The sequence below is a fragment of the Camelus bactrianus genome, chromosome 12, assembly GCF_048773025.1.
Source record: "Camelus bactrianus isolate YW-2024 breed Bactrian camel chromosome 12, ASM4877302v1, whole genome shotgun sequence".
NCBI classification, from domain to species: Eukaryota; Metazoa; Chordata; class Mammalia; order Artiodactyla; family Camelidae; genus Camelus; species Camelus bactrianus.
Window position 1 is genome coordinate 7,819,383 of NC_133550.1, and position 288,358 is coordinate 8,107,740.

At 43.0% G+C, this 288,358-nt stretch overlaps 1 long non-coding RNA gene and 1 pseudogene across 7 annotated transcripts; one reads left to right on the plus strand and one right to left on the minus strand.

Moving 5' to 3' along the window:
- Positions 1 to 3,113: 3,113 nt before the first annotated feature.
- On the minus strand, positions 3,114 to 27,100 carry LOC105062159 (thymidylate synthase pseudogene; annotated as a pseudogene).
- Positions 27,101 to 31,703: 4,603 nt separating this feature from the next.
- Positions 31,704 to 164,820, plus strand: LOC105062151 (uncharacterized). Of its 7 annotated transcripts, none has more exons than XR_012510539.1 (11): positions 31,704 to 32,219; positions 104,715 to 105,110; positions 108,660 to 108,834; positions 108,924 to 109,007; positions 125,417 to 125,528; positions 131,218 to 131,290; positions 139,249 to 140,359; positions 141,999 to 142,164; positions 146,249 to 146,346; positions 155,334 to 155,644; positions 164,507 to 164,820. It is a non-coding gene; the product is annotated as an uncharacterized LOC105062151 (long non-coding RNA). The 7 variants fall into 7 exon arrangements; XR_012510537.1 differs by lacking the exons at positions 31,704 to 32,219; positions 104,715 to 105,110 and adding exons at positions 73,642 to 74,084; positions 74,897 to 75,051; XR_012510538.1 differs by lacking the exon at positions 104,715 to 105,110 and having other exon boundaries at positions 31,721 to 32,219.
- Positions 164,821 to 288,358: the final 123,538 nt, after the last annotated feature.

Genomic DNA, 288,358 nt, shown 5'->3' on the forward strand with positions numbered 1-288,358 from the left:
ACCAGGCAATGCCAAAGTGACTTTTACCAGTTTACACTCCTACCAGCAGATATAGCTGTTTCTGTTGCTCCAGATCCTTGCCAACACTTGATAATATAATTGTTAAATTTTTCCAAACCTGGCAGGAGTGAAGCCATGTCTGTTGGCTCTAATTTGCATTTTCCTAATTACAAAAGAGATTGGCATCTTCTCCTTTGCTTATTGAGCATTCGTGTCTTCCTCTTCCATGAAGCCTCTGTTCATATCTTTGCCCATCTTTCTACTGGAGTGTTTGTCTTTTTCTTATTTATTTGTAATCATTCTCTATATAGTCTAGACATGAGCATATTGTCATTTTGTCAGCTCCTTACTCCGTGCCTTGCCTTTTCACTTTCTTAATGATATCTTTTGGTGAAAAAAAGTCCTTAATTTTAATGTAGTCAGATGTCTCCATCTTTATGGTTAGTTGTGTGTGTGTGTGTGTGTACTTTAAGAAACCCTTCCTACCCTAAAGTCACAAAGGCAATCTTTGAGACTTTCACCTAAACATTTTATGACTTAGCCTTTTACATTTACCTTTTTAATCCACATAGAACTGAGTTTTGTGTGAGTGGTGAGATTCCATACCCCCTTTCTAATATGGATAACGAATCGTGGCAGCATAACCAATCGAAGTCCAGCTTCCTCCCACTGCCCTGCAATGACCTCTGCCAGAAGTCACAGGCCAGACACATGGCGCTGTTTCTGGGGTTCTGCTCTGTTCTAGTGGTGTGTTTATCTATTCCAGTGCAAATACCATGATGTATTAATTCATACAGCTTTCTACGTGACTTACGTCTTCCGCCTTAACCTTTATGGGCTGTTTTCTCTTTCATGTGTATTTTAGAATCAGCTTGTCAAGACTCATAAGACTCTCCAGAGTTTTTGATGGACTTGAGTCTATAAATTGAGGAGAACTGACATCTTTATGATGCTTCTTTGTATAAATTAACATGGTCTCAGTTTATCTCATTAAGCATTTTTAATGTCTATTAATAATAAAGTTTATAATTTTTTCTCATAAAGATCTTTTGGTATACGTATTCCTAGGTTCTCCACATTTTTTAAATGCCATAAGTGATACCTTTTTTAAAAAGTACACTTTTTAACTCTTTGCTGTTGGTTTAGAAGGACAATTGGTTTTATAATCAGGTCCCATGTTAAGCTCTACTATTTATTTATTTTTTTAAACTTTTTTTTATTGAGTTATAGTCATTTTACAATGTTGTATCAAACTCCAGTAAGCTCTACTATTTATTAAAAAAATCTATTGATTTTTTTCAGAGAGATTTTGATGTAGATAATATATCACATACATATAGAGTTTTGTTTCTTCCTTTCCAGTACTTAAATTCATTTATTTCTTTTTCTTGCCTTATTTCACTGGCTTAGATCTCCCACTGTATCTCACTTTACCCCCTTTGCTTTTTAACGTCTGTTTTGTATTTTCAATTTCCTTGTCTCTCTGTTCTACAATCTGGCTAATTTCTTCAGCATTCTAGACCATTTTTAGGAATTGTCTTTTCAGGGAGTCTAATCACATAATAAACTTGTTCATTGAATTTTAAATTTCGATTATGATATTTTTCATCTCTAAGGATTCTATTAAAATTTTCTAAAGTCTTAATCCTTTTTCATTTATTTATTTTTGAATGCAGAACACTTCTTTATTATAGCAAGATGTAAGACAAATATAACTTTAAGTGGTCATAACCACACCAGGCATTACCGTGACTGGTGGTGTTAGCTTGCTCAAATTTGGGGGAATAATTATATATAATTCTTGAAATTCGCTGACCATCTTCATAAAAACATTATGAAGTTTGAACTGGGAAGACTGAGTATGGTATTGAAATGCACGCACATGTTTTTGTTAAGATTTATAAATTTTCTTGTTCCTGACTTTATTTGCAATCTTGACATTTTCATACATCTTAAGTGGGTTAACCAAACTTTAGGACCTTTTATTACTAAGAGAACTAGCACAATTCTGATTGCCAGTGGCAACATCCTTAAAAGTTAATGAATAATGATTGATAGGTCAACAACAGGTTCTTGACCCAATTCCTTCTTCCTTTAGAGCAAAGTAAACTTTTACCTGAGTGTAAATATTCTTCAAGCAACTTCTTTAAAAGCATTCTAAAAAACCAAACAACCTAGTCAAAAAATGGGCAGAAGACCCAAGTAGACACTTCTCCAAAGACATATAGATGGCCAACAGGCACCTGAAAAGATGCTCAGCATCACCAATTACTAGAGAAATGCAAATCAAAACTATAATGAGGTATCACCTTACACGGGTCAGAATGGTCGTTATCAAAAAGTCTACAAATAGTGTGCCAACGTAGATTCATTAGTTGTAACAAATCTGCCACTCTGGTGAGGGCTGCTGGTGATGGGGGGCTATGTACATGTGGGTGCAGAGGGTGTATGAGAAATCTCTGTACCTTCCTCTAAATTTTGCTGTGAACCTAAGACTGCTGTAAAAAATAAAGTCTATTTTTTGTTTTCATATTCTTTTTCATTAAAGGTCATTATAAAGTCTATTTTTAAAAAAGTCAACAAATAAATGCTGGAGAGGGTGTGAAGGAAAGGGAACCCTCCTACTTTGTTGGTGGGAATGCAGATTGGAGCAGCCACTATAAACAATCGGATGGAGTTTCCTTAAACAACTAAAAATGGAGTTATATGATCTAGCAATCCCACTCTTAGGCATATATCTGGAAAAGATGAAAGCTCTAATTTGAAAAGATACATACATCCCTATGTTCACTGAAGAATTATTTACAATAGCCAAGACATGGGAGCAAACCAAATGTCCATCAAGAGATGACTGGATAAAGAAGATGTGGTATATATACACAATGGAATATTACTCAGCCATAAAAAATAATGAAATAATGCCGTTTGTAGCAACATGGATGGACCTAGAGATGATCATACTAAGTTAAGTAAGTTAGAGAAAGACAAATATCATATAATATCACTTATATGGAATCTAAAAGAAATGATACAAATGAATTTATTTACAAAACAGAAATAGACTCACAGACATAGAAAACAGACATGTTTACCAAAGGGGAAAGGGGTGGGAGGATAAATTTGGCATTTGGGACCAACAGATACACACTGCAACAAGGACCCACCGTACAGCACAGGGTACTCAACACCCTGCAACAACCTACAATGGAAAAGAATCTGAAAAAGCATGGATACAAAAATACACACACACACACACACACACACACGAATCACCCCACTATACACCTGAAACATTTAAAATAAGCCATAACTCAATTAAAAAAAAAAAAGGAGCACTCTCAACAGCCATTTCCATGTTAATAGTCGGATGAGGATTGTAGCCTTCAATCTGAAAAGCCTTCAGCCTTGAAGTCATCAATTTTCTCACTTTTTCAAAGGATCTTGAGCTTCGAGAAAGGGCTTGGTTCTTGCTGAAGCTGCATTTCAGCAGCTCAGTGTGATTCAGGTAAATGTATGCATCTCCTGAAGTGCGTACAAAGTCGCCTGTGATGTGTGTGATCATGTAGGTGTAGTGGGCGATGTTGAAGGGCACACCCAGGCCCCTGTGTCCAGACCAGTGGTACAGCCGGCAGGACAGCTCACCTCCTAGAACTGGCAAAGGGCATGGCCCGGGGGGAGGGCCAGGAGAGGAAGATCTTTGGGATTCCAAGCACACAGGATGATTCTTCTGTCGTCAAGGTTGGTTTTGATCATGTCAGCCACCGTTTACAGTTGGTCTACTCCCTGACCCGAATTAATCTGAATCCATATCTTCGTATTCGGATCCCAAATGCCTCCTACACTGGGCCTAAATCCCCTTCCCTGGTGGAGAATCCCAGGCTGTCGGAGAAGTCTCGGGACCCATTGGCATCCCAGGAAGACAGCTCCTCAATGTTTGTGAATTTCGTGATAAACCACAGCAACTCCTCCCAAACACTTTTCCAGAAACCACGTTTGGTTGTCACCAGGGGAAACTCATCTCTCAGGCTGTAGCGCGCCTGCGTGCGGAACACCAGCAGGGTGCGGGTGCGGGTGTGGGTGGAGGGGCAGATGCGCTCATCCTCCCGGACGCCGCAGCCGAGGGTGCGCTCCCTGTGCTCTGGTCCTGCAGCTCCCCGGGGGGCGCGGCGCCGGGCGGGGCGCGGCTGCGGGGACCCCACGGCCGCGGGCGAGGCGGCCCAGCCCTTTCCGGGAGCCCTGTTTCCCGCCACCGCTCCGGACACTCCGCCTTTTCCTGTGACCCCTGAAGTCTTTCTTCTCAGGCACAGTTTCAACCCCCGTTTTCTTTCTTAAACACAGTAAACACACTTGCAGATTTAGTCCAGTATCTGCAGTTGATAGGTTAGTTTCTGTCGTCTGCCGTTCCTGCTGGCTCTCATTCACGGTGAGTTAAATCCTTCCGTGGTTCGGGCTTTTTGACTCTGAGTTCGTATTTTTTTGTACTTTATGCACGAGAATTTTTGAGGCCCATGTGAAAGGTGGGTTCTTTGAGGATTTTCATTTGTTTCTGCTGGATGTCTGGGGCACCACCAGTGTGGGACCCTCCTATCCTCAAGTACCTGTTTTAGGTTTCTCAGTCTACTGAGGTGTTATGAATTTGGGCTACAAACTTTTGAAAGAATCAGCTTGTGTTGAGAATTCTCAAGGGAGATTTTTTTCCTGTCCATCTGGAGTCACGTGGGAGGACCGAGCTCAGCTCTCAGATCAAGTGATGGGGAATGATGCAGACACGTGGTTACTCCGCATCTGAGTTTGGTGAGCAGGGATACAGGAGTTTAGATCTCACTAGACATTTCAGAAACTTTCTTCCCTTTTTTTCAGATGTAAGTTGGGGAACTTTTCTGCCTTGAGAACTGATCAAGGCTATTATAAATGGTAGGTTAGATCCAAGGCAATTTGTTTAATGCTGTCATTATATAAGTTGCTGATCTTTCTTCTGTCGTTTAAGTTCATGCTACTTTTGAATGTCATTATTGAAATTGCTTCAGGTTGTATATATGAATGCATGTATTAGATACGTATGTGTGTGTATTACTTGCGGATGGTATCCATTCTGCCCTCCTATATTTCTTTCTTAATTGCAATTACAACCTAATAAGACAGATCACCTGGAACCAGTTTCCATCAACCTTTCTCTGGTTCCTTCATTCGAAAAATACTTGAGTGCCTCCCTTGAGCCCGGTGCTGTGCTATGTGCTCATTCAAATTTGTTTAGGTCAGTGAATACTGTGCACTCTATATTTGCTAGATACTACCTGGATGAATAATGCGCACTCCCGGGACCCAAGAAAATCAGTTTAGTTAGAGAGAAAAATTTAAATTTTAGGACAAATCATTTGGCAGTTTTGCATCGATCGACACAAAATATGGGCACAGCTTCTTTAACTAGCTGCTTGTGAAAACTGCATTTTGTATAATTATGGGTTCTCCTTAATCCAAGTGAATGAGGACAAAGTTACTTTTTTGCACTTTTTTCTATTTTACCTCTTTCTGAAACACACTGGGGTCTAACGTCTCCTTTCCCTTTAGCATTTAGCAAGTAAGACATAAGTATGATTTCCAACATGCATAAATGACCCGTGTCATAAACGAAGGAATTTTATCTTGTGTCCTCATAGTGGGGAGTGTTGTGGATGGTGATATTTTCCAAGATCCTATAAGGATTTGACAGGACACAAAGCAACAAGGCCCAGGTATTGGCTGGACAGCCCAGGTTTATTTTAAATATAGGAAAATACCACCAATAAAAAATAAGTGGGGAGAACTGTTTGAATTATAGAAAGTTTTTTTTTTTTTTTAAAGGATTGCAGTGTTCTTATTTTCAGAGATACTGAGTAATGTGAATGAGGCAACCTGATACTGCCTGCTACCACTTCTAAGGAAATCCGCTGGAGCGACTGAGATAGAACTATGAGTAGTTCATCACTTATTTGTTTTAAAAAAGGGTGCTTCCGAGTAATAACAACAACAACAGTAACAATAATAACACCACCACCGAGTGTTTATTGTGTGCTAGGAACTTTCCTAAGTGTGTTGCCAACTCTAATCTTTATGACAGTCTACTATGAAGTGTGTATTATTATGGTCTCCATTTTTCAGATAAGAAAACTGAGGCACAGTACTTTGTCCAGATCACGACAGTGGTGAGAGAAGATTCAAACCCAGGAGGACTGACTCTAGAGTCCATGGTCCTAAGCTTTAACTGCTTCCAGTTTGCCTTTTAATTACAACAGTGTGAACATTCGCACTTGCCATCTTGTTTTCCATCATATTTTTATATTATTACTTCACTTAGCAAATCTTTTTTTATATAGATTGTAAAAATGCCACCCAAGACATTGCCCAATGCATTAAAAGTTAAGATTAGTGGAGTCCAAATTTACAGATTGCAAGGTCGGCTGTTTTTATGGATGGTGGTTTACGTTCTGAAATACTTACACTGTATGCATGTATAAAAAGTACTATTACAGAAGCAGAGAGAGAGAGCCTCACATGCACCAAAACTCCACAGCGATTAAGGGGGTAATGCACAGTGATGTCTGATCTTCTTAGGGAACAGACTGTTCTCTTCTAGTCTTTGAATGTTCACGCTGATATTTAGAGCAGGGTGTCCGCATTAACCCGTTCCATTAGATGGTGGTCTGCAGTTATGCTTCTGTTGTGCCTCTGTCCTCCCTGGGGAAGAGAAAGATGATGGATTCGGCATAAAGCTGGACCTCACTGTATAAGTAAGTCGCCTGACTGCTGTGCACATTAGGGTAACTTTCATGATACATAGAGGTAATACAATGGAAATCACAGTTTAGAAACCCAATTTATCTTGCTGTGAATAGAATTGCCTCCAATCCTGACGACAATTAGTTTTGTTCCATAACGCTGTAATAGAAATGTGACATTGAAAAACTACTTGCAATCTACTAAAGCACTCATCGATCACAAGTTCATGCCACAGAGGGAAAAATGTTAATTCCACTTACTTGAAAAAACATAAAGCGTTTTTTTTTTTACAAAGAGCGGCCACAAGGTCAGGGTGCGACTGCTGAGGTGATGAAGTGAAGGCTTCCCCGAAACTTTGAGTTGCTTATACATTCTATTAAAGCTGCAAAATTCTGCTGATTCTTGTTTCTCAAAACCACCGGGGTTGCGGCTCAGTCCCATTATGGATGAGGCGGGGAGTGATGCCAGCTGTTAATGTTTCCTGGAACTGCACTGCCGCTGACGCTCTTGGCTGGCCTTGGGTTTCCTCCTTGGCTCCAGCATCCTCTTCCTCTTCTCCCAACAATGCCTGTCAAATCGGTTCAGTACTGACACTGTTGTGTGGAAAAGCCCCATCCATATTGCACCTCACATTCACGGTGCAAATAAAAAGCCCCCTGCTCTGCAGTACTCTAGAAATTTAAAAAAAACCCTGAAATATGGGTAACTTATTTTTCCCATCATCAAGCGCATTAAAAAAAAAATCTAGCTTGATAAGATGGGACTCAGATATCTTGCAACTCAACTGTACGTATTTATGAATTTGAGTTTCCTCATGGGTACATGGGGGATGATAGCTACCATGTGTGGTTATTGTGGAGTTAAACGTTAGCTGTGCAGGGTGCTGGCTGTCATTACTAGGCGACGTGAGAGTTGGTTCCCACCTTCAAGGAGCTTGTTCTGGAAGGAGAGAGAAAGCGTGTGCAGAAAAATCTATGCTTCAAGGCAGAAGGGGTGATGGCCGTGAAGGAGCCTCGGGTGCCTTACTGCAGGTGCTATGGAGATGGACTATGGGCTGTGATTCGGCGACAACCTCCTGACCGGTCTCCCTGACCCCTGTCTTACCCCCTGCCAGTCTGCTCTTCAGAAAACAGCCAACACGTCCTTTCTTAAATGCAAATATGATCACGCTTAAAATCATTGTTATTATTAGGAGCTGGCTCACACGACAGTAGAGGCTAAGAAGTCCCGGGATCTGCATTCGTCAGGCTGCGGATCCAGGAGGACCAGGGCTGTAGTTTCCAGCTGAATCCAAAGGCTGAGAACCAGCATAGGCGATGGTGTGAGTTCCAGTGCGAGGCCAGGAAAAGACCAGCCTCCCCGCTCAAAATGTCAGGCAAGTGGAATTCTCTTGTTCTCAGCCTTTTGATGCTCATGTTGTCCCACTTCTGGCCAGTAACAGTTCCCTTCAGGTGGGTTTCAGTGACTTTTTTGACAAGTCCCTGTGAACTTTGATGGTTTCCTTCCTCTCTAGAGCAACAGAGGGCTCCAAGCTCATCTTGTACTGTCTCCTGCCCTCGGCCTGGAAATCAGCTCTTTCTCCAAGGAGGCCCAGCTCCTTTTGGTGGCTGGTCACATTTGAGTCCCACATCTGATCACAGGGTGCTCATGACTGGACTGTTACGGCTTCCGGGACTTCTGGGTAGACGAGAGCTATGAAATGTGCATTGAAAAACCCTATGAGTCCATTCTGAAATTTCCAATTCAAATTTGACTTTGTTGAGTTTTTATTTAAAAAATTCCACATTTGGCCCTTTTCTGAAGTCTCCATTCTTAATAACAACATACTCTTCTACAGCGTCATCATACTACATATATGAATAGTTAAACATAACTGTACCAATATTACTATGAGCAATTAGACGACTGAATAAAGGTTAAGGTGGTTTTTTTTTTTTGTCCTTAGAAAACATCTCATTAAATAAGTGTGGCCAAATACTGTGTTTTAAAGCCGTTTGAATAATTTCTTTTCTCCATGTGGTAAATTATCTTTTCTAGTGACTTATGTAGCACCATTAATGAGTCTTCATTAAACTTGAATTCTAATAGACTTAGTTCCTAGGGGGAGGGGCACTGAAGATTAGAGTTGCATTCTAAATCAATTAGTCAGAGCAACAAAAACACGGAAAGATCTGTTGTATAAACATGTGGTCACATAACAGATTCTCTCTTCCTGAGGCTGTCAGGGAGTGCAGAGCAGCAGATGGAGAATTTTCCTGCCAGTGTGAGTCATTTAGCTTCCTAGTTAACATCAAGCTTCTGCAGGTTTCTTAATACACAGCGAACCATAGGTAAGACCAGATTTCCTATCACCTGCTGGTTCCTAGGTCATGTTGGTGGGAGCATGTCATGAACAAAGGGCCAGGAATGTGGTGGGGTTAGAAGCAAAGAAGGCAGTTGCTTTTCAGGGGCATTGAAAGCAGGGATGAAGCCAGTGCCTGATGATTTTACTGCTTCGGTGGTTTACCTTCGAGTACAGCTGGGGCAGGAAGAGTGAGAGAAGGCAGATTAATTTTAGGGAAAAGAGATGGTAAGAAAGGAAGGAGGGGCAGGAAGATAAAAATTACAGTAGCTCTTCCTGTACCAGACAGACACTGTGCTAAGCAATTTAATTAATTTAAATAGTTCTCAGAACTCAAATCACTTCCACAGTATTTCTTTAGAATGGACTGGAGGGTGTGTATTACTAACACCATTTTAGTAAAACATTTTACCCTCTTATTGGGTTTTGTATAATATAGTGATCTGCTGAATTAAACATTTTCGTAGACTAAATGCACACTTTGGGTTGAGGCTGAGACAAAGTCTCTCCCTCAGTGTTTTTGTAGAGACATAATTAGGAAGATCAGTATTATAATCATTTTCATTTTATTTTCCCAAGCCCCTAGCCTAGCCCCAGGCTCATAATACGTGCTCAATAAATGCTTGTTGAATGATTGAATTGCTCAATTACTTTTCAGATCCTCCCAACCCCAAGATGGAAGGGGAAACTAAAAATATACTCATGAAAATTTAATGCAGGCATACAATTAGATAAGGAAATATATTGATTGGAAATGCTGTAAATGTTGAAATAAGCATGTACTCTCTACTAAAGTAAAAGGAAATATCTAAAAAATCTGTGGATAATATAATAAGCTTTCAGTGCTATAAAAGGAAAATCTTGGAAATCATCCAAATTCTCATTTTGTAGCTAAGAAACCTTTGATCAGATAGGATTGTGACTTTTGCAGGGCCACACCCCTGTTAGGGACACAGTCAGCTGGACCTAGTTTCTGACTCCTCCTCCATTCCGGCACATACTCCACCCTGACATCACACCCAGTGCCCAGCCAAGGACAGAGAGGAGGGACTGACTTCCATGTTCACTGAACTCCATATAATTAGTTTTAGAATCCTGGGAGAAATCAGGCCATTTCCTGTGATGAGAATTAACTCCATAAGTCATGCATTTCAGAAAATAAATGAGAAAATTCAGCAGATAAAAATAAGCCTGTTTAAACTGAGAACCAGATACAGAATAGTCTCTCAGTAGACCAGATAGATCCTGCCATAGTAGAGACATTTTTGCAACGATAACGTAAAACTATTGGATGTCTGGGAGAGAGTTAGTCTTCCATCCTGCCAAGAGGCTGAATAGAATGACTGGTTCTATTTCCAGTTTCCCTCATTTTCATTATCTGTGTTTGGGGTGGACGATCACAAACTTAATTATTTCTGTTTGGAGTAAAGGTGGAGGACAAAACTAATGATGTCATCAGAGGAAGCACGCAGAGAGTATATAACATCCTGGAGATCAGTCAGCTGGAAATTTTGCTAGCACATCACTCCTAGGGCGGTGAGCTCGGTGGGCTCTGAGAGCAGCAGTGAGTTGTGCCAGCTGCCCACTGAGGGTGACAGTTTAAAAACAATGGACTGAAAAATGTCATAAATTTGAAAAACAATGAACTGCCTGGTGTCAGGGTTTAGAGATTGATGGGACTGGTGCCTGGAAAGCCAGAAAGGAGTGTAGAAATTCACACCATTTAAACATTCAGAATGTCCCTTGCTGTGATTCATTTAGAGCCATATAGATATACATGCGTATCTACGTATGCGTGTATGTATACGTACACACACATACATTATTTATATTGTTTTCTGTCTGTGTTTAAAATGCTCAGGAGCTGAAACTTGTTTGGAAACGTTCAGTCGAGCGAAATGGTTCCTTTTGCAATATGCAGTTAGTATTCATGGCTCAGGCTTTAACTTTCTTTTCTCTTTCTCCCTATGTCATTAAAGGTGAAGGGCAAGCGGGAGGGAGAGGGTTTTGCTTATTCTGGTGTGCTCCCAGCAGTGCTGCCGCGCACAGCCGCGAAGGCTCTGCCTTGCACAGCACAGACTGCGATGCGAATGGTGCCCCCACCCCTCAAAGGGGTGCATGGGGCTGCTGGTCTAATGTAGTCAGAGGGGGGTTTGGGTTTGGAAGTGGATCAGTTCACTATTGCTGCTCAATACCCCAAACTTTGTGGTTTAAACCCAAAGCCATTTATTGTAGTTCATGAATTTGTTGGTTCCACTGGTCTTGACTCTGGTCTGCCATGCATCTAGGTGACCAGCTGGTGAGTAGTAGCTGGTGGGTCCCGGGTGACCTTGACAGACACGGCTCCCCTCTGCTTCATTGTTTCTCACAATCCTCCAGCAGGTCATCTCAGGTTTGTTCTCATGTTAGTGGCAGCTAATGTACAAGTGTTTTTCAAGCTTTGGCTCAGTCCAATTTGTTGCTTTCCCATTTGCCAAAGCAAATAACTTGGCCAAGTCCAGAGTCAATGTGAGAAGGCAGTTACCAAAGAATGTGGATACAGGGAGGTGTGAAAAGTTGGGACTCTTAAAACTCTCAAGGCAATCAGTCTAACTGAGTCAGCAAACAAAAGGCTATCATGAATGCTGACGGTCATTGTTGTTCAAGTCCGCCTTGTTTTACTTTGGAGTTTGCATTTAGTCATTTATTTATCCATCCAACATTTATTAGGGAACTGTCACGTTTAGACATTGTTCTAGAGGCTGGAACAAACTTTGTGCTTAAAATGGTTACCTGGTGGGACAGGATTTTCTTTGTCCCTGCCACCTTCTGTTTCTTTTCTAATCTTAGGTATGAAGGGGGTCTTTTGTAAATCGGAATAAAGAGGTAGAGATTTTGTTAACGTAGCAATAAATCAAAAGTTTGCTCTTTTGTCAAGAGATGTCGATGTTAACTGAGGAAGATTTGAAGGTCCTGAAGCATCTTTACACAGGAATATCGCCCCTCTTGGGTGGAGCTGGGACTTGGAAAAGAGGGAAGTGAGGTAGAAGAGAACTGAAGAGATGAGGTGGTGCAGGGAGAGTGGGAAGGGAGGGAAATACAGAGGGAGAACTTTAGATACTTATCTGAGGTGGACTGAATTAACTGAAGGATGACATTATGGGAAAGCAAAGGCGTTTTGCGTCTTCCTCTGGTACGTTTGCATAATTGGCAAATGCTTTTCCGTGGTGTGTTGTCTTAATGTGACCTCCCAGACCCTACGGGGCAACTGAGGCACTTTGTTATGTGGGGCTATTGAAGAGCCACCCCGTTAGCTTGCTCTGTTCTTCCCCTCACATCCCCTCACACCTGCCCAGGCTCCTCTTCATCCTTACCGTGTGTCAGTCACCGTCAGCTTCCTTTGGCTTTAGGAGACTCCCCCTTCAGCTGGACCTCAGTTATTAGTCATTTTAATTTTGCCTTCTGTAGAGTTCTAGAATTCTCATCGTCTTCGATCTTTATTCTTTAACAACATTCCCACAACCTAGCTCCCAGCAGATGACCTTGATTCTGATTTCATTCATTCATAGGACATTAAGGCAGCCCCAGTGATCGGGCGAAGCAGGGTGGCTGCAAACAGTACTACGCAAATGATAGTAACAATTGAGTGCTTATTGCTGTAAGCACTCAGTTAGCGTGCCTGTAGTGATGTTTTATACACACTCAAGCTCACAATGGCGACCTGATTATCCTCACTATAGATGAGAAAATGGAAGCGCAGAGAGGTGACATAACTTGCTGAAATAACAGAACTGGTGGCAGAGCTGGAATTTGAATCCAAGTGGTCAGGCACAGGGGCACGAGGTAAATAAGGGCCATTCCTGACCGCAGGGAGTGACCGCACATTCACTTTCTCTTTTCATCTGTTATCACAGTCTCTCACTGTTTCAAACATTGCCTGCCTTCCTTCATTCTTAAGAAAAGTTCCTTGACTTTTCTAAGTTTACCATTTACATGATGTTTTAATTCCTGTCTCTACTGCTTGCCCTCCCTCCTGCCCTCACCTCCAGCGAGACCTCGCTCTTCGTCGTCTTGGCTTTTCCTTCTGTCTTCTGTCACTTCGTCTCTGCTGGCTGTCCTCTAACGAACTGTCCTCTAACTTGTTGTTTTCTTGAATCACAAGACGAAAAAAATCGTACCTTTAATAACCTACCTTTAATGGGTTGTGCCTTTCATGTGCCTTTGATGGGATCTGCTCTCCTGGGGTCTCTGAAGTGCACATCAGAACAGACCATCTTTCCCCGGTCGTGCTCAGCCTTCCCGTCTCTGGGAGGACTTCCCTGCTGCCCTGATTGTGTCTTCCTGTCTCCACAACTGGATTTTACTCCTGTTCTTACCTATTGTGGGCGTTGCCCGGTGTTCTGCCCTGTGAACTTGCCTCTAATCTTTTTACTTTCTCTCGCAGTGATAAAGCAGCCATGTAATTTATTGCACCAGAATGGGACCCTGTTGTCTGGGACAGATGCCAAGCCGGGTGGGATGCCAGGATGGTAGGAATAAAGCAGGAATGCACCCGTTCCCCAGGCTCTCTCAGTCCCACATTTTCAACCCCTTACTGGTGGTCTCTGTGTATGTTCGGGGCTTTAAGCTCCGCATATCCCAAATCACAGTCTTCATACTTTCCCTTTTTTTCCTAACCAGCTATTCCTGATTTCCTTACTTTTGCCATCATGCAATGACTGAGACCTGAAAACTTGGATCATTTCAAAGTCCTCTATGGACATCTCATTCCCCAGCCTTTCCTTTTAAGCTTTTTGGGTAGCTTCTCCCTTGTCCCAGCTGTTCTTGCTGCCTCGGGCAGCAGTAATATTAAACAGTTGCTGCTGATTGTTTTTGAACAACGCCTCAAGGGGAAACAAGTTTTTGCTGAGTGAACTCTGAGTCAGGTCAGATAAAGGTGAGCCATGGAAGTGGGGGATTTCAGGGAGCTGCCAGATAGGTTAAATAGTGGGAGGGGGCTTTTGAGGAACCCTTGATCCATTCCGCCCCTTCCAGTGGTTGCTAGAGTGCTGGTTTTCATGGCTATTGTGAACACGAGGCTGCAGGTTTTCAAGATTACAGCAGAGCTTGGGAGACGGGGATGGGAATGTGGCAAGTTAAACAAAACTTCCTGTTTCTAATGGAGATTCAGCTACTTTTTTGAATAAACTCTCCTTGGATTGTAACAGGCTTTCGGCTAATTTCTAGAGTTCTGAAAAAAGATGTGTTTTGGCGATTTTTGTTAGTATTCTTACTGCTTTTATGGGCGGAGTGGATTTTGGGGGTTCCTTACTCAGAAGTCAGAATCCCTTCATGGAATGCTTAGAGCTTCAGTTTCCACTTAATGAAATCCTATTAATAAATTCTGAATTTTTAAACCTTTCCCTGACCATAGGGAAAGAGATTTTTTTTCTTTTTAAAATTTCTACAGTATATTGCATATATCACTTATTCTATTGTCATGAAAATTTGGTGTTCATACAAATAACTTCCAGAGATCAGGGTTCAGGACGGCTGGAGAAAGACTAAAGGATCTGCATTTTAAACAAGTCCTAGGGAACTGGAGTGCTCATAAGCTCATGGGCCAAATTTGATTAAGAAACATTGATCTAAATGGTATTCATACTACTTATCATATACCAATATATATTACATATATATTTATTATTTTATTTTACTTTTTGCATGTCTATATTTCTCTAGTAAAATAAAAACTCTTTGTCTACAGGAACAGTGTCTTGTACCCTCTGAATCCTCAAAGGATTCAATATTATAGGCGACCTTTGAAAAGTTTGCTGATGAATCGATAAGTAAGAGCACTGTTTTCATGAGCAAGAAGTTGTTAATTCCAAACTAGGACCGACCACATAAAACTTCGGGAATTTGGAAACTCACCTGGTAAATTGAAAATTGCCAGCAATTGCTTTCTTAATTAAGGAAGCAGTTAATTTTTAGAGATCTGAACTTGGAAAAAGTACTTCAATCGCTTTCCCAAATTATTTTCTTGAAAAATGCTAAGTACTCAAACTCTAGCAAAATACATACATGAGAAAACTTTGATCTTAGGTGCTTTGAGAGAAAGGAGGGGAAACACTGAACTGCAAAAAGATGTATGTCCTGCTAGTTATTCATTTCTTTTTCTCTCAAGATGAGGTTTTAGGTGAAGTGTCAGCAGTTCTGTCATCATTCATCTTTTTAGTCTCAAAGCTGATAATTTACAGACTTTCTCTGCCATATGGCCGTGTGCCTCTTGTGCATAAAGTAGGCACAGGTTGCCGGGACTGGTGAGGCTGGCTCGGACGCAGATGGCAAAGTTATCCCTGGTCTCAGATTGTCTCTGTGATCCTGTGGTGATTTCTTGGTTGGTAAGTTAACATTCTCTTGTCCAGAGAATCTATGAGATTTAAAGGAGTCTCGTGAGAGACAAAGGTGCTGTAGGATGTTAGACCATAAGGGCAGCACTCCAGTTCCCTGCTGGAGAGCAACAGATTCAGTTGTGAGCACCGCAAGTCTCCAGTAGCATTCAGTCAGCTGTCTTGCCTTACATGAAAGGAGCTCGTTAGAAACTGGTTAGGTGACCACAGGTTCTCTCTCTCTGTGCATTGCGTAGAGAGATATTTGTTTTGGCTTATTTAAGAAGATAGCAGTGAAAACATACCAAAGTGTTTCTGAGTTGTATGTATACCAGACGTGTTTATTAGAAACAGTGGATTTCCATATCAGCATTCAGGACACAGAGGGGGACATCATAGGGAGTGTATATGTGTGTGTGTGTGTGTGTGTGTGTATTTATTCAAAGTTTTATTTAGGTGTAATTGATACATAAAAAACTGCACACTTTGGAAATGTGTAGTATGATGTCTTGACATATAATTATACCAAGTAAACCATCACTGCAGTCAAGGTAATGAGCATAGTCACCTCCCCTAAAATTTCCCCATGCTCCTTTGTAATCTTTCTCAACCATTCCTTCCCTTCCTGTCCTCTCTCCTCTGGAAGGCACCGATCTGCTTTCTGTCACTATAGATTAGTTTGCATTTTCTAGAATTTTACACAAATGGAATAATACAGGGTACACTGTTTTTTTTTGTCTGAATCCTTTCATTCAGTGTAATTATTTTGAGATTCATTCATGTTATAAAGTTTATCAGTAATTCATTCTTTTTACTGCTGAGTACTCCACTGTGTAGATGTACTATAGTTTGTTTATCCATTCACTTGCCGATGGACATTTGGATTGTGTCCAGTCTTCAGCTATTACAAATAAAGCTTCTAAGAACATGCATGTACAAGTATTTATGCTCTTTTATTTCTCTTGGGTAAATATGCTGGGGTAAATGGCAGGATCATGTGTACATATATGTTTAACTTTTTAAGAAAACAGTTGACAATTCCTTAAATGGTTGTGCCATTTTACATTCCCAGCAGTGTAAGGGAGTTCCGGTTCCTCCATTTTCTTGTGAACACTTCATACTGTCTGCCTTTAAAATTTTAGCCGCTCAGTAGGTAATATAGGTAATAGGTACTACATCGAGTTATCTTTTCATGTGTTCATTTGCCATCTGTATATCTTTGGTGAAGTGCCTCCTCAAATATTTAGCTCATCAAAGAAATGGATTGTTTTCTTACAGCTGAGTTTTGAGAGTTCTTTATGTATTCCAGATACACGTCTTTTTATCCATCAGCTGCTTTGCAAATACTTCTCCCCAGCCTGTGCCTTTTATTCTCTCTACAGGATCTTTTGAAAAACAGAAATTTTAACTTTTTGTGAAATCAGTTTATTTTGCTTTTGATTTTAAAAAATATTTTTGTTAGGCAAAGAATTCTAGGTTGACAGTGTTCTTCTTTTAGTATGACTTCTTGTTCATATTATTTCCAAAGAGAAATCTGCTGTCATCTTTGTTCCCCTCTATGCTGTATGTCTTTTTTCTCTAACTTTAAGATTTCTTTCTTTATCACCATTTTTGAGCAGTTTGATTATAATGTGCCTTCATAAGGTTTCCCTTATACTTGCTCTTTTAAAAATTGATATAAGTGATATGTAACATTTAATTAGTTTCATGTGTACACCATAATGATCTGATATATGTATATACTGTGAAATGATCACCACAGGAAGTTTAGTTAATATCCATCACTACACATATTTCTTATATTTGGGATTCCTTGAGCTTCTTGGAATTGTGAGTATTTCGTTTTCATCAGATTTGAAAAAAATTGGTTCAGTATTTCCTTAAATTTTTTTTTCTGTAACCTGTGCCCATTTGTGGGATCCCACCCGATGCCTTCCTGCAGCTCACTGATGCTTAGTTAGTTCATTTGAAAACACTCACTTTTCTCTGTATGTTTTATTTTGGATAGTTTGTATTCAGTTGTTTTTAAGTTTACTGAATCGTTTCTTCTGAAATGTGTAACTTGCCATTAACTCCATGCCAGTGTATTTTTCATCTCAGACACTGTCATATGCATCTATAGAAATTCCATTTGGATCTTTTTATATTGCCGTATCTCTAGTTAACATTTTAAACATATGAAATACAGTTATAAAAGCTGTTTTAATGTCTTGTCTGCCAATTCTAACATCTGTGTCAGTTCTGATTTGCTTTCCCCCCTCATTTTTGGTTGTATCTTTCTGGTTCTTTGCATGTCTGGTAATTTTCTGTTTGGATATAAGACACTGTGAATTTTACCTTGTTACATGCTGGACATTTTTGGATTCCTATTAATATTTTTGAGCTTTGTTCACGGGCCCAGTTGTGTTACTTGAAAACATTTGACCTTTTTGGGTCTTGCTTTTAAGGTTGACTTTGAGAGCAGAGCAGCATTTAGTCTAGGGCTGATTATTCCCCATTGTTGATGCAAGTCACTTCTGTGTTCTCCGCCTGGTGCCCCAAGAATCACGAGTCTCTGCACGCTGGGTGGTGGGAACAGCTGGGCATCACGGCCTTTGACCCTTCAGGCGGTCTTGCCGGGGCCTCCCAGGTAGTTTCTTCACACACGCGCACTCGTCAGTACTCGGCCACACACTTGGGGGAGACCCTCTTCAGATACCTGCAGTTGTCTCGGTGCGTCTCTCCCCTCTCCAGCATCCTGTCTTGTGGACTCCAGCTGTCTTGGTCTTCCCATACTCCCAGATCTATCTCGTTGTCTCAGGTTGTCGGCTGGGCTCTGCCAGGGTTCCCCTCCCTGCGTCGTGTCATGGGACTCTCTGAGGGCAGTAGGCTAGAGTGGTTGCAGCATTCACCTCGTCCGTTTTGTCTTTCAGGGACCCCTGTTCTTTGCTTCCTATGTCCTCTGTCTCGAAAACTATTATTTCATGTGCTTGTCAATGTTTTGGTTTAAGTGGGAAGGTATATCTTTTAACCAATCTTGGCCAGCAGTGTGAGTCTCTGGGAGTGTTTTAAACACCAGCTTGCTCCATTAGAACTGTGACCAAGCCTGAAGACCAAGTTACATGTGGTTCCTAAATAGACCTTTTCTTCTCTCAAAAAATACTCGATTAATTTGTTACTTTTATCATTTGACATCCCTGGTTATTCTGATAGATACTGCCCTCACGAACTCAATGCTCTTTTATCTGGGTGCAAATAGAGTGGATTCTAGCTTTAATTGAAAAGATGTTATTGTGATCATTCTGAGAAGGAGAAAACCGCTCTCTTTGTGGAAGAACATCAATGCTTCAGTTCTATTTAATATGTGGGAGTGAAAGTCTGTTCAGTGTACTGGCCTGACTTGAAAGATTTCACCTGTCATTAGATGGTGGGCAATTATCCACGTGTTTAACCAAGCTCCAGATTTGTCTGACTTTGTCTCTCTTCCCTGTGATATTTCTCTCTGTTTCTGAGATGATAGCTGTTGCATGAAAAAAATTTGTTTTGTTGCCAAATACTTGTGCATCTCAGTGTAAATCAGGTACATTTACTGCAGAGCTTCTTGGAGCCTTGCTGTGCTGATACGCATGTGGTTGTCCAAGCGGGTGTACAGGCTGAGGCCTTTTCCAAACTTGTTTGACTATCAGACCGTATGTTCTTGGAGCATCTCTTGTGGTAGGTGCTCTACACAGTACATGTTAGGAAATGCTGTGTTAGAGAGACATGAAAACCTGGAGTTTTAGATTGCTCTCTGGAACATGCCACCAAAAGCCTTTCAAGTCAAGATCCAGGAAATTTCCTTTTCTTCCTTATTTCCTTTTCCATTTTCCTTCTCTAATCCTTCAAGTCCTTGCAAAACAGAAATTCTGAATCAAGCACTCGATAGGTACCGTTAATGAGGTATATTTAGGGGGAGTGGGGTGGGAAGGGACAGACTGGGAGTTCAGAATTTGTAGATACTGACGGGCATATGTAGAATAGATAAACAAGATTATACTGTACAGCACAGGGAAATGTATACAAGATCTTGTGGTAGCTCACAGAGAAAAAAATGTGACAATGAGTATATGTTTATGTATGCATGTTTATATATATATGTTCGTGTATAACTGAAAAATTGTGCTCTACACTGGAATTTGACACAACATTATAAAAAGACTATAACTCAATAAAAACTGTTTTTTAAAAAAAGAGGTATAGTTAAAGGGAGGAAAGAGAAGTTACTTGTTTGGTCTGGGCCTCAGTTTACTTATGTGTGAAGCAAGAAGGTTGGATTATGATTGTTAATATCTCTTCCTCCTCTTTAATTCTGTGCGTTTTTGATTCAGGAAGGATGATCCCTGACCCCGACGTACTGACTGTCCAGCTGGGGGTGCAAGGCTGATGCCAGTGACACAACTAGCGAGCCGTTCAGAATGGCACATCTCTCTAAGCCAAGGTGTGTGGTGCAGGTTGGAGGCGCTCGACAAGTGCAGAGAGGGGAAACCGGTGAGGCCGGAACATGTCTAACTCACTGTTGTTTTTTCCTGCTACGTTAGGCACTCAACAGAGCCTCCACAACAATGATTTAACAAGAGTGTATTTGGCTGTAGAGATGTAAGATGCATTTACTATGTGTAAAGACTTTATCCCACGTCTGCTTAAGCTCACCTAATAACAGTGCTGCAATGTATGGTTAATGGGAACAGCTCTGTCGATAGAAGCATATGATACTTGTTAAACAATCATTAGGCCACTCATGCTTTCTGTGGAACCTGAAGGCTTGAACTAAGAGGTGTTCTAGGCTGAAGGCGTGAACAGGACCCTAGAATGTTAGCGCTGGAAGAGCCCTGGGGGGGCACCAAGGTAAGGGGTCAGCAATCTTTTTCTGTAGGGGGCCAGACAGTAAGTATTGTATTGTATTGTATTCATTTATTTATTTACATTTTTTTATTGAGTTACAGTCATTTTACAATGTTGTGTCAAATTCCAGTGTAGAGCACAATTTTTCAGTTATACATGAACGTACACATATTCATTATCACATTGTTTTTTTTTGTCGCTGTGAGCTACCACAAGATCTTGTATATATTTCCCTGTGCTATACAGTATAATCTTGTTTATCTGTTCTGCATTTTGAACTCCCAGTCTGTCCCTTCCCACCCCCTGCCTCCTTGGCAACCACAAGTTTGTATTCTATGTCTATGAGTCTGTTTATGTTTTGTATTTATGTTCCTTTTATTTTAGACTCCACACATGAGCGATCTCATAAGGTATTTTTCTTTCTCTTTCTGGCTTACTTCACTGGATAGTAAGTATTTTAGAGTTTGCAGGCTGTTAGATCACTGCTGCAACCGTTCAGCTGGGCCACTGTAGTGCAAAAATAGCCATAGACAATCTGTAAATAATTGGGCATGGCTGAGTTTCAATAAAACTTTACAGACAGAAACAGGAAGCCTGTGGGCTAGGGTTGCTGAAACTTGATCTGGATGAAGACTAGAGTAGTTTAGGGTTTGATCAAGATCACAAGAGATGTGGACTGAATTGTGTCCCACAAGTCATATGCTGAAGCCCTTACCGCTGTGTGATGATATTTGGAGATAAGGACTGCAGGGAAGTAATTAAGGTCAGATGAGGTCATGGGATGGGTCCCTGATGCAATCAATTCGTGTCCTTATAAGAAGAGGCATCAGAGAGCATGCTTTCTTTCTCTTTCTCTCGCCACCATGTGAGGAGCCCGCAAAGAAGCAGTTGTGAAATAACAGAAAATACAGTTGTCTCCGCCCCTTGTTCCTGGCGCAGAGCTTCTAAAGTGCCTTGCAATTTCCCTGGGTGACGGGTGGTGGGAGCATCTTTTGTTCTAAGGAGGCTGCTCTTGGTGAGTGGGCTCCGGGATGGGGGCTGGCCACCAGAAAGACCAAGCCATGATTTGAAGCTTGTAACTTTCAGCCCCATCCCTCATTCTCCAGAGAGAGGAGAGGGACTGGAAATTGAGTTAATATTGATCATGCCTTTGTGATGAAGCCTCCATAAAAATCCCCAAAGTACAGGGTTCAGAGAGAGGTTGGTGAACATATTGACATGCAGGGAGGGTGGCACACCCCAACCTTTCCGGGACAGACCCTTCCAGATCTCAGCTATGTATCTCTTCATCTGACTGTTCAGTTGTACCCCTTAAAATATTACTCGTAATAAATTGACAGTAGTAAGTAAACTGTTTTTTGGGTTCTGTGAACCACTCTAGCAAATTCTCAAACCTGAGGAGGGGTTCACGGGAGCCTCTGGATTACAGTCACGTCTGGCAGAGGTTGTGGATAACCTGGGGACCTGCTACTTGATTGACATCTGAGGTGGGAGGCGGTCTCGTGGGACTGAGTCTTCATCCCATGGGGTCTGTGTTAACTCTCATCAGTGTCAGAATTGGATGGAGTTGAATTGAACTGTCGGACACTCAGCTGGTATCAGAGAATTGGTTGGAGGAAGGGAAGAACCCCACACATCCGGTGTATGCAGCGTTTTGAATGTGAGAGGAAAGGAAAAGACAGTGAATTTCCTTGACAGTGGTCACCTGCAGGCCAGGAAGAGCGCTCTCCCCAGAGCCTCACCGGGCTGGCAACCTGGTCTTGGACCTCCAGCCTCCAGAACTCTGGGGAAATAAATCTCGGCGGTTTCAACCCCCTGGTCTGCAGTGTTTTGTATGTCCCGTGCAATATTTGGGATGTACGTATACTAAAAAATGATATCTTATTTATCTGAGATCCAGATTTGTTTGTCTTGCATTTGTATTTGCGAACTCTGGCCACCCTACTCAAGAGGCCACGCTTTCCATTTCAGCCAGAACTTGCTTTGAATGATGAAAGCTGGCGATAGCATTCCGAGAAATGTAAGACACCAAAGAACTCTGCTGTGTCCTTTTTCACTTGTGTTACTGCCCTGTGTTGGCCAGCTACTTACGCTGAGAATGGTGACGTAAAAGGGAAGAGAAAAATCAGGCAACCTAAAGTCCCCGTCTTTTTCAGTCCTTTCTTACTGGTCAGTTGGCCTCATGTAGAGTTGCTAGAATGTGCACGTATCAAGAAGTGAAATAAAAACACTGGGATTAATTTTGTGCAGTGTTCCCACTGTTTCATAAGAGCTAAATAACTGTACAGCTACGAGAAAATAAAATAGGGAAACCCAAGAAGGTTTTCCTAAGGAAGTGATTTCTTATGGGGAGATCTGAAAAATGAGTAAGCATTAACCAGGTGAAGGAAAGGTATGGGGTGTAAAAACATGGGCAGAGACCTTGAGATGAGAGGAAGCGTGATGATTTGAGGAACTTATAGGGGCCTGGATGGCTGGAGCACAGATATGCAAAGAGCCTGGAACAAGTAATATGGCCTGGCCACTCAGAACCTCGCAGGCTGGACTAGCGGTTGTCCTGGCATATTGAGAAGCCCTGCAGAGCTTTAAGGGCCTTTCAGGTTATTCAGCCTGCAGTGCATTTCAGGAGAACAAAAATGACTGTGAGAAGGCCAGTTAAGAGACGCTTGCTGTATGATGGTGGTTTAAATCCAAGCTCTCAGTGGTGGCCGAGCTGGAGAGGAGCAGATGGAGGTGAGGGAGTCTTAGGAGGACTTGGTAAGGGTTGAATATGGGAGTGAGGGAGTGCGTGGTGTTGGCTAATCCCCACACGCCTGGCCTGTGGAACTGGAGAGGTTGGCCTGTGGGTCCTTGGGCGGGAGACTCTAGAAGAGAGCTGGGTTTCAGAGGACAGGTGGGAGTGGGTTGTGACTGAGTTTGAGGCGCCCATGGAGGTATTGGCTAGGCAGCTGGGTATGCGGGCCTTGGGTAGGCTTTTCCCTGACCACAATGAACATTTGTGATACCTTCCAAAGGGAAAGTGAAAGTATTTTGGATGAAAAATGAATGCAGAAAGACTGACTTGCCTGTCTGTGCTTCATGATCGCGGGCAGACTCCCTGGAGCTGCGTCCGATGGAAATCCCAGCACTGGGAGCGGCTTGAAGGGAAAGGATGCAGACCAGGATCCTCCCTCCTGAGTTTCATAGATGAGATGGGAGCTTCTTCAGACAGTGATGCCACAGCCTCTGGTCTCTTCCCATCCACATTTACAATGAAATCTGAGCTGCCTTCTTAGAAGATCTTGCATGATTCGGCCTCAGTCCCCCTCTCTAATGTCATCTGACCCCCCTCTCCCTAGATTCTAGCCGAGTTGGCTCCCTGCTTTTTCATCTCTCAAACCAAACTTCCTCTGCCCCAGGCTATTTGAACTGGCACTTCTCTTCTTCACCTCCCTTATTCTCTTAACAGCAGCTCCTTCCCTGCATGAGATTCCAGCTTAACTTCCTCCTCCACGGGGACCTGTCCCTGTTCACCCACCCTAAGTGCTTGCCCCCATCACCTTCTATTCCACTACCCTGTTTTATTTTCTTCATCGATCTCACACTCGCTGAAATTGGGTTTATGTATTTACTCACCTATTTCTCCCTATCGAGTGAAGTTTCACGAGAAGGGCAGCTGGGTCTGTCCTGTTCAGAGCCGCCACACCAGCCCCTGTCACAGAGCCTGTTAAGTGGCGGTGCTGAGCACGCTTCTGTGTAGCGGATGAATTCTGTCAGGCGCTGGGAAGACACAGATACTGAGCAGGAATCCAAATCTTGAGGGCTGCAAGTGTCAGACTTTGGAGGAATGTTGGTGCGTTGGAGAAGGGTAGGGTGTGGGGCGCAAGTTCTGTGCGGAGATCCTAAGGTCAAATAGCTCTGAAAAGTCCGCTGGAGACCCTCCTAGCCCTCCTCAGCCTCGCCGACCTACTGTGTTAACCCAAATCCCCTTGGATGCAATGAAACCGTGTGCACGGTGCCCCCAGCCCCCTGAGCAGCGTGGCTCGGAGGCTGCTGTCTGGTGCGCCCGGGCGCTGCTGCCGCCGGCAGGTAAGCTGTACATAGAAACACTATACACACCCTCTTTGAGAAAGAAAATAAAAAATCAAAGGCATGAGTCCCCTTTAAGAAGGAAGTCCTCTTTAATTAAAGGAAAACTAGGGAACAATTCACCTGGTCCTAAAATTGCTTAGATCCTATTAAGTTGGGTTTATGATCTAATAAAGCAGACGAAGGGCTGTGGGTAGACGAACAATCAACCGAGATGAAGGTTTTTGAGAAAGATGAAAATTGATGAAGTCCTCTGTTCTCTCCCAGAAGGGGACAGATTTCTTCACTGGAGTTTTCTTCTGTGCAATTTAAAGAGATAGGGACTGTCTTGCTGTTAAATTGTCTTGTTACAAGACTAACTCCTGTGCTTGTAAAGCCTGTCTTGATCATTGCAGAAAACCGCAACACACGGTCAGGTGAGGGAAAAATGATAGGTCAGAACTACTACCCGCTTACTCATTGCAAATGCAACTGAGCCTAGAATGAACTTTTCTAGCAACAATGTTGAGAATGAAGCCTCCAAATGAAGAGTTAGTCATAATCTGAATCCTGAATGGCATCAGTCGGTGACAGCCCTCTGCACTGGTCCCTGGTATCCGCTGCTGCCATCTCCAGGGTCACACCTCGGTGGTACTGGGACGGTCACTGCCAATGTCTGCCTCTCTGATCCGTTAACTCATCTCCATATGTGCTTAAATCCCTGATCAACCCTCTTCTGATGGAGATATTCTTTAAAAAATACCACTTTTTCTGAACAGAAAGTTCCTTTTATATACTTAAAAAAATACAGAAAAATATAAAAATCCCTGTATCATGTCACTAGGGGGAGAAAGGTTAATATTTTGGGATTTTTTTTTACCTGAGCTAAGTTGTTTTATTTTTAGAAAATTTGTCTCACAATATATTATTTCCTGTTTTTTCACTTAATGTTATATCATGAACATTTCCTCACCACATAAACTTTTTTTTTGTGTGTGAAGATGATTTTAATGGTCCCCCAAATATTCCATTGTGTAGATTACTAGTGGAACTTTTAGACAGGTGGATTGTTCCCAACCTCCTCCCTCTCTCTCTCTTTCCCTCCTTCCCTTCCTTGAGTTTTGTAAACCTCACTTAAGCTGTTATTTTTTTTTTCCCAAGATGGCAGATTGAGTTATAAATTGAAGCCATAACCTAACAATCTTAAGTAGCATTCCACATTTAATTAAAGGCAATTTATTCATTAGTAGTCACAGAAAAATGAAAAAAATGTGGAGCTGGGGAAGGACACTTGAGTAAGTACTGCCAAATTCCAAACTTTCGCTTCCCGTGACGGTAGGGTGTAGTTTTAAGACCAACACTGCACAGAGGAAGGTTTTACTGTCATACAGACTAGTTACCATTCAGGCTACAAACTGCGTCTTGCTCTCTCACCTCAAAGGAGATGCTTTTACAGAAGCATCTTCGGCTACACCTTCAAATCTGAGTTGCTCTGGACATTTGTCTCCTTTGCTGCCAGGCAGAGACGCCTGGCATGGGTTTCTGCTCCACCCCTCTGGCTGTGTGATTCTGTTCCTTTTAACACGTTATATTCTGCACCAAGTTCAGTTCATCCAGGAGATTCTTTGCTGCCTTGTATTCTTTATCATGCTGCCATTTGGGGCAAGAATCCTTCAAGACTACGAGCGATCTTTTTCTAATGGACATCAGACCGATAGTGGGGCGAGTCATGCTACCTTTTCCCAACCCGTCAAACCCTCATGTGCTTGATTGGAGCTCGCTTCGCTCTTCCAGCCAAGCGGGTTGCTACCTGCTGGATTTATCAGCTGATTCTCCCGGAAGTGACCCACGTTCCTTTAGTTGCGGAGATGAGCACCAGAACGTTGCGGTGGCAGAGAAGGTCACTGCAGTGACAATGCAGATGTCTTTGAGTAGAAAACACGCTAAACCCAGTGCAAAGCACGTGAGGTCCTGGATTCCAGGTTTAGGATGAAGCTGGGAGAAATTCTCAGAGTTCCCTCATGAAGAGCTTTTCTCCCATGTTCAGGAAGAGGTGATGAAGGATCAGATGTGATAGACCCTTGGTCTTCTTTACTCCTTTCTCAGAGAGAGCTGTGTTCTTCGGAGGAGCTGCAGTAGCAAAGGCAGAAAGCGCCACGTGGGACAAAATAGTGAGCCGGCAGCGAGCAGCCTCGGGACACTGGTGGTCCGGACAGGAGAACTAGTCAGCTGTGGTGCTGAGGGGGTGGCTGCTAATTTTTTTTTAATCCGATGATTTTTATGAACATTTTTGTTGGGTTAGAGCTCTAGAAGTATTTGGGAAGACATAAAAGCTCAATTATTTTTGGTATGAAAACTCAGCTTCTTTTTCTCTTTCTTTTTGAACCCTGTTGGTGGAGGTCAGACAATCAGTCCTCGGGAAGAGGCTTGGAGGGTGGCCGGGGTTCGCAGAGCCTGTGAGGCTGGCCCTGGGGGTCCAGGCTGCTTCTCTGCGGCAGCTGAGGCCTCTGCTTGCAGGTGATGTTTCCCTTTAGAAAACATTGTGCCTTCTGCAAGATTTCAGGTCTCCTTTCTCAATGCTGCTATGAGTTCAGAAAGAGGCGGTGTCAGCAGGGTGGAAGCAGGTGCTTGGGGCCGCAGCGGGAGCGAGCAGGACAGGACTGTGTGTGCAGGAACAGGTGGTGGCATCCTCACGGGCCTGGGTTGCATACTGGCGGAAGTCCTGGCTGACCATGTCATTATTCATGACAACAGTTTTAGGTGGTTAATTATTTATGACGTCTTTTCCCCTTAGTGGATGTAATGGAACAAGGATCTTCATACCAGAGCTGTACAAATGCCGTCCTTCTGCCTTACGGGATGGAAGGCACTTTGGCCACTTAAAGATAATTGCTATCGTTAAATATTGATAGAGTAGGTTTTTTTTTTTTTTTTTTAAGTTTCTAGAAGTAAAAATGAAGAGAACAACTCTGAGAAACATAATCAATGTGCCCTGGACTTTTTGTCCAATGAGACCCAGACCTCAAGGAGGAAGAAAATTATTTGGAAGGCGGATGCCTTCCTTTTTGTCTTTTAATAACAGCCTCCCAGGTGCTAATTATTGCCTGAGATGTGAAATCAAGGAGGCATTTTACAAGGCACAATGTAAGAAAGAAGTAGCACTTAAAAATATCACTCCAGAGTGTAACTGCGTCTTCTCTAACCGAGGGCATGCTGCCCAGAAAAGAGTGTGGAGGGAAAGTGTGTTGGCTTTGGCAGCGGAAACAAGGCTAGTCAGAAGAAGGCAGAGGTCTCTGACATCACCATGCAGGGTCGAGCCTGAGGCCTGCACAGCCAACACAGTGGCAGGCCCTGGTCAGACTGAAAGCAAAGGAAGTTGTGAGCAGGGGTGGACCTTGACTATAGCAGTAGAAGGAACAGAGAAGTCAAACTCCAGAGCTCTTTCCTGCAGGGCCTTGGCCTCCCTGGAGAAAGACACACCCTCTACCCTCTTCTGGCTGTCCCAGGTTAATCTGGATGGTTTTTATTTTTATAAAAATAAAATGAATTTACTCATTCACTTCTTCCCAAAAAGGGTTTGAAGAAGTTAATGGAACACCAAGGGTGAAAATAACTTACACATGGGTAGTGTGGGGTCTCACGCAGGAGACTGTGCACTGGGATGAGGGGTTTGCCTTGTTGCCATAGTGATGGCATGCTATGGTGGCAGGGGGGAGCTGTTTAACAGAAGATTGTTGTGTGTGTGTGTGTGTGTGTGTGTGTGTGTGTGTGTGTGTGTAGGTGTAGGGGTGGCTCACTGTGATCTCCTATTGCTGGGTCAGTCTGCAACCACTGTTCAAGGCTCCACAGATATGGAGGGGATGTGTGTTTCATTTAGGACCAACAGGATGGGGAAGTTTAAAGGCCTCCTTTGACATTTAAATGCCCTTGGAGCTCCCCAGTCTGGTTAGGAATGTTTGAGCCGATGAATGTCAGAGCTCTTTGGCACTGGCAGCTGGAACCACACACACACACACACACACACACACACACACACACACACACACGTCTTCCCTTCCTCTGACTGTGTTGAGTCAGTGTGGCCCTTGGAGTCCCCGGCTGGCACTCTGGGGGCATCTCTCCATTGCTTTTGTCACGGCAGTGTTGGGATTTTTTGGGACATCTTTTTCCAGCTTTCAGATTTTACTCAGGTATATCTTAATGAGATAGGACCCAGCAGAGAGAAAGGAAATCTTGTATTGGGATTGAAAATAATAATAGCATTTGAAATAAATTGAGTATCTTAGAATTGGATGCTGGCGCAGGAGACCTTAGGACTGTGAGGGGTGATACGATGAGTTCACATGCCTCACACAGGTGTGCGGAGCAAATGGGGTTTCTTTGTTTCCTAAACGTGATGTGCTCTTCCTGAGCAGACCGCACGCAGCTGGGTGGGGTAGGTAGTGGGAGGTGTGGAAATTAACTTTAAACTTGTCAATTTATGCTATCCCTGTGCTTTAGGTTTAAATAGTCTCTCTTGGATGGCTAAGTCCCCTTTGGGTACATGTTCAGTCTTTTAGAGGCCCACCCCTCTGCCCCCCACCGACTCTAAGGTGGTACCTAGATAGACGTGTGACCTCGTGCTAGCAGGGGAGAGGTGGGGGTTTCGGACCCACGCAGTGTCCTTTCGCTGCTCACCATCGTGGCTGATCTGCTCTGTTCCCGGGGCTACTGTTGGAGAGGAGCCTGCCTGGTCATCTGGAGCTCCAGCCCCCAGTACTGGGTTCACGCTTCTGCTTCTGATCGTGAAGTCCTTGACTGTTTCGACCATTCTGTCCTAACTGCAGCTCTTTGCAGGTCCCCTCTGGTCTCTGAATCCCTGTTCCAGAGCAGATGGGAAGTCCTAGATCTCTTGCAGGCCTTGCCCAGGCCCTGGGAAGTCAGAAGCACCGCCAGGGTGCCTCCCTCCCTTGGAGCCACACTTTGGTCCCACGCTGCTTACGATGAAGCCCCTCCCCTAGCCTCACAGGCCCCCCAGGCAACGCCCAGGAAAGCACACCAAATCACAAATTCCACCAAAAGCTCCTGTGCTTCCCCATATCTGTCTGTCTGGGTGTTTCTGTCACGCCCTTTACTCCCAGAGTTCCACCTTAGAGGGCACCGTGAAGTCACGGACATTTGATCTCTCCTCCCGTGTTCCACTGGGATTTGGAAGCAGAAGGCTTTCCATTTTCTCTTCCTGTCTGGAAGGGCCTTCCTCGACATCATATTCTCCATCCTGGGACGGCACTGACTTTCCCCTCCCATCGCACCATAATAACGGAGTGGCCGCCAGGGCACGTGAACCACACATCAGTAACAGTTTCGCAAACATTTTCCCAGCTACGTGCCTCTCAGGAGAGGGCGGGGAGCCCCTTTCATCCTCCCCATCGTTGTGGGGGGTTTTCTGCTGTGACAGCTGTTGGGAATGGGAGAGGAGTGGTCACTGGTCAAATGCTATTTATGGTTTTACTATTTAAATGTTAAAATCATGAATGTGGGAACTGGAAACCTTTTTGCCTTTGCAAATTGAGCATCCACAGTTCTTGTGTTAGAATCTGCTGTTAACTTTCCTTATTTTCAGAACTTGGGATGCTGTGAAGTTCCCGGAGAAAAATCACAGTTTGGCTGGAAACGTTCATACTTGCTTTCAACACATTCACAGAACATCCACAGGAAATAATTGCAAGTTCACACAATATGCTCTGTGGGTGTGATTCAGATCAGCACTCCAGAGCACAGAATGAAGGCTCCCAGCCAGTTATGCAAAGAAACATTATAATAATGTTAAAAGGACCCAGTATGACTGAGGAGAGTGGAAAAGAATTAGATACTGAGGCACAGGTTTTATCTTTTTGGGGATCAAAAGCTGCTGGGCCCCCAGGGAATGTGCGCTTTTGTTGAGAAGTGCTCTTAGGGTTTTAAGGGTTTGATCATGTTAGTGTTGTTTGCTGAATCCTGGCCATAATAAAATTTAATTTTGGAGGGAGTAATAGCAGGGGGTAAGAACACTGAAGGAGCACAGAATGGGGCTTACTCTTTACAAGAAAAAAAGTGCTGAAGACTTGACACTCGACTCTTGCCAAATGGGGCAGAAAGTATCTTTGTGCAGCCAGTCTGTGTCCTGAGCATCCTCTGAGTACTGAACCTTGATCTAAACACTGTGAGGGCTGAGCAGGAGAATGCAAGATGGGACTCTAACCTGAAGGTTCATAGAAGCTATTCTTGGAGGTGTTACTGGACGATGCTTGGCTTCCCTTTCTTGAGTGCAGTAAAGCCAGTCTGCTGACACTGGGCAGTGGTGAAGGAAAGTGCAGCATTTACTGCAGGGCGCCAAGCAAGGAGTCCAGGTAGCTAGTGCTCAAAAGTCCCGAACCCCCGATGGCTTTCAGTGAAAGATGTTTAAAGACAGGTACTAACTATTATATATAAAATAGACAAACAACAAGTTTATGCTGTATAGCACAGTGAACCATATTCAATATCTTGTAGTAACTTATGGGGAAAAAAGAATGTGAAAATGAATATATGTATGTTCCTGTATGACTGGAGCACTGTGCTATACACCAGAAACTGACACAGCATTGTAAACTGACTGTACTTCAAAAAAAACCAAAAAAGACAGGGTGAGGGAGGGGGTCTGTGGGGTGTGTGATCAGCTCCTGGACGTTCTTCCAATTGGTGGGTGGTGAGGTCATCGGGAGCCAACGTCATCAGTCTTCTTGGTTCCAAATGGTCTGGGGTCCGTGTGCTTGTGGTCAACGTGCAGTTAACGTCTTCCGCCTGGTGGGGTTTCAGTGTCTGCAAAACAGCTCAAAGGACATGGCTCAGAATATTATCTGTAGCCCTTGAGGAGGCACTAAAGTTCCTTGACTTTGTTTAATGGCTAAGCTATTATTATTCTGTCTTGCTTGGCTGTCTTCCTTTCTTCCTGCACCTTCTCATGTCTCTGACTAAATGTACTCTTTGAAACTCACGTAAGGCCTAGGGGGCTAAAGTTTTTCTACACACAAGAGGCAGGTGGAGGACATGGGGCAGAGGGCCCGCTCCGGGAAGGCCCCATAGGGTCCTGCTCAGCCACAGAGGTAGAGCATGCTTACATGGAAGGACGACTTCACAAAACTAAATCAGGGGGTGCCCAGCCCCCAAAACAGACATCTGAAAATCTGAATCTGGAAGACCAAAACTGTGCACATGAACCACCTGTATGTATGTATGACTGATGATCACATATGGGATGAAGGTGTACATACATGGTTCAGTTCAGCAGTAATTATAGCTTGTGTCTGTGTTGTACTCGACAGTTTTCAGAACATTTTCACATAATTTTATTTTCACATTTTCCATGACTTCATTTATTGACCCATTTTTCTAGGAGGCAGCTGTCAAGCGATTATGAGCGCTATTTTAGATGATTGTTACAGCGTAGAATCACCACTGCTGTTCTCCACCACTGGAACCATGCCGAACACGTGGTGGACTCTCAATTTTTTTTTTTTTAAGAGATTTAGAACAGCAACCTTTTATCATCTCACACAGCTTCTGGGTGAGATGCCTCCTGCCAGAGCGGCCAGCTCCTTCCAGCGTGAGCGGCGCCAGAGAGAGCTGTGATTAATTGTGGAATAAATTAATCATAGGATTAAAGGACCTTCAGAGGCATCCTGGGTCCTCCTTCAACTCAGGCAGCCTCCTTCGCTGGCAGTGTTTACACATTTTCGGTGACAGCGAGCCCGTGGCCTCACCGAGCGGCCCGTCCCATTGCCAGTGGTGAAGTCCGCCACCTCACTGGACGCGGTGCCAGGCGATCGTCCGCCGCAGCTGCTCCCTCTTGTCAGGTCCTTCTGATGGTAAGAAAGTTCGTTCTCACGTTGAGTGGAAATCCGCCTCTAACCAGCTTCCTTGGATTGTGTTCATTTTCTTCTCCCAAGCGTTAGACGGGGTGCCCATCAGGACACTTCTGAGAAAAATGAAGGGTTTTGAAAGTGAAAGGAGATACAACTAATTAAAATGCACAGCTTTTTTGAAGGTTTTTCTAATTAATGGGCAAACTGGGCAAATTTTTTTTTTGCATTGTACATCAACTTCATTAAAACTTTTTCAAGTTCAATGACTGTAACCATGTGTATAAATTTAAAAATTGGTGAACCTTTTACCATTATGCTTATATTTTTGCTGGTGGAATAGCGCAGGTTATTTGGACATAATTATAAATTCTGTTGTGCCATAGCCAGTGCCAAGGCATTTCTTCTTCATATGTTGTACCTGTTTCTCTTTTTCCCCTGTTGTTTGTTTGCCGCTGGGAAGTACATCAGGCTCCTCAGAACAGCCATCGACACGGCAGGATTAGAACACATGGACTTTGATCAAGGTTTTCTTTCCAGCTGTTCTTTCCATGGGCTCCTTAATTTAGTTAAGAATATTGCTTTGACCATGACACTGCACTAAAAAAATTAAGTTTACCCTAGAGAAATTTTAGTTTTCACTGTTGAACATGAGATAGGTAGAAATATTGACAATATTAGAGCTATTTTTGGAATTAACTAATTTTCTCTTTGAAGCTTCAGTGCTGGCACTGATATAAAACGGACACTTTTTATTTCTGCTCATGGAGTCAATCCATAAAGCTTTCTCTTTACTTTTGCTATATGCACAGAAACATTTGGAATATAAAGTAAGTGAAATTAATTTACAAGGACAGTCGTTTGATCTAAATAAAAAGTCGTGCCTCACAGGGTGGCATATGAATACATCTTTCTGCAGCTGAAAGTGTTAAATCTTTATCTTTGGGCGCAGTCTTTTGAAAATAACTTTTGAAGGAAATGCTAATGCTTTTCAGAGATTTGTGCCTTTAGGTTTGCATGTGGTCAGTGATACCACTATACCCCCATGGGGGCTGGTAGCAGTTAACATTCCTGAAAGATATAAATTTAGCCCTTACTATTTTATTAATAAGCACTTAAAAATCATTGCTGCCAGAAGGCTTATTACAAAATAAAAAAGCATTCCCAGATAGTAAAACTCGATGCGATCAATGACAAAGTCACTCTAGTGAGAGCGTTCACACCCCTTTCTGTGTTGCACTCTACGGTGGAACTCTCCAGAGTCTGCTTTAATTTCCCACATTTCCACTCACTGGTGAACTGGGGGCCTGGCCTCTATGTGCCTCCAGACACCTCAGGGGCCAGTCCACCAAGTCGCCAGTAGAGGGAGCAGTGCTGAATCCATCTTGCACACCTGCCATGGGAAGGAGTTTCTCCTGAGTGTGTGTGTGTGTGAGTATCTTTTGTCCTGTGGGTGAGTGAGCACCCTGCATGATGTTCTTGAAAGAGGGGTACTGGTTACATTGCCTCTGGAAAGGGTTGGGAAAAGAGCGATGGGTTGTTAATCATATTACAGTCGGAAACCTCCTGTTAAAGTTAGATCTCTGCTCACCGCTTATGGGTCTTACACAAAGCTAAGAGAATTGCGCAGAAGCTGCGAGTACCGAGTGGAAGTGTGCCAAACCCATCTGAGTTACCCTGGCGCAGTGTCAATGAAAATACTTCCAATGGGACGAGGGCTAACCTGGCCCTGAATCAACAGACATAAGCCAGCACCGCCCCAGGGACAATAAGTTATGCTCACTCTGGTTAGGGAGAAGGAACCACTTTTCTTCACCGTGGCTTAGCCCGTCGCACGTTTGAAGCTTCCCTCTTTGCCGCAAATTGACTCCTTCTCTAAGCTGAGCCCCCACAGTTCCCCGCTCTGTTCGCCCTATGAAGGGGACGCCCTCTGGGTGAAGGGTGGGACTGCTCAGCGTTCTGACTTCTACTTCATGTCTGATGAGCTGACCAACCACTTGTTTCCACCTATATGGCTCAGCTCCTCTGGCCCTGCCCTTGGGCAACATGGGCTTTGTGGGGTTTATATCAAAAGAGAGTCCAGGGACAAGATAGGCAGCATTTCACACTCCCAGTTCTGCCCAGGGAACAGACTGTGTTTCTTCGTGTCCCCCCCCCCCCCCAACTCATTTTACCTGTCCTGTCCTGTCTTCTCTGCCAGCCTCCCCTTGCTGCCAGCTCCTTCGGGAGCTCTGCTTCTGGGTCAGCCCTAAGTTATGTGAAAGTCACGGAGAGGATGATGAGTTGGCCCTTCCTGCCCCATCACAGTGGTCTAGCTCACCTGCATTCTCCCTTTAGTCTCGGCACGGACATGCTCACTACACCTGCAGTTTTTACAGAACTTGTGCGTACATCACCCATCACTGTGCACGAGCACCTTTTTCATAGTAGAGGAGGAGGAACACATTATTCTGGAGACAGAATTGAACTTAGTCCTCAGACGTAAGACTCTCAGTCTGCTGCTAATTTCCACAAAACATGCTGCGTGCCCTTGTAGAACTGCTGATTGCCCTTTAATTTAGATGCCTGTTGTATACAGCATCCCGCATGAGGAACACACTCTCTTGTCTCCTAGAGAGCCTCCCTACATCTCCTTTGCCTACCTCCTGTGTGCTCATTACGTGTCCATGTTGCTCCAGGCAGGGGGTGAACACACTGGAAGGAGACACCAAGGAGGTGAGCACAAGACTGGACAACTTTACAAATGACCCATTAGGGCAGAAGACTGGGGATGGTGGTGTAAGTGATTCCTGTCTCAGTCTTCACCCATAAAAACGGTGCGGAATTTAGATTTGCTAATGGTATCACAGTATGCTGTTGCTAGTCAGAATCTTTGCAAACCCATGTTTCCAACCCTTTCATTTTTCAGAAGAGAAACCAGAAGTGATGAGATGTGTCAGTCTGGGAAAAGGATGTGGGTCTTGACTCTGTTCATCACAGTGTCTTCTTATTCACGGGTACTTGGCGTAGTAAGAGTTGGGGGACAGAAGAGAAAAGAGCAGGAATGTTGGAAAGAGCATTTGTCTGGGAGTCAGGGAATTTCTGTTCCAGTCCCAGTTCTGCCATCAAATACCTGCATGATTTTAGGAAGTCAGTTTCCCTCTTTAAGGTCAATATCCTTACTTATGAATGGATAATGTCTAGTGTCTCTTCCAGCTCTAAAGTCTCCCTGCGTGGTTGCTTTCCTTCTAGCATTTACTGAGACTTACTGTGAGCTAGGTCCTCTGCTAAACACATAATTATATTTAACGTGTAGACGATTCTGAGGTACATTCTGTTATTATCCCATTTTACAGATGAGGAATCTGGAAAACAGAGGTTAAATTGCCCAAGTTTCCAGAGCCAGTAAGTGGGAGAGTTTGGAAGATAAATGTATGTGTGTGTCTATATATGTGTGTGTATCTGTGTGTGTGTGTGTGTGTGTGTGTACCAGTAAACGAGTTGCTGAATCTACAATATTCACCGGGGCACCAAGGAGAGTGTTGAGTAATAAAGGCCGAGAAACATTGAATTGAGTCCTAGGAGCAAATAGAAGACACAGGTTTTGGATAAATGTGCTGACCACTGATGCCAGTGGAAGTCTTCGGTCAGACTGTTGAAAACGAAAGCCTTTTCTTCTTGAGCAACCAGGCGCAGGCTGCATGGTTCTTAATTCATTGATCTCAAAGCACTTACCAATCATCCCAGCTTCATCCAATGCCTTTGTTCGCTGTCATTTGCAATCACATTTCCCTGATTGCCTCCTCAAGTAAAATATTTTTCTCCACTCTCATAAAAGAGAGGCTAAAAATAACAGGCAATATTATAATAGGCAATTTGTCATCAGAAAATTGATTTAAGATCTATTATGACAGGCAAGCAAAAGCGAAATTTTAATGAAGGCTTTTGAACAACACTTTTTCCTCTTTGATTCCTCAACAGACTGATAGTTTGTCATTTTTAAAATGGCTTATATTTTGCAGTGTTGTTATGCTGGGTATGTCGTTATATATTTTCTCCTGTGAGGGGAGGTCTCAAATAGCACATACTCTAGGTTTCCACCCACCAAGGGAAAATGCATATAGCATCACTTTTTTTATTTTTTCACTTTGTTTTGATGGAGGTACTGGGAATTGATCCTGGACCTCGTGCATGCTAAGTACATGCTCTGCCACCGAGTTATACCCACCCCCCAGCATTACTTCTTGAAGTGCGTGGTTTTTGTAAAGCTCAAACTTCTTTTTCTTTATTACTGAATAATTTACATATAGTGAAATGCACAGATCTTAAGTTCAACAACTTCTGATAAATATATACACCTGGGTCATCATCATCTCAACTGAGAAATGAAACGTTTTTTTATTATCCTCGAAAGTTTCCACGTTCCACTTTTTCGTCAAACCCTCCCACCCAAGACAACCACTGTAGACATGGGTTTTTTTTTTCTTTTGCTTATTGCCCAACTTCATGTAAATGGATTAACTAGTCAACATATTGTTTTGAGATTGCATGTATTCATAGCTTTTTCCTTTTTACTGCCGGATAATATTCGTATCCCATTGCATGAATGTACCACAATTCGTTTATTTACTTACTTGTTGGCAGATGTTTGGGTTGTTTCCAGTTTTTGAGTGTTATAAATAAAGGTGGGGCAAATATTCATGTGAAAGTGTTTGTATGGCCATATGTGTTCATCACTCTTGGGTATAAGCCTGGGAGTGACATTGCTGGGTCAGAGAGTGTTTATGTATTTAATGGTCCTCAAACTTTCGCATCTCGGTCCTACCAAAAAAAATAGTCTGAGAGATTTGTTAATATAATAGGTATCATCGGGGTAAACCCAACGAAGGAGAGTGGCCCAAGCTGTAGTAGGAAGCATTAGGTCAGCAACATACACGGCCATGTCATCACCTGCACGAGAGCCGGATAAATTATCTCCCCGAGGCAATCCTGGAGCTTAAACACACATTGCTTGATAATAGCAGGACCTTCATTTACTCCTTCATTGACCAAGTCTTTTTTAAGTTCTTGTTGTATGTCAAGGGCTTTTCTAAAAGCTGGGGAAACAGGAGTCAGTAAGATTTGATTCTTGCCTTCATGGCACTCACAGTCTTGTTGGAGAGACACGTGCACACACGTGTGACACCTTGCAGGGTGCTGAGTCTTATTACAGAGTCGTGCACAGGTACCTGAGAAGCGGCGCAGAACCCCCTGGTAGGTTTGGGCGAGGTCTCCCAGAGATGGCGATGCTGGATTGACCTGAGGACAGGTTGGAGTTCACTAGATGGGCCTTAGGGTAAAAACCCTTTATCCTTCTTCTCCTGACCTCAGAAGCACTGAGGCGTAGGGTGGAGGAGGTGCAAAGGTGGGAAGATGGGAGAGAGCGGGCACAGGTTTTCTCATTAAACCCCTGTGACCGACACTGGCCCAGGTGAGAGTGAAGTAGGTTCCCTGTGGTGGGCGGACGTGGCAGGAGATTTCTTTCAGGGATTTCAATGCTGCGGAATCTGTACGGTGCCAACTCTGGTGAGGACAATTTCAGGGGCCACCACTCTCCCCTTAGGGCCACTCTCTGGGTTTGGGGATCTCTGGCTGGGCTCATCGACCATGATGCTGAAAGGGATGTTGGCCTGAGGTTTTCTAATGCTCCAGTGTTTTTTCGTTGCTTTGATTTGTTAATTAATTCATCATCCCAGTTTTATTGAGATGTAATTGATACTGTTTCCAGTTTTATAGTTGAAGAAACTGACTTGCCCAGTGTCACGCTATTGAGCTGGCAGTGGTGTGCATGTCTCTGCGGCCAGCAGTCTGCACCAAAAGCAACAGTGACAAAGGCACATGACTAGGTCTGCGGCACCTCTGGAGACTGAGAGAAGGCAGGAGCGGGGCCACATCTGATCGCCAGTACTTAGGAGAAGCTTGAGGAGGGGAATCTGACGGGGACCCACACGGGCATCAGCGTCAGCACCACACAGGACCGTGCTCCATGTGGGCACGTGGGCTGTAAAGCCAGACTCTTGCTCTGAGCCAGAGGGTGAGGAGAGGTAACCCTTTGGCATCCTCAACACTCTTTTGTCTGGCTCACAGACTTCATCTCCAAATAGCGAACCCATCTCTGGAGACCTGACCCTGCCAGGCTCCACACTGTTCCAGCTTCCCCCACCCAGCTGGTCCCAGGCAGTCTTTGCTGCGTTTCCTGGGGTGGTGACCTTAAGCCTTCCTAGTGGCTAGACTGTTTTCCTGAGCTTACATTCTGTGGGGGTGACAACATTGGGAAGACAGGTGGAGACCACGTGAAGGTAGATACGGAGGAAAGAAGAGGCCATGCGTTTACAAACCTAGACCTGCAAGGTGCATTTGAGAACCTGGTTTGCTTTCTGTTTGCTCAGCATCTATAATGCTCTCTTCCCTCGTCCTTCATTCTCTGCCGCCCCAGTGAGGTACAACAACAGAGTTATATAGAAAACTGAACTATACCAGTGGATTAAACAAGATAGAAGCTGGTTGGTCTTTCTGGTACAGCCTGGTTGGATGGATCAGGGATGTGTCAGTCTGCAGTGTCAGAGACCCAGACTCCGTCCGTCTTTCTGCTTGACCGTGGGTGACCACAGCCACGTGGTCCAGCATGCAGCCTGGGGCTCTAGCTTGCAGGGGAAAGGGGTAAAGAAGAGGCAGAGCGTGCACCCAGGAGGATGACTGAAGGAAAACGACCGCGTGACACAGCCGTCTGCCTCCCGGTGGCCCTGCTGTAGTCCACGCCCACACCTGACTGCAAGGGAGGCTGGGAAACAGTACGTATTCCAGGTAGCCAAGCATCTAGTTGAAAATTGGGAGTCCTTCTAGCCATCTCTGCACACGCATGTTATCTTACTCTGTCCTTACAGTGACTCAGTCCGGTGGGCGTTGTTGACCCCTTTTGACAAAGAGACGTGAACAGCAGCAAGCTACACGGGTGGAGGTGCAGCACCAGACCCCAGGCTGCCTGGTGGCTAACACTGTGTCTCAGTGTGTTACACCGCCCCCAGTGCTCAGCAAGTGCTTCACGTGTAGCAAGTTCTCCTTAATGACAGTTATTTCTATTTCTGCAACCATACATGATATAAAATAGGGCTCTGCTCTTTCTTTGGGTTTTTTTTAGGCCTCCTTTGAGTCCCCAGGGTTCCAGCTTTCTGTAGTGTGTACCCTTTCTTGTCCTGCAGGATGATTTCAGCCCTGTGAATAGATCATTTCTCTCCCACGGAAAAGAGTCTGCTTAAATATTTGAATTGGTTGGATCCGCATTGCTTTCCAGAGTGAATCAAGCCAATGGTGTATGAAGGGCAGTGGGCAGTGGATACACCCAATTCTTAATAGTTGGGTGGGTTTTCTCATTTTGGTCTTGTTAGTCAAGTCAGTGCACTACAATTTAATCAGGAGAGAGGGAGCAGTCAGTTAAATGGCTTCTTTCCCAGCCGCCAGCATTTCTCTTCTGCACTGGACCACTGCTGGATGAGAGAGTTTCTGTTTCTCTGCCTGAGGTAGCCAGTGTGCAGTGGCTTAATTGATTTGTATGAGTTCCATTTCTACGGGGCCAAAGGTTATGAGATCGTATTAGGAAAGGGGTTCATATAGGTGGTTGAATTATTTAATTAACTGACTGATTAACTCGTGTGAATCTGGCCCTAGAGCTGGCTCACAACCTTTGAGTGCTATGTGAACTGCATTAGCTCCTTATTTTGCTTTTAAAAATCGCCTTGTCCTGTGCCTGAGAATGTACCATGGACACCAAATTAAATATCCATTCTCTGCAATTAAAAAGCATTATCTTAAACTTGTTAATCTTCCTATAGCTGAGGTGGGAAGCCCCATAAAAATAAAAAAAGCAGGACCCCTAGGCAGGGCCGCTGCTCTCCTCCCAGCACCCTCCGGTTCCCTGGCCCAGAGGCTCTATCTCACTTTTAGCCTCTAAAGCGGCTAACTTATACCTAGAATTCTATTGGTTCCCTGAGCTCACTTCTGATTGGTTATTTCCTTCACTCTTGATTGGTTATTACTCTCACTCCTGATTGGTTATTACTCTCACTTCTGATTGGTCCATTTATAGTACTTCATTTGCATGGAGCTCACTCCTGATTGGGCTATTTCTACAAAGCTTGTTCTTGGTTGGTCAACTTCTGTTGTACTTTATTTGCATATGATGTTGCAAAGTGTAAAAGTGGCAGCCTATAAAAGGCCCGTGTAAACCTACAGCAGGGTCCAGAGCTTGAAGTGTTAACTCTTTTGGGCCTGCTCGCGTAGTAAACCTGAGTTCTCCAAGTCTCCGAGTGCTGCTTGGTCTCTTGCCCGGATCCAGGTTGCTGTCACAACTGAGCTGTAACACCTTGTTCCGCTACATAGCCAGGTAGCTATCATCTGACTAAAAGAAAGCTCTTGGAGTCTGCATATATTTAAAGTCATTTTATTATGATCGTAACATTTTTCTCACCATAAGAGTTTCCTCTCCTCTTTATTTCCTCTTTAGTTCTTACCAAAGAAAATACAAATCCAGAGTGTTTTGTGCAAAAAAGGTACATGAACATGCAAATGGAATATTTATTAAATTGAGTAATTTATCTCTACACCCCTAAACCCTTTGCCAAGAAGTGTATTATTTCCAAACCTCAAAGAGTAAAACTGCTTCTGAAAGCCTTGGTTATTGCTTTCCCCAGAGACAGTGGGAGATGTTAAAACAAGAGCGTGGTCTCTGTGAGAGGGGGTGTAGGTGGTGCTTGGGACCTGGCTGTTGGCACTACCCTGTCTGCCTTTGATTCTCACTTTTCCACTTGCCAGCTATGTCACCTTAGGCAATTTACTTAATTTCTCTGTTTCAAATCACTATCTGTGAATTAGGGCTGACAGTAATACCTAATGTGTAGGCTTTTGAGGATTAAAAATAAACATGTATTATATTTGGACAGTGCCTGGCACGCAGTGAGTGTTATGCTATCCTGTAGTATAAGTGCATACTGTAATCATCTGGTCTTTTTCTCTGAAGCATGGTTTTTGCTTGACAAGAACATTAGTAGGAGACACACAGCATCCCCAGGATGGCTTGACAGACACACAGCCCCACTCCAAATGGCCTGATGCAGTCACTGGTCGGGCCATTTATCTCTCAGGACGGCTCGGAGCTCACATGAGTTGAGGCCAGAGTGGAGTGATCATGAGTCGGGGCTTTGGAGTCAGACAGGTGAGGGGTTAAATGTTGGCTCTGACCCTTGTAAGTGGGGTGACCTTGGGCATCGCTGCAGAGCCATGGCTTCTGCACCTGTGGAGGATCGCTGGGTAGGGATTATAAGAGGCCAAGTGTGGAAAGCACTGTGCACGGTCCTGGTTGGTCCATGGTACGTGTTCAAGAAACGTCAGTTAGTTTTAAATCATTGTGACTAAATCCTGGAGGGAGACAGTTAAAAAGATAAGACCAGGAAGGGCAGAGCAGCATTTTCTACATTTATGCCGCTATTTTCCCAGGGTGGAAGGGTAAGAAAAATCCTTTGCTGAAAAAATGTCTCAAAAAGCTGCTAATGTTAATGGCACGTTGACTAGTTGAATCCAGTTACTCAGGCTAGGTGGGAAACCCTTTAACAAATTAGACCAAATTGCAGCTGAAGTGTGAGAGTGGGAACATCCCGTTCACAGCGCGCATGGAAGTTCCCCCGTGGGGCTGTGTCTGTGCACATGCGATTAAGGAGCCTGCAGCCTTTTAAGTCACCATTTTGATGGAATTTTTAAACTTTTCAAACAGTTGTTTTTCTGCCATGTTACAAGCGAAGGTACAAATTAAGCTATATACACATTTAAATGCAAAAATCACTATTGTTGATAATTTGCCTCCAGTTTTGTACAATACCATTGTAACTGGTGAGGCAGGAACATCATTGTGTGAGCAGTGTTGAGTACAGCTGCCCTGTGGCTGTAACGATCGCTGTTTGCTATTATAGTCGCCTTATATTTTGGATAACATGTCTGATCAATAAATATTTACTGCATTTTATAAGCAAAGGAGCTTGATAAATTCAGAAAGAAACTTAAAGCAAAATCTTAAAAACTTGTCTTATATAAGCGGCTATTTGTTTTAACCCAGTTCAAATAATGCCCAGAAAGTAAAAGAAATTCTCTCTGATGTGACATGATGTGGAGAGTGCTGGGGAAAGTAATTGAGCTTGCAGCAGCCCAGGAACAAAGCCCTGGCCCTCCCCTCTCCCTCTGCTTCCCTGAGTACCATCCTGTCCTGGCCCAGAAGGCGCACCAGCTTTGTGCAGAAACCACCTGTTCACTCTCCGTGGCTCCGTGTGGACTGCTGGTCATTTGAGACAGAAGTTAGTGCCAAGATTTTGTTCAATCCATCTAGGCTGTTCAATAAATGTCCACTAATGAGCAGATTTTTATTATTAAAGAGTTCCCGGCTTTCAATGTTGACTTCATTGTAAATCTTTTTATTTTTGAAAATATTTAGATAAAAACTATGAAAAACAGGTTAACAAGGTTTATGGTGAAAAAATTAAAAATATTATAAACATAAAAATGTAAATAAGGCTGAGAATCACAAATTGCTTTGTAAATACTGCTAATATCATGGTGTATAGCTTATTATAAAGCCTTTAAGAAACATATCATCTGGGAACTAAATACACTTGGAATGGAACCATGTTATTTTAAATGAAAGGGGCTGAGGGGGTGGTGGGTATGGCTCAGTGATGGAGCATGTGCTTAGCATGTACAGAGCCCTGGGTTCAATCCCCAGGACCTCCACTAAAAAAAAAAAAATGCAAAGTGCTGAAATGGAACACTCAAGATTCACTCCAGTTACTCTCCAGTTCAGCCTCTTCTGTTCTCCAGAACCCTTTTCTTCACCCCGCTTTGTACATGGTGCTTTCCCTACCTCACTGTCTCCCACTCAAACATTTTAAGTTTAAATCAGATGTGTTATCATGGCACAATAGGAATAATAATAACAGTTCCCATTTATTGTTAGCCATCCATACACTGAGCGCCATGTTGGTCTCCTAACCTTCCATCCTCACAACTGCTTTATGAGGCACGCACCCTCCTTTCACAGATTAAAAAAAAAAAAAGATGAAATGGCAGGGAATTGATTATCTTGCCCAGCGTTGCATGTTAAGTGGCAGACTGGGAGAATCAAGCTCGCATCTGACACTCAAGGCCTTCTTCCGTCTGGACCATGCTTCTTTTAAGCAACACTGCACCCTGGCTCCACAGGTCTCTTCACTGTTCTCCACACTCTCCGTCAGGAGCCTGGGCACCACCGCTACAGTCCAGGAGAGCCAGTTAAGTCCCGTCTCACTTATCCATCCTTTCATTCACTTAATCTTCATCGCATGCCTCAGTATGCCGGGCACCGTGCGAGGTGCTGCTGTGGATCCTTTCCCCGCCTTTGCTGACTGCTTCCTGATTATTAGGCCTTTTGCTTGGTATATTGTCTCTGCAGTTACATTATAAACCAATGGTTCACGACTAGCGGTGGGAAGCTTTAGGGAACATTTGAAAATGTGTGACATCTTTGTTATTACAATGACTGTATATAATGACTGTGATGTATACTTTTTTAAAACATTTTTTAATTGAGTTACAGTCATTTTACAATGTTGTGTCAAATTCCAGTGTAGAGCACAATTTTTCAGTTATACATGAACGTACATACATTCATTGTCACATTTTTTTTTTTGTCGCTGTGAGCTACCACAAGATCTTGTATGTACTTCCCTGTGCTCTACAGTATAATCTTGTTTATCTATTCTACATTTTGAAATCCCAGTCTGTCCCTCCCCACCCCCTGCCCCCTTGGCAACCACAAGTTTGTATTCTATGTCTATGAGTCTGTTTCTGTTTTGTATTTATGTGTTTTTTTTGTTTTTTAGATTCCACATATGAGCAATCTCATATGGTATTTTTTTTTCTCTTTCTGGCTTACTTCACTTAGAATGACATTCTGCAGGAGCATCCATGTTGCTACAAATGGTGTTATGTTGTCGGTTTTTATGGCTGAATAGTACTCCATTGTATAAATATACCACGTCTTCTTTAGACTGTGATGTATACTATAATGAGATGCCATGGTATTTAGTGCTCGGACGCCTGAGGTATTCGGTGTTGCACAGTGTATGGGAATGTCCTGCATGTTGAAGAATTGTCCCACCCAAAGTGACAGTAGTGCCCTCCTCCAGAAGCACTGGAGCACATGGATCTAAGGACAAAGATCTTTCTTTTAATAAACCCTCTGTATCCTTATCAAGCCTGGTATCCTACTTATTGAAAGCACTGATTTTCTGTCATGACGATGTTCTCTTGATTAACCAGAAAGTTTAAGCGAGATTTTCAGAGAGAGAGAGATTCGTTCATAGAGACATGGAGTGTGATGATTTCTAAGATTGATTTAGATGGAAGAAAATTCTGTTTTCTGAAGCAAATTGGAAGCTTCTCCCCACTCACGTGTGAAAACTTGAGATTATAGGAAAACAGAAATTCCTTCCTTGACTCATGAAACATTCTCCCTAAAGAAGGTGGTAGAATTCACTGCTGATACTGAGGCTGTGTTTACTTGTTTTGTAGTCACCAGGCCATGAGCCAAGGCCACAACCCCTTCAAGATCCATTGGTTTTCAGCAGACCAACAAGATGCTTTGATAAGTGGTATCTGAGAGAAACAGTCTCCTCACCTGTAGTAGACATTTATCATTTTTGTTTGGTTGCCCAGTATCTATGTTTCCTTCTTATTCTTGGGGAATCCTTGATCAGGTGCAGTCTTGGTGGGAGGCAGGATTTCCGTGTCACCACCTCTTAGCTGCCAGGACATGAGCACGGATTTAGGCCCGGATGATCAGGTACTGTGGCATGGACCTTGCTCTCATGAGAGTGGCTCAGAGGTGAAGGGTTGGCTGGAATCTCTTCACGGCAGCAGGAAGCGATGCCTGCTGTTGACGGTGGCAGTGCTCTGCCACAGGGGTGGCAGTGGCCGGCTGGCTTTTCTTACTTGGGGATGAGGTCTCTTCTGCTTCCTGGGTGTCTTAGTCTGTTCAGGTTGCTGCAGCAAAATACCAGTGACTAGGTGGCCTGTAAATGATCGAAACAGCTCTCACAGTTCTGGAAGCTGGAAGTCTGAGGTCAGGGCGCCAGGTTGGATGAGGGCCCGCTTCTGGGTTGCAGACTCCTTGTACCCTCACATGGTGGAAGAGCTAGGGACCTACGGGATCACTTTTACAAGAGCAGTCATCCAGTTCAGGAGGGCTCCACCCTCATGACTAGTCACCTCCCAAAGCTCCCGCCTCCTGTCACCATCACGCTGGGCATTAGGGCTTCAGCATATGAAGTTTGGGGGGGCACAAGCATTCAAACCGTAACAATGGGTTATTGTGGCAGAGACGCCCAGACTCCTCAATATATTGTCTCTGCTTTTTCCTTTACAAAGAAGACCCCCTACATCCCAGTTTTAACTTGGCACTGAGCTGCCTAGCTAGGGACAAGATTTCTCTGGCTTCCCTTGCAGCCAGGGGTGACCACGTGACTAATTTTGAGTGGCAGTATGTGGGAGTGATGTGCACAACTTTCAGGTCACACCCAAAAGGAAGCTGTTTACTCTTTATTCCCTCGTTCTCCGTTCGTTGGCTGGAGCCTGGATGTGATGTTGGTGATGCAACCTTGCAGATGAAGACAACATCTTAGAGAATGGAAAGCCGAGGGGGAAGAAGCCTGGGTGGAATAGAACAGCCTACACTCCTCGTTCCCCTCTCTCTGCATAGGGAAGAAGCAAATGTTCTGTCTTGGTTAAGTCACTGTTGTCCGGCCTCTGTTAAGGAGGCAAGATCCTTATCCTGTTTAGCAGAGTGACTACCCAGGTTTTGAGCCTAGTCTTCCAACCTCCTGTTGTTCCACAGGCCCTCTGAAATGACTTTCCAACAGATTCCCTTTTGTTTAGAGTTGTCAGAATCTACTTCTGTTTCTTGCAACTGTTAATGGGAGTATTTTAGATAAATACACCTAAAAATGTGGAATTGGCTGAGCCCAGGGAGTTGAGTGGAGAACAAGGAGGTCTCACCATTCAAGTCTGGACAGTTACCTGTTCTTACTCCTCGGAGTGGAACAGCTGGTTGACCTAAGTCCTGCTATAATTTGGTTCTTAGATCTTTTGCCTACAAGGGCAACAGCATTAGGAAACTTGGTAGAAAAACTTGAAGATGTTGGGGAGTATTCTGACTCCTCCTCGCAAGCTTTAGTGAGGTCTTACTAAAAGGGATATGCTTAGCCTGGAAATGAAAAGAGAGTGGAAAAAAGCCTACGACTTTGCAGAGAGGCCTTTGACATAGTAGTCTATAATCCAAAGTGATGTAAGGTCTAGTAGAGCTCAGAAATCTCTTTCCCAAGCTCAAGTTAGTGCAAACTAAAGCAAGGAAGTAAGAGACTTAGCTGCAAACAAGTTCAGAGTGGAGAGCAGCGTGATTCCGCTGGACTCCTGGCAGGAACCTCCTGCTGTGTTCGCTCTGCTGGAGAGCAGGGACAGCGACAGCTCTCAGGGGGATGCTGTGGGGATGGGACCCCCGGAGAGGAAGTCTCTTAGAGGTGCCTCCCCCGCACAGTCTGCTTGAAATTGGCCCAATGTGAAGGCCACTAAATCAAGGGCTATAGCAGATCATTAGAAGAAAAAAAAATTCTTAGACTTAAAGTCTATGACATGACAAGATATCTGCCTTGGTTACTAGTCACATTGATTAGTTCGGAGATAAGCACAGGATTCACACCATTGAGAGTTTAGGAGATGTTTCTAGAAACTTCTGGAAAGGAAGCTTTCCTGAGGATCTGTGGGTGGTACTAGTAAGCTGCCCTTTGTCCCTAGGCTTTAATTAATAAGCATGTAACCCTGGGAGCTCCCTGTGGCTACGAGGGAGCCAGGCCTAGGATAAACCCGTCCCTGTGGCAAGCGGAGAAGAGAGATGAAAAGAAACTGGTTTTTTTCCTAATATGGTTGAGTGGTACAGCAAGTCTAAGCTAAAGTCTCTTTATCTCTGGATTTTTTAGTTAAGTGAGCTAATAAATCTACTTCTCTATTTAATCCAGGCCAAACTGAATTTTCTCTTAGTTGCAGCAGAGAGTAAAAGTGGTGTATCTTTTTCTTAGTCATCTAACTTCGCAGCTTGGCCTTTTAGCATTTGAGTTATTACCAAAACTGGCTTATGGTAAGTCTTGCCAACGAGCAATTCTTGTTAAGTGCTGACGATCCAGTCTTCTCCCCCAAATCTGATACCATCTTTGTTGGGATCGGAGTGGTTTTTGCGACATCTGTGAAACCCCAGGCACCTGCTCTTCCGCCTTTACGGTGAGCCCCGTCAACTCTGTCGGAAACATTCCAATTTTACATGCTACCTTTGGGCAGAGCACTTCCCAAAGCTTTGCCTTCAAACTTTCTACACTCAGTGAGAACTTATGTTATCATTGCTTCCAGGGGGCCCTTAGTGATGTCACCGTAACAATGACCATATTTAATGTTTCTCTTCCTTTTCCTTGGGAAAGATTTGGAGCTAAAACATTGTTCTTGTGAAGCATCACCAAAGCTGGTGTGCACCTTCCTCAGAAGATGAATTTTACATTATTGCACCACATGGGATATGTATTCTTGCAAAATTGCTATGAAAAATCTTGTTCCAAAAATAGAGCCACATTGTTCTTTAAAGTAGTTAGTACAGGTCAGTGAGGAACCTGCTCATTTAGTAGTCCTGGAACGGGGTGACTGAGTGATGACTGGATTTCATCATAGCCAATCATTTTTGTCCAAAAAGATTACGAGGGGCATTGGTTCATTTCCTCTTACAAGCAGCCACCTGTCTGAGGGCCACACCCTCTATATGTATTTACCAGGGCGAGAGGTCCACATCTGTGCTGTTTATATGAAAAAAGGAGTCAACTTCATAAACAAGGCTCAGAAAAGAGCTGTGACCCCTGAATGCTGCACAGTTTTGTTGTTGTTATTGTTTGTTCGTTTCGAGTAGAGAACTAAGGACAGGATAACTCAGGACTCTCTAGGTCTTTTGGTCTGTTCTGAAATTTCCACTTTGTTGCTTATTTTTAAAGAACCTAAAATGAGGTCTGACCTAAAGAAGGGAATCACCCCAGTTGTGACAAGTGCTTGTTAGACTAGTGAAAACCCTCTGGCAGTGGAGGTGATGCCCTTTCCTGACCCTAAGAAATAAAGGATGCACCACAAATGCAGTTTACTTTCTTTTGGGGCTCAACAGAGTTAGTGTTTATCCAGCGATTTCAAAATGACCTGATGAGAATACACTTTGGAATAAGTCATCCGGTATGCAGAAAGGAAATGCGTTTTGCTTTGACACCTCTTCTTCTGCTCAGAAATGATGAACTGTGCCCTGGGCTATCAAACATCAGCGCATAAAAATTATTCACAAAGGGTCTATGGTTCAAGTGGTAAATCCAGGCATTTGCAAAATGTTGACCCAAGTGAGTCAGCATGGAAAGCTTGATCTTTCAGTTTGATGAAAATGTAATTTTGTGGGTGTCAAGTTGAAGTTCAAAAGTGACGTATCGTGTCACACAGATAAATAGTTTCGCCGAAAGCAATGCCATAATTCATAAGCCCTTGTCTGGCCAATGGTAACTCTGGCTGATTAAGCGAAATGCTTGCTAATAAATGCAAGCTTTATCCTAGATTATACAGTTAGTCTTTTCTGAATAATAAAGATTGTCCTATTTAAGAACCGAAATTAGTGCTAGAAGTCAATATCCAACATAAAAACACCTTTGTTTCATTTGCGTTTCTTTTGCCCTCACAAAGATTAATTTTAGAACAATAGCAAACAATAAACTGTGAGCATCCAATAAGCACTTCCATCCTTGGCTCCCCGTAGACCAACTGAGTAACAATGCTGGGGGAAACAATGTAAGTTAGTAAGTCAATAAATAAGTAAATAAAAATAGTTATTGTTCTGGAAGTTATTGTTTAGTGCCGAGGAGGAAACAGACCTGTATGTGAAGAACCTTCTTTACCTTCTGACTCAGATCTGCCCCCCGTCAGAGCCCCAGTGTCCCCGACACTCCCCTGGCTGTCCGGCTCTGGAAAGCCCGTGCTCTTTCCGACCGTGGAGTCCTGCAGACTTCGCTTGGCTGTTGTGCCCAGGGTGGCCTTTCTCCCACTCTTCTTACGGAAACTTCCGTTCCTCTCTCAACGTTGACTCGATTCAGTCTCTGCCTTTTGAAAACATCTGCCCCTTGCCAGGTAGAACGCTTTTCTCTTGTAACTTGATTGCACTGTTACCGCCCTCATCATGTATTTATTTATTTTTTTAAATGAAGTATAGGTGATTTATAGTATTATATTAGTTTCGGGTCTACAGCATAGTGATTCAGTATTTTTACAGTTTATACTCCATTAAAAGCTATTACAAGATGATGGCTGTAATTTCCTGTGGTGTACAACTATCCTTGTTGCTTATCTATTTTATACATAGTAGTTTTTGCCTCTTAATCCCCGTACCCCTAATGTGCCCCTCCTCCTTCCCTCTCTCCACTGGTAACCTCTAGTTTGTTCTCTAGATCTGAGTCTGCTTGTGTTTAGCTATATACATTTGTTTGTATTTCGTTTTAGATTCCATGTATAAGTGATACCATACAGTGTTTCTCTCTGTTGGACTTATCTCACTAAGCATAACATTCTCTAAGTCCATCCATGTTGCTGCACATGGCAGAATTTCATTATTTTTTAGGGTTGAGTAATATTTCACTATATATATATATACTGCATTTCGTTATCCATTCATCTGTTGATGGACACTTGAGTAGCTTCCATATCATGGCTATTGTAAATTGTGCTGCAGTAAACATGGGGGTGCAAGCATTTTTCCAAATTAGTGATTTCGCTTTTTCCAGAGATATATCCAGGAGTGGTCTGTCTCCTCTGTTCTGCTCTCTGAGGACAAGATTCAGGTATTTCATTTTCTGTATTTTCAGTGCCTAGCATGGTGACTGGCTCATACTAAGTAGTGAATGAACTGAGGCTTAAATAGAGTGGGGAGCAGAGGTCATTATAGGAAAGCAAGGTTTTGAGAAGCTCCCTCCCTCTAAACCCTATTCAGGATTTAACTTGTTCCAAGATCTCCCCCAGAATAACAGCCTGCTCGCTCCCTAATTCAACAGCCATCATTTCTTTATTTGTCATTCTTCCAGCTGTTAACATTCTTTGTATCAAATGATTTTTTTGCTCCTGTGCACATACTGCTTTGCATTTTTAACCTCATCTTACTAATAATTTTGCCTGTTTAGGCAAATTCTTAGGCCTCCCTAATAAAATTTTTGCCTTCTTAAATGGAAGTCCCTATTTTGTATATATCTTTTCTGCCTCTCCTCTCTCATGTTGCATTGTGTACAGTGCCCTGCTCAGGGGAGGGACTGAGTACACTCTTGTTGAAGAAATGAAATTAAAGTGGTTATCTGGTATATTGAAATTTTGTTTTTGATTTTCTTCTCTCATCTCATTATTCAGCAAGAAATCAAAATGGTAATCAGTACACCGTTAATTTTAAAAAGTTGATTTATATTCAAAAAATCAGTGTGGTCATTATCTTGAATTTATAAGGAGAGCGGCTCTTTGAATTGCTGTGAAAAGTAAAGGTCAAACCATAAATAATTAAGTGTGTTAATATTGGCTATTCCTGTCAGTCATGAAACAGAGTGAATGTGTATATTTTCTATGGAAAGAGCTTTTAATTGCAAATCACTCTTTTCAGACATCCTTGACAAATTGATAGCAAGGACTTTTTTTTGAAACCTGGATTTACTGATCTTTTCTTTAAGGATTTCATTTGGCTTATTTCTTAAAGTGATATGGATGAGTTTCTTACATCCTAAATGATGTGACCTTTGAAGGTGTGCAACAGCTGGTGAGAAAAGGAGATGTAATGTCATCATCAGGCAAACTGTTTCTTGGAATTCAGGCAATTTGATCTCACTGCATTTCTCTGGCACACTAAAAACGCATCTCTTGTGCATTAATGCCTGCAGCTCTGGTGTGCATCTGAGGCTTTCTTACAGATGACCATAGAGGTGCTCCTGGAGCAGCAGACCTCCTGACAGCACCGACTTTGTGCTCGGCGTGGCTCGTCTGCTAGCTCGGGGGTCACAGCAGAGGAAGTCCCACCTCCTTGGCTTAATCCACTGCTTATGTAACTCTTGTCCTCTGACCTTGCTTTCAGCCCTTGGGGGCTCATAAAAACATACATTTTGGTTATAGTCCAAATAGATTATACAGAAGCATTTCCTCTTTAAGAGACTATTTCTGTTATACTGTCTTTACTAATTCGCTCCATCACCTGTGCACAAGTCTCTGCCGGAGCCCGGAGCTCTCGGCGGGGCTGTAGTGGTGAGGGCTGGAGCAACACGTCTGTAACAGAGGGGGCTCCTTGCCGGCTTCACTGTCCCTCGACAGAATATGATTTAAGGCTTTGTTGTGAATGTGGACGTATGAAGGAGGACTTTCCATCTCGAGTTTTATCCTGTCCAGAGCCTCCGTTTTGCTTTCAGTTCAATAAATGTTGTGTTTTGGTTGATCAGCATGTTGGCCTCGCCTCATTCTTATTTCCAAGGAGTATTGTGGGGAGATTTAAATGTTTTCTTTGCAAAATTCCTCCTCAAGCAGTCTTCCTCTATTTGAAAAGCCCCACACGTGGATTATGTCCAACAAAGTATCTGACTAGGGCGTAGGTGGCACAGGAAGTGGAACTGCAACAGCTCAATTCAGTTTTTTTTTTTTTCCGGGGTGGGAGCTGGGGGAGATCTTTTAAAGTTGTTTTAATTCTATCTGTATCACTTCTCCTGACATGTTCCTCTTACTTGTGTGTTTGGGTAAGTTGCTGTTTCCCACAAAATATGGAACCACTCGGTTTCATTCCAGTATTATGTTTCATATTATTTACTTCATCATGTTGATTAGAGCATGAATTCAGGGCTGTCTGGGCTGATTCAATGACCAAGTCCTTTTAGTCAGACGGGAAGCAGCGTGCTGCTGTGAAATCATTGCCTGTCCTCATCTGTCGGTCTCTCCCAGGCTCATTTCTAAATCAAGCCTGCCCCGAGTCTTCACTGACCTGCGCCCGCTCTGGCAAGAAGGCAGTCGCGAAGCCGACTGCGCCTAGTGGGAATGCAATGATACTAAAAATTACTCAGACTCTCTTTCCCACCATCTCTCTCCCCTTCAGAAGAAAATCAAAGTAATGAAATGAAACGGAAATATATGCATAGGCACCAAAAAGCCAAGAAAAGCCAACACGTAAAAGACGGCAAAGGAACTTACTCAGCTTCATCCCCAACACCAGAAAGTGCCCACTTGGATTTGACACCTTAGAGACAAAGTTCAAAGAGCATGGTTTTTGTCCTTTGGGGGTTCTTAACATGTCAACAGATGTGTAAAAGATTTGTTAAAAATCAAATACTGAATATTAAACAAATAGACAAATAAATATTCATATTTTACGAATAGTAGTTAATGATGGACTAATGCCATTAACATCTATAGCATAAACGTGCTTTAGAATTATTTTTCTACAGTTTGCTTTTAGAATTCTGTTTGTTAGCTTTCGCCAGAGCATAATTAGAAATTCATCTTGCCGACTGTTTCATGGGTTTGCACCTGGCTTTATTTGTATGTAACATATGCCTGTGTACCACCTATCATGTGCCAGGCTGTTCTCAGCCCATTATGAGTAGTAACTCATTTACTCTTCATAACAACTCTAGAGTGAGTGCCATTATTCTTTTCTTTCCATACATGGGGAAGTTGGGACTCAACGCAATTAATCAGCTTGCCCAGGTCACTCACCTGGTGAGGGGCAGAGCCAAAATAGAACCCAGACTCCCTGGGGCTCAGGAGGCCAACACTTAACCACTATGCATATACTATGCATATACCTCTTGATGTTCAGAGACATTTCCAAAAGATGAGTTCCGAAGCTGATGGGATCAATGTCAATGCTATATATGTATTACTGACATTGACATCAGCAACTTATGTATGTGGCCTCCCGAAAAGGCCGTACTGATTTTGCTGTCTTCCTGTCATTGAAAAGTCCATTTTATTCCTATCTGGATGTAGCTCATATTTGAATTCAATTTATTATATAAACTACTTGAGATATTGACAACTTGAGTTGTTGATATGAAGTGCAAGCCACATTAAATTCTTGTTAATTCAAGCACAACTTTGACACAAATGATAATTATGAAAATAAAAGATTGTTATTGGCAATAATTATTGGCCTGGATGCTCACAAGTCCTATGACCAGAGGCAGGACCTTCTGTCTCTCCATGTGTAAAATGTGGTTATTGGAGAGACAATCTTAAACTGTCCTTTCCAGAACTGGTACTATACTGGTTTATAATTCTGTGTACAAATATTAATTTGCAAATCAGTTTTCCATACTGTCAACCATAATGCACAGTCGTTAGCTGCTATGGATGTTTAGAATATCAATCCAGCCCTCTCTGTATATATTTATAATTTATAAGCACACACACACACGTCTCACTCTTTAATGGCTTCCAGTCATTTTCAGGGTAAAAGCACCTTGGCTTGGCACACAAGGTCCACCAGCATCTACCCTTTGCCCATCTCTCCAGTGTCTTCTCTTGCCACGCCCCCTCCTCTTATGCCTTACAAACCCATTATTCCATCAAAATGTGCGTTTTGACACAAGTCTCTGCCTTTGAACACTATTCTCTCTCCCTGGAAAAATTTCCTCCTTTTCCCCTGACCCAGTAAACTTACCTCTTTGGGGAAGCCTTCTTTGAGTTTCCCCTTCCACTTCCCCTCTGTAGAATGAATCAGAGCCCATCCTCTGTGCCCCCATAGGACCCCCTGTACCCCATTCATGACATCTGCCACATTCTGTGGCAGTCACTGGCTTTCTTGCTTGTCTTCCCCATTGGGCTGTGATTGGAAGACAGACTGAATATTTCAGGTGTGTCCATCTAGTGGCTCCAAGTGTTCGGCAAAGTGACAAACTTCAATGAATTTTAGCTGAGTAGAAGGCCAAATGGAATACAAAGCTTATTTCTGTTTCTGCAGGATGTAGTTAAAAATGATAAATTATTTTTAGCTTTAGTTCAGGAATGGATTCAATGTTGAGAGAGAGAGAGAGGTGGTGGTGGTGGGGTTGAGTCCTGATACACTTACAGAATGAATATAATGTAAAAAAAAAAAACAGAACAAAACCCTGAAGAGTCTAAGAAACAATTGATAACTTTTTTGTTGACTGAAAATTACTAATTTTTTTCAGTCCAGACATTGTGGAGAACACTGACCAAAAGGAGTCACATGGTTCTTGTCCTCCGAGTTGACTAACACTGAGGTCAGAAGCCCCATAAAAAAAGATGTCAGGACCCCTAGGCAGGGCCACTACTCTCCTGCCAGCACCATTTGGTTCCCTGGCCAAGTGGCGTTATCTCGCTTTTTAACTCTGAAACAGCTTCTAGGAAAGCTGCACTTACCCTGAAGATTCTATTGGTTCCCTCAGCTAACTCCTGATTGGCCCATTTGTAGCCCCTCATTTGCATGGAGCTCTCTCCTGATTGGTCCATTTCTGTCACTCCTGATTGGTCCACTTCTATCACTCCTGATTGGTCCATTTCTACAAAGCTCATTCCTAATTAGTCAATTTTGTTACACCTTATTTACATATGGTGTTGCAAAGTATAGACTGGCAGCCTGTAAAAGCCTGTGTAAACCTACAGAGGGGGTGCAGAGCTTGGAGTGTTAACTCCTCTGGGCCTGGCAGTGTAATAAACCTGAGTTCTCCAACTCTCTGAGTTCTGCTTGGTCTCTCGCCCGGATCCAGGTTGCTGCTGTAACACACTTTGCTGCAACAACATAGGAAAAATGATAATTTTAGGTTAAAGTACATACATATCGGCAATTTCATCTACTTCAGCCTATTTAAGGCAGAGTAAGAGGATAAATGAAAAAGTTCATCAGTGAGAGTTCAGGCAAGAATGAAATCTTATTCAATTGGAGGAACCAGAAAAGGTCTTTAAGAGTGAGGTGAGTCTGAGGACATCAGAGGGAGAGAGAGCATACAAGGGGCCAGTTCTACAGAAGTGAGAACCACCAGAGCATGTTCCAGAGAGAACAGTAATCCATTATACAGGGGAGAGAGGGGTTACTGATGAGGGTTTTGAATGCCAACCCAAAGGCAGGCAATATGCGGCCCTTGGTTTCTGAGTCAAGGAGAGGTTTGATGGGAACTTCACTGTGGGAAGACTCTGCCGTCACTTTGGGACGGGACCAGTATGCCCTCTCCTACTCCTCTGCCCTTGCCTTCCGCATGCCTTTCAGCCGCGCCCATGAAAATAGCACGTGGTTGCTGAGCCTCTGCCACGGGGACAGTGTGCTAGGTTGTGGGATAGAAAGAAGAGAGAAATCTAATTTCTGTGCGTGAGAGGCTCAAATGGGTGTCCACCCAGTCTGCTGTCCAAATTGGTGCTTTTCTCTGGTTTGCCCTCGATCCAGTTAGGTGGGTGTTTACACGGGGTCTTGCAGAGCAGTGCTTCGGAGAGCTACTTACCGGGTGTCCCCTCATGCTGTGCAGCCAGCCGGCAGTGCTCCCACGCCTTGAGAAAGGAGGCCGTTTCTGGTTCTGAATCCGCCACTGCTGGGCTAGTGTTGACACGGACTCCCGGGTAAATGTGACGTGGAAAGAGTTCTAAACCAGGGTGAGAGGTTCTGTGCTCAGCCTGACTCCACCACTGACGGAAACTGTGGCTTCGCGAAGTCTCAATTTCCTAATTCTTAATACTTAATACCAGTGACTGCCCACCTTGCAGAGCTCTAGTGGGGTAAATGAGATAAGCGGAGGGATTCGTGTTTAGATTGTGGCAACGACTTATGCACTTTTATTGGCTCTTTTATATTTACCACTGGAGAAGATTCTTCTGGAACTTACCTGCTGTGTTTATTACATAAGGAATATTGCTTAATTTTAAGACTTAAAAAAAAATCTAGTAAACCAACCCGGAAAGCTTCAATTTGCCTCCAGTGTCAGGTGGACTCAAAAAAAAAAAAAAAAAAATTAAAGATTTAAATCAAAGCTGGGCCAACACTTAGTCCTGTAACAGGCGCTAGGACGTGACCGCTAAGGCTGCTGTAGCTGTTTCTCCTGCAGTGAATTTGCTAAAAGCAATTTCCTGTTTTTAACCCAAGCAGACAGCTCTGGTCCCCCAGGGGTTCATTAGCTTGGTGGTCCATGGGCAGTCTCGTTCCTGTTCTTTGTCTGCAGCGCGGAGTTACAACAACAGATGGGGAAGGTTCAGCCTCACCTTTGTGGTTAATGCTTACAATCTTATTAAAGGCTAAGGAAATACACGCTCAGCTAACTCTTTGTATCACTGAAAACTGATTTTCCAGCATCACATCAAATATTTACCTTGCCCTAAGCTACCAGTAATTACAAGCTGATATTGTTCAGCCTCAAACAAACACAGAGTAATGAATTTCTGCTAATTATTAGGCACCGATGAAAAATGTGATTTGCCCACTCCCAGAGCTATCCCGGGCACCTCATCTTTCTGCACGAGGGAAAGCTTCAATTGATATGAATATATTCAGTGCTGCTGAAAGGCACTTCAGTGGTGTCAACCAAAAGTAATTACCAGCGTGTCTGGGAAAGTGATTAAAATGGCTTAAAATTAAGATTTTGGTTTGCTATAGTTATTTCTATGCAAATATGCCACATTTTTCAACTGACATGGGGTGTCTTAATTAAAAACAGGCTAAAGTTGTCGAATAACAAAAGATTTTTAAATTCTGCCAAACCTCACACTATAAAAAATAATGATTCCAGCCTTAGCTGCAAATGAAAGTAATCTTTCTCTGTAGGTCTTATTGGGTTTTTTAGAAAATTATGCTGCAGACTGTTACTGAATCAGGCATTTCCTGATGGAATACTCAAATATTTGAGATACTTCTCTTTACTTTGTGGTCCCTTTGTTCAAAGAAGGGAGAAGAGTGTGTCTCCTGTCTGCCCGCCCCCTGAGGAAGAGTCCGGTGATGCCTTCTTATATTTCTCCTGCAGTTGGCACCAGTCCGTTACCTCCAGAGGTGACTGATTTTTTTTCTAACTTGAAGGGAGAGAGGAGAGAATAGAAACGTAGGTTGGCCCAGACCCCAGACCCCACCTTGAGACCCTCCTCTTTCTTTGCATCTCCTGTTTCTGTTTCTCTTAACTCTTTAATCAGGTAGGAGGGCTTCAAAAGGTATATATATCAGGGGACCTTTAATCCTCTCTAATTCTATCAGGCCCAACCCGAGAAATCAATTATAGACCAAGGATTTTTAAGGTGGTCACAGATCCAGCAGGGTAGCTCCTGTTTTCTTCTTTCATTTCCCCAGTCCCTTTTTTTCTTTTGAGAATTTTTTTTAAATTGAGATATAGTCAGTTGACAATGGTTTCTGGTGCACAGCACAATGCTTCAGTCATACGTGAACATACATAGATTCGTTTTCATATTCTTTTTCACCGTAAGCTACTACAGTCCCCTCTCGTTTTTGAAAATTATGTGCTCTGTTTTCTAGGTGGTTATCCCAGCTGTATTAACAGGTACACTGACTGTCTAAAGTTGTACAGGTAGCATTTGCATTACATCAAAATGCTTTTAGTGATTTAATCCGAGGCAGAAGTAATATGAAAATTCTGGGAGTTCAAAAAAAAATGTAGGAGTTGTTGTAAGCTCAGTAAGGAAGTATTTTAGGGCCAGGATTAATTTTTCAAGTTGCACTGGAGAGAATGCCTAATGGTATCAGTTCCGCATTCAGCCTTCTCTCTCCTCTCTCTGCACACCCTCTGGGCACGCTTGTTAATTCCCAGGGCTTCAACCGTCCCTTGTACCTTCCAAAGCCACTTCATCAGTCCAGACCTCTTGTGAGATTCGGATCCTGGTGTCCGCTGGATATTGCCACATCAGTGTCACTATGTCTGCCCGGGGCTGGGCCCTGAACATGTTCTCTGCCTTGTTGTGATAGGTCCTCTGGGTATGGAGTTCCCTCTTCTTGGGACATACTTCCCCGCAGTCCGTCTGGTGAAAATCCACTCATTCCTTAACACAAAGTTCAAGTGCCACCTCAAGTTTGCCTGAATGACACCTGTGGTTATTTCCTTTGTTCCAGATTTTTTTTCTTTAAATTTTCAAATAAATGAAATAACATTCAGTTGCAATGCTGTTAAATTCGTACTCAGCCTATTCTGCTTTGCAGAGTTAGAAATTTTCATCCCCAAATAATGTCCTATAAAGTATAATGCAACTTGACTGTGGAAATTAAAGACTTGGAACACTCCGATGGTGAGTAGTGCCAAATTCTAGACGCCTCTTCAGAGAGGAACTCAGTGTCTTTCTCTCTCCCTCTCTTTCTCTTAATACACACTGGTCCAATAGTGGAAATTTTCTTCTTATAAAATAAATATGGTATTTGATACCATAGATGGTGAATGCTGGGTTTTCTATGTCTTTGCCAGTCCTAAAGCCTCATGGTTATAAAGCAGAAAATGAACAAAGGGAATCATTTAGTAGACCCTAGACTTTTGAGATTTAAGAACTCTCTTCCATGGTATTTTTTTTTTTGGTGCATGAACTCACAATTAAGCACAGATTATAAATTCCTTGGGACAGCATCTTCCCCTTCCAGCTTCTGTATTACACTGTGTGCTCTAGAGCTTCCGAATATGTGCTAATTCAGCTGCTGCGCGGCGGGGGGAATGAGTCATCTCTTTACAAGGTTAGTGCCCAAAATACCATCCCAAGTGTAATGAATCCACCTTCGTTCCTACAGTTCTCCATCATACACTTGGATTTCTTAAGCTATAGAAAGAAAGGTAACGAAACCATAAAGGGCAAAAAGCAAGCCTGACACTTGGAGGTCTTTCCAGTGTCTTCAGAGACTAAAGTTGGAGCATCAAAAGTTTCTGCTAAATGACACGCTTGCTCCATCACTCACAGCCCCCAGTTCCCGGGTCTGGCCCCTCAGAGGTCCTGGGCCGCTCAGTTAAGTCTCTCCGGACCCTTTCCTGGAGCCTGCTGTCACTCCAGGTAATGGATATGAGGGAAGGCAGGATCTGCCAAGATCTAATGACAATATAGGGCTGGGGGATTAAGACGTACGAACTGTTATGTGTAAAGTGAGCTGCAGGGATCTGTTGTACCACAGGGGGAATATAGCCAATATTTTACAATAACTATAGATGGAGTATAACCTTTAAAAATTGTGAATCGCTGTGTTATACACCTGTAACTCATATAATGTACATCAGCTACACTTCAATTAAAAAAAGATTGAATGACACTGGAATTGGCTTCTGGGAAGGTGAGGTGGGGAGAAGGCGCAGGGTTCACCCTGGGGAGTCCTTTAAAGCAGGCCCCCTTCCTGTGTCCCGCTTTGTGTCTCAGTTTCTTTGCTGCTTGTGAGACCCCTGTGCCCGCCCTCTCATGCTGTGAAGCATGTAGAGCTCCCCACCGTCCTCGAAGATGCCCGTGCTCCAGAATCACCTCCTCTCCTTCCTGGAGCAGCCGTGCCCATTAGTGCCAGAGACCTGGGGGCCGTCTTGCCAGGCCACTTAACAGTTCCCGTCTTGGGTAAGATTTCCTCTAGGTTTTTGATCTGTCAGGTTAAGAACGTGGATTGTTGCTGAATTTTATAAAATCGTGGATCAGTGTTGAATTTGAGAAAATAATTTTTCTGCACTTTTTAAGATGGTTATGTGGAAATTCTCATTTAATTCATTAATGTGGTAAATTACATTTATGGGTTTTCTAATATTGAACCATCCATGGAGCAACCCTAAGTTGGTAATGGTATATTGGGGTATATATTGAAAATGCTGCTCCATTGTCTTGTATCCAGTGTTATCCAGTTTCTTTTTGTTCCTTTTTATGTTGATGACTCTTTCTCTAAGATTTAGAATTTTCTCTTTGTTTTTGACATTCTTAACTTACACTACGAATGAGGCTTTTCTTATCTTTCCTCATTGGCACCTTACAGCATTTCAGTCCAAGGACTTTCTTTTATTTTTCATGTCAGGAAATTTATTTTCATTATTTTTTTCAAATATTTCTAATTTCCTTAAAATGTTTATTACTGAAATTTCAAACACAAACACAAGACAGATAATTAAAAATAAAATTAAAAAAATAAACAAATCTTTATTTTTACATTTTTCGTTGTCTCGGATTCCTGTTGTCTGGGTATTAGCTCTTCAGCCACGGGCCTCCCCCCTTGCGAGCTTCTATTTCCTATTGTCTGTTTCTTTGTCCTTTCTTTCCTCCCTTGGGAGGTTTCCGTAACCTGTCCCTTCTGATCTCTGATTTGTCCCCTGGATGTTTCCGTTCTGCCATTTATTTTTTTCACTTACTACATTCATGGTGTTACTGTTGTGTATTTAATCCTTCACGTTTCTTTGTGGTTTTATGTTTTCTCCTCACCCATAAAACAACTGCCCAGGTCTGAGTCTTGCTCTTTGTCCCTCCTCCCCAAGAAGAAGCAACCCCGGGGCGCTCTCCTCTGCGTGGCAGCTCTCCGCCCTGGTCCGGGTTGGAGGAGCAAGCGTCTGGGTCAGTCAGTCCTCACCTGTCCTCCTCCACTCTTCTCACAAGCACGGGTTTCCGTCCCGCCCTCATCTCCCTCTGGGGCACGGACCCACCTGCACCAGGTGCGGGGCAGGCTCCGCTCGTCCCAGGGCAACGGCGAGGAGCGGGGGCGAGCGGGGCCCAGACCGCCACGGTCCCGTTGCTGCTGCTTCCTTCCCCAGCTGGGCGTTACCTTCCGCTGCCGCAGCCATCGTCCCACCAAGCCCTCATCCGAGCAGCGCTGCACCGCAGCCTCAGCCGGGGCCCTCAGACTCGGCTCCGCTTGCCCTCGGGAGGCGCTGCTCCTGGAGGCCGGAGCCCAGACGTGCTGGTTTAGCACTCTGGCCCGTTAGCTGTTCCTTTGTTTTGCCTCGATAGCTAACTCCAAACAGGCTTGACCAGAGGTTGAGAAAGGCCTCAGGCCATTTTTTTCAAGCTCCTTTTATGTTAAGAGATGAGGAAATTGAGTCCCGAGACCGGGAGCGGGGCTAGTGCACCGGATAGCTGTCCCCAGGGGCAGCGAGGGAACGGCATTAGCCATGTGTCCTCGATCAGGAAGGTGACCAGCACTGCCAAGGCCCCAGCGGCCACTGGTCCCTACAGCCAGGCTGTGTGAGTCGACAGGACACATTTACATTTCAGGACAGCTAGGCATGGACCCTGCAAGGAGACAGCTGGTGCCAGGAGGGGTGGCGGAAGAAGCTAAACAGGCCCTTACAAGCACGAGTGAAAGTCTGAAAGCTGCAGGCTGTGGCTTTACAAACGTGGTAAAGACAGCTGTTTGGCTGGCTGCCATAAATGACTTCAGCACTGTCAGTGACATCCACAAAGAGAATTTCAAGAACAGGTTTCTGGCGACAGCTGCCTCCCAGGTTGCTGCTTTGCCCAAAGGAGGCGGGGTTGAGACTGAGGCAGTAGCTCCAGACGGCGTCGCTCCGAGTGGGTCCACTGTTACTCAGTCTGGGATTTTAATAATGTTTTAAATTAATCCAATTAATGTCTTCATTTTTATAATTGATGTTGGGAAGTGTAGAGTTGACGGGCATATCTGAAGCTACTATGGAAATACCATATAATAAGGGGGATTGACACAGGTTGACGATTAATGATGAATCTAGTTACTGACGTAAGTTACACTTACAACCCTCGTATCGCTGGATGTGGGAAAAGAGACACGCATTACGCAGTTACTCAGCTAAGTAAAAGTAAAGGGAAATAACACGTAGGAAAGACGAGTCACTAATTCCTGAGAACAATAAAGAGCACACCTAATTCAATTAAACCCTATTAATTTAATGAAATATTTAGCTCTCATGTCAGATACATGACTCTGCTTTCCCTTGAATAAAATTAAAGTGTTTAAGTTTGAATGGTAGAGATAAAGGAGAAGAAATTGGGCCAAAATTTTATATAGATGATACTTTTCTAATGCAAATAAAATGGCATGCAGATTTAAAAAAAAAAAAAGAGAGAGAGAGATGAGGAAATTGCAAATTAAGACTAAGAAAAGTGGGCTCCATTTCAAAAATTTACTTTTGGTAAATTAACACTTTTAATATAACTAATGCACTGATTATACCTTACACTTAATTTAGAGAAGGTGTAACAGATGTAAATTTGGGTCTTTTCATGGGTGTGAGACAGTCCCCCTGTCCTCACCCATGGTAACCCTGCCCGAGTCTGGTGGACTCTGGTTTGAGGCCACAAAGTTAGGTCATCTGACTCTCCTTTTCAATTGAGTCTCAGATGGTTGTATTTTTTTTTTTAAACTTAGGCCCCTCTTTTAATTTATTATAGGTCCTTTATCTTGAGGAAGACTGAAGATTTTCCTGGGGGTACACAGGAAGGCAGTTTGAAATTGAGTGTGTTTTTCTCCTGTCCAAGTTCTTTAGTCGGGCAAACAGTAGCTCCAGACTGAGGCTGTTCACTGAACTTTCTCTTCTCTCCAGTGAGTGCCTTCTGCCCTGTATACAGCAACCAGGAGATGGTTTCTTCCTGGCCTGTGGGTCAGAGACCTGGGCCAGCGGCTCCAGCCTGACAGGTTACTGTCTGTCTCAGGCTGAGGAGGCCTCATGCCGAGTTGGCCCGACTCAAGGACTTCCCTGAATTTCCAGTGGACACTGAAGCTAGGCCAGGGGTCAAACTCACATGCCCAAAGAGGCAGTTCACAAAAGCTGGTAGGGTCGAAAAGTTCCAATTAGGAAGACTAGTTTTGCCCAGACACCACCACTCTGTAATTTCTGAAACTTGTGCTCTCTACCAACAAGAAAACCGAGGCTCAGAGAGGTCATGCCAGAGCAACGAGTAAGACCTGTGTGCCAGAACCCAGATCCTAAAAATCTGGATGTTTTTCCCTATCAGATTTTTCTGTGAGCAAGAAAAGATTACTCAAAAGAATTATGTGGGAAGGCCCATCTAATTTTCCCAAACAGATGAAAAAACGTACAAACTACTCTGTATTCTGAGAACTGCTGACTGCTAAAATTGTGTCTTGTTTATTTGCTGATAGAAAAACAAAAAGCTCAGGAAAATTTCAGGGAGAAAAAGATTTTTCCTTAGCTTTTCACATTTCTAAACATTCTGAGCATGAAAATTTAGTGAGTAAGCCACATGTATATAAACAGTTTTAAATTCCTGCATTTAGACAATGATTGCATACCTGTCTTGCATATATAGGTCTCTATTTACAGACTTCTAGGTCTGTCTTAAAGAAACCTCTTGCCCTACACACTCGTGGTTTCAGGACTTACTCTTCCTTCTCCTTTATCAAAACCCTTCTTGGGCGGGGAGGGTGTAGCTCAGTGGTAGAGCCGTACTTAGCATGCATGAGGTCCTGGTTTCAATCCCCAGCACCTCTGTTAAAAAAAAACAGATAAATATATAAATAAATCTAATCCCCGCCCTCCCCCAGAAAACCCCTCTTCTGTTGACGTATCTAATATAATCTGATAAAACAACCTTAAGCTTCCTTTTGACTGTTCTACAAGGTGTTTCCCCTTGCCCTAGTGGGTTTCTAAAGGGAAAAGTACCTATCAAGTGGTGAGAAGGTTTTGTGTGTGTGAGAAATAGGTGGGCATCAATACCTGAGCTATAGACAAGGTTTTAGGGGGGACTTGGCGCCGGATTTCTCAGTTTGGGGACTGCTGACATTTTGAGCCGGGTAATTCTCTCTTTCAGGGGCTGTCCTGTGTACGGACGGATGCTCAGCAGAATCTCTGGCCTCTACTCAATGGATTAGTAGGTGCCGGTAGCAGCCCCCCCTACCCCCAGCTGTGACAGTCAGAAACGCCTGCCACACGTCCTTGCAGTTGTGTATGTGTGTGCACACAAATCACCCCTGGTTGAGAGCCACTGCCTTTAAGGGTTTCCTTTTCATAACAAAGCAAAAATGGCAGCTGAAGTGCTTTACTGAGTGCACCCCATGTGACAGATGCTGTGTTAATAAGATCTCTCTCTCTCTATGTATATATTTATGTGTATGTGTGTGTGTGTGTGTATGTGTAATCTCAGTGCTTCTCAAAGTGTGGTTCCTGGGTCAGAAGCATGAGCAAATTTCAGGGCTCCTCTGCTGAGTCAGGAGCTGGGGGTAGAGGGCTAGGATGGGGTCCAGCACTCTGAATTTTAGCAAGTCCTCCAGATGATTCTGATGCCTGATTCAGTTTGAAAGTTAAAGTTTCAAAACCTCTGAGATATATGTGTATGTGTGTGTGTGTGTATATATATATCTCGTTGCATGTTCCTGCCTAATCTGAGTGATATTTAATATACTTTATAGATATTGAAACTGAGGCTCAGAGAGATTAAGTAATTTGTCCCAGATTACTAGGTAGATAACCAACTTGTCCAAGGTGACATTGCTAATATCAGAATTTGTATTTAGGGGTGTTTGAGTTGTGCAATAAACAACATTCTTCTTACCTGCCTGAGTTTCTGTTACATTAAGAACAAAACGGGGAAGGGGTAGTATAGTTTAGTGGTGGAGCGCATGCTTAGTGCTTAGCGTGCACAAGGTCCTGAGTTCAATCCCCAGTACCGCCATTAAAACAAAACAAAACAAAGGAAGCAGATGGAGGCCAAATGATCACCTTAATTACCAGCAAAGGCAGGGTTAGAATATATGGCTTAATGAGAAAGCCAAAAATCCTGCTGACTCAGCCCACAAACTGGAGAGAGTGGCCCTCACAGTAGTGGCAGCCCTGGGTTTGGGAAGACCTCCCTGTGTGAGGGCAGAGCAGCAGGGAACACAGATTCCTTCAGGCGTCCCCACTCCCACAAGGAGACGGGGCAGAGCAGAGACGACAGATACAGGCATTACGTGGGTGGGCTCCGGGGGGAGTGTGTGGGGTGTTGCCATGCTGTGAACTGCCAGAGACTCACACTTAATGATGATGACAGCGCGGTGCGAACTGTACCACATTGAATCCTCCAATCACCCTGTGTGGGAGGAGTCATTACACACATTTTATCAATGTGTAACACTAGACTGTGGGAAGATAAAACTTGCTTAGAATCACACATACTCTTTTTTTTTTTTAACATTTTTTTATTGAGTAATAGTCATTTTATAATGTTGTGTCCAATTCCAGTGTAGAGCACAATTTTTCAGCTATATGTGAACATACATATATTCATTGTCACTTTTTTTTTGTGCTGTGAGCTACCACAAGATCTTGTATACATTTCCCTGTGCTACACAGTATAATCTTGTTTATCTATTCTACATATGCCTGTCAGTACCTACAAATTTTGAACTCCCAGTCTATCCCTTCCCAACCCCCACCCCCTTGGCAACAAGTTTGTATTCTATGTCTATGAGTCTGTTTCTGTTTTGTATTTCTGTTCTTTTTTTTTAGATTCCACATATGAGCGATCTCATATGGTATTTTTCTTTCTCTTTCTGGCTGACTTCACTTAGACTGATGGGCTCCAGGTCCATCTGTGTTGCTGCAAACGGCATTATTTTATTCTTTTTTTGTTAGTATTATTAGTAGTATTCCCTTGTATAAATACACCACAGCTTCTTTATCCAGGCATCTGTCAGTGGACATTTAGGTTGCTTCCATGTCTTGGCTATTGTAAACAGTGCTGCTGTGAACATTGGGGTGCATGTGTCTTTTCAAATTAGAGTTCCCTCTGGATATGTGCCCAGGAGTGGGATTGCTGGATCATATGCTAAGTCTATTCCTAGTCTTTTGAGGAATCTCCCTACTGTTTTCCACAGTGGCTGCACCAACCTGCATTCCCACCAACAGTGTAGGAGGGTCCCCTTTTCTCCACAGCCTCTCCAGCATTTATCTTTTGTGGACTTTTTATTGATGGCCATTCTGACTGGTGTGAGATGATACCTCATTGTAGTTTTGATTTGCATTTCTCTGATAATTAGTAATACTGAGCATTTATATGTCTTCACTGGAGAGTTGCTTGTTTAGGTCTTCTGCCCATTTTTGGATTGGTTTTTTTTTTGGTTTTTTTTTTTTGTTATTAAGCTGTATGAGCTGTTTGTATATTCTGGAAATTAAATCCTTGTCAGTCGCATCATTTGCGAGTGTTTCCTCCCAGCCCGTAGGTGGCGTTTGGCTTTGCTCGCAGTTTCCTTTGCTGTGCCCGACTCGTGCTCATTAAAATGCACATGGAGCTGATTTAAGCACCAAAATGTCAGTTGACTAATTTACAGTGAGAAAGAACTTCACAGGAACCAGAACGAGCTGTCTGATCAGGGCCGTGTGAGCGGATCGTTTTTCCCCTACTCCTGACCAAATCAGTAAGTAGGTGAAAATGAAATGGATTTAGTTAATCTCAGGAAAAATTCTTGAACAAAAATCTCTTCAGAGCCTTCTCGCCTCTGGGGCAGCCTTGACTTGGGCCCAATATACTCCAAGAACGTGGCCAGGGCACCCTAGTCTTCACTGGTGTCTGCTTTGCTTTTTCCATGGGCAGTTCTGAGTATTTCCTACGGCTTCTCTCTCTGGACGTTAGATGTCCCACAGCTTTAACACGATAACATAATAAATTTTGCTTTGAGTTGCTCTCAGATTACTTAATTTGAGGAAGTTTTTCAGCCCTTTCTCCCAGTAAAAGTTCATTTCTTAGTCTAACTCTCGAAGGGAGACCTTATTTCTCTCATTCCCAAGTTCTTGGGAGATGGCTTTCTGTAGTCTTCCAGTATTAATAAGAGATTAATGGACAAAATGTAAATACAATTATATAACTCAATTAAGAAAACATATATACTGGGATAATAATGTCCTATAAATATTAATTCTAGTTCGCCAAACTGTGTGAACAAGAGTGTGCGTAAGAAAAAAATCCAAACATTTAGTGAGCTTTTTATCAGCACTGCTAATGTCGCCAGCATGCTGCGGTAGATTCCTGCTAACAGTTTATAGCTGTTGTTTGTTGCGATTGGTGGCTGAGCGCGCCACACTGAATGCAAAGTGTTTTGAATATCATCCCTGGCTTCTGCCAGATTCTGGGCACAGTTTTAGCTGCTTTTACATATGGGTCAATCGAATCTCAAAGTATTAAATTCTGTTTTCTCCTAGAGTCCTGATAGTGCTCTGGCACTTTTGAAAGTTTACTACCTGCTCTGAATCTACAGTAGTTTGAAGATCAGAGGTCAGGAATAAAGGTGTGCATGCACAGTGCTTGAACGTGTGTGTGTGTGTGTGCACGTGTGTGTGTGTTTACAGGAGTACAAAATGCATGACAGATTTGAAAGAAGCATAAAGCTTGAAGGGAATACCAGAGAGCCTCCTGTCCTCTCTCTGTTACAGGAAGAAAATGTTTGATATATTTTATACTATGTGGTAACCGACCTGTGACATAATAAGGAATACGTATTTGGTCTGTGCCTCCAGCTCCTGATACAGGGCTCCTGAAACCCTTGTAATTTCCTAAGTGATGGGGGAGATAGAAGCGTCTTACACAGAACTCCCAAATCCTGTGGAAAGTCCTGGGTGATAGGAATGTCTTTTGTTCTAATGAGGTGACTCTTTGTGGACTCCTGGATGACTTCAGGATGGGGCTGCTCGCCTACAACCATGACTTGATGAGAAGCTTGGAACTTTCAGCCCATTCCTTATCCTCTGAGGAGGGTAGAGAGGCTGGGGATTGAGTTAATAATCATTTGTGGCTATGTGATGAAGCCGCCATAAAAATCCCTAAACTGTAGTGTTCAGAGAGCTTCCGGGATGCTGACTGTATCCGTGTGCTGGGAGAATGGAGCACCCCAGCTCCATGGGTCCTCACTAAGGACCCTTCCAGACCTCGCCCTGTGGAACCACTTCATCTGACTGTTCATTCGTATACTTTGTAATTCATCAAGGAAGCATTAGTAGCATGTTTCCCTGAGTTCTGTGAGCAATTATAGCAGATTATTGAACCTGGGGAGGGGTTGTGGGTACTCCTGATTTGTAGCCAAGTCAGACGGAAGTGTGGGGAACCTGGGAGCCCACTCTTTGAGGTTGACATCTGAAGTGGGGGCAGCCTTATGGGGCTGAGCCATTAACCTGTGGGGTCTGTGGAAACTCAGGGTAGTTAGAATTTAATTAAATTTTAAGCCTCCCAGTTGGAGTCTACAGAGAACTGGAGAATTGCTTGGTGTGGAACATGCACCCCTACATTCGTGCTGGCAGTGTTGTGAGTGGAGAAACAGTTTTCCTTTACCACCCTAAGTTCAAAACACTTGAGGGATGGACACCCCAGTTAGAGACCTTTTAAGAACCATTTCTTCACATATAACTGGCTGAACTTTCTGGCTGAACTCCTTTATTCAAAGTACATTCAAGGGAGGAGGGTATAGCTCAGTGGTAGAGTGCGTGGTCAGCATGAGCGAGGTCCTGGGTTCAATCCCCAGTACTTCCTCTAAAAATAAATAAACAAACCTAATTACCTCCCCCTGCAAACAAACAAACAAACAAAAAAATGAAACAAACAAAAAACAAACCCCCAAAACAAAGTACATTCAGAATATATAATGGAATTTACATTTTGGGTCCTAACCCCTGGAAACAAGATTGGCATTTGGTTGCACAAGAATCTTCCCCGTCAACTTACAATGCAAAAGCTGTCAGCTAGCTTAAATATGGTATTCAAGACAAGAAATCAGATTTTGAGAGATGGTAAGGATGGGGTATACCACGTGGTGGCATTGCTTGACAGCCTCCCCGTTTCCTCTGGAGATGAGACAGCCTCTGTGCCAGCCAGAAGGTGTGCGTGAGGAGGGCAGCAGCGGAGCTGGGCTTCAGATGACAGTGAGTGCAGTTGTCCTTCTCAGCTGGGGCTTCGGGTGCACGATTGTTGATTTAAATTGTCCTCCTTCTTGTATTATTTGGATTAAATGATTAGCTTTTGGAAAACATGGGAGACAGAGACAACGTGGGAGGCCTTCATGGGAAATCACAGTGTGAAGGAAGCAGTGTCATTTGAACCGATCTGTGAGTCAGTCACAAGGACCCTGTCTTTCACACTGGTCGCTGCATTGACGAGGGTAGCCGGGGGTAATGACTCCAGGTGTCCTTATCAATATTTTAATTATCTTTATAATAACTTATAAAGATGGTGTATGATCACTGTGAAAATTAAAACATGGAAAGGCTGTATAAAGTAAAATAAAAAGTGACCCCTACTTCACCTTTTTCCCTCACTTTGAGGGTAACCGCTGCTAACAGTTTGGTGTGGATCATTCCAGTTCGTTGTGTTTGAACTTGTAAAGCACGTGCACATTATCAGTACATATGTATGTATTTATGGATGCGTTTTTTATTTGTATAAAAGTGAAATTTCTCTGTATAATAGAGTACATCTTCATTATATTAAATGTGCAAGAAACTTATGGAGGATGGTTTTCAAGATTCTGGACACCAGACAGCACAGGCCAGGGGTTCCGGAGAGACAGGAGACAAATGAGCTGAGTTCTGTGATTGCCCCAGCTTGTCGCTGTTTGCATCTGCGTGAATCTTTAGGCCATCGCTGTGCTAAAGATATACATAGAACTATTGAAGATACTATGTGTACGAGGAAAGTTTTGGTGTGTTGAGTAGAAGGCCTTTCTTCCAACGGTATGAACAGCAGAGGTATTATGTGGTAATTTAAAACTGTAGGGTGAAATATTTCACAAACAAACTCAAAGAACAAAAGATGTGTCCGGCAGAACGCTGGAGATGGCGACTCAGCTCTCAGTGCTTCAGGGCTCGAGTCTGGGCCCTCTCCCCCTTTTAGTTCCATGACTTCAGACACCATGTGTGTGCCGGTGACTCCCAAATCACTCTCTCTAGTCCAGCGTATAGACACGGTGTCTACTTGGCGATCATCTTGGGCACTTGGGTACCTTATGGGCATGTAAGACTTGACGTGTCCAGAATGCTCGGTTCCTAATTACATGCCCTCATCCCCAGGTCTTTCCTTCTCCATCCCCTCTGCCTTCATTTGAGTAAATGATAACTCATCTACCTGGCTGTCCAGCTGAAATATCTAGTGGTGGTTTTTGATTCCTCCCTTCGTGTCCCACGGTCAGTCTATCATGGGACTACCTGCAAGACGTGTCCCGAATTCAGTCCCGTCTTTTCTGTCTTCCCCCTCCCAGTGGCACCCCCGCTTGCTTGGACCATGGTAACAGCACCTCATTGTGCCTCCTGATTTCTGCTCTGCTGCCCTATTATCCAGTCTGCACAGAGCAGCCAGGTTAGTGGTCTTAGTGTTAATTCAACTCACTCTACTTGCTTAAAAGCTTCTAGTGACTTCCCAGTGGACACGTTAAGATATCGTTTGTCCATCTGCTTTCCGTATTAGAAAAATTTGTGTCATGTCTTGTCTGGGATTATTTCCAATTCTGTTTTCTTTGTCTCTGCTTTTTAGTACCTTTTTAGTCTTTGTCAGTCATTTTACTGGGATTTAGGAGAGAGCGGCGTCTATAAGGACCTGTTTTCAATTAACTATGATTCTCCAGTCTCTTAATTTTTTGCTTCTATTCCACCCCTTCCATATAAACACCTTCTTTTGTTTATTATTCTGAATCAGGCCTCTAACAGTGCCTGACAGAGTCTGGGCTTAAAAAATGCATGTTGAATGAATGGATAAAGCAATTTCGTACATGTGGTTGCCTTGTGACTTTACTTTAAAAAGTATGTTGAGATACAATTCACATATCATATATGCCACTCATTTAAAGTGTACAGTTCAGTGGTTTTTAGTATAGCCACAGAATTGTGAAGTCATCACTGTAATCAAGTTTAGAACATTTTCAATAACCCTCAAAAGAAACCCTGTACCTGTTAGGAGTCCCTCTCCCTTTCCCTCCGTCCCGCAGCCCTAGGCAACCACTAATCTACTTTCTGTCTCTAGAGAGTTACCTGTTATGCATATTTCATATAAGTGGAATAGGCCATATTTCATCTTTTGTACTTGTTTCTTTCACTTAATGCTTTCAAAGTTCATCCGTGTTGGTGGGGGGAGGCCAAGATGGCAGCACAGGGAGACCCTGCGCTCACCTCCTCCCCGGGGCCCCTAGACCTGCACTGCGTGTAGAGCAGCCCCTCCTGAGGACGACCTGAGAGCTGAGTGGACAGCTACCGCCCCTGGGAGGACCACGCAGAAACTGGGAGCATCCACGGGAACCCCACCTGGAATGGGGAGGGGTAGAACTGAGGGGTCTGAGCACGGACGCGGTGGAAAAACAGCGATTTAAAGGGTGCCTAGACTACATGGGAAGGAAATCCGTTCACTGACTTCAGAGCTTCTGCCAAACGAGAGCCCTCTCTGGGCTTGGAGGCACTGGCGAGTGCCGCTATTGAGCCCCCGCGGGTTGCCCCCCAGCCCACGCCTGCTCCAGCTCCAACGCCAGCTTTCCCACCAGGGCAGCCCCTGGTGGAGTGCTCTCGGGGGCTGCCCGCCGCCTGGACCGCGGGCACGAGCCGTCTGCACGGGGGAGGCTCCCGCACACGGCCGCTCCCCCGGGACCAGCAGAGGTCGCTGTTCCGCCTAATTCATAGAAACAAAACTGGAAGTCACACAAAATGAGGAGACACAGGGGTGTGTTCCAAATGAAAGAACAACATGAAACCCAGAAAAAAAAAAAAAAACGCTAATAAGGTGGAGATAAATAATTTACCTGATAAAAAATTCAAAGAAATAATCATAAAGAGGCTCACTGAATTCAGGAGAAGAATAGGGGAACTCAGTGACTAAACAAAAGCAAAAATAAACAAGTGGGACTGTGTCAAACTAAAAGCTTGATGGGAACCACTAACAAAATGAAAAGGCAGCCTCCCAAATGGGAGAAGGTATTTGCAAATGGTATATCTGATAAGGGGTTAAGATCCAAAATATACAAAAAATTAATACAAGGCAACATAAAAAACAATTTTATTAAAACTTGGGCAAAAGACCTGAATAAACATTTTTCCAAGGAGACATATAGACAGCCAAGAGGCACATGAAAAAGTGCTCAGGGTCACAAATCATCAGAGAAAGGCAAATCAAAATCACAGTAAGATATCACCTCATACCTGTCCCAATGGCTATTATCAAAAAGACAAGAAACCACAAGTGCTGACAAGGATGTGGAGAAAAGGGAACCCTCATGCACTGTTGGTGGGAATGTAAATTGGTGCAGCTACTATGGAGAACAATACGGAGGTTTCTCAAAAAACTGAAAATAGAAGTTCCATAAAATCGAGCAAATCTACTGGGATATGTACACACACACACACACATATATATATATATATATATATATATATGTACACATATCTAGGAGTATTATATATATATAAATTTGTATATATATATAAATTTTTTTATGGTTGAGTAGTATTCCGTTTTATATATATATATATATATATGAGGAATGAAATCTTGCCATTTGTGACAGCATGGATGGACCATATGATTTCACTCATATGTGGAATCCAAAAAACAAAACAAATGAACCAACAAAAGAATATAGAAATAGATTCATAGATACAGAGAACAAGCTCTTGGTTGCCAGTGGGGTAGGGGGATGGACAAAATAGTTGGCGATTAATAGGCGCGAACTTCCAGCTATAAGACAAATGTCACAGGGTTGTAGTGTACACACAAGAAACATAGTCGATAATACCGTTACAGCTTTGTATGGTGATGGATGGTAACTGGGTTTACAGTGGTGATTATCTCACAAGGCATAAAAGTATAGAATCACTATGTTGTACACTACTTGAAACTAATATAACATGTCAAGTACAACATAATTATAAAAAAACAAAGTTTACCCGTGTTGTAAGAAGTATCAGTACTTCATTTTTTTATGGCAGAATTCCATTGTATGGATACATTGTATGGATGTAATTCCATTGTATGGACAGATCGCATTTTATTTATCATTCATTAGTTGGTGGACATTTGGGTTGTGTTCACTTTTCGGCTATTATGAATATGCTGCTGTGGACATTGTGGTACACTTTTTTGTGTGTGGCTGTGTTTTCATTTCTCCTGGGTGTATACCTTGAAGTGGCATTGCAGGGTCATATGGCCAACCCCATGCTTAACTTTCTGAAGAACTGCCAAAGTGTTCTCTAAAGTTCTTGTGCCATTTTACATTCCTACCAACAGGGGATTAGGGTTCCAATTTCTCCACATCCTCCTACATCCACACTTCTTATTACATGTCTTTTTTGTTGTGGCCATGCTTGTGATTATAAAGTGGTATCTCATTGTGGAAATTTGTGACTTTTACTCAAATAAACATTTGCCACACACTGTGCTCAGAAAATTCTGAAAGTGGAGAGTCAAGAACCCCGTCTCCTACGGGGGTGGCAAACACACGGCGTTTGAGCTGGGTCTTCTTGTCCCATTTCGGTTCTTGCACTACCCAAGGAAACATCCGACTCCAGCTGAATTGAGGTCACAGCCCCGCTGCAGCCCCTTGTCTTCTTTTGCTCCTTTTTCCCCCTTTTTGTTCATAGCTAAATCCAGTCTTTATTAGACTGAGGAGGATGAGCCGTGCTAGTGAAATCTCTGTATTAAGCAAAAAGGGAAGCTCCACATTCTTAAGTGAAATGAGACATAATTAGTCCCCGAGAGTGTGCAAATTCTCATCAGAATGGCCTCCGCGCATTTCTCTCTGTTTTCCTGGAGGGACATTCCTTTCTTCATCTTCCTGTCAAACTCCTGCTCATCCTTTGAGGACAGAATCAGAAGTCACCTCCTCTACAAGGACCCTCTTGATCTCCCCAGGTGTGTTCCTCAGCACTTAGGGCATATCTCTAACCTTTTCATAGTCTTTGTTTTCGTGTCCCTTCCAGGCTTCTGTAGCTTGTTGGGGGCACACAGTCAATCTGGTGGTAGCCAGTATGTTCTCATTAAATGAATACTTATTAAAACTGCTTTTCTTTATGCATCAGCATTCAAGAAACTGAACCCTGATACTTTACTTTGGAATGGGTTGCTTTTATATTTTTTCTTAATTGTAAGAATTGCAAAAGTATTGCTGTTGACTATATTTTCTGTAATACCTGTGGCATTGAAGTTTGATCCTAATTTAAATACATTTCTCTAAGTTGTTTTGGCCCCAACCCACTGTTTCTAATATTGTTTCTATGGGAAAAGTAGAGTTCAAGTTCTAAACCACGGATTTACAAAGATTTTGAATACAACTTGGTTGTAACTGCAGAGGTCCTTATCAGTTAAACCAGGGTAAAGAGTGTAATATCCTTTCAGTCGAAAAAGGAGAACCAGTCTTCCAGAGGCTGCACTGGAAATGGCATTTCACTCAGCGAGTTTCCATCTGAGGTCACTGCCGGTCATATAGTGGAAAGAGTATCTCTAAGGACAGGGGTGACCTTGGGCAAGTCACCAGTGCTCTTTGGAGCCCCTCTTCCCTGGCTGTACACGGAAAAAACAGGCTGAGGTGATGTCAAAGCTTCTAGCTCTTCTGGTTCCCACCGGCTACTGTACATAAAAGCCAGAATCACTGTGTTAACTTGTGAGTTTTCATCCCCAGCTCAAGACCTTTTGTTTTAATAATTGATTCTTCATTCCTCAAACAGACTCATAAAAACACTACCCAAGGAAACATCCGACTCCAGCTGAATTGAGGTCACAGCCCCGCTGCAGAAAGTTGGAGCATTTGGAGATTTTCCATTTATCTGCTGGAAGTGCTTCCTCCAGGTTTATCCTTGAAGTCATCGGACTGCTGACCAAAGTAATTAAATCCAAGTGTACAACTCACCCAGTCTGCTTTTGCATAATAAAAATCAATAGTTCCTTGCCCCATGGATGGACTACTCTGATATATTTACCTCATCCAGGAAAGGGCACTTTACGGATGTTAAGTAAATAAATCCCCAATTTGCAGCCAAGACTGGGGCTCCAGAGCGCCTAAGTACAGTGTGTCAACTTGGGGTGTGGGCTGCTGGTCTTCCTCTGACACTGTGGGTGTTTTCAGGACCTGGTAGAAATTTCCTTTAATATCGTAACCTCGGGAGTAGGAGCCTTTGGGATAAGTTTCAGCTGCACCTGCTTTCCTGTGATGGATGGTGAGGGGATTAGACTTAAGGCGGCTCTCTGTGTTGCAGCTGTGTTTTGTTAACCTTCTGATCATACTCAACTTCTTCCCCGATGAAGTTCCTGGATTTTGGCCTGGGAGGTGACAGTTAGTTTGTCCAAATGTTTGGATGCTTTATGTAAGTGAGGCTGTCTATACACAGATCACATTTCTTGAAAAAGGTGGCATTCAGTCAAACACTAGGCTCTTTGGTGAAATACTTGTTTGTGACCATTCGCATTTTGGTTCTTTGACTCAGTGCATCCATTTCTATAGAGTGTCCTGAAGCAGTGTTTTTGAATTTTCGCAGATGGTCATTCTTGGGGCCTTTTCATTTTCTGGAGTCTTTAGCTCTGGGCACTTGCAGAAAAGCCACGGCGCAGTGGGATATTATGCTTGGCGCTGACCTCCAGTCACTGTCGGAGGAGTTCGGGAACCTAAGGGTTAGATGAGGCCCCGCCCACAGGGCAAGTACAGGCCCCATAGTCCTTGTTTGTTTTAAACAGAGTCGTTGCCCCACTTCTCCAGCCAAATTGTCTAGTCCTGACCCTCCTGTGCAGCTGGCTCCTGCCGCCCTACCCCTGTGACCTACGATGCCCCCACCCTTCCCAGGGAGGCGGGCTCATTCCGCCCACCAGCCTCTGCAGCTATGTGTACCCTGGACGTCTCAAGCCCGTGACATCCTTAAGGTGCTCCAACAATAAAATAGGGCGGTGTGAGCTGTGCTTTGGCAACACTACTCTAGTAAGTGGTATTTGGCCTGTGTGTGTGTGTGTGATCAAAGCGCAGTCTTCTCTGAAACACGTACATCTGCTTTTCACATTCTGAGAATCAGACTTCAGTTACCTTGGCCTTTTCCAGGCCTGCACTCTCGGTGCCAGATCCCCACAAAAGTCAATTCTCACTCCTTTCTCCGTTCCCCTTCCCACACAAGTGGGCTTGATTTCCAACTCTCCCCTGGGATGTTGTTGAGGTACTCAGCACAGGGCTCTGGGAGGGTTCTTCCTTATTAAAAAACCCAGACAATTTGAGGGTGAAATTTTCTGGTTTTCTCTTACACACACACACACACACACACACACACACACACACACACACACACACACACCCTGGGGTAGGGAGGGCTTGTGTCTTCCCGTCTCTGAATGCGGTACAGAGCAGTATAGCTGAACTCGATTTCCACATCAGTGTCATTGTAAAATTATAGGTGATAGTAGAAGTCCTCTCCAGGGCTCACGGGGCTAAATTCTTTATCCTTTTTATCTGCATCACCTCATTTCTTCTCTCCAAGAACCCTGCAAGTCAGGTACTACTAGCATTCCCAGTTTACAGACAAGAAAACTGAGGGCCGGAGAGGTTGTAACTTGCCCCAGGTCACACAGCCAATAAGTGTGTACACAAACTGGCAGAGGACTCCAAACATGTGTGTTTACATTGTGCTCACTGCCTATGAGTCCGCTGAATCCCTAAGAAACCTGGTGCCTCCTTTTTCCTCACCAGTTGACCTTCACCTTCTGCAGGGGAGCATGAGGGGTGGGGGCAGGGAGATGGCGGGGTGTGCAGACTTCTTCCCATTTTCAAGATCCATTGATCCTTTCTCTTGGCCAAGCTCCTGCTACTAACACTTCCTGCCACCACATCATTTTCATTCTTTATTCCTCTGTTTATTTGACTTTGAATGTATCAGCAATTAAATCTTCCAAGGAGGCTGGGTAGGGAGAAAATGACCTGTCAGGTATTGAATCAAGTTTCAGATGTTGGCAGCAGCCTGTGAAGAGGGAAGCAAAGAGTGGGAGGATTGGCCGCTGCATTCATGAACGCAGATCACACTCTGCGGTTTAATTTTGGACCTTTCCACTCAATGGAAACAGCTCTTTCAAAGGTCACCTGTGGGACACAGAATCCTCACCGTGGTGTGCCAGGCCCTCCACAGTGTGGCACCAATCAACAGGATTTCAACCTGCAGCCCCGGAATCCAAATGCCTGTTCTGGAGGATGCCCACCCTTTTATGCCTTTGCTGGCTCCCCGTCTCTTCCTGTTGACATTCCACCCCGTCAGCCTATCCCAGATGGTCCCACAGGGTCCTTGTTGTTACTCTGAGCACGTCAGAATCCTCCTTTGACATGGATGGTGTTACCTACAGATGCAGCGACAAGTGTACTTGCCGTATCTCCCGCCTCCTCTCCCCGACTAGGCTGTGAGCTCTCGGAAGGCCGTGCCTGTCGCCGAGTCGACTGCAGAACTCCAGTGCACCGTACAGGGCTTCGCACTTGCCTCGTGCTCTGGGGCTGGAGGCAGGAATCAGATGGGGAAGCAGCGCGTTGTCACACGCGTCTGGCGACCTTTTCTTCTGGGACCACGCCCCTTCATTCTCCGTGTGTCCCCTTTCTGCTGGTTTTCGGGGAAAGAACAGGTGTGCAGGTATCGAAATGATGCCCGCGCTCTGTCTCTAAATTTCAGTGCCTGGCTCACCGTCACAGAGAAGGTGGCGCTGTATCAGTCTCAACAGAGACTTCTTTTATTCTATTTTTTCTGTTGCTTCTGCTAGTTGTTCTCAGTAGATAATTGTTCTGGAAAATGCCCTAGAGCTCATCCTATAGTTGGACGAAAAAGTACTGTAAGTCACTTTGTGACTCTGTAATTCCGTGCTAAACTGGATGTTTCGCACATTTTTATCTATGGCATCGTGACTAGGTTGAAGGCTCTAGGATCTTTGTGGGACAAGTGTGGGAAAAGGCGCTGATGATGGCGTCCTGGCTCCTCCCTTCCCCCTCCCGGTGTCACAGTATCTCTGTCCTCACAAACTGGTCAACAAGGGAGGCTTCGTTTAGGGGGGCCACATGGCATGGTGAAAAGACCGTGGCCTTTAGAGTCAGACTCACTATAAACTCCCGCTAAGCCGCTTAGAAAGTCATTCTGAGCCTCAGTTTCTTAATCTGTAAAATAGAAAGAAAAATACTCCCTGCATGTGGTTATGCAATAAGATAACTTGTTAAAAGTGAGTAACAAAATGAGGGCAGTGCTTAGTATCAGTCCTCTTCCTCCTAATCAAAACGAATGTCACTCAGTATCTAAAATGTGAGAAATTCATCTGCTACATTTAAATAGTAACATTCATATGGCCCATCGTGATACTGAGGAGGATTTATATGAGGATAATACAATTTTTTTTTAAAACCCAAGCTTATCTTATGAAGATAGTGTTTAAACCTTTAATAAACGTTTTCTGTGGATGTGCATAAAGCCGTAAATGTGCTGCTCTTTCCCATAGAAAGTGTTGAATATCATGAGTTGCTTGTTCTTAGTATAGAGTAAACTTAAAAAATTGTAATTGTTTATTTTGCAAAGATTTAGCATTTTTTTTTTTTTACTGCTTTTCAGATTAATGTCGTCAATCGACATCTGCAACCATTAAGAAGCATTATGGTAGGAATCAGAGACTTGAGAAAATTTTTTTAAAAAAGGGAGAAGCTAATTTAAGTAGCTGGCTGATGTGACTGTAGATAATGAGGTAACATACTGAATTCATTATTTTGGGTGCTTTTGAAGGTGAACACTACACACATTAATCTTTTAATAGATTATAGATGAGAGAAATCTAATCTTCTGGAACTAAACCAAATCAGAAACATTCAAAAAATAGCTATCTTACTGTTCAAAAAATAGTGTAATACAGAAATGATGTTAATTACTTTCATTTGATAACTACATATATTTTCTGAGTCTGAAATGAATTTTTAAGGAAAAATATAGGAAACAAGCGACCTTAGCTCTTTCATTGGAAATATTTGGTAGTGTAGCAACGAAGGAGAAAGCAGTAAAGCTGGCGCACCAGCCACGTGGACACAGCAGAATGGGGCGGACTGCAGCAGTGCCCCAGTGCAGAAGAGTCACTTCTCAGTTAGGAGGAAGCAGCCTCATTCTCATGCTGCCCCAAATTATTTGCGATCATTAGTTCCAGGCTGAAGTCCTTTCTTTAGATCTGTGGAATGTTAGGATGCTGGAAAACCATTCCTTGGGGGAATAAGTTGGAGATGGAGATCTAACGTACAATGCACGGAGTGCCTTAGCTCAGTTTATCCTTGGAACTGGGCTGGGTGTACCCTCTGCTCCTCCTGCCTAGCCAACCTGGGCATCCAGAAGTCAGGCAGCATACACAGTCTGTGCAGTGTCGATGTGTGTGACACACACACACATGCACACACTCTGTGATTTATATAAACACGCTGTGGAGGTTCTGAAGGGGAACGTTTCACCCGTTAGTGAGGGTGTTTACAGAGGAGATGATATAAGAGTTGGGTCTTGAATGGTGGGGACTATTTAGCCAAGCTGTTACGTAAAAGGAAACAAAATCAACAAAGGTAAGGAGATGGGAAAACACTTGGATATTTGGCACAAAAGGTATTTAGAAATGAGAAAGCCACAATTTCATAGAATAAGGTTAGAATTTGTGAGCTGAGTCCTAGAGTGTGTGTGGGGTCGGTGGTTACAGGAACCTTGCGTAGATGCAGGGAAAGCGGTGGGCTCCATGTTTACTGGCTGCACATCCAGAGACTTCTGACGCCTTCTCCTCACCCTCAGGCTCCGGCTTCAGCCCTCAGAGCTGTAAGTTCAGGCAAAGTTGTAAAATAGGTTAAGATTATCAATAGTGAGCCCCGTGTCCTTTCTTTCCAGAGCCTCCTTTTTTCCTTCCTCCCTTGCAGACAGACACCCACTGTTCTGTGGTGACTGTCCAGACCCTCACTCCAGCTAACCCTGCCCTCATGAGCAGTACCGTGTCTTGGATGTTTGGTTGCGGGCAAAGCCATCACTCAGTGACTCGTGTGCGGCAGGCACTGGGGGAGGCAGCTCTGGCTGGTGCGGAGGAAGCCTGTGGGCCCTGGCGTCTTTCACAGGACACCATCCTGGGGCCAGTCATACATTCAGGGGGGTGTCGGGCACCACCCCGGGAGGAAATCATGGTCACAGCCGGTGCTGCTGGCCTCTCCAGGCCACGGGAAGGAGGTCTTGCCTTCCTGAGGGAGAAGATACTCCTCCTCCTGGGTACGGTTAGTGTTCGTGCCTCCCACGTGCAGTCCTCTGAGCCTGGTGGTGGGAGGGGAAAGCCGAGAGCCTGGAACGGAACTTGTCACCTCGAACACCCCATCGTAATTGATAACCGGAGCGCACTTTGTGTTTGAGACCTATTTGATGTTTGAGAGATTTTGGAATAGAAATGTTTTCCAGCTCTTTGTCTTGACAGACTGAGATGATTAATGATGTGTGATGTCTAAGGAGATGAAATGAGCGAGGCTGCGACGTGTGGCATTTTCCTGACAGCGGGCTTTTAGAAGGCATTAGAGAAGCATGGATATGTTTCTTTACCTGACACCTTGGCTTTCTCTCTTTCACCCTGACTGACAAACAAGAGGCCTCCCAGCCCCCCGCTCTCAGGGGGGTGAACCGACGGTGCTGCAGTGGCCGGGGCTTAGGGTCGAATCCTGCTTGCTTACTTTTAAATCAAGTGGAGCTTTAGTTTCAGTTACTTCACTGTGAAAAACTGAAAAAATCATGTTTGAAAAAGATTTCCTCCCTTCCATTGAGATGCCCTTTCTCCTTAAAAGTTCAGCCTGTTATTTTAAAAAGAGATGATTTTCGAGCTTCTTAAAATGAATGCTGATGTTTGCGATGCTATGACTACTTTTGCTGGGGATTAAAATCTTTCATCTTGCAAGGACTTGATTAACCAAAGTAACAATCTTGGTGGAAAGCTTTTGAGGCACCAGGTGAGTTCATGATGATCAGCAAGAAATTTCCTTTCAAGGCATCAGTCACTGTGGGTGTAGCTGGGGAGAGGAGCGACAACCCCTGTTCATTTTGGGGTTCTTCCAGCTATAAACTGGGCTCCCCATCTCAGATTCGGGAGACTATTACAATATCCTATTTGAGTCTGTTGCTTCTGAGTGGGACGTATGAGGTTCCTGACGGCCTCTGTTCACCACATCTCTTGGTTATATTAGTTATAACCTCTACTCCCCCACTACCCTCTGCCCAAAAAGAATGCTTTAGTGCTGTTTCCCCAGGGAGACTATAAAATTCCTGCGGAAGCTTTCACAGATTCATTCACTCACTGGAGAAATTGTTGGGTGCTTCTGTTTGCTTGGCACTGCATCAAGGGCTGGGGGAAAGAAAGAGGGGCTGGGCACAGATTTGCCTTCAGACTCCTCAAAGACTGGTAGGCGAGGCAGGAGACACACACACACACACACACACACACACACACAGGTGTATCGTATTTACGTAGCCCTCTACTTTATCCTGCACTGAGTCGGACTTAAAGTAGGTGCTCAGTCAATGCTTTCTGGCTGAGAGTTAACTAGAATTTATAGTAATTGGAGTGAAAGCCTGTCCAATTCATCCACATCACTGGGGAGGGAAACACTCAGAATGGTTTAGTGACGTGCCCGAGGCAACACAGCCAATTAGAGGCCAAACCAAAGAGGTCTGTTTCCGAGTCTGCGGCATTTCTGCCTTCTAGAGAAGCTGTGTTTCCTGATTTCGCTGCATCCAAGTTCATACTGCAGATTCATAATCAGCCTTAACTCACTGACTTCCCTTGACAATTTTGCCACACCCAAAGTTAAGTTAGAAGTTAGGAACTCTGGATTGAGTTAACACAAAGAGATCACATTTGGCTTTTGTATGTTACAAAATCTCATTCAAATATGTAATAGATTCTCCATTTCTTCAATTTTTTTTTTTTTGTGCCTCTCACCTTTTTGTCTTTAGAGATGGAATTGGTAAGAAGATTGAAGATGTCAGTTTCAGGGCCTGCCAGCCCTGCTACCAAAGCGAATTATTTTTCAGTGTGCAAATAATATGGTTGAGGCAGGGGGAGTATGGAGAGAAGAGGTGGAAAGCATCTCAGGAAATATATTTGTGATCATTTCTACATTTTTTTGCCTTTAATGAAAAATCAGGTAGAAATTATTCCTGGTTTGCAATCAGTCTTTTTCATTGAGCAGTTATTGATAAATTCTCTGGTTTCAACTTATTTTGCTTATGGCTGTCATAGTTGGTCTGATGCTAGACTAATGTGTGTGAAATAGATTTCTGACAACCAGAATACCCAGATCTATTTGGGATAATGTATGTTCTGTATATGCCTGCTTCCCCAAATGTAACACAAAACTTGTATATTTAAAATACATAAAAGACAGCTCAAAAGCACATTGCAAATGTGGAAAGGGGGAAAATCAATACTCTATTAGCCATAACATTACACAGAATTTCTATTCATAGGTAAGGAAAAAAATGCCTCTTGGACTTCATCTTTTGTCAAAATAAATAACTAGCTTTATTTCAAAATCAATTTCTCCCTTTTAAATTTAAGTTCTCGAGCCTTTAAAACTATATACAAGATGACAAAACAGGAACTTAAATAATTAATACCATCAATAAGCTGCAATTATCATGTGCTGCAATTAAAAAAAAATCCATTCTCTAATGCTGTCTCTGGTGGCGTGAAATGCAGAACACAAATGAGCACATTAAATTCAACACAGCCTCGCTATGTGAGAAGTTAATATTATAAGAACTACTTTTCTTTCATTGTCAAAAGAAAGTGGCTACCTAATTAGAGAAGAGGGGACCCAGGGAGTATTGCCAAATTATTGGCTAAATAGGCCTTTGTCTCCTTCTGTCTTAACTCAGATTGTCTTCACAGAGAGGGATGAGGTTTGCGTGTCGGAGGGTAGGAGGGAAATGGTCTTCGGTCCACTTGCATTTGTCCCTGCCCCCTGCTTCCCTCCTGCTCTCTTTTCCCCAGTGTGACCTGGATTAGCAGAGGGACTGCGCTCGGCAGGGAGGGAGAAACAGACGGAACAGCTCGTGGTCCACCTCGTCCTTGGCTTTTCAGCTTTGGGAGGAATGTATTAAAGTAGCTTCTGAAATCAGTTATAAACTTAGAGAAACTCAGTTTTCAGCATATTTCTGCTGCTGATTTCTGCCAAGGCAAACTACCTACAATATATTTGCATGTTTGACGATTTGGAGAGAGAAGTCTTTTAAATAATCATATTTTACTCTTGATAACACTTTTCCAGCAAATGTCTTTCAAAATGTATAGTAATTGGACTGAAAGCCCGTGGATGACAAGCTGTACCCCAGGCCTCAGCTGGACCACTTAGAAGGCCCTGCAGGGAGGTCTGATAACAGGACAGAGGTGCCCAAGGCCGCCGGCTGCGCACGCACCCCACCCCGCGCCCGAGTGCCTTAGAATCCCGTGCAGGAGGAGAGGGGCCGCCCCACCCCCAGGGCCAGCGAGGTAATCAGTCCCCAGCATCGTGGAGTTCCATGCCTACTGCTGCATGAGGACCAGAGAGCCCATGAGAGGGACCACTTAAAATAAACACAGATGCTTCCAGTGTCAGGGAAAAAGATCGGCAGAAATATCCTGAAAGCACTAATAACGCTTTATGTTTTTCTCTGAGTCGGGATCTGTTGCTGGGACTATTTAATCCATCAGTTATTGAGAAAGTGCTTAATGGACTAACAAGCTTTTCAAGGATCTACAACGTTTGAAATTAAAAAATTTTTTCTTGTCTCCAAAATTTAAAAAAAAGCAATTTTACAAAATCAAAATTAATTTTTAATTTAAATATCTTTAGAACATAACATGACACCATCTAGTCTACTGCAACTCAACCAAAGTTGTATGTCATTTGCATGATTTAATTTAATATGTTTGATATATTCTGGTGGTGTGCCTCTGAAGTGAGAACTCCTAAATCTTTGAAAGGCCTTAAAATTCTGTGTGTGTGTGTGTGTGTGTGTGTGTGTGTGTGTGTGTGTGTTGAGGGGTGGTGGTGGTGGAGGAGGATGGGTGGGAGTGAGGGTGGCATAGGGTGCAGGGAGGAGAAGAGATTTTCGATGGAGGGAAAGCTCCTTGAAAACTGTGGCCGAAATTAAAAGCAATGGTATTAAATAAGATAATTTCTGAGAAACTCATATGTGACTTCCAAAGATGCTTCTTAAAGACCAAATTGTTTCCTTTTGAACAAAGACAACAACTTAATTTTGAAATGATAAACAGGAGTAAGTAGAAGTTGTGATGTACGACTCAAGTTCCGGAGCTGGCAGTCATCATTCCCGGAGCAGTGGGTCAGAAAATCTGTTCTTAATGACCAGAATGAGCGTGCGGGCAGATGCGCTTTTCTTGGAGGAAAACCTGATATGCTGAGATTGGAATTCACAAAACAGACATGCCAAGGAGTTGCTCTGTCAAACGATTCTGTGCTTTATAAAACGGGTTTCTTGCAAATTAGGTCATTTTAAGGACATGCACATGCTTGAAACATTTGTTTAGAGACCACTCACTGCCTGCTTGGGGAGATGATTAGAGAGTCGTAAAGCCAAACCCAACCCGCCTGCCTCAGTCTGCTTGGGCGGCTGTGACAGACCAGCGCAGCCGGGGCGGCTTGTCACCAGGAGCAATGTATTGCTCCCAGTCTGTAGGCTGGAAGTCCAAGATCAGGGTGACAGCATTGTCAGGTTCTGGTGACACTTTGGTGCATTTCCCTGAGTCCTCACGTGGTGGAAGGGGCTAGGGTGCTCTGTGGGGTCTCTTTTATGAGAGCCCTCATGACCTACACAAATTCACCCCACAAAGGTCCCACCTCCTAATGCTTTCAACTTGAGGACTAGGATTTCAACGTATGAATTTTGTGGGGGGTGCAAGCATGCAGGCCACAGCTCAGTCCATCACCATCCAGGATTAAACCGCTTGTCATCCTTCCTCATAGCCTCTGCTCTTCCTGGCCTCCACCTTGCCTTTCCCAGTTCAAGGCACCTTTGGTCACTCAGTTGCTTAAACCAGAAGACTCTCTCCCCCTTCAGCCAGCGCTCTTCTTCTCCCCTTGCAGTTACCAAGTAACTCTGTTACCTGTGACTCCTCCACGGGCTCTGTCTCGGCAGGAGATCTCTTAGTTACATATTTTTCTTTCGGCAATCCGTTTGCCTGTGGGAGGATTTTTGCAATGAGTCAGATGCTCCAGACATTTTCTCTACATCATCCTAAAATCAGTCCTATGGTTCTCTTGCAATATAGGTTATCCAGATTAGGAACCAAGGCAGAGAGATTAGGGAGGTGGAGGGCAGAGATGTGTGAGGAGCTAATAAACTAGCATTCGCCCAGCCCCCGGGGTGAGTCTGGCGTTCTGCTGGGCGCCTCGTATGTTACCTAGTTTCTTACATCCACTCTTGCGGTAGGAATTCTACTCATTTTTAACTAATGAGGTGGAAACTGAGGCCCAGGGGTTAAAGCACGCGTTCTAGCTCACACGAGCAGTAGCTGGTGAAGCCAGACTTGAGAGCCAGGCTGCGTTTTCAGCATTATACCATTCTTCTGTCTCTGCTTTCCCCAGCAAGGGAAAAAATGCTTAAAATTGAAGTGTTTTGATTTCTCTTCTAGTTTCCAAATTTCTTTCTGCTAGTATATCCTTTTAACAAGTTAACATAGCAGACAGAAATGAATAAAATACATGTTTACAATTAGTAGTAGTTTCAATGATAGAGGATTCAGGCATTTTGAAGTGACTGCTGGCTTTACTTTTTAAAGATCGATCTGTCTATCTATCTATCTATCTATCTATCTATCTATCTATCTATCTATCTGTTTTAGTTACTTTTTAAAGGAATCTTGCTTCTCCAAAAAGTGCCCTAATAACTCCCCAGAAACTGCAATTGTTTTTAAACACTTAGTGGAATGTCAATGGATTTTCAGTGGAATTTTTAAACCTAGGAGTTAAATATATGAGGACACAGCCAAAGCTGAGCAGCCCGGACACTTTTCCTTGTTAATCATGGTGCTGAAAACCTGTACAAAAAGGCTGATTCATAATTTTGGACAACATTAATGGAGCTGAGAACTGTTTGACAGTGGGATTTGTATGGCATACAAATAGACAAAAAGTAGATAAATACCAAAAAGTGGCCGAGCTCACAATAGGTAATCAAAAGTCATTTATATTTAGTTTAAGGTCCCATGTTAAGTGTGTTGAAGAGGCCTCTTGATTGTTTAGAAAACCTGGAATTCGGAGAAAATTTTTTGCCCCTCTTTGAGTCAATGAAAAGATCCCTGATTTTGGGAGTTCAAGGGTCTGTACCATCTTTGCAATTAATGCACCAGTAAAGGAGGTTGATTCTCCTAAAAATGGAAGGGTTGGACGAACTCTCTGGGGCCTTTGGCTCCCACATCCCAGTACACACCAAGGCTCACATTTGTTGTGACACCTCATAAAGAGAAAGCTAACAACCCTTTCCATCATGTTCATGGAGTGGTAATGTCATAACAGCTCTCAGTCTTCATGTCTGTTCTCTTTATGAATTGCAACCCCAGAACTTATGCTGCACTGGATTCGTGGAAAAATAAATGACTTTCATGCATAATGAGCCTCGTACCCTGCTAATCTGTCCTGTAGAGACGAAGTCCCCGACGTATAGCAATCATTCTTAACGACACATTTGTTTATGATTCCTGACATGCAACTGTAGGTATTTAAGAAGAGGCTTATGCTTTTATAATTCTGGAATAAGTCAGTGATTTGTTATTATTACTTCTCTGGAAATGATTCCGTCTATTTGCAACACCACAGTGGAATGGAAAATCACCTGAAGTCGTATCAGTAGGTATCACGGATGAGGCAACAGTTCAAACTGCCCCCTAGAACATGCCTTCTTTTCTAGTAAATTGATATTCATATGCCAATTGAGATTCGAGGTCAGAATTGATTTCATAACCCTGGAAAAGAGCTGAGGCATTGCTAGGAGGGCCGACTGCGAAAGGTGAGTCCTGACAGGGACGTGCAGCAGCCTGCCCGCCCCCCCCCCCCCGCCCCCCATCTCGGTCCCCAGGCAGATCACTGCCGCCCTCCTCGCTCTCCGCGGGGGAGGAGACGGAAGCGCCCAAGGCCCAGGCAGCCCTGTGGAGGCTGCTTCACAGGACATTTCTGAGGAGATTTTGTTTTTGAGCCACAAAATTGGATCCATCCCAAAGCAGGTGACTGAAGGCAGACAAAAGCCAGACATTTACAGGGCGGACTGAAGTGCTGGAAAATTCTCCGTGGAGGGAGAATATTTTATGAAGTTGCAGGAAGCAGGCTGTAGAAGATCGGTCCATGCAAGACGTTTGAAGCATAACTTGGCCTTATTCAATTTTTAAGACAAACTGATCCCTTTAAGTGTTGGGCAACTAAAAAGAAAGCTTCTCTATAGGCAGGTGAGCCGTTGGCAGCTCCGTCCCAGGGCGGTGAGGCTGGGTCTCTGCGCTGAGGTGCTGGCGGGGTTTCCCATCTCCAGCCCCTCGGCCCTGCCCCGCCGGGCTCTAACGTCCCATCTTCAATTGTTCTGCAGTCTCCTTACTGTCCTGTTTTTCACTGTCGCCCTCTGTGAACATTCCTGATGTTTTACAGTGTATCAAGGAACACTTCATGTCGCTTGCCTGACCGCATGGCGGCCGTGTTATCACCAAGGGAATCTGTTACACCGTCATTGTTTTTTTATGAGGATGACGTGCGGTGTGCAGTCTGTGGAGCAGAAGATAAAGGTCCCTTGAAACTGAGCTCAAGAAGCCTTCTCTGGTAATTTCTCTGGCCTCCCCAGGGAGAGGAGCAGTAAACGTTAACATTTATTAAGGAGCTTACGGTGTGCCAGGCACCATAATTTAAATGCATTAAGTCATCGAATCCTGATGGTGGCCTCCCGGGAGCACTGCAGGTGTAGCTCCTTTTATTGCACTTCACAGACAGTGCTTTTTTTTTTTTCTTTCCAAATCAAAGATTTGTAACTTGGCAACTTGGCATTAAGCAAGTCTATTGATGTCATTTTTCCAACAGCATTTGCTCAATTCACGTCTCTGTGTCACATTTTGGTAATTCTTGCGGTATTTCAAATCCTCCACCAGCAAAAAGATTATGGCTTGCTAAAGGCTCAGACAATGGTTAGCATTTTTTAACAAGAAAGTTTTTTTTAAAATGAAGGTATGTACTTTACTTTCAGACATAATGCTTTTGCATTCTTAATAGACTGCAGTATAGTGTAAACATAACTTCTCGGGGGGAGAAGCAAGATGGCAGAGTAGAAGGACACTTGTAGTTCACTCTCTCCCACAAACACACCAAAACCCACATCTACGGACCCACCCAGCCAACCAGAGCAGCTGCCAAACTCCGACAGAACATCGCCCTCTTTGAAAGACAAAGACGCCATGAATCTAGTAGGAGAAAAGGAAAAAAGAAAGAAGAAAAAGCAAAACAGTGTGGGACAGGTCCCGCGGGGAGGGAGCAGCAAAGGAGGACTTGTGCTCGCTCGCTGAGTCTCCCCCCTCCAACAGAGAGGCCAGTGGGATGGAGGGGGAGCCTCCAAGGCTCAGATCTGCCCCAAGCACCCCTTGACCGACAGAACTGAGTTAAACACATGCACAGAGGGCCGTGACACCCAGCCTGAGACGTGAGCCGGCAGCTGGGGGCCGGGACAGGCCGCCCGAGCCGGGCGGAGGACGGGGGTGGCTGCGCTGAGGCAGCCCCGGGGGACTGCAGGGGGCTGTGCGCTGGGGCTGGGAGGGGATACGGGCAGAACAACCTCGGTCCCCCATAAATTGTGGGAAAAAAGGCTAAGCAACATGGCTGGTGTGCCCTGGGGTGAGGGGCGCCGTAGCCTTTGTCTCCTCAGACCCGTGGCGCCATTACTGGTGCTTCTCGCGAGAAGAGAGGCAGGCGCGGCCACAGCCGCCACTTCCTCCTGTGGCAAGCACCCGGGCGGCACCCGGGTGCTCTGCAACCTCCTAGATAAGACTGAGACTTGTTTACAGCCCGAGGCAGAGAGGATCTTTCTGCCCTGGCACCTCAGAGAACTCACACTGTCAAGACAAACAAGGAGCTGAGATTTGGAACAGAGCAGGGGCAGGGCCGTTCCACGGTTTTCTCCGAGCCCGCCTTTGGAGCGCCGACCAGAGGTGGAGCGGGCAGCGGCACAGAGCAGCAGAGCGACTGGTGCCGGGAGAGGGCAGGCAGCTACCCACCTTCCTGGCAGGAACGCAGCACCTGACCGCGGTGCTGGGATGGGGCGAGATCCACCCACCTGCCTCGCACGAGTGCAGCATCTGACTGCGGCATCGGGAGGGGGAGTGACCCGCCTGCCCACTGGGTAAGAGCTCAGCTCCTGACCCAGTGTTGGGAGGGGGTGCGATCTGCTAGCCGACAGCCACTGGGAGCAGCAAAGACAAGGGTGCCAATAGAGGGCCTCTGGAAACAGCAAGCTGAGTTCGCAAAACAGGACGAAGGCACAAAGACCTCTCGATAAAATCATTAAGAGCACATCCTCTCCAGGAGAACTAGATAACTGATACTCCGTAAGCCACAGTGCCAGAGAGATGTGAGCAATATGAAGAAGCAGAGGAACCACTCCCAATTAAAAGATCAAGAGAAATCCCCTGAAAGCACGAGCAAGGAAATAGACATTGATGGCCTACTAGATCAAGATTTCAAAAAAAGAAGTGATCAAAGTACTGAAGGAACTAAAAGAAATAGAGTTTAGAGATATAAAATATGTCAAAAATGAAATAGAAGCTATAAAGAAGAACCAAGCAGAATTAGTAAACTCATTTGCTGAGATGAGAGCTGACCTAAAGGCTGTGCAAAGCAGGCTAGATAATGCAGAGGAACGAATAAGTGACCTAGAAGACAGGACAACAGAAAGCACCCAATCAGAACAGCTGAGAGAAAAACAAATAAAAAAACAATATAAGGGACCTATGGGATAATATAAAGTGTGCCCGTCTATGCATAATAGGGGTTCCAGAAGGGGAAGAAAGAACAAAGAAGATTGAAAAGGTATTTGAAGAAATCATGACTGCAAACTTCACAAACCTAAAGAAGGAATCAGATATCCAAGTACAGGAGGCTCAGAGGGTCCCAAACAGGAAGAACCCAAACAGACCCACACCAAGACATATCATCATCAAGATGGCCAGAGTCAAGGATAAAGAAATGATCCTAAAGGCAGCAAGAGAAAAACAGAGAGTGAGTTACAAGGGAACCCCCATAAGGCTCTCAGCTGATTTCTCAACACAAACACTACAGGCCAGAAAGGAGTGGCAAGATATATTCAAAGTCCTGAATGAAAAAAAGATGAAGCCTAGGATACTCTATCCAGCAAGACTGTCCTTTAGAATAGAAGGAGAGATAAAGAACTTCACAGAGAAGCAAAAACTAAAAGCGTTCAGCAACACTAAACCCATGACAAAAGAAATACTGACAGGTCTACTCTAAATAGAAAAGCAGCAGGATGCTACAGAAATGAGAAACTCATAACTGGAAAGGTGATTACTACCATGAATTCTGAATAGAATAAACACAGAATTGTAAAAGAAGACATCTAAATCATTAAGTGTGGGAGACGGAAGCACGTAAACCACTGTGGAAAGCAGTATGGAGATTCCTCAAAAGACTAGGAATAGACTTACCATGTGACCCAGGAATCCCGCTCCTGGGCATAAATCCAGAAGGAAGCCTACTTCAAAATGATACCTGCACCGTAGTGTTCATAGCAGCACTATTTACAATGGCCAAGACATGGAAACAGCCTAAATGTCCATCAACAGATGACTGGATAAAGAAGAGGTGGTATATTTATACGATGGAATACTATTCAGCCACAAAAATTGACAACATAACGCCATTTGCAGCAACATGGATGTTCCTGGAGAATGTCACTCTAAGTGACGTTAGCCAGAAAGAGAAAGAAAAATACCATATGAGATCACTCATATGAGGAATCTAAAAGAACATAAATACAAAACAGAAACAGACTCATAGACATAGAATACAAACTTATGGTTGCCAAGGGGGTGGGGCGTGGGAAGAGATACACTGGGATTTTAAAATGCAGAATAGATAAACAAGATTATACTGTCTAGCACAGGGAAATATATACAAGATCTTGTGGTAGTTCATTGTGAAAAAAAACTGTGACAATGAATATATATATATGTTCATATATAACTGAAAAATTGTGCTCTACAGTAGAATTTGACACAACATTGTAAAATGACTATTACTCAATAAAAATGTAAAATGAAAAAAAAAACTTCTCTAGGCACTAAGAAACCAAAAAATTTGTGTGACTTGCTTTACTGTGGTATTTGCTTTATTGTGGTGGTCTGGAGCCAAACCCGCAATATGTCTGTGGTGTGCCTGTCATTTTGGTTCCATTTTACAGATGAAGAAGCTGAGACACATGGCTGGTAAGAGGTAGAGTCTGGTTGTTCCACTGTGCTGGTCTAGACTCCCTCCCTCTCCTCTGCCACCTGCTTGGTGGACTTAACTCTTACCTCTAGCCCAGTGTCAGCCTGGTGTTAGTGGAAGCTCTTCTTAGTTTTGGTGACCTAGATGAGTGAATTACTTGGCTCCTGGGTCCCATGCACCTTTGGATTTGTCTTCAGATCACTCTCTTGTCTTGGTGACACACTTTCTCCATAACTTGAATGGCCCCATCTTTTCCCCTCCCTCTGCTGCAGTTTATTGCCTGGCCACAGCTGTATAAGGGAGCAAGTTGGGACAGCATCCAGTGATGCCACCTCCTCTGCTCCAGAATACTGGCAGGAGCCTGGCTTCTGAGTTGACCTGAATGACTTAGATTTGAGGACAGCAGCTCCAGTTCTAGAAACTATGTGCCTGACTGAAGGCTCCTTGAGGACTGAGCAGCACACGTTCCCCCCCCCCCCCCCATATTCCTGGCACCAGCTTGGTGCTTGGCACATGCTAAGAGTTCAGTATGGAAGGAAGGAAGACATGAATCTAAGGAAGGAAGGAACCATACTGAAGGAAGACGTGAAGGAATGGCTTAGTAGGAGGAGGCGTCCTGCGTTCTGAGGTCCTTGGGCGTTTTCCTGAGGTAGCCTCTATCAACATGCTGTTCAAAGCCCTCACAGCCACTGTGCTTGCAGTCTGGGGCCTCTCACACTCTCCCCAGGTGTCTTACCTTGTATTTGGTATCCTCAGTGTCTAACGCGGTGCCCAGAGTAGGGCTGGTACTCAAGACATGCTTCCTGAATGAATACGTGAGACATACGACTTCAGCACATACTGAAAAGGTCAGCAGGGCAGGTGCCCAGCATCCTGTAGCTCTGACATCAAGCTGTTGCACACAAAGATCTATCTTTATTTTTAATCGATTCTCCATTTCAGATTTTTCTCTATTGAGTTCTTAGGACTTTTCACTTCTTGTACTTCGTTACTATGGATATATTGTTTTGTGCTTGAATAAGGCAGACATTTAAGGTTTTCACAAGCATTTAAAATTTTGAACTACAATTTTTTAAATGAATAGTGAAGGCTTTGCATCTCACCTCAAGAAATAAACATCTTGAGAGAAAGTCTTGAATGAACAAGCAGAACGAACGGGTCATTTTGATTCTCTCAAAAATAAAAATACTAAACATTTTTATTGAACCTTATTCCCTTGACTTATAATGTTGAAATTATTACACTAAATATTAATTTGTGTTTATTACTATACATTTTTTTCTTTAATTCAGCCTGTATAATGAATTTGGATGATTAAATTGCATGTCTCAATATGAAACATACTCTTTTGTTAAAGGTTTGTAGGCTGTTTTAAAATTTTTTTAATTTATTTTTAATTTTAATTTTTTATTTTTTGTGGGGAGGTAGTTAGGTTTATTTAGTTAGTTATTTTAATGGAGGTACTGGGGCTTGAACCCAGGACCTCCTGCATGCTAAGCATGTGCTCTAAACCACTGTGCTATACCCTCCCCCCCAAACCTACTCTTGAATGTAAAAAATATTGAAGGACAAGAATAGCAGAGGTAACTGAAATGCCCCACAAATCTACACATCTAATTTTAATAAATTTTTTTTCAATCTCACTAAGCTTTTTAGCAAATGGCAGGCAAGCAGAATGACTGAGGGCTTCCCTGCTCCCTGCTCCCTGTTCCCCGTCCCCCAGAAGTCCCGAGCTGCAGTGCAGGGGTCACGAGCCCTGAACGGGGGGGCATACGGAGAAGCAGAGATTCCAGTTAATTCATAGATTGCCCAGTCAGCTCCTGGAGTAATTGAGAGTCAACTGTAACAAATCTAGTTTCCTTCCCGGGCACGAATAACGCTAGGCATCAACCCTATATTTTTATTTATTTATTTATTGTCTCAAAAGCATTCCCGGCCATAAGATGCCTTTTCTATTACTTTAAAAATAGTCCAGTAAAACATAAACATGTATCTTTTTTAGCCCCCAATACCTGGCATTTCATCTAGAGAAATAAAAATCTTAAGAGCTGTTCAGCATAAGAACAAATGAAACCTTTTAAAAAACATTTCAGTATGACAGCTGGGATGAGCATACGTATCTTTTTTTCTGATTTTTGTGTGTGTCTGAGAAATGAAGGAACTAGTTCTGATTCGTTACTTGCAAATGCATGGGAGATTTACTGCTCTGTCAGGAAAAAAATATATATACAAAGTCATGGGTATTTGCAATTGTATGTGCCCGTTACCTTCCACGGAGGAACGAGCCTTTGTCCTCTTGCCTTGTGACGGGGCGTCTGTTGGGCTGAATGAGGTGTGGGGTGGGGAGTGGGGAGGAGAAAGGCAGAATTGGAGAATAATTTAGGTTACTCTGTGTTAGAAAGGAGAGGTCAGGACAAGGAGGTTCAAGGGCATAGAGTGGGAGGGAGGGAAAAAGAGAGAGACCGAGTCAGAGAGACAGAGAATAGGAAAGAACACGTCTGGGGTTGGAGGGGAGAGGATGGTGAGCCCCTGGGACGGGAGGGACAGACCTGCTGTGCCCAGTGCTCAGGCTGGATGCCAGGGAGCCCAGTTTTATGCCGGTTACACTGTGAAACACAGAGGGCTCAGCTTTCATAAGTGTTACAGTTCTCACACCTTCATGACTTTGTCTTTGCCAGATATCTTCTCTGTAGCGTACGTTTGCGTTTTCTTTCATTTTTTTGAGCAGGACCAAAACAACATGATAGACATGTTGTTTCTATAACATACAGTTCTACTGAGGGTGAAATTTAATTTTTATAGTCTGGAACTGGAGTGGCTCCTCTCAGGAACTCTTAAGTATACTTTTTCCTTTAACATATTTTATATGCTTATAAATTTTTATCAGTTGAGAAAGCTTCATTGGGAAAATTGACTAAGTCAAGGTCTGTACTCCTAGAATGTTATTACATGTCAATATTAACACGACTTTGATATCATGCCAACGTGAATGTCTTTTCCTGTTTTTTTTAAAAACAGAAACCAGTATTTTTGCACTGGTTCCTAATATAATTTAAAAAATTTATGTTTATCTTATTTCTGAATTATTCTTTCCTTGTCATTAATTCTGTTTTATTCATTAGATATTTCTACTTTTGCTGGTGCCTCACATCTTATTCCTTTTTGTAGATTTCTGTGCAGTAAATTAACTTTCCTCTAGTGCATAGCATGGGGCTTTGCATAAAGTAAATGCTCAGGTATTGAATAAATGTAGATTAGTAGAGTTCCCCAATTAGTTTTAGGGGACAGTGGGTATGATGGCTTCTTGATGTGTCAGCTTGGCTGGGCTGAACAGCAGCCCTTAGCTATTCAATCAAGCACTAATTTAGATGCTACCACGAAGAGATCTGAAGTTTAAAGTCCTTAACCAGTTGACTTTAAGTTAATCAAAAGGAAGATTATTCTGGGTGGGCCTGGCCTAATCAGGTGAACCATTTCAAGGCGCTCTTCCCTCAGGTCAAGACTCCAACAGCTGCTGGATCTACATTTGCTGTCCCTCTTCCTTGGATCTTAGGGTGGCAGCTTGCTTATCATTTTCCCTTCTTAATTACCTGGGGACAATAAACTTCAGCTTTTGCCTATGGGGCTCCAGCCTGCTTGTAATCTTTCTTTGAGATTGCCTGTGGACAGGAGCTTCCACCTATGCCCACAGGGAACAGCTTTCTCATTTCCTCCCTTTTGAGTGCCAGCCCTGGGGACTTCGGGCTTGTGTAACTGGCCTTCACAATTGCACAAACCAATTCCTTGTTAACACATGCAAACAGTCTCCTACTGGTTCTGCTTCCTTGATTGAACTCTAACTGAGTGGATATCTGATTTTTCCTCTTTTATCCCCAGTGATACCCGTTAAGGTTAGTTCTCGTAAATCTTGGCTGAATGATTCCTGGAATCCTTAAGATCTAAAATGGACTTGATTTGAAGTATAATTTTAATAAACATGTAGGTTTTGGACAAACTAGTGTACCTTGAGAAGTCAGTGTTTCCTTTTTTATTTCAAATATTTTCCCTTTTATTATTTATTATTTTTTGCTTTCCCTTTTATTTTGGGGAAAGGAAAATAGCTGAAAACTTTGGAACACATTCAGAGAACAAAGAAACTAATCATAGACCCAACCCAGAAAAGACTGCCCTGTTGGAGCGACTAACAGCTCCATCCCAATTAGCGAAAGACGCTTGAGGCTGAGGGCTGGTTTTATCTGAGGACGCTGAGCCAGGAGGGTATTCAGCACATGCTCTCATTTCCCTCCCTCCCTCTTTTGATTCCTCCCCCCGACCCCCTCCCTCCCTCTTTTTCTTCCCTCTCTTCTTCTCTTCCCTTCCACAAGCACTTACGGTGAGGTAAAATTGAGATAAGATAGGTCAGGAAATACTTCTCATTGGCAGGTTATCAGGGACTTTGGAAGACCAAGCCAGGCCCGGTCGGGGTGGAGGTTGGGGGTCAAGACGTGAAGAAAAGAAGCAGGAAGTGGACAGTTTGATCCTGATTTGATCAGGGGCTGGGCTAAAGGCATTACTTATCTGTATTTCTGCTTGTTTTTCTCTCGGGAAGCTGGTGTTAGGAGTGCCTCGAGCCTGGAGGCACCCTGGGGGAGAAGCAGGACCACAGTGGGGCCCAGGTGGAAGAGGGCGGGGGGCTGGCCATCATCCAGACTAGTGCCAAAGGCAAGGGAGAGTCTGAGGCCCACCGCTGGCCTGGCCCAGGCACCACGGCTGGAGGGAGGCAAGTTCGGGTGTCAGGCCACAACGCACATTTTCCTGGAATGCCTTCTTGCTTGTGTCTGGGGAAATACACACGTGGACTGACCATGGTGCTGGAGAAGGTCACTGCTGTGTGGCTGTCGGGGCAGGCAGGTGGTCCTGGATTTAGGGACTCAGAATCCTGTCTTTTGGACACACAACTAACGGAAAGGTGTCCTGCTTCTGGCTGATGGGCTGGAAGAGTAGGAAAGCCTCTTCAAAGATGTCTTATTTTACTCAGCGTTTGCTTTGTAGAAGCCAACTAAATAGAGGAATAAGAGAAAGAAAAGCTTACTTAGACTTCTTCTGAGGACTTGTTTAATTTGTCTTGTGATAAAGTGTAATTTTGAGGACCATCATGCTAGAGAGATTTAAGGGAGATTATGGAGATTATTAAAATGTTCTTTCTTGGATACAGGAGAGGTTTGTAACACTTTTAAATCACTGTTGAGAAAACAAAAGGACATGTTATTAGGGAGCATTGCATAAAATACACAGAGCAGGATATTTTAATATTAGTCTATGTTTTACCTCCAGGAGTAGCAAATGATGGAACAATTGTATTATGGACCCCCAAATTATAGTTTATCATAAAAGGGTCACATGCTGTATTACAAGAGAAATTTTATTTGAATTATAGTGCATTTCTAAACCTCATGAATGATTTGTAAGAGGTTTAGTCTTTGGTAACTCAGAAGGCTGCTGACTAGAATTACAGCTCCCATTAACAGGAGTATAAGTGAAATAATTTTGTTTCAACAGTCATATCCTAAGGGCAAATGGGTCATAGGGAGTGATTAAATTGAAAACATGAGCCCACTAATATTCACTATGTATGTATCCCCTGTGGATGACCTCACTTTTTTTCCCTCAGGACTTTAGCTTTCTCAGACATTTACCATTGGATCAAGATATACTGGTAACAATAATAGGGTGATTGAATATGCCATTAGATTTTTCCCTATAAAAGTATTCTTGGCACAAGAGACAACATATTGATAGTCCTTTCTAAATTGAAATATTATACAGAGGGCAAGAGGACTACATAGATTTAGCAAATAATTTGATGGCCAGAAAAATACCATAGATCAGCAACAATGAGCTTTTGCAGTAAAAACCCAGAACCCTAATGATAAGAACAGTGCTTTGCAAAGTTATAGGGCATATATTTGAATCAGAACAGCTCTTCACTCATAAAATAATGAAAACATTATGAATGTTTACTTAAAGTAGTTCTTCTGACCCCATAATTCTGAACAATTGGCAAGAATGGGAATTTATATTTTAGTTCATAAAAGGGATATATTCTGCTTCAGGAAATTATGTATATCTTCAGAGCAGTATGACTCTCTGAAGACTGAGTATATCTAATGTATTTTTGGCGTTCCCTTGGCTTGGACCACAATGTCGCTCTGAATTTTTAATTCGAGGATTTATATGCACATTAACTGCTCGATACACCCTCTTTGCAGCTGGTGGAGGAGGAACACCTCGCCTGGCAGACTTGGCTGGCTGATTTGTGTAGGTTTCACGCGTGGTAATGGTGCACCGAGACCTCTCGTGTGCTTTTGAGGATCAACGTAGGTGTGCAAGAAAAAGCGAGAGCAGGAGCTGGGCATGAGTGGAGAGACAGGCAGAGGCAAGCACAGAGTGGCTTTTCTGGAGATGGCCATTCAGATTCACGAAGAAACACAAGGCGTGAGATGCAGCAGAATTAAGCCCCAGTCCTTTACTTTGAGTAGTTTTACTGTTCTAAACTGGTAGATACCCTCCTCGACCCGAAAGACACCTGATGTTTTGATCTGAGCTTTGCTGGCCTTTGGAAGAAGGCTCTGGAAGACAAGAAGAGGGTGAGAGGTGGTGGTGGGGCAGCCACAGTGGGGTAGTGCCGGGAGGTGGGGCGCCGCCTTACCTCATCCTTGTGCTCAGCCTTGTTTCCAGCCCTCCCTGTGCAGGGGCTTCCAGTGCACCCCCCGCAGGCCGTGCTGCGCTCACTGAGCGCCTCCACCTGTGGCTGTTTGGCAGCCCCTCTTTTCCATCCTGCACCATTCTCACAGCAGGACAAGGAGCTCTGCAGCATCTCCTCCCAACCCACCTATCCACCAGACAAACTCTCCGCAGAGTAGAAGGGAGAGGTGGTTTCATTCCTGCTGTTTGTTGAATGAATGACTGAGTGAATGAGTGGATGGCTTGTCTTCTCCTGACTACTCATTGCACGTGGCCATTTCCAGACTTCTAACCTCAGTTCTCCCCATACTGTTTTCCTCGGGGGATCTCCTGTTCCTCCCCGGGTGGAACTTATGGTACCACATACACGGCCCCAGATCTTATTCTTCAGGACTTGCTTCTCTCTCTCGAACTTCAGATCTGAATTTCCAACTGTCTGTTGTATGTGCTAAAAGTTTTTCAAACCCAACATGTTCACCTGAAATTCACTTCCGCCCTTTAGTCTGATCTTCCTTCTCCTTTCTTCAGTCAGCCTAAAAATTTTGTCATGCTCCTTACTTCCTGCATTAAGAAACCACACTCATTTTGCGTCTTCAAGATTTCTTGACTCATCCCCTCTTTGCCATTCCCAGGGATACTGCCCTAGTTCAGAACCTCATTATTTCTACATCGTCATTTGAATTATTTTCTAACACCCATGTCATTTCCCCCCTGAAGTGCTTAGCAGACATGCAGTAGGAGAGAACTTGTCTCTGGTCCCCTGACTCTTTGAAAGGTCCAGAAGAGCCCAGTCTCTGAGGAGAGAGTCATGCTTTACATTTGAAGGTGTTCTACAAAACGCACAACTGAAAAATCCTTTTAAAAATTCAATACATTCTAGAGATGGAAGTTCCTCTGACTTGATTCAGCCGTGACCTAATTGTCTTGGTGAGAGCTATTAATATGTTGAAAGGAATTCCTTCAGGTCTTCTTCCCATAATGATTTTTTAAGGGCAACACTCAAAATCAAGGTCAACTCACAAAGGCATCATTTACCGTATAACAGATAGAAATTTTAAGCCAGTCTGATTCTGAGGTTTAAGAACTTTTTTTTCATGTTAAAACTAAAAGTTGATTAATTTCATTAAAAATCACAGTGCATATCATACAGAGAGGCCTAGTGACATTCATTTTTCCTGTACAAGTACCCACAGGTGTCTGAAATGGAGGTGGCCAGACACTGGGCACGAGAGAAGGGCTTTCCAGACCATCAAAGAGCTGTCTTCCACCTTTATAATATGTGACAGTTTTTTCTGCTTTTCTCCATTGCCACCGTGGTCCTCTTTGCTTTACCGACATTTTCTTCTTTGTTGGGCTTTCTAGCTCAGATGAGCTTTCCAAACGTGTTTGTTTCAGTGAATTAAAATATTGAGTTGCATTTGACTAGGGCTTTTGAGTTAAGCGAATGTTATTGTGTTTTAATTTTAAGGATATGATACACACTATATATATATATCATATATATATATATGATTTCAGCAACTCAGTCTGGCATCCAACCCTCAAATTGACAGACATCTAAAAATGTTTGCTTTATGCCTAACAGAGGGTAGACATAGCTTTTTTTTTTTTTTAATGAGAGGAGTTTTGGTTTTGATAAATGGCTTGCTTGTCTTTAATAATTGAAAATACGAATTTAAGAGTAGTAAGGGAACCAGTTTTAAAAAAGCAAGGTGTCCGGGTTCTCATCAGAGTGAGACTGACTCCATTACGGGGTCTGGTTTCGGGTGTGTGAGGTACAGAAACAGGAAGGTTTGCAGAGTTTCCTCAAGCGCTAGGGAGGGTGGCGTGGGCTTGAAGAAGGGACCCATCTCTGCCCTTAATTAGGCGTGTAAAACTCTATTCACGTAGTCCCTTAATCCAAGGCATGAGGATGCATATCTCATGGAATCACGAACGTTGATGCTTGCCGTCTCAGAAGAGTACACATTTTATAAAGCAGAATTCTGGGTTCATCCCACCCTAAACATGTCATACATCAAAATCCAGTTTTACAAAACAAGAAAACTACGAGTTAATAATTTGCTTTACAGAAAGATTCATCGTAAGATTATTTAAAATTCAAACTCCCCTAGCCAATTTCAAATGTGTTAGATTTACATAATGCAACTGCCCAGAACTATCAGAAGTCTGCACAGAGTGTGGGGGTCTCTCTAGTAGCGCATATGAACTTGGTGCAAACTTGCGTCTGTGTAACCACGATCTGAACGAAGGGCGTCTGCAGATGATCCTTCAGTCCCACTTGGCTGTCAGTTTAGGTCAAGTTTTGGAAACCTTCAGTTTCCTAGAGGCATGATTTCCATGGTTATAACAGAGCCAAAGGCTGGGAATTAGGGTTCTATCAGCTAGATTTCTCTCTCTTTCTGACATCCAGGAAGGAAATCTTCTTCACTCTTAAAATGAGTGAAAACAGAGGATTTCTTTCCTTTGTCCACTCTCTAGTAAAGATGTGCTAAAAGGAGATAGAGTAGAAGAAAATTTTTAAAAATTAAGGATATATAGTGAGACTGTATAAGGTAATGTGTTTGAGAGCTGCACCTGTTTTCCCTGGGGTATTGAAATATCATTGACCTATAACAGTGCATAAGCTTAAGATGTACAGTGTGTTGATTGGATACACTTCTACATCGCAAAGTGATGATCGCCACAGCATTAGCTAACACGTCTGTCAAGCAACATAATTACTATTTTTTTTTTTTTGGTCTGTGTGTGGTGAAAACATTTAAGATCTACTCTCTTAGCAACTTTCAAGTACATAATAAAGTATTATTAACTGGAATCACCATGCTGTGTATTAGATGCCCAGAACATATTCATCTCATAACTAGAATTTTATGCCCTTTGACCAACATCTCCCCCATTTCCCCAGCTCCTAGCTCCTGGCAACCACCGTTCTAGTCAGTTTCTATGAATTTTGGATTTTTCAGATTCTGTATTAAGTGAGATCATAAGGTATTTGTCTTTTTCTGTCTAACTTATCTCACAGCATAATATCCTCAAGTTCCATCCATGCTGTTGAAAATGGTAGAGTTTTCTCCTTTCTTATGGCTGAATAATACTCGTGTGTGTGTGTGTGTGTGTGTGTGTGTGTGTGTGTGTATTAAGTAGCTTGCTCAGAGTTACACAGCTAGTTAAGTGGGGTTTCTGGGTGTGGACCATGACAGTTTGCTGTAGCATCTGTATTCTTAAGCTTTGCATTAAGCAGTGAAAGTTTATCCCTTGCTCAGATCACCAGTCCTATTCCATTTCTTAGAGGCACTTTTCTGTCAACTGGGAAGGTTATAAGCTTCAGACCTCCCTGGATGCAAACATATATTCTGCTACTAGAATCAGACCATGCCATATGTATTGAATTTTTATATTTTGGCCATCATGTGTTTCATCTCCAAGCACTCTTTCTTGTTCCTGGTTGTTCAGTCTTCTTCGTAGTCAATTGAGAATGCTAACGTAATCTCTCTGAGGATGCTAATTAGACCACTGCCACTGAATAATACATTTCTTCTCTTCCCTGACTTGTTCCTCTTCTGTGCTCCAAACCGTCCCCAAATGCCTGCTGAGCTTTGGTATTCAGCGCGTGGTGAGCTGGCGTGATCAGTTTGGGCAGCAAGCTGGCTTCCCTCCGTGGCTCTGTGGATGTGTCCATTTTACTTGCTTTTTCAATGAGTAGCTTTTAGCTATAAATACTAGCGTTGGTTGTCTTCCCCTTTTCTAATTGGTCAGTTTATACCTTTACCTTTGAATCCCCTCTTCCTGCTTTCCCCGGGTTTATTTCGTTCTTTCATTCTTGCTTCAGAGCTAGCTCACTGCTTGTTCTGGCATACAGGCAAAGCACCGGCAAAGTCATTCGGGGCTTTTTCCGAGTGCATCTGTTTTTCTCAAAGACTGTAAAGAAAAAATAAATTTAGTTCTTTGCAACTAGCAGCTGGTATTGTGAAGTAGCATGCAGAATTTACAAATATATTAATGATGGAAGAGGGCCTTAAGGAGGATGAGGGGTTGGCAGATGGGGAGGGGCAGCTCTGGGCTGTATCCCATCTCCGGAAGTGGTCATGTTCCTCACTTATGCCTCTGTGGGCTTTTTGGTCCATACATCAAAACATCTGAAACCAAGTCATTTCACTGGCAGGGCGGAAGGGTCTGGTCCAGCCAAGGACTTGCCTGAATGGTGTGTGTGTGGTGGGATGGCTGGGGGCTGTTTGCTGCAGCTTCTTGGGGACTGTGGAATCTCCCACCGCAGCACCCAGAACTAGAGGATCAACCTTCTCTCCTTTGGTGAGCCTGCTCCTTCCTTCTTGGAAAAAAGCCTTCCTGCTTTCCTCTAAATAGGCTCTCTCCAGGGTCCTACCCCCCTGCTTAGCCAAACTTCATTCGCTTGCAAGATAAATACGGTGTGCTTTTCCTCTCTTGCTGTTAGACTTTGCTTCAGAGCCCCTTTTAACTGGTGTAAGCCTTGGATTTGCAGGAAAAAAATCTCAGAAGCAGCATGTTCATAGGGAACATCGGCCCCCTGCAGAATGAGCTCAGACTTAAGAGGTTCATCTTTCTAGACTGTTAAACTTTTCCTCCAAAGTACGTTCACCCCAAAGAGCAGAGCAGAGAGACCATGTTATGTGCCACCCGCTTCTGGTGGAGCCCAAAGCAGTTAATACGATGTCTGCGTGTGTTTCAGCATAAAAATCCTATTTTGCTTCCCCAGTCTTTGCATAAAATACTTAATAAAGATGTATCTCATGGTTTCTTCTCTTCCCCAGGCTCATTACCCTGGTTTGAGAGGGAGAGCTAATTATAAACCCTTTATATAATAATTTTTATTTTCATTTAGTCTTTCGAACAGACAAATAAAAACCTTAGGGGACCAACTGAGGGGGAGCTTAAGGAGACTGGGGACATTTAGGAGAGGAGGAAGCTGACATTTACTGAGTGCCTGCTGGGCACCAAGTTCTATGCTTGTGGCTCCATAAGCATCATAAGATGCCTCCGTTTTTACAGACATCAGTGGCTGATGGTGCTCACTTTTCCCCATGCCTCTGGGTAGCACCCTCTCATCTGGCTCTGTACTGGGGTGTCACTCGCTTTGGCCATTTGGAGGTAAGCAAATGCGATGCAAGCAAGGGCTCGAACAAAATCTTACGCCACCAGGTTTTTGCTCTTCTAGTACCTTCACCACATCATGAGAATGAGCCCTGGCTGGCTGGAGGATGGGAGACACACGAAGTGGGGCAAAATTGCCCTAACTGTGTAAGCCGGGGTCACCCTAGATCAGCCAGTGGCAAGTCACAGCCTAGCAGAGCCAACCCACAGACGTGAGCAGGCCAGCCCCACTGCAGACACACACGTGTGCACAGCTAAAGCGACTGAAGCCCACAGACTTACTAGCTAAATACATGTTCACCATTGCCTGCCGTGGAGGTTTTGTGGTTATTCCTTACACAGCATTATTGGGGCAATAAATAACCCATACTGCAAGGTTTTGTTACCAAACATCTTTTTATTGATAAGAAAAATGAAGCTCAGAAAGGTTAATTAATGCACCAGAGGCGGGGCCAGGACTGGGACCAGGTCCTCCTGAATGCCTTGAATTGCACTGAATGGGGATCAGAGCCAGGCAAGGTGACATGGTAAGTTTATAATCTTTAAAGTAACAAGCTTAGGCTCCTCCTGGCCCCAATGCTGATCCTTTAAAAACATGGCCAAATAGGAAAAGAAACCTGAAAGTAGATTAGTTTTGAGGAAAGTAAAGACATTAAAAATGTATTTCTTGCATTTACTAAATTTGTTTTCCTTTTTTACATATTTTAAGCTGTAACTCACTCAAGTGTTCTTCCCTTTCTATGTATATGATATATGCCGTGAAGACTGTAAAAACATAAAAGGAACTCTTACTTTTCTTAGGCGAAGAGAATAAAAGTATTTATGTGGTTTTCTCTGTTGGCATAGATGAGCAGATTAACCATAAGTGGGAGATTCAGCAGATCTCTGTTTCCCCGACACATAAAATAGTGCGTTTGGCCCCTTTTTTGTGTTTTAGTACATTTTTGTCAACAATTTTTTATTATATAAAAAAACCCATCTCTACTCCGTACAGAAGTTTTAAAATCATTTCACAGCTGAGTGGAACCCTAAACAGAGCTATCTTAGTGTAATGAAGCAGAAAACGATTGCTTCTTAACAAGGCTGCTATATGGTGACAAACAGCTCATAAAAATCCCATCTGCCACAAAACGCCTCTATTTTAGTTGCCTTAGAATCTAAATAGTATATTTCCTATTTCTTTTCAGAAACAACAGAGGACGTATAAAGCCTTCACCACCATCAAATTATACCCTGACAAGAAAAGCACTTGGTTCCTGATGTGCTGGCGTGGTCCATTCCCGGGCCCACACGTGTCTGGCGCTGCCCTTCAGACCTGCAGGGCTTCTGACCACCCCCTCCCAGCGCCCGTTACCGGCTCCCAGAGGGTCGTGCAGTAACGAACGCGATGCCGCTTCTGATGCTTCAGCGTCAGAAGATGGCTTGTGTACCAACTGGCTGTAGGTTTTGTTTAGTAAAGATGAAAGACAGCTCCAGGGCTGGCAGAGACAAAGAAATGGGACTATTTGTAGAGTCACTGATCCTATGAAAACCTGCATTTTGTGGGGGGAGGCATTGCTGCCAACTTCGACTTATGGTTTTAGGTGACAACCTTATCTATCTATCTATCTGTGTGTGTATATATTTATCTACTTTATTTGGGTGGTCTTTTCAAAGTGTTTTCCCACCCGCTACGAATTCCACATACCCGTCTCAACCAAACAGCCTTCCATTTTCAAAACATTTCAGCCTAATAACTTGATAAAAGTATAAATTCCATCTATCTCTAGGTAATCTAGTATGCCTTTAAAATGCAAATATATTCTTTAGTAAAAGAAAGACGCCAACTCCTTCAGTTAGAATATAAAATATAATATTTACAAACGTATTCAAAGACATTTGCTTTTAGAAGATGGTGGGATATCTTCTTGGAAAGGGCCAATGAAAACTGATGTTTAAATACATTTAACTTTCAAGTAGAACGTTATGGAATTTTCTGGTCTGAGGATACGACGGGCTTCTGTGAACTGGCTGCGACCCAGCTCCCTGTCGTTTGATACCAGGTGGAATTTTACCTTAAAGGATGTAACTCTCTTGATTTTCATTGAGCGATTACAGTGCCACCGTCTCCGCTGTCTCTTGCGTGATTTCTTTTACCCTTTCAGCGAATCTCCGGTGTGCGTTCTGTTACGTCTTCACAACACAGAGGGAGGGCCACGGGCTAAGAGAGGTGAGGCCACACAGAGGTCACACGGCTGGTCAGTGGTGGAACCAAGGATTGATTCCAGAGCTCTTCCCATTATGTTGCATTGCCTCATGGAGCAGCAGAGGGACCAGTGCAGTAAAAGAGGGCTGAATTGGAGTCAGGACGCCGGGGTACTTGCCTCGACTCTGCTGACAGCTGTGTAGCTCCAGGCATGTTGCTTCGTGTTGATGGGAGTTTTGTAGCAAGTGTTGCTGGGGCTTCATCAGGCCCATAATTCTGGGATCTAACTGGACATTTGGACACGAAAAGGTGCAGACCAAAGTGAAGGACTTCAGTACTGCGTGCCATGTACATCAATTAAAATGCTCCAGTTCTTTGCCTGCTTATAATGCACAAAATATTACTCTAACACTTAAAAACCCAAATAGTTTATCTAATCTCCTGTTGATGGATATATAGGTTGATTCCGGTTTTTGGCTTTTCTGAATAAAGGTGCCAAGTACGTTCTTGTGGAAATCCTTTGCGGAAGTGTGCACTCATTTCTCGTTGGTTTATAAGTGGATGTGACATTTGCTCATTCAATAAGGGTTTATTGAACAGCTTCTCTGCGAGACACGTATGAAGTACTTTACTCCATTGTCTTACTTACACTTTGCAATATTTTATGATATGAACAGTATTGTGTGTATTTTAATTATTAGCAAACAAAGCCATAGAGGAGTTTAGTAAAGTTGCATAGTTTAGTAAGTCATGCCCACTCTGATCAGCTCCAAAGTCTGAGCCTTTTTCTACTGGGCTGCACTGTCTTGCTAATATGTTTTTATGTACCTGTAAACTTAAGTTGGTTTGGTTTGGGTTTTTCAAGCCAAGCCACTCAGTCTCCTTACTTGACCCTGCAATACACCTTTCTCTGCTCAAAAAAAAAAAAAAAAGTTGGCTTGCACATTTTATATTTTATTAGGTGAAAAAATACCTCTAGACATAACTTCAATTTTACAGGGTCATCAGAGTGTTGAATAAAATGACAACCAGTAAAAGAAGGGAGAGCACAATGCAGATAATGATTAAAATTGCCTTCTTACAATAGGCTTAGCCACTAAAGGGTTAAAAGAAGCCAAGCTGTGAAATGTGAACTTGTCGATTCTGTTTAGTAGAGTACATATTTTGATACAGAATATTTAATTCGTCTTGCCTCGCCAATTAGACTATAACTTCTAAAATTAATGTTCTGCACACTGGAAAGGAGAAAGAAGAGTTGTTAGGTGACCACAGGCTGAACACAGACGGGGAGGATCTCATTGGAAAGGAATGAGCTGGGGTAAAAGATGCTTATTTTTGCAAGAACCACCATATGTTCACAAAAATGAATCCAGCTATTCCTTATGTTATGTTTCTTGTTCTCTTTAAAAAAATAAGGAGAGGGATTTTGATCCACAGAGCTCAAATTCCCACTAAGTTTTGTCCCTTTTGCCATAAGAATCTGGCATATCCATAGACACATATGCATATTTTTTCATTTGCTTGCTTGCAGATTTTAGCTCTAATAGTTGCCGTCTTGGAGAGGAGAGCCGGCAGCTGCTGGCCTCTGTAATTTTTAATGATATAATGGGACAGGATGCATAATGTGCTGTGTCTCTTGACGGGTTCCAACCTTGGACTGTTTTCCCAATTCTCTAAAATGGAAAATGTCGTAGGCCCAGAATGCTCAAAAATAAGGCCCAAGTAAATGTCCACACAGATCACAGCCGCTCATGTGGCCGCAGCACCGGCAGCCGAGAAATCATCGTGGCTCGGAAGCCTGTGTTTTCACCCTTTGTTCAGGGACTGTCTGTGATGCATCCTTCCGGATCTCCCTTCCCGTCACTTCCATCCCCGATCCGCGCTTTCCCTCCGCCTTCCCTTTTGGTGTGTGAAGGCACATTGTTCAGTTCCCCTCGTAATGAACAGGAGGCCGTGTGGTATTAAAACCATTCTTTTTAAGAAAAGAAGGACATCAGATTTCCCTCCCAATTCCTTTGTTCTGTCTGCCGGCTCCCATTCTCGTCTGATTCTCGGTTCCACCTGCCATTTGGAATGACAGGCAGGGTTGGAAGCGTTCACTCTTTTTTCAGAGGCTGCCATTATTTTGATGGGTGTCTTTGGTGGTGTGAAGATTGAGGCATCCATGGTTCGTATTCTGCTGCTTAAACCTAATGTCTTGGAGGCGAAGGAAGCGTCACGCTACCTTCCATCTTTTGTTGGCCCCCAGTATGATTAACTGCCGTATTATATAGCAATACTCTTATGCTGTATTTCTGCCAAAGTTACATGAGTGAGGCAGAAAAGTATTCAAGAGGGTAAAAATGAGGCTTCTTGGATCCAGCTTCCTGCTCTCTGTAAGTGGCAGGAGTTTCCTATGTGTGGCGGTAGTGATAGAAACTGACAGCACATGCTTCAGGTGTAAGGAAGAAGAGGGAAAACAGATCACACTGAATTAATAAAGTGAATTTCTGGCTTTGACACCTCCCCGACAGGAAGGAAACGGGACTGAATGACGCACACAGAATATAGTGGACGGTGCTGGCTACTTTCTCCCGTCCCCCAGTCTCGGGACGTCCTGGCCTCTCGCTGTGACATCTAGCACCAATTCTTGTTTCGCTCATGGTGAACTCGGGGGGAAGTCTGCAAACTTGGACGTAGATAGCAACGAGGAGGCGGCTTTTAAAGGCTGATTTTGGCTGTATAAGTAAGCAGCTGTTATCCAGATAGGAAAAAACTCAGCCTGCCTGGAGGTGCTTAGTGGCTTTAGTCTGTCTGAAGTGGATTAAACCAAGAAGTAACAGGGTCTTCTCACCGTCCCCTGCTCATGGAATCTGCCAGAAACTCTTCACCTCCACTGTTATTTACAGTGGAATCTGCCAGAAACTTGTCTTTCTTTTCCTTAATAAGCCACCCCTTTTCTCTCCAGAATGAAGACAAATAAACAGCAAGCTCAGAACTCAAATGAGTGGCTTTCATAAGAGCTTAAATCAAAGAAAGGAGGCGTCCTTTCCCGAGAGGACCGCTAAGTGGTGGGAAGACTGCACACTCTGACGCAAAACGCAGAGAGCGCGGTGCTTAAGCAAAGCCCGTGAGAGCAGCTGGTACGTTTCGCATGACATTTAGCTTCGTTTGGGCAAAATGCTGAAGCTGATGGAAATATTCAGTTTAATTTCCATTTTTGTTTCCACAGATGAAGATGTCATCTGGTGTGCGTGCGGTTCAGACACAGGCATCGTCGGTGAGGGGTGGCACTGTGGAGACCAACCAGACCTTGGTACCAGTCAAGGTTATTTGGACGCGAGCCACAGAAACTGACTTTGGCTAAAAGGAGAATTTGTTGGAAGGATGAGGAGAGGCAGCCGAACTGGAAAATTAGGTTCAGAGCAGGAAAAGGACTGAGGAGGGCTCCGGGAATCCATGCGTGCTGCTTATGCATGAGTAGGGGCTCAGCACTCAAGCTCCCGGGAGGGGTATCTGGCTGGATCAGTATGATTATACCTTCTACTGCTTTCCCCCCAGGGTTTGCCAGCAGGGCTCCTTACTCAGCGATCTTGTTCTGCTGAACCCAGTGCAGGAGAGGTAATTCCTTAAAAAGAACACCGTGGTGCTGTTATTAAAAGAAGGGAGGAACTCATGCTCATCTACCCAAAGACATAACTGTCCAGGGCACAGTGTAATGTGCTGTTGATTTTATGCCATATTTTCTATGGCTTTTAGTTCGTGGTCTGTGTAGTGTGTCAGAAGAAAGGGAGGGGATAGGGGAGAATGGGAAAATATTTTTCTCATTGTGCATTATATAATCTGATGTGGCGTAAGCAGTGCATGTGGGCACTGGCATAAAGGGTTACACTCTCAAACCTCTGATCTGTTGCCATCAGCAAAGATGTTGAGTTTTAATCCATGGGAAGTATCCTGCCCGTGACTTTCTGCTCCATGGAGAAATCTGTCTTAGCCGGCATCCGAGTTTTAAGATTTTCTTTTTACCAAATAGAGAAATTAACATCCTCTCCCTCCTTGACAAGGATGGGGCAGGACACAAAGGGAACTGAACAGGAGGACCCCCACCCCAACCCCAGGGGCAAATCCACAGTGTCACAGACTGAAGGGGTACAAGTCCCCGGGTGAGAGTGGTGATTAGTGTCAAGTCTGTCTTGCAAAGCATGTGGGAAGGACAATATTGACGCATACCATGGACTTACAACTGCAGAGGTAAAGACTACCCATTTTATACAAATAGTGCCAAGGCCCAGATACTAAGGTGTGACTGTCCCAGAGCAGGTCGGCAAACGTCAGGAGCAGAAAAGGCTCAAGCAAAACCCCAGCAAAAAAGAAAAGAGGAGGAACCCAGAACACTTCATCCTGGAGACAGTTTATCTCAGGCAACTGTGTAAGAGTTTTTGGGGACTGAGAAAAAAGCATTAATTATACATGCATCTGTCTCTATTCTGCTTATTGTGTTTAGTTTTGCATGGATTAACTATGCAGTAAACAGCTCAAGGTGTTCATTTCATGGTGGTAGCTCAGTCTATCCCAAGTTAGCTTCGTGGTATTTCCAGGTAATTCCTGCAGGATCAGGCAAGAGCTTGGCAGATCTCCAAACGGACCCCGAGGTCTCTGCACTGTTGCTCAATGGGGTCAGAGGAAACGAGCAGCGGCAACTGCAAAACAGAATATGTTTGAGGACAGCATTGTTGAGACACAGAAAGAACAAGATTAGTGAAGCTTCTGGGGCTTTGACACAACTGGGTTTAAATCCTGGCTTTGCTGTTTACTAGCACTGTGACCTTGGAAAACTCATTCAATCTCTTGGAGCCTGACTTTCCTCATCTGAAAAACGGGTTTGATGAGACAGTTGTTATCCTGTGGGGACGCCGGGAGGTCAGGCGTGTAAGGGGTCGGCACAGCTCCTGCGCGTAGTAAGAGCTCAATATATGGTAGCTGTTAGTTTTGTACAGAGTCAAGAGTCTGGTTATTCTTAGGGCAAAATAATGGGAAAGTAAATTTTGAGTAAAGCTTTGGCTGTAGAGCTGGAGGATGCTTCGGTCATTGACAGGGTACACGACAAATGTAATAAAGGAACTGTAAGCACATTAACGTGAATTCATGATCAGCGCTTTGTGAGCTCAATGCTTGAGCCGTGCGACTTGTCTGCCCCAAACTCAATGCAATCTTAGTTTGCGTCCATGACAGAATGATGTCCCGACTATAAGGTGGCATTCGCTCCACTGTGCTTGGCACTCCCTAGATGATGTCTGTGGCATTCTGAGCGGTTCTGGGGGCGGAATGCATTTTAAGATGGTTGCTGACAGAACAGGTTGACAACCGGTAGAGGGTCTGGCTTTCCATGCCAAATGAGACATGTTTGGAGGAATTGGGGATGAGTTGGAGCATTTGAGACTGAAAGGAGATTTTGACTGCTGTCTTCGGAAGTTGAAAGGTTGACTGTGAAACTGCATACAGAGGTTGGAAATGAAAGAGAAGCAAGCTATGGCTGAGAATGAGGAGGCTAATAATTATAGCTGTTCTGTGTTCGGACGGCCCTCTGTGTAAGCTGACTTGGCTCCTGGAAGGTTCACACATGCTGGGACACACTGCCCAGAGATGCTGAGGGGGACATTTTTACCTGGAGTTGGAGTTGTTCATCAGAAAACCTTGGTAGGCTGTTCCAGCTTTTTGACTCCAAAATTAAATAACCATTCTCCATGGACAGAAGGAAAAAAGTAACAGCCGTGAAGCCACAGGAATCCTTAGTGCTTCTTAAGACTAAAGGAAAATTTCCTCAGAAGAGGGCCTGCTTTCCCTGAATCTCAGGGATCAGTGTCCCCGTGTCCAGCTGGACGGTTAGGGGCTCTGAGCATCAGGGGCTCAAAGTAGAACACTTATGAGCAGAAGTGGCTACACTTTCCTCACTGCATCCTATTGACTGTCAGCCTTTTTTATTGTTACTGTTGACTTCTAAAGTCAAGAGCGTTCACGGTGTTAAGATCAAGTTTCTCGATGCTAATTGGATCAGATCTGTAAGGGGCCCTATGTCGTCATGTTTAGCCAATTTCTAAATTTCTGAACAACCATCAGATATGTCGTTTTTTTTTTTTTTTTTTTTTATGGCTAAAGAAGAATTGGGAGAGCATACTGTCTGTGTTCTTAACTACCACGTGGTCCTGCCTGGAGAAGAGAAAGGGGAGGGTCAAGGAGCAACAGTCCTTGGGGTCAGGCAGGCATGGCCTTCTGGAGACCGTGGGCAAACTGCTCCTACGAACGCGCAGGTCCCTCATCTCTCCAGGGGGCGCTGTAATGGTGTCTACTTCATAGGTTAGTTACGAGGACTGATGAAGGCATAATAAAGTGCTCAGAGTACTGCCTAGCACACTGCAAGCCCTCAATGAACGCTGCCTACTGTAATTAACTTTCACCCATTTCTCGTGCTCTGTCATGGTAAGAGTGACACAGATGGTCCACAATTTTAATACAACTTCAAATACTTATTTTTGTTTTTAACTTCTAATTATTTGGGGAGAAATCAATTCAGAATCTGGCAATCTTTCTTTACCCAGAAATATTTACTAAATACTAATTGTTTCTAGCCTTCATAGAGCTCTTCAAGTCTTTGACATCTTTATTAAATCTTAGCACTCCAAATAGTAAATGCAATATTTATTTGCAGACTTTCCTGGAGTGTAATTCCATGTATAGAGCTAAACTGCATAAAGTAATAATTGAGAATTAGTTAGAAATTATTGAAGCTACAGTGGTTACAGCCACCCTAATAATTAGTCATGTAAGCCTGAAAATAAAATGCCTTAAGAATTTCATATGCCCTTAAACACTTACAAGTGAGGAAGGAAAGCACTGAATTTCTTTAATAGCTATTGAAAAATTTGTGTCAGAAAGACCTGTCTCAAAAGACTGATAGAAAAGGGGTCCAGTGGAATCCAATTACGTTTATGTTAAAAATTTCTTGCTTCCTCTCAATAATGTAAATTACTTCTTATAAATGTTATAAAGCAGCTGTTCTTTGGCCTTAAATTCATTATGTCCTTAATTATTACAGAAGAACATATTTCACAACCAAATGGAAATTTCAAGAACTTTCACAGATTATGTTGTATTTTTAAAAATTTGATTATTATTATGCTAAAATTTCTAAGCTTCCATCAAAAAGAATGAATTATACTCAGGCCTGACTGAAACATTTATAATCAAGCAATATGAAGAATTAAAGACAAAAGTTGATTGTTGTGAAATTCCACACCCAAAGTTACTTTGCGTGAGTCATTAATATTTACAACTAAACTGTCCTTTGATTTGCATTCATCATGTACCTTGGGATTACATAAAGACTAGTTTATAAATATTCTGAAAAAGGAGAAGATGCCATAATTAAATCACAGTAATTAACTTGGATATTGGGTTACTATTTGAATGAACCACAGATTCTTACTGTGCAGGTTGATTTTCCATGGTATTCGGAAGGTTAAGATTCAGCACATGGAAGATATATGAAAGTAACTTTTTAGAAAAATAGCTCTTTTTCAGACCTATACTCACAGTGAATGTGAACTTGTCATTAAGAAAACATAACATGCAACAAAGTTTCATATCCATTTGTTAAATATTTAAGTGGTTTCTTATGGAGCACAATGTTAATTTCTTTAGTGAGAGTTGCAAAATATTGGTCCAGTCAAGTTTCACTGATGTTATGCTTTTTAACTGATTTTTAAAATGCAAATTTAAAAACCGGATATTGACTCATCTATCAAGAAACTGAAACAACGTATTTTAATATTTAATCTTTATTGTGTTTGGGAGTCCTTTAATCTTCAGGCAAAGCAATTTTGTTGAGACCAAATTTATTAATAATTTAATTTTTCTTCTAGACTTGAAAACCTTCTTTGTGTGCTGTTGCTATAGGGAAACTGTGTCAAGCCGCTGAAATGTATTATCGACATTCAAACTATAAACCGTAGCTGGAATTTTGATATATAGGTATTAATTTTGATCACTTCTGTGATATATTTGTATCATACTGGTGAGGGGACTTGGCAGCAGCTGAGATGGTTCCCAGAGCAGCTCCTCCGTCTCTTCCCCCCTTTTACTAGCACCTGCCTCGGCCACCTGACCTTGACGCCATGACTCCTTCCTCACTCCCACCTCCCACCAGCAAACACAAAGCCCTTCTGCTGTCTCAGCATCTCCTGACAGCTTCCACTTCCTTCCACCTTTCCTCCTGCCGTCTTGATCTGAACCCCCATGCCCTCGCAGGGTTTCAGCAATGGCCTCCCTTTCTCCAGCCTCCATCCCTCCCAGTCCTTCCTCCTCATTGTGGCTGGAAATTTCTAAAATACGGACCTGATCACAGTGTTTTATCTACTCCTTCTCAGTTCTGAGCACCTTCAACACCCTGTAGATGGCTTAACCAACCCTCTCAGTGTCTTGGCCGTCCCACCCCCACCTAGTGTTCCCTCCACTCCAACTCAGCTGTGCGTTCCCCTCACTCCTCCAATTTTAACATAGACATTTCAGAGTAAATTCGTGTGTCTCATTCTCTGAGCAGGGCCTTACCATTCCTGTTTACCTCCTCAGTCACCTATGAAGACCCTGTGAGCTTTGGCCGACTCTCTCTCTATCCCTCTGCCCTCTTTTGTCTTCATACCCCTCCTCCCCATCCACTCTGAACCCATGATAATTTAATCATATACCTTTTTATATAATGGCATTGTCACATTATCCCCTGGCAAGGCCATGCTCCTGGAAGGCCCAGGCTTCCGCCATCTCCCCGTGTCTGCCCACACAACCAAGTGTTGCTACATGACCGGAAGTTTGGAAAAGTGTCACTTCATGATCACCACCGTCAGTGCAGGCTGAGCCCTGGCACCCTCTCCTGCTGCTTCTCTCTGAAGCTTGATCTTTGATGTGCCCTCTGTGGACTCACATCTAGTTTCTCGAACTTGCACTGAAGACCTTGCTTCAGATTCGTTGGGAAAACAAAAATCAACAAAGGGGACCATCGTCAACCTTTCCTCCTAAACTTCCATGTCTGTATCATTTTATTCTTTTCTGAAACAATAGAAGTTTGTTTCTCCTTCCCTCAAGGACTTGTTTTTCCACATGTGCTGTGAGCCCTTATTCCTTATCAAAGCCCTTTCCTTACCAGAGACTGTTTTTAGGCTATTTCCTCTCTTTCCTATACCGTCCATCTTCCCTCTCATTTGGTTCATTTTCATTAGGTTACAAACACACCCAATGATCTCCCTTTTTAAATAAAACCTCCTGGACCCCAATGAGTTTTTGACTCCATTGAATTTTCTTTGCTTTTCATAGCCAGACTTCTCCAAAGAGTGATTTATACACTCTCTCTCTCCAGTTTCTCATCTTCCAGGTATTACTTAATAAAATTCTCAACTGAAGAGAGGTTAAGATTGATTTCTTGAGTGGCTCCAATGTACCAGGCACTGTTCTAGTGTTTTACATGCTTTAACTTATATTATCTAAGCCCAAACAGCCCTATTAGGTAGGAAATATTAATCACTAAAATTTACAGATAAGGACACTGGGACACAGAGAGTGGTGTGCTCAAGATTTGAACCCAGGCCGTCCAGCCCCTGAGCTTGTAGTCTTAATCATGGTCCATTACTGTCTCTCTAGAAATAGAACATACGTATAAAGCCTTTTCCCAGTCCCCGGCCTCTTCCTCCACTGCCAGAGGCCACCATTATCATTATTTTGGCAAACATCCTTTCAATTTATGTTTTGACATTTTAAGGCATATATATCCAACTATAAATGATATATAAAGTTTTTCATGTGTTTTCAGTATTTATGTAAATAAACATAAATTTGTTATACTTATAATTCAACCTCTTTTGTTACTCATTGTACTTTGGAGGGCTATCATGCTGACATATAGTTCTCATTATTTTATTTTAGCTTTTCTGTAGTATTCTGTTACACATATTTATCACAATTTATCAATTTGTTCTTTTATTTGGGGACATGTAAGTTGTTTGCAGTTTTTATGACATCATAAAGGTGGATCAGTGAACACCCCACTAAGTGTTTATTTCTGCTTTCATAGCACTGTGTTCAGATCAATTTTTTTTCTATCATCAATTATTTGGACTTTGTTAACACTTCTTTTGATTTTTATTACCTGGTCAGTTTAGGTAAATGTATCATGCACCCCTGAAAAGAATACATATTTGATACCTGTGGATGAAGGAGTTCACTGTGTTCTTTCAAACTTCTACACTTGTTTAACCTTTTCTGCTTAATCTGTTACTTTCTATAAGCAATATATTAAAAAGCTATGATGTCAGGTACTTATTAATTCATAATTTTCCCCTTTGATCATTATAGGGTCTCTTCTTACCCTTGTTAATGCCTTTTTCCCTAGCTAATATTAAAATTCTACCTCATCTTTCTTTTGACTCTTAGTATTTGCCTGGTATGTAATTTTCCTTTTTCTGTTAATTTTACTTTAAAGATGTCTCTTATTAGAAGCTTATGCCTGGCTTTGTTTATGTTTTAATTTATCTTGTTTATTACCTTTTAATAGACAGATGTAGTTCACTTCCTCCAGCTGTTGTTAACGTTGTGTGTGTATGTATGTGTGCCATGGACTTGACCACGCTCCTTCCTTGTTTACTCCCTCCCCTGCTCTTTTCTGCCGTTTGTAGTGTGATTCCGGTTTCTTTATTCCTTTCTCTCCATTTGCTGTTTTGGAAGTCATATATTCTGTTTTTACACTTGTTTTCCTTAAATTTGATATTTATCCTTAACTTTATAATATTTAAAGCTAATCAGTATCTCTATTTTCCTCTGGAACAATTTTGACGGGGGGGGGTTAGAAAGTTTTCACTCCATTCCTTAGCTTCCCCCAACAATCATACTCCATTTAAGTTTTGTTTGTTACGTTAGTTCAATCTTGTTTTTTATACTCTGCTTAAATTAGTCAGTTATTATTATAAATAAGTCAGGGCTTGCTTATATTTTCCCACATCTTCATAAAAATTTTTTTCTCAATATTGCTTCATTCTCTTTTTTTCCTTCCTTCTGGCCTTAATTTCCTTTTTGCTGAAATACATCCTTTTGTAGTTCTCTCATAGAAGGTCCTGAATACAAATGCTCTCAGCCTCTAATATTCTGAAAATGATTTTATTGTGCATTAACTCCTTTGTCCTAATTTAGACGAGAATAGCACTTTAGGTTGAGTTAATTTCTGTGAGTTCTTTTACACTATTATTTCCCATTTTCCCCTGGCATCTATTGTTGCAGATTCTCAGTCTAATTATCATTTCATAAGCTGTTTCTTTAGATTCCTCTTAACATCTTTTTTTTAAATATCTTTCAACTACTGCAGTGCCAAAAAGAAATTTCTAATTGTAAAGTTTCCTTTGTTCTTTTTTCTTTTCTTAAAAAGTGTAACTGACTTAATATAATAGTTTCAGATGTACAACATCGTGTTATGATATTTTTATACATTACAAAATAATCACCATGAGAAGTCTAGTTACCATCTGTCATCATACAAAGTTATTACAATATTACTGACTATATTCCCCAGGCTGTGATTTATTTATTTTATAACTGGAAGTTCATACTTAATCTTCCTCACTCATTTCACACATCCCCCCAACCGCTTCCCCTTTGGCAACCACCAGTTAGTTCTCTGTATCTGTGAGTCTGTTTCTGTTTTGATATGTTTGTTTGTCTGTTTCGGTTTTAGATACCACATGTAAGTGAAGTCAACGGCATTTGTCTTTCTCTGCCTCCCTTAACTCACTTAGCATAATACCCTCTAGGTCTGTCCATGCTTTTGCAAATGGATAGATTTTATTTTTTCTTTTATGGCTGAGTAATATTCCATTGCATAGATAGATAGATAGATAGGTAGGCAGACCGTATCTTCTTTATCCATTTATCTATCGATGGACACTTAGGTGGTTTCAATATGTTGACATGGTAAATAATGCCACAGTGAACATAGGAGTGCATATATCTTTTTGAATTAGTGTTTTCATTTTCTTTGGGTAAATACCCAGAAGTGGAATTGCTGGATCATATGGTAGTTCTATTTTTAATTTTTTGAGGGATCTCCATATTGTTTTCCACAGTAGTTGTAGCAATTTACAATTCCACAAACAGTGCGAGGGTTCCCTTTTCTCCACAACCTTGCCAATTCTTGTTATTTCTTGTTTTTTTGATAATAGACATTTTGACAGGTGTGAAGTGATATCCCATTGTGTTTTTGACTTGCATTTCCCTGATGATTAGTGATGCTGAGCATCTTTTCATGTGCCTGTTGGCCATCTGTATGTGTTCTTTGGAAAAATGTCTATTCAGGTCCTCAATCCATCTTTAATAGGCTTTTAAAATGTTGAGTCCTTTGTGTATTTTGGATGCTAACCTCTTATTAGATATATTGTTTGCAAATATCTTCTCCCATTCAGTTGGCTGCCTTTTCATTTTGTGGATAGTTTCCTTCACTGTGCAAAAGCTTTTTAGTTGGATTTAGTCCCACTTGTTTATTTTTGCTTTTGTTTTCCTTGCCTGAGGAGACGTGTCCAAAAAAACTTTTCTGAGACTGAAGCCAAAGAGCACATACTGCTTATGTTTTCTTCTAGAGGTTTTATGGTTTTAGGTCTTACATTTAAATCTTTAATCCATTTTGAGTTTAATTTTGTGTGTGGTGTGAGACAGCAGTCCAGTTTGATTCTTTTACATGAAGCCGTCCAGTTTTCCCAACACTGTTTATTGAAGAGGCTGTCTTTTCCCCCATTATATATTCTTGCCTCCTTTGTTATAGATTAGTTGACCACATAAGTGTGGGATCATTTCTGGGCTCTGTGTTCTGTTCCGTTGCTCTGTGGGTCTGCTTTTGTGCCTGTGCCATAGTGCTTTGATTACTGTAGCTCTGTAGTAATAGATTACTGTAGCATAGTTTGTAATCAGGGAGTATGAATCTTCCAGCTTTCTTCTTCGTTTTCAAGGTTGTTTTGGCTATTTGGGATGTCATGGGCTTTCACACCAATTTTAGATTTGTTGTACTTCTGTGAAAAATGCCACTGGTATTTTGATAGAAACTACATTGAATCTGTAGATTGCTGTAGGTTGTATGGTCATTTTAACAATATTAATCTTCCAATACGTGAACATGGAATATTTTTCCAGTTGTTTGTATCATCTTCAATTCTCTCATCAATGTCTTAGGGTTTTTTGAGTACAATTTTTTCCCTCCTTTATTAGGTTTAGTCCCAGTTATTTTATTCTTTTTGGTAAAATTGTAAATGGGATTGGTTTCTTCATTTCTCTTTCTGATAGTTCATTGTTAGTGCATAGAAATGCAACTTATTTCTGTATGCTAACTTTACTGAATTTATTAGTTCTAATAGATTTTGGTGGCATCTTGAGGATTTTCTATATATAATGTCATCTGCAAACAGTGACAGTTGTATGTCTCTCTTTCCAAGTTAGATTCTTTTTATTTCTTCTTCTTGCCTTATTACTGTGTGGTTAGGACTCCCAATACTACGTTGAATAAAAGTGGTGAGAGTGGGCATCCTTGTCTTGTTTCTGATCTTAGAGGAGAAACTTTCAGCTTTTCACCATTGAGTCTGATGTTAGCTGTGGGCGCGTCACACGTGGCCTTTCGTGTGTTGAGGAGAATTCCCGCCACGCCCACTTTGGTGAGAATTTACATCACAGATGAGTGTTGAATTCTGTCAAATGCTTCTTCTGCATCTATTGAGAAGATTATATGATTTTTGATCTTTGATTTGTTAATGTGTATGTCACATTGATTGCTTTGCAGTTATTGAACTATGTGCATCCCTGGGGCTAATCTCCACTTGACCATGGTTTGTGGTTCTTTTGATGTATTGTTGAATTTGGTTTGTCAATATTTTGCTGAAGATTTTTGCATTTATGTTGATCAGTGATATTGGCATATAATTTTCTCTTTTTTTGTGGTGTCTTTGCTTCATTTCGGTATCAGGGTGATGCTGGCTTTGTAGAATGAATTCAGAAACATTCCTTCCTCTTTAATTTTTTGGAATAATTTAAGAAAATAAGCATTAACTCTTTTTTAAATGTTTGGTAGAATTTACCTGTGAAACTGTCTGGTCCTGTACTTTTGTTTGTTTTAATTTTTTTTAATTAATTGATTTTTAAATTTTATTACTGATAATCATTTTGTACATATTTTCTGTTTCTTCCCAATTCAGTTTTGGGAGATTGTACATTTTTAAGAATTTGTCCATTTCCTCTAGATTGCCCATTTTATTGGTGTATAATTGTTTGTAGTAATTTCTTATGATCCTTTGTGTTACTGTGATGTTGATTTAACATTTCTCATTTCTGATTTTATTTATTTGAGCCCTCTCTTTTTTTCTTAATGAATCTGTTTAAAGCTTTATCAGTATTGTGTATCTTGTCAAAGAATCAGCTCTTAGTTTGATCATTTCTGTTTTTTTTTAGTCTCTATTTCATTATTTCTGCTCTGATGTTTATTATTTCTTTCCCTCTACCAACTCCTCTGTTAGATGTTGGAGATATAACTGTGAGCAAAGACACAAATAGCTGCTACCTTTGTAGAGCTTTCAGTCTTGTGAGGAATACAAGCAACTGCAAAGTAATGTAAGTGTTTTATTGAGGAAGTGCAGGGTGCTATGGGAGCTCACAGAATGGAAACCATTGCCAATCTTGGTATTGGTGGGAAGGGTCAGACAGCACCTTCTGGAGGAAGTGACATTGCAGATGAAGCCTGTTGGATCAATAGGAACTTGCCAGATAAAATGTGAAGGGAAAAGTATGTTGAAGATAGAGGTAACAGTATACACACGAGTCGGAGGTGCAATTGAGGAACTTAAAGGAGTTCGCTGAAGCTAGAACGTGAAGTGTAAAGGTGAGGAGGGGTGAGAGGTAAGTTTGGAGAGGTATCAGTCATGCAGTACCTTGAACTGTGTTAAAAAAAATTGACCTATTTTTCACAGAACAGTGAAGAGGATTGAATGATTTTTCAGGAGGTAATGGGTATGATTATATTTGTGTTAAAAGTCTCTGAGGATAAGCTCGATGGCTAAAGACAGGAGATTTCTGCTCAAAAATGGGCAAGATATTATAGGATGAATAATAGGGCAATAAGCATTATCCTCAGGTGGCTAATACAATTTAAAATGCTTACTTAAAATATAGTTATTCACTGGTATTACGTAGAAGTAATAGATTCACTGAAATAAATGAAATTCCGATCTTCATGGACTCCTTCGTTGGGAATAAGCTTGGAGGAAGGGAGAAAGAAGTAGAAGAAGCAGGGAACAAAGAGAGAGACGTTCATAATTTATCCACATGTGAATTTTGGCTCATAACGGGTGACTGCTCAGATTTCAGGTCCCAGGTTAAATGTCTTGCTTCAGCACAGCATCTTTATAGTTTGAAGCATGTGGATAACCAACATTTAGTTGTACTGATAAAGATTAGTCTCTGTCAACCCAGTGAAACACGAGGGCAAGTCATCTATGACTAGAAGGTTTTGTACTAACGACCTGCATCCCGTGATTATCATCCCTGTCTCCAAGCTACCCTGGCTGTCTCAGGGTGGCGGTGGCAGGTAGAGAGAACAGTGGAGGAGCACCGGGGTGGCACCGCTCGCGGTAAGGGACCTGGCTAGAGTGGTGAGGGGAGGTGATGTTGGTGGCGGTAGCAACGCAGGAGAAAATTCCCAAGCAGTGATAGGCTTGGAGGGATGTTCTTGATGAGCTGAAAAATTCTGTATCACTTTATAGTTACATGATGCTTTATAGTTTGAATGTCCTTTCTTATTTACTACTTATTTGAATGTCACAGTGACACTTTGACAGATAGGATTATCTCCATTTCCCTGGTGAGGAAACTAAGATTTCAGCTATGCAAGTGATTTGCCTTAATCCCACAGTTGTGAATGACGGTGTGGGGATTATGTCTTATTCTTTTCTTCATTTTTACCTCGGGAGAGTTTATCTCCATCTTTTTTTTTTTAATTGAAGTATAGTTGATGTACAATTTTATATAAGTTTCAGGTGTACAATATGGTGATTCACAATTTTTAAAGGTTATTCTCCATTTACAGTTATTATAAAATATTGGCTGTTATCTCCATTTTAAAATCTGCTCATAGTCTTTGCTCAGATTAACCATATTTGATTAAAGGATCTTGAAAGAAAAACAGAAAGAAAATTACTTTACAAATTTTCATTGTAAGGGAATGAAGCATTCTGCCTAAGATAATCATCCAAATAAAGGCATTAAAAAATCATTTTAAAGGAAATTTTCCAAATATGCATTTTATCACTTCCTGGTTAATTTATCCTTTTATCTGTGGGGACACAGTGCCCAGCAGATAGAAGGAACTCAGTGAATATCGTCATCGTAAACAACTGCTGTTGTACACCAAGGTCTCCCTGCTGAGATTGCAAGCCTTTCTGCTGAATAACTTCAAGTGACTGTGTTTTTATCTGCTTACTTGTCTCTGTGTTTGCTCTTTTGTTAAGTTGTTACCTGTTACATCTTTGCATTTATAGCAGTATTCCTCAATCCCCTACTGATTTGCTATTTCCAATCTTCTGTGGTCTAGGAAACCAAGTATTCAAATTTCTTGTAAGTAAACCTGCAACACGAATGAATGGGGTCCAAGTAAGAGCCCAGGTGTCTATTCTGCGGTTACAGGGCGTGGATTTATGATAAGCACAGGAAAGGACTCCTTGCCCTGGAGTCTTAAGCTCCTGGATCCACCTTCCCAAAAGTGGCCAAAGCAACGCATCTGAAATGGAGGTTTGCACATGTCACCTCTGTTACTAAACACCTCTGGTGGCATCCTGTGACCTTTCTGATCAGAGTGAACTCTCTTATTTGCCATTCGAAGGCTTTGATGACTTTCCCTCTCCTCCTCTTTATCTTGTCACCTCGTTCCCCCAGGCCAGCTTATGCTTCACTTAAGCTAAATTGTATGCAAACCGTCTATAGCAGTGACCTGCTAGCTCCTGATGTATCTTTCAAGCTATTTATTTATTTATTTATTTATTTATTTATTTATTTATTTATTTATTTATTTTTGATAGAGGGACTGAGGATGGAACCCAGGACCCCATGCATGCTAAGCATATGCTCTACCACTGAGCTATACCCTCCCCACCATTTGATATTTTTAAAAATGAATTTCCAATCACAATGATTTATTTTTGCTATGTCTTTGAGTAGTTCTTGTTACTGTCCTTCCTTCTAGCATTATTTATTATTTTAACTTACTTTATTTCCTCTGCTTTTACTGTGCTTGCTGCTCTCATTCTGCACGAGTTTAAAATTTTTGCCTGAGTGTTAGGATGTGGTGATCCAATAAAAGACTCACTCAAATTAGGTCTTGGTATTCAGGCTCCCTGATGGATGCTTAATATGCTGGGTCTGGTTTCTCCTCCGGGGCTGAAGGTTTGGGACCAGAACGTGAGATAAACTTAACCCTAAATTATGTGCTGTCAGTATATTTTAATCAGAAGCCTAAAATCCCTGCAGACTTTGCTTCTGCAAGTCACCGATTTCGAACTCTGTCGCTGTGTTTGATTGCTCATGTAATATTAAATCCTAGCTGAGCCTTAATTTCAAGAAATAGGAACCAAACTCTGTAAACGAAGATTTCAAGAACTGCTGAACTATGGAAACTCATTTCTTTACAGCTGCTGTAATATACAAATAATGAGCGGTTTCTGATAGATGTTTTTGAATTCACTGGTCATATTTAAAAAATGGACAGGAGTTGGTCGTGGTCAGTATACTATTCCACACATTCCATTTATTTCATGATTCTCCATCTGCATGTCTGCTAGGCATCTCAAACATAATGCCAAAACTTCATTTTCACCTTTCCGCCCCCAACCTATTCTCCACAAGTCTTACATCTTAACAGGATCATCAGCCGCCACCCATTACTCCAGCCCCAAACCTGGAAGTCATTTTCAATTTCTTCCTTTCCTTCAGCTCCCATAAGCAATCCATCAGCAAGTTCTATTGTTTCAATCTCCCCCGCCAAAAAAAGTATATGTTCTCAGTCTTTCTTTCCAGCTCCTCCGCCACAGCCTTGGAGCCAGTCGGCACCACTCCTCTCCCGCCTGCTGCCTCGGCCCTCTCTGCAGCTGCTCTTCTGCTTCCCCGGGGCCGTCTGGCTGCGAAGTGTGTGTTTCTCACCACCACAGTTGGCTGCCTGCTGTCTGCTTCTCCCTGATCTTAGAACGAAATGCAAACTCCTTCCCAAGCCATTGCCCTTGGCACCATGGCGCTCTCTAGAAGCCCTGTGAGAACTTTAGTGAGGTTGGGCATGTGAGTGGAAGACTGCTGAGGGAGGAAGAGTGAGGGGTGGTGAGAAACTGTGGCTGGCAAGCCATCTTTTGGGGAATTTTGATGTGAAGAGGAGGAGAGAGCGAGGGGCGCAGTAAGAGAGGTCAGAAGGGATGAAAGAGTGGTTTTTGTTTATTTTTTGAGAAAAAGGAGACTTGAGCAATTTCATATAGGGAGGGAGGTGGAATAGAAAAAGTTGAAATATGGGGTGCAAGAGATGAACTGGCAAAACCTCTGAAGGGGCAAGGAGAGGTGGGTGGTTTAATCTTAGACTCTGCAATAGTAATCTGCTGCTGTGTAACAAATTACCTTAAAATGCAGCAGCTTATATGAGAGACATTTATCATCTCACAGTTTCTGGGGTGTAGGAATCTGGGAGCTGCCTAGCTGGTGGTTCTGGCTCAAGATCTCTCGGGAGATTGCACTTGAGCTGGTGGCCAGAGCTACCGTCTCTGAAGATTTGACTAGAGCTGGAGCAGCTGCTTCCATGCTGCTGGCAAGAAGCTTACGTTCCTCACCACGTGGGCCTCCCCACAGAGTGCTTGTGACAAGCTTTCACGTAGGGCAAGTGATCCGAGACAGAAAGGAAGTAAAAGCCCAAATAGAAGCTGCCATGCCTTTTGTAACCTAGTGTTGGAGTAAAGCCATCACTTACCACCCCTTCTGTTCATAGAGATGAATCCTGGTACAACGTGGGAGGAGCTACAAAAGGGTGTGGGTACCAGGAGGCAGGGGTCATTGGGGTCCGTCTTAGAGGTGTGCTGCCACAGAACCCAAAAAGACTGGTTTGCTCTGTGAAAAAGAAGAAAAAGGGGAAGAGATTGAGAGAGAGCCTGACCTGTGGCTTGAGTTCTCTCAGTGAAGCTGGGGGCGAAGTCTTCTTCTGAGAGTGAAAGAGGGGGAAAAGGGAGTTTGGAAAGAGAAGCTGAGGTTTGGAATCACCACTCGGGAGAACGGGAGAGGTCCAGCAATCTGTGTTTTGACAACCTCTTTAGGTGATTTTGATACCCTCTAAAGTTTGGAAGATATTCGAATAATAATAAAACAAAGACAAAACCGAAAACTAGATAGGAGGATCCTTCACTCTTTGGATTTTAGTTTCTACTTCAGAATTACTGACGAAAGCTATTTTCTTTTCATTTTGTCACAAATAGCTCAGTGAAAACAATATAAAATCAGAAGATCGCTTGGTAAACTGACCAGTTTGATTTTTCTCTATTGAAGTTCTGTTTAAAACTTCATATATCATACATTTTATAACGTGTTTTTCCTCTAATTAAATAAATGTTTATTGAGCACCTACTGCTTTTCCTTCCTCCTCAGATTCACTGAATGTGAAGCTACACATGGATCAATTTCCTCTGAGAGAAATCTAGGAACATGTTGACTGAACCCTACACAATGGGCAGCTGAGGAAATACCCACGTTGAACCAGGTAAGAAAGGCTGAGACACTCTCTCACCAGCAACGCCCCCTGCAGGCACGGTGCCTTGCAGTCAGGAGGGAACCAGCCAGTCCCCCTGAGGCCTCAAGGGTTTGGACCACGTGTACAGTGCCCCAACTTTTATGTGCCAGCTACTGCTACGGGGTTTACCTGAGTGCTTTGAACTTGTTACCGTTCATTTTACATGTGAACTATTCTTAGTTGAGAGGACCGATCCCTGACTTTTCCCCTTAAGCACGCTACTTGGCAGGGGTAGCGTTCTGGAATGAAGTGCGGAATTAGAGCCCGCTGCAACCACACTGGGTTTGCTGCTGAATGTCAGCTGCTCGCATTACTGATCCTGCAGGGCTGCATGTGGGTTTGCATAGACGATACCTGCATGTGAACCAGATTCTACATACATGACTTTAAAGGACCCTAACCCTGCTTATCTGCTTGGCTTCAATGCTTTCCCCTACCCGTGATACTATTATTAGCTTGAGACAACCCAGTGTTCTTGAACTTAGTCCAGACATTTTGCAGAACTTTTTAATTTTTTGCAAATTTGCATGATTAGTCAGACCTACTGGACCTGGAGCGGATATGGCAAATTCAGTGCTTCAGGAAAGCCAGGAAATGCCAAATTTCAATCTCCTTATCATCAGAGGAAATGGGGATGGGCTGAACAGATATTGCCAGTGGTGAGAGAGAGAGACATGAACGATGGAATCAGAATTTAAAATTCACAGCATGAGTCTGAATATTAGGGAATAACTTATACGTTGACCCTGCTGATGTTTACCAGAGAGAAGCATTCAATATGCATTTCATAAAATATTAGAAATCAGGTAGGATTTCTATTTCTATTTCTCTCCAGATTTATAATGCAACATATAATAAGTTTCTTATTTATAACGGCTCTAAGAAGTGATCATAAGGGATCAGCAAATGTTAAAACTAGTTTAGTGGATTTCATATGGCATTTTTCTTTCTCTTTCTGGCTTACTTTGCTTAGAATGACATTCTCACTTACATGTAGGATCTAAAAAAAAAAAAAGAAGACAAATGAACTTAAATATAAAACAGAAACAGACTCACAGACATAGAATACAGACTTGTGGTTGCCAGGGGAGGTGGGTGGGAAGGGACAGACTGGGAGTTTGAGATCTGTAGATACTGACAGGTAGATATAGAATAGATAAACAAGTTTATGCTGTATAGCACAGGGAAATATATCCAAGATCTTGTAGTAGCTCACGGTGAAAAAGAATATGAAAATGAATATATATGTTCACGTATGACTGAAAAATTGTGCTGTACATCAGAAATTGACACAACATTGTAAACTGGCTATAACTCAATAAAAAAAAAAAGATGATAGAAAAATGGGGGAAAAAAACTAGTTTAGTGGAAAGTTAGCCAGCTTTCATTATAGAGATATTTTACCTATCTTTAGCTCAAGAATGTGTTGAATTCTTGGTTCACAGTTCTTATTTAAGTAGACACATAAAAAAGCCATGTTGCCTGTGGCATGCAAGTAGAATATTGATAGCATTTATTTGTGGTTTCTGCCTGTTTGTTTTTTTTTTTCTTTTCTGTTTCCTCTATCGTTTTTAAAGACTAAGAGATGATTTAAGGATTGTGGAAGTTGTCCTAAATCATTTGCTGGTGAAACATTACTATTCTTGTAATTTTAGTTTTTGTTCTTCTGTTGACAACTTGGTACTGTAAATAAACTGACACTGATAAATTTTATAATTTTATATTTAAATTGACTATCAGAATTTAGATAAATTTGGAATATTTCATAATCATATTTTTATTTTTATATTTATGCTGTTAGCTATATTGTTTGGTGATTTCTTTCATCAAAACTTTCTTGTTCTGTGTACCTTAGCCTAATTCTTGGTCAGTTGACAGTAATACAGTATAATAAACAATTCTAATTTATGTTACTCCGTTAAAGGCCAGAAATTGCTTCTTATTCATCTGAGGCATCCGGTAGCATATGATTTGTTAATATTTTTCAAGATAAAATAACCTGGTTTTGTTGGATAATCCAAAGGATGTCTGCAGTAGGATTTTACAGACCAGTAGAAATGCAAGCTTGTAACACTGCCGATTGATTTAGGATATGTTTCTGTGCAGTGTAATCTCTCTAAGATTATAATATAATAAAGACTATTGTTTACAATAATAGCTATTCTTAGAAACATATTTGATAAATTGTTAGACATTATATAATCAATCCAGTGCCTTTTTTTTTTTTCCTCGCATGTGATGAACCAGACATCTAGGGAGATTAAAATGCCTTGCCCAAGGTTGGACAGCGCATTGGTATGAGAACCGAATCAGCAAAATCCTGAGTTTTCCTTCATTCTGTTTCCGGACAGTGTTCTTACATCTATGGGTTGATATTTTTCATCAGGTGTGGAAAGTTTGTGCTATTATGTTTTAACATTGTTTCTGCCCTTTCCCCTCCTTTCTTTCTGGGACTCCAACGAAATGCACGTTGAATATACGTATTCTCTCTGCTTCGTACACTTGCTTCTGCGTTTTCTATTCTTTTGTCTTCTGTGCTTTATTCTGGTTAGTTTCTTCTGACTTTTATTGCAGTTCACTAATTTTTGTTTGATTGTATCTAATAGGCTACTAAATCTGTTAGTTCATAATTTTGGTTATTGTTTAAATCTTTGCTGTATTCTCTGAGTTTCTTTCTGCTGAAAATGAAATTTTGTCTCTTAGCTCCTTGAACATGGCAAGCAGGTTTACTTTAAAAACTCTGATATCTGGAGCTTCTGTACATCTGTTTCACTCCGTTGTTTTTGCTGGGTTTTGTTCATGTGGTCTCCTAGCTTTGCATGTCTGGTCATCTTTGATTGTATGTACCCCAGGAGGGCTGGCTTACTTACAATTTTCCCTTATGCATACGGTGCAGGTCTTTGGAATTCCAGCCCAAGACACTACGGATTTATCTGAACTCAGCAGATCTGGACTCCTGATTTATCCCACTAGGTGAAGAGACTGTCGACAGTTCTGGGTTGCATTCAGCAGCCTCTTCTGGAATTTGTCCTCAGGCAAAAGTTGATCCAAAGGAAAAGCTCACTTCTTTACATTTACATGCTTTCCAAGATCGGAGTTCAGTTATTCTTCACTGTTTTGTCAAGTCTCTGATGCCTTCAAGCCAATGTTTTTATACTTGATTCAGCTTTTTATTGTCCTCAGCAAAGGGGTTGGTTTTAATTACTGAGTTCTCCATTACTAGAACTAAAAGTGGCCTTTCCTTTCCTTTATTTTAAAAAAGATTTATAATTTTCAAATATCATAATTACAAAAAATTTAAATGCCTAAAAATAGAAGAATAGAAACTCTCTCATAAACTCACTCCTTAATTGTATTTTTGTCAGTTGCCTCCCAATCTGTTCTCAGTAAGTTTTACATGATATTGTTTATATTATATTGCATTCTGTATGTATATTTTTGTATCTTTTAAAAACTTAATATATACCATATGCATTGCATGCTATTATGCAGTATACTTAAATTACCATTTTGCTTAACTACATGGTCTACTCATTAGATATATTAATTCAGTTTGTGGAATCATTGTTTTATGTTTTGTCGTTTAGGTTTTATTCAGTTTTCACTATTGTAAATAATACATTAGTAAACATTTATGCTCAAATAATTTTGTCTCAAAATTAGAATTATTAATTAGGATACATTCTTAGAAGTTGATTTGCTGGGTCAAGGGAATGAATATTTTTAAGGCTCCTGGAACATATCACTGAATTACCTTTCTTTTTTTTTTTTTTTTAACATTTTTTATTGATTTATAATAATTTTACAATGTTGTGTCAAATTCCAGTGTAGAGCCCAATTTTTCAGTTATACATGAACATATATATATATTCATTGTCACATTTTTTTCTCTGTGAGCTACCATAAGATCTTGTGTATGTTTCCCTGTGCTATACAGTATAATCCTGTTTATCTATTCTACATTTTGAAATCCCAGTCTATCCCTTCCCACCCCCTACCCCCTTGGCAACCACAAGTTTGTATTCTATGTCTATGAGTCTGTTTCTGTTTTGTATTTCTGTTTTGTTTATTTTGTTTGTTTGTTTTTGTTTTTTTCAGATTCCACATATGAGCGATCTCATATGGTATTTTTCTTTCTCTTTCTGGCTTACTTCACTTAGAATGACATTCTCCAGGAGCATCCATGTTGCTGCAAATGGCGTTATGTTGTCCGTGTTTATGGCTGAGTAGTATTCCATTGTATAAATATACCACCTCTTCTTTATCCAGTCATCCGTTGATGGACATTTAGGCCGTCTCCATGTCTTGGCTATTGTAGATAGTGCTGCTATGAACACTGGGATACAGGTGTCTTTTTGAAGTAGGGTTCCTTCTGGATATAAGCCCAGGAGCAGGATTCCTGGGTCATACAGTAAGTCTATTCCTAGGCTTTTGAGGAATCTCTGTACTGTTTTCCACAGTGGCTGCACCAAACTGCATTCCCACCAGCAGTGTAGGAGGGTCCCCTTTCTCCACAGCCTCTCCAGCATTTGTCATTTGTGGACTTTTGAATGATGGCCATTCTGACTGGTGTGAGGTGATACCTCATTATAGTTTTGATTTGCATTTCTCTGATAATTAGTGATATGGAGCATATTTTCACGTGCCTGTTGATCATTTGTATTTCTTCCTTGGAGAATTGCTTGTTTGGGTCTTCTGCCCATTTTTGGATTGGGTTGTTTATTTTCTTCTTATTGAGTCGTATGAGCTGCTTATATATTCTGGAGATCAAGCCTTTGTCAGTTTCATTTCCAAAAATGTTTTCCCATTCCATAGGTTGTCATTTTGTTTTTCTTATGGTTTCCTTTGCTGTGCAGAAGCTTGTAAGTTTCATTAGGTCCCATTTGTTTGTTCTTGCTTTTATTTCTATTGCTTGGGTAGACTGCCCTAGGAGAACGTTTTTGAGATGTATGTGAGATAATGTTTTGCCTATATTTTCTTCTAGGAGGTTTATTTTGTCTTGTCTTATGTGTAAGTCTTTGATCCATTTTGAGTTTATTTTTGTATATGGTGTAAGAGAGTGTTCTAGCTTCACTGATTTACATGCTGCTGTCCAGTTTTCCCAACATCATTTGCTGAAGAGACTGTCTATTCCATTGTATACACTCTTGCCTCCTTTGTCAAAGATTAGTTGACCAAAAGTTTGTGGGTTCATTTCTGGGCTCTCTATTCTGTTCCATTGGTCTATATGTCTGTTTTTGTACCAATACCATGCTGTCTTGATGACTATAGCTCTACAGTATTGTCTGAAGTCTGGGAGAGTTATTCCTCCAGCCTCTTTCTTTTTCTTGAATGACCTTTCTTAAGACATAGATATAAGAACCTTTTACTCCATCTCCATGTTCCCACTCCTTTGCCATATTGTTTTTGGGCCAAATTTGTTTTTAACATTCATGTCAAAATAAACATTGCCTTTAGGATAGTCTAATATAATTAAGAATGATATTGAAAGACTATTTTAATTTTTAACTACACTGTGAGGATGACCATAAATGTTTTTTCTTAGTAAGAAGGGAATCAGTTGGATGTTATAGCTTTTTGCAATGACAGTTTAGTGATGACCCTCTGGATACTATTTTATTAAAAATTTTTTTTGTTTTCACATTCTTTTTCTTTATAGGTTACTACAAGATACTGAATATAGTTCCCTGTGCCGTACAGAAGAAACTTGTTGTTTATCTGTTTTATATGTAGTAAGTATTTGCAAATCTCAAGCTCCCAATTTATCCCTTCCTACTCCCTTTGCCCCCGTAACCATACGTTTGTTTACTGTAACTGTAATTCTGTTTCTATTTTGTAGATAAATTCATTTGTGTCTTTTTTTTTTTTTTGAGATTCAACAGATGAGTGATATTTTATGGTATTTTCTTTCTTTCTGGCTTACTTCACTTAGAATGATGGGATTATGGATCATATGGTAAGTCTTTTAGTTTTTTGAGGAATCTCCATACTGTTTTCTGTGGCGGCTGCACCAAAACTACATTCTCCAGAACAGTGTAGGAGGCTTTTCTCCACAGTCTCTCCAGCATTTGTCATTTGTGGACTTTTTAATGATGGCCATTCTGACTGTGTGAGATGATACCTCATTGTAGTTTTGATTTGCATTTCTCTGACAATTAGCAATATTGAGCATTTTTTCATGTGTCTATTGGTCATTTGTATGTCTTCACTGGAGAGTTGCTTGTTTAGGTCTTCTGCCCATTTTTTGGATTGGGTTGCTTGTTTTTTTCGTATTAAGTTGTATGAGCTGCTTATAAATTCTGGAAATTAAGCCCTTGTCAGTGTCATCATTTGCAAATATTTTCTCCTGCTCCATAAGTTATTGCTATTGTTTTGCTTATGGTTTCCTTTGCTGTGCAAAAACTTATAAGTTTAATTAGGTCCCATTTGTTTATTTTTGCTCTTATTTCTATTCCCTGGGTAGACTGCCCTAGGAGGACATTGCTAAGATTTATGTCAGAAAGTGTTCTGCCTATGTTTTCTTCTAGGAGGTTTATAGTGTTTTATATTTTATGTCTATAAGCCATTTTGAGTTTATTTTTGTGTGTGGTGTGAGGGAGTCTTCTAACTTCATTGATTTACATGCTGCTGTCCAGTTTTCCCAACGCCACTTGCTGAAGAGGCTATTTTTTTTTCCATTGTATATTCTTGCCTTCTTTATCAAAATTAATTGACTGTAAGTGTGTGGGTTTATTTCTGGGCTCTCTGTTCTGTTCCATTGATCCATATGTCTGTTTTTTTGCCAATACCACGCTGTTTGATACTATTTTAGATGCTACATTTATTCGCATCTAGTAGAATTGACTTTGATTTTGACAAATTTCAGAATTCCAATTTTCTTTTAGAAATAATTGTTATGTTTTTGTATTTCCACATTTTTGGCTATTTTGCTTGACTGAACTGAGTAAAACAGGAGATCTTCTCTGTCTGTCTTAGCCATGTGATGGTAGAGAAATCATTTCTTCTCTCTGATCCTTAGTTTCCTCCTTTGTAAAATTGAGATAAACTGAGGTACCTTGTGCTTATAAGTATCTGGTGTTACTTAATGTGGGAAAATCATTAAACTTTCTTCTGACCATGTTTAAGGTGAAAAAAACCTGTTAAATATCTTAACAGCAACAATAACAAAGTATCTTAAGTATTGTGAAATATCTTATGCTCTTAGGATGACTTATTAGGATAAATGCAGGTTCGGGCATGTTAATTATTAAAGTGAATAATATAAAGATTTTGTGCAGAATTTGATGACAATATCCAGAAGTCATGACATTTCTGTTTGATGTGCTGGGTCTAATTTATATGTAAATATAGGCCCTGTAGTATGACCTAGACATTTGAGGACTGTTTTAATGGTTTATTCTGGGAAACCAGTGTATTTCTCTACTTGAACATTATGCTTGAAAGCACTCTGTAAAGGGTATTTTAATATGTACATTTTGAAAAATACAAAGAAGAGGCACAGCTTGGAAACTCTCTGGTCCAAATACGTTCTAAAAATATTGAGATGTGTAAGTATAATTAATTTTCAGTCAAGTCACTTTTGTGCCTATTCTGGAGTTTACAGGACAATGGTCAGCTAGAGGAACAGCAGAGGTCTGTGTTCCTTTGCCCTTTGCCTACCAAGTGAGTTTACAATTCTACACCCTGATTCCACAGTGTCTTGGGGTATGCTGAAGACATTCAGCTGAATTCTGGCCAATTTAAAACAGGAAAATAAAAAAGTAAATTAATAGAGCTTATCAGCTGGGATCCCTTGAGCAGACCCTCACATGCCTCCAAATGTAAAGCTTCAGCTCCGCCGTGCAGTATGACATTTTACCTCGTTCAGTGTTCCTAAACTATTTCATGGTGTGGGAAACTTGTGAGCTTGTCTAATGCTTTCAGTACTCATTATAGCCGGTTATCAGTTCATCCCCCATCTGCCGAAGCATCTGCCTTGTGCAGGGGTGAAAAGCCTGCCTACCAAGGGAGTATTTGGGGCAACTGGCAAAAAGTGTGATTCAGCTGAGGGTGGTTCTCTGCAGGCTTTGAAAGTGCCTCAGCACAAGAACACCTTTGTTTGGGATACACAGACCTGCCATCATAAATTTCAGAAATGCAGTTCTGTGCTAATAGACCACTAATTTTTATATTTTTAAGAAATAGAGCATAATATTATCTACAAATCTTCATTCTAGCAACCATATCCTGAACAAGGGCACCTGTACACGTTGAAAGAGGCCACATATAAAGTTGCAATTAAAGTTGTCTTTGTAGAGTCAAGAAATCTAAACCTGGGGATAAAAATGACACCTGTGCCCTTCGCATCCTTCAGATAGAAAGGAGCAAGTTTCAGAAGTTAGGGGGATAAAGACAGGTATTTCAAAAATAAAGTTTGGGAATATAAAAAACAGAAGGACATTGCGAGCCTGGATGGCCATATTTGACACACAAAGCCTTCCACAGTGACTGCCAAGGACGGTTCTTTTATCTGCAGGCTGCAGGCTGAAAGGAGACAGCTTTGGAGTGCAAATCTAATGATACAAATCTGTAATTTTGGGGACGGCTGAGGTGCTAATCACTCTAGGATTCTGATTGCCACCCGTGGGCTAACCAGGCTTGTTCTTGGTGTCATGCTCCCACAGAACACCTCTCTCTTTTTAGTAAACTTGGAATTTTCTTGGGAAATTGAAAATTGCTGGTGAAACCCCAGTCCTTGATACATGGCCACACAGATATGGAGCAGCTTTAAAAAAAAAGCCACATATAGCAAGCAGATAATCAAGGGCTGATTTTTATTAAAGGATTATTTAGTTTTATGAAAGTTTTACGGTGGAGTCCCTTGGGTTCGTCCACAATTTATCAGAGAGGCTAGAGGAGGGAGGGAAAAGACAGAGGAATTTAGAATTACAGTGTCAGGAATAGTTCTCATTGGAAGACCTATTGGAGATGAAAACAAAATATATCTGGAGCTAAGTGGAAGGACCAGGTTTGCCGTGCGCCCAGTTTTCCAGGAGCTCATTTATTTATGAAACAGAGCTCCCCCTGTAGGAAAGGCAGCGCATAACTGACCAGATGACGGCACCTCCTGGGACCTGCCTCAGCCAATGTAGCTGGGGGCGATCATGATTCTGACACTAAGACTATTGTTTAGATTCAAATTTCGCTTTCAGAGTGAATTGTTTTAGGGCAGTAATTACTCATTTTAAGTTGCCTTTAAGTGACAAGGTGGTAGATGAGACTGTTGGTCTGACTGTCCATGACAACCTTTGGTTTGAAAAATCTAGCAAATCTCAAGTAATTTCTCTGAGTCCCACACTGGTGAAGACCAGTTTTTGATAAATCTTTAACAGGAATCAAACGCATAAATCTTTAAACCAAATGAGTATTTGCTTTGTCTTGAGGGCTTCATTACTTCTCTCGTTTGAGGACAGATAATGATCATACTATTTTTTTGGAGGGAAGGGAGAAAGTTTTGGCTTTGCTTTTGTGCAAGATGAACAAAAGGCAGAAGCATTTCAAATCACTGTCTCATTCTCTTCATGAAAATACAAACAGAAACATCCTTGAACCAATACAAACACTAATGTCCTCATGCACTTTTGTTTCCCTTACAAATGTTGAAATAAAATGTGGATTGTTTTCTAATTTGACCCAATTTTCTTCACTACTCCTAAGAAGAACTCATATTTCTGTTCTTCCTGTCTTTCCTTTACTCTGTGAATAGCAAAGCAGGGTTTGCATACCTGGTTCTAGACAGTCTCTGGCTTTAGGAAAAAGTATAGAAAAGTTAGTACACAGGTCTTACGCTGTCCCAGATGCCATGGGTTAGTAAAGACAAGAACTTCTTTATTGTTCAACATAGACTTCTTTATTTAGAAGCGAATTTTATTCTTTATGCTGTCTTTTTTTCACTAATGTTCATTAATTGCTCTTCCCTGTACTGTTCATAACACAAAGCTGAAATCCCTCTTTTTATTTAATTGTTTAATTGATGTACAGTTCATTTACAACGTTGTGTTAGTTTCTTGTATGCAGCATATTGATTTAGTTATATATATATATTCATTTTCATATTCTTTATCACAAAATCTATCTTGATTAGATCTATCAGTGCCCATGTGCCCTGTCCACTGAGAACAGGATGTTGTAGGACCAGGGTGGATCCCAATAGCAAGCAAGTCTTTGGGTGATGGAGCTGAGTATCGTTTTAGAGTCTTGCAGGGACTGAGTGCTGATTTCAATGTTATATCCTGAGACCCGCAAGCTAGGATGCTCTGTCCCAGTGTTTGCAGAGGTGAGCCTGGTCTGCAAGTTCATAATCTCAGATCATGGACTGGAGTTAAGTATCAGTGCGTAGTGTTGTTGGGTGTCAAGACAGCACCAAATATTAAATAGCACATCAGGAGAAATGTATCTACACACACGCTGACAGTTCATTTCCAGGCGGGAGCCTCACGTCTGCTCCGTACACTGCAACTTCAATCTTCTGCTGTGAAATTTTAGACAGCTTGTCTTCAGAGGCTCTGCCAGACCTATTAATATTTATACATTCCATTCACACTCCAGTCAGAGTGTGTAAGTTGCAGATCTTTCTGATTTGGAAGCTATTAAGATTCATGACCCTTTAGCTATTTACTCCGTGTGGTCCAGGAGCCTTTGCAATCAGCTTACACTTAAGGAGAAAGCACAAATCATTACTGTTCAAATGTTGTCCTGTATTGTGACCATTTGTAGTCCATCAAAGGGGTGTTAAGGGCTTTAATGCATTCATTTATCTCAGAGACACAGGCTATTAGATGAGGCATTCTTCTCTTGGAAAGGGATAGAGTAAGTGTTACTTACACCAAAAATTGCTTTTTTAATTCCAAATTAGTGACTCTGACTGAAGCTTCATATGTTATTAAGAAGCAATAGCTAATCAGTTTTTCTTCTTGAGAGCAGATGTTGATTGAACCAATGATGGAGGTGATGTATCGAATAGGATAGAACAGAGACAATCCAATATCTAGCTGTGCATTAGACCTGTCTCTGAAGAAGTTCCGTTCTTTTAACATATTAAGTCTTATGTGTCTGTGGCTTACAAAGGGCTTTGCAATTGAAGATCGGTCTCATATTGAATTTGTTTGTGAGATTATTCAATATGGGCTTTAGTGTTTCCCAGACATTTAATCCTTGTATCAAAATAGTCCTATTCAACTGGAAAAAAAAATTGAGAATGCTCAAGGGAAAATGGAAGGGAGGAGAGGAAATTGATATTTATTCAGTGCTTCTTTGGGCTGAATACTTTACATTTATTCATTATTTCAAACCTTCCAACAACCCTTGAGGTGCGTACTGTTACTCCCATTTGCTGAGTAGACAATGGATCTTAGAGGTCAAGTAGCTTGTCCAAGATCATACATTTAATAAATAAAATTGTAACACAGGTTCCGTTGTAATATTTCCAGGATTTTGTTCTTTGGATACTCTTTCATCTACTTTTCTCATAGAAATATCATGTTCTAGCTCTCAACAGATCACATTCTGGCTAGACTACCTAGCTCTGCGAAGTGTTTCTAATGCAAAATTTGAGTCTTGTCAATTTCCACAGTAACCCAGGCCTGCTGCTTTTTTTCTGGTTCATTTTCTATTTCCTAACTTTCAAATAAAAAAAAGCCAACTCATTGATTAAAAACCAGTATCACCACCACCATCACCACCTTTACCGTTATCTCCACCACCAGCTTTTCTGCACTCATCTTACTACTTACAGGGTAAATCATTAAATTCAATTAGACCAAAGCAGTTTTTATTTTCTATCCTTGAGTTGTCAAATAAAAATGTACCATGTATTTTGAAGTCAAAGACCAAAACAGTTTTGTGGCCTATAAAAAAACACCTGCAAACACAACCTTCTGAAAGATGTTTACCCTTGCCCATATTTCAAAATGTTGTTATACAAAATAAAATCAATGGCTTAATTGACATTATTTTTCTTGCTTTGGAGATGAGTCAGATTCAAGTATGTAATTTCTTCAGCCTCGAATTACCTTTGTGCTGATAAAAACAGCAGATGTGTGACATCCTGCTTTCCTGAAATGATTTACCACGCGAGGTGCATGGGGAGCTGCAGCCTCACGGAGGCTAGGCTGGCTTTTCTTTAGGAAGATCTGGGGAGGAGTCAATCCCCCCATGATGAGCACAAGGCCTTAGTACCTGTCATCTCAACTGTCGAAAATAGGACCCTCTGGTAACTCGTAGTTGAATTTATTCAGTGTTTAGTCAGTTTTATAGCACACTGAAATGGGTGAAATGAACTTGAGGGACAAAAGCTCAAGAAAACAAAACAATTCCTTTAATATGAAACAAACAAACAAAGAAAAAACCAAAAACAAAACTCCCCAAACCAAGAGCAAGAAAAGAAAGCCCGAATATCATTATATACCAAAATCAGAATGGGCTTTCAAAGGCTGTTTCTTTCGGGGAAAAGACAAATTATTGATTCTTTGCTGCTTTTTCTTTTGTCCATCTCGTTTTCTGAAAAGTGGGCAGAGGATGAAGGACTGACAAGATTAAACTCTTACAGCCTTGATTTTCCTTTTCATGTTTGCTCGTTCTCTGGCATTCCCTGGTTTGATGAGCAGTAGCTATTTGATGAGGACAAACTTTATTCTTGAGAACCATTCTCTCTCCTTCAAGCCTCAAGTTTAAAGACTCCAGGTGGTTCTGCTTCATTTACATGCTGGCATTCACAGCCCAGGGGGTCCCTTCAAGACAACTCAGGCTTTGTTGTGATAAAGGAAAAACATGCCAGGAATTGTGCACTGCTTGGTCCAAAACTAATTTGGCCATACTTTAGATTTCTCGTCAGTAGGAGGTTAAAGAGGGTAAATGTTTACTCTCTGTTTAATCCTCAAAGTATCTGCTAAGAAAGAATTTCATTTCATAGTCAAGCTTTTCCTCGCATATTTTCACCAGAAAAAGGTTTAAGTGGGATTTTGAAATATCTTCAGTCATCCCTTTATCCGTCTCCGCTGCTCTCATCTCTGGTACCATGTGCAGCTTGTCAGATATGTTCAGGGGCAGAGGCAGGCTCACTGGAAATTTAAAAGTAAGAGAGACATGAGGTAGGCTTTTTCCTTAGTTGGATCATACTTGCGTCTTGAAAAGGTGGTGACACTTCGGAAACAGTAACATAAAGACAGATACCTAGCATATTATTATTAAGAATTGTAATATTGTTCATTTCTGCCACCCAGCTACCACGCAGCAAAGCCGTGATTCTGACTCCAGTCTTTCTGAGCCCAGAGCCCAAGCTGCCTCTTAAGCACCATGTTACACTGTGTCCCTGACTCTCTTCCTCCCTCACCTCTAAGCCACCACTCCAGGGCAGGTGGTGGCCCCTTCTCAGCACCTGTCCCCCGGCTACGCATGTTTGTGCCCATTTGTAGCTCTGTGTTTATGTGATGGTCTCGCCCACTGGCCTGTCACCTCTTTGAGAACAGGTGCCTCATATGTTACTATATTTTAGACCATTAATTTATAGTTCCCATTAGCTTGGCACATGGATGTCTCTTCATAAATATGTATCTAGTGGATGATTACTCTATTTTATCACTTTATGTTTTGATGCATTTGTTCACAGTACAAAATTTTCAGAAATAGAACCAACATCTTTAATGATTTTCAGGCTTGACACGGAAAGAGGAGACGAGTGAAAGTAGCCCATTTCCAGAATGAACGTTTATGGTTCCCCCATTCTGAACCATCATGAAAAACAGAAACAGTAATAGCTCACCGCAAGCATGAAGCCGACCCTGCAGTTTTATGAGACACCTACTGCTAAAAAAGACCACAGTTTGGGGTGGAAATAGTTTTGATACTCAGGTTAGTGTTATTCTGATTACAGCAGGATCGTATCGACAGTTTTTATTGAATTTGCTTTTAAGGAAATACACACATCCCTTTTGGTGCAGGTTCCCTGTAGTATTAAAGCAATAGTCCCATTAGACACCATATTATATTCACCCATTAAAAACATAAGCAGTAGCTTGAGCATGCCGATTTCCACGTGCACCTTTGTTAGCAATTGCAGAGTGGTTACTTGACTTGACGAAGGTCACATGGCTGAGAAGAGGATTCAGTGCCACACCCCAGGCCTTGGGGACCCTAAGCTGTGCACTTTTCATTACACCAGCTCTCTCTGGCTAGAAATACTGAGGTCATGTTTTCTGCTTTCCTTACTTCAAGGGGTGATGGTATCTCATGAGGTTAATATATACAAATGAGCAGTGTTAATACTGAATCTGTAAAAAGCTTTCCTCTCTGTAGGCTCAAGCAGAAAAATCTGGTTTAAGTTTCCTGAATAACTTCCCTCTAGGTAAATGCTACATTAAAAAATTCCCAAATCCCAAAATCATAAAAATAAAAATCAGGAGAATGCGTGTCCTGTTGACATTCAAGAATAGATAAAATTTTAGAAAAGTCAGTATTGCTAGCAAAACAGAGATTGAAGAGAGATTTGTAAAGCTCAAATTTTTATGATCAACTTTTTTTTTTTTTTTTTTTTTTTTGCCTTTTAATTTTATCATCCCGCCTCTATCCACAATGGAGCTGTGCCTCTGGGTCCTGAAACAATGACTGTATTTCCAAGTCTCCCATTCAGCGAGGTGTGGCCACGTGACCAGGCACCGGCCAGTGAGACGCGAGGAGCTAGGATGCGTGTGACTCTAAAAATGACTTTTAAAGGGAGGAGGATGCTGCTGTTTCTCGCTCCCTTTCTTCATCTTGCTGCTCAGAAGGTGGGTTGGAGCTGAGCTTCCTTGAGCCATGTGACCGAGGGCGGAAACCTAGGCAAGGCGGAGAAATGGAAAGGGCTCTGGGTCTTCTGATGACTTTGCAAGGCCCTACCAGCCTTCCCCACCTGTGCCTGGAGAGAAGTGAACTTCTGCTTTACTAAGGACACTGCTGTTTTTGACCTCTGGAACATGTAACAGAATCTATATATTCCCTAATACAAAGGCAGAGAAGGTGGGAGATTATCTTCAGACCAGTAATTAGTTTGGACGATGCTTATAATAAACTAATGATAAAATAAGATCAGAAAACTCTCTTGTCCATAGACCAAATATTCTATGGTGGGTAAACTCACAATATGGGCTTGAACATTGGCTGATGGACCAAAGCAAAGAGAGATAGTGTGCAGAGCTCTATAAATTAAGGTTTATTTTATTACATATCAGCACAGAACATATTAGGTACTCTAGTCTTTTACAGCGACGACAGCCAGCTCTCAGGTCTGTGCTTCAAGAAACTGGCGTTGCTGATAGATTGTGTCATCAGCACAGCACTCAGCTCCCCAGCTTCTCTCACTTTCGAGGGGAGAACACTTGCTGGTACTGGGGGATGCTGCCTTCCCAAGACGAGGCCTTTAGAAGGAAGATCTGACTCATTAATAGTTTGAAAATATCTTAAACCAACGTCAAAGAAGTTGCAGTAGATTTCTCATGTATTATTCAAATTAACAAATGTTCATGCATTAATTTTAATGTGGGTTGTACTGAGAGGTTTAGGGAATGAAAACGACCTGAGGAGATTAGGAGCCAGAGTGGGCACCTGGACCCCACGGAGAGGGAGAGAGCCAAAGCGTGATGATGAAGTCAGGAGGAAGATGCTATAAAGGTGAAAAAATGAAAGCAGGCTTTCTGCTAGATGGTGGCCACTGCACAGCTTCCCAGGGCATTGCTTACAATGCAATGAAATAGGATCTTTCTTTAAAATTTTCTATTTTTAGTGAAGTATAGTCAGTTTACAATGTTGTGTCAGTTTCTGGTGTACAGCACAGTGCTTCGGTCATACATGAACATACATATATTCGTTTTTCGTATTCTCTTTCACCATAAGTTACTACAAGATATTGGATATAGTTTCCTGTGCTATACAGTATAAACTTGTTGTTTATCCATTTTATGTATATTAGTTAGTATCTGCAAATCTTGAACTCCTAGGATCTTATCAGGTTATATCAACCAGGTAGACTGTGGGACATGTGGCAAACCAGCTTTTTAATTTTGTGCATTTCCCAACGTAGCAATTTAGTTCCTTCCCAGTCTGTATAACGGTTCGGGAAGTAAAATCAAATAAACATACTCACTTTGGCAGACACACGTGCACGCCCGTGAATGCACACACGCACGTGCATTTACCTGTAGCATTTACCTGTCTCACCATCTGCTGGACCTCAGGTGCGGTGCCTGTGCACGTCCTCAGGCATTCATCAGTGCGGCTCTACAAAGCCTGGGAGGTGGGTGGTTTGTTACCCTCAACGTATCAGCGAAGAACGAGCAACCATTTCTGAATGCCCTCCCTGTGCAAAATGCTTCAAATACGTTATCCCATTTGGTATTTACCTCTGCAGTAGTGTTTATACCCACTTTACAGGTGAAAGAAAGCTGCGTCCAGGAGAAGTTAAGGAAGGTTCCCAAGGGTGCACAAAGGGATTCACCTCCACTGTGCTGTGCTCCAAGCTGGTGCCGCTTCGCAACCTCTCTCCTGCCCCCTCCGCAGTCTCCCACGCCCCACCACCCAACACACCAGCTTCACAAAGGTAAGGAACCAGCCCGTCTCGGATTTATCTGACAGTTGAACGCAGGAGTCTGACTTTACCCTGTATCTCCTTTTAAAGACTGTATTGAACTATTTGAAAGCAAGATTCCACTATTGGTTTCAAAAATAACTCAAAATAGAGGATGAAAATAAAGAATCAGTAAATGCTTTGGTAGACTTTGCATACTGAAGGCAGCCTTTGGGAACAATTTTTTTAGTAAAATGAAAATTTATTTTATCATTTATTTTCCATCATTTATTCTTCACTAAGGATTGTACATACATTTGGTCTCTAATAATAGGCACATCCTGAAGAAGTAGGTAAGAAATAAATGAAAAGAATGCAATAGGCATTTAACCCTTGTCCAGTCTTTCTTTGAAATGCAATAGTGTGTGTGTCAATACTGATCTACATATTTCAGGGGAATTACATCATTGGTCCACTTTTTATTTAATTTAGTATACATTAGAATTGAGTACATATTTTGTACATCACATTACATAAACTTGCTTGGCTAAGATCCTATATGACTCACGACTGTAGTTTCCAAGGTGCCCGGCAGAGACCCTTGCAGACTTGCTGGTACCGAGTGAGTAAAGGAAGGGAGGAGGAGAGATGTTCAACTTGCAGAGTATTGGTTCGTTTTTCTTGTTACCGTTAGTTACATATGTGATGTGCTAGAGATATTTGAAATAATTATCTAAAAAATAAATGTTAAATGTTTCTCCTCCCACTTTTATCATAATAGCTAAATTATTAAAGCAGAACGTTTGTTCAACTCTAGTTTTTTTTTTTAGTGGAGGGACTGGGAATTGAACCCATGACCACGTGCACGCTAAGCATGTGCTCTACCACTGAGCTATACCCTCCCCACAACTCTTTTTTATAGAAGAAAATATTTTGCGGGTTCTGCTTTGGTTTTATCTGATCGTTGTGGCAATAGCCTCACGTCTTTGTGTAGATTTCTCGGATGATTCTGAGCATTCCTTTAGCTTGGTTTTGACCAGTGGTAATGTTAGGAGTGAAAAGGAGTTTTGACGAGAGTAAAGGAACACTGAATCATTGCTTTTTGCACACTGGTGAAAATTAAGCACAATTTTTTTTTAACCTATGTTAAAAGCTGCAAAGTAAGGCTCCTGGTACTCCCTTCTTGCCTCGAATTGCATTTGGCAAAGCTAAAACTCATGCATGTCAACACTGTGCTCTATTAATGGCTTTCCGTTCTGAAGTGCAAAATTCTTAAAATTTCAGTCGTGGTACATCCCAGAGCAGACATGGTCCTACATATCATTGTCAACTTGCCAGATATTCCTGAGAAATAGGACTTATGCTGGCAGATTACATTGTGAAGAATAAATTATTCATTTATTTATTCTTGCTGTGGCCCATAGTTGAATTTAACCAGGAAAATCTTGTCAGTGATTTCTTGATAAAGGGCTGCATTGCCTGGACACCCAGGCTTAACCTCTTTGAGAACCTCCTCGGTAGATTTATGCAGAAAATATACACATGCTAAGGAGGTGGAGCTGCAGACACACTCAGTAGAAATCCATTTATGCTTGAGCTCAGGGCCATCAGCCTGACTTAAGTAAGATAAGTGGCGGGCATTGCAGACAGGTGCTCTTCTGCTCTGAAAATCCTGTTTGCCTTTCTGAAAAATGCCCAAGCCAGGCCTTCGCAATTATTTTTAAGCCTCAGCGGTGTGTCTCAAGACTGCAGCAGGGGGTCTCAAGACCCAGGAGGAGGTGTACCAATTAGACTAATTTTTTTCTTTTTAAATAATATTATTTCAGGTGCTGTGTTGACAACTTTGCACTAAAATCCCCAACGATGAATAAAATTGCAGTAAGATTATTCGTACTCTGTAGCCCCTTATGGATCCACCCCAGGCAAGACAGCAGTAGCTCAGGCACCTGTGTGTGGGGCACACCCTCAAGGTGAACCCTAGTGAGTCATGCCCTCGAGTGTGGGCGGAGTCTATGCCTCTCTTCTAACCAATAGAATATGGCAAAGGGGGTGGGGTGTCACTCCAGTGACTATGATTTGTTATACAAGACATCACCTTAACAAATCAAAGGAAGAGAATCTCCTCCTGGACTTGGAGAAGCAAAACCCACGCTGTGAGCAGCTTACTGAGAGGGCCATGTGGCAGGGCACTGTGCTGGCCTCTTGTCCTAAGGATGCGTGGCATGGCGTCCAGCTGACAGCCAGTAAGAAGCCGGGTCCCTTCGTCACACAGATGCAAGGAAATGAATTCCACCGACAACTAAATGAACTTATAAGCAGATTCTTCCCCCTTTGAACCCCTAGATGAAAATGCAGCCTGGTGGCACTTCGGCTGCAGCTCTGCCAGACCCTGAGTGGAGGATGCAGTCACGCTCTGCCCAGACTCCTATTCATGGTCGCTGTGGGATGATAACTGTGTGTTCTAAGCTGCAAGTTTGTGGTAACTTGTTATGCAGGAAGAAAAAAATGAGTACAGCCTACCACTAAGGTCAAAACATTAAGGATCTAGCTTCACCATATTGATTCTATAACATTAATAAAAAGTTTGATATATCTTGTTACTTGTCATGGAGAGAATTAAATGTCTTAGGGGCTGACTGAGTTTTTCCTTCTCAGATAAATGCTTTGCAGTCATGTGGTCACGGTCCAAGTCTACTCACTTGAACGCCACGGAGCTGTGGAGAGTAATTCAAACAACTGCCATCGGAGTATTTGTGACATTCAGAGGGAGGCATGGGACTCATGAGGAGCAAAGTTTGAGTAGGGCAGCATTTTGTTGAGAAAGGATGGCTTTTAGGGACAGGTAGCAGTTGTAATGAGAGACTAGAAACAGACTCATAGCAAAGGACATTTAAATTTCATCTCTTGGTTTGGGAGCAGTTCTTTTCTGCACCTAACATGCACTGTTCTAGGAGGTATTCATAGTGTTCTGAGTTGTAAGGAACCTCCTTGGACAATTGTCTTGGCTTTGTAATGTAAAGATCTGTTCCAAAATATACAGGAACGGAAGTGAGAAGGCATCAAACGTAGAATTACTAAATATATAAGGGAGAACTTGACCTAAGGGGTTAACTGCTCACGGGATTGAACCATGCGAGAATATTTTTTAAAAAGTACTTTACCCTATAATTTTAAACCAGTTAAAATATCAGCTAAAACATTTTAAGACTTTGGAAAAGATTCATACTAATATAATTCATAACACTAATGGGAATTTTATTATCCATTATGAAATTATTTGACACCATTACCAATCTAAAGGAAGGAAAAGGTTACTTCTGAAATGTAATTAACCTGTTTTCACTTGGGAAGAACGGGAAGTTAAAAATAGAGTTATGATTCTCATCTGTATCTCTGGGCAGATTCACATCATGAATGAGGAAAATTTAATAGAACAATGAAGGCTGCCGCATTACTAATTTTCTAGTAGAGCTGATCACATATGGATGGTCTGACGTTCTCTTTAGCTGTAGCACTCATAGTGGGATCTGGAGTCCGCGTGTAGTGTTACAGCCATTCTTTTGAGGAAACGTCATTGAGGGTACTAAGGCTGGCTTGGTGGCAGAGCAAGGAGCGGGTCCCGGACAAAGCCGTACTGGGTGCGGTGACAACAGATAATGGGAAAGCACGTAGGGTGGTGGTTTCCTCTCCTTTTCTGCAGGTGTTGAAATTTGGAGCTGCCTGACACATGTTCAATTTCTATCCTAAGGCCATAACGATCTTTTCAAAATGCAAGTTATTCGGTGGAGCCTCTGACTTTATTGTTCAAGTCCACATCCCTTCAGGGTGGCATGTCATCATCAGCCCCTCGGGCTTCGGCCTCTCCCGCTGCGCTGGAGCTTTGGCCATTCCTCGGGCAGTTGTTCAGCCTTCTGCCTCCAGGCTTTCGTGATGCCGTCTCTGGCTGTGATGTCTTCTCCATGCTTTTTGTTTGGTCCCTGTAGAAATTCTCCCAAGGCTTTCAGCCTAATTTAAACATTTTGCTCTGTCTGTGCTTCCCCCCTCCCTTTTTTTTTGCAAGATTTTTGTTTTATTTTTGATTGGGGAGGTAATTAAGTTTATTTATTTATTTTTCAAGGGGCTACTGGGGACTGAACCCGGGACCTCGTGCATGCTAAGCACGCGCTCTGAGCTACATCCTCCCCCGGTGCTTCCCTTTGTCATAACACCTGTGCTGTAAGTAACGGCTTCCAGTCTGCTTTCCTTACTAGACTGGGATTTCCCTGAGGGTAGGTTACTTAATCAGTTTTGTATCCCCAAGACGAGCACTATTTATTGAGCATTGTCTGTGCGCTAGGTGCTATCCTAAAAGATGCATGTTAGCTGTTCTAATCCTTAAAATACCCTTGTGAAGTAGGTACTAAGTTAGTCTCCATTGTATCAATGAGGAAACTGAGGTCCAGAGAGGTTAAGTAACTTTTTCCATGCCCCCCAGCTAGTAGCAGGTGGAGCTAGGATATGGTCACATAAGTAGTCTGGCTTCACAGTCTGTTCTCTTAACCACATGCTCTGCTGCCTTACCGGTGCTTGGCATATGGTGGGTCCTTAATGCATGATGGTGGATGCATGACTGGTTAACAGAGGCGGGTGACAATGAGGCAGTGACACCTCATTGTGGGCCAGCACACAGGCTCAGAGAGCCGTGACACCAGGTCAGTTAGAGTAGAGACAGTGGAGGAAGAGGAGGTTACCTGGGGAAGCCGCTTTATTCTCTACCAGACTCATAATTTTAGTATCCCGTGGCTCACCAGGGAATGTCCTTGGGTTCAGGAAACCATCTGATTTGTAGAAGGACGTGAATGAAAAACATTTGGAAGAGGGCAGTGTTATCAAGTCAAGAATCACTCGTTTTTCAGATGCAAAGTGTTTTTTACCAGCGTACACACGCTGACGCATCTTGCTGAGCAACAAGAAAATGTTAGATGCCTTTTTGGACCCCAGACTCTTCTAAGTTCTCTGGGAGATGTGCAGAAAAGTAGAGGCAGTGCCCAAGTCTGAGTGCAGTGTGTCACAGTGTATGAAGAAAATCGTGTTTTCACACAGAGAAAATGCTGTACGTGGATACATGCTTCACAGTCAGCTCTGGGCGCCCCAGCACTGTTAACATTAGTAACAATCCGATGACGCTACAGCCACCATAAACATTTATAATCATTTAAAATAATAAAATTCTGATCCAAATGCTGTAAAAACGGACATAAATGTCCCACGTACTTTGATTGTAGTTGAGGCACTGCTGTTGGATCAAGTATACACATAACACTTAAAAATGTAATTCCACGCTCTCATAAATGTGATTGAAAACAAATATGCCAGTTTTAATTAACACTAAACATTTAAGTAGCGGCAATTTTCTGTGCCTCCTTGGAGTTCAGAAGGGCTTTGCTGGAGTGAGTTTGATGGCCCAAGTTTTTTAGAAGTCCGGTCCGAGGAAGTTCTGCTAATAACTTCTTTTTTCCTTCGTGATTTTGCTGAAGCAAGCAGAGGCGTTGAAAATGATTCGACGCTTTTAAATTGACCTTAAAGTACTATAGAAGCTACTGAAATGTTGCTGGAGATTCTCTGGTAATAAAGCTGTGGTTTTTTTTCCCCACTGACAAGCATTTAGGAAGAAGTTAGGGTTAACCCTCACGTTCTTTCTCCTCTTCGCCCTTTCTCATTGTTTCTACTTCATCAGTGTCATGAGTGCATTTGCCCTGGTTCAGTTAAGGCAGTCAACAAACAGTGAGAGCTGCTCCCTTCCGCTGACATGTCCCTAGCCACAGAGTACTGAAGGCAGCTCTGGACCCCTGTCCTTCACTGCAGAGCCTAGATTCCACTGTCTGTTGGTTATCGCCACCTGGAGAACCTACAAGCGTGTTATCGCAACCAAACATCATTATCTTTCCTTTGAGACATTCTTTTCTTCTCTACTTACCTGTTCACTCAGAAAATGTCCATTCTGAGTTGTGAATGAGTGAATAAAATTTAAAAAAGTAACGGTTGGTCAGCAGAGGCTTAAAGAAAGAAAGCTGCATGGTACATACACCAGTCATGGTTCGATGCAGGCAACAGAGACCTACGGGGCATCCTACCCCGGAAGGGAGTTACTGCTTACAAAATCATTGAAAGGCCTGGAGGCGGGGCTGCCTCTGGACTTTTGGACCATGCCTGAGCCGTGACCTGAGGCCAGAAAACTGCTGCTACTGCCATCATTACTGCCTTTGTGACTTCCTTGCAGCCTTGAAGCTGGTGGGCTGCCAGTGCTCATGTTGGCTGGGGCCTGTTTCTCCCCAATCACAAGTGAAAAAACAAGTATTCCACTTCTTGTCTACCTTCCAGATCTCATATGTCTTACTAGCAGAACCTAAAGTATATCCAGAATCATAGCTGCAAGGGAGTCTGGGAACTACAGTTTTCAGCCTTGGTGACCCAGAATCCAGGGGGGGGACCTGGGAAGAGACTGAAAATTGATGATGACTGTCAGATACAGTATCTAGCATAGAGCACACCTGAGAATTGCTAAAATGGTCGTGAGAGAGGGTCCTGTTGCTAATAAATGAATATCAGGAAATAAGGATGGGGGTGAAGTGAGAAGTAGAGGATTATTTTAAAAAACATGCTCTGTTCTCAAAGTACTTTGGGAGATTGAACTAATTCCTCGTTAGTAGCCCTACTCTGTGGTATAGAATCCAGTGCAATAGATGTTGAGAAAGATAGAGCCATGCTGGTGCTGGTGAGGTTTGAAAAAGTTTTGGGAAGGAATTGAGCTGGGCCATGAAGAACGAATGAAGTCTACACGTTGACCTAGGTAGAAGGAAGGAAGAAGGAAGATGGGATTTCAGGGCCAGGACATGGCCTGAGCAGGAAGTATAGCCTCAAATTTTGGTTACTTGAGCTCACATTCACGGGTGATGGCTGGACCTCGTCAGTGGGGCACCTTTCAGGGTCTGGTTGTAATACCTGAAGAGACTTTTATTTCTTGTCTGCTTTTGAGCATGATCGGTCTTTTCTATACTGACTGCAGATGAATCACAATCTGTTTTTATGTAAACCACTTTGCATATTAGATGTCAGTGAGTCTGTGTAACAAATTACTCCATTGGTTAGTGTATTAAAGTAACAAACATCTGTTATCTCACATATTTCTCAGCTGGGTGGTTCTGGCCCTGGGTCTCTCAGGAGGTTGCAGTCAAACCACTGACCAGACTCCAGTCTTCTGAGGATGTGGATGTTGGCAGGAGGCTCAGTGCCTCACCCCTGGGGCCCCTTCACAACAAGGTCATGATTTGACAGTGGACACACTGAGCAAGTAAGCTAAGAGTAGAACCAGACGGAGCAACCAAGATAGAGGCTGCAGTGTCTTTCAGAACGTAATTTCAGAAGTTACGTGCCATCACTTGTGCTTTGTTTTGTTGGTCACACAGCCTAGCCCTGGTACAAGGTGGGAAGGGACGACGCCAGGTGGTGGGGCTCATTGGAGACTGTCTTGGAGACTGGCTACTACAGTCTTGGGGATGGGCTGTGACCCCCAAATTTGTGAGCACTGATACACAAGTAGTGTTTCAGTAGGGAAGAGTTCCAACACCTCATTCAAGAATCACACACTCAGAGAATCTGAGACCCTGTTCCATTCCTGTGATTCTGCTGTTGTAGGAATTTTAGGATTCCAGTCTGAAGCACTCACTTGTGTTTTTGTTTTGTTTTGTTTTGTTTTGTTTTTTAAACATTTTTTATTGATTTATAATCATTTTACAATGTTGTGTCAAATTCCAGTGTTCAGCACAATTTTTCAGTCATACATGGACATATACACACTCATTGTCACATTTTTTTCTCTGTCAGCTACCATAACATTTTGTGTATATTTCCCTGTGCTATACAGTATAATCTTGTTTATCTATTCTACAATTTTGAAATCCCAGTCTATCCCTTCCCACCCTCCGCCCCCCTGGCAACCACAAGTCTGTATTCTCTGTCAATGAGTCTATTTCTGTCCTGTATTTATGCTTTGTTTTTGTTTGTTTGTTTGTTTGTTTGTTTTGTTTTTGTTTTTGTTTTTAGATTCCACATATGAGCGATCTCATATGGTATTTTTCTTTCTCTTTCTGGCTTACTTCACTTAGAATGACATTCTCCAGGAGCATCCATGTTGCTGCAAATGGCATTATGTTGTTGGTTTTTATGGCTGAGTAGTATTCCATTGTATAAATATACCACCCCTTCTTTATCCAGTCACCTGTTGATGGACATTTAGGCTGTTTCCATTCACTGGTGTTTTAAGTCCTTATCTATGGTCACTAAAATTTGAATATCTGTTTTAAAATCCCCAAATACTATTTCTAGCATCTCTTTTTTACAGGCTAAGAATATTGTGGTTGAGCAAAACTGTAGCATGTAGGTAAATTCCTAAAATTTGGAAATCTGTTTTAAATATAGCGGTTGTATTTGTTATTCTGGCAGAAGATATCATAAACATATGCTTTTTTTGTTTGTTTTCTTTGTATGAGGTTTCTTGTTGGATACTCCACACTGTTTGGGTAAATGATTTTTTTGGCCCATGGTAGGCTATTAGTAGGACTATTTATTTACTATAAATGATTTTACTGGTGTTTCTTATTTAATAGTCTCTCATCTGTAACTTTAATTTATCCAGAATTTATAAATAAGCAGTCAGTTCAGTATATGTTTTCTGAAGACTCAGAGTTTTGTATCTGTGGAAGTAAGGATAAAACAGCCTTAGTCAGGCCTAAGCTCTAGAGGTGGGGTCAGTAAACTATGGCCTGCAGGCCAAATCCAGCCCTCTGCCTGGTTTTGTGAATGATGTTTCATTGGACCACAGCCACGCTCATTTATTTACAGAGTATCTCATGGCTGGGCTCTGGTGCTGCAATGGCAGAGCTGAGCAGTTGTCACAGAGTTTATGGCTCATAAAGCCTACAGTGTGTCCTACCTGGCCCTTTACAGAAAAACTTGCTGAACTCTGCTCCAGGAGTCATGTCTTCTTAAATAAGAAGAAAATCAGGGTAAGTTAGAAAGATATATTTTACTTACATGTAGGGGTGTTTTTTGAGTGAGCTTGTTAAATATGTTTCCTTATGTTTTTAATTAATTGAGAATGGGAGTAGAGAAGTTTCAGTTTACAAATCAAGCAAAAGGCATTATTTTGGCCAGAACAGACTACTTCTGACTCCAAGTCCAGGAAGAATTCTTGCCTTTGTATAGCAGGGCCGATTCCTGAGTGGGTGGTGTGCTGTGTCTAATCAATATAAGACAGACAGAAACCTCAATTTTTGCAAAAATCAATAGAAAATAGTGGTTCTAATATTGGTTTATTGACTCCTTAATAGTATCTTAGTCTGGTGTGGAGAGAGTCTCCTCCTTAAAGTTTCATCCCAGGTAGATTAGGAGAGCTTTGGAAGAGAGGCTACAGATAGATTTCTGGATCGTCACATTTTTAAAGGGAAGCAAGTGTGCAGCCCAGATGACCAGAGGCAGTCTTCTCAGATCTTAAAATACCAGTGTAGCAATAACGCATCCTAAATTTTAGAAGCTAGTTAAAAGAAATAAGATTTTATATTGAGGAAACTGAGTTTATAGGCAACTTCTGATAACAATGCAAAATATGGCCAACTGGACGTTTCCAGTGCTGCTGTTGCAGCAAAGTGTGTTACAGCTCAGTGTCACAGCTCAGTTGTGACAGCAACCTGGATCCTGGCGAGAGTCCATGCAGCACTCAGAGGGTTGGAGAACTCAGGTTTATTATGCTGGTGGGACCAGAGGAGTTAACACCCCAAGCTCTGGACCCAGTCTGCAGGTTTACATAGGCTTATGTAAGCTTCCAGTCAAGACTTTGCAACATTTATGCAAATGAGGTTTTAGAAATGGACCAATTAGGAGTGAGCCTTATGGACCAATCAGGAGTTAGGGATAAGCTAGTTGTTTTACAGAAGCACAAAAGCAAGATAATGCCTCTGGTTCAGGGCTTCCCACCTCACCACAGCAATGAAATGTGCAGAATGTCTCACAAAATTACCATAAGGAAAGTCACAAATTAAATTCTGTAATATTTCTGCCAGAGAATTCCTTAGTTTTTTCTTTTCAAAGAGTCTCCTTCAAGGTTCTTTCATGATTAATGGAGAAAACCTTTAAAACTCTGGTTCTAGAAATACTTGAACAGTAATAATTTCCTTTTCCAGTTGCTCACTTGAGTCCTGAAATAAGACATTTCTGCAAGAAGACAAACACTGAATGACAATTCTGTAGGAGTAGAGCTCCCTTTATTCAAAGGGTGTGAAGGAATAAACAAGTTCTGAACATGAGGAGACAGCATGGAAGTGGGGTCAGCAGGGGGAGAACTTTTTATTAGTGAGTGACGTTTGTATCTCTAGCCCAATCTCTTCCTCCAGTTCTAGACCTGCATGTCCAGGTCCTTACACCCAGCATTTTTATTTGAACATTTGAGAAGCAACTCAAGATTTAACACACCCCACACTGAACTTCTGATCATCTGTTGTTGCTTCTCTTTGTGTTTTGCATTTCAGTTCATCCTTCCAGCTATTTAGGTTCATAACCTTGAAGTCTTTGACTTCTTTCTTTTACATCCAATTTATCTGCCAATCTTACTGACTTGATCTGCAGACATATCCACAACCCATCATTCTCTCTGTCACTACTGCTCCCCTCGTGGTCTGAGTCACAATCATGCAATAGCTTCCCACTCGGTCTCCCTACCCTACCTCCACTCCCCTCTTCTTCAGCCCCTATTCAGTCTATTTTCAACACAGCAGCCAGAATAAACCTTTTAAAATGTAAGTCAGATCATGTCACTCAGAGTAAAAGTCTTTCCTCTGATTTCCAAGACCCCGCAGTTTCTCTCTCTGTCCTCACCACCTACTAAATCTCCTCTCTTCTCCACCATTCCAGCCACACCGGCTTCCTTGCAATTCCTCCGGCATGTCGGGTCTGCTCCTGCCTCAGGGCCTTTGAACTTGCTCTTTCCCCTGCTGTTGTCCCAGATGGTTGTCTGGTTCACTCACCCACATCCTACAGGGCTTGACTCAAATGTCACCTTTTTACTAAGGCTTTCCTTGGACACCTTATTTAAAATTACAAACTGGCTCGTCCTCCCAAGTCCCTGTCTCTCTCTCTCTCACTTTATTTCTTTTCTTTCCGTAGTAATTTTTATCCTCTGACATACTTGATATTTGCTCAGTTTCCTGGTCTGTTTGTTCACTGCTGTCGCTCTCGCACCTAGAACAGTGCCTGGCTTGGAGTAGCCACTCAATAAATACTTCCTGACCAGATGAATAAATGACCACTATTGTTACTTGATCTGGTTGGAAAATTCTGAGGTTGAGCTTTGTCATCTCCCTTTCCCTGCAAATTTGGAGCGTTCAGAAACCTTATTCCTGCCATCGTGAGGGTTCTCACCTGGTTTATATAGAAACTGCCTTGGAGGAGTACCCTGTTGCTAGGAGAAAAGCCAATCTTTCTTTGGAATTTGGTGCCCAAGTGTCCCAGTGAGGAAGACCACCCACAGGGAGCAGTTTCTTCTGCTTGACCCCATTATCACATCTGTAACTAGTCTCGGAGTTGACAATATTTTGGAAAACCTAAAATTTGAGGGGAGTGTGGGGGGGTAAATATTTTGTAGCTGGATGTTAAATTTTTTTTTTTTTGGTGGGGGGATGTAATTAGGTTTATTTATTTATTCTTGGAGGAGGTACGGGGGATTGAACCCAAGACCTCATGCATGCTAAACATGTGCTCTACCACTTGAGCTATACCCTCCCTGCTGGATGTTAAATTTGTAATGAATTCTCTTATTCTGCATACAAAAAATTCCACCTGTCTTGCTGAAAAATTTGGCATCCTAACCTTTACTGGATGCTACAAAGGAGACAACAGATCATAGTAAATCCACTAACAAATAGACTTCATCAGCACAATCATTATACTGGTACCCTAGCAAATGCCTATCCTGTAGGACCCCAATACTGTGTTCAGAATAGAAAAGCCAAATCGGGCCTGCGGTGAAATTCCGATGAAATGGGAAAAAAGAACATTTTGAAAATTGAGCTTTTAAAAATATTTTTTGAATGTGACTGAGTGCATTTATGTTCCCTATATTTCTGTGTTCGTGGGCTAAATATCATGGAATAAATATTCTAACAGCATTCCTTTCCCCAAATAGTTGCCGCATCTCTCCCGGCTTTAGCTTTGGGCAGCCTTTCTTGGAGGTTGGCTCAAGTCCTACACACCTTCCGTCACTGACCCGTAAGCTCCTCTTGGGCAAGACTAAGGGATCTGACAGGTGCGGTTTGGTGGGAGGTATCGTGCCGAGACCTGAGGGCATCGCACGAGAGACATTCCTTGGGGATGTGGTTTTATAATTCCTCACACTTTGTGAGGCTCTGTCCCCAGCTCAGCCTCTCACTAGCTGTGGGGTCCTGGACAAATCACTTCACCTTATTAGCCCTCAGTTTCCTCATTTTCCAGATGAACTGGGCTGGATTAATTTTCTCTGTTGTCCTTTGCAGTAAAGTGCAGTTACCAAGCCGCCCACCGGTAACGACCATTCACCTTCCTTATTCATCGTAATAACATTAATACAATACCTTTGACGTGTACAATGCTTTATTAGCTTTTAACATCCGCAGAAACCACTGCAGCTCACTTTAGCTAGGAATCATTCAGCACTTCTACACATAGATTTCCCCTTTCAAGCAGTGGTGTTTAGGAAAGCTTTATAAATGAAATGATCTCAGAGCAAGTGCTTGGAAGACATTTAAGAAGAGAAAGGAGGAAAGAAAGCACAGGGAAGAGGCAAACCATTTTCCCTTCGACGAGGAATGAAAGTCAGCTTGTGTACATGCTCCTTTACATCCCTAACACTTTAAAAAGCTTTGTTGCTTAAACTGTAATTTCACAGTCAATTAATCTACCATGTATTATATGCTGTTTTCTGTAGGTGGCTGTTCTAGGCACCTAAATCCCACAAACGGCAGGTTTTCTCTATGTTTTAGGCTGATTTGAATGTGACTGGTGAGAGTGAGCACCACCTGGTTTGTAGGGGGAGAAAAAAGCTTTTAAAATGGACTCAAGAAACAGAAAAGCCTTCTGTCAAAGATGGCTCCATGTTAAATCTGGCCAAGTTTTGATTCTGCGCTATTGGAATCTAGGATTTGGACCTTAGGAGGTGGCCTCTGATCTCCTTCCCTGATGCTGTTGTCACAGTGCAGCACAATGTGGATGACTCTCAGAGGAAACAGCGTACAGGAGTCACACGGTTTCCATGAAAATCAACGAGGAAATCAACAAATGGAACTTCTGAGCGAATTTGCTTCTGGTGGAGGAACGGGGAGGAGAACGAACTGTGCCTTGTTCTCATGTGCAAGTTCCAGTGACGGTAATTGGTGGAATGACCTTGTGGCAATGACCTTGTGGGAACGACTTCACCTTCACCTTGCTGGTCATCAGTGCCATCTGAAAAGTGAGTTGGTTGGGCCACTTGATTGCTATGGTTCTACCATCCTTATTCTGTGATCTGAGTCTTTTAATAAATTCCAATTGTTATCAGAGAAGTAACAATGAAAATAAACCCATTTTCTTTTCCCAAATATTTCAGAATGTATATGCAACACAGATAAAAGAGGACTTGGTAAGTAACCCCCGTCTGTAACAAGGTTTTCTACTGGGGTTGTGCACCGGCATGTGTGAAAGAAACATCGATCCATTGTTTGGCCGTGCTCACGTCTTCTCTGATCGCTTTGGCTGGAGAAAATATTTCAGGGTCATCATCCAGTGTTTTAGTTTATGTCTGAAAGAGACTATAAACTTCACAGGACAGGAATTCTGTCTTTTGTGCTTTATGTTCTATAAAGTACCATATACGTTTACACAGCTCTATAAATTATAAGAATAAAAATAAGTGCTGATCCAACACATTCATCCATTTAATATTTAGCAGATTTTAGTGATGACTCCAATATTTTATCCTCAGATACTTTACAGTGTTTGGAGTTTTTACGGCGGCCTCTCGGAGACGGACTTTAAGCTTTAATTTTGCGGTTTGGAGAGGCATCAATCCTGAATGCCCCATCTGGGGCCCATTCTTTAGCCATTGGAAGACTCACAGCTGACTTACCTCGGGATCCTCTTTAGGGCCATTTTCTGTTGCATTAGTCGGTTCCCTCTGGGTGACATCCAGCACTTCTCATTGCTATGTATACTTTTCCAATTTTACACAATTTATGAGCAGCTCTTTCCAGACGAATGTTCCTAAAACACTGACTTCATCATGTCATCTCCTGGCTTAAAAACTTGCAATGCCTCCAAAATCAAATCTCAGCCTCTCGACTTGGAATTCAAGGTCTTTCAATAGCAGAGAAGCATATTCTAGTGTCTCCCATTTACAGAGCAAGCAGGAAAGCAAGCCGACCAGCAACAACTCTTGAAGTCACGTAGCCTTTGTTATCGCTTTATCTCCTTTTTTTTTTTTTTTTTTTTTTAGCAAAACTTCTTAGTTATAATTGTCTATACTCAGCCTCCCTTTCTTGCTTTCTGGCCACTATTTAATCCTCTCCAACCTGGCCCTTGGATTCATTACTGCAATGAAACTACTCTTTTCCTGGTTACCAACAACCTCTGTGTTGCCAAATCCAGTGGCGCCTCCTCTGACCTCACTGACGTGACTTCTCAGCAGCGTCCAGCACATTCTTCTGGTTTTCTCTCTGTCTTTCTGACTTCTCCTTTCAGTTGTCTTTGCTGCCTCCTTTATTGGACTTGAGAATGTTGAAAGGTTTCCAGGCTCAGTCTGTAGTCCTCTTCTCTTTCTTGACTTTTTGCCTAACTCATTTCACTGAGTCCCATGGCACTAAATTCCCTCTGCAGGCTGATGACTATTTGTGGTATCTGTAACTGCTGCCCGGACTCCAGACACCTAATACCAGCTGTCTTCTTTGTACTTGGATTTTGTGGCTCACACAGCTGGCTACCTTCCCAGTATCCACTTTCCCCAATGGAACCCCAATATTATTTGGGGTAACAATATGCCCAGCTAAGAACTACATTTTTTACAGACTCCCTTGCAGCTATGGGTTGTCATGGGAGATGTCAATCAAAGTCTGCTGGAGATTTCTGGGAAACTTCCAGTCTTGATATAGACACACGTCCTCCCTCATTTGGTGTCCTTCTTATTCCTGCCAGAAACATGGACCAGAAGCTCCAGATAGAGCACACATTGTAATCACGGGGTGGCCATGAGAATGAAAGGCAGTTCTTTTTTGGTACTTGAGCAGAACAGGAAAGGGGGCTTTGAGTAGCTCTGCCAGCCCCCAGCTTCCAACCCCTCCCTGGGCTCTTTGCTACATGAGAAAAATAAACACCTGAGTGGTTAATCCCTTGCTATCACATTTCCTATGCATGAGCCATGCAAACATAGAACAGGCACAAAAAATTATCATGTCTAATAAGAAACTCCTGGTTTCCCCCCCACCCTTTCCTCCCCCAATTCTCCTTTTTCAAGTCTTCCCCAGGTTCACCACCCCCAGAACTGCATGAGTGAAAAGACTAGATGTCATCCTTGTTCTTCGTCTTCCCTCCTCCCTCCTCTGGCGTCACAGTTCCTTGCCAGTCCTGGAGGTGTTTTTTGTCTGGAGGCATTTTTGCTTCGCTTAGTCTTGCTGCTGCCTCCCTGGCCCCAGCCTGTATCAGGACCCTCCTAGCCATCTCCCTGCTTCTGTTCCTGCCTCTTCCGTCACCACCCATTCTTCTCAGGGCCACCACAGGGATCTTTTAAAAATATACATGACATCGCTTAACTTCCCTGTCTGAATCCCTTATCCAAATCTAAAGTAGTTCACTGACTTTCTACTGGAACTAAAATAAAAGGCCGATCCCTTACTGTGGTGGAAGACAGTTGTCTGAATCCGTCCCTGCCTGCTTTTTCAGCTTCACCCTACACCCCTCTCCCTGCCTGACTGTGCACCTGCCATACTGGCCTCCTTTCTGTCTTTGAAAATGAACATGAACTCTTTTTCTCCTAAGGTCATACATATACCCTTGCTGTTCCCTCTGCCTGGCGCCTGCAGGTTGACTCCTCGTAATTTAGGTCTCAGCTCGAACGCCATCTGCTCAGAGCAGTTTCCCTTAGCATCCTAACTAAAGTAAGCAACCTCCTTTGACCTGGAGTACCTGTTCCTTTATTTACCTCAGAATCAAATCAAGTCTACCTCATCTCCAGGAAGCTTTTCTTTGATTACTTTAGTCCACAAAGATCCTTCTGCTTCATCATCTGCATAGTACTTATCTGTGCTATCTTTTCCAGAACACGATGAAGCACTTTCTCTGCTGTTCACAAGGTGTTTTGGTACACATGCCTCACTTTTCTAAGCAGAGTGTAAGCTTTTTGAAAAAAGCACATTTTGAATTTCCTTTAGTAACTTGAGTGCTTGGCTCATGGCTAGAGCTTAAAAATATATATTAATTTAGTGATGTTCATATTTTCAGTAAATGGTGCCTTCATATTAATCACCTGCTTTTGTCTTTACACTGTAGGGCTTTTGGCAGAAGTATTTCTCTGCTTGATTATAAAAAGAATCTCCTAATGTTTTAATTTTCTCTTTTGTCTCTCTGGCCAAAATCAAGATACAACCCTAGTAGATTAGAAAAAAAAACATTTTTTTTTTTTTTTTTGCAATAAACTTCTTTCAGTTGGATTTAGAACTGAAAGTGAAGATAGTCATGGCATTGAGTGACTTTACTCTGTTCCGCGAATATGCGTAAACGTGGTGGGTAAGGCAGGCTCCGACACGTGACGGTGAGCTTCAGCGTTCAGAATTTTTATTGCAATGTAGGAGGAAGGCACATTTGTTCCTATTCAAAATGATGCTATGGATCACTTTCAGTATGGCTTGAAGTTCTGGTTGATTTTTCCAGAAGTGATAAGTGATTATGGACTCGTGCAGATCCACCCATACTTCTCTGGTATCCATGGCAACAAAAAAATGTTACATCTTTGAGAGGCTTAACAGGGGCAATCAAGGGAGGTTTTCTTGGTGCAAAGCAAGCTGGTCCATTTGAGTTCAAATCCCCACTGCAGGCCTCATTAGGACCAGACATTATCCGGCTGAATGAACCAACCCAGGAAATGAACGATTACTCTAGGAAAGTATCATATTCCTGTTTTTATTTGAGATTCTGTTAGAGAAGTAATAACTTGCTTAAATCTAGTCAAGATTCAGTAGACCTAGGACTAACCATCTCTTCCCAATTTGTTCCTTTTTTGGGTCAGCTAGGTCAGCAGTCCCACAAATGCACGCTGCTCAACCTTATTTAGATCAGCCTTTGCTTTACATTCAGAAAAGTTCAGCTGAAATTTAAATCAAATCTATAATGAAAGGGATGAATCTTTAATAATATGAAAGATCAAAACCCAGAGAAGCGTACATTTAAATTGGGGTTATCACAGAACACTCTCGGTAGAGTTACCGTATTTTAAGGGGATTGTAGAATTCTCTGCATGTTTACAAGAAGGATGTAATGAGCAGTAATCCCAAAGCAGGCACTCAGGAAGCATGAAGTAAATTAATACTCTTTCTTACTGGTAAAAGTAAAGAAATCTTCGACATAACAATTTGAAAATTGTGAAGGGCATGTATCCAGGCTAAATATTGTAAATCAGTAGAAATTGCTCTGAAATATCATAGTTATATTTCTTATAAGAAAGATGTCTTTTAAAAAACATCCCAGTTATGCATTTTTACATTTTTTATTTTAATTGAGGTCTAGGAGAAAAATGGTTTTCTCCGTCGGATGTGTGCACTGATTTGGCGTCCTGTCTAATCTAGGGCATTCCGGCGTCTAAGCAAGGAAAGGTCGTCTACTGCTAATAGTTGCCAAACGTCTGCTGGTGTTTACTGCCTGGGTGGTGGGAGCCTACAGGACAGTGTGCATGTATGTGCTGGTGCTGACGGTTTTCCATGAACAGATGGCAAAACGATAAACGAAAAACGTATGGACTACATTGTAAACATTTCATCCCCAGTGGTTTGGCAGACTGACAGTGATCAGACAAGAACGGTAAGGGTGTTCAGAGCCTTGGGAAAAATTTAACCCTAGAACGTAAGGGGCGGGACAGGAGGTTATTTGCATGTTTAACTCTTAAAACCAAGAAGGGAACTCTTGTAGCTAAGAGATGTTATTTTTGAACCCAACTGCGGAGGACTGATGATCTGTATCTGGGGCTTGGTACACTCTGTTGGTTGTAATTACTTGCGAGTCTCCTACACAGATTTTTGGGAGGATTTCATTACGTAGCTTATTTTAAGTTCTGTCCTGTTTCAGAAAATCCTGAGTACGGTTGTTCCTCAGTATCCGCGGGGGACTGATTCCAGGACCCGCCTCCCTGCAGGGATACCCAGCCCACGGACGCTCAAGTCCCTTATGAAGTGGCCCAGTGTTTGCATACAACCTGTGCACGTGCACCTTCTCCCGTACACTTTACAGCATCTCTAGATTACTTCTATTACCTAGCCCAATGTAAATGCTTCATAACTAGTTGTGAAACAATGTAAATACTATGTAAATAGTTGCCAGTAGGTGGCAAATTCACGTTTTGCTTTTCGGAACTTTCTGGAATTTTTTTCTGAATAGTTTCGATCCCTGGTTGGTTGAATTCACAGATGTGGAACCCATGGATGTGGAGGGCCGACTACACTTTAATGTGGACTGCTTTCAGGGATTGCCCAAGTAGATTTTTCCTAATGGACCTTTCTGAATAAGACTCAAGAAGGTCTGGAGAGACCTGGACTCTGAGTGTCATTTTTGTGACAAAACCTTCACAAAGGAGGAAACGAAGGGACAGGTTCAGAAGAACAATTTCTCTGGACAATCAGTCAAAGCAGGGAGGGTCATTTTCCCTCAAGGCCCACCTTGCCCCTGGTTTCTGTTCAGGTCAGGCCTTCGTCTGGACGCCTGGAGACCCTGCAGTCAGTTCTGAGCTCTTTTGCAAGGTATCCTTTTGGGAACACTGTCATCACCTTCAGGTCATCATTTTCCCGTGGAGCAGCCTCTGTCACCTGCTAGGATGTTCTGCTGAAGTTCTCCGTGAAGATCCCCACTTGGGGATGAGAGGACTGTCTGTGTTCTGGGCCTCTCACGAGGCCACCTAATTTCCCACATAGCACAGGGCTCTGTGACGTGGGCAGAAGAATAACCAGAGGGAAAGGGTGGAAATTAACCCCAAGTAAACAGAATGATGGCCAGGAAGAAAGAGAGAGGGTCACAATCCACGTGGGGAGGACAAGGACACATCTTTCCTGGCCTTCTGGTCCTCTGGCACCCACAACTGCCGTAGGGGTTCGGGGTGGGGGTGCTGCCAGTGGCCACTTCTATGTGGAATGGAAAGTAATTTTTAAAAACATTTATAGACTATATGTGATTGAGCAGTTTTAGGTTTGTAGGGAAAATAAGGAGAATGAACAGAGTTCCCACATACTCCACCCCCTTCTCCGAGTCTCCCCTGTTATTGACTTCTGGCACTGGTGGGCGCCTTTACGACAACTGAGAATCCAATCCTGATACTCTGACCAAGATCCATAGTTTACATTAGAGTCATTCTTTGTTTTGCAAAGTCCTGTGGGTTTTGCCAAATGCACACTGTCGTGTATCCACCATCACGGTATCATACAGAATAGTTCCATTGCCCTAAACACGCACTCTGCTCCAGGTCTTTATCCTTCCTCCCCCTCCGCCTGCCACTCCTTGGAAACCATGGGGCTTCCTACTGTCTCTGTAAGTTTTGCCTTTTCCAGAATGTCATATAGTCAGAATCATACAGTACGTAGCCTTTTCAGACTGGCTTTTCTCACTTAGCAGCGTGCCTTTAAGGTTCCTCTACATCTTTTGGTGGCTTGGTAGCTCATTCCTTTACATCGCTGAGTCATGCTCAGTTGTACCGCTACTTAACTCATTCACCTGTGGATGATCGAGTTGATTCTAATTTTTGGCAATTATGAGTAAAGCGGCTATAAATCTCTGTGTGTAGGGGTGTTTAGGGGGATGCAATTTTTTGACTCATTTGGATAAATATCAAGGATTGTGATTGCTGGATTGTATGGTAAGAGTATGTTTAGTTTTGTAAAAAACCGCCAAACACTCTTCCAAAGCGTCCACACTGTTTTGCATTCTCACCAGCGATGAACGAAAATTCCTGTTTCTCCCTATCTTCGCATACACTTGGTATTGTCAGTGTTTTGGATTTTAGCCATTCAGATTGGTGTGTAGTGGTAGCTTTCTGTTTTAATTTGCAGCTAAATTTGCAATGTAATGTTGAGCATCTTTTCATACACGTATTTGCCATCTGTATATATATTTTTGGTGAGGTGTCTGTTCAGATTTTTTGTCCACTTTTTAATTCAGTTGTTTGTTTTCCTGTGCTGGATTTTAAGAGTTCCTTGTATATTTTGGATACAAGTCCTTTATCAGGTATGTGCTTGGCAAATATTTCTTCCCAGTGGATGCATTTCTCCCAGTCTATGGCTTATCTTTTTATCCTCTTAACAGTGTCTTTGGAGTAGAAATTTTTAATTGGGAAAAACAATTGTCTTTGTGCAAGATGAGAATTTTGCGAGATGAGAGGTGCTGAAATAGGTGTGGTTGGTGAGGGAAGTAAAGGAGAGAGGGAAAAAGGGTTTTAAAGAGTGCTGCTGTGACCTACACGCTCCCAGCAGAATATTTGAGAAATCCAGGTAGAGAGTTTAGTTCATCGGAACCAACTTTGTGTTGTCAGACTTGACGTCTTGGATGTGAGAACGCTGTGCCCCTGAGCCGCACAGCCACAGCTTCCAGTTCCCTGTGACCTGGGCATGAGCACTAAACGGGTGGCATCTGTGAGGGGCATGTGGCCATCGGTGGGGGTCCTGTGGATGTTCGTTCTCTCCTGTAGACGAATATCACGGGCACGTGTGGCTGCTGGAGAGCAGGTCCAACGCCCCAAATGCCATCCCAAGAGGCCACGCTGCCGTTCTTGCTCTTACGTCCCTCTTTCCATCCCTCTGCTCTGGGAGGGGAAGAGAGGGACTGCCCTGCCTGCAGTTTTACAGAGTATTTAGCATCCTTACTCTCAGTGTCATAGTTTCCAGCTTCCACAAATTCCACATGCAAGAGAGGATTGTGGTTTGAGAAGTCGGAAAGAGTTTGGGTCATTTAATTGCAATCATGAGGTGCTCAGAAGCTATATGTTTTACATTTGTGATCACTGAGACACAAACTTGATTGAAATGCACCACCATTCTTTCCACGAGGAAACGGTTTTCTTTTTCTTAATAAGTGAATAGAGGAAACATGATGGCAAAGGAAAAGATTTTCTCACTTTAAAAAATACAGTCCGCACAGGACAACTGATTGGGTTCAGATCTTGTCTTATCTACTTATTGGCCAAGAATCTTCCCCTTTGAGACGTTCAGCTTCCTCATCTTCAAATGAGGTCAATGGCACCTGTAATCTCAGGGTTGTGAGAGTGAGATGGGCACGTAAACCTGCCGATGTGGTGACTGGGACATGGAACGATGCTCGGCATGTCCTTTCTGCCCCCTTCCCTTGTGTGACAGGAAACCCTAAACCCTCTGCTGGAACCATCTCCTCTCGGTCCTTTGGGAGAACCGTTTGAGCTCCTGCCTCTGTAATTTGCTTCTGTTATTCACTCTGTCTTGAATATATCTTTCCTCTCGTCTGCAGCTGCCATTCTCTTTGACGGCTCTCCTGATTGCTTTCCTAGAGGGCTGGCTGCTTCCACCCTTAGGATTTCCTTAGACCATTGTGTTATTTACTTCAGTGCACCGTCTTGCATCGTTTGTACTCGCATCGTTTGTACTTGCATCATTTGCGCTTTTAAATTACCTTGATCATGTCCCTCCAGCATCCCTTCTTTTGTTGGCTCCTTCACAGAGTGTATTTAACATTAAGTTTGAATAGAGTAGGGATCATTGAATAATTGATATTTTGATTACAAATCATCTCTATGAGTTTCTTTTTTTTTTAACATTTTTTGATTTATAATCATTTTACAATGTTGTGTCAAATTACAGACTAAAGCACAATTTTTCAGTTATACATGAACATACATACATTCATTGTCACATTTTTTTCTCTGTGCGCTACCACAAGATCTTGTGTATATTTCCCTGTGCTATACAGTATAATCTTGTTTATCTATTCTACAATTTTGAAATCCCGTCTATCCCTTCCCACCCTCCGCCCCCTTGGCAACCACAAGTTTGTATTCTATGTCTATGAGTCTATTTCTGTTTTGTATTTATGCTTTGTTTTTTTGTTTTTGTTTTTGTTTTTTTAGATTCCACATATGAGCGATCTCACATGGTATTTTAATGGAATACTACTCAGCCATAAAAACTGACAACATAACGCCATTTGCAGCAACATGGATGCTCCTGGAGAATGTCATTCTAAGTGAAGTAAGCCAGAAAGTATGAGTTTCTTAAAGTAACTGCCCAAGGACTTCCCTTACCTTGAAATGCTGCACGAATCCTATTTGGATTCCTTTGTAAAATGTTTGTTTCTTTTAAAATATTTTTAATTCTTTGAAAGTTTCTTAGAAAATGAAAAAGTTAAATAAATCATAGCACATCACAAAAAAATGTTTATGAAGATTTTTGAATAATGTGAGGAAATGCCTGAGTTGTCATGTTTAAGGTCATCATGCAAAATCATGCACATGGCACAATTACAAACACATAAACTATCACTTAAAAACATAAAACTGCTAGTAAGAAAGCAAGTTGGGTCCAGGCATGAATATTATATTATTTTTTGTAAGCAACAATACTATTCTTCCTATTTCATTTGTAGAAAGAGAATGTTTTTGCCCTCAAATGCTCTTAGCAGTTAACTAGTTACTGCATATGAGGAACAATCCTGCTTCTTCCCAGTAGGGGTCACTGTGGTTCTTTAATATTTTTCCCATTTGGCATCCATGTTAGCAGGGGCAAAAGCATTCTGTCACGGTTATTATTTTTAGCAAAGTTAAGAGAAATGTTAAAATGATAGCCTCCTTTTTTAAATACAAAGAAACATTTTCCAGAGATTGTACTTATTTTTCAGATTCCAAATTCCAGGCCATAACTATCAGAAATGTTTCTATTTTACATCGGCGACTCAAATTTAATTTATTAGTGTGAAACATTAGCACTATACCATTTATTCTGCTATTAAAACAGGATTGCTCCGTGCTTTCTGTGGTGAGAGAATAATAGAGGACTAACCTTTTCTACTTCTGGTTCAGCTTTTTTTTTTTTTTTTTTTTTTGATTGTTTCCCAGCGGTACAGAAATATGGCTTCTAGAAGAACTCATTAGTATTGAAGTATTAAAATTAATTAATGACACATGAAATGTACATGTATAAGGACCATTTTACAGTTAACTGCAGAAGATCCAACAGATTCGAGGGATACACTGCTGTGTCTTTGAAAGAATTTCTCCCTGGTAAATTCAGGGGGGATAAAGACTGTTTTTCTGTCTGAAAAATGATCAAATATTAAGAATTAGAAAAGGACATGTAGACTCCAGTATTAATAGGCTGCATGCTTCGTACAGCATCGTCTGAAATGCCTAAGTGACCTGATGGTCCAGGTCCTTAGCTTTCCCACTGGTCTTACATTCATTTGACTATAAACCAGGAAGCTCTAAATTGTATGTTGCTTCAAAAACCTCATCTTTTTCTCTCATCCTCTTTTTACTATTTTTGGCCTTGAAAAGTGGTGTCACAGCCGCCTCTCAAGAGCGTGTTTACCTTCCACACCCCGGGTCACGTGGTTCCCTGGGTGTTCTTATTCCTCTAGCATTCTGGCCGGATTCACCAAAATTTCCCCCAACTCAGCGCGTCTCTCAGTGAATCTCAAAGTTGATTGCCCATTATTTATCATGGACCCTGAATTTATCAGGAGTAGAAGACAGGGTATGCGATGCATGTTGGAAACCCACGGACCACACCAGCAGTCTACAGTACCCTTAAAAACTCTGCAGGATTCTTGCTCTGCCTAAAGCGTCCAGCTCCGTTTCCCTAATTTTGCTGAACGCTCGGCGGGCAGAGGCTGCGCGCAGCAGGCAGGGCTGAGCGTCGTGCGGGGAGTCCTGCTGCGCTTGGCAGCCGTTTTCTCTCAGTCAGTGCATTTCTTGCAAACCCACCCCCTGTCCCGGCTTTGGGAGGCCACATTCACCACTGGGTCTCCCGGAAGTGGGGTGACTGACGAGTGTCCTGACACACCGTGAACAGGGGACGACCTGCTGGCTAAGGCTTTTCTTTTTTGGAAAAGCGCTTTCCATTTTGCCTTCACAGGGTGCATTCACCTTCCTGCCTGTAATCCAGAATCCTCCACAGCTGTTTAGAAATGTTTTCTTCACGCAGTTGGGGTTTCCATTGTTTAGTTCAGTGTTTCTCAGACGTTTAAATGAGACGCTTGGAAATGCTTTTGACAGGGGAGGGAGGATGTCACGGTGGTGTTTAGGAGTCAGACAAAACTGGATTCGGGCTCTGGTCCTACCACTTACTAGCTGTCTGACTTTTAAGCCCTATAACCTCATTAAATTAATTCTGGGATCCTCTTCTTTAAAATAAAGATCGAAACAGTGGTAAATGGAATAATGTGTATCAAATGGTTAGTACCTGGTGTACAGCAAGCACGTAACATGTGATAGGCACCAGCAGTGGACATAACAGAAGTATACGCCAGTGCGATTGACGTGCTGCCGCAACGAGGGTGCGTCCGGCTCGGGACGGTGCTCCCCGAAGACAGCCGGTGCACCAGGGGCTGCGTGGTGCAGTGGACTGATGCACCCAGTGGCCACCCGAGGGCGGCCGAGGAGCCAGGCGCCGTGCCAGGTCCCAGGGCTCAGGAGGCGGACATCCTGGTAGGGGAGACAGGTGGTAACTAAGAAAACTGCTGATGGCGAGAAGCGCTCCGTGCGAGACGGGCAGGGTGCTGGGGTCCAGGGGCAGGAGTGCGGGACTGGGGTGGTCAGCCAAGGCCTCTTTGAGGAAGTGGAGATGGCTCAGAATCGCACCTACAGCCCTTGAGAAGGAGCCAAGGGCCCTTGACTGTAATGGCTAAACTGTTATTATTTTGTCTCGCTTGGCTCTTTTCCTGTTTCTACATTTTCTCCCTTCTCTGATTACATCTTGCTCTTTGGAACTCAGGGAAGACATCGGAGGCTCCAGTTTCCCTGCAGACAAGAAGCAGGCGGAGGACATGGAGGTCTGTCCGGGGAAGGCCCCTCGGGGTCCCCTGCTCGGTCACAAACGCAGTGGAGAGTGTAAGCACAGGCTCTGCATTTGATTGAACTGGGGTAAAATTCCAGCTGTTATTTGGTAGTTTGGGCTTATTAACTTGTTAATCATGAGATTCTTAAGAGGATTAAAGAAAACAGCATCTGTAAAAGAGCTACTATTAGCGAACCTTTCTAACTTGGAGCGCTGAGTGCATCGGTCCCTCATGACGACCCAGTGAGACAATCACCCCTCCAGGAACGTCGGTGTGACTGGGACAGCCATGCGTGGCCTCGGGTGTTGTGCTTGGTCCCTGACACTGACCTTCTTGTCGGTGTTCATTAAAAGGCAACCAGTAATGAACAGGCAAATGTTGTCTAGAGGACATTGACCCGCATTTTCCCGCCGGGGGTGTGACAAAGCCTCGGAATGAATGTGGAGCATTAGCTCGTATGTGTAGAGGTCAGTGGGGCAGGGGTGAGGTTGGAGTGTCTGTTCTCATAAATGTTTTCGTGACAAAAATGCACAGAATGCACACGGACATCCACTAAACCCACCTTTTCTGTGTTGGCCAGCTTCATCCTTTCTTGCCAACTCAAAGAGTACATGGTTGGAAGAGCTGGTACTTACTTCTTTTGTGTTATCAAGAAACTGGGCTATGAGAGAATCGGTTACATCAAAATGAACCAGACATTTTGTTCTGGAAGAACGTATGCTAATTTTATGGGTCCCAAGGGCTGGTACGAACTTTCCAGAGCTGAGGGGATAGACTGGCCTTGGCCGAACCCCACAGCCAGTCTTTGAAAAATGAGTTTTGTCACCTTATGAACCGGTGTTTTTGAACTTCTAATTATTCCAAATTAAAAAAACCAATAAAATAAATACCAATTGGCTCCCGCGTATCGGTGTGGCTTCTTGTCACACTGGCACTGGATCAAATATTTTGTTTATGCCTGGAGAAAAACGAGAACGTAGATAACATATTTTGTTCTTGCTATAAGTAACTTGACATATTACAGTTCCTTAAAAATATGAAAATAGACACAAGTATATTATCGCCTGGAGGGTAGAATTCACCTAGATGTTTACGATGAAAGAACCCACATTAAATTAAACTTTGGACTTACCTGATTCCACTTTAGGCTGTTCTCCGAGGCCCTGGAGGGTTGGATTTGATCTTTTCTTTCCTTTTAAGGGAACCAGTTTAGAAAGAATAGATTTAGGTGTTGCGACGTGATTAGCCCTTACCACCAGAGCTCGCATCAGCCTCATCAATTTTGCAGCCCAGAGAGTGGGAATAGAGAGAGACACAGGCCACAGGCTGAGACGCAGGGTCCTGGGGCGCGGGCAGTGCTGAGAAGAGAGGGCTCGTCCTGGCGCGCGCTCAGGGGCTGGAGGCTGAGGACCGACTGGAGGTACTAGGGAAGAGGGACCTCCGCAGAGGGGTGGCCGGGCGCTGCACCGACTTTGCAGGCGTCCCCGTGCTCGCCCCTCAGCCAGACCCTCCCACGGCTGCAGGGCGGATTGGCATGTTCTCTTCTGTCCTCCCCTCCTCGCGAAGCCCTTCTCCCACCACCATGACCTCACGAACCTGCTTGGTCCATGCTTGGTCCATTGTTTGACAGGTTCTTAAGGGATCTTGGAGGCCACGTGGTCCAGCCTCCTTGTTCTCTGCACCTTAGCAGCCTGAGCCATCAGGGCCAGGGCCACCCGCGGGTGTGTGACCTGTGCCGCTGCCCCGGGCGCTGCGTTTAGAAGGGCCTCTTGTTGGTTTTAGTGCTCTGCTTTTGCTGCCTTGAAATCCTTACTTTTTGAACGAGGGGCTCTCTGTTTTCAGTTCATCCCGGGCCTCGCAAATTATGTTGCTGATCCTGTGAGCCATACTGATACGCCTGTGACTTAGTGCATCACAAAACTATTTGATTTTAAAAGAGAGTGTTAGGGAGTGTGGGAAGGATGAGTGATGGAGGAGACTGGGAGCTCTCTAAAGGCCAGCAGAGAGGAGAAGCCTGTGGCGGAGCCGGGGCCCTCCTGGGAACCTGCAGAGCACCACATGCACCAGGGATCTGTCCCCTCTGCACGCTGCCCCGGTCCTGTCTCTAGATTGTAATTCATTCCTTATCTCTGTTCAGAATCTCCACGTTCCCTCTTGAAACCTATTTCCTTTTGTTCTGTTCTCCCTGAAGTTGCCGACAACCAGCCATTATCTCCTGTGTGCTTAAAAGCCATGGTAGTCACCCCTCCACACTTTTCCAGGCTAAGAGATCCTGATTCTTTTATCCACCAGCTTGAATGCTTTTTCTTTTTTTTAATTGATGCTTCCTCAAAGAAGAACAGCTAGCCAGCTCAGGCGGCACTGCTACAATCAGGGCACGATTCATTTCACGTCTGGCTGTCACGTCGCCAAGGAAAGGAACAAAGACGAAGATGGCACCGGTGAAAGTCGCTTTTTGGAATAAAGCTAACATTAGCTAAACATTTCATAATTACAAAGTAATTTGAAAGTCAAGTAGCTAGACTAAAACACTGATCAGGAAAGGGACCATGGGAAAGAACAGAAAAATTCACTGGAAACAGCCTCCCCTGCAGACCAGAGGGAGTTTTTGAGAGCAAGCAGACTGCTGCTGATAGGCATACCAAAGCCTGTTAGTTAGGTGAAGGCTTGGAGAACAAAAACTGTGGCCTTCACAGACCAGGGGACTAAGTTCTATCCAGTCAAGGGTACAGCTGAGCCTGTGTGTGAATAACTTCCTTACACATACCCACCAGGAGACGTAAAAAGACCTATTATATTTTATGTTTCAATGCTAGTGTTCGAATACCGAATGCAAACAGGTGACCTGACTGGATACGCAGAAAGGGGAAGAATAACGAAGTAGTAACACAAGGAGTAGGGGCTTGACTTGTGCAATAGCATGTATTCCTCTGGCAAGTCACTTCAGAAAGACGGTGATTTAATTTCCGCAAAACAGGGGCCCAAATATGCATTCAAGGTAGATGCATCAGAAAGCCTTTATTTTTTTTCCCTAAAAGAATAGTTAATATTTCATATCTCTCTGGGGTTGACAGTCCAGTGGCGACTGAGTGAAATAAAGGGAAGTGACTCAGTGCGGACGACCAAGCCCCTCGCGGAGATGCTGGCAGGGCCCCCGGTGTCAGGTGGAGTGAGGTCGGCGCACGGTGGGGTGAGATGTTTGAGATGCTGGAAGCCTGTTCCTTGCCGGATCCTACCTGAGCACTGTTGTGAAAATAAAATAAATTAATAGGTGAGGAGAGGCCTAGGAATAATGACAACATAATATTTTTATACATTTGAAATAGTCCTTCTTTTGAGAGGAAGGTAATTAGGTTTGTTTATTTATTTTAATGGAAGTGCTAGGGACTGAACCCAGGACCTTGTGCATGCTAGTAAAATAGTCCTTTAATAATACAAAAAAAAAAAAAAAATCAAGCCCTTTATTGGGGGTTGGGCATTCCCTGTGCTCCCGGATGGGAACTGGACTGGTGTTTGCTCTGAGAGAACTTCCCATGTGTGGAGGCGCAAAAACGGTATCGGTGGCAGCAAGCTGTGACGTTAGGGTTCCATTTTCTATGCCTGAAAATTCAGCTGACTCTACCTCGTCAAGAAGGGCAGATCACAAGCCCTGCCTGGATTTGAATCCTAGTTTACAGATAAGAAAATTGAGGCGTAAGGGGGTCAAATACCTCAACTTGCCTATTTTTCTCTGTAGACCAGATATGAATAGTACCTCTTAGGGCTGTTCTGAGTGCTGGGGCTCAGGGCAGTCTCCCCAGAATACACCAAAGTGCCACATTGATTTTTCTGGATTAAAGTTATTCAAGAAACAGCCAGTGCAAGAGAGCTGCTCTGACCCTCCCCGTCTGCCCCTCTGAAAACAGGAAGTAAATCTCCCGTGTGAAAGGTACCCTCGCTGTGCCAGGAGGCAGAGACACAGCCTTGTCATCAGACACACAGCCTTGTCATCAGACACAGGAAATTGAGGGCTGAGAAGGCTGTGCAAACAAACCTGGTTACTTCTTTACTAATTTACTACCCCAAGCCCAACCTTCTTTGTCTTTTCAGTTCTTCACAGATTTATTGTTTCTTCACCTAAAACATATAAAAGCTGTCTGCTTTGGTCATTTCTTTAGGTCCTCCATCTACGAGACCTTCATGCATATGCCCTTAGCACATATGAAATGAGATTTGATTCTCTCCTGTTAATCCATCTTGTGTCAATTTAATTATTAGACCAACCAGAAGAACTCGAGAAGGGTAGGGGGAAAATTTCCCCCTCCCCGACATGAGGATTCATTGGAACGACAATAGATGTAAAGCTAATGGCTGGTACACACCTTCAAAAGTTGTTCATTGTTGTCATTTTATATACAGACATAGATACAGGTATAGATATCCATCCCCCAAACTTAACAAACTTATTTGATGCCACTAAGTGGTTCCTTCATTTTTTCTTGTGAGGGACACTCTTAGAGGACGGTTGTGGGTGATGAGTACATTAGAATTTCAGAGAATGGAGTGAGCGGCTGGGACTTGGTCATGAGGAAAGTCTTCATGGGGTGAGGGAATTCAAACTGGTTCTTTAAAAAGTGCAGGGTGTGGCTGGGCAGAAGAAACGCAGCAGGCACATTTGGGGGTACAGGGAGCAGCACACCCCAGTTTGATGTAAGGAATATGGAAACTAAACTGGGAAAGACAGGACCAGAGACCACTGAGCTCCTGCACTCGGGTTTTATCTCATGGGTAGAGGGGAAGCTGCTGGTGGGATTTTTAGCAAGAATAAGCTGATGTTTTTACCCACAGTGAACGGATGTTAAGAGGTATTAAAAGTGCCTGGAGGTCGGGACCCTGGCTGGGAAGTTACTGAATGAGATTCAAGGCCCAGCCTTGACTGGATCAGTGGGGGTGGAGACATAAACCAGGAGAAATGTGAGGGATTAGAAGAAAGAAGGAAGACAGACGGGGGGGTTAACTCTGGGTTTGATGGGAGGGGCAATGACTCTCAGGGTTCACAGTGTGGTGATCTGAGGAATCACGTCCCTTAACATTGCTTTATTCTTTCAGTGATTCATTGACCAAGTACTTTCTGAGTGTGTACTATGTTGAGGACACTGTTTAGGTGCTGAGATTGTTAAAAAAAAAAGTGTGAGCCATGGTCTCTGTATTTAGAGTGTTCAAAGACTTGTTTCCTTTTCCTGTACCCGTAATTGTGCGTTGGGTGTTATAATGTAGACACGAAAAAAACAGAAGAGGGTGAACTGGGAAGACTTGGTGGTGGGCTGCCATTTGAGCAGGGCCTTGCCCGTGGCCGGGGGCTCACCAGGGGATGGGGAAGTGCCACTTCAGAAGTGAAGAAGAAGTCAAGAAAGTAAGCTGGTGCGGGTTGGGGAGGACCTGACTGAACTCCATTTTGGAGGGACTAAGTACAGAGTGGCCATGGAACACCAGAGTGGACGTGGCTAGCAGGCCCCTGGAGACAAGGACTGGGAGGGAATCTCATTTATAACAAATCTGCCAAATTGGCGATAGCTTGAACGCTCCTCGTGGCAGAACGCTCCTCACTCACAGGTCGGCTCATTGACCTGCCAGACATTCCCAGCGCCAGAGCGTGAACTTGGTCCTTGAGTGGGTTGCAGGCTGTTAGAGGTGTTCATACCGGGGATGCCTGGATTGCAGGGCTGTTGCCTAAGGAAGATTCTGCGAGTCCTGTGCAGGATGGACCTGAGAGGGGAGCCGGCCGCCGGGACTCGGGCCGGCAGCGAGGCGGCTCTGGTTGTTGAGCATTTCCTGAGCTCCTGGTTGGGTTAGAGTCTGCCTCCTTGTCACTTTCATTTATGGGTCTAGTTTAACTTGACTGGAGCAACACAAAATCTCCTCTTCCTTCCACGTGACAAGCTCCACATTGTTTCAAGGTCCTTCTTTTTAAAAGCAAATCTTGCCCTGGGTCTTGATGTACCATCTGTAGACTTTCAACATCCTTATCCGTTCATTCAAGTATGGGTCAAAGCTTACGTGTATAGGGAGCAGAGGCGAGGGATGGGGGAGCCACACAAGGGAGGGGGGAGAGTCAGTAAAAGATGCGTTTTCAGGTTGGCCATTGCCTGGGGGGACAGGGTGCAGCATTCTATGGCGGGGCCCAAGGAGCCGTATGGGAAGTGTCTCCAGGCTGTCTGTCCAAGGGAAGCATTTACTCATTGGCTCCCATCCCAGTGGGGCCTTAACTCTCCCTCACTGTCGGCGGAGTTCCGCCAGCCTCCCCTCTATCTCAGCAGTGAAGCCCTGAGGGGGAAATGAAAGGCAGGGGGCTGTTTCTGAGGCAAGTGCAGACAGGTACACCTCTGGGAAGTCGATCTGGTCCTGGGGCAGTGGCTGGAATTGGCAACAGGTGGGACCAGAAGAATCTGAAATGCGGCACAAGAGGTATCTGACACATCTGCTACCCACCAGGCTCTCTGCTGGGCTCTGGACATGCTCCAGTCTCTCCACCTACCTTTTAAGAGCTGGTGCTCGGAATTAAATAAACCCTCTAAATACAGTCGGTCCAGGGAAGATTTTAGGGCAGAGAGTAAGAGAAGTGTGAGGGTTGTGGAAAAATGATTTCAGATGAACATTGCACATATACTTGACACATGCACTCTCCCTAATTCTCCAGACATACCTTGTCACTGGTGAGTTTCACCAGCAAACACCAGGATTTGGCAGACTCTGTGCCAGGGGCTGGAGGTAGGGAGCATCCAGGTGAATACAGTATCTTCCTGACTTTAAAGAACGCCAGCCAGCCTGACTGGGGAGGCTGAAGACGTAGCCGAGCAATCCTAAGGCGGTGTGGGCTGCGATGGATGGAGAAAGGGTCCAGAGAAGAGTGTGATCAGCGTTCCGTCAGGCGGAGGAGTCAGAGAAGGCTTCAGGGCACTTTGAGGTGGTCTGGTTCCCATCACATGTGCCGAGATGGAGAGGCAGAGCGCGCGAGGGACCCCCGAGCCTCGACTGAGGGGCAACCTGAACTGGCAAAATTTAAGCATCCTAGGATTCCTGCTTTCAAGTCAACTGTGACAGTACGGGACACTCTTAATGTTAGAAGCTACATTCAATGCAATTTCATTTTAAACAAATATTCCTAGCTTAAAAACTGCAGCCTTTTACTGGTGTGTGCTTTAGAGTATTTGGAGCCCACTGTTCCATTTCTTATGACTCATGTCTTTCCCATATGAATCGTATTTTCCTGGTGTACTGAAAGAGAGCTTGATTGTAAAAGGTTAAATTGAAGATGAAGTGGGTGGTTTTCCCCTCGTCTTCCCTTGTCCAGGAACACCGCAGAGTCTCTATAAACAAAGGCAGAATGTAGACAGTCTAAGGGCGGTTTCAGCTGAAAAAATTGTACTCTGTGTGTGTGTGCATGTGCGTGTGTGTGTTTTAGCATGGTGAACTGAAGAACAGTTCAGGAAAATAAGGAGCAGGTGGCTGCCACAGCCTGGAGGGCAGAAGGCCTCGCAAGAAGAGAGAGCACGTGTCCGCGGCAGGGCACTTGCGGCTGGTCAGTGGTTCCACGCAGGCCTTAGCCCTTGGGCAGAGGGTAGCTCGGAGCCTCCTGTCTCCTGCCCTTCACTCCAGGCCCCCACGACTGACAGATGGGAAGGATTTAGGGACAAGGGAAAAGCCCAGAATTCATATGTGGAGAGAAATTATGGGGCTAACAGCTGGAATTCATGAAGTTCCATATTAAGTGAAGGATTGATAGCAAGAAATCCAAAACACTCTTTCCCCAAAGACAGACACGTTAATAGCTCGAGGACAGGAAAGGCTTCTCAGGGTTCTTGGCTTCTCTTTAAATATAACTGTTTAAGCTTACGTTTGTTTATATAAGGGATAGCTATGGCTGTATTTATCGTAAATTTGGAATTATTGGATTCAGAGATGAATGTGGTGTGATGTGCGATGTGCCAGAAATGAATCTGAAATTGGACCACATGCCTGTTTTGAGCCTTTTTTATTGAGATGTGTTAATGTGAAATGAAAATAATTATTTATGAATATTTTCACCTAAGTTATCTCATTTAGTTCTCTCTGCTACATACCAAGACGTAAGAATTTTATAACCTCTCTCTGCTTAAGAGGAAACCGGTGCTCCGAGGGACTAATTTGCCCAACGCCACACACTGGCAGACAAGAACTTAAACCCAGGTCTCCTGCCCTCGGCACCCATGGGTGTGCCCCCTGCCGGGACTCCTAAACCTCGGTGAGTTTCCAAACTAGCAGGGGGGCTTTTTCAATGTACCGATTCCTGGAGTGGGCTCTGGAATGTGTGCTTAAAAATCTCTGAAGTGATTCTGATGATCAACCTGGTTTGGGACTAACTGTTCAGATAAATGAAACAGCATTCTCTCACCAATCAGTACAAATTCTTCCTTACTCTGGGGATGTCGGCGGAGCAGATATTTTGAAGGTCAACAGAGCCACACCGGGAAGCATTAGAATCCGCTTGACCACATGGCTGGTAACAATCAGGGATGAGCTGGTTCAGTGCGATTACTGGCACCTGGGAGCACGTGATGAGGGAAACTGGATCATAACAAGTGAAGTTTCTCAATCTGTAACCGAGCAGGACCCTGCGGGGCCTTCCAGGGTCAGACCCGTCCCTGATACCCTCTGCTGCAGCCCCTCTCTGAAGTGCCCAGGTAACAATATCTCACGTATATATATTTTCTGAGTTTTTCAGATACTAAGAATCTCCACCAAAGGGAGGAAATTAACTACTTGATAATTGGGACCTGGCGCCTGGGGGTTGATTATGTTGACCTGTGACCTCAACAGCGGCCAATCAGAATTGTGCTCAAGCCTTTAAATACGCTTTGCTGAAACCCTTCCGCATTCGGGGTTTTCTTCGGCGTGAACCGCTTCGCCCTCCTTGCTTGGCTCTGCCGTAAACATTTCTCTGCTCCAAACTTGGATGTTTGAGTCTGTTTGGCCTCAGGGTGCGGAGAAGAGCACACGAACTTGCCGTCGGTAACAGTTTTGGGGACCCAGTGCAGGAGTCTGTGCCCGTGGCAGGGGGACCCCAGCAGCCCCTTCCCTGGGTCCCAACAGCTGCAGGAGCGCGCTCGGCTCCGGGGATCCGGGACAGACTCCCCGACAGGCGCCGGCCCCCCCACCGCACGAGGCTGCCTGGAGCCCAGGACTGCCCGGAGCTGCGCCCACACCCGAAGTCGCCCGTGGGTGAGTCGCTCCCGCTCGCGCCGGCGGGGAGTTCTCTCCATTCTGTCTGGGCTCCTTCCCGCCGGGAACGGAGCCGCTCTGCGTCCGTTCTCCGGGCCCATCTGTTTAGAGGCCCCCGTGTGGGAGTGGAAGTTGAATTTTTAGACCACATCTCCTCTGATTTTCTGTCTGTGCGACCGTAGCTTACTTAGTGTTTGTGTTTTTGTGTGTGTGGTTTCAGATGAGCCACTCCGGCTTGAGCAGGATGAGAAAATTCTACCCGCTTCGCCCTGTGGGGAGTGAGCATTCTGGGCTCACTGTGAGCCAGTCTGGTTCCATTCTCTTTGGAGAGCTGGGCCAGTCTGTTTGGAGGCCTCTGTGTGGAAGTGGAAATTTTGGGCCACACCTGTAAGATCTTTTACTTGTGAGACCGTGTTTGTTGTCAGTACGTGTGTGTATCAGGACTTGAATTGGCCAAATGAGGTGTCATTGAGTAACAGGGCTCACGTGTGATGACACCAGGGCATCCTTCCCTGTGGCTTTGGCCTCCTCTGTGGCAGAGTGTTGGTAGGGTTTTTCCTTTCTAGGCTTGGTCTTTCGTTCAGCTTCTGGTCGGGCATTGGTTGTTGGGGGGGTCTTCCCTTGTGGATTGATGGGGCATTGGTTGGGAATCCCTCTTCTGGGGCTGGGGGACTGTGACCTTGAGAGACCGCTTTGAATTGTCTGCTCGGTATTTGATAACATTCGCTGTAAATAATTAAATATGAATGATCAGAGTTCTGTTCCATCATATATACAGTCCTCCTGGAGTATATTTTATAAAACTGGGAGCTCTTCAGTGATGCTCCCATAAATTAAAGAAAATGATATTTTTACTGTCACACTGAGACCTCAGTGCTCCCTGAGGTGTGTAGAACGATGGCCCTGATGCATCTGCTGTTATGTCAAAGTGGGCCTTTTGCTACTTGCCTTTTGTCTTGGTGGGGCCTGGGGTGTGTGTCTTGGTACCTGACTCCAAATCCTATTCTCTCTCCCTAGTTTTGCTGAAAGGGAGGCTTCTGAATGTGACTGAATGACATATCATTGTCTATTACTGTTATTTTTTTAAACTGAAGTGGAAATTTGGAAACTGGGGGGGGAGGGAAAAATCACTGAAAATGGCCAAGATGATTGGGCTTTTGTATAAACCATTAGAGGAGGAATTGGTGTATCTCTTCCTGTGGCTTTTTGAGATGTAAACGACTTACCTGGGTTCTCAAAGAAAAAGGTTTTCTTTTTAAACTCAGGCAGAAAAACTGAGATCTCCAGTTCTGTTTGTCTCTAGGTAAAAATTAACATGTAAAAAGCTTTACTTAATTGACTTAAAAGTAAGCACTTACAAATTTAATACTTCTAAGTATGAAAGAAGCTAGACAAGAGATTTTTGGCTCATGTGATCTAGGAAATATTCAGTATTAAATTAATATGGATATTAAAGCTAGCTTAAGCTTGTTGGTATAATCCACACAGACATGTCTTTTATTGTATCTGGGTTTCCTGAAATTTCCTTAAAATGTCGGTAAGTTCATGTTGTTGTTGCAGAGTTTGTCGGAAAGAAAAAAACTCAGTTAACTTGGTATGACAAAATTCTTGTCAGTGAATTAAATGCAAATAACATAGGAGCTTTTGGGCGAACTCTTTGGAAATAATTCTGTTTTAGGAATGTCTACTTAAAAATGATCTCTCCAGATATTTGGTAACGTGAAATTTTAGAGTGGTACCAAAGTTAAGTGATGGAAGTTTGTTGAATAACTAGATCATTACCAAACAAAGTGAGATCCTGGAACATGATGTACTGAACACCAGCTTCCTGTTACGGAGCAGCTAAAGGTGTTTAGGACTATTATTAAATGTTTGCCACCTGAGAGATTTTCTATAAAAGCACATATTTTTAGAAACAATTATTGGTACTTACATTTGCCAGTCTACAGAACGCCAACGTAAAAAGATGGTTCATGCTTGCTTACTGCTTTGCTTTCACTAGAAATTAAAGTTTTTAAGAGTTGAGGATTCTAATTTATATATGTCATTAAAGCTATTAAAGATAATAAAGGAAACATTTCAGTTTATAGTAGAAAAATAGGTTATATATTTTGAGTTGAAAAGAAATGTTTTTGTCCTAAAGCTGGCTATTTCTAGATGAAAAAAAAAATAAGGGAGAAACTACAGAAATAGAGGATACAGAAAGTATTGTGGAAAGTTTGCAGAAAGGGAGCCCTAAAAAAGGAGTTCTGTGCACGGTCGGGCTGAGGTTCAGATTAAGTTTAAGGAGGGACTGGTGTGGGACTGGATTTGCCTCCTCTGTTAAGAGAAAAAGTTTGTGGTAACAGATGCTTCTGATGACAGAGTGTATGAAACTTTCTGATGTTGTTGACAAACTTCCTGTCAGATTCTAATCAAAGTTCTTTGGACTTCAGCTAACTCTGGGAGGCTTCAGAGGGCCCCTGAGACAGCTCAGAAAAAGATGAAACTTGCTAGGACGGGTTGGTATGCTAAGTTACACAGCATTGTCCAGTGAGCGATAAGCCTCCTCAGACTGTACGGTAGAGATACATGTTGTTGCTATAGACATTCTGGAAATTATTTAAGGTTTCTGAAATTTAGGTATGTCCTGGTATAACGCTTTCAGTCACAATTCTAATTGTTCTGGACATAATTCTAGTGATCTTAAAATGTCATTTGCCACAGCAACATCATTACGCTTCTTTGTCAAAAGCGTTGTAACCAGATCTTTAACCTCGCCTTTTCGAGTCTTTCGTCGTTCATAGACAGTTAAGCTGGTGCTTTGCAAACCTTTGCTTTGCTTCATCTTCAGTAAGATTCACAAAAAGGGCTTTTTGACAAGTACAGGTTTCTTTTAAATCATCCTGCTCAACTGGGAAAGATGTTTAAAAGGTCTAATGAAAACTCTGATTTCATAAAACTAGTAGTAAAAAGGATTAATTACTATCCTATGTAAACTGGTGAATATTGTTATAACTTTTTGATTTTGTCTGAAATATTAGTGGCTTTTAATCTATTTTCTAATTGAATTATTTATCAGGTGTTTGTCTGCTTGTCAATATTAAGTTATTGTTTTACTTCCAACCACGCTGTTGCCCCTAGTGTTTAGGATGGAAGGAGAATTGTCTGATGGTGTCGTCGCACAGTATAACTACTCACAATGTGTAACAGTGCTGGCTCTAAGTCTGCTGGTAAAAGCACGTGGAGAATGCTTGTGTAACGATTGGGTGTAAGTGATAAAATGTGTGCCTAATAATGTGTTGCCCCATTAACATACCTCTCACCCTGTTCATGAGATCTGATTAGTTCCTCCCGGTGTGGATGACTAGGCAAATACAAAGGAGGCCCAGCAGGAGGGACGTGATCTGACCCTGGGGCAGGAGCTGCCACCCCAGCATTGAGGGACGAATATTTTGATCATCAGTGCTTTGTTGAAAGATTTGCAATCAAAAGGGGGAAATGATGGGAAAATCTGCACTTACTGAGGTATGGGGAAGTCATTCTGGCTTGTACATAGTTTAACTTAAACTTCACTTACTGAAATGGCCTATTTTATGGCCTTTGGACATGAATTGTACCTCTGCTTTGGCCATGAGGAGGGGAATGTGTTTGAAATTCAGAATGGAGTCGTTGTGGTTCAGACATTCAAGGTAAACTAGGTGGCCGTCGTGTGTGGGGGGTGATTTCAGACACGTTCTTGTATGTTGAGAACTTGAGTTATCCTTAATTTCCTTAACCAGTGTTTTATAGTTCTCCACGTATAAGTCTTTCACCCCCTTGGTCGGATTTATTCCTAAGTATTTTATTGTTTTGGGTGCAATTTTTAAAAGGATTGTTTCTTTACTTTTCCTGCTAATTCATTGTTAGTGTAAAGGAATGCAACTGATTTTCATGTCAGTCTTGTACCCTGCTACCTTGCCGAATTCTTTTATCAGCTCTAGTAGTTTTCATGTGGAGCTTTTAGGATTTTCTATATACAGTATCATGTCATCTGCATATAGAGACACTTTTACCTCTTCTCTTCCAATTTGAATCCCTTTTATCTTTTTCTGAGCTGTGTCATATGTGGGTGACCACCAACCATTCTCAAAGCAGTGTCTGATGGAAGCTGCAACCTATGACTTCAAGGTCTCCTCTTGTAACTGTTAAACTTTTAGACAATAAAATTGTTTTAGATCAGATGTTAGTAGAAAGAAGATGTGTCATGGCCAGTAGCTCCCATTATGGGTGTGTTACTCCCACATCAGAAGTTGAAGCCTCCTTAGATAAAAGCAGACAACTGGCTGCACGTCTCCCCTGAAGTGTCAGGTCCACACTGGTTTTCAGGCTCATTCTCCTGAATTCCTCTAGGGGTGGGGAAAGAGATCTATCTTGTCTGCTAAAGTTCTGGTTGTCACTCCCCCAACTACTTCTAATTGGGTCCGGTGGCACCAACAGTGTGGACTAAATAAAGGACTGGGATCTGAATCATACAAGACTTGGATCCAGGACTTCAAACGTGGGGATGTTTTCAGTTTGGTGTCCATCCCCCAAGTTGGAGCAGGCCTGCACCCCATTTCAGCAGGAAGTAGCCAGAGCAGTTGTGCCTTATTCCTGAAAGACTTGGGGAGGATGGATAGGACTGGAGATCGAAACCAAGTCCCTCTAGAACCGGGTTCCTCTGCTGAGTTTGTGGTTAACCTCTCTGTCCAAAACTGTATTCTCTTTCTTGCCCAACACCTTCTCAAGATTGAGGAGTATCAAAGAAAAGAGGGGAATTATAACCGAGCAGGACCCTGTGGGGCTTTCTAGGGTCAAACCTGTCCCCCATATCCTCTGCTGCAGCTCCTCTCTGAAGTACTCAGATAATAGTATCTCATGTATATACATTTCCTGAGGTTTTCAGTTGCTAAAAAATCCCCACCAAAGGAAAGAAATTAACTACTTCATTGAGAGCACGTGGTCCCTGGACCTGGCACCTAGGGGTTAGTAGTATTGACCCATTACCTCAACATCAACTAATCAGAATTGTGCACGAGCTGACGATGTACCTGCTACCAGCCCTCTCCCCTCACCTGGCCCTTAAATATGTTTTACTGAGACCCTTCAGGGAGTTTGGGGTTTTCTTGGGCGTGAACCACTTCGCCCTCCTTGCTTGGCTCTGCAGTAAACATTTCTCTGCTCCAAGCTTCGATGTTTCAGCTTGTTTGGCCTCAGGATGCAGCGGGCACAGGAACTTGCCTTTGGCAACAAATCTTTCCTTGGACAATGATACACCCGTAAAAGTGGTGAGACACACCGCGGGGCGGCCGACGTCAGGGAGGTAGAGCCGCTCTGCAGGTTGGGAACACTTGGACAGACCCCAAATTGAGCAGCCAGATAGGCTACCTTCAACATCGGCATGCTCACCCTTTCAGTTTCTGGACAGACTTGAAGTGCAGTGAATATGGGAAAGCTGGGTTCCGCTCTCAGAGTAGCCAGGCTGGTTCTCCTCTAGTGCTTGTCAACACCGGAGGGGGTCTACATGCTTTGTTTGGTGGGCCTACTTTTGAGTCCCAGCTGTGTCACTTGGTGCCCTCAGGTGACCACGTTTCTTCCAGCCCCAGTTTCCCCGAACATAAAGGGAGGGTAATGATGCTTTCATCAGAGTATTTAGAGGCTCCAAAGAAATACTGTGTGTTAAGTCACTAGTCCAGTGCCTGTGAATAGTGAGCACTGTGGTGAGTTGCAATGTTAATTTCTGTCTCTTCCATCCAAGAGCTCTTAAAATGTAATCAGTAAAGGATATAAATGCTTTAATGGGATCTTAAGCAAACAAGGCTTCAAATGCAGAAAAATCACTCTAGTAAAAAGCAAGGAAAGTACATGATGCACTAGGTCCTATCTTAAGTCCTGAGTCCAGCTTCTAGATATAGTGGGGGCAGGGGACAAGCCTTTGAACATTAGGAACTGTATCTGCACAGGGAAGCAAGAGGAAAGTGCATTGAAGAATTTGGAAACCAGGGGATAAAAGCACCTAGCAGGCACAAACACATGAAAGTCACTTTGGAGAATGACTTTAAATGAAGTCAGCAAGGCTGGACTGTAACCTGATTAACTCTATTAACATATCCAAAGAGAGAGCTTATCATTCAGAACTGCAGTCTGACAGCAGCAGAAGAACAGAAAATGGAAAGTCAGAGAGGCAAATGTGGGCACCTGCCCTCCTGGAGCTACCCAGGGTGGGGGGAGCCTTAGCTGAGGGACTTTGAATACTTCCACATCGGCAAGACCATCTGCACTGTGGGGTGTCTGTCCCAGGCTGTCAACTCAATGTCACTACACAGTCAAAGCATATAACTAATTTATTTTGTGTAAGTTCTGTACATCTCCTGAAATGTTATGATTATAACTTAGCTTCCAAGAGGCTCATAGGGAAAAGTACACACTGGACCTAAGATGCTGCTAACCTTTCTGCTGCTTATGTTCATCCTTGTAAAATAAGAAGCTGGTTTATGCTTCAGTCTCTTGTGAACTTAGCAAGCCTGACTCAGCCTCCCCGAGTCTGCTGATCTCTAGGACCTGAGATGGGCATGTGCAGGGTTCGTGCCAGACCTTGGGCAGTGAGGAGGGGAGCAAGAGGGTGTGTGCCCCCCGTCCCGCCTCCCGCCAGTGGCTCCGCTGGCCTTGCTGGTGACCCGTGGCTTTGCTGCACACCTTCTACTCGCCGTGGGGAAAGAGGGAAGTCTAGGAACAGAAACCACACGTTGGGTTTGAGCTTCAGACGAACGGGAGGAGTTCTGTCCTGAATCATGAATCGGCTTTAGGTGAAAGCGGTTTTCAGAGAAGGTAAAGCGTTCCTTTCCCCTCGCTGACCAGTTGCCTGGACCTTCTGAGGTGTGTACTTAAGAGCTGCAGTTACTCTAACAGTAACTTCAGATGCCGCAGGCTCTGCTGACGCCGCGTTCCTGCCCGCTGCGTGGCTGCAGCCCGTCTGTCCGCCGCGTTGCCCTCCCGCCCCTCCTGCGCTTTGGCGTAATCACTTGTCGTGCATCAGCCTGAGGGGCACAGATGCCCAGGGCCCTGAAACCACTCCCGCGAGGGGACCTGGGCTTTGCTTACTCCTCGAGGGGGAGGCGTGCTTGTGCCGCTCTGCAGGGTCTCTGCACTGCGTGCCCATTGGCCCTGGGCCCCTGGCCCGCCAGTCTCCACGCCACGGCCACGCTGTCTTCCTACAGCGTGCATCTAAACACGTCCCACTCAACCCTGAAAGCTGTCAGTGGCTCCCCGTTCAAGTCCCCACTCAGCAGCGTGTCTTAATAGATAGACCCTGCGAGGTCTGCCCTTTCTTAACTGTTCCAGCCCCGTTCTTCACCCTTCCTGCCTGTCACCCTATGATCTCCCGATCTCTTGTATTGAAAATACCCCACGGATTCACTGGCCTCTTGGCCTTTGCACATACACTTCCTCCCCCATCCACTACCTTTTCCTAGTTGCCTAGAAAGTTCTTAAATTTTTTGTTTAGACACCCTATCCTTTGGGAAATTCATTACAAAATACCTTTTGAACATCTCCGTTGTGCCAGACACTATTCTGGGTGCTGGGGATACAAGTGCACGAAACAAGGAAAGATCTTCCCTCATTCTATGTTCATGGCCTGCTGGTCCTGTCTTTCCTAAACTGCCAGCTCCCTGAAGACAGGGCATGCGCATTAGTTACGGTGTTCTCAAAGCCTAGAAGAACGCTTTGGTGCACAGGCAGCACTCAGCATAAGTGAACAGCCCTTAGAGGTCCGAGAACTTTCTGCAAAGAGAAGAATTTTCTGTAAAGGCAATATTTTCAGATTTTTTTGCTCTTTATGGCCTCTTTCATAGCGATTCAATTTTGTGGTTGTGATGCTAGCAGTCAGGGACAGGAGGTAAGCGAATGAGCATGGGTGTGTCCCAGTCAAACTTAGAAAATCCCTGAAGTGTCTTGCAGGTTTGCAGCACTTGATTTTATCTCTTTTGCTTATTGTTACTCTCAGCATCCAGAACCTCTTCTGGAACATACACTGTGCATAGCAGATGCATGATATATCCTTGTTGACTGAGGGATTAAAGTGGATTTCAGGCCATTTGGAATTGAACCCGTCTTTGTGACTTCACAGTCAGCGGTCGTGTATGTCACATCCTGCTGGTTGTTTAACTGAATAAGGACATTGGGGATCAGAATTCCCAGGACACAGGGACCCACAGTGCTGGTCAGTTGATCTAGAGCTGCTATGCTTTTTCTAATCTTGAGAGGTCGTGTGCAGCTGGGTTCCTGCCAAGAGTCCTTTGTTAGCCCTAAACAGGGATGGACCCCTCTTCATAACATCTGAAGAACTGGGTAGTGAACAGGCAGATAGGACCAGCTGGTAAACCACTAGCACAAACAGGTAAGTGCAAATGGGGTTATACCGATGGGATGAGGCTGTGCAGAGAGTTGAGTAACTTACTCTCCAACAAGGGCAAGGGTCCGAGAAGCCTTCAGGAATGTAGTCAGGTGCATCTGAGTATTTTAGGTCGTTGTTCTCTCTCTCTCTCAGAAGTTATTTCCCCAGAAATCCCTCTCCCTTTGTTCTAGTTTGCTAACAGAGGCCTGGATTGTAAGAGGCTAACTGGAAGTTGAAACAGAGGGAAGCACCTGGGCTGCTCGCTCTGCAAACTCTGGAAGTGATGAGTTGGCTGCTTGAGCTGTTCAGTGGGGCCCGGGCAGCCTGTTCCTCTGCAGCCTGAATCTGTTCCCTGTGTCTCTGGTTCCGTGTTGGCTTATGACCAATGACTAATGCTTCATCCATGAGTCATTAAACCCATTCTGCACTTTCCTGGTTCCCTAATCTTGGAATTCATCCTTGAGTCCAATGGTCCAACGCTCTAGCTTGGTATTCGGATGACTGAGTGAACAGAAATAGCAATAAAAATGTATATGTTCATGTAACAGTTTAAAATGCAGTTCCCTTTAGAGAAGGCTTCTGAGCAAATAAAAATCCTCCCAAACCATTTCAAGTCCTTTGACATATTTGAAGCTTTCCATTTCCTTTGCACCCTCATGAGAGGTCAGCCAATCTAGCGAGGGTACCTGCTAGCTCTGCACACACTTTGCCACAAAATTCAGACTTCATGAGGTAGCTCTCCTTTCTAATGCTTTTGATTAACTGCCCTAATGGAAGAAGGCAGAAGCATGGATAATCTAATAGAGATGGCAGCTGATGAATATGTATGTGTTTGATGTTCTAGAAAACAACTTTAAAGGGAGCGGTGAAATGCCATGGATGGCTAAACTTTGGATGAGAAGAAAAGATGTCCAACTTCTTGACTGCTGCTCACTTCTCTGAAATCTGTGTCATTTTAAGAGCAGCTGTTTTCACGGGGAGAGCCAGGAATGGCCTGGTAACTGTGAAAGGATGTGGCAGACTTAAGTGGAAGGGAGGCGACGTGGGGTGGGGGAGGAAGAAGGTTTCAGTGAGACATGGGAATGTCCTATTCATACAAGTCGGGTGGGTGCTGGGGGTGGGGGAGCAGGGAAGGGGTAGATTTAGCTGCTAATGCTGGCCAGCATTCAGCTTTGCCTGTCCAGACGTAAGATCCAAAGGTCACAGCCTACGCAGGAAGCCCGAAGTACCTGACGAGGATCCTATAAGCAGGCAGATGGAGCACAGTGGTGGAGAATCCGAGCAAATGTGATTGAAATGCAGGAGTGCAGGCAGGAAATGTGTGGTTTTCCTCTTCTGGAGGGACGGCGGAGAGAGGGCGCCAGCCTGCACAGCCAGGGGTGAGGCTGAGTGGGACAGAGTAGGGTATCCCTTAGTACGAGGGTACGAAGTCATGTAAGAGGGTTCAAACTGGTTGCAGAGAGGAGCTCTTGATATTGATGCTGAGAACCTGATTGTGAAGCCAGGAGAATCATGGAACCCGGGTCCAGACGGGAGGGTGGTCCTGGGGTATACCTGACACAGAATGTGGCCCCCATGACTCTTGTCTGTTCTCTTTAGAGTGACATTCAGGGTCTTCAGCCACAATTAAGGGCAGAGGATATGGACAGACAAGTGATTAATTGTCACCAACAAAAGTCTGTTCTCCCATCCGGCATACCTAAGTGCCGCTGCCTAGATCTGAGTCCCAGGTGCTCTGGGTGGGTTACCTCTGGTGGGCCTGGAGTGGTCATGGATCGTGCTCAGCCAGACATTTTGATCTCCTCCTTCCTCTTTAGTACGCGGCGTGGATGGGCAGTGATGGTACCAGAGGGGATGACCACGGTGGAGGAGCTGACCAGAGGAGAATGACTGGGAAGAAGATCGGGCAGGCAGATTGTATCGATTTCTCAGTGATTCAGATAAGAGAGTCTATAAAAATATCCCATAATGGAAAATTAACAGTTACTGAATAGTCACATATTCTCGACTTCCTAAAAACGTGCCACTAAAAAATTTGGCTTTCAACATTTGTTGACACATAAAATAAATGCATAAACTGCACGGCATTTCTCTCTGGAACCTTATGCTACTCTTTATGTTTACTTAATGAGGGTTAGTCCTTCAATATTTTCTTATTTTTCAAGTAGAAAATAAAATAAGAGTTCTATCCATCATACCTCCATTTCTAAAGGGGCTGCTCCTGGGGAGGCCTGGTTAAGAGAGGTTCTGTGACTGTGGGGCCACCAGGCTTAAATTAATTGGTAAAATCCAGTTCAAAAAGATGCCAGCGTCAATGCAGGAGAGTTTAACATCCATTTACTGACACCCACCATGGGGAGAAGTTAGCCTCGGGGCTTACAGGTGAAGTGGGCTAGTGATATCAACAAATAGAGCATAGCGTTTGAGACTGGACGTGTTGGAACGGTGACAGGCATGAGAACGTGAGAGTAAGATTGAGATTATGTGAGTTAAGGGATAATGTTTCTTGTAGGATTTCACAAAGTCAGGTCACTTCTGTCTAGTGATGCTCAGTCATCTTGAGCTTCTAGGACTCATTTGCAAGGTGAGCACCACTGACACGTGATAAAACCATCCATTCACTAGTTACCCACAGTTCTCTGCGTGGTTTCTCACTAGCACACTGTACTAACTCCGCTGTCAAAACCCAGTTTCACAAGTGCCCAAGCAGATCAGTCTAGGGTACTGATCGTTCAGTGGCTGCTAATTGCTGTAGTTTAGAATTGGATTCAGTAGTGGAGGGGAAAAAAACCCCAGAGGTCCATTTGTTCCATCCTTGCTATGTGTTTTTCTAGGAAGATGCTTGCTTTTGTTATATTAGCCATTCATTTTTTAAATGTAAAAAAATCAGCTGGAAAAAATTTGTAAAGATGTTATGATTTGTTGGCATTAAAGCTGTGGTTGCCTTCAGGGCGCATTAACTTCCATATCCTCTTTTACTTAATTCCTCTGTTTTGTTTTAATTTATCAGCTGTCGCTTGCAAGATAGAAGACCTATTTTTCAAGCAAGATTACCTTTTCTGATAATAGGCAACCCATCTTATTCTCTCCAGAGCACATTTTTGTAGGAGGAGAAAGATAGATTTTTCTTAAAAGTCATCAACTGTGTCTCCAGATGTACAGGTGCAGCGAAAGTCTGCAGAAGGAAGGGCGAGAAACTGATTTGTTGATGTAGATTTTGATGACAACGTCTTTCCATTGTTGGCTCATCTTTTACTAGCATAAATCTGAAAATTCTTTCCTGGGTCGAGAAGATGAATTTTCCTTGGTAATTTATGGGACCAGCCTTTGCATGCCCACTGAGACAGAGGATGACAGTCGAGTTGTAGTGATTTGCTCTCAGGAGCAGAGGTCACTTTGTGGCCAGTGCATTCATGTGAACCCAGAAGTGCAGTAAGGGAAGGGGGAGGTTTACTCGAGAGAGGCCAACCTGGAATGTGTAAGAGCTGGAGACTTTAAAATGCAGCTCTGAGTGACCAGGTTTGTGATATTCTAAAAGGAAAGTTTTTTTTTTTTGGTGGGGGGGACCCTAGAATGAAACCTGCGATATAAGGGTAAATCGTGGCTGTAGATTAATAATACCATCTCCTGTGCAAGATAACATTATCCACATTTGGGTTCAGGAGTAATGTCTTCAAAGTTTACATCCCCTGAATAAAACATTTCCCAACGGCAGCACATATGCGTGCGCGCGCGCACACACACACACACACACAAACACAACATCCACGTTTCCCACCGTATCCAGATTACTGCCTATAACTTAAGACTGCATTGTTTAATGTCATGACCACTAGCCACATGTGGCTAGTCTGACCTGAGCTTTGTTTTAAGTGTAAAATAAACAGTAGGTTTCAAAGACAGTATCAAAATAGAAAAAAAAATCTTAATTTTCTATATGGATTAAATGTTGAAACAGTAACACTTTGGATATATTGGATTACTAAAATATATTTTTGCAAGTCATTTCACCTGTCAACTTATAGTCTTTTGATGAAGCTACAAGAAAGTTCTCTTATGTGGCTTGCAGTGTGTACAGGGTGGGTCTAGGAGCATAGGTCATGATGGTGATCCTCTGGCATTCCACAGTGGGCTCCGAAAAGTTACTGGAACTTGGGTTACCAGGTCCTGACATGCAGGGATCCTGTCCCTGGTGTCTCCTCTGGGCTCTTCAGGAGCATCCAGTCTGCCTTGAGCCATGACTACAGGCAGAATCCATTCTCCTGCCTTCACTCCAGGCTCGCTCTGCTCTCCCAGCTGTAGCCTAACGACCTTAGGCTGTCATGTTGTGAGCAAAGTCTGGGGACATGATGCCTCCAGGGTCAGGCAAGAGAAGGTTCTGGGTTCCGACGACAATGATAAGTCACTCGCGTTGGGCAGGACGACCTCCGCCCCGGCTGTTCCTAAGGATGCACTCCTGCTTCTGGTTACTCTTTATTGAAGACTGAGCCGTTGAGGTGGCTGCCTGGTTTGAATCTGTTTTCTCCTCCTCTAAAGGTGACAAGCTCTGATTTTATTTTATTCTTGGTAAACTTAAATGAAAGGTCTTGCCTGGGCTGTGGGGGAGAAGCTGTGTGTGCCTTTGCATTCAAGGTGAGCAGCATATAAATGTTTTCTTAATGTGCTTCAGACACGTTAGGAGGCATAAAGAAGGGAACAGACCTGGCAGGTTAGTGACCCCCTCTCGCTTCCTTTGCATTGATTGAAACCGCCTTACTCGAGCTTGCCTTTTGGAATTTTGAGCAAACTAATTTTCTATGTCCCCAGGAGCTGATACTTGTCACAATTCTATTTCAGAATGTTTTTTTCCTAACATGGCAGACCTCATTGTCAAGATATTTTCCTGCATCTTTTCTCTCTCTCTCTCTTTTTTTTTAATCTTGGCTCTCCAGGCCCGTCCATGAGACCAGACCCCATCCTAGAGCTGAGGTGAGAGACCAAAGCCTGGAGAATGACTGTGTTACGTTAGAATTTTACTCTATGAAGTCACATTTCAAGAGATGTGATTTAACACTTAATAGCCTCCAAACCCACTTAATAAGAAGTTAAATTATATTTTGTATTTTGACTGCATTTATTAGCATTTTTCCTTTTTTATATGCCTGGGGTTTCCCCACATGCTGAATATTTTGGTTACTTTCTTTTACACACTTATACTGTTTTCCACATTTTTAAAGCCCCAAACAATATTGTCATTTCAAATTAATTTGATTCACATATGTAAAAAATACTGTTAGCTACCACGGAGCTCCAGCTTTCAAAGAGCTGATGATGGAAAGATACCCTAGGTTAATTTAATAGAGCACGAGAAAGACGCAATAGATCAGAGATTCCATTTTTACCAAAAGACTAGTAGAATGAGAGCCCTCAGACAGCAAAACCAAAGGGGAGAGGGAGGTGGGGGGAACTCAAGCGAGCACAGTGTTGTGACAACAAGCAAATAGAAGGAAAAACCAGCCCTAGGGGAATAAAGAAAGGACATAGTTGGCATTTTGGAAGTTACTAATAAAAGAATCCCTCCTTACAAGTGCCATTAATAAAGGCTGCATTTATAATGCACACTGAACAAGTGCACAAGGAGAAACTATTTCTCTGTTATTGGTAACATCGGCCCTGAAATGCTAAGAAGCAATTTTTTTTTTTGATCCAGAACAATGTGGGACACATGGATCAGCTGAAACTGAGAGGAGAGAATATCTAACTAAAAGAAAGACTATCTTTTAGCTTCTGTCAAAGCTTTTTTCCTTCCACTATTTCCAGTGTGAGGAGTTATAAATTAATTTCTTTAACACTACTGTAAATGATCTATTGTTTCTATGTACAATTGTTTAAGTGAAAGGTGACTATTTCTGAAGTTATTTCACTTGAATACTATTCCTTTGTTAACTTATTAATTTTGCCATTCATTCATTTGTTCATACATCAGTCACTCACTGAATAAATAAAAATGACATTGTGAGGCCAGTCATTGTCTGTGTATCACACCATAGTTTTCATGGGAACACATAGATACACTGGCCAGGCAGCCAGCAAACATAGACTTCAAGTACTTTTACTAATTTATTTTTAATGATCGTATCTACAGCCAATGTGAAACATGACAATGACGGCTGATTCTGAAAAACAGTAACCAGACAGACACTGCCATTTTTAAAACTTATAAGCCACCATGAAATATCAGAAAGTTTCCATGGAAAGGAATTAAATTCAGTGTATTTTCATTCCTTCAACCCAAAAGAGATAATGAGAAATTTGCAACAGGCATAGGTCTGAAAAGTGTTTACCTGAATGTAAATGACAGCGTAGATTCTATCTGCGGGGAGAGGTGTGTTGACTCAGGTAGATGTGAAAACATTTGACAACTTGTTAATTGTTTTAGTCACTCTATCTAAACCTTTAAACACGGCTCCTTGGCGTATCTTATTAGGCAGAACTCTAATAAGTAACTGGTATGGAGTAAAAGATCACATCCTTCCAATGGGCTAAGAATGCATCAATTCAGTCAATGTAGTCACTTTTTAAATTTGATGGGGAGCAGATTGATTAACGGAATCTTTCACTTTGTCATCATATTTTGACCCAGTTGTTTGCTGAAACAGAGAGCTGCTCAAGTTGCCCCTGGAAGAGGGGGACTTGGTCACAGAGATACGCAGATAGCTACGGGAGCAGAGCAGCTCTGCGGACTGACTGCCACGTTCCACGTTTCCAGCTCCAGTGGGGCCTGGGGAGGGAACCCAATCACTCCAGCTCAGCTTTTCCCACCAGGCCGTAAACAAGCCCATGGATTGGTTGACCATGGGCAACCTGTCTGATGAACTCTGGCTAGGGAGCCGAGGACGGAGGGGAGGCTGTGTTAACAGCAGAGTGAGGATGCTTTGGTAGTGATTGTGGAGGGGGAAGTAATGCCCTGGAAGTGGCATTCTGAGGGGGTGCCAGTAGCGTCTCGTTGGCATTGCAAGAACGGGCAAATTCACAATGTGTATGTCAAAACAGACCCATTACTTACTTTTAGTTTTTTCTATACTTTATAACTATTTATCACTTTTATAATTATAAAATTGAAACAACTTTATTGAAATCAATTTTGAAACTAAAAAGCACAATGAAGAAACCTTTATTGGATTTTTTTATTGGGCCTTAAAGAAGTTTAATTCATTTATATTGATCACAAATGATGGATTTGGTTCGGTGTAATTTTTCTATTTTTGGCTTTTGGGCTTCCTTAAATTTTTTTTTTGTTTGTTTGCTATAAGAGATTTTTCTTTGCTATTCAATAATTGAAAAGTTCTTATTCTATTTTTATTCAATGTAATTAATGTATATATTGTTAATTGAAATATATTTAAATCGGTTTTTCTTATTTATTATTTAATTTCCCTCTTTTCTTTCTTCTAGGTATCCTTGATATAATCTGGTATATTATATTCAAATTTTTATTTTACATTTTTCTTTTTACATCATAGCTATTTTATTTAAAGAATTATTTTTTAAAACACATATTTTATTACACTGTTTTATACAGTTATTTAGATGGAATTCTATATTTAAATGTTCTCATTACTGATTACAATTTTTTTAATACCACAACTTACCAATGTGAGTTTTTAATTTTCACTTTTAAAGTAATTATTTTTAGAAAGAGTATATGGGTGTTACACATTCTGCACTTTTTATGTCTGAGAACGTCTCTGTTATCCTGGTTGTATATAGATTCTCTAGGTCGAATCTTTTTTTCCCCGGAAAACTGCAGACTTCTCGCAGGGAAAACATCTGGGGCTCAGCCATGTAGATGAGGACTCTAAACTGGCTTGATTTTATTGTTGTTACTTTGTTATTTTTTCCTACTGATAATGTAATTTTTCAGTCCTTAAAATGAAAAGAAATGACCACAAGGATCTTGGTTTTGGTATCTGCTATGAGCTGAATGGTGTCCCTCTGCGCCCCCCCCCTCCCAACATTCATTCACTGAGACCGTAACCCGTGGAACCTTAGAGCATGAGCATTTGGAGACAGGGTCTTTAAATATGTGATTAAGTGTAAATGAGACTGGTAGGGTGGACTGCACTCCAATCTGACTGGTGTCCTTATAAACAGAGGGGATTTCCACACGCTGTGAGGCCCCAGGTGTGTGTGCACACAGAGGGAGGACCGTGAGAGGACGCTGTCTGCGAGCCGAGGGGAGATCCTCAGAGGAAACCAAGCTGTGGCACCTTGACCTTGGACCTCCAGCCTTCAGAACTATGAGAACAAATTTCTCTTACGTCCCCAGGCTGTGATTTTTTTGTTACCAGAGCCCTAGCAGACGACTGCAGAGTCCGTTACCAGTTTATGTCCTGCTGCTTGTTAAGCCCTTTTAAAATGAATGCCTTGTGTCTCGTCAGCTTAGGAAAATTCTGTTATTTCTGATCTTTGCTCTTTCTCTGTTCTCACCTTCTGGAGTTCTTACCGTAATGAACTGCATCTCTAGGATCTGTTCTCGTTGCCTCCATCTTTTTGACCTGTTGGTCTCTTTCTTTTCTTACTTTTGCTTTTTCGAAACAGTGGATCTGTTGTTCACATACCTTCATTGTAGTATTTGATTTGGACTTTATGGTTGTCATTTCATGAGGTCTCATTATCTCAGATCCCCCCCTATCTGTCCTTCTTTCTTGGATGTAATGTCTCTTTGATTATTAAGAGCACAAATTACAAAGTTTTCTTTTAGTTTTCCTGGTTTAGTGGAGGACATTCTTTGGTTTCTTAGCACGATGTCCTCCCTTTGAACTGCCACATGATTGCAGGCTCCCTGTGACTTCTGTTCGTCCTTACGTGGTGTTGGTCTGTGCTTGTCAGAATTCCAAGTCCTCATGGATGCCTGTCCACTAATTTTCCCATCCCATCCAGCACTTCCCCCTCGTACAAGGAGCTGTGGGTCAGGTAGCCCCTGCTCCAGTCTGCTCTCATCCGCACCATATCCAGCAGATATTCCCCAGTGTTCATCATGTGGAGTTCGCTCTCCTCTAGTTTCTACCAACTCTGCAAATTTCCCCTAGTTTGGTATTCTGTTGGTCATTTAGATGGAATTTTGGGCAAATGAAGAATTAAAAGTAGGTATAAATGGAATGTTCCCCTAGTTAAGAGGACAGCTGCAGCTGGCTGTTTGCACAGGGTGGAAGTGGGGGTGACGGAACCAGGATTTTACCAGCTACTTGGAAATTTTCTTCGAAACATTCCCTAGCAATGATCGGCTTGTGTGTGTCTCTCCGTCACTGCACTCCCATAGCAGACTAGGTGCTCGGAAATGTTTGCTGGATCTGCACTGAGTCCTCCATGTGCCCAGAGCCTCAGTCTCCAGGACACCAATGACTGATGTTCATCAAGACACCCCTGGGGAAGATGTCTGACTCTTTGTTGCCATCCTGATGGCTTCTTTAAGCTTTTGGCTTAAGTTCTTTACTTGGGATTTTGAACATGGTTTGAGTACTTGTTTTAGTGCCTTTCTGGGAACCGAAATAAACTGACAAGCTTGTGTGCTAGTCCTGGACGTTACCTGCGCCTCTTCTAATCTTAGGGGAAATTTTATTTACATTCCGGGAGGTGTAAATGGTTGTCTGATCGATATTCCAAGTACTCTGGATGTGCTTTCTGAGACTTTGCTTTAAAAAAACAAAACAAAACAAACAAACAAAAGCTTTGAGCTTTTAAAGGTATTCCTTTACCTCTCACCTTGTATCTCTCTCTGCAGCCAGTCTTCTGCCTTATATTAATCAACTACTTACATGCCTGCTCTCTGTTTTTGGACTGTGATAACTGGAGGACGGGAGCTATGTGTCGCTCTACTAATGTCTAGCACAGTGCTTTGCTCTTTAGGTATTTAAATATTTTCCAGTAAATTAAAGTAGCTTGGTAAATTGCTCCCTTCCTGTCCTGCTTCTTCTGTGTATTGTGGACATTGCTTATTATCTGCCAACCATCCTTTTCCTTTTCTTGCCAGTACTCCTACTTTTATTTTGGTTATCTGCCCTGCCCCTTGTGGCCTGTATGCATCTGGGGAAGGTTTTCCTATCCTGAGCTTCACTGGCCCTCACTGACATAGGCCAAACAACGCTCCCTACAACCTGGCTCTGGTGTTTGGTTGAGACCCAGCCTGGACCAATTGCAGTGAATCGCAGGACTTGTCCTTGAAAGGCTGAGCTAGAGATGCTCTTTCTCTCATGTTGGATATGGGCGAAATAGCAGGTAGCCCTGGGATTTGTTGGCAGCCATGGTGCAACCATGAGGAAAGTAACTTTAGGATGAAGTAGACCTTATAGAAGGCAGAGCATAGAGACAGAGGTTGAGTTTCCTTGTGGACATTTCTGTGCTACTGGCTTAAATTAAACCTCAAACCCACATTATGCCTGAACTTTCCAGAGATGAAAACTAATACATTTAATTTTTTAGGTGGTTTGTGCTGGGTTTCTTTTGTTTACAACCCAAATCCTTATGACTGATACACTATATTTTCAGCCTATTTAATCATGAAAGCATTTTGGTGGCTTGCTTCATTGATTTTCCTCCTTGCCTAATTCCTTGCCTGAATTCAGTTTCATCTTCTCTCTTTAGGTTTTCCAGGTCATATTTGTTAGTGATGGTCAATTGCTTATAGCCTTATAGAATCACAGAATGACCGGGGATCAGTTGTTCCTACTCCCTTGTTTTTAGACAGTAAAACTAAACACTAATGAGGCTAAATGATGCACCCAAGATCATTACAGTTTTAATATTTTATTCATGACTTAGGCTCATCATCAGCATTAATTATTAGGTTGTCCTGTGACACATAGGGGGTGAATTGCTCAGTGAAGACTATTCACCCCACCATGAATGGAGGTGTTTTTCTAGACAGGTTTCCATCTGTCTTTTTCAGTTAATTGTCACTTCCTTACCGCTGCTTTTGGGAGTCTTTGATCGCTCTTGTTGCCTCTAATCTTATGTCTACTGCATGATAGGAAAGGAATGAAGGCCACTAAGGCTAATCATGTTCCATAAGCTGATAACCTCAATTTTACACACAGTATTAAGTCAGTAGTCACCTGAGGGTGACAGTCACTGTCCTGTAACCTAGATGACCATTGAAGTTCTTTTCACCGATAGTCTTAAGCCTTCTTCTGCTTGCTTCTAGTTTTGGGCCGTATAACTTAGTTGACAGAAAAGAGAAGATGAACAAGCATTAGTTCTCTTGTCATTTTTGAAGGTTGTTTTATGTTCAGTGTCACTGAATCTCATTTAAAAAGTAAAACAGGTAAACCCGAGTGAGACGGCACATTGGGAAGTTAACTCTGGTTAATTGAATTGTCCGGCTTACTGAAAGGGTGTTCTGAACATCCTTCCCGTTGCTGAGATCTTTCTGTAATATGCTGGCCCCCTTAGCTCTCCTCCTAAGTCTGCAGTATGGAAGAAAACCTTTTTCCCGATCAATTTGCATCTTGCAGTGCTTCATCCTGAATAACGCTAGGTGAAGCCCGAGAGGGCGGTGGCTTTGAGCTGTGCTAGTGTTGCTATATGTCAGACAGGATTACCCTCCTGGAAGGACTTGTCCTTCCCACCCCCTTAAGATTAGGCCTGGCCCCATACTTTTTCTGGTCAAGGAAGTAGAAACGGAAGTGCTGAGTGTCATTCTGGGTAGAAGTCTTCAGCTGCCAGGCTTTAGGGTCTACTTCCCTCTTCTGTGGTTATGATAGAGGCATGTGTCCAGATGGAGCCTCCGTAGCCTAGAAGGGTAAGAACAAACCTTTGCTATTTGAAGCCACTGAGATTTGGGGTTTTCTTGATACCACAACATATCCCAACCTTATCTGGCTGATCCGCAGGGTAGAAGTGGACAGAGCTCTGGACTGAACTCCTGCCCGCCTCCCTCATGTCTCCATTGTAATAATTCTGCCTTTTTTGTTTTATTTGGAAAAAAAGTCTATTGCTTAAAAAATGATTAAAACCCGTTGATGTAGGAGTTTGGTCTTAATGTGCACGGGGACCCTAGGGTTGAATGGATTTTCAAACGTTCACCCCTTGAGTGTTCTTGTGATTGGCTTCCCCCATAAAAGTAGGATGCGGTGCAAGTTTAGTTAACAGAGGGCTTGTGTGTTCTGCTTTTCCCTAATGGTATACCCAGGCTGTGCTTCTAAATTCACATGTCTGATGATGGCATGTGGTTTGTGAAATGAGGCTCATTGGTTGATAGTATATATTATAAAGCACAGCGTGACACATATTAAACACAGTAGAGAGGATCACTGAGTGGTAATTTCGAGGACCATAGAGTATCATTTCATATTATTTTATCATTTAAGACATCAATCAATGCACACACTGCCTTCCATTTAAGGCTGACTTTGAACTGAACCATGTGATTTGAGGGTCTTCGGAGACTCTTCAAGGATGGACTGAGAGGGACAGTCACATTTTTTACACAATAGACCCTGAAGGGAAATATCAGAGTCTGAATTGATTATTGGAAAAAAAAAATACCTTTTGAGAGTCTTTTCTCTCTGAGACTTGAGCATAAAATTCCTGAAAACAGAACTCATTCATGTGTTAACCATTTATTTAAAATCATGCAAGCTCATTTTCAGATGGAGACAATTTTGGATTACTCAAATGAAGGGGAAGAGACACATGAAATATGCCAAAGAATGGATAATTCCCAAACCACGTATAAAGTATTACAATGGTCCATAAAAATGAGGGAATGAGCTCTTGGTTAATTAACATGTTTACTTCATAGGAGATTTAAAAAAGCCCAGGTGTTTTTACTTTGACGGTTTTAAAAATCCTTGGTTTAGCAAGCAGAGCTTCGTGACTAATGTTGGATCTTTTTTTGAAGACTGAAGATCTTGCACCATTTCGGTGTCATGAATGTGAACATAAATGATCAACGTGAAAATAAGAATTGGCAGGGGACTGGGCTGAAGGTGCACCAGCCTCTGAATGTGCTCCCTGATGTGCTGGTTTCAAAAGCTAAATTCTTTCTTTTGTTGTTGAAATATAGTTGATTGACAATATTGTGTTAGTTTGAACTGCACAGCAAAATGATTTCTATAAACATAAATTTTTAAGTTACAGGTTATTATAAGATACTGAATACTGTTCCCTGTGCTATCCAGTAAATGCTTGTTGCTTATCTATTTTACATATAGTAGCGTATGTCTATTAATATCCTAAGTTATCTGCCCTCCCCTTTCCTTTTTGGTCACCATAAGTTTGTTTTCTATGTCTGTGAGTTGGTTTTGTAAATGGACTCATTTGTATTTTTTAGATCCCACATATCAGTGATACCATGTAGTATGTTTTTGTCTGGCTGACCTCACTTCGTATGATCTCTAGCGGCATCTATGTTGCTGCAAATGGCAATATTTCATTCTTTTTTATGACTGAGTAATACCCTGTTGTGTATATATGTATAGACACACCACAGCTTCTTTACCTGGTCATCTGCTGATGGACACTTCAGTTGCTTCCATGTCTTGGGTACTGTGAACAGCTAAAAAGCTACATTCTTGCTGTAAGGGTACTTACTGCTCTTGTGCTTAAAGTGGTTGCTGAGGTGACTGTGGGACCAGGAAGTGGAGAAAAACTGGAAAGTGAGGGATCACGCAAATGGGTTCCAGTTAATTGAAGTTTTATGTTGTGTGTTTCACTCTCATCATTCACGTGGCTCCCATGCACTTGGTTCTGAAGAACACGTGACAAAGAGTTATCCTGCAGTCAGTCAGGCTGCCGTATTGAACCCAGTGGAGACTGGATCCACACACTTCCTGTCAGTTCTGTACCAGCGGCGCTGTGTCCCCGCTTCCTGGTCTTGTGTATTACAAACACGTTTCGAGGGTGAACTCATTGGTTCTGACAGGATCCATATTTTTGATCTATACATGTCCAAAGGACATTAAATCTAACTGTGGGAAATGTTATCACATTACAATTATTATATTGACAAGCAAATTTCCCTGAGTAATCAGTCATGGAAATGGAAAGAATGTTCATTTTCTGAAATGCGTGATGGTCATGAAGAGGGCAGTGCGAGCTAATGGAAAGAATGCTAGATGGATGGTGTTGATTCTTATGATGACAGAAATCCATTCATTAGATGTCTCTTTACATGTGTTATCCTGCTAACCTCCACACAGAGGGACATACTCAGACTTTTTTTTTTTGGCCTTTGTAAAATATCCAAACTATGATATCTGGATACAAATATTTATAGATAGCAGGGGTAAATGCTATTAAATTCACCACATGGTCCTTAGAAATACTATAAAATCATTCAAATCAATAATTTATTTTGGGAAAGGTGAGAAATGATGGGGTAAGAAGACAAACTCACGATGTTTAGAAGAAAATCAAGAAAAGCAGCCATTGGGATTCTGCATCCCTGCTGGGTAGGTTGTGGGGGAGCAGCCGGGACATTTCTGGCTCATGCAGAGGGTTTGGATTTTTTTTGTTTTTGGAAACTTACCAGTGAAATGGATTAAAGGATGTGAAAGGAAACATGCACATAGTATAATTTTTTGTGACTTCTGTTCTACTCAGGTTTAGGTAGGTATGTTGATCTACCAATCAGATCTGAATTCATTAGAAAACATGAAGAAATGTATTCCAGTGACTCAGTGACTCAGATCTTCATAGGTTGATGGGAGGTTCAGGGGCCCAGAGTTAGGAGGAGGAACCCAGAAGTTCCCGTTGAGAAGAGGTGGTTGTATTTGGTTTGGAGCAGGTGAAAGGGCAGAAGAACAGAGCACACCTCTAAAAATGACCAAAGAGCAGAGTTTCGGGGCAGGGCTTTGCACCCTTCTAAGCAACGACTGGGCGCACGTTGTCAGAAAGTGGTTGAAAGTGCCCTCCAGGTGGCTTGTGATGAGGGTTGGAGGAGGTGTGCGTGGTACTTCAGGAATAAGCCTCAGTGAATGCAGAGGTGCTCCCACTCCGAAGTGAACATGGAACTGAGGGCCTTGTTCTTGGGAAGAGATGAAACCATGACTGGATGAAGTTCCACAGTGACTAAAGTTAATTTCTATTAATATGCTAAGCGTATGTACTATGCCTTGGTTATTTTGTTTCTTTAAACCTTCCTTCCGGTTCTGTGCTCTTATGATGCTAGTAAGTAGTAGATTATGGTAGTTCTCTATCAGCAGAGAGCTACCATTAGATGATGAGTTGTGCTTAAATGAGGAATAGCGGAAGTGCCTTCTAGCTGACCCTGGTGCCCTGTGAACAGCTGCTGCGTCCTAGCTCTTGTGAGGGGACGTGAGCTGGCGACTTGACCGAGGGCTTCATAAAGGCACACTTCCCAGGGAGGGGAAGGAGGGAAAGGGGTCTTCAAGGCAGATGACACTGCCCTACTGTCTTGTTCCCTAGAAGGGCTGGTGGGATGGAGTGGAGGGTGCAGCATCTCCTAGCTCAAATGAAGGAGTGGCATATACATTTTCAAACCTACTGGGGAAGGAGGGAGGAGTTCCCTACTTAGCTTTTAAAAGGTCTAGAAAAAATTTTAAAAAGCTCTTGATTCCCGATTATCCTTCAGACAGGTCACGTGACTTTTTTTTCTGAAAATGTAGCTCTGTTCTTTGGGAAATGGAGTTCAGAAATACGGAATAAAGATGATTCTTTTTGGGGGAGGGTATAGCTCGGTTGTAGAGCACATGCTTAGCAAGCACAAGGGCCTGGGTTCAATCCCCAGTACCTCCACTAAAACAATAAATAAAACCTAACTCCCCCCACCAACAAAAAATGAAAGTACACAGTGCTGTGTTGTATGTCAATTACATCTCAATAAAACTAGAAGGATAATTAAAAATTAGTTTTAAAGAAGATTCTTCGGGCTCCTCTTTCTTAGGCACGTAGGAGATCTAAGATGCGCTCTGGGTGAAACCTCGTTTCGCCCTCATGGCCAGGCCTTTCTCCTTGATGGAGCTGCCTTCAGGGTGCTCTGAGTCATTGATGTCAAGTAAATTGACAGTCACTGTAGGGTTAGAGACGAAACTTATCTGCAGGTTGGAAATCCTCTCAGGGTAAAATCTGTAAAGGGCAGAGGAGTGTCTGTCAGATGAATAAGGGGCTGAGGCTGCCCCTGCCCGCCCAGCGCTTCCCCGTCTCACCCCTGCTCCTGTTCAGACGTTGCCTGGTACTCCCCGGGACTAAATTCAGGGTAACCTCTGGTGGGGGTTTCAGAAGGCTTCAAGTGGGTAACCCAGAGCCATACATTGACAGAAATTTGGGAATTGTCTTTCTTTAGGCAACTTATTTCTTTGTCCAAACAATGGGACAAAGGTTTACCACCTCTCTTGTTCCTTGACCTTATCAGTTTCCCAAAGGCTTACCTTTCAGGTTGTCCTTTCCGGTGTCTTTGTGGCCCCTTCGAGGCACCTGCTCCTTCTAGTATTTCTCTTCCTCACAGGATAGCACAGTCCTGTCCCCAGTTCCTTTTGGTGCCCTGTAAACCCTGTCTCCTTACGTTAGGTGGGTAATAAGTAGTGCTTTAGCCCCAGTTAACTCTTCACATGTGGCAGGTCTTCATTTACTTAAAACTCAATGCATAATGCAGTGAGAACTAACTTTCTTCTGGAGATTAGCTCATCTGGAGTGTGAAGGAGTGGCTATTCCTCCTGTGTCCTTGACCCTTTGGGCAATATCATAAATCTGACCCTGTTAAATTAAAGCATGTTTGCTGCTTCCTGATCTGGTTTTCGTTAGAAGGCTTTTATAGATTTTCCAGAAAATGCCTGAGGCGAAGCCACACAAGGTGATGGGTGGTTGGCACATCAGATTTCTCTCTGGTGCCCAAATTTCTCCTCCATTATCAGGGATGGGGATTTCATTCCATCCAACCACATATAAAAAGTCTGCAAGCCCTCAGCCATGATGTGAGCAGATTTTTCTCGCTTGTTCTTATGCAGCCTGATTGTGTATTTAGGGTAGATTTTTAGGGTAGTTCTCTTGCTGACAAAGGGAAATTAGGACGGAAGCAACGACTTAAGCTGTCCAGACCAGAGGAAGGACTTGTGTAGATTTTTTCAACTCATGATTTCTTTTTGGCTGGGTGTATCTGATCTTGGAGGAAATAAGCATGGTAGGATATTAGATTGGAATTACAAATTGTGTAATTAAGTTTATAGAATGAGATTAATACTATGAATATACAGTTACCAAAAATGTTAGGAAGTCAAAGACTGAGAAAATTATGAACATAATTTTGGCTAGATCTTTAATAACTGAAGGCCAGTGTTACGCAGCTTCCTTCTGTCTCTGTATCTGTCTCATGTATGTTTCATTTCAAAGCCAGCACCTTGTTCAGATCAGCTCCACGGGATCCAAGGAGCAAGAGTGCGCGTGCGCACACACACACACAATCACACGCACTCACACACACTCACACATACACTCCACCATGCGACAGTATAACAGTAAAATGTTTTTCTCTGTATCCAGCCTGCTTTCTTTCCTCTGAGTTCTTATTTTATGCATTTCATCTTGCTTATGCAATCCAAAGGGAAATGGGCTATATACGAATAAATGCTGAGACGACTAAAATCTGACTTTACAAACACATGCAAAGTTATTTCTAGTGACAACTGCAATAGACGCCCTATTGATGGGACTAAATTTGCTTTAATTTTTGTGAGATGAATGAATCCTAAACTGGGTTATGTAGTCAATTTGGTTAAATTTTATGGCTTTAGTTAAATGCTCAAAGAGGAAAACTTGAGCTTGCCGGTCACCCAAGAGGCTTTGAGTTTGTGTGTGTATCAGAGGGTAGGAATTTTTCTCCCTGCTTGTCTTGGGGAAGAGCATCAGTTACTCCTGGTGTATATTTGTGAAATCAGAGTGCTGGTTACTAGCCAAGCTTTCTTTTCAAAAACTGTAGAGAAGACTTGTGATAAAAGCTGAACCCTTTTGAAAAGGGACATTGGATATGACTCTTTCTGTGAATAAAAATAAAAGATGGTTTCCCCCTAAGCCTGTGTAACCAAAGGTAACGCATCTCATTCCAACGATAGGATTTCTCTCTCTCTCTCAGGTTCCATGTAAACAACAAGAAAAAACAGGAAGAGCTTAACATTCAAATGTAATTAACACCTCGAGCAAGTTGAGTTCATACATCTCATTAAGGCAGCCAAATATAGACTCTTAAAAAGGTGACCTTTAGGGTATTTTCATTCAACAGCTGTCACTGACCACACTGGATAATTCAGGCGCTGCTGGTGGTTGATGGGGTTGCACAGGATGCTGAAGGTAAGGAGCTCACCAGAGAAGGGAGGATTAGCGAGGATCAGAAACAACTGCAAGAGAGACCTGGCAGGTGCTGTGGCTGAGATGTGGGAAAGGCTCCAGAAGAAGGAAAGTCCAGGAAGCAGGTAGAGGAGGTGTAGGCACCGAAAGATGATGGACCTGGGTTTGAATACTGGCCGTGTTCCTTACTAACCTTGAGAGTTCTGAGTCTTTTTCCCTCTTTGTAAAATGGAGATGAAATGTCTGTATTGGGGGGTTGATGAGATCACTGGAAGTGCACGTAGAGCCCCTGGGACATGAAAGGTTTTTAATAAGCAGCAGCTGCAGTGATCACCATCCTTGTTAACATCACCAGGAGTTTTCTAGAGCAGCTGACACGTAAGCAGATCTTGTACAGGAAGGGTGCGGATAGGCAGCATTTGGATGTGAGGTCCTTCTAGACAGAAGGACTAGGTTAGTAAAAGCACTTTGAGGAAAACATGGAGAGTGTATGTGAATAAAGAACATCTCAAATGAAAGCTGGGGGTTAATGACGAATTTTGTTTCATTCGTTTTTGGCTTTGCCCCAGTCTATTTTAAGAATATGTTTGACAGCAGAACGCCTTTATTCAGCATTCTGATTCCAAGCTGCTCTCCATGCTGCTCCTTTTCACAAAACCTGCGTGGTTATTGCCTCAACTTTCCTTTTGTTTGAAATGCCTTCTCTCCCGATTCTATCTATCCTGCTAAGTTCATCACAAGTCACCAAGCCTTCTATAATTCTCCCAGGAGAATTAACCTATTGCTTTGATTCCCATAGCGCTCTCACTGCCCTTCCTCTCGGACCCCCTATGTATTCAGCACCATGGATGTGTCAGGTCCTCTGCTGGGCGTTGAGGAATCCCACCTGGAACACATCCCTAACCTGAAAGTTCTTTAGTCTAATGAGTGTCACAAACAAGGGAACAGATCACTGTAACACAGAAAGATACAAAAGGGGTAAACCAGAATGTCCTGGGGTCCCTGGGGAGGGGCACTGTGCCCAATAAGGGATGGCTTCCTGGAGGAAGTGTTGACCAATCTGAGATCTGAATGGTGAGTAGTTAAGCAGTCCGAATCAGGCGAAGCCTGGTGCGCAGAGGGAAGCTGTTCTGGGCCAGAGGTAAGAGCGTGGTGAGGAGAATGGCGCTCCTCCGGCCAGCGTCTCCCATGGATTACGCTCTCAATAGGTGTTTGTCAAATGAATGGGTTCTTCGGGAAAGGAACCAAGGCTGGCAGCTGGCTGTCAGATGGCACCTTTTCCTTTGATATAAGGAAGTGGTTGCTGAAAGGATGGAAAGAGTGTAGACAGGGAATGAAAGAAACTTACGGTTAACTTCACTTACTTCACAGAATCTGGCAGGCACATAACCGAAGTGGATTCATAGCGTCCCATAAAGCTTCCTCTGGAAGGAGTGATGAATAAATGAATACTGTATTCATTTTAAAACATTATTTTGCGGCCCGTTATCGGCTAAACATAATTCCTATGTAAAAACAGGGAACAAAGCTTATCTTTTGGATCTCAATTTGGATCTCTTAGGGCTATTTTTGTGAAACTGTTAGAAAAGGGGGAAGAGAGGGAGAAAGCAAAAGCTAAAGCTAGAGGAGGAAGAAATTTAAGATATTTTAGGAAAGTAGAAAGAAGAAAATTCCCTGCCTTACTTACAGATAAAAGCAAAATATCAAAATTCTACTTATTTTAAGAATACACACCCTTAGGATCGAAAAACCACTAACTCTCAGATGACAAGGCTGCCCTGATGATGCAATGCTAATTATCTAATGTAATTGTAATTATTTAATGTATTTAATGTAAAACTAAAAATTCTTTAGTTTGACATTACTGGAAAAATGAATATAAAACAGGTAGAATTCATTAAAATGATATTATCTGCCTGCTTTCTGGATTCTTTGTGTCTGAAAAACGTAAAATTTAGAAGTGGTGCAGTTAGGAACATCTGTTGGGGGAAATGCAGCAAAGAGAGTTTGTTAGTACGTGACGAACACAGTAACGAAGAGCCGTCAACCTGACACACTTGACAAAATGTTTAGCTGTGTCTTTCACACTCCCAAGGACTGTAAACCATTACAACAATTTCATTATGCCCTTAGGAGCCACTGGCATTCTGACTAATCATACCTTAAGTCAAAGTTAGAACATCAGAGTGCATTTTCCACCAGATAACATGAAGACTATTATTGTTTCTGAAAGGAGAATAGAAAGCCCATGACATGACTTCTACTGGGACACAGGAGGGATTCTGGAGGCCCCATTTCCTGTGTTCCATTGAGCCAGACCTGTCAGGGATGGCTGAATGATTGTGTGCAGGGCTTAAAAATCATGGTTGAAATCGCATTACCTAAATCCTGAAGAAGTCATCCTCTTACGCGTTATTCTCCAGTGGAGAGAGTTCTCACTTAAATTTGCACCTAGCACTTTGTCAGTCACATTTTTATGTTCTTTGCAAATTTTATACACAATACTGACTATTGTCAAAGAAACAAATGTTTCTGTGCCTATGGATTTCCAGTGTGACCAGCTTGTACAGCTGAAGGGTTTTCTCAGTGACCACAAGGTAAGAATGGAGAAGGAAAACAGTTGAATTTATACAGGTTTGGGGATTTGCCAAGTATTTGCTGTGGAAGAAGATGGAACAGATGGTTGAGGATATTGGCAAGAAACTGGATGATGTGAAGGACCATGGATCCTCAGTTGACTATGGAAGGTTGTCCATCTAGAGAAAGTCAGCACATAGACAAGAAGAAGGGGCATCAGGGTCTGGAGGATTCTGTGAAGTCACATAGCTAAGGGGCAGAACTAGAAGAATAGGAGGTTTCAGAGAGATTTGGGTTGAAGATTTCAGAGGAAGATCTATGTCCTCGTTTTCTCATGCTGCATAACAAATTGGCCACAGTGACTTAAAGCAACACACATTGATTATCTTACAATTTCTGAGTGTTAGGAGTCTGGGCATGGCTCAGCTTGGTCACTCCTCAGGCTCCCACAAGGCCATAATGAAGGTGTCAGGCAGGCTGCCTTTTCATCTGGAGCTATGACAGGGAAAGAAGTCACTTCCAAGCTCACTCAGGTTCTTGGTGGAATTCGTTTCCTTGCAGCTGAGGGGCTGTAAGCCCACCTGGTTGATGGCTGTCAGCTGGGGGCCATCTTCACCTCGCAGAGGCAGCCATAGTTCCTAGACGTCCTTGCCATGTGGGCTTTCCGTCATGGCTGCTTGTTTTATGAAATGAGCAAGGAGAATTTTTAGGCTGCTGGCAAGATGGAGTCTTCTACAACTTAATGTAATCAAGGGTGTAACACCCCATGACTTTTGCTGTATCCTGTTGGTTAGAAGCAAGTCAGTGTTCCCGAGGGCAGGAGGTTCCACGGAGGCACGTGCACCAGGGGATGGAAATTGGCTGGGCGGAGGTGCATCTCAGAGTAAGTCTGCGGCAATGTGTAATGCCAGGAGATCAACCGATGGCTCTGCCCTTGTGCAGAGGCAGGAAGTGATGGGTCCTTATGGGCTGGAGTATCATCTAAGTTGTTAATACATGGGAATTGGCAGGATCTCAGGAAATAGAAATAGGATGAGGAGAGCTGAAGAAGAAATAGAGGGGAGGAATACTAGTGATTTGGAGGTCCATTAGAAATGAGTGCTGCTGGAGTGGACTTATTCTGATTAATTTTTATCGAAAAGGAGCATAAATTCACAAGTCCTTAACCTTACACCCGACTTGCTATTTTAGGTAAGTTCCACTGTAAAGAAAAATAGGTGTATGTGTGTGGGGTTTTCTCCTCTTTTCCTGAGAGGATTAGCTAGAAAATTTGATTTGAATAGAACGTAAAATGTTTATTTTTATAATTTTGTTTTTAACTGCACAGTAAAATACATGCACTAAAATATGGCAAGCTTTTAGAATCTAACTCTATAAACTGAATTTTATGGTTGAAATGAGTGATGTAGATTTGAAAAAAGGCACATAAGATAGTTTGAAATGCAGGCCCTCTGTTCTTAACATTCTCTCGTTCCCAAAGGCTGCAATACTCTCAAATCCATTTACAAACTCTTTGCCCCAAAGAGTGGCTGTCTTTTACAAAAGTGGGCCAGTTAATTGTTAGCTATCCTTTTTTTTTTTTCACAGTAATAAATTGCAGCTTTGCAGACAGAACCTGAAATCATGTTAATATTTTTATAATTAAACTGGAAGGTTTTTACCCCAGTTTTTTATTCTTCTGCTGGTTCCACCTATTACACTTGCAGACCATGATTCCTTCATCCTCAGATACAATCCTTAATCCTCCTGAAATGAGAGGAGACACTGAATCGTGGTTAAAGTGGTGACTCTGGTCAGACCTCTTGACTGCTTACTGGCTGGGTGATGCTGAGAAAGATACCTGAACTCTGGGCCTCAGTCTCCTCATCTGGAAAATGGGTTGTTGTCAATATAAAATGTGACTATAGACATTAACAGAGCTGGATATATAATAAAAGTTCAGCTAATGTTAGCTATTATAACCATAACTTCAAGGTTAGTTATTCTCTGCCGTTTAACTTGCCATCAATGAATTTTCTGATCATGCTGCCTGTGTAGGGGAAATGTTGGCACTCTGGTTCTCAGGCCTTCACACTTGGACTGACTTTCCAGGGTCTCCAGTATTCATACCACTGGCTTTCCAGTTTGCAGACAGCAGATCATGGAACTTCTCAGCCTCCATAACTGTGTGGGCCAATTCCTTGTAATATAATCTCTCATCTCTCTCTATGTATATATAAAATCTTTAATGTTATATGTGAATCTCTCTCTCTCTATTTTATAGATATATATTTCTTTTGGTTCTGTTTCTCTGAAGAGCCCTAATACTTAATACAACTGCTGATTTAAAACCTATGTTTCTAGATTTTACACATATCATCCCTGCAATTGGATCTAGTCATCCAAAACTAATCAATTGTTGGGGTCTTTAAATTGCTCCATACCTCCACTCTGCTTATTATCTTAACTTCTGTTTGTCTGAGAAATAAGCTGGAAATTTGATTATCTCGAATAATGAGACTTAAAGTCTGGAATACGATGCTCAGAAAAAGTAATCGACCTTTAATGCTCTTTCTCATGATTCCTAAGGCTCTGTTTGGACCCAGTGGAAATGCCAGAGACACTTGGAAGTTTGTCTCTTAAAAGCTTTCATCATAATTGATTTTATTCAGAAAAATCACTCACTAACCCCACTTTATTCCCTAGGCTGGATATTGAAATATGAAGTTATTTCCTCTTAGTCACAGAGCAGACTGGGCCACTCATGCCTGTTCCAGCTATAGCAGCTGGCTTCTGCGGGGTCAAGTAGTTCTAAATGAAGTTGAATAAATATGGACTCTTCAGACACCATGGATTGTATTTATGTCGTAGACCTTACAATTTACATGGATTTGAGACATCCTTTATAAAGAATAACATAGCGGGAAGGCTTCCTCCTTCGATAACCTCAAAGTTAATGTTTTAGAATCTCATGGTACAGAGCTGACTAGTTTCTGAAAAGAAAGAATAAACCTGTAATTGTAATTTATCATTCTTGACATTTTCCTTTCAGTTTAATTATTGCTGAGCACCAGAACTGACATTTAATAAGAGTAAAAAGCATTTTAAACCCCTCATAGGCAATCCTCACCTTATAGGAGAATTGGAAAGCTGCAAAATACACCTGACCACACCCATCATTTTATTTTGTGGCTGAATTTTAAAGCACATCATTACAAAGCTTTAAAAGAGTGGTGCTCGGAAACCAGTAATGTGCCGACGGCCAGTAAGACACCTGCTTCAGAGACTCCACCGCGTCTTTAATTTTTTAAAGATATTTTTTTTATCTTACTCTCTTCTCTTCTCATTAGGAGAATATGGAACCCTGTGGCCAAAATTCAGAGGGAAGTTTCACTGTTCCCAAGTGTCTCATACAATTTCAAATATCCTGAAAAACTCAACTTTTTGATCTCTTTGTGCCTATCAGAGTGAGCCCAGAGGATGGACCCTTGTGGGAGGGCAGAAGCCACTGCCCCAAGCAGTGCAATGTGACAGGACCTGGAGATTTCCTGGCCTCAGAATTCTCCCCCGTTACCTCTCCTGGGGCCCCTGATTCATTTCTTCTAAACATTAACTTTTTTTCAGACATTCAGAGTCTCCTATTAAAAGTACCCTCTTACAGGATCATTAGCTAGTCTGAAAGTAAGGCCCTTAGGCTGAAGAACAGGAACAGGAGGAGAGGAGAACCTCCAAACAGATGATTAAGAAAGACAACAAGCCTTTATTTAACTCTATTATATGGTAGGTGCCTCTCCTGAAACTTTCCTAAACATTTTCTTATACAGATCTTCCAGCAACCCTGTGACTCAGGTACAGAGGAGGAAGCTGAAGTTCAGAGAGGACCAGTGATTTGCCCGAAGTCACACAGATGGTTAATGCAAGTAGAAGTGACCAAAGATAAGCACAGTCAAGCGTCTGTGCTGCACACGAGCGGCACTGGGGCCTGTTTTGCACACTTACCCATTTCTAGATCATTGCAGTAACTGGCAGCTGCACCAGAGACCCCCAAAGACCTGGGGCATAATGGGCATCTGAATGTTTGTTGAATGAGATTGTAATGAGCTTAATTGGGTTTCTGCTATTTAAAAAAAAAAAGTGAAAATCTCCTGAAATGGAAGCCTTCATTCATTGTAGATTAAACACCCTTGGAAAGATAATAAGGAATATTCTTCAAGTGTAAGAAGTATAAACCTAACTCACAAATGCAACGTCAGAAACAAGTGCATCAAAGCCTGTGAGTTAGCAACAAAGGATGTGGCGAGAAAATGATGCTTTGGAGAAAGAAATCAATTTCCATTAGTCAAATTTCATGGATTAAACGAATGAGCGTGCTAGATAAAAAGTAAAAGTTAATGGAATTTTGAAGCAATTCAATAACTATTTAAAGACACTCTAGCTACACGATGGCAAAACAGTCCATAAGGTTTTGGGGGAAAAATAATCAAAAGCACAATTATATTAGAATCAAATATTGTTGATGTCATGGATTTAAACATCAATTAAACAATGAAAAATATTTAGTGAGCTCTATTTAAATGCTTGACATTTCAATTCTCTTGACAGCCACCCTCCTCCAGAAAAATATCAAGAGATGTGAGGATGCAGTGCGCCAGGTGGCTGGACACTGTGCGGGACGCAGAGGTGGGAAGAGGTGGTCCCTGTCCACACTCTCGGAGTTCACAATTTGTTGTGGTGACAGATACATGGACTGATGTCTCTAATGTCAAGTAGAGCGTGGGAACTGTTCTGAGAGCTTTGGACCTTGTGCTGTGGCAGGCTTGTGAGGTGGTAGGTTAACATTCACTGGTGCTGTCGGTTGTGGTCTTTGAAGGAGAGAAGTGGGTGGGAGATAGCACCTGGGTCCCCACTCACCTGCAGGCTGGTTGGGACAGGGCTGACACACCGGGATGGAGACTGTGATTTAGCCAGACTCGTTCTGCCTGTGGGGGAGACAGCATCCAATCTAAAGCAATTTCGTTTCCTGCTTTCCTCAACTTCTCCCTGGTCTTGAGGGCCTCCCAACATTATAGTACTTGCTTCAGTTTTAAGGACAGGAGGCTGAGATGATTTGTCTGGGGACCACAATCATTTGGACTCCTCTTTGAAGACATGGTGGTGGTTGAATTCATACTAGATGTTTAAAATTGCCTTGGATGAAACCAGAGGTAACTGATCAGACAAAGATAAGGTAAGAATACATATAAACAAAAGAAACCAAGTCAGAACCCTTCCCTCAAACCTATAAAGAAACTCACGCCGACATGGTGATGAACCGCATACAGAATGACGCTCTGGCCTTCATCAGCTGATTGGTGAGTGGTTTCCCCGGTGGTGACGCTATCCTGTGAGTCACCTTTGTTCTCTTGCCTTCATCTGTATGTTCTCAGCAGCAGACTGAGTCCAGATACGTGAGCTGGAGAAAAATCTGGCAACAAGGCCTGAGTGGGGACACGAGGCTACCTGTCTGCACCTGCTTTTAGACACTTGTTCATTCAGTAGACTTCTACTGAGTGCCTGTGTTGTGCCACGCACAGTTACAGGCTCGAGGGATGCATGTGGATAAGGCAGGCAGAGCTTCTGCTCTCATGGAGTTTGCCATGGGATTGGGGAGGGGAGAGGATGGTACCAATGGGCAAGTGTGAGTTGGGCTAAATTGTGCATGTGATGAGGGCTTGATGAGGGAAACAGACAAAGCCCAGAGGTGAGATACCTAACCCGGAAGTGATGTCCAAGCTGTGTCCTGAAGAACAAATAGGAGTTACACAGAGGGCAAGAGTGGGATGGAGGCGTGTTCCAGGCAGGGGAGCAACACGCGTAAAATTAAGAGGTTAGAGAGAGCATGGCTTGATGGGGCAACAGCCCGAAGTGGGGAGCCCACAGGAGGTGAGGCTGGAGAGGAAAGGGGGACCGGATCCTGAAGGACCTGGAGTTTTCATTGAAATCTTCTTCCAGACCTCAGCTCGGGGAGGTGAGTATTTGAGAGTTGTTTTCTTGTTCTGTGAGATCTTTCTCATGATCCCACTCCAACCTGTCGTGGAGACACAGCTGGGAAGGAGGCTCAGGGTCTCTAGGCTTTATTCCCTGTCATCCTGAGAACGAGCTTGAAATGTGGATCGAGGGGGTCTAGGAGCTGAGGGTGTTGTTTGGTGCCTGGTTCAATAGAGTGAACAGAAGAATTATTTATGCTTTCGAGGAGCTATGAGTTCATACACCATGAGTCTGAAAGTTTTCTTTCGGATTGGGACCACGGCGTAACTTTTCAGAGAATTTAGAGGATTGGCGGAGGATGCGTTATGTCCCCCCCACCCCCCACCCCCGCAAGTGATTTCTTGAGGCCCATCCCTTGGCTGGTTCCTTCATGCGAGACTATAGCTGCTGCTCTAGGTGTATTTGCAAGCTGACCTGGGGACAGCAGCCCTGTTTGTTGGTCTTTTTTCCCATAGCCACGAGGTTGGTGCTCGGGAGCGGTGGGGGGAGGCGGGAGCACATCAGGAGACTTACTCGCTGGGAGGCAGCGTGGGTGTGGTGACCTTGTATGGATTTCACTGTGCAGATGGGCAGAGCTCAGGTGCCATCTTGATATTGAAGGTCATGAAAAACCACCGATCCAGTTTAATCTTTTGGTTTGGAGATGCCTTCTCATGAAGGGGGAGGGGTAGCTTTCCTTGGCAGGGCGTGAGACTGATTAAAAGCACCTTTCTCCAAGGTGAATGACATCACCGGCCTGACAGCAAGGGTCCAATTCAGTTCAGGAGGCTGAAGGGCAGTTGGGCTCTAGGTGGTCATTGAAAGACTTCCTGTTTTTGTAAATCTCTGGAGGGAGGTGATGCAGGATGAAGGTTTCAGCGAGAAGCCTTGGCTGTCATTCATTCCGAGTCTCAGGGAGTGAGCGGCCCAGGGCGGAGTGTTCCGGGTGCTTGCCCCGTCTCCGGTTTCCATCCTGCCTTACTCCCGGAGTTTTCTGAGAGCGGCATTATGTCTAGCTGAGGAAAAAAAAAAAAAAATCCGTACATTTGCAGACCTCTCTTGCGCCTCGGGGAGGCCGTGCGACAGAACATCGGCCAGTGACGCGTGAGCTAAATTGCGGGGTTTCTGGAAGCACTTGTGTTTTCCTGCTACCGATGCTGTGTTTCTCTGGCTTTTCCATTCCCTCCTTCCTCACGCCTGGGATGCAGGCTTGACTTTGGACCCTAGAGGCAAAGAGGAAAAGGCCAAGAGAATCGCAGAGACCTTGGCCCTGAAATCTCCGAGCTGCTGAGCCAGTGACAGTGGCTGCTCCCCTCAGGCTGCTGCTGCTTGATGACAACAAGCCGCGGGGCGTGTAAACTACTGTGGACACGTGTCTGTAGCTTGGAGACAAACCCCGCTCATAACCGACACCCGTGGCTTCAGAGGTGACGGTGACAGCTGGCAGAGGATCCCCCATGGGCAGAGGAGTCGCAGAGCACCCCCCCCCCCGGACTCGGCTCTGCAGGTCTGCTCACCTCGGACGCCTGCGCTCAGGAAGGAGTGAAACCACGGCCGTGTGGCACACAGGCTGTGTGTGTGTCGGCCACCCCTGCTGGAGGGTCTGTCCTGCTCTCCCAGAACGGGCTCTGCATTCTCTACGCTCCCTGAGACTCTCATTTTGTCTGTCCAACAGCACATTGAGTCTTAGGACAACTTGGAGCAGGCTGGTTGGCTTGTCCTCTAGGCCGGGAGGAGACTCATTCCTCATGCTTAGGACTCTTTTTAAAAGAAAGCTTTCCCAGGCTAAATTGAGGTACTTCCGCGCCACCCTGTTCCAGGATCTTGACTCAGATTCTTGTGACCAGTGACATTAATGGGTGGGGATTATGTCCGCGGCCTTGACCCCAGGAACCTGCTCTGAGCTAATCCCTGTGGTGCGAGCACCACAGCAGCATCAGAGGAAAGGGGTAAAGAGCACTGCCAGCTCCTCAGGCACAACCGCGCTCGCCGTCTTCTCTGCGGTTGGCTCGGCCAAGGGTCCTTTCCCCGGGGCGTTTCCAGGCAGGAGCCCATCCACCATGACGTTTTGCTAAGGACCGGCTTGGAGAAAACCAGCTTGTTGACTCCAAAAGGGGTCTGTGAAAGTGAGATTACACGTTTCCTGTGCTCCTTAGAAAATGAAGGAGGGCATATTTTTAAACAGAGCTTGCTTTTTAAAAAGTTAAATTGAAAAAGCAGCTGTAAGGTCCATCTCTCGTAGACGCTAAAGAACACTCTCCTTGGAAACAGCCTGTTACGTCCTTATCCGCTTGTCATCTGTCTTCTTTTCTACAGATAATCTCTGTAGGTGACTAGGACAAACATCTCAGACTTTTCCCTTTTATGTAGACAATCAATGAGATAATATTTCTCCTAGGTTCTTATCCTACCTGGGAGTGACTGCCGTTCATCTCCAGATGTTTTGAGATAATGTCTTTCCTTTCCCCGTTTTCTGTTCTTTCAAAAAAATAGTACCTCTTATCCTTGTATAATTCAACAGATTATATCACATCTTTTCACATCGCATTCTTACACTTCCCTTTTCAAATTTAAGTCTTTGCTATCTCTTTTCAATGCTTTCATAATGATATTGAAATTTTAGAGGTAATTCACATCACTTTAGCTTGTAGCTTTGAAGCAGACACAGATTTCAAGGACACAGGAAGTTCTTGTGAACTATTTTTAAATATGCTCTAACTTTTCTGGTTTCTACTTAAAAAGTATTTAAAATATAATCTTCTATTTCTCTACAGTCTTAGAAAATGCTGACTCAATACTCATAAACTTAAATAAAATGTTTACTTCTGTTAGGAGTAAGACACTGAGTAATTTCTTTTTAAGCTGTCCGTCCCCTTTTTATGTTTTCATGTGAACTCTGGTTACAATGTGTCGCATTCTATAATATTAGAGATACTATATTCATGTCTATTAGGAAAAAAGGGTTTTATTTCTAATCTGTGGATATATTATTTTTCTTATAAGATGCTAATTGTTTTGGTGGAAAATTTCCGAAGAGAAGTTCCCGAGAGGAAGGTTTTATTATATTCATCAAACATTCACTAAGCAGAGACTATGTTCCTGGCTTTCAGGGAGAGAATCTAAGATGATTAAGACTCCAGCCCTTTTCTCAAGCTGCTTATGAGAGATTCGTAAGCAGAGTAAGATGTGAGCTATGAGAGGACGTGGGATGGGATTTTGGCTGAGGAAGTCAGGGAAGGTGGCACTTTAGGGGCTTAGAGCTCTGTGATGGATAGGGGAGGAGGGGAAGATCATTCTAGAAAGAGAGCAGAAGGTTGGGGACTTAAACACGCAGCCGGGAGTAGAATGGCCACATGTGCGGCCCTCCTGGAGCGCAAGGGGCAATGAGAGAGAGATTCGGAGGCCGGGTAAGCCAGACTCCGGGCGGCCTTGTACAGCACGCTAAAGGGACGGCATTCAGTCTGCAGTCAGTGAGGAGCTCTAGGGGAATTTGAGCAGGAGAGTGTCCTGGGCTTCCTGTGCTCTTACAGACAATGAGTTCAATAAGGCTGAGCCTGGAACCTGGGTCATTGCATAACTTTTGCAAAGAGAAAGATGTAGAGAAGTAGCATTTACTGACAGCCTGCTGCATTCCCAAAACCACATGGAGCATTTTCACAATGCATGGTCTTCACTACAAGAGGGCGCATTACAAGGAGGCAATTTGAACACAGATGGTCCACCTAAGGTGGCAGAGGTCACCAGTGTTTACTAATCTGCTCTTATTTTTGTGGACACAGAGCACCCGGCCTCCCAGGCCATTGCAGTTAGACGTGGCTGTCATTTCCAGGTGGCACTTAAGAGCTAGTGCATGATCCTCCATGCTCCCTCCCTGCTGCGGGGCCCGTGGTTGTACACGTGGAAATGGATGGGCCACGGAACGCAGTGGCCCATAATGCTGGACTCACATGTAGGGATGGTGCCCGGAGTCACCAGTGGACTCTGAGTGCACAAAGATAAACTTCTGACACTTTCACGTGGCTTGTTACCACGCACTCAGACCAGGTTGGTCTAATAAAACCTTGTGTAGTGTCAGAAATGTTCTGTGTCTGCACTAACCAACGTGGTATCCACTAGCCCCCCCCCCCCCCCCGCGGCTATTGCGTACTTGAAATGTGGCCAATGCGACTGAGGAATTTAAATTCAAATTTTATTCAGATTTAATTAACTTAAATTTAAATAGGCAGCCTGACTGATGCTTAAAGTTTCTTTAACTGCTGGAGAAAACCTGCCAAAAGCCTTTCCATCTGGACAGAAAATACTGGAGTGGAAGAAGCTTTGAACCAAAGTGCATTGGAAGGGGATTTTTGGTTACAAAGATGTCATGTTCTTTCAGGAAAATACTTCATTGAAGAAGCTGTTGTTCAGTTTTAGAGTCAGGTATATAAAAATATGTGTTACAGAATAAAATTTAAAGTGAAGAAAACACGTAACGTGTGCCTACTACATGATACGCGTAATGTGAGGTGCTAGGATTTTATTCATCCACCCAGCCTTCCTCCACAACTTGGAGAGCATGCTGTGTACCAGGCATCTGTCCCCCAGGCCCTGGGATACTCCAGTGAGCAAAACAGACAGAAACCCCTGCCACTGCAGAGCTTCTATTCTAACTGATGCAAGAAAACAGATGTGGGGCATGAGGAGGGGAGGGCCGAGTCCCAGGCCTCAGTTGAGCCCCTGGGACGTGCCCTGCCAAGCGTGGGTCCTTGGCTTCATGCAGGAAAGAATTCAACAGCGAGCCACAGTTGAGTGAAGGTAGATTTATTCAGAGAGATACATTGAAAGGCAAGAGAAAGGCCACGAGGTGTGGGGGTTGGGTGCTTAGATTAAAAGTAGGTATATACTCCATAGACAGTGTGCGGGCCATCTCTAAAGAGGAGAGAGGGGCGGCAGCTGTGGGGTGCCGTGTTGCTGGATTTTATGGGCTTGGGGGCTTCATATGCTATTAAGTGGAAGGACCAGTCTAACTAGCCTGGGGATGGGGCTGGGATTCCCAGGGAGTCAGCCATTTCCCACTATTTGACCTTTTGTGGCTAGCCTTGGGACCGCCATGGTGCCTGTGGGCGTGTTATTCACCATGTTAATATATTACAATGGGCGTATAATGAAGCTCAAGGTCTGCTAGAAGTTAAATCTCCCATCATCTTGAGCCTCAAGGCCTCCTGGGGGTTGAATCTTCTACCATTTTGATGCTAATTGCTGTGGCATTCCTTGAATGGCTGTACCCCGCCCCCTTACTGTCCCACAACCACCTTGAGAGAGTATAAACGAACGAATAAAAATAATGTCAGACTCTGATAAATGCCGTGAATGCTAATAGTTAGCATTTATTGATCACTTCTACGTGGCAGGTGTGTTCCAGTCGTTTCGCATATAATAATTCATTTAATTCTCATAACCATCCTACAGGATAGGAATGCTTATCATTGTATTATAATGAGGAAATGGAGAGTCAGAGAGATCAAGTACAAATGCAAATTAGACAAAGTTTTGCCCCCTGGGCATTCCCAGGATGCTCTGGGGAGACAAACACCAGTGTCAGTCAGTGCGGTAAGTCCTGGTGAGACACAGTCCTGGGTACCCTGCGGGACAAAGGAGAGCAGGGCCAGGTCTGCGTGGGGGCAGTCACTTAGGAGAGGCTTCCCCGAGGTGGGCGTGGAGCTCAGCCCTGAGGGAGGAGTCAGTATCTCCCAGCAGACGGAGGAGAGACAAGGCCACCCTGTGTTCTGTGTGGAGGGCAGTGGGCAGAGGTGGACCGTGATAAGGAGAGAGAGGCAGCGGTTTTCCCAGCCAGTGAAGAGCAGACCGGTCTTGCTGAACCGCCTTCTACAAACAGCTTGTGAAGTGAGGCTCTCTCACAGGTGGGAGAGAATGAGGGCAGACCCAAGTGGGTTCTCAGGGGCAGGGGGCCCAGAGGAGCCCCACTGGCAGGAGCTGAGGCCGCTAGGGCTGGACTCGTGCCTCTGAGGACATCCCGTGTCCTTAATGGGAAACTTCTCTTTAGACGGGGACTCAGCAGGTGTGAAGGTTTTGAATCTTGCTTTGAACAGTGACATTTTAAAAGCCTGTAAATGTGCGTGGCTTACAGAGTTTTATCAGAAGGAGGGGATACTTGGAAATGGGAAAAATACTCAGAAAGGATTAAAGGGCTGGCGATTGTAGGATGTCAAGAGGAAGAAGTCAGCGTGATGGGCCAGCTGGTGGGGCAGCCCTGCGGCTCTGCAGGGACCGCTCAGGGTTTAAACGTGGGTAATTATACTGACCTCGCTGAGCTGTCCTGGTGGTGAAACAGGAAAGCACTTTGTAAAAAGTATCCTATTAATTTTTTTTTTACCAAAAGGGTCATATAATAAAATTTTCTTAAAAAAAAAAGTCACACAGTCTTGTACGGGTCAGAGAGCTCACTAGCACCATCCCAGCTAGGGGCAAAAAGTAATTAACAGCACCAGTGAAGGCTGCACTTGCTGGGTAGGCTGAGCAGTGGCCCCCAAAGACATTCATGTCCTGATCCCTGGAACCTGTGAGTAATGGCAAAATGGTGAATATTACTTTATGTAGGTAAAAAAAAAAAAAGTGATTAAGGATGATCCAGGTGATCCTAAATGTTGTCATCACATATCCTTAAAAGAGGGAGGTAGAGGGAGACTTGCTTTAGAGGAGGGGGTGATGGGGTGGCCCCGGATAGAGACTGGAAGGTGCTACTTGCTGACACTGAAGATGAAGGAAGGGACAATGACCCAAGGGATGCAAAGTCTGTAGCTGTAGAAGTGGCAAAGGTAAGGAAATGGCTTCCGTCCTAAAGCCTCCAGAGGGGGTGCAGCCCTGTTAACGCCTTGACTTCAGCCTGGTCCATTTCTCTTGTAACATAAGGTACTTGGGTATGCTGGAAAGGAAGATCGGGGTTATGTCATGGAAAGCTTTGGATCCCAAACCAAGGGATTTATATTTTTTCCCTAGGCAATGGATCATCATTAAAGGTATTTGCACAGAATAGTCTATTTATTTTATATTACTGTATCTGGTTAGTCATAGCTTTAATTATAAGTGTTGCATATTAAAATAACTGCGGTGACTAAAAGGATTTGTGGTCAACTTTTGTGCAGTGCAGAATTTTCTTATGTATTATGATGACTAGGTACATTTTAAGTTCTTGAAATGTGCTTCTGCAATCAGAAAATGAGCAAGAAAAAAAGATCTACTTAAAGGAAGATGCTTTTTCCAGAATTAAAAAGTTACTGATTCTGTGCTTTGAAGAGAGAATCTAAGTGAAGACGTGGCCAGTGATAAACAACTGTTAACTCAAGGATTGGGTAGTTAGTCTGACAAACGTAAAAGTTTCTAATGTCATCAAGATGTTAGAATGATATAATAAGCAGAAGGAAAAGCCTGGCAGGTATACAGGCAGAGGCAGGATGGTTAGGAGGAAGCAGAATTAAAGCAGGGTGGTAAAAGTACTGAAATGAAGAAATAGTGGAATGTACTAAATATTTTACTTGTTTACGACAAGAGACCACCACCAGCCTTTTCCCCCAGGTAGTCTGTGGCAGGCAGGATTTAGGGAATATCTTCTGAACATATACTCAGTGCCAGGCACTAGGCTAGGATGGGAGATTCCACTCGCCCAGATTCCACTGGGTACAAGAACGAGACTTGGTGGAGGATGGTCCTTTAAACAGAAAATGGTGCTTTTATATGATGAAATTGTATGTTAGATAAATAATCTGAATGTGCTCTTTTTTAAAAAAATATTTTTTTATGGAGGTACTGGGGATTGAACCCAGGACCTCATGCGTGCCAAGGATGCACTCTCCTGCTGAGCTATACCCCCACCCCCGAAAGTGCTCTTAAAGGAGCTTTATGTTCACTGGCTCGTTGGCAGAATGCTGGCATTCCTACAGTGAGTCTTGCCTGTGCATGTGGGGAGAACTAGGGAAGATGTGCTGGTGTGTAGAGCATCAGACCAGGAAGTGAACCTTCCCAACGCTCAGTGTTTTACTTTTCACATTTTATAAATTTGAGTGTTTTGCAAGTCTGACTGTAAAAAGAATCTCAGAATGGGAAAAAAAAAAACCGTCTACAATAAAACGTACTTGCTAGACAACTAATGGGGTGTTTGTTCTCTGGGTAACTCTCCTGGAAAACACAAGAGGGACTTTAAAAGCATTCATTAAGAAAGCAGATTGCCTTGGAAAGAACATGAAAGAAATTAGTGACAAAACCAACCAACCAATTGGCAGAAAGAATCAAATCATACAGTAAGTCAAAATTTTGAAATATCCGTCTTTAAAGATGGAGTACAAGATAAAAGACAAAAAGCGGCTAGAGGAAGGAGCACCCTCCTTTCCAAGATAACTGCACTTGTGAGAATATATTCAAAACAGTGCAGAACATGCATCTGCGTTATGGGGTGATTTTGAGATTAAAAGGCAGTCTTCCTCTAGGATCCAAGTTCTATGTAACATGGGTTCGTATTTCCCATCTAAACATTTCCTTTGGGCAGAATATGGTCTAGTTCTCCCCTTTTCTTCAGAAAATACTCAGTTGCTAATTTGCACCAAAGCTCTCAAAGATATTTCAGCAATCTACATCAAGAACAAATAGTCTACTCTAGCATTTATCCTTTGTGAATTTTTTTATGATGGCCATTCTGTCTGGTGAAAGTCCACAAATGATAAATGCTGGAGAGGCTGTGGAGAAAAGGGGACCCTCCTACACTGTTGGTGGGAATGTAGTTTGGGGCAGCCACTGTGGAAAACAGTATGGAGAGTCCTCAAAAAACTAAAAATAGACTTGCCATATGATCCAGCAATCCCACTCTGGGGCATATATCTGGAGGGAACTCTAATTTGAAAAGATATATGCACCCCAGTAGCAGCACTATTTACATAGCCAAGACACGGAAACAACCTAAATGTCCATAGACAGATGACTGGATAAAGAAGTTGTGGTATATTTATACAATGGAATACTACTCAGCCATGAAGAATAATAAAATAATGCCATTTGCAGCAACATGGATGGACCTGGAGATTGTCATTCTGAGTGAAGTAAGCCAGAAAGCGAGAGGAAAAACCGTATGATATCACTCATGTGGAATCTTAAGTTCATTTGTGTCTTTTTTTATTTTTAAATTTACAAAACAGAAACAGCCTCACAGATATAGAAAACAAACTTATGGTTACCAGTGGGGAAAGGGGATGGGAAGGATAAATTGGGGGTTTGAGATTTGCAAATACTAACTACTATATATAAAATAGATAAACAAGTTTCTTCTGTAGAGCACAGGGAACTATATATTCAATATCTTGTAGTAACCTATAATGAAAAAATATGAAAACGAATATATGTATATGTATGACTGAAACATGCTGTACACCAGAAATTGATACAACATTGTAAACTGACTATACTTCAATAATAATAATATAAAAAACAAATAGTCTAGTGAAAGATTGGCTCCATACAGGCACAGTTATAGCAAAGAGATAATGACTTCTTTAAGAGTTTGGACTAAATATCCATGAATTATTTATAATTTATGTGAAAAGTTCTTAATTTCTAACTATGTGATCATTCCCTTCTCTCTCCCCTAGTACGCTATTCGGAGCAGGTTATTTCACATACAGTAAACTCAGGGAAGGGCTGAAGCCTTTTCAGCATCTGAACCCTGAATCCAAGATTCACTTCTGGATTACGCGCTGGCCACTCAGCTTCATCTCTACTGCAGATATTTCAGTTACTGTAAAGTTTCTATCAGTGTCGGCTCTACTGATGTTGACTGGTGTTAAGAATCTTTTTTTCTTTTTAATGTTGTTTAAAAAAAATGTGTAAGGCAGACTACTCAGGACCATCATGATAGGTGTAGGGCCATTGCAGAGGGGTTTGTTCAGTGGAGGAAGAGAGATTGTGCTCAACTCCGAATACAAGGAAAAGGGAGAATTTATAACCTAGGAGCAGGGTGGGCATCAGTGGATGGAAAATTATGAAGAGGAAACATTAGAGGTAAGGGGAGAGTCTAGCGGAAGTGACCCGACGGGGGTCTTGCTGAAGGCAGGCCGGGGTGCTCAGATGTCACCTGGAGGATGATGGGGCATGAGGTACCCGATCAGGTACTGAGGTGGCAGAGATTCTGGCCAAACTGACTTAGCAAGATGCTTGCTAAAATTGGACAATGCAGTGACTCACGTGGAAGCCCAGAAGTCAGAGCCTTGTTGAGAAGAGTTCAGGGGATCCTGACTAAGGTTTGGTCAAGGAGAGACTGTCACTTTATTTTATGGGTGTGTGTGTGTGTGTGTGTGGACGGATGGGGATGGGTGAGTGCGCATGCAGGCAGAGTGTAAACATCCTCAACACTAACAGTGTCAAAATGATAGACTTGGGTTTAGAGCATCCTTAAAAAGGACAGAGCAACCAGCAAGGGCTGTGCATTAGGTGTTGGCTTGACTGCAACAGAAAAAATAATAGCGGCTTAAATAAAACAGGAGTTTAATCCTCCCCAGGTAATGCTGGGGGCTGGCTGGAGCCCAGTGCTGACAGGCAGGACAATTAGCAGGCCTTGTCACAGGTTGTAATGGTCATTACTACTCCACTTAAAGGAGATACTCATTCATTGTACTTTATCATCATGAGCTATTGTGCAGGCCACGCCTGGGGTTCCATGCTAATGGTGGCATGACTTAAAATTAGTTAAGAAAAAAGAAATAAAGCAAACAGCAAATAAAGCAAACACACTGGCATCAGTAAGTTTGCTTGCTGCTGTTCATTTATTTTCCTATCACATTAGTTAAATTGTGAGCTTATTAAATGTATGGTGACAAGTTAATTAATGAAGCTCGGTGAAACACAGGGCCAAATTAGCACTCTTGGGCTAAATGGGTTCAAAAGCGCTAATTACTAGCGTTTTTTAGTTGATGAAACTGCTGACATGTATAAACCTTTCAACTGTATGAATCGGATCACATGATGATTTTAGAAATGTATACATTCCACTGTAAGTAGAGAAAAATATGTGAGTAGAGAAAAATATGTGAAAAGTTTTCAAGTGTAAAATTTACATTTTGATAACGAAACGCACCTTTTCAGGATTAATTATTCAAGATGTAATTAAGGGTACAAACACAATTGAATTCTTGAAAGTTTCATGTGGTTTATGGTTTTATTGTGTCTCTTTCCTTAAGGAACTTAAGTTCCTCCTGTGACCAATGAGTCCCAATCATCAGAATGACCTGTGGGGCATTAACAAAATAAAGACTCAAGAGCTCTATCCCTGGCCATTCTGATTTTGTGGGTCTGGGGTGAGGCTTAAGAATTTGTATTTTCAAAAAAAGCTTTCCAGATGTTAGAAATCTTTAGGTAATTTACTCAGGAGCACAGATTTATGTAAGAATAGTGTCTGACAGATTTGAAATGTTAGATGATCTGGAAAATATTTTTGGTTTGTTTTCTTCACGTTAAAAAATAATTCTGATACTATTTTGGCAAAAAAAAGGAAAAAGCTCCACTTGGCTTTTTAATGACTTATGAACCTGATGGCTAAAAACAGATTTCTTAGAAATTCTTCCAACACCTAAGATGTGATTTTTTTTTTTTTCCCCACTGCCATGTCTTAATTTTCAGGTATGTTTAGAGAGAAGCTCTATCAGGCTTTAACTCTAGCTGGACTGTTTTTCACTGGTTATGTCGTTTTCTTGCAGTTCTATATTTTAAGCCAGAAGGCTGTTAGATGGTGGTGACTGTAATGCTGTGGAGGTCTATGTAAGCAAACCAAAATCCTAACCAAAATCCAAGCCTGTAAGTGCCTCAAGGTTACAAAATCGAAACACTAAGGACAGCCGATCCCCGACAGCCGGCTAGGATTTAAGGTGTAGCCAATCAAAGAATTTCCTTTTTCTGCTTCCGCACTTTCTCTGTAATAAGTCTTTTCCCCGACCCTTGTTCACTGATGGATCTTAACCACTTCTGGTTTGGTGCTGCCCAATTCCAATAGATTTTTGCTCAAATAAACTCAACATTTTTATTTATTTTAAAAAAAATTTAAATATCTTTATTGAAGTATAGTCAGTTTACAGTGTTGTGTCAGTTTCTGGTGTACAGCACAGTGCTTCAGTCATACATGAACATACATATATTTGTTTTCGTATTTTTCACTGTAAGTTACTATGAGATATTGAACGTCATTCCCTGTGCTATACAATATGAACTGGTTGTTTTAAACTCAACATTTTCAGTACTCCTCAATTTATCTTGTGAAAGAATATTACTTAAAATGAGCTTTGCCTAAGGAACCTGTCACTCTTCTGCAAGTTGGTATTTCCAGCATGAAATAGTTAATCTTCACGTGCTATGGCACTTTCTCTATCTCCACCAGCCACTGTGAAGTACCGTCTGGGCAGGTTTCAAAGTTTGGCTGATATTCCAAAGCCAACAAGAAGTGTCCAGAATGGTCTCCAGCAATCTCTCCAGGGGTAAGGGTTGGGCCTGCTGCCACGGAGACCGGCCTTTACCAGCTTGGACACATCTGCCACAGGAATAAATCAGCGCCCTGGCTGTGGGCGTGGGGCTGAGGGCGGCTGCTCTGAGGGCATTGCCATCAGTCTGTTCAACAACTCTGCTGACTTGCTTCCTGACACTGTGCCATGGCTTTTGTGAGAGCACGATGCAGTCAGCCCACAGCCTCAGTGAGCTCCAGGTGGCCTCCACATGAGAATTTATAGCCTTTGCCAGCCCAGGCTCCATTTCTTTGTTTCCTTTTAGAATCAGAGAGTGATTCATTTTCAGTAAACAAAGAGAGGATTACCAACCTGTTTACTAGTCTGGAATTCACCTTTTCAATTCAATTCCTCCCGTTTCTAGGAAAGACCCTGTGCATTTCAAACAGTTCTTTCTTTTTTTTAATCCCTCATGGAAAAGATATATAATTTAGCCCTCACTCAAATCCAAACGAGATAACTTTCAAAGGCCATTCAGGCCCTAAATGTTTGTCCTTTGCAAGAACAAACTGTGAGTCTGAAGAATTTAAATGCAGATACTGTTGGCAGCCAGAGATGTTTCTCTGCTGCTGAAATGCAAAAGAAAATCTTACCTTACAAGTTCTCTGTGCCACTCCTGACATTGATGGGGCCTATATTCACCAGAGGGGGAAGAATTAAAATATCTTACCTGTCTGCACAATATCTTTAGTGGTTATACAGCGATAAAATTTTCAGGAGTCTGATACATTCCCCGTTAAAAGTGACAGACCAAGTTGGAACTCGTGGAGGATGTGTTCAGTGTCTCCTGTTCCTGCTTGCTTTAGATTAGCTTCCTATCATAACAGCTGCATTCAGGAGGGCTCTTACTGTCTCCATTATAAAGTCAGCTCAAACACATGAACGCTATGCTGATGGCTTCAGCAAGTCTGAGACATTTTGAGCTGTTGACAAAAGGTTCGGTTTCATTATACTAAGTTCCGGGGTAAAGCTATGGTAATGTAATCACTCTCTCAGGGTTTCATCATTCGCGTGGTCCCAGAAAAATGATCCCTTTCTCGACTTAGCCCAAAATGGTCCAAAGGAAGCAGTTTTGCAGTCAGTGGGAATCACAGAGGCAGTTGATATTCACCTATCCATTTATTTATTAGAAATAGTTCACAGATAGCCGGTTTTTGACACGAGTCTTCTCATTTTCCAAAGAACGTTAGAAATAGCTCAGCTAATGTGCCATAAAAGTTCAATTCAAGTTTTGATAATGAACCTAGGGAACATGTTAACAAATGAACCGATTGCTTTATATGCCCAAAAGTGAAAGCTTTATTTTCCAGTTTTTTCCTCTGTGGTATAAACACTTTCTCCCGACAGAGGCTCAGCATCAACTCAGAAACAATTTCTTCCACTAAATGTTTTTAGTCTTACGTCACCTGTGCAAGGCCAGCCCCAGAGACATCCTTAGGGGAGGGAGTGTTGGACCCTATGGTTCTGGGTTTTGAAACCACTGGCTTTGTTAGACTAACTGGGTGAATGTGGGGAGTGAAACCCTTCATTTTAAAATGCGGTTATTTCCATCTATTGACAGAGGGTCCAGTTTCTTTTTACTGAGGAGTGGACTAGCTCTGTCACCACGTAGTAAAATGGGGTTAAGCATGCTTTTCTCTCCTCCTGGCAAGATCTCTGTCCTATGCAAATAACCGCACAGTGAGGTGAATTTTATTTCTTCCTTTAGTACAGACTAGATATTTTGACTTTCTTTGATTGTGTTTCAAATTGCACGCTTTGATGACTTTACTCGCTGATCTCACTTTCTTATCTTAACCAGGGATGTGAGCATCAGTACACACATCTCTATATTGATTAGGATTTTTTGGTAACAAATTTGAGGATGTTTTGAAATTTTACTTGTTTTAGGGGAAATGCGTTTGATGACCTACAGTTTGAGAGTTCAGAGTTATTCTGATCTTGTATAGGTCAGGATTAATACAATTTCCCAGGCAACTTTTTCTATCATAATTATGTTCTCTCATGAACTAAAAATTACTTCCCTGGTTCACTTAATAAGTGTAAAATTTGGAAAACCTTGAAGGGAAACCTACTCACAGTTTATCCTTTAATATAATTTAATATGAAAATCAGGATTATATTTCCCAGTTTGTGTAAAGACTAATTCAACTCAATTTCCATTGCATTTGGGAAAAGCAAGGAGCCAAACTGCATTTAGGGCAAGCAAGAATCTAAAAGTTTTAACTCTGGTAATCATCTGTTATTTCTACTTGCTAGAAAATGTCATTTCAGCTAGAACTTTCTAAAGGGAAACGATTTGAAAATATTCTTTGAGCTGTTTGGTCCCAAGTTCCTATCTGGTTGTCAGCTCAGAGAAATGATGGCCTTAGTCTTAAAAGAGCGCGGTTCACTGGGTAGCAGTTCCCACTGTGGGTCATTCATGACTCCTAGTAAATGGGGATAAGCTTAAAACTGGGAGGAAGAAGTGCTGTGTATTTAAGTTAAAGTTTCACATTTTATGCCTTATTTGTGTTAGTGAAATAGGAAAATTACTATGGATAAGTCACCAGCAATAAAGTCATCACCGTTCTTTGATCTGCACATTGCATTACAGCTTGCAATGCTCTTTTATGTGTATTAGCTCATTTGGATCGTCCAGGATCTCCTAGATATTGTAGCTGTCACTACCTATTTAGTTAAGAACTTTAAGGCTCAGAGATTAAATGACTTTCTACAGTTCACGCCACTTATGAGGGACAACCAAGATTCAAACCTATGTCTCCAGTGCTTAAAAATGTAATAAATATAAGATAGTTTTATGAGCACCTAGAACAATGTCTGATGCATATTGGCTGTTGTCTACTGAAAAAAACAAAAAAAAGCACAATGTGAGAGTTGTGAGTGAAGTTTTATCTGGGGCAAAATGAAGACTGAAGCCCAGGAGACAGCATCTCAGAGAGCTCGGAGGAACTGCTCTGAAGAGGAGGGGGAGCTCAGCATTATATGTGATTTCAGTGAAGGGGGACGTGCGGTCCAGTACACGTTTAGGAAGAGGCTTTCCACTAGTCATAATGAGCAGATGTCACTGTTAATGATTTTAGAGCTTTTCTAGACATGAGAAAATGCAAGAATTTGGGCTAGTAAATCTCCTGAAAATACCTATCTGAAGGCCTGTTCTGCCAGTTTTTCCCAGAGCTCAGAGCACCTCATTCCTGATCTCCACCCTGAGCTCCTTTGAAGGCGTGTTGGAGGTCAGCGGCTGCAGTGGTGAGAGACTTAATCCTTGTAGAGGCAGATGGCAAGTGACAATTTTTAGCTGGCACTGTTTTTTAACAAATAGTTTCCATTCCCTTATGTTTCTTTCTTCTCATGTTACTCAAACTGTCAAAGCGATCAGGCCCGTTTTATATGAAAGAAGATGGTTTTTCCTTCCCCCTAAAGTAAAAGTTACTATAACATGAGAAAAGGCGTAAAGGTCAACATATCCTATGTGATTTAAGTGACAAATCAAAATAAATTGGGTGCAGATAGACCAACCGAAAAACATATAATATGGCCCTACTATGTGCTAAGCATTGTCTATGGGGGTACAAAGCGAATAAGACAAGGTCTCTGCTCCAAGGGGGCATGACTTTTGGACTCAGGAAGACCTGTCTTCATTGTATACAGTCTGACAGTCTGTTCTTTAACCGACAAGTTAATCCATTCATATTTATTATGATTCTTCACATCTTTGAAAATTTTAAACCATCTCACTCATAGATCCTTATTTATTGCACTTTGAATTATTTTTCTCCTCTTCTAAAAAAAGATTTGATTGAGTTATAACTGTTTTGTGCATTCTACTTTTTTCTCTTCTGATTTGGAATTTATTAGTTTACCTCTGACTATCCTTGAAATTTTAATGCAGTATTTAACTCTAAGTCCTCAGATTGGAGCATTTTCAAAAGAGACCTTTGATAGTGTTTGAGTTGGGATTTTTCTGGGAAAAATAGCTACAACACAGAGGATTTCGTCATTGTTTTCTCTCCGTTCGTAGCACTGGAATCCCCCGCTCTTCACTGAAGAGCTAGAAGAAACTGGGTGTGGAAGAAAGGCCACTGATACTTAGTGGGGTCGCAAAATATGTAGGACGCTGAAGGGACTGGAGGACTAGGAGTTGATTGCTTTTGTAGAGAGGGTGAAGCAGCCTGGGGGAAGGTGGAGAGGTTGTAGACACTCGATAGAAGAGGCATTAGAGGGAGAGTACTGTGGAGTTTGAAGAGCTGGAGAACAAGAACTCATCCGAGTGGCGCAGTTCCTAAAGTCCTGGTAAGTGAGCCCTGTCTCCTTGTATACAAGTGAGTGAAGGGAATGAGACTAGGGTTACAAAGCAGAGTCCTCTATCCCCCCAGCCCAGCTCAACTCTGTGTCTGCAAAACTGCCTAAGCTCTGCAGGGAGGCGCTCCTTGAATCTTCATCAGGGCCCCCAGGTACTAAGGTGGTGTCACGGGTAGGTAGGGAGAGGCTTCTCCCTTCATGGCTGGTCACCAGTGGACACAGTTAGGACTCTTGCTGTGAGCTGCAGGGAAGTGAGAAGCAAATATCTGCAGACTATGATCCAGTTGGAGAATGGGTCCTTGAGTTTCTGTTCCCCAGTGGAGCATCTTACAGCACAATAAAGGATGAGAACTATCACATGGTTTACGTAAGTACAGTGGTGTGCGTTATCACATGATGGGGGTCGTGAGGGAAACACAGGGGGTGCTGGGAATGAACAGACTCAGGGAAAGACTTACTGAGAAAGTCACATTCAAGCTGAGTTTTACAGGACAAGGAAGGTGGTGGCGGCTCTGCCATAGGTGAGGAAATACTACAGGTGAATATTACAGAGAAGAACACCTTATGGGTCTTAAAGGTGGCAGAGAGCATGGTATGTCTGAGGAACTGAGAGGAACTTAATGTGAATCACAATGAGCAAGGAAGGGAGTGGCATGAGATGAGTCTAAAAAGGTAGACAGAGGCCAAATGCCCGTGTAAGCCAGGTCACTCCCCAGAGTGCATTCTGGCTGCCGTGTGGATTTGGAATGGGCAGAGGGAGTAGTTGCAGGGTTCATCGTAATTGTCCAAGGGAACGATGATGGCGGCATGGACAAGGGTGGAGATGAAGGGGCAAATTAACAGATTTGAGAGGTACTTAGAAGATAGATTAACTAAGCTTGGTGATGGACTCCGTAAGGGAAGAGAGGAAGAGGAAGGAGTCAAGAGTGACTCCTAGGTTTCTGGGCTGATTAGCTGTGGTGCCATGTATCAAATCAGGGAATCTGGGAAGAGGAGTGAGTTTGATGGATGGGGTAGAGGAGGAAGACAGTGAGCCCAGTTTAAAAAAAAATGTTGAAGAGAGCGGCCAAGTAGAAACGTCCAGGCATGCTTCCGCCTGAGGACTTTGGCTGTTGCCTCTGCCTGGAACAATTTCCCACAGGCACCCACCTAGCTCGCTTCCTCACCCTTGTCAGGCGTCACCTTCTCGGCGAGGCTTTCCCTGACTGCCTTACTGTGAAAATGAGTAGTTCCCTCCCTCAGCTTCACATTCTCTACCTTCTCTCCATGCTTTATTTTGTTCCACAGTTCATCGAAAAGTCTGTCAAGGTAAAGGACACTAAAAATGATATGCTCACTAGAGTTACCCGAGAATCTGATCTCGGGACCCTCAGCCTCATATACCAGGTCCGGAAAAGCAGATCCTCCTCTGACCTGCTTTCAAGGTTAGCTCTTCCTTTCCAGTGGATACTTTTTTCTTCCCACATCATGACTTAAAACTAGAAGAGGGAACTTCATCTGTGTCCTTCATTTTCCCACCAAAGATGATAAAACATATATAATTGGAGATTGAGAGAGGTGTACAAAGCATAATTTATCAAGGATACAATTCTTCTAAGAGAGCTCAATTTCTATGGAGGGAATTAGAAAGAGTTTTGAATTTGGCCTAAAATAGCCATTCCTAAAATTAATCTGACATCTGGTTTTGGGGGCTAGCTTGCCTAAGATATTCATTTTTACTTTTTGAATAATTCCTGTCCCACTGACCAGCATAATGAAGTACTTCACTGGAAGCATACATCTACATTCTTAACTCTGCTCTCAATTCTAATTACCACACTCAATTTCTGTTTCTCGATGGGAAGAGGAATCCTACACAGAGCTGAACAACAGATAATGAACTCCATTAAGTAGGGCTGACTGAGTAGTGTGGGCTGAGAAGATTTAAGTCTAAATCGAATTTTCTCTCCTGAGTTAGAAGTTTCATCAACTCTTAAACAGGTGAAAGTTTATCCACAGATTTGGCAGCCTTTGAGGTGGGGGCTTACCCCACTGGCCCACCTCCTTTCCTCTTTTATAGTCCTCCTCCACGCTCAGAGCTCCCTGTGACCCAGAAAGGAGGGGAAGACATTTCCCTCCTGCCTGGTCCTGGCAGACACCTGTTTTCTAAACTATCTTGTTCATAAAGTGAGTTTACCATGGGAGGAAAAATTCTGCTTTGTTTAAGAAGTTAGGAGATCCTCAGAGCGTTTCTGAGAGCCTCTTAGGAGACAGGAGGTACTGAGCTGTGCTGGGGAGAAGCAGAGGGGAGGGAAGCTATTCAGTCTCCGCCTCAGATCGCTGCCTTGGGCGTGAGTTTCAGGGTGTCAGCCTTGCCTTAGAAGCGGGGCTCAGGCAGCCTTTGCATTTCTGTGTACAGGCATCACAAAGTGGGGGCCTACAGTGGAGCATCCCCCACAGCACCAGCAAGACAGCCTCACACATAACAGACACTTCACAACAGTCGGATAAATGAGCACACGGGGACAAATGGCTCTTTAACTTTGATTTTCAGAAACTTCAAGGATGTCGGTGCTTACTGGTCCTGACTTGATTTGTGTTACAGTCAATAATCTGAAAGTGATGGAGTTAAAAGGAACAAGACTGCCTTTTCCTTCCATCTCACTGCCCTTCCAATCGGAGTCTCAAAACGCTCCATGGTGAAAAAGTCCTAGCTTCCAGAGTTCCGTCACTTCCTTCTATGAGAAGATGGGACTTTTTATCCCCATTTCCTCTTCCTGTTCCACCCGCTCGTTGATACACAACCATGTTCACGTTTCTGTCATCCTTTTGCTTCTGTATTTTGTGATGTGAGCTATTTTGTGTGCATTAATTTATGATGTACACGGTATTGTGCTACAGATCTCATTATCTCACTGTTTGAACTTTTTCCTCTGAGTGCTGGGATCTGCCGTGTGGCTGAGTGGACATCCGACCCATAGCCTTCAATCTCCATGCAGTCCTCCATGGGGCACATCCATTACATCTCATGTATTGGCTCCTCAGCACTGGACACCCAGATGGTCTGTTTATCCCACTCCAGAGGGGTGTTGTGGCCAACGTCCTGGTGCTTGTCCCCTTATGGATGTGTGGGATTAATAAGGCGTGCCCGCAAAATTGTATATTTAATGTAACTGGCTGCGGCCACTTCCTCTCAGGAATGGCTTCCGTGTCCTCCTTCCCACCAGCAGTGCTGAGGACCCTGCACCCTGGTGATTCTGCCAGCTCCACATTAGCCAGCTCCCTGCTTTTTGTTTCTGTTTTCCTGCCCGGTTTAGAAGTGCCGTTTTGTTGTTGTTGTTAGATGGACGTAACTGTGTTATGCCCAGGACGGTGCTTTGCATATAGAGATGATCAGTTACGTTTGTTGACCTGAACTCCCTAACGTTGAGGTACATCACAGGTGTGGTTGTATATTGAATATAGAAGACCGAATGACTTTCAGCATTTAAAAGCCTGGTCTTCATTAACAGCTGGCACAATTGCCCGCAAGTCTTCAGGTTCTTTTTCTTGGCTCCAGAAACTTCCTCACCACAACCCTGGACCAGTCTCTGGCTTCTGTCCGTCCTTCAGGGCACTCCCTTCCTGGGATCCTGGTTGAGCTTGTTGCACTGGCAGCAGCAGCCTGGCTGTTGTAGCCAGCCCAGAAGTGTGGTCCCCACACACCCCGGCCCCTCCTGGAGACCCTGTTCCCTCTTTCTCCTCTCTCGATGCCGTTAAGGCTTTCCTTTCAAGATGGTTCCTCACTCTCGCGTCTCCTGATTAATGTGCCCCAGAGCACAAGAGCCAGGGTTACACTGCGGTTAAAAACGTGGGCTTTGGGGGTCCTGTTGTCTGGACTTGAATTCCAGCTCTACCACCTACTGTGTGCTAGGTCAGCACAGACGCTTAGCGCTGTGAAAGAAACGTTTTCAGTGGTAAAGCAGACATCACATCGTACACAGAGCTTCCCCGAGGATTAAATGAGCTGCAGGCGAACGCTCAGCACACAGAGCCTGGCACCTAGCCAGGTGCTTAAAACAGTGGCTGTTACTCTCATTCTTTGTCTCTTTTTCTACGTGTTTTGTTAAAAGTATTGTTCTGTACTCTTATTTGTATTATGTCTTTTATTATTATTATTTAGATTTTTTTTTAATGGAGGTACTGAGGACTGAACCCAGGACCTCGTGCATGCTAAGCACGCACTCTACCATTTGAGCTACACCCTCCCCACCCCCTGAATTATGTCTTTTAAATACAGTTTACATTATCCTTCTACACTGTCCCCAGAGATGCTTGATATTTATTTGCAAGATAAAGGCAGACTCCTTTCTTCCTCTAGGTAAACTTCATCCTCTTTTTGTTTTCGATATTCCTCACATCTGAGGCCTCTCACTTACATTTTCCCCTGGAAAACTAATGCCCTCGCTGTGGAGCTGCGCTTTTGATTTTACACTAACTTTTATGGAGAGAGGTGTTTTATTATTGTCTTCTCCAGTAAAAAAAAAAAAAAAAAATAGAGCAGAGATATAAATGGGGCACCAAGAGCAGCCCTCTTCCCAAAGCACACCACACCAAGCCAGCCGGTCATAAACCTGTAACACAACTGGGGAAGTAAAGCTGAGGTTCCCCTTGTGTTTAAAAACCTTCAGAAGCGTTAGATGAGGAGAGTCTCACAGCCGCCCTCACAAGCAAGCCCTTAGTTAAACACTCTCACAGTGATTGCATCCGAGTCCCTAGTGGAGGAGACTGGCTGGCCAGCCTGGTGTCCTGTTCCTGGGTTATGTAGGTTCTTCTCCAAATAAGGCCTGAGGTGATGCTGGAGGCGATGGATGGAAGGGCTTGGTCAGTTTCAGCAGAGGAAGGAAAGCCTAATGAGCAAACCATAGGACAGGGAGCCGGGGCAGATCTGAATTCCGACCTTCCTGAGCCCCGTAAGCAGAAGCCCAAGCAGGTGATTTCACTCCTGGTGCCCGTCCATATAACTGCTCCCTTCTCGCCACGGACCCTGCTCTGCTCTTAGCCTCCGACTCACACGGGCACGTGGTTGATGGGATCAAGAGGCAAAGACGGGTAGCAGCAGCATGAGGGCAGGCCCTGTGTTCTTCATCGCTGTTTATCCCTGGTCCCTGTGTGTGTGTGTGTGTGTGTGCGCGCGCGCGCGTGCGTGTGCATGCTCACGCCTCCGCGCACCGTTGTGTGCATCTGTCTCCCTCTGTCTCTGTTTATTAATTCTCTATCTGACCTCTAACACTCCAACACTCATTCAATCAGCGTCTAGAGACCGGGTCCCACTCTCGGGGGAACCATGCTGGCCACCAGGAATTTGGATAAGATAGAAGAAATCTCACCTCCAATTCTTAATGATCTACTAGAAAAAAGGTTTGGCTTTATTTCATTTTCTGCTTTTTTATCATGGACATTTTTAGGTATGCAAAAAAAAAAAAAAAAAATGGAGGAAACAGTGACACAAATCTCAGTGTACCTGCTACCCAACTTCAAACTATGTTAACGAACGGCCAGTCTGGTTTCCTCTCCACCTTTATTTGCGGCTCCCGCATCCCGCGCTTCACACTCAGGCCACCAGGGGGCGAGGCCAGTCGCAGGCGGCGCCGCGCGGCTGGGCGGGTCGCCCTCATGTCCTCGGGCGGATTGTGAAGAGAGTGCTCGCTCTGTTGGAGCCTTAGCAGTGCCCCCTTTTCGCCCTCAAGTCTTGGATTTTGGACACTGCAGTCAGGCCGGCCAGGCCTCGGGAAGACCCCGCTCACCGCCCCCAGGGATTTGTTTTCAGAGAACTCCCCACCTGCAGCGAATGGTGAGAAAAGGGCAGCTGCGTTGGGTTGGGTGTGGGGGGACAGGGCCATGACTGCTCTGCCCCCCCGCCGCGTGCCCGTGAGCCCGGAGGCTGCCCTGCGCCGCCAGGTGCTCGTGGCTCCTCCCGAACTTCCTCCCAGCAACATCCCAGGGACATCCCATCAACCTCCCGGGGACCCTGGGTGCCTCCAATCTGGACTGAAAGTCACAGGTCCATCCTGACCTGGACTCTGGGCCTTTGCCATTTGTGAGCTTTTTTCTTGCTCTGTCATTAGGGGTGTGGGGCTGGAGCTTGAGGTCACATCGGCAGGGAGAGCCTGAGAAACGAGTGTGGCAGTAGTCATGATAATAATGGTAATAACCGTAAATCCAATGCGTACTGAGCTTACACGTGCTGGGCGCTGTTCTGAGTCCTTCACACGTACTCATTTGCTAAAACAATTCTATATGGTGGGTAATATTACCACCTCCAAGGCAGAGAGAGTGGGTAACTCGACCAAGTTCACATGGGAATACAGACCTGGGCAGCCTAGTGCTAGAGGCTTACCTGGAAGGTTTTTGGGTGTCATGAACAACCGTTAGCTTCTAGGGGGAAAAACAAAAGGTAAAGAGAGAAGGTGATACACAAATGAATGAATAAACATGTAATTGTAACAGCTGCAGCTGTGAGATGTGAAAAACGGAGGAAACTGTGCAGGGGGGAGGGGGAGAGGAGCGCTCTCTGTCCTTTCTTGCAATTTTCCTGCAACCTTAAAGCTGCTCTAAAAAAGAAAATCTTAAAAAAGTGGAGTCTTCCCAGGATAATATTGAATGATAGGTCAGGACAGTTACCATGGTTGACAGCAGAGGTTGGAAAGATTAAAACTTTTATGTTTAAATATCATCAGGGGAGAGCCCTCAAAACCCCAAATACTTACCACGTACAGTGCATTAGAAGGATAAAATGAGATTCAGGTACATGAATGCACTTGGTTAATGGAAAAGCTTCAGACTTCTTCTCATTTATTTCCCTTCTTCTTGGGCTGTGTCTTTTCTCTTGTGGTTTCTATTTTCCTGCAAGTGTTTCCTGCCAAGCCAATCCCTGTGTTGCTGGAAACTGGTTCCACGTGTTCTGTGTTGGACCCACAGCACCTCTGCCCCAGAGTGACTCTGGGCAGTATCTGCCTGTTCCCACCACAGCCAGCATCTGCATATATTATCGTCAGAAGCAGAGGCAAACGGTGAAGTGTGGATTAGTGCGGATTTCCAAGCAGGACCCTGTGTCCCATGGTTTTTTTTTTTTTTTTTTTTCCTGTGAATGTGATGAGGCAGCCATGTGCCACATGGTTGTTGACTTGATGCATTTCCATTTTTCTTCTAAAGAAAATGGCTTACTGGGTAACTTCTGTTTGGGGTTTTCCTTGGGGCTAAGAGAACGAAGAACTGAGATATTTGGATTAGAGTGCTGTGAATAACAGAACAAATGTTCCCCAAAACAGCTAGAAGCTGTCTGATTTTGCTTATCTGCGTGCCCCGAGAGGAGACCATGAATGACCCGGGGCAGGTATACCAAGGGTTTGACTTGACTAAACCATTCACCCTTCATAAGTGGATGATAAAACCACGAGGCGGAACTTTGACATCTTCATTCAGGTTTATAGCTGTATGTCGACAGTGTTCCATAAATGATGGAGACAAAACTGCTTGGTGGATAAAGATGGAGAGGTGCCTCTGGTGATGGCGTCACTCCTGGCTTTACTGCCACCCACCCTCCCTCTGCCTCTCCTTGTTGCCAGAGCCACAGATGTAATTATTTTCTCAGGCTCTTCATGTCTTTTTGTTCAAGATGTGCCTCTCAATGGACCTACCCAGTTTTTCTCAAATGCTGGTAGACTCTGTGGCCGTTTCAAATGCACAGGTCACCGGTGCGTGTCTGAGTGTACGGGGCACACAGATAAATGTGAGCCCATTGATTCCCTGGCTTTTAGATGCTCACCCTTAGGTGAATAATTTCCATTGTGTATTAGGGTTGAATACATCTTGTCTAATCTTATAAACCTGTCTATTCACCATGTATAACGGACTTGATTTTTAGCCTGTTCTATGAATGATTCCTTACTGGGTATTTATTTTCTTTCTTTGGAATGATTAACATGAAGAACCACGGCATCAAGGCAAAGTGCCTCTCACATCGCATCATTTTGTTCTTTGGGGAACTTGAGGCCCCAGCCTCGGTCTCCCTCCCATCACGTATGGTAGCACCAGCTAACGTTTCTATGGGGCTTATTATTTGTCAGGCACTCACTCAGTCTTCACAACAATCTAATGGGGAAAAGACTGTAAACTTCCCTCATCTTATACCTGAGAAAATTGAGCGCTAGGAAGGACAGTTAACAGGCCCAGTGTCACCCAGACCAATAAATGCTGGAGCCATGATTCAAGCCGGAGCCCCCAGCCCCGGCAGCCGTGCTCTTGGCTCCTTGTTGCCCTGCGTCTGGTGCGGTCAATGTGGCTTATGCACTAGTCTGCAGGCCCACGTCTCTGAGGCTCAGAGAGAAAGTGGGATGACTGGTAAAGTTCGCACCGTGCATTATAGAAAATGAACCAGCATGCTGAATGCAGATGCCAAGGGGAGAGGAGTTTTGAGTTTCTCGTAACCTCAGTCTCTGCCCCTTCCAGCATATGCTGAAATCAACGTTCAACCCGAGGAAGAAGAATGGTGTATCATCAAAAGAATTTCCAGCGTTCCATTCCAACAGACTGGTGCCCAAGACCTTTTTTTATAGAAATTCCAGAGCCCCCTCTGTTTGGTTTATAACAGTTTCAAAGGTTACAGATGGTCTCATTGCTCTAAAAATAAATATCTGGTGGATCTTTGAAACTCAAAACCTGGCCATCTCTTCATGTACTCTTGATTAATGGATTCATGAAAGTCACATAAAAACCAACTTCTAAAGGGTTAGCGTCTTTGATTAATACTGAATTTAAGCACTTGCCTATTTCTTCATTTATATGACAAATTTTTAACTTCTGAGAAGAACTTCTAATAACTTTGTGTCAGTTCCTTCGTGAAAAGTTCAAAGCCAAAGCAGGTAGAAGCAGCTTTGGATGACAGCAATGAAAAAATCCACATAATTAATCATTCCTTCAACAAACACGCTGGCGTTCATCCAAGAGAAGGGAAACTTTCCTTAGAAGAGGGTTTGAGCTTATGTTTACCTCAATTAACAGGCTCTTTGGGAAACCCAAACGAACAGGATTGTTAGTGAAATGCTTCCTTTCTTGGACAGCTGCAATGGCAGGCTGGACTCTCCAGGTCCTAAGACTGAATTTTCAGAGTGGGCTTTCTGGGTCCTGAGATTATTTGCTTTCAAATATCCAAATTTTCTGTTCGTGCATTATTTATGAGCTATCCTATTTCACACGACTCTCAGGGACCTTGCAAGCCTTCAACTCAGTGGCTGATCCCACATCATGTCAAGTATTGCAACTAGTTTATCTGCTTCATAGTTCTAAATAAAAACGTGTCGCTTTCACTTGGCAACGTTGAATGATATTTTCCGTTGTACAGGAAAGATTGTGCTTGTGTGTGTATACACACGCACGTGCACACGTAGCCAACTTCCTACATGCTTCCTACATACTGTGGTGGTGCCATTGGCTGTGAACTGAAAAAGATACACCAGGAAAGAAACTGGCCATGTTTCCAAGAGTGAGGCCACTTTTTTTTTTTCCATTAAGTATTACCAGCATATCAAAATATGGTAAACTTATTACTGAGGATTCTTATTCCAAATGGGCACAAAATGTATCATTTTTCATTTATCAATGAAGAGAATATGATATATTAGCATTATTAAGAAGAGCAGCAGTCATTGGTTAAATGAACCAAAAGTAAAGTTGAGGATGGAGATGTTCACAGGTTCGTCGTTGATCTAGGGTAGTCGGGGCATTGATACATACACACTTAAAGGCCACACCTCATATCTGTTTTTTTCTATGAAGACCCAGTTGACAAGAAAATCCTAGACTATATTGAAACTTACCACAAAAAGAATTGCATTCAATTGGAAAAAGATAATTGATGACAGCAATCCAAACTGAAAAAATTATGTCTGTATTGAATATCTCCTGCAGATATCCTTCTGTACCTTGAAGGATGCACAGATGAGAAGACCACAGCCTTTAGGCTCTGCCGAGGAACATTCACATCCTTGTTAATCGAGGGTCAATGTGAATCACAGCCTGCTGACCTGGGCGTCTTCACACAGGCTCTTGCCTCTGCTCAGAACGGAAATCTTTTCATGGTGTAGCTGAGAAAGTTTCATTCCCCTCTCAGAGTGGATGTGATGTTATTTCCATTGGGACTTTATTCCCGGGGCCTGGCTTGCTGGACATTTGCTTGATGATGTATTCTGCTTTCTTATACCCAGGGCTCAGAGTTCTGGCTTTTTGTGTTTCATATGTGGGTTATTCCTGGGTTTTGGTCCTTGCAGAGTTTTATTCTGCCTTCTTTGGTGGGAAGAGTTGCTTTCTATTTGGGATCTGAGATAAAAACGAATCACTCATTGGCAGAAATGGAGATGTCAGGATACTTCCATTGTAAAGCCATCAAATCTCTCCATGTCACTGAAATCCCAGAGGTCCAGTGTCTTTTCTTTTAACTGTTTCAACTCCATTGTCATGTAGGCTCTACAGGGATCTGTGTCTGCTTCTTAAGTTGCTTAAGTTACAATTCTAGGTATACTTCCATTAGACTAGGTCTGTCCATACATAATGCGCTACTTTTGAGGGATGAAGAGGATACTAAACTTCCCCCCAGTTTAAAAAATTTCGGAATGATTATGCAAGATTCTCAAATCTAAAATAGCAGCAAATGCTTGAACTGATACTTCTACAAAAGTACAATTCTTGTAAGCAAGATTACCCATCATAAACATATATAAACTTTTATATGTGCTTGCTTGCATATGATATATGCCCCTGAAGAGCCCCCCAAACATAAGTGAGTTAAGTTTTAAATTGGCAAATTTATTATAAAAGATTGGCTAAGAAATATATATATATATATATGGACAATGCCAATTAATTGAGTTGAATTCTTTTTAAAACATGCAATGCTACTAAGAATGGTTTCAGAAATGCTTCTCTTTCATCTTGAAACAGTCATGTTCAGACATGCTGGTTAACCGTCCTGGCAAGTTACAAATCTCCGGAGCTTAAATGAAGAGCACTTGTATTGGTGGTGATTTTTGGGAGGGAAGGGGGTATCAGTGAATAAAAAGTGAACATTTCCTAGTTTAGTCACCAAACCACCAAACATTTCTCTGGATTTCTGGGCTAGTAAAGGTCAAACCACTGATTCATATTTCACGACTTCTTTAGCTTTGATTCATAAATCTTCAATTTCCCTAATTGCTGGTGGGTAGAGATAGCTGTAAGAGCCATTTTCTTAATGATGGAAAAATTTCCTGATGGATTAGGTGTCAAAACTTTGTGAAAGTTCTTGTACTGTCACGGAAGATAGGTAGGGCATTTAAATAAGTGTGTTTATGGAGAAGGGAAAAGCCTTCATGTACACTCTAGATTTTTGAGATTGATTTTTGCACTAAAGCCATCCTTGGAAGGACAAGAGCCCTTGAAAGTAAGCTTTATTTTGTTTTTAAATCTCACAACCAGAAGCTGTTCGCACACAGACACGCCAGACTCCTTGGTGAGCAGACATCATGGGAGGGAGCTGGGGTTTTTGTGAGAGAGTTGCCAGTTGTAAATGATCGTCACAGAATCAGCATGCCTATTTGCTGAACATTCACAGGGTTTGTTCCTCCTTTGTGTGCAGGAGGTCTGATCTCCCCAAAAGAAATAAAAGAGGCAAAATAGGTTACGGAGGAAAATGCAGTGCCTCTCCATTGCTATTTTCTGATATTGTAAAAAAAAAAAAAAAAAAAAAAAAAAAATTGGTATGTGTGACGGACTCCAGAGCTAGAAGCTACCTCCTGCGGGAATGAGAGACAACTGAGGCCACAGCGCACCACCCGTCAGAGTGCTGTGCCCCTGAATTGGTGCCCTTTATGGTTTTCAAGATTCCTTGGTTTTGACCTGGTCGTCTTTATTCGTTGCTACCATGATGGGCCAGCCTTTGTTTGATTTCCTCTGGCTTTCCAGCTTCTGGGATTCAATTCCTCTTTTATCAGAAACCCTCATTCCAGAATTTACTTCCTGGGTTTTGCCTTCTCTATGCCTCTTCACTCCTTGCTGTGAATTTTCTGTTGGCTTAAACCCCAGTTTCTCTGCTGATGCCGCCCACCCTCCTCCCTGCCTGATGATCAGGGCGTACACAGCCCTGCAACTGTGGCAGATGAGTTCCAGCGTTCTGAGGGGGACAACAGGTAAAGAAATACCTTCCAGTATGGACAGATTAGGGGGTCTCAAAAATATTAATGTTTTCCCCCAAAGCAAGATTCCCTTCTAAGAACTGTTAATGTAAGGTGCTTTGACAGAGTGACATCTTGGCTTATATATGTGCTAATTGAAAACCTATAATAGGGCATAGAGAAAAGGAAGTGTCGAACTTTGATATTAAAACCAGCCGTGAAAAAAGTCCTCACTTCATTTCTAATTTATTTAAGGCAGAGTTCTCATTCTCTAAATAATAAATATTTGTTAAGTTTCTATTAGAAAAAGTTGTTCTCCATGCTTTAAATTTGATAGGATGGTAAAAATTAGGACATATTTTTTACCTTTAAGGAGCCTCTACTTTGGAGAGACAAAGTACAGTCAAAGTAGATTATAAATCAAATGAAATTTAAGACTTAAACCATTTGTGATGAATACAGAATATGGCATCCTATATGTGGAATTTATTTTTTTCATAAGACCAAGTAGCACCCCTTTTCATCTCCTTACATTTAGTCATAAATTATAAAGTTGGAGCTAGTAAGTTAACTTACTTTTCAAACTTGGAATTTTTATGATTGCTTGGGTGTGGAAATGACTAACATAGATATAAAATTAAGAATCATATTACATAGTTACTTTAATAACACTCATTATGCTATTTCACCTTTATTATGTAATTACAATAGGGAGATGTTAGATACCGCTTAGTAATTAGGTTCAGGAATTGTGAATAAGAGACAAAAACCAAAGGGAAGCTACAGAACACGAGGATCCCTGGCCAGGAAAATGGAATCATTGTAATCCCCAAATTTAAGAAGTAGAAAAAGATTGTCAAGGTTCTTGGCAACACATTGATTTTGCTACCCTAAGGGAGAATGAAAGACAGATTGAAGTATGTCAGCAGGATACCAGGGGACCTCAAGGGAAGACCGACACTGATGTCATAGGATCCATCTGCCAGTCCTGCTTATTTCATTGCACATTGTTTTGTGCACCTGTCATGGACTATAGTAATGAAAATGAACTCATTTAGGAAATGACTCTCTTTATCTCTGCATGGACAGATTGCAAAACTTCATCCAAGGAGCAATATTTTAAATGTCACTTAAAGTTACAACATTGTTAGACCTCAGAACATCTTATCTACCAACCAAATTTGCCTTTGAATAAAACCAAAATATTTTCTAAACCAAGAATTGAGGTAAACAGCTCATTTTTACAGAATACATTACATGGCTCTATCTCCCTCTCCTTTTTTTTTTTTTTTTTTTTTTATTAAAGAAAGGACTTTTTAAAGTGGCAGGTTTGAAAATGTTTTGATTTGTCCTCTTCCCCACCTTCCCAATAACTAGGAAATAGGAGAGACTTTATGTAGTAACACTAATATCTATTCATTTCACCTTATGTCAAATGTATTTACAACTCTGCAGCACCAAATAGCATATAAATTAAAAAGAAAAGAGTGTGCCTTCTCATTTATATTCTTATCTTCAAATTCAGACTAGCAGCAGCAGTTTAAAAGTAGAATTGAAACTGCACAGGACTGTAAGATCACCGCACGCTAGGCTTCTTATTTCACAGATGAAGAGACAGACTTGAGAGCAACCGGTCCAAGGTCACTGGCTCCAAGGTCACAGGCACTGAGGACAGAGCCTTGATTGAGGGCTTTTGACTGGCAGCTCAGTATTCTCCTTTTATCACACATCCTTTTAAACCATGGAAGAGAAAACTTCCCCAGAATATCATGCAAAGCAGAGCTATTTTCTCAGCTATTTTTCCTTGCCCAAAAACATATTTGTAATTTATTGGAGGCCTAATATAAAATGGTGCTAGCAAAGATGGTTCTGTACTCCAGAACTGTAAGCGTTGTTCTTTCTGCCAATGCATACGAGGCTACCGACTACTTAGAAAGGAAGTCCTAATTCAGTTGTACAAAAGTGCTCTCACAAGCGGCCATCAGATTATATGCCTTGTGGTGCTGTGGGGCTTGATCCCAGACCCTAAAACTGGGAGAGGCCTCCGAGAGCATCTTACGGAAGTTCACCTTTTTATATGAACAAAATGTACCTCAGAGATGCGGAGTAGCTGGCAGAAGCACAGCTGTGCTGACCTCTCCATTCTCTAGTTTGAACTTGCCTTTGTGAAAAATGGTCTGCATTTGCTAGATAGCTATTCAAGGTCAAGAGCACATATGGCCACGAAACAAAACCAGTGTTCTACCCGCATGAGAATCAGACCAATTTCTAGTTTTCATAAGCAGGGTGGAACTCTTGGTAAGCCTTATCACGAGACGTGGGTACAAGTTGAACATAAAAAGAGATTCAAGAAAGGTTCATAGGGGTTCATATAGTTCTTGGATTCCAGCTTCATAGTGAATTTGGAGGATGCTGGACGTGTTTTGATGTATTGCAACAGTATCTGGGCTCCGTATGATCGTTTAGAGTACAGGCACTAACCCAGAACGACTGGACTGAAATGCTGGTTCTCCTGCTTTCTGGGGGTGTGAGTTCAGCTTCTCTGGTTCCAAACAGGAATAAAGCTCCTTCCAATCTCATGGTGGTTGTGAGAATGAGATGAGTCATACGCACAAAGCGCTTGGGGCCATGCCTGGCACAGAAGCATTCAAGCCATGCTAGGTATTACTGACGCCGTGGAAGGTAACCATGCACCCTCCCCAGACACCTGCTGGGAAAACAGTGTGATGATTTAGTAGCAAGGATGTTGAATTTAGTTTCTGGGGGTTTCAGGTTGTAGCTCCTCTATTTATCACCTATGTGTTGGGTGAGCCATTCACTTCTCAGAGATTTTAATTCCTCTGTTGAACACGTTGATAATACTGCTTTTTCTTTTTACCTAATGGGTAGTTGTGAAAAATCAAGTGAATTGATGAATACGAATATGCTTTTTGAAGAATGAAGCCACTGACAAATGGCCACGATTACTTTTTCCTTTTCCGCTGCCTCTGTGTTAAGAGTGAACCTTGGTCCAGCCTGGCTGGACCAAAAGTGCTGAGTGTGAGAATTGAAGGATCCTGCCCATCCAGTATTTCCTTGTAGACTCACAACAGCTGGAAGTTGGGGGTGGAGGCCTGGTTAATCAGTTACTAACATTTATGGAAAAAATACATACATACACATAAATTCTGAGGTCTCTGTCATTAAAGCAAAAGCTTTACTGCAAGGTGGAATTCAAAAATGTTCCACGATAAAGGACATCCTCTCTGCCCCCAGTTCCCAAGGGTTGAGCTGTGGGATGTAGCCTCTGAGACGGCTGCCTCCCCTCCTTTCCCTCTCTCTATGTGCTTTCTACTTTGCACGTCACGGGATGGATTCCCCTCTCCTTGGACGTGGGCTGGCCTTAGTGACGTTCTGGGCCAATGGGAGGTAGCAGAAGTGCCTGGGACTTCTGAAGCTCAGCCATAAGCAGACTTTCAGCTTTTGCTTGGACTTCTTGGGTACTCCCTTGCGGAGGCCACAGGTCAGAGCTGTAGATGACAGCTCTAACTGATCTCCAGCCCAGTAGCCAGCAGCTGCCACCAAGCCTGTGAGTGAGCATCTTGGATGTCCACCCTGCCCAAGCCTTCAGGTGACTCCAGTCCCAGCTGCCCTCTGACTGAAATTGCATGAGAGATTCTAAGAACTGCCCCAGTTGAGCACAGACAGCATACAGAAGCTGAGAGATGATAATAAATTATTGTTTAAAGTCACTAAGTTTTAGGGTTGTTCCTTTTGCAGCAACAGATATCTGAAACACACACTGTTTCTTCTGAGGTAATTTGCTAATTGTGAAAATTGGAAATAAATGTTTAATAAAAATCTGTGTGCACATTTGAGGTTTGATTTACCTAGTAGCCACAAGAACATTTGGAATAGGAAATGTTTCACTCCTGCTTAAAATAATAATAATAATAATAATAAAATGACTATCATGGGTTGAGAATTTGTTGTATGTCTGCCACTCACTGAGTACTTTATACATGTACCTCCAAAGCTGGGTTTAGAACCAGTCTTATATAAAAATCCCATTTCTTCTCATTATACCACACGGCCCATTGTACACGTTATCTCCTTCACACTGAAAACGTCAGTCCTGATGAATTTTACACTTTCTAGGCAGGAAGTTCTAAGCCCTGTGAGAAAGGAGCATGGCATAAATTGCAGTTTTTGTTTGTTTTTGGTAGTTGGCAGAGAACGTGATGCATAGTAGGTGCTTAATGAATGGCTGTTAACTGAGATCTTTGTTTCTGAACTGGTTTTCCTCTAAATGTACCATACAGCTAGCTCTTCACCCCTTTACTCCCAGACATATCCACCCATTCAAGGTCTTTTCTTCCTTCCAGCTGGGTCACCAAAATTGAATGATCACACTCACCATTCAAATTCAACTTTATGTTTAGGAAACTCGAGTCCTCCTTTAAATATTTCCAAGATCTTACAGGACTGGCAACAGCCCTCCATCCTGTTGGACTCTCCTCCTGCCATGTCGGTTCCTGCTCACCCGGTTTTGGCCGTGCCGGTCTCCCTGCTTCTCCTCTCAGTCGTTAGGCAATCTCTGGCCTCGTGGCATCTGTGCACGAGGTTCTGTGCTCCTTCGGGTCTCGACTCCGATGTTCCGTTATGTAACAGGGAAGCCTTTCCTGACCACTCTTTTTAAAACAGCTCCCCTCTTCCTACCTACTACCCAGCCGCCTTACCCTGCTTCATTTTTTCCGCATAAAATGCATCGTCATCTGACAAAGTACGTGTTTGCTTTTTAGTCCCTGTATTAGGAAGCAGGCTTCCCATGGGTAGAGACTTGGTTTTGTTCCCTGTTAATGTTTTCAGCCCCGGAAACAGCGCCCCACGCGGCGGGAGCCGAATGTGCAGCTATTACTGAATGAATGGATCTCTGCGATTCAGCAGTTGAACTGGAGCACTGACCTCACGCGGGAAGCCCCCTTCCCATTATGTTCTGGGCATTGGTTCATATTTTGGGGCTTCTGCCATGAAAAGAAGAAAGCAGAGTGTTGAGAAATGTTCAGTGGCATATTCTGGAAAAAGGTAGCCATTGGCTGACCATGGCGTACGGTATGAAGCTCTTTGCTGGAGGGTTGGCCAGGAGCTTTGAAGCCCCCCATGTCCCCTGTGAGGGGGACGACTCTGACAGGCACGGGAGTCGGCGAGAGAGGACCCTTAAATCTGGGAACTGGAAGAAAGTCAGAGTCAGCTGCAAACAATACACGCCATGTATTAAAAAAATTTTCACAGCTATTTTAATGAAGGGATGATTTTTAAAAATTCTTTTATTTTATTGCGGTGTTGTTGATTTACAATGTTAGTTTCATGTGTAGGGCAAATTTTTATAAAAATGGGTCAGATCTATGTTTCTTACAGCAGCTGTGTTTATGGATATGGCTGATTCCTTGAATCAAGCTCCCACACACAGATATCACTGCCTCTTAGAAGGATGAGAAAACGGAAGAGTAAATTCTCCCAGGGCGAAAGTGCTCGAGGTTTAGAGCTATAAATCTCAGGTTACAAAGCCGTGGTAAACAGCATAAGCTAAAGGAAAATTAAGGCCCTGTAATAAAGCAGGATGGCAGAGTGACGAACAAACAGAAGCCGCTTACCCTGCCCTCCCGGGATCAGGCTATTTGTCACGCACCAGGAATACTGTATGCTGGGACGAGGTGTGTTGCTATGCCGTTTAGCGTCCAGGCAGAAGTAAACCTTACTAAGGTGGCGTTGCGAGGATGCGCTGCTTCACTGGGTCTTCCAGCTCTGAGCATTAGAACCTTGATTACCATCAAGAGAATTCAGCCTTATGCAGCTCAGGTCTGTACCTCTCTCTGCTTTGTAGTCGTGTCTCTAATGACCAGGTTCTTGTTCATTGCCTCTCAAAAGGCTCAAAGTTCAGCCACAATACTTAAAGACTGGGTTCTAAAGAGAGAGTTTTCTCAGATATGCTCTAAAGAATGCTAACTGCTTTAGTCGTCTGTGAACCTGGCATAGCAGTGAGGAGGGTGGATTTTGCAAAGAGAGATCTGGATTTATGAGCTTGCTCTGCCACTTGGGTGAGTTACTCCACCTCTCAGCAACTCAGTTTGTCCATCTATAAAATAGGGACACAAATATCTTCCTCAAAGGGGGTTCTGTGTGGATTAAATCAGATAAAGCAGGATGGTGGCTGAGTTTAGTGCTTTGTGTGTATTAAGCACTCAACGCATGGCAAAACCTAAGAGGAGCAGGGAGGGCGTTTCCTGGAGTGGACGCTGTCCTTTTGTCGCTCCTAATTCCTATGTCACGGGGTAGCTCCTCCCTGGTGACCACTTGCCTTCTCTCTAGCAGCGATAAATTAGGGATTTTATTGTTTCATTTCATCCCTTCCCGGCCAGTTTGCTTCCCCTGGAGGGGTGGTCGGTCTTACAGTGGTCGTCTTAAGTAGTTCCGTGCTCTGTAATCCCCGTCCTGGTGCTGCCTCCTACATCTGAAAGCTGTGTCAACTCTGGAGGCTGCGTTCTGGTACACAGAGAGGGGCTGTTTAACATATTAATTTGACTTTGCTCGCCTCTAAATTTTTATTCCACATGAGTTTAATTCTGTGGGTCTAATTTCATGCTTTGGGGACATATGAATGTATGGTTGCTGCCATTTATTATTCCATCACTTGGCACAGCGCTCAGGATATAGAAATAACCTAATATTATTAATACTATTGAAACCTATAAGGGGCTAACAAAGTTTCCCCAAGAAACCAGAACCAAACCTCAAATGCAATATGGCAGATCTCAGCACTTACCCACTCAGAAAGCAGAGGCAAACGTATTTGGCAAATTCACTTGTGGCTGTGGATAATGAGGATTCTAATAAGATGTGTGACTGCAGAGACGTCAAAGAAGCGTGCGCTCCTTCAGCTTCTGTGAAAACTACGCTATGTCATTAGGGGGAAGAACAGAACTCCCACACAGAGAGCCAGCTGGAGGAAGATGGAGCATTCTAAATTAGTGAAGGAACTTGACTCGGAGTTTGATCCTGGCTAAGCTTTCAGAATATGCAAACAAACAACCCGATAGGAAAGTGTAAATGACCTAGTCAGTCAACTGTCGGATCGCATCAGCGAATGAATGAACGGGGCTGGGCATCCCTCAGAGAACTTCCCAGAGTGAAGGGAAGGTTGCTGGAGCTTTCAGGCATGCCTCGCGCATCGTCACTTACGTATACACACTCTTAGCTGGGCTAGTAATTTCATTTTACCTGACAGATAACAAGGAAAACCTAAAAAAAAAAAAAATCAACTTTAAAAAGCTACTAACAATAATAATGAAAAACAAAGAGCGAGGCAAGGTTTGGATCAGAAACTTGAGATTTCAATGTGGGGGAGCCTTATCTTTTGAACCGTATTAAAAAGAAAAGTGAAAACTAGGTTACACAGATACAGAGAATGAACGCTTGTGTCAGTACCGTGACACTGAACTCCGTTATCTTGCTTTGTAGCAAATGCACTAAGAATATTGCAACTCGAGAAATTTGTGATAATCAAGAGATTGATTCATTAATTTGCTCTGAACCTTCTGTGCGCCAGGCAATGTAATAGCCCTGGAGATACTGAGATAAATGGAAGTCCTTGCTTTAAAGGAGCTCATCGTTTGTTTGGGAAGACAATGTAAACAGGTAAATTATAATCCAGTGCTGTAAGTGCTGTGATGTGTATAAGGGAAGAAAGTGAGAGGTCTTGCAAGGTTTGGAAGTGACTTCTGAGTTTTAAAGAAACGTGGGAGTTATTTTGTAGCAGAATTTTAGCTCAAGTGTATTTTCTTATTTGAAATATATGATCATTGTCCTTTAACCGTGTCCTCACCTGGTGAGTAAAAGTTTGCAGTATTTGAATGCAATATTCAAGTCCCTGTCCTTTAAGCTAGAGAGAGAGTGAGAGAGAATCTCATTTTAGCATAGAATGGTGTCCAAGAATTGGCTGGTGATAGAATCATGAGTTGGAAAGACCGAGGCGGTCCGTAGGCTGAGCTCCATCTGACACAGGACTGTCCACTTCAGTGCGCTTTCTCGTGTCTCTCCAGCTCCTCCTGGACCAGTCCGGGGCGGGCAATCCCTTGCTGTTACTCAGCTCCCATAGGAGGCTTTTTTATCCTGAGCAGAGTCTGCTGCCTGGTCATTTCCCTGTTGCTGCTAATTTCATTCTCTGGAAATATGAGAGTAAACCCCGGTAGGAACATATAGGAAACCCTTAAAATATAAAAACGGCTCTACTCAAGTTTTCTCTTAAAAAGACCGAGGCATCCTTGTCTCCATCAAACGTTGCTTTTGGAGCACTGTTTCCAGATTCCTCACTCTGGGGGCAATTCTTTGAGTTTTCTCTGCGATGTTAGCCCCTTTCCTGCTCCCCCTGCATCATCTTCCTCCTCCCCAGGCTTGGCGCGTGGTGCACATCGCTGCCGGGAGCACCCCTGGTAGCCTGTCCCCCGTAGGCTTCTCTTCTCCTGGAGATTGTCCCTTAGAGCTTCTTCCTCGCCTCCCGGATAGAGCTGGGTTCCCTTTCTTCATGACGTTTTTCCTCCTTGTGCAGGGAGGCTTCTTTAATAGACAACTTTTATCGACTTTTAACTCCCGTGCACCACTGCTAGATTAGGGTGACCAAACACAAAACTCTTCTAAGCTACTTATGCAGAAATAGCTTCAAACTAGAGCAGATTATGAGGTCTGTTAGACCCTCCACCACCTGACGCAAGCCTTCGATGTCACCACTGCCGGGCAAGGCAGCATCTGTCCACCCCCCACCCCCGGTGTCAGGGAGCAGGGCACAAAAGGCAGCATCGCTTTAGTCCCCCAAGGCCAGTGCCGAGCTGGCTGGAGTGGCAGTCTGGCTAACGTCTCCATCCTGGCAGTCACATGGCAAGGAGGCAAAGTGTCCAAAGAGAGAAATGATGGCTTAACATGCCTCTGATCAATGTATTCATTTACCTCTGTGAATGCTTGGATGGAAGAGAAAAATAGGACACTCATGGGCCTCTGGCCACACTTGAAAGCCATATTCCTAGAAATGTCCCCACATGTCACAGAGTCTGGCTGAGCAGAGCAAGCTTCCCGTCGAGGAGGGCTGGCAGGACTCCTCCTGTGAGAGGGCAGCACTGCGCCCTAATCACATGCTTACTGGTCTCTCTCCCGCACAGAGCCTGAGTCTCTTGGGGTGTTTGAATACTGAGCATTTTGAAGAAAAATACCGTGGCGGGTGTCTTCAAAGAGCTAGTACAGTAGCAGTATTTAGTAGAAACTCAGCAGTATTTGCTAAGTGGATTGCACCCTCCTTGTCTTCTAGTCTGTTAGAGGAACCCTGAATATGTTGTCCTTGGAATTAAATAGAACGCCTCGCATATAAAATACCCCACAGCGGGACCCTCTCCGCTGTTGCCTCCAGGTCTGCTTACTCTGCCTCCCTGTGAGGGGTCATTACTTCTGTTCGTGCGCAGAAGCTGGTCCGGCACTGGCCAGCTGATTGCTAGAGATGTTTCCTTGCTCCGAATGGACGCTCTGCAAGAATGAAGGCTCCGCCTGTGCCAGCAACCCCACAGCCATCCCTTCCGTCAAGCTTTCTTCCCTTTCTAAACACTCAAAAATGCACATTGAAGAGAGCAGAACTATTTTAAATATAATAACTTAGTGTTCTTTTTATGCATTTTATCCTAAATAGCTCTTGTTTACTCACCTATTACAGCTCACTTATTCCATCGATAATTATTGAACAACTACGATTTGGCACAGAAGAGTACCTAGCAGAGAATCTGACACATAGTATTTAATAAATATTGCTTTAATACTAAATAACTAATCCTCCCAACAGTACTTTGAGGTAAGAATTACTATTATTAGCACATCACAGGCAACCAAATGCAAACTCAGCGAGTTTAGGTGATTTACTGAACGTCACAAAACTAAATAAATTCAGAGTCAGGATTTATGAGCCATGACCCTGGTTCCAGTGCTCATTCCATCACATCACACCTGACTTCTGTGTTGAGCTGAACAGTAAATAGTAGGTAATGTCAGGTGGTCGTGGGTCGTGAGTGCTGGGCTAAGGGGGCTTGGGTTTTATTCAATTTTCAGTGTTTCCTCGAGGGTAGGACTCCCCGCTGGTTGGCTGAAACAGTGTTTCCCATTCTTGCTTGAACTTAGGACTCTTTGGAGACCTGATGAAAATACCACCCTCAGGGGCTCTTTTGTAGATTCTGATTCAGTGGGTCTCAGGTTTGGCCTGGGGTTCTGTATTCTTAAAGGCCCCCCCCCCCCCCAATAATAATAGGCTTCTGATTGGGCAGATTTAGGCAACACTGGGCCAAACAATTTGTTTGCTCATTATAATCTTATTGCCGTTTTTCTTGACTAGGTTGCCATAGAATCAGATGTCAGTAGAAGAAAGCAGTTCTTGAATAAACAGCCCTTCTGTGAGTGCTCCCGGGAGCAGCCTGCCTCCCTGGGGGCTCGGGCCCCCTGTGCCCCTGCGGCGGGAACAGCTGCCTGTACTGCACGCTCTCCAGGCCACTTGATTTAAGGGATGACTGTGGTCACTGCAGCGCAGAGTGAGTCTCGGGACGACGGCACGCCCCCCTTGAAGTACCAGCTTTGGGAAACTCTGCAATGCCCTTGATGGGGTCTGACACGGAGGATGAGGTACTGATGGTGACACATCAGAAGCTCATTCTGAAAAGGGCGCTTCTAAAGAGCCCTTCAGAGCGAGGCTGCAGAGAGACCATACTCTTGGCAGTTGGGAAAAATGCAGAACAAGCAGACATTCCTCTTTGAAGAGACTGACTATTCTAATACATTTGTTTAAAATAACTCTGTATTTAATGTGTAAGGAATCTCTTGAGGGGAAAATGTCAGATGCCTAAGTGAGGGGGCAGAACTTGAATATGTCTGAAATTTGTCTTTGATCTGTTCAGCTGCGGCCAGGATGCACAGAGGACTCGCCCTTGCTCTCTCGCCAGTGTTAAACAAAAAAAATTCATGACACTTGCAGTGTGGGAGAGGGAGAGCACTCAGCATCTAACACAGCCTGGGCAGGCGGGAATGTATAACCAAGGAGCTGCGTGGGAGTCGGTGGGTAGAAAATTATTAAGAGAAACATCAGGGGTAAAGCGGAGGGGGTTGTTTCTGGCTCAACCAACATAATAGGGTTCTTGCTAAAGGCAGGCTAGGATGATTGGACATTACCTGGAGGTAGAGGATGAGGAACCTGATCAGATATGAGGGCTATTGGATAATAGGGGAGGGGAGGGGAGTTCTGGCTAAACTGACTTAGTGAGATTCTTGCTAACATGAAAATTTACAAGAAGGTACCCAGATGGGCCTAGGAGAAGGTTTAGCTGCCTGACTCAAGTTTGGTCAAGCAAAGAACCTTTGGCATCAGTGTTACTGAAAAGAGGAAAGAGCCTTTTTCATCTTATCCACACACTCTGCCTCAATTCCTTGAGTTCTTCCTTGAGTGCTATATGCCTTATTGCGCCCAGCACCAGAAGCCAATTTCATGAAAGTTAGCATGATCCATGTGTGATGAGCAGGAAGGGTTACTGTTTGTCTCTGCTGGCCTCAAGCCAGTTGCTGCAGCCCCAGAGCGGTCACTGTCATGGCACTGTCATCAGATTTCTGACGGCGTGAAGAACAGAGGGAGAGCGTCTTCCTGGGCATGGAAGCGGTAGGACTTTCAAGATCGTGTATCAGATATGTAACGGCTTCAACTGCAGGAAGAGAAAAATTGGTTGGATTTTTTTTTCTCATGGAAAGAAAATGATCTCCTATTTAAGAGTCTGATTTTTGGTACTGCATTTAGAAAACAGACTTAAGGAAAAAGAATAATTGCTAAAGCAAAAGAGAAGCCATATTAGCAAGAGAAATGGCACTTTTGCAGTTAAGAATCTTAATCACAATCTATTAAGTCAAATGAGTCCAACCAAGACCCATGCCTGCACGACTCAGGTGTAAACAGTTGGAGAAGCCCAAATAGATTTTAAATGAACTGTTTTCTAATTACATATTTATCTTATTCATAATATTTCGGCTCCTGTGAACTGATTTCTTTGCTTCTAGCTTCTTTTCTATTCAAGACTGTTTCTACAAGCAGGAGAGCCCAAATCTGGGGGGAACTGGGCAATCACGTGGACGGCACTAACACAGCCAGGTGGTCTTGCGCATCCAGGCCATGTGCTCCCTGGACTCACCCACCCCAGAGCTGGGTATAAACGTGAACTGTTCCTATGTCCGAAGTAACAGGAGCCAAAAAGCACAATTAGGTTTTAAGAACTTTTATTCCTGAATCCACACTTTTAAAATTTCATCTGATACATTGTTCACATCATATATTTTGCATAATTGATAGTATAGCCTACGTAAATTCTTTGATATTGGAACATTAGATTTGCATATTGTGGAGCCCGGGGCAGAGTAGGAAATATAACTGCTACTTAATAGATATTCATTGAATAATGGTTAATTGTGGAGAAACCGTATTTATTGTAATAGGGGCACAGCTGATGCGACACCTAAATTGGGCTCATTGGTGTAGAACACACTTCTTTTGCTGTTCCCATGTTTGAGGGGTAAAATGGTCTCTCAAAGTTTATATTATCAGATGCATTCCTCAAGTAGTTTACATTTGTATAAATCAACTATCTCTTACAGATCAAAAAGATTCTACAGATCTCTGAAAAGACATCACCCAAATAGCGGTTTCTCCTTCCGTGGATGGAGTCATACATAGTGAAGGTTCTCTGATGGCTGCAGGAGTTGTGCAGCTATAACTAGTGTTATAGAACCCAGTGGAGTTCATTTAATCAAGTCCGTAATGGCGGTATTGACTGTAAAATCTAATGAAGTGATACTAAACATAGTTGATTTGAGATTGGAGTGGGAGTATTCAAAGACCTGTTTGATGCCATTTGTAGCCTAAAATATTGTTAAGGACAAAAGCACAAAGGGTGAGGACAATGGAAAACCTCTTTGTTTTCAGTTGAAAGTGATTTCTACTATTTCTGATTTGGGAAAAATCCTAAAAGCAAAACCTGTTGGCTCTCAATGTGAACAGGGAGGGACAGCTCATGCTCTGAAGAATTAAAACAAAACAAAACAAAAACAAAAACGAATCTTCAGGGGCTCACGTGAAATTTGAAAAACAAGCACTTGTAAAATCTGTCTGTCTGCCATTACTGGACATTTAGTCATAAAGTGAAAATAAATGACTGGATATGGTTATGCAAAGGCTGAGTCAAGATGAGTGTGTGCGTCACGTTGAGAGGAGAAGAGAAGGAACTGATGGTGAGGAATTTCTGGGAAGGCTTATAAACGTGTAGGAATTTCTCCAGCAGTAAGATAAAGAACAAAGCAAAAGAAATATTTAAAAGGGCAGCATATGTGTGCTGGAGATGTAACAGGGGAAAAAGATACTGTATTAGTTCAGGAGTCAAGATGAAAGTCTTCAGAGGGTGGTAATGCCTTTGTGAACTTTTAAGAGTAAATGACCTTGGCAGAAATAGTGAAGAGTAAACTGGATCTCTGCCGAAAGGAAATGCTGAGACCAAAATCAAGGTGATAGAGTGAGAGGCACGGAGTACAATGACTCAATGCATTGAAATGTAAAGCAGTCATCCGCAGATATCAGTCTATGAAATAGATAGGTTGGAAAGTTTCTGAAAGAGAAGAAATTTGGGAGAGAATATCAGTATGCAATGTTATAGTTTATTTCCATGTTATCCTGCTTTTAATTCTTTGAGGTATACACCCAGAAGAGGAATTGCTGGGTTACATGTTTTTAAGTTAAATTTTGTTTAAATTTTAATTTTAAGAGATTTCAATTTTTAAATGTTTGGAGGAACCACCTCACAATACTATTATCCACTGTGGCTGTAACATTTTTACATTCCCACCAGCAGTGCATGAGGGTTACAATTTTTCACATGCCTGTCAGCACTTGTTATTTTTCATTGGTTTTTTTTTTTTTTTTTTTTTTTTTTTTACAGTGACCACCCTAATGAGTGTGAGGTGATAGCTCATTGTAGCTTTGATTTGCATTTTCCTAATTAATAGTGGTGCCAAACATCTTTCATGTGTTCTTGGCCATTTGTGTATCTTCTTTGGAGGAATGTCTATGCAAGTCCTTTGCCCATTTTGAATCCAAATGTTTGTCTTTTTGTTGTCCAATTTGTCCAGTTTTGCTTTTGTTGGATGTGTTTTTGGTGTCATATCCAAGAAATCACTGTCAAATCCAGTGTCATGAAACTTCTGCCCAATGTTTTCTTCTAAGAGTTTTATAATTGTAGCTCTTATGTTTAGGTATTTGATCCATTTGGGGTCCATTTTTTTTTTTAATCTGGCGTTAGGTAAGGGTTCATCTTCCTTCTTTTGCATGTGGATATTAAGTTTTCACAGCACTACTCGTTGAAAAGATGGTCTTTGCCTCCACAGAATGGTCTTGGCACCTTGTCAAAAAATCATTTGGCTGTCTACGCAAGGGTTTATTTCTAGGATATTGATTCCTTAGCACTGGTCTATGTGCCTGTCTTTATGCCAGTACAACACTGTTTTGATCACTTTAGCTTTGCAGTTAAATTTTGAAATCAGGAAGTGTGAGTCCATTAATGTTTTTCTTCTGTTTCAAGACCGTTTTGGTTATTTGGGGTCCCTTGAGATTCCATATGACTGTTGGAATAGAATTTTTTATTTTTGCACCAAACACCATGGAGATTTTGATAGGGGTTGCATTAAATTTCTCTCTGTGTATTACTGACATCTTGACAATATTAACTCTTCCAGTCCATCAGCATGGGATATCTTACCATATATATTTATGTCTTTAATTTCAGCAATATTTTTAGTTTTTAATTGTACAAGTCTTTCACATCTTTGGTTAAACCAGTTCCTAAGTATTTTATTCTTTGTGATGCTATTGTAAATGGAACTATCTTAATTTTCCTTTAAAGTTATTCATTGTTAGTGTATAGAAATGTAACTGAGTTTTGTGTATTGACTTTGTATCCTGCTACTTTGCTAAATTTGTTTATTTGTCCTAACAGTTTGTGTTTTGTGTGTGAAATATTTAGGATTTTCTATATAAAAGGTCATATCATCTGTGAACAAAGATAATTTTCCTTTAAAAAAAATTTAGATGCCTTTTGTTATTTCTTGCCTGATTGCTTTGAACTTCCAATACTATGTTGAATAGAAGTGGTAAAAGCAAGAATCCTTGGCTTATTCCTGATATTAGAGAAAGAGCTTTCAGTCTTTCATTGTTGAGTATGATGTTCACTGTAGGTTTTTAATATATGACTTTTATTATGTTGAGGTAGTTTCCTTCTATTCCTAGTTGAGTATTTTTATCATGAAAGAGTATTGAATTTTGCCAAATGTTTTTTTTTTTTTCTGCATCAATTGAGATGACTATTTTTTTTTCTCTTTCATTTTGTTAATGTGGTGTATTACACTGGTTGAGTATCATATGGTGAACTATCCTTGCATTCCAAGAATAAATCCTACCTGGTCATGTTATGCTATTGCCTAATTTCTTTTCTTTGTGTTTTTAGTCTTATTTGTCTGGGTTTTTTTTTTTTTTAATTTATATGACATCAAATTCACTCTGAAGACCAAACATTGTTTATTATCTGTGGTGGGGAGAAGAATGAAGGTTACTTGTACACTGCTTTTGCACAAGGCTAACCATTTGTCAGTTTTAGGCAATGAACAAATTGGTAAAGTAATTTGAGGAGGAATTAATCTTTAATTTTATTGGTCATTTATATTTTAGTTGAAGTCTTATCTACTTAACATTAAATTAAAACTTATAACCTTTGATCTTTTGAACTTAATGTTTTAACCTGTTCTATTTGTCTTTATTTTCCTTTAGATCTTTTAGTATTGAATCTCTTAGTATTTTTGATATCTTGAAAAACATGTTTTTGTCTCTCATTCTTAGTCTCATATGTTTTATTAATTTCTGACTTGCTTTTATAATAGCCATCAAGAAGCACAAGAGAAGACAGCAGAGGGAAATTCTCCCGATATATCAGAAGGATCAGGTCCTTTTTCCTCAGCTGAAACCTCAGATGCTTCATAATGTTTCTCCTAGACCTTGTGAGCTTGGATTTTCAAAAAGCCTCATCCTAGAAGACCTGGGAGACTCCTAATCTTCTGCTTTTCAGGGCTATAATTCTTGTGCAGATGATATCAGCATTTTACACTCTCTTCACCTTCTATGTCCATTTGCTGGTTTAAAATTTCTGGGTTCTTCTCTTGTGCCCCCTCTCTCTGATCTGAACACACACACCAAGAGTCACTCTCATCTGAAGACAGCACTTCCCCTGCAGCCCTTTCCAGCAGCGGCCGTTTTTCTCCCATAACACGCACGCAGCTGGGGCTGGATGTAAGCTGCTTTCTTCCTCCTTCCCAGCTCCCTCCCCCCACTTTGGTGCTTACGCCATCAGATTATGTTAACCACACTTCCTTTGATTGTGCTCATCTGCCAATCCAGTGTCCCTCTTTCCTGGAGATTTTTTTTTTTTTTTGCCCCTGGCTCACTCACTTTCTCTAATGCAACTATTGTCTTAATTCTCTGTTGCTGGACCAGTTACATAATTTGTGAGCTCAGTACAAAATGAAAATATGAATCCATGTTCAGAAGTTATTAAGAATGGCAAGGCAGTGACAGCAGAGGAGTAAACCAAGTACTGGGAACTCCTGAGCACAGGTCCTTGTGTGATTACACAGGTCATACCCGTGAAGCTGGCTCTACTTGTTTGAGAACCATTATTCACCTGCCCTCTCATTTTTGTGGATGAGGGGGCTTGTGATCTGTCTGTGTGAGTGAAGGAGTATTGGGGTAAATGCTTCCTGTCTCTATCTCTACACTTGGAACCTTCTCTTTGACGGGAAGGGAGGAGCAGCAGAGCTGATGGGTAAGAGATTACACCCCCTGGACCACCTTTCATGCACGGGTGGGCTTGATGTGCTCACGGTGTCTGCTCTTGCCTCTTCTTTACCCTTTGGGATTGCTTCTGACTGGGTTCAGGGAATTCACCTTTCATCTCCAGTTCTCATGCAGTGAACCAGACCTTTGCTCATTGTCCCAGCATTTCAGGCCAATAATTTGGGCCCAGCGTCCAAGATAAAGTAGAGAGAGATTATGAGACCTTACCTTTGTTCTCAGGTTAAAGCTGCATTTGTCAGCACAGTTTACCCAACAATCCTGTGCTGTTGGGAACTTATCTAACCCATGAGTCAAGCTGATAGATACACTGATTCCCATACAGCTTCTACTTTGTCAGTATTTTCCATTAAATTGGAACATCCAGGCTTGCAATATGATGCTTTCAATCTGGGCTTCTTGGTGATGAAGTTTTGTGCTGAAACATGGCCCAATGGTTCCCCAGTTGCTGATTCCTCCCCCACCCCCCGCTGCTGGCTAATATTCTCCTTTAAGAAACTTGAATTAAAAAAAAAAAGTCTGCCCACATTTATAGTTTCAGACCTTCCTATCTCTGACTGGCAGGGAAAACAACTTTGGCAGAGGTGAGCATGAGTTGACCCTCTATGTTTCTGACAGCCTCAGGGAAGGAAGACCATGACTGATAATGAGAGGTGGTAGCTTCGGGGCCAGCCCAGCCGGCGGTCTCCGTCAAGCGGTGGCTTCGGTCTTAGGGTCTTAGCATCTTTTCTGACAAGTAATAATCTCTGAGCGAGCAGGAAGAGCAGAACCAGCAGTTTGTGTTTTTAGAAAGTAAAGAAAATTTCCATTTATCATTCCTTAAAACCCCTCTGTTTAGACTGAGGGACTTTTAAGAACCCCCCCGCCCCCGTGAGACAGGCTGTATTGACTCGCAGGGTGTTGTTGAGGGTCTTTCGTTTATCACAGATGCTCCTCTTTGTCTGGACACAGGTGAATATTCCTTTCTGATATTAGAATCAGTACCATCTGTGCTCCTCATGAGCATCATGTTTGCTTTTATATTGTGGAAACCAATGATGTCTGCATTGGCCGTTGGAGAAAGCAAAGCTCCAGACTCTGGACCCCACCTCTCCCAAAGTACAAGTCCTACATTATATAAGCAAATTTAATTTTGTCTTTATCTTACCTTTTCTTCTTCTTTCCCCCCTTTTCTCATCTTCAGCTTCTTGTTTTAGATTTGATGCATTGGGACTGCATTTCAACATGTCACTTTAAATCCTTACTAGAATAGGGAGTGATATGTATAAATAAATAGAAAAGGAATTATGAAAACACAGCACAAGATCATTTGATCTTTACACATAGAATTTAAATTACAGAGATCTGAAATCCTGTGGGTAGGAGAGGAGGCACTGGAAATTTCAATTTTTAATCCCAAGCTCCAGCACCTGTCATTTCTGTGGCCTTGTGAATGTCTCATAAATACAGATTTCTGCTCTGAAAAAAATTTAGGAATATGACCTGATGTTCAGAGGCTATGTGAGGACTAATTTGTTCATGTGCAGTATAAATTTTACAGCTTAGTTTCATGGACAGGAAATGAGTATTGTTAACTACGACTTTGGGAGACAGGCAGACTGGTGCTCCATACAAATCCACAGGTTGAATATTAACTTTGCCCCGGAAAGGGTCCCTGAATTGCAATACACACCATTCACTGCTGGCCAAAGCCGTGTTGTAACGAGTAGTACCACCAGTGCTGGGGCTTTTTGACCTAATTAAAAATTTATAATGACTTCCACTGAAGTATTTCCTTCTTAATTTTTACCTCGACTTCAAAGGTATTATTTAACAAACATAACAATGCGCCCCCTGATTCTAACCACCCTAGTTAAACATACAGAAGATGTTCACCAACATTTTGTCTGCAGCCGCTCTTTTCCAATTATCTGTCAGCTGAGACCATCTCTGTTCAGAGTGAAACTAAGTCAATTACCGTGGATGCTCCAGCTTTTCTTTCATCTTACGGGCCCAGGGCATTAAGATCATGGTTCTGCTTCCCTCCTTCCAGAGGAGTAGTGATGTCCACTCTGTTTCACTTAGCAGTTAGATTTTTGACTCCGTAAATGCTTTAACCTGTTCAACTCCTTGCAGCTTAGTTCAGTAAGGTAATTCAGGTCTGTTTAAAATGTAACAGCTGGAGCCAGGACATTAGGCAACATACAGCCAGTCAGGTTCTTTCCTTTAGTAGAATCCATACCTGTTGACTCATATTAATTTATTGTGTATTCTCTAAGTCCCTACAAGGTAAACTAAGGACAAGGGTTGCTTGTTTGTTAGAGGCACCATGAGGCTTAGAGGAGGACGCAAAGTCCTGGAGGGGTCAAGGGTGCTAACGCTACTTCGCCTGTGTGCGCAGGAGACCAGCCAACTGACGGGCCGTTTGGTTGACTGGGACAGTGCTGTGCCTTGGACAAACATACTTCACGTATTTAGAACCAGAAAGACCAAATATGTATACCCTGCCCTTTTTTTAAAATCAAAAGACTTCAGTACTCCCCTGGTAAATAGAATATTTTGTCTTCAGTTTTATGAGAACCGAAATAAACTTCCATAAATTAATATCCTGCTTCACTATTTATTAAAAATCTTTTTGGTCATTGTTTTAATTTTTGTTGACGTATTTCACAATGTACTCCACTATGATGCTGAATTTAGATTAAATGTAATTTTGTCATCCTCTGTATACAATTTCAATGAATATGTGTTTCAATGAGTTTAGAGGAAAGATGCAAGTAGGAGGCAGTTTAATCGGCTTTGTAGTTAACTTCAGAGCTGTGTTGACTTTGGGCAACCTACTTTGTTCTTAGCTTCATTTTCCTTACCTATAAAATGTGGATAATGATCCTTGTATGCCAAAACTGTAGCAAGGTTTAAAGGAGATAATCTGTATGAAGCATACAGTGTAGCATTTGGCAAATCACATGGACTCATTAAGAGTTATTACATCTTAGTGTAATAACGAAGCACAATGCTATTCAATGATAAACTAGTTAATCTTCATTGTAAGTTCTACATACGACTTAAATGCGATGGTTACTCCTCCAACATGATTATGAAAATGTGTGGTGGTCACTGTGGTGTAATTGGGATGCAGTGCTTATAACCAGACAGAGTTCTTGCTCTCCAGGAGCTGAGTTGGAATTACCATCGATGCTGAAGTGACTGTTTTATATACACTGTCTCTTTGTGCACATGAGTGAGAGTTTCCATAGAGTACATGCAAAGTGCCTATTAACTCTAATAGGCACTACAAAAATCTTTTCACAGTGTTTGTATCATTTTACACCCCTACTAGCTGTGTATGAGAATTCCAGCTGCTCTGTAGCTTTCTTTGCCAACACTTGGTAGCATAAGACTTTTAAATTGTAGCCATTCAGGTGTACAGTGGTATATTATCGTGTGGTTTATTTTTGTCTCTCTACATAGTATCTCTTATTTAACAGACGTTCCTAATTTTAATGGAGATCAAGTTATTAATCTTTTCTTATATGGCTAATGTTTGTTTTCCTGAGGGATTAAAAGAAAAATCTCTACCTAAATTATTGTCATGAAAACCCTGTTTTTTTATGTTATTGTGCTCCCCCCCCCCATAGTTGTTGTTTTACCCTTTCCATTTAGATCTATAATTCATACAGAAAAGTATGGTGTGGGGTACAGGGTCAAGATTCAAGTTTTCCTCAGGCAGGTGTAAAATTGACTCAGATATTTATTTAATCATCTATCCTTTCTCCACTGATGTGCAGCACTGTTTTTCATAAATGCCCATGTATGTAGTGGTCTGTTTCTGTTCCATGTATTTCTCTTTCTACAGACAGCCCCACAGTCTTAATTATTACAGCTTTATAAGTCTTGGTGTCTGGGAATATCCACTTCTGTGTTTTTCTCCTTCAAGAAAGATTTGTTTTGGGTATGCCTTTGGTACGTCCAAATGAATTTTAGAATCAACTTGTCCATTTCCACAAACATAGCTGCTAAAATTTTGATCTGATTGCACTGAATCTATACATAAATTTGAGGAGAATTGACACTGACAATATTGAGTATTCCAATCCATGAACATGACCTAGCCCTCTGTTCAGGTTTTCTGTTTCCTAACAGTGTTTTACGGTTATCGGTATAAAGGTCTTGCACGTTACATTTATGGTTATAATTATTCATAGGTATTTGATGCTATTTTAAATAATTTTATTTAAATAATGTTTTAAAATAATATTATTTTAAAAATATTGTATGTTCATTTGTTGCTTGTGTGTAGAAGTAAACTTGATTTTTGCACGTTGATTTAGTTTTTAGTGACCTTAGTAAATTCGTTTATGAAATCTAATGATTTATCTGAAGGTTCTTTTGAGTTTTCTACATGTTGCCTATAAATAAGATGGCAGTTCTATTTCTTCCTTTTTAGTTTTTAATTCTCCTTTTTCCCTTTCTTAATGCCTTGCTAAGATGTCCTTACTACACTAAATAGAAGTGGTGATAGCAGTCAATTTGTCTATTCCTGTATAAACTTCCGGTGTCACCATTAAATTTCCTTGCTGTCTTTTGTAGCTACTTTTTATTAAATTACAGACATTTTCTCCTATTTCCAATTTACTAAGAGCTTTTATCATGACTAGATATTAAATTTTTCAGGCACGTTCTCTGCATCTGTGAAGACAATCACATGATTTTTCTCCTATACTCTGTTATTGTGTTGAATTATGTTGATTGATTGCCTAATGTAAAACCCAACCTTCCATTCTTGGAGTACATCCAAGTTGGCCATGATGTATTATTATTTTCATTTGTTGCTAGATTCATTATGTTTAAGACTTTTACATTATTGTAAATGGCCTCTTGCTTGCTTTCTTGTATGTCCTTGTCGGGTTTTAGTGTCATGGTTCTTCCAAATCCAAAGTATAAGTTGGGAAGTATTTCTTTTTTTACGATCTAGAAAAAATAAAGAAGATTGGTGTTATTTTTTCTTAAATGCTGGGAAAAAGTTTTTGGTTCTGGGGCCGTCTTTGTGAGTATACTCATTTTTAGGGTGTATTTTTTAATTTGTTTTATTTTTGACGCAGATCTATTAACAGTTAAAGAAAGCAGAGGGTTTATAAACTTAGTAGGTGTACAATGTAAAAATGAGTGGAGATAGTTCTTGAACTTTCTTATGCATATGTATGTCTATGTATTCATGCATTTCTTAATACATTCAATCTAAATTTGAGCACCTGCTATCGATATGCAGGCTCTGAAGGATCATTGATGAGTTTTGATCAGGGATGTGAAATGTTCCACTGTGTGAAAGAGATGTTTCATGCAGGTTAAGTTGGTGTGATGTGTCCAAAGAATTGGACAGAGTGGAAATTAGAGGTCAGAGGACCAGGGTGGAGCTGTTGCAATGATCCAGACATAAAGTGCCATAGACTCGACTTCAGATAACAGTGGTAGAAGTGATTAGAAAGTAGGTAATGGAGGAAGCAGTAGGGTTTGTTGGCGGATTGAAAAGAAAGTCAAGGCTGAGAAAGGAAAGATTCAACTTGACAAGAAGGCTTGAGTCTGGGCGATAAGAAACCAAGAAGGTTAAGGGATTTGCCAAGAGAATACTTCTTCATTCTCATAAAGTTGATGATATTTATCAAACTCCACTCTCTGCATTTTCTTGCTATTTATTTTTATTTCGTGGCCTTGGTATCAGCCCTGGAATCTCAGTCTGTCTTAGGAGCTGGGTCACCGTAATGTTCAGCAGGGAAACTACATTTTAATCAAAAGCAAGTGGGCAAGACTGTGTTCGAAGGCAGTTACCCTTGTAACTGTCATCTTCTCTACTCTGATGGTGTTTAATTCTGAGCTTCACAGGCAGAAATCATTAATAGCTTCTCTCCCTCACATGTCTGTGCAAAGGAAGAAAAACTGACAAAAGTTTAAAACTGGTGGGCTAATTATAGTAACTATGTTTGGAATTGGTGATTAAAATCCACATAACAGAAAAAAATCAGATTGTAATTGTGGATGGGAGTGATTACAGTGAAAAGAAACATATGCATCTGAATGTAGTATTATCACGAGAAAGATCAGTGAAGAGTAAATAACTTAGGCCTTATTTGTATCTAAAGTCACCTGCTTGAGGTGTAAATGTTGACCAGTGATAAACTCATGTCAATATTTTGGGTTATTCAGTGTGTAGTACATGTTGGTATTAGCTATTGAAAAAGTAATTTATCATTGCATTGTATACCCTGTCTTTGTGAGGGAATGAGAAAAGTTACAGAGAGGTGGCTTAAAAATGTTAAGTCATGACATAGAGCGGCGAGCACTTCCTGGCCGACAGGTTTAGAAGTGGTGAACCCGTCTGTTACCTCTACGTGCTGGTTACTCTCTCTTCAGTGACTTAATTTAGATTTTTTCAACCTACAAGACATCACAAGTGTCCACTCCACGGGAAGCTTTCATAAGCTAACTTAAATGAAAGTAGTCACAACTGCTGTTTACTCAGTGCTTGCGGCGTGCCTGGTGCCCTGCACAGCCACTCACTTCATCCTCACGGTGTCTGATTTTTCAGGTAAGGGGGCTGAGACCTGGCGGGTCTCAATCACCTCCCTGTGGTCCTAGTGCAGGAATGCGGCAGAGGGAAGATGTACGTTGTGGTCTGTGCGACTCTGGAGCCTAGTTCTCATTGTTATTTGCATGCCATCCCATCCCTCCACGTGGTGGGGTTTTTAAATTAACGCTGACTTTTCTTATCTTTATAACAAGGTCCTAGGCTTTCTGAGAGCAGGACCGTGTCTTACTCATCTGGGTCGAGCAGAGGCGTTGGTGTTGGTGTCAGAACGTACGGCTCTGTCTGTGTGCCCTGTGTGAGTTCAGGGGGGTCTGACCTGTCTGGAGAATGAGGGGGCCGTGACTCGTGAGGGGTGTGCATGAGCACGAGGGGCCACGAAGACTCTCGGGAAGGTTCTCGTGGTCTTGGGAAAGGAGGGCCGAGATGCTCAAGCTGGGGCTGGAAACAGTGACTGTGGGGAGATGTCTGAATGTGTCAGGGGCTCTGTTCCTCAGATTGGGTCTCACTCAGCACCGCTCAGGGCTGGCCGTTTCCCTCTTAGCAGAAAGCTCTGAGGAGAGACAGTTATAACAAAGCAGAGATCTGTGTTACATGAAGTCCCTGGGAAACACGAGGGTACCGGCAGCGGTGACAGTGAAGGTGGTGGATGCGGTGGTGACAGTGGCAGCCGCAGTCGTAGTCATAGGTGGCAGTGTTCCTCCCATGTAAAATGGAATACCTTCTATTTCTAATCAGAATTAAATGTTTGTAATGTTTTCGTTTGTTTTCCTGATGAAGGAACTGAGGCTCCGAGTAGTTGAATAAATGCTCTAAAATCTCACACGCATCCTCTGCAGGCGATTCCACGACCCCTGGTTGTTTTCCTCCTGCTTCTCTGATGCTGCTTGATGACTCGGGCGCAGGACATGTGGGGGTGAGGAGTGTTTCCTCCCTCCTCCCTAGAGGCTGGAGTGCAGGGGACCCCACTTCTTGTGGATGGCAGTGGGTGTCACAGCTCCACCCCGGCACCTGATCCATTTTTAATATGTGTTGGGAACAACAGGGTTGCTTTCCTGTGGTTGTGAGTGGTCACGGGGAGGAGAAAGCTTCCGATGGCTAATAGCAGGTGGCATTTGGAAGCATGTATGGAACAGTCCCTGGAGATGGCCTGAATTATGAGGGATTTGAAAAGAGCCAGCTTCCCAAATTTTGCCGATTGAGGAAATATTGTCATTCTGCATTATTGTAGGTTTGTATTGGTGGCCCTGGACCTAAGGGTGAGCACTAAGGAAAGAGTCTGTTGAACTGGATGGCACCAGAAGGAGGATCTAGCTTTCATGATGTGACCAGAGAGCCCTGTCCATCAGGTGCAGAGCACAAATAGAAGCCACTGTGATATATTAAGTAGAGAGGAATTTAATACAGGGAGATAGGGGCTTGCAAGTTTGTTGGAAGGGCCAAAGAAGTATGTTATAGACTGGCCTCCAGGTCTAACTCTCAGAACCACCTGGAACAGACCTACTGTGGGAGCTTCTAGGAGCTGCATCCTCTGAGGCCACCCCAGGACCGGGTGGCACTGCTTCAGGTGCCCCTCATGCCCAGGAAGCGTGGACGTCACAGCTGAGATTCAGGGCTTGGGAAGCCGGGTCAGGAAATGTTGCTTCCGTTACGACCTCCAGAATAGCTTCTCACCACCCAGAAGCTCGAGGATGGGCACTGGACTGCCGCTGCAGAGACGCTTCATTCTCTGCACCCACGCTGGCCAGCGGGAGCGGGCATAGAGGCCGAAAGCTGGCCTCCACCTCACTTCTCCCTTGCAACATGTGTTCAGCTTGAACTGCAAGGACCCTGGGAGATGTAGCTTGGAGTTTTCCAGTATCTCCAAATAGGAGGAGGCACAGGTGGAGGTCAGGGGAGCCAACTCACATTGTCCACGCCCAAGAGCACTGAGCTTCTCAGGCCCAATCTCTTCCTCTAAAGATGAGGATAATCATAACAGTACCTATGACCAAACGTTGTTGTTGGGCTAAAGCAAGACAAGAAAAAAGGTGCATAATTTATAAAATATTAAATAAAATTTGGAAGCGCTTATTCAGCTGTGCTCGGAGAATTATGAATTCGGCAGATAGGTGTTCCGTTTCGGGAGTGGTTCTGGGCACAAGGGACGGATCACCAAACAAAACAAAGAGCCCTGCCCTGAGGAGCTGCGCTTCTCACAGGGAAAGAGGGTAACAAAGCTGGATGGTGTTAACAAGCCAGTTATATCATCTCTTAGAAGGTTCAAGGGCATGACCTTGAGGGGGAAGAGCCAGCAGTCAGGGAGACCTCATGGGAAAGGCAGGATTTGAGAAAAGGCTCGAAAAGGTGTGGCAGAGGGAGCCGAGTGAATGCTGAGAAATTTGAGGGAGGAATCCTAGAATCCTAGCAAAGGTACTGGTGAGGCTGCAGACCTGGCATATTAAAAAAAAAAGAAAAGAAAGCGTCAGCAGGGAGGTGACTGTGGCTGGAGAGGAGAGGACAAAGGGGCTGGGGCCAGAGGGATTGTAGGGGCTGGGTGGCACAGGGGCTCCGGGACCAGTAGCAGGGCTTGAGCTCTGAGTGTGATGTGAAGCCCTCGGTGAGTCCCACGCAGAGGGAACAGGATCCTACTTACGTTGGGAAGGACCGTCCTGGCTGCTGAGCTGGGAACAGACACACACACATCCTTACCCCGTGATACATAATAACATAATTTTCAATGCATAATTTGTTACAGAGATACTAACTAAGAGCCTCTGATGTGTCAGACGCAGCACTGTGTGCCGAGTACCGTGGTCAGCAAGGTCAACGCCAGCTCCGCCAGGGACCTTTAACCTGTGACAGGACGGCAGGGTCCTCAGGGTATAGGACGGAAGGTCTGGAGCCACGACAGGCTTTGACAGTGGAGTGGGGGCGGGGTGGGGGGCTGCACTGGGAAGGTGCTACAGTGGCAAGTCTAACACAGTTCCAGAGCTATGAAAATTCTTTTGGAAAAGTATCCATGTATGTGTATATGCATGTATTGATGAACACAAGCTGTTACAGCAACCAGTTTTGGACAGTGTCGAATTTGAATAATAGCTCCACTGAACAAATCACTGCTGTTCAGTGGAATGAACCAGAATGCGTGTGGACAGCTCGCATGGTGGTTGCCAGGCAATCAGGACATAGGAGTGGCTGAAGAGTAGACGGGAACTACTTGGTGTATTATCTGGTCGGGTGGCCCAGCGCGAGCAGTCCTCTGGCGTTACACACCTGCTGTCATTCAGGCTTACTCTGCGATTCCCTAATTGCGTGATTTCTCCTCTTTTGGTAATCTTATCTGACAAGATTTTATCGCTCACGTTTACCCCGCCTAAGCCATTGAGGTAATTCTCATGTCTCAATATACAGACTTGTGTAACAGCAGACTCGTTAACACCCCCCGCCCCCAACCATTTTTGGAGCTGCTTCACAGATATGTCCTTTTATTCTCTTGTCTATAAAGATCTTTATTGTTTTAGTGACAAGAATAAAGGGCTTCATTAACTATTTTGTGTTTCCGATCTTAGTACCAAATCACCCTCTCCCCACAGACAATTTAGATCCTTTAGATAGAAATAGCTTTTTAGGTGTAAAGAAAATAGTGGATGAATATAAGCTATCACATATCAAATGGCTGGGGTTATGGGTATTTGGAAATTTAATTTTCTTTCGCTCCATTTCCTTAAAGTGAGCTCCTCTGATTAGGTTACAAGAGGGCAAGCCCAAGTTTTATTGTTGGGGGAGGTGTAAGAAGAGAGTCGATCACTCTGGGCTTAAATAAGTCAGTAAATACTTGGAGTTCTAAAGCACTGCTTCTTTACCGTAGGGGTTCTGTGTGGACACATGCAAATTCTTTTGTATGTCAGGGCTGGGATTAGGGTGGGGCCAGGGAGAGGTGCCTAGGGTGCAGAATTTCAGGAGGCATCACTCTCAGGGTGGTACAGATGGGGTGTCACTTCTGAAGGCTTCTGGTCACCCCCGTACCCGCAGTGCCTCCTTAAGTATCGCACACCCTAGATGCCTTGCTTGCTTTCCCCTACTCTCGTCTTCTGTCAACTAACCACGTGCCGAGGATGTAAAGCCTTCATACTTCTGTTCGTACTCCTCACTCCACACAAGGAGGGTCTCTGTTGGGTCCTCCAGCTTGCCCAGTAAATGTTTACATCTCTGTTTCCCTTTCAAGACTCTGCTCATCGGCATCCTCCTGAATGCTGGCTTCTCCATCTACGTCCCCACAGTGCCTGGCCCGGACACCTGCTTGTTTGCCCATCTCTCTTCAAAATTTCAAAGTCTTTGAGGGAAGGGGCGATGGCATGTATGTGTTCGTGTCCCCAGCAGCCTAGTCTAGGGTTCTATACATGGCAGGCCCTCCATAACTGTTTAGTGAATGAATGAAAAAGGACTGCGATCCAAAAGCACTCTGTGTGGAGAAGCAGTCATTCTGAACTCAACCACATTTAAAAGGCTGACCTCTTTCTGGATGCAAATGAATCCTAATTGTGTTCCACGTAGGGACGATTTGCCATTACTGTCTGTTGACTGTGTAAGTGAAATAAAGTAAAAAAAAAAAAAAAAAAGATTTGTAGAAAAGAGACACCTAAAGTGTCAGGCACGTTATTATCTATGGCTTAGCCAGCTGTCAGCTAATTACCTTAGCCACAGGTTCTAAAGTAAACACAGATGCAGCAGAAGTAATTACCACCAGAAAGCAAAAGCACGTCCACCGCAGACTGGAAGGCAGCTTTGGGTGGCTCTCTGTAAGGGAATGGAGACAGGCTGGAGAAACCCTGAGATGGAGTGGAGCGAGGAGGGACCCGGGAATCCTGGTGGGGCCCAGTTTATGAAAGAGGAATTGTTTGATGGAAAAAATGATGACAGAGTCATAGTAGCTTCTTGCCATTATCTGGGGGTCTGCCATGTTAAAGAGAGTTTAGAGTTGTTCTGGGTTATTACAGAGACCACTACCAGCAGTTATAAAACATAAGCCAAACCAAACAACGAAGAAAGCAAAACATTTACTGAACATCAGTCTCTTATCTGCAAAGTTGCACATTTCTTATACTAGCCCCTGCCGCTTTCGGCCCTGGAACCCTGACTGTACAAGTGAGGAAACCAGAGCTGAAGGGAGCTGCATTACTCATCTGGGGCCGTGCAGGGGCCACATGGAGATGCAGGTGTTCTGTTGAACAGCCTGTGCTCTGTCTTGGGTGTTATTCTGGACATTAACCATCTGATGGGACTGTCCATGGGAAACAGAGCTCCCAGCCCACCCTTGCACTGGTGGAGTTCCTTACAGTTTACAGGGCACTTCTGTACATGCTACAACAACAAGGCTCTGAAAATGGGTGTAAAAGGGGACTAAACCCTACCACAGGACTGACTTATTCAGAGTCACATGGCCAGGTGTCACTGAGCTGGGACTCTTGCTTTCAGTGATTTTCCAGCTCCATGGGGGCACTTCCTAGCAGGGACTTGGATGGGGTGTTGGAGAGGTTGTTCCTGTACCCACAGGGAGGCTGGACTGGGTGGCAAGCTAACAATCCCAAGGCTGTGTGATCTTCAACTGCTTACACTTAACTCCTCTTCTTATAACACCCATCACAGAAGAGTAAGAGAATAGAGGAAGAGTTATTTTAGTGAGGGAAGGTGTGGCATAGTAGTGTTGAGTATCGATGGACCTTGAGATGGAGCAATTGTACTCAGGCAGCAGCAGTGGGTCTATAGAAAGCACAGAGGGCACAGTCAGTGTAAATTCATATAAAACAGTAAACAACTAGAATAAATTTTTTTTTAAAAATGTGAAAATTTTGTGGGAAATGATTCCTTGCAAAAGGGAATGTGAAACAGTTCTAGATGGAAGAGTATACTTTTCAATGAATTTTTAAACCATGAGTGTTTTATGGTGAAAGGAATATTATATAATATTAATGACTAGGGAACATCTTCAGTCAAAAAAATACAATCTTTATTTCAGAGCTCTTTCCTGTTGCATTTAATTTTTGCAAATAAAGTTTAGTAGAAACTTTTTTGTGATGGCAAGAGGTTAGGTTTATTTGAAATGTAGATTTCAAATGAGCTAAAAGATGTCAGGAGGGAGAGTGGCTATTCAAACAGCGTACCTCTGGGCAGTGCTGACCTTGAGATCAAAACGTCCAGGTGAAGCCCACAAATTTATGGTCCAGAAATGCACCGATTGGTTACCCTGGAAGTGGCTGGGCTCTAGAGAACTGACGCATAACGACTGAAGATGTCAGACTAATGGGTATACGCCTTTACCATGACAGAAAGGAGCAGGACGGAACATTTATGTAAATCGTTAATGCATTCCTATCTTATTAAAAGGGTCAACCTAAGGATCAAAATTGCATTCAGAAGATTGCTTGGTCGGACTAAAGAAACAGATCAGGATGCTCTCAGTCATCATCGTTTGTAATTGCACATTTTGTTGTGTAATTACTTGCTTGGTATCTGCCTCTCTGTCTAGGTTATTTGACGTGCTACAGTCTACCCAGTGTCTGCAGAGACTGGCATGTAGTAGGCATTCAGTAAACATTTGTCAGATGAATGGATGAATGATTTTATTAAACAATGACAGCATGATGCAGTTACCCATACTGGGGACTGGAATTCTCTTGAGTGCTGGTCAACACCCTGGGCAACATAGGAGATGTACATTGACATGTATACTCTCTGGTTCCCTTTGTTTTAAACCACAATTGTCATTCCCTCATATGTAGCAAGTTATTATACAACTATTATTATACCATTGAGTAAATTACAGGTGCTGTCACATCTTTTACTTCCCCGACCTCTGGGATCCCTGAGGGTCGGGGCTGTATGTTCATTATCCCCATGTCCTGTCCCCTGGTGCTTAGCAACAGTGCCAGATGCACAATGAATATTTGTTGAGTGAGTAAATGATTACCGTACTGAGAACACAGCCTAGAGCACGGATAGAAAATAAGTGTGCTGCCTCTGTAGCCTCTAACGTCGTGGCCGACGTCTCTACTTAATCATGGGACTCTTTCCCACTGCGGTTAGATGGGATCACAACCTCCCTCCCCACTAAAGCTCCAGGCAGCATGAGTAATTTGCAGGAGCTGATGAGCTGAAATCTGTTTCCTATCCCTATCCTATTTTATTAGTTGGACCTGGGTGGCCATCCATTTAGAGATGTCACACTGGTCGTGATTCAATGATAAACACTTACATGCTATTTACTATCCATTGTACTGCATGTTGGGGATATGAAAGTGTATAATACAAGACCATGATCCCTCTTTTACAGAGCTCCTTCTGCAGTGAGGAAGAAAGTTCCCCGAACATGAAATGATCATGTGGTGTGATATTTGCTATAGTGGAAGCTCGTATATGAGATATGGGAAAGTAGGGAGGGTGAAATAGACTACCTCAGGTAAAGTGTGTGTGTGTGTGTGTTTGGGGCAGGCACATGGGGAGATATTTCAGGGAAATACACAGAGAGGAAGTGACAATTGATCTGGCTTTGAAAAATGAGATAAAACACATGAAGGAGCGTATTTCCAAGGAATAAAGACCTAGTAACCATGAATCCACGTTCTCTCTGTAACACGCACATTAGCACCGTGGCATGTTTCTAGGATGATCCAGTTTGGACCAAATAAGTAGGCCCATTAATGTTAGAATTTCAGCCAATGGAGAAGATACTTGGGGTAGACTCCCTTCCTGATGTATGTGAGGTCAGACCACATAAACTCACCCGTGCAATCAGCTGGTCTGCCTGTAATTCCTGCTGGACTTAGCTTTATGGTGTTTGTATGTTAAGAGTGTGAAAGATTCTTTTTACACACTATGGCAACCAATTAAACCAATTAAAAAACTCCAGTCCAATAAAATAAATAGTTCAGACAACCTGCTAGTTAAGATTAGGTACATCAGAAACCCAGCCATCTCTGAAGGTTCCACTTTCCCCCTGTGGTTTTGGTGTTTTGAGGACCAAGGCTTATACATCTGGATCTGGTCCCCTCCAAACGCCCTAATCATGCCCCGATTCTGTCCACAATCCCCACTGTCCCAAAGTTCTTGGGTCAAGAAGAGTAACGGGTAAAGGTGAGGAGAGGAGGGGAGGCGAAAGGTGGCTTTTAGGATTAGGACAGTTTAACTAAATACCCGAGAAGTTCTGGAGGTCCCTTAGACTTAGTATATTCAGAAGCCAACTCCTTTTCTTCCCAAACAAACCTGTTTCCCCTCCATTTCCTCTCGCCCCGCTCACTGCATGTTCCACACTGGGAACCTCGGGAGTCCCCACTTCATTACCTTTTACTTCACAGCCACGTCTGTTAATCCTGTTAATCCCGTTAATTCTACTTCCAAAGTGGACCCCAAATCTACCCTTTCTTTTCTACTTTTCTACCTCCCATTACTGTGTTACAGCCTTTTAAACCCCTCATCTTCTTCTTATTTTTGCTTTTATCTCACTTACCATCACCACAGCCCTCTCTTTGGTCTCCCCGCCCCTGGAAAACCTGAAGCACCACTGCCAGAATTATGATCCAATAAAGCTGTGATGCAGGACAGTCTAAGAAAGTTGCAGAGTTCTGATCCAGTAATGCCTGGCGAGTTACACCTACAGAGGGTCAAGTTCAAACTCCTCCACGACATAAATGGAGAGTAAGCTCCTTGGGGACAGAGCCTCTGCCTGTCCTGTTCACTTGGTGCAGTGCTCATGGTAGGTCCTCAATAAGTATTTTCAAAGGAATCGATGGGAACAAAGTTTTTCACAATCTAGTCTGAATATACCCCCTTGGGATCCTTTCCCACCCACCACTCCCCACCATGGACGTTAAACTCTAGCCGTATCCAATTGTTCACCTCCCTTTGAACTTGTCATGTCCCCTTGACTGGATGTCCCTTTGTTTATTCTCCATCTAGAAAACTAGAACTCCTTTTTAAGAGACAGCACAAATCCCTAAATAAAGTAAATGATAAACCGACTGTACCCCGATTACCTGTTGGTTCTCTGTCCACACACACATATCCATTTAGTGAAATATTTACATGTTTGCTTCTCCCGCCCCCCCCCCCCCACTTTTGACTCTGATTTTCTTCTTTCTACTTCATACTGTTTATAAGTATTTTGTGGAGGTGAAGAGTTTAAGGAAGCTGGTTATCTGACAAGTTCTGGAAGACACAAGTGGCCCAGCAGAGGCACGTTTAGAGAAAATCATTAGAACAGATCCAATCATTGACATGTCTGTGCGGTTCTAGAACTGAGCAAGTCTGAACAACTACCAAAAGGACTCCTCTGTATTAGCGACTAAATGGTAGTGAGTAGAGGGTTTGGACTCGCCCCCGACGTCGCCCTGGCTGTCTTTGCCATCCTCCTCACTCTGTATTTTCTGAGAGGAATTATCACTGTTAACACTCCTAACCCTGGGTTATCAGCAGTCCTCACTTACTTTGCTCTCCCTTTTTCTCTTTCTCAAATATTTGAAACAGAGCAGTCAACTGTCAATGATGAAAAATAAATACTGAATGCTAGATTAGGAAATGCAATGAACAAACACACACACAGGCGGTAAAGCCTTCCACCACTATATGCCAACTCTATTATAGACAATAGAACATGACAGGAAAAAAACATTGTGAAAAATAGATTGCAGTGGGCATTTGGGAAACATCGAGATTCTAAAAGATGCGTAAACATGCAGTCAAGTATGAGACAATGATGAACTCGGCCAAATGGGGGAGATTTGAGGAAACCCCAAGCTCTAGCTTCACTGAAACAGGGCAGTGACACTGCCTATGTATTTCTTCTCTGTCCACATTATGGTCAAAGAAAAAATACAGAGAGAGGAGACTCGATGATTTTGTGTCCCTGGAATGCAATTAGAAGGCATGAGAGTGTGGTGACCATGTCTCTTCTTGCTGCTTTCTGTTTCTATAACTCCCTGCATCCTGTCAACTGCTCCTGTATTTTTCTCTGCATCTGTACTTACTGCCAGATAAGGCTCTTCTCAAAAGCAGAAAGTAAGATACTAGGAGGCAAAGACCATTGGGAGAAGAAAAGAAATACGATGCTGCATAATTTTACTGACTGCTTCCTGTGTGTTAGTGCTGGGCAAGGCATCAAAAGCATAAAAAACATACTGATGGAGATGCAGTCTTGTCTGAGAGACAGTGATGTAGCTGGCATTATTGGAAGTGGATGTAAACAATACTGTGTTTTATTTTTAAGGAGTCACATTATAAGTGCAGTTGAAATAGAGAAGGGAGGGGTTAGAGCTTGGTGGATGGGTAGAATAAAACCATCAGGAAAGAGTCATTAGACAAGTGTAAAAATGTAGACTTAAACAAAGTATAACAGATCAATTAAACGAATCTTAATGCAGAATGAATAGATGAGTTAAGAGAAGAAAAGATGTTTACATGAGTTGATCCCAAAAGAATAGTTTTCAGACTTGGAGAAATAATTATAATGTTTAATTATTTTTATAGTGGAGAGTTTATTTAGAAGAATTACTTTTGCTCTTAACATATCCTTGAGCTTTGTAAGTAAAAAAAAAAAAAAACAGTACTAGCCATTTATATTTTCTAATAAAACTATAACATCAGAACTAAATAAAACAAAAAGGAATAAAATTAAAGTGGGCTTCAAAGTAACTTTCAAGCTTCTGCTATTGTAGCAGAGCAATTTGTTCACCAAAACACCAGAAAACAGTTTTACCACTTGTGCTCAGGGTGATGTTCATAGGAGGAAAGTAATATTTTACAAATATTACAGTTGTGTTATTCCTATAGACAACACATGCAAATCCATTTCAGCTTAAAAAATATGACCTATAAATTGTGATTATAACATAATGTAAGTGAATGACAATTTATGGACAAAATGTCTTATTATAGGGGAAATTCAGACATACAGGAGCTATCTATTACTGTGTAACAAATTAGCCCCAAACTCAGCAGCTGAAACCAATAAATATTGTCTCACAGTTTCTATGGATCAGAAATGTGGGAGAAGCTTAGCTAGATGGTCTGACTCAGGCTCTTTCCGGTTGCAGTCGCTACAGTGAAGACCTTGGGGGCTGTAGTCAGCTGGCGGCTGGACTGGGGCTGGAGAAGCTACTTCTAGGATGGCTGTTGGCAAGAGGACTCAGCTCCTCACCCCATGGCCACTATACAGGGCCGCCTAAGTGCCCTCATGAGATCATACCTGACTTGTTGCAGAGACAGCAGTCCAAGAAGAAGGAAGGCAGAAGCCATGCTGTCTTTTATGACCTCACACCAGAATGTGAACACCCCTCTTCTGCCATATACTGTTTGTTAGCAGAGAGTCACTAAGCCTAGCCCACACTCGGGGGTCAGGGAATTAAGTTCTACCTCTTGGAGGAGGAAGTACCAAAGAATTGGTGGATATATCTTAAAAGCATCACTCACATTATCTTAAATATACGTCTACTCATATGAATTTCCTTAGTAAATAAATGACAAACGTGCTTTATTTCCATTGACTTTAAATATTCATGAAGTACTAGACAAAATGTGCTACCACAACTTGTATAATTAAGAGTCTTCCTCCAGCCTTCACATCCGTTAGACAACAAATGAAATACCCTAGATTTCCACTATACGTTAGGTTAAGATATTTAAATGTCTAAATATGAACATTGAATTTAACTAAACTTAAAGATTAATTATGTTATTTATACCTGTGCATTTTGCTCTTATATTTTAGAGAAAAAGAATTATTTAAATATCCAATTCAAAACATTGGACAGAGCCAGTAAAGGTCACTGAGGATTTTGTTAAGTGCAAACTGACCTCTCCGCTGAACTGGTAACCTTTTCATAGACAAACACAAGCATATCTGCTTATTTTATGCTTTTGTAATAATTACAGTATTTTCTGACTCTCCGAATTGCTTTTCTTTTAAGTAAAAGATAGTCCTTTGCAGATATGTGAATTAATAGAATATAATCTTCAGCTTAGGTAATGTGATGGTTAATTTTATATATCAACTTGACTGGACCATGGGATACCCAGACAGTTGGTCAAAAATTATTCTGGGTGTTTCTAGGAGGGGGTTTTGGGCTGAGGTTAAGTCAGTAGATGGAATAAAGCAGATTGCTCTCCCTTACCTATGGTGGGCCTCATCTAATCAGTTAAAGGCCTGAACAGAACAAAAGGGCTGATCCTATCCACAGTAAGAGAGAACTCTTCCTGACTGACAGTCTTAGAACTGGGACATTGGTTTTTTTGTTTTTTGTTTTTGTTTTTTTCTGTCCTAGGAATTAAACTGAAACATAGGCTCTTCCTTGGTCTTGAGTCTGCCAACCTTTATATTGGAACTATACCATTGGCTCTTCTGGGTCTGCAACTTGCTGACTCACCCTGCAGATCTTGGGACTTGTCAGCCTCCATAATCACATAAGTCAATTCCTTATAATAAAGCATATATATATATATATATTCTTCTATTCTGTTTCTCTGGGCAATCCTGACTAATCTAGATAATATTAAAAAAAAAATTTCTGTCTCAGTTAAAGCTACAATGAATCTCAAGACATGTGTGGCCTCGTTAGCTACTCCTTGCTCCAACTCAGACAAGGTGGGCAGCCTAGCAGCTGTCTCTTCCCTTCCTAGTAAATCAAAGTTTGGACTAGATGATCCCTATGCCGTGGCGCTAAAAGGACACCCTCCCTGGGTCTGGTCCTTGCTGTTCAAGTTCACCCAGGTGAAGACGACCTTGGCAGGGAGGAGCCAGTGCTCTGCCTCTGGTGCTTACTCAGAGGAGTGAAGGAAGAGTGAAAACAAGCAAACAGGATGTCTGTGGTCCTTGAATTAGTATGGGTGACAGCTCTGTGAAAAGATAAACCTCGCTGCCCAGTTTCTCTCCTTGAGGCTCAGGGGATTTGTTCTTCTAAGTCCTGTTAAGCAGGTAGACCCTCTGCGTATCTAAGAACACGCAGACTAACAAGCATCGATTTACTAGCTGCCATCGGCGTTCATCTCTGTGGTAGGTGCCTCCCTCATTCTTCTAGAAAACATGCTCTCTGAAACTCAGATTTCTATGCTGTCTTTAATCTGAGCTACGAGCGTCCCTCTACTCTGCCATCTTGGCCCCCTCCCTAATTTGTCTGGTTTAAATAAACTGCACACAATAGCTTCTCCAGAGGGTAGATTGTTAAGAGAGGAATACAAGCTCGAAAAGCCCAGTAGGATCAAAAAAAAAAAAAAAAAAAAAGAAAGTGCAGCTCTTTGCTGGGTTTATCACAGATTCCACCAGTTTTCAGGTGCATAAGGAGAAGAGTTGCAGGCAGCCAAGTGGAATTAAGACCACATGGCCTGTTTAGGGAGGCAGAGCGTATGGAATTTGGAGTCTTGGAGACCTGGCCTTGAATCTCAGCCTTATTAGCTGCAGAATTGTTGGCTTGAAACTTAATCTCTCTAAGCCACAGTTTCCTCAACTGTTTAAAAAAAAAACAAAAAGAGTAGGGAGACGACAATAAGAACTAGTTCACAGGCGAGCCGCAAGGGAGTGGAACCTGGCAGTGACACAAAAAATGGCAGCCGTCATGGTGACAGCTCTACATTTCCAAGGAGGATAAATCAGCTCCTTATAGGTTGGGAATTAAATGAAAAATTGTGTCTACTTTTAAATTTTATTTTAGTTATCACATTAATTTTATTAATTTTGGGAGGAGCCTCTCATGCAGAAACAGAACTGTGCGTGTTAACGAGTTTTCGTTTACAATTGCCAGGGATACCCTAGTCTTTTGATTTATGCTGGAGATACTTGTTCAAAGTGAAGCGATCACGCGTGGCAGGAGAAGGGGCAGTGACGCTGCGTCTCTTCCTTCTCTCTTGAGGGAAGCCCAGGGACCTCGGGAGAAGAGCTAGCACAGGGCACGTGAAGACTTGCTAGGCTGGACGCCGTTATCTCCGCACACATCCAGTCCTGGGAGCTCAGCCATCGGGATGTTTTCCGAAGTGGAGGTTTGCCATCACTCTGCAAATTCCAGGGAGGCCCCAGACACTGCTCTCTGTTACTTTGTGTGCCCTTCTGCTGTTCGAGGGCAGTTCCACATCTGCTATATAATGTTTCGGACCTAAAAAGCATGTCCCGTGGCCTGGGCGTTCTTGATCCCAAGTCATTTAATTGAAGAACACTTAGTTCTAGAACTAAAGCTACAATTTTGTTTTATGGCTTCCAGGCATTGTAAATTTTGGTTTACTTTAAGCCCTAAACGAACCCGCTAATGTTTATTGAAATACTATGTACACCAGTTTGTCGATAGCTGGAAGAGTTAATTTCTCTGACAATCCATCTCTGCAGGTTGTTTCACGTGGGCCCAAGAGTCAGTTAAGATGCTGCTTGCATAGCATATATAATGTGAAGGTGTATTGAAAAGAAGCCTCGTTGTTTCCCCCACTGCCATGTGAAACCTGCCCAGCTATGTATTTTCCTTGTCTTAACAAGCACATTATGAAATGGCACCGAATGCCTTCTTAGAGACAAAGAACGCTCAGGGTATTAAAAACATCAAAAGCAGAAAAAGTTAAGGAGTCGCAACAGGTACAGATCTAAGGCAAAGAACTACATCTCGCCGTGGAATCTCAGATCAAATATGCCTGCTTTTTCCTTTCGCCCTTTGGGATCGTTCCTCTGATAAATAATTCACAGACTGCAGTGCAAAGTAGTTTGCATACTGACAAGATTAAAAAGAATGCTTTGTCTGGGTTAAATTTACAATCTGAAACCTTCCTTTAAAATGTCAAGAAGGTAATTAATTTAAGAATGTTTGCCAAGCAGAGTCTCCGACCCTGTCAGAAAAATTTCATTTCCTGAGGGTGAAGGGGATGTTGCATTTATCTTTCCCAAATGCCTGTTTTGGTTTCCATTTTAAGGCCTTTTGCTTCTTTCCTAATACTCTTTTTATAGCCCTTTTCTTTTTTAAGCAAAAATTATCCTGGTATTCTTTTCTGATGGATTTTTTTAAAAGATTATCTAACATAGTCTGCAAATTACCTCTGAATGGGGACGGGAGTCCAGGTCAGACCTTTTGACACAAACAGAAGAGGGACATTTTCCCACAGAGAACTCTCTCCCCTGCCTGAACATGCAGACAAGCCTTTGGAGGAGCAGCGGGAAGTGCATAAATTCAGCAGCAGGAAAATTCGCTTTTGGCATAGCGAAACATCCCGCCCCACATAGGCTCAGTGGTGTGCATCCTTATGAATGAATGCTTATGACAATCAGTGGGGTTTTTACAGCAGCTCTTCAAGCCAAGTTTGCAGGTGTGACATTTTATTAGCAATTGTGTCCCTTCAGCTAATCCCTGGAGAGATGAGACAATACATTGCTGTTTGGAAAACTAATCCAAAATCTCTGTGTCACATGTGCACACACATGTACATACACGTGGCAGAAAAAGAGAACAATGAGTTGACCCATTAAAACTGTGTTGTGCTTCCCCTGAAGAGAAGGTTTGCCAGGGTAGCAAAGTTAAGTAGGTGTCATTTCATTGATGCTAATTGGGAAGAAATAATTTTATCTCTAATTTACTCCAGGAAACAAAGGTCAGCTAACGTGTCATAATGCTAAATGAGAAGAGAAATAGCTTACCATATATGAAATTCAAAGTAAGAATCTCATGGTTTAAATGCAAATCTAAATCAGAGGTGTGTTCAGTGGAGATGCTTCTGCATACGCAGCTGTCCTTCCTAGTTACCAGCTCTTGAACCTAGTGACGGAAGTGTTTGTGTTGCTTCAATTCACTTTCCTGAGATTTCCCTTCTGTATCTTGTGTCATCTTGGTGGGGTCAGGATGTGCTCTGTCAGTTTGACATTTGTGTTCTCTGAGGTTTTAGGAAAGCAACCACTGGATAAATCATTCTGCAGATTCTTCACTCGTTACCATCACACCTTGGAAAAGGTACCTTATTAAGGGCAAATTTTAGATTCCATATTTCCTCAAATCTACACTATCAGTTTGTTAATAATCCACATTAACCTCTAATCCTTTCACTGGGAGTATTGGTAAAAAATATTGTAATTGCCTGCAAATCTTTTGACACATTGTGGTAGTATAAATTAAAAACAAGTAATATATGAATTAGTATAAAAGCAAATAATCTCACAGCTAGAAGTGCGATTGAAGTTTAAAAAATCTATACTTTCCATTCTTCTAAAGATTATTTTCGAAAATCTTATGCCATCACATGGGTTTTTTCCAGGGAAGGGATGGCAGAGTGTCTCAGAATCTGATTTTGGAGGAATGTTTAATTTGGAGGTGATGGTGTTGGACTTAGAAAGAAATATGTGTCAGGAAGCGGGTAGGTTTGGCCCAGAGGACACCACCCGGAGGGCGGGCTAAGGGTTTTGATGTTGAAGCAACAGCAGGCTGCACTCGCCTTAGTCAGTGGTGTCTTGGCTTCTAAAGATCCGGGTCCACCATGTGTTAGCGGAACCTCTCAGATGCTGGTGCCATCATTCAAGGAAAGTCATTTATTCAAGAGAAGAACAAATCTTAGGAAGGAAGAGGTAGTAAATATCAAATTATCCTGAGATCAAGAAGGATGAATCCTGAGAAAAACACTGTGGACTTGGTCCCCAGGAGCAGGGCACCAGTGGCCTCTGTGAAGGCATTTCAGCAGCTTGTTGGCTTTGCAAGTAAGATTTCAGGATAGTTTTTAAGTGAGCTGGGCTGAGGGAATAAAGGCAGGGAGTTTAAATTGCTTTTTGTAGTGAGAAGAAAGGAGAGTTCTGGAACAGTGACTCAGAGGGAGAGTAGAATTCCTAGAAGAATTTCTTTTTTCTTTTATCAAGATGGAGGATATAATTGTATGTATAAGTCAAGGGAAAGGAACCAGCATATGGAAAGATATAAAATATTCAGAGGGGGATGGAATAATTAATAGATCGCTATCTTGGGAGAAGCAAGAGGCGTTAGGACCAAGATCAAGAAAGGAAAATGGAGCCTTAGGGAAAACGAGGGGCAGAACCACGTTTTTTCCAAACAGGAGGAAGAAAGGATTCGTGAGGACACGGAGGCCAGTAGGTAGGGAGAAGAGCATTGAGAGGATTTAAGTTAGGTGACCTCAGTTTCAGCAGGAAGTGATAGATGTAGGTGCCTAAAGACAGTGTGGAAGTTTGAGCACAAGGGATTTGGAACAGATCCTGGAGAGCGAGAGAGGTGACCCAGCACAGGTGACCTAGGGGAAGGGAGAGGGAGTGCCTTTACAGTGACCCTGCCACGCTTGTGATCTTCTCAGCAAGGCTCAGCCGTCTGTGAGGTGGAGCAGAGAGGGCCGACGGCAGGCTTTCCTAGGATGGGAAAGACACAGCTGCCTGGTCCAGAGAGTGAGGGCGCTCAGCCCGCTCCCGCACGGCTGACCGCGCCGTCCAGCGTGGGCGCGGGGGGGCGGGGCGCAGGGGGTGGGGCACAGAGGGGGCGGGGCACAGAGGGGCGGGGTGCAGGGGGCGGGACACAGAGGGGGCGGGGCGCAGGGGCGGGGCACAGGGGTGGGGCACACAGGGGGCAGGGCGCAGAGGGGTGGGGTGCAGGGGGCGGGGCACAGAAGGGTGGGGTGAAGGGGGTGGGGCACAGCGGGGTGGGGTGCAGGGGGCGGGGCACAGTGGGGCGGGGTGCAGGGGCGGGGCACAGAGGGGCGGGGCGCAGAGGGGGCGGGGCGCAGGAGGCAGTGCTGGGCTGGAGGAACAGAACCAGGAGGGGCTGAGGGCTTGAAGGTGATGGTGAGGAAGCCTGGGCTCAGGAGGAGGGAGTAAGACGTGAGGGATGGACAAAGGGGCCTGGAGGCGGGGAGTGCCGAGAGGAGGCTCAGCTTGTGGAAACATGTATAACGTCATCGCAGACGACAGCAGTCAGAGTACCCCGGTTTAAGGAACCGGGGAGTAAGAGTGCTGGAGGATCATCAGCGTCGACCTTGGAGGAGGGCGGGACTGTTAAGGAGATGTTACAGCTATGATGGGAGAGGCAAATCCTGTAGAAAATGGAAAATTGGAAAAGCCAGAGATCGTATGGACTCAACAACAAGAGAGATTATTGAATGATGGCCTCAAACAATAATGTGGAAGTGATTGCAGGGGACACAGGTGATATTGATTCCTTTCTTACCCCAGGGAGCTTTGAGAGTAGCATTTATTTACTAAATGTTTAAGCCGTGTCTGTTGAGCACAGCAGACCCCGGACTAGGGCATGAGCTTGCAGCCGACAGACCCAGTTGGTCCTTGTGCACCTTCAAATCTAGTGTGAAATACATACAATAAATTAAAAATATATATAATTATAAATCATGGTAAGATCTATGAAGAAAACAAGCATAATGGTATTTTGGTAGAAAAATGCTCAGAATACCCTTACTGGTACTCCAATAGCAGGAGTGAGAGCGTTAACTCGCAGCCTGACCAGCCCCTTTTAAACATGTGTCAGATCATAATAGCCCCCTTTTAAAAGTCTTCTTTCTGTTACCCTTGGAGGAAACTCCGAACTCCTTGTCAAGGTCTAGCAGACCCCATGTGATCCGATTCCTTAAATCTCTCAGGACGTCTCTCTCCATTTCCCTCGTTCTTTCTCACGCCAGCCTTTGCATCCTTTCTGCTCCTTGGGGATGCTGGTCACCTTCCCACGCGCTGGAACATGGGCCTCCCAAGACCTCCTGCACTCACACCTCTGACTTCGCAGCCTCCTCTCCCTTCAGAGCCCCGCTCACCAATTTCCCTTGCTAGGGTATCTTTGCCTCCTCTCTCCTTCTGTTCACATCTCCATCAGTGACACCTGCCGTTTTGGCTTCTTAAACAAATCCTCTCAAACCCATGTCTCCTGGGCTGTCTTTACCACCACCACGTGTCAGTTGGTCCTATCCCCATCTCTCATCTGGAACCATCAGTCCTCGTCTTATCATAAGAGACGAGCCGAAGGTCAGCTGTTCCTTTTCTAGAACCCGGAACAGGAGAAGTTTCGAGCTGAGATATTTGATTCTGAGTGGACCTTCCTAAGTATGGCTGTCAGCTCGTGCTCAGCGATGGGCAGACCTGCCCTTGCACTCTCACCTCCCCAGCAGAGAGGGAATAATGCTCGTGCCTAAAGGGAAGTTGAACGTGTCAGGTTTTAGCCTGCTGGGTAGTGCAGTGGAGAGGTTGTTATGGGGCTTTTGTGTCAAATATATCTGGATTCGAAATCTAGCTTTACCACTTACGAGCTGTGTGGACGTCAACGAGTACTTTAGATTCCTGGTGTCTTGGTGTTCTCCTAAATAAAATGGGAACAGCGCCTGCTTTGAAAGGCTGTTATGAGGGGAGTGTCAGTGCCGAGCAGAGTGCCTGGTCCATTCTGAACACTTAGTTAGCACTCAAGTGCTAATTCCTTCTGTTTTGTTTTTCTTAGATGTGGCCTAGGAGACAGGCATGTAAATCTCCAAAAGGGACCCCACGCATTTGGAACCATGACCATCGCTGGCACAAGGACTGCCCCATGCAGTGATTCCCAATTCAATCCACATGCCCTATAAAACAGGGGTGGGAAAGCTGAGTTTGGAAATTCTCAAAAACTGAAGAACATTACACACGCTGTTCCTTGTTTGTGCTATTGCGTTGTGTTTATTTCTACATTTCCAAGAATCGTACTATTTCAGAGCCAGAAGCGCCCTCAGCATTTTGTGGTGTAATACAAACAACACTGTGCCCGGGGTCAGGAGATAAGGATTCCAGGCTTGGATCTGCAGCAAACTAGCCTTTTGTCTCGTAGTTCCTGCCCTGCTTACTTCATAGGGTCGGTCAGCCTTTGGTAGGATGCATCAAGGCTCCCAAGCGTGCCCGAGAGCCCTCAGTGGTTATTGTTTTTTTTTTTTTTTTTAATTGAAGTATAGTTATTGTTTTGACCAAACCATCAGGGTTTGTTTGTCTGTTTGATGATTTTAGACTTGCTTCTGGGGGGTTGTTTCGTTTAAGTCACAAAGACAAGGTTTCCGGGTAAGAAGGGGAAGGAAGTGCATCTGGAGAAGCCAAGGGATTTGAGACGGGAGACAGTGAGCTCTGGATTCTGTGTGATAGAACAACCTCGCGTGGTCTCCTTGAGAGAACCTCAGTGAAACTGCATAGCCGTGCGGTCACTTTGGAGGTTGATCTTTGTACTGTCGGATGTTATGACATGTGCAGTTGGCCACCAAGATGTTCTCTAATGAATTCAGGGCTATTCCCAAGAAATTCAGCAGTGTGGGTAACCTGAACAGCAAACTCAGTCATCAGTCATCGGTGATTCTTCTTTGCTTCAACCCGTTGACTTTGCAGATGAAAAATCGGAAGCTCCCAAAGTTCATGTGATTTGGATGTGGGTGTTTTAACCTGTTGCACGGACATTTTCACAAGGACCAAGTGCGACGTACGGCGCTCCCCTCAGGGCTGGGCACACAAGCACTCAGGAGGTGCGGCAGGTTATCCTCGTCCTGCTGCTGCTGCTGCTGGTGGAACACGTGGATGGGAGACTGTTTTCTGACTCGCAAACCAGGGCCCTTTCTACTGGACATCCTTTCTTTTGCAACTGCCATGCAAACTTTATCTCCAAAGCCCTTGTTGAACTTAGACTATCACAAACCCTGAAAAGGTAAATAGGATGGATTGGATTAGGATGAAGTATGTCTGAAGCAAGCTTCGGCAACTTTTAACGAGCAAAACAATTAACGCTCTTGAGCCAACTCAAGTTATCATCTCCAGAAGTGAGACTGGTCAGCAAGAATTGGCAAATGAGATGATTCACTTAAACACCCATCAAGCTCTTTTACTTTGAGTGCCCAAGCTGTTCCAGGCCCTAACGGAGGCATTCAGTGAGGATCTGGGGGATTTGGTGAGGCACGAGTCATTCATGCTTGTTCATTCTTCATTCACAAAATCTTGACCGAGTGCCTTTTATGTGAGGGCACAGCTCTAGCTAGCATTCACTGATCACTTTTGTTTAGAAGCATCTTGCAAGGGGATGTGGAAGGGAAACCTTCTGGAGGAGACACAGCTCTGTTTACAAAGCATACCTGCAAAATGTCATGCAAACAGTGACAAGAGGTCCTATTAAAAGGGAAACATGAGTGATAATTGGAAGGAGGCAGAGTCAAAGGGTGTTCAGAATTCTCTAGACTTAATCCCCAAAGTCTTCTTGCAGGAGGAGGAGTCTGTACAGTGATGCCCTCCAGGTGGTAAAGGGCAGGAAATGGGGAGGGAGGGGTTTCCCAGACAAGGGCATTGCAGGGCACGGTGGTCTAGCACTTAAGTGGCTGCTAAATTTCTTTCTTTTCTGCTCTTAAGTGGCTGCTAATTTTCTTTCTTTCCTGCACTACAGGAATTTTTCCTTAGAAATGTGGCTTCAGAAACATCTCTTCCGGTTTTGCACATCTCCCCACCTTTCCCCTAATCTCTTACACTTTTGTGAAGAAACTGCCGAGAGCCTGCATAAGAGAAGTTCCCTACCTTCAGCACTGGTGAATTCTGACACTATTCATCAACCTTCCAGACCTTCCAGGAAAATTTCTGTTGAGCCCTGATCACTCCCCCTACCTGGTGAACATCCAAATTATCAAGTCTGGGCCGGTGGGCTCCACAGGGCGAGAACACCCACATCTAATCTGTATTCGTATAAAATGAGAGTAGTAGTCAGAGGATAACTGCTATTCATATGAGGGTGTTAGAGTTCTCAGGGTCTCTTCCCATCTTTTTGTCTAAGACAGGGACACAGTGTGTAGGTATGGATACTGGTTTCACTGTACAGATGAGGAAGTTTTGCCCAGAATGCTCCTGAGAGTCGTGCACGTTGGTGTGCATAGCAACAGTTTTTTCTTTCCATCCTTGTGTGGTATTCCATCACCCAAATATCCCGCAACGTATTTGTCCACTCAACTGCGGATGGACGTCTGGTTTGTTTCCAGGTTTGTCCTACTGTGAGGGGGCTTGTGGACATTCCTGTCTTGTCTTTTGGTGGATCGGCTCACATTTTTCTGGGCATACACCTGGGAGTGGAACTTTGGGATTACAGGGTCAAGTGTAGATTGCTTTTTATAGATATTTCCAAACAGTTTTCCAAAACTGTACTAATTTCCACTTTCAGCATCATGTACCTGCTCCACAGGGTTACTGAGCTCTTTTCCCATTGGTCACTAGTGACCATGTTGGTAATTCCAAAGGCGTCTTTTAATTAGTCCACCTGTATGGCATCTCTGTGACTGACACCATTGCTTCTTAAGTTCCCTCTGCCTTGGAATCCACGAGAGGGTTGCAGTCCCTCCCTCCCTCCCTCCCCCCTACTCCCCTACTTCCTTCCTTCTTCCATTCAATTCAGTGTCATCCCTGGCCCTTTTCAAACTCTCTTCCGCATCTCAGGGTAGAAGCAGCTAAATCCGATCTTTCAGAATTCTACTTCCAGCAGGGTTCTGGGTTAGAGCCTGCCTAAAAGAAGCACTGTACAAGATTTGGAAGATAGAAGAAAGAGAAAGCCATTTTTCTTCCTGCTGCAGGCACACATGTGGGCAGTCGGCAGACATGAGATTTACGGCAGCTGCTAGGAGAGCTGCTGCAGGCCACCTGCCCTGGTGCTGTGGCCGGGGGAGATGACCAGCAGGAGCTTCCCTGTGTTTCCTGTTCACCCAAATGCCCTGAAGGCCAGCGGTGGTTTTCCTTTGACCTTGGTCCTCTCATTCTTCAGGTGGTTGTGTAAACCCCTAATTATTAGTATTATATTGTAACTTGAAATGAAAGTTTTGAATTCCTCATGCTAGGCTGTCTTGTGATTTTTGATTCTTAGTCTAATGGAGGTGGTGGTGTAGGGCTGGTAGTGGGAGGTGAGGGGCTCTGTTTCAAGGAGCCACATGGGGACTCGAGCTGATGGAGGCTCTGATGTCTTCCATACGGCTTCAGGAAGCCTGGGCGTTGGCATCCAGCTGAAAGACAAGGGGAGGAAGTCGAGCAAAGTGATTTCATGCATCAGGCCTACACTGGCACACACTATTTTTCCCCACATTCCACTAGCCAATCACAAGTGCCAATCCAAGTGCAAGAGGGGGCTGGAAAATTTGGAGTAACTGTTTACAGCAGTGCCTTTCCCTCGGCCCAAGCTTTAGGTGTTTCTCGGAATTCTGAAGCCAGATCTCAAACCTACACTCATCTCTTCAACATCTACCTCTGCTCCTGGTTTCCCCTGTACCTGGAGTGTGCTTTTCCCTTTTGTCCTTCTGGTGAATGCGCTTCAAGGCACAAAGAGCATCTCCTTTTGGAAACTGTCTGTGAGTATTCATGGGCACCTCCCCAGCTCATAGCTATAAAATTCAAATCTGATGACAACAGACACAGTTATTTGCTGTTTTCTCTTCCTGTCAATGGAAGCTCTTTGAGGGCAAGGACAACAAGTCATGTGTCCTGAGTTTCCTGCACTGACTTCTCAAAATGTAGTAGGTGCTCATTAAATATTGTCAAGATGAATTGATAGATTTGGCTAAATATGGACAGATTGGAGTAATTGGACAATAGTCCTAGTCATCTTCTCAACTATAATACAAATATTATTAACATAAATCAAAATATTTACTTTGTGGTTTGTTAACGGCATGCCCATGGTCAGTATTTAATACATACATGCAGAATGAATTGATTAAAAATAATTAGTACTTTAAAGAATTGGTATACACATGCCAAAATAACCTCCCCCCAGTGAAATTTCTTCTGTAACTTGCAAGATCCTTGTGGGTGTTTTGTGCAGTTGGCTTTCATTACGGTAGGTCATTGACAAGGTACACATTCAGTACGGATCTTCCTGGCTCATAGATTTCCTGCCATATCCATCTGCTCCACATGGATTCCACTCCTTACATTCCGTCCTCTTTTCTCTCGAGTCATCCCTCCCACCTTCTCCCCTCCCCTAA